This window comes from Fundulus heteroclitus, chromosome 22 (genome assembly GCF_011125445.2).
Source record: "Fundulus heteroclitus isolate FHET01 chromosome 22, MU-UCD_Fhet_4.1, whole genome shotgun sequence".
In the NCBI taxonomy this organism is placed as follows: domain Eukaryota; kingdom Metazoa; phylum Chordata; class Actinopteri; order Cyprinodontiformes; family Fundulidae; genus Fundulus; species Fundulus heteroclitus.
Window position 1 is genome coordinate 17419866 of NC_046382.1, and position 288358 is coordinate 17708223.

Sequence of the window (288358 nt, forward strand, 5' to 3'; positions counted from 1 at the left end):
TCCCTAAAAAAATCCTGATGCTGCCTTGCAGAAGTATTTATGCATCTTGATCTTTTTCAATACAACAAACAGTTGCACTGGATTTCATTGTTGGCCCATAAAATTCAAATAAAACACATTGAGGCTTTTGTGTCACAGAGAATGGGAAACCTGAAGGGATCTACAGGCTTTTGCGGTACTTTAATTCATAAAAAGGGTCCTTTTTCCTTTAATTTTCTATCAGGGCCCACTGGAGGAGCTTCTGGCCTTTCTTGAAACCTTTTGGCCAACTTGGAAAACATTATGCAAGGTGGAAAACAGCTAGTCACCCTGAGCACACCGTCCCAACAGTGGAGCCTTGTCGTAGCAGCATCATGCTGTTGGGAGGCGTCCCTTTAGCTGGGACAGGAAAACCGGTCAAGGGGAACCGAAAGAGGGTTGGAGTCCAATCGTCCGAGCCGACCAGATTTTTACCAGAGCCTACAAGGACATCAACTAGTAACACACAGTCAGAGCTACAATGGATGGGTTAGAAAAGCCCAGTCAAAGTCCAAAATCAAGTCCAACTCAGAGTTTGCCAAAACGTAAAAACTGGTATTCTCAGACACTTTCCATCAGTATGACAGATTATCTACTTTACAAATTTAATTCTTTGGATGTGTAAAGCTGGTAGACATCCCCCAAAAAACATTTTGCAGCCAATGTTGGTCCAAAAAAGGATGCTGACTCTAAGGGACTGAATAAAAATACACAACATACTTTTTGAATTTTCTTTTTCCGTCACTTTGTGCAATGTATCATACAAAATACCAACAAAATACACTGGAAATACATTAGAGTCACCTTGGGAGCTCAATGGGACGGATTGTGAAATAATTTTGTCTAAGTGCTGTGAATACTTTTGCAGTGAACTGTGTGTAAGAGTTCCCTTTTTAATTCTCGAGTGTATGGCGCTCCATTGCATCAAGCTACTCAGCAGCCTAGTTAAAATGATGAAAAACACTCTATTTATGCGGTTCTCCTAATTTAAAGCCGCCAAGAGGCAAAGGACATGAAAAATTTGTAAAGCACCACTTTTCCTGACATTTACCGTCTTATTTTGAGAACCGCCTGGAAAACAGTCCTGTCGAGGGTGCTCAACACAATTTTTCCATTTGGTCGTCTCATTAAAACAGCAGGAGATAATGACAGGAGGCGGTCGGTGTTTATCTGAACGCAGCACATGACCTGCGTGTTTTCTTCTTAACCAAGAATGGAAATACTGATGGAAAGTCATTCTTTCTGAGGCAGGACACGGATGCTGCTGCTGCATGCCCGGACCTGATTGCTTTCTGCAGTTTGGGAGGAAATGTTTTGCCTTTTAGCGTTTGTCACTTTGACACTTTCTGTTTACTCTCATCCCAGCACGGTACTTTTAATCTGCCTGTTCAGAATGAAGCGACGAGGGAACGACGTCCGGCTCTGCCGCCCCGGTGCATAATTGAAGCAGATGAGAGGGCCGGATTGTAAACATAAATTTAGCCGGGAGCAGCTTTAAGACCCTGCGGTGGTCGCATCGCAGAGGGCAGACGACGCTGTAACATTTTATAGGGTTATCTAATGCTGCACTTTAACCTACTTACCCATTTTATTTCATAAAAAACAATCGACACGACCCAGACAAGCAAGCTACCGGCACTGCTTGTCCTCCAGTGTGCTTGGAATATAAATAGTTTATGAGTGTGTTCTTTGCTGCTTTCACTGTATTATTACAGGGATGAGAGGGGAGGAGGTGTGAAGAGACAGAAAATACAGTGTAACATTGACCAAAAACTCGCCGTCTCGTAATAGCACTCTGTAGTGTAGCATCAGTCCTTTAGTTGTTGATTTATTTGATTTTTCTTCCTGCTTAGCTAAAACAGATGTTGATACAAGGGTTTCTCTGAAGATGCACTGAGACAATGGGGGCTGGCAGTAATTCGAATGTGTGGAAAAGCCTCCATTTGGCTGTGTTTTAAACAATTAAAGTTTGCCTTTGTCTAAATTATTAGGCCACGTCTGTGTAATTAGCAATTTTTACTGATATTTCGAGAGACCTTTCAATATGTCAGAGGTAAACCCACTCTGCCTTGTTAGAAAGTCAAGGGGAAAATGCCCCTTTTCTGATTAAAGGACTGCAAAAGCCTTTAAATCCCTTCAGGTTTTCCATATTCTGTCATGCTACAACCAAAAGGTTCAACGTGTTTTAATAGGATTTTATGGACCATCACCAAGTAGTGCACCATTCTGAGGTGAAATCAAAACGAGACGGTTTTTAAAATAGTTCAGAAACAAAAATGCTGAGAACATGTAAAGTTTACTCAGGACCACTAAATACTTGTATTGTATACTGTATTTTACGTCACAACCAGCTTTGGACATTAAGCAACATTTTTGCCCATTTTTCTACTCAAGCTAAATTAGACTGAACAGCCAGCATCCGTGAACATTAGTTTTCAACTCTTTCCTCAGACTTTGTATTGGATTTAGGTTTGGACTTTGAGCTAAACTCAGACATATACACAAATGGACTCTGTACCACATTCATATATTACACGGTTCTAATAATAATACTCTCCTGGATACCGTGAATAGCACACTGTCTATTTCCCATGCATTGTTTACATTGTTACATTGTTTTACATTTCAATTGTTTACATAAATTGCTGCTGCATCTTTACCCTGAAAATTAGTGCAATTTACTGTAATTTTTCAAGCTGTATGCAAACGAAATTTCGTTCTGTACGCACTTTGTGCATACAAAATGACAAATAAAGCTATCTATCTATCTATCTATCTATCTATCTATCTATCTATCTATCTATCTATCCATCTATCTATCTTACATTATACCTTTGGGCTTATGTTTAAGGACCTGTCGGATGTGGAACCTCCATTCCAGTCTCAAATCTGCTTTTCTGCGTGCGCTGGATGAAGGCACCCCCACAGCATGACGCTGCCATCACTCTGTTCCAGTGATGTGTGGTGGTAGTTTTCTGCCACATATTGTATTTTTTGCATTAATTCTAATCAATGCTGAAACCGGTTAATACTGGACCTTTTCGTACGATCTCACATCTGAAAGTCTCTGTTTAGAAAAAAAAAAAACCCTTTGTTGGCTTTGAAATAGATTTTCACTGATAATTACTTAATCTAAAGCAAATGACTGCTGAAAGCTAAACCTGAGAAAGAAGAGCAAGATGAGACTTTTTCTTTCTCTTTATTTTGAAAGTCTTCCATAATTATGTATCATTCAAACATAATTAGCCGCGCTCATTTTGCTAAAAGTCACTGTGATTATTGTGCTTCTATAATGAATACTGTGAGACACGGCGTGCATCGGTTCAATGTCTTCCTTATGGATCCTGGCATATTACTGTTTAGGTATTGTTTGCTTCTTGTATAGTGGTGGTCTCCAGCCTTACTGAACTGAAACATAACTGCTGTGTGAGCTTCCATCTTAATTAGATGCTTTTCTATCACCCACACACCATACGCCAAAAAAGTCGGACGTGGGAGGATGTTTGCTTGTTTTGAATATCTAAGGCCATCCTTATTTTCTGATCATTGTTGTGGTGGGGGGGTTTGCAATTTGAGCAGCGAAGTATTTCAGTATTTTATCCACCAGAAATCCTGTGCAAATGCATAGTTTTCAGATAATATATCATGCATTGGTCTAGGTAAAATTCAAAGAGCTCTGCAACCATGACAAGGACTATTATGAACTATTATTTTGCATAATGTGTCTACTATTTCTGGTGAAGCTGCTGTTGTTCTGCTGCTCTCTGCTGGTGGTAGGCAACCACTACAGATGAGCGGAAAGGCATTGAGTCTTGCAGCTGCAAAATGAATCTGCACTGACACAGAGGTCATTAATTTTCTGTGCTGATAGCTTCCTCTTGTCTCTTTTTCAGCTTTGCTGCAGTTACGCTGCGGCAGAGGCGGGCAGATGGGTTAAGTGTGGGGTGCACTCATAGCTTCACTCATAACTCGGTTACATTTGATGAGGGAGTACGCTGTGCCGCATGATTCACATCGTTTTCATACCCATCCGAGCTTTCTGTGACGCTTGGTTTTCTGTGGGAAAAGGATCTGCGATCTTGGGAGAGACCAGTCTCATCAGAAAAGAAATGCTCCGTAAGAAGATAACGAAGATTCTTTTCTAAAGCTTTATTTTAAGAGAATAAGTAGACACAACTCTTGAATGTACAGAACAGTACTAAGTACTAAACCAGACCAACAGGTGAAACTCATATTTATTTGCAAATTATACAATTCAGTCTAAATTAAGCGCAGCTTGATTCCTTTGATGGACCTTCTGATCATTTTCTGCACTGACCGTGTTAATGACCAGAATAGCTGCTCCTGTCATTACTGAGAGAGCCTTGTTAGCTATATAAAGGCTCAGTTAGTTAGTTAGTTAGTTAGTTAGTAGAACTAACAACCTAGATAGAACCTGTGTCCCTAAATGATGTAAAGAATTTTTTTATTCAAAGACGGTTTCCTCCTTGTCAAGTGATTAGGAAACAGTTTTTTTTTTTTTAAATTACCTTACTCTTTTTTCCCTCTTAGTTGAATTAATCTCTAGGTAACTGTTGCAGGTAATTGGTTTCTTAAGCAAGCATAGCTCTGGAGGTTCATGTTTTCACTTCAGTTAATGTTTGTATTTTAAAAGTATAAAGTATCCCTTCACGTTTTATCAGTTTACACCCGCAAACCACTGTGTATCATTTTGGAATTTGATGTGATAGATTGCAAACTAGTTTATAGTTTTGAAGTGAAAGCAGAATGAAGCTTGTTTATATTTCACTAACAAAATTTGAAAAGTGTGGTGTGCGCTTGTTTCCAGTCCCGTTTAGTCTGAATCCTCTAAACAAAATCCAACCCAGCCTTTCTCCTTTAGATGTAGCATTCAGTTCAATTCAGTTCAATTTTATTTATACAGCGCCAATTCACAACATGTCATCTCAAGGCACTTTCAAAGACAAATTCAATCAAATCATACAGACAAATTGGTTACAAACTTTTATATCTAAGGAAATCCAGCAAATTGTATCAAGTTTTGACTAGCAGAATTCTCTCTTATTGAAAGATCGTAGAACCAGAGTGAAGAATCGTCTGCATTGTCCGTGGCTTTGCAGCAATCCCGCATACTGAACATGCATGAAGTGACAGTGGAGAGAAAAACTCCCCTTTAACAGAGAGGAAATCTCCAGCAGAACCAGGCTCAGTGTGAATGGCCATCTGCCTCGGCCAACTGGATGTTAGAGAAGACAGAGCAGAGGCACAAAAAAGCACAAAAGTACACATTGATCCAGGAATCCTTTAAATTCTTGATTTAACAAGAATCCAATGAAGGGAAGCTAAAACAGGAGAAATATGATCACTCATGTTAATTTTCTCATCTCATCCAGATTAAGTGATCGATTAGGACGTTTATTTTTAAGGACTCTGGTTCAAAGATGACAACTTCGGTCTTATCAGAATTTAAGAACAGAATATTTAAAGTCATCCAGGTTTTGATGTCATCAAGACATGCGTGTAGTCACAATAATTGATTGGAGGCATTCGTAGATTATCATTAATATGGCTGGTTCATGAAGGCCTCAGTTGTTTGTTAGAGAGGAATAGCGAAGAACCGTGAAAAGATAGAAAACTGAGCAGACATTTAAAAAAATGTGGAAAAGGTTTAAAGCATGTTTAGGTTGTGGAAGAAGGTGTCCTGCACGGATGTGACTCAGGCTTAGATGAAAATCGCTTTGCTATGTGTAGCCATTCCTAAAAGAAACATGGTGGTGGCCACATCAAAGTATTGGGTTGCTTTTCATTAGCAGAGACATGAAAGATGGTCAGAGATTGGAAGAAGTTGGAGCTAAATACAGAGTAATCCTGGAAGAGAACAAGAAGCTACAAAACACTACAAATATATGTATATATATATATATAAGTATATATATATGTTTATATATATATAGACCACTATGAATGTAAATAAGACATCATATGCCCATTCCTATTTCTTTTTTGTATTTTTTTGTATTCTTTTTTGATCCATTGTATATATGAAGATTCACTGTATAAAACTGAATGCACCTTCCCTACTCTGCACCTTCTTGTATGAGCCGATGTGACGAGTGAATTTCTCCATTGTGAGATCAATAAAGACTATCTTATTTTATCTTATCTTAACTGGGATGGAAGTCACAGTCCAGAGTTAAATCTGAGGTGAGACTAAAAAAATTATGATTGCAGACACACTTCATGCTATCTGACAGAAGATCTTGATTTAAAGAGGAAAGGAAACAAATGTCAGTATTAAAAATTGGTAGAGAGGCCCATTGATTTGCAGCTGTAATCTTGTTTTTTCTTTTTAAAAACGTATAGTTATTGTAAAAAGTTGGTTGAATAAAGGGTTGAGTTTGAATTCAGTGTCCAAAAAGATTTGCAGCTGTAAATTGGAGAGAAAAATGTTAAAACTCTGACTCAGGAAGGCTTAATTAAGACAAATGCCACCCCAGGATTCTATTAGTAAAAACTATATATACCACGTCATTTTTGTTCCCTTCACAACCATATTCTGCATTGTGTCGGCCTGTCAAGTGAAAATAAAAATACATTCAAGTTTTGAGATTTTAACATGACAAAACGGGATAAAGTTTAAGCGTATGTCACATTTGGAGCTGTAAAGATGAACCCTTACCATGTGAAGTGTTTTGTATAAGTGTGTTCATGTCTGTTTCAGGCAGACTATAGGCCGTACTACTAAGTTATTCTGCCATGCAAATCCATTTTGTGTTGTTATGCGTGCTTCTGTAAACTGAATCCACTGTTTTGCATTATTTGCATAAGGTTCAGACCACGCTGGGTGACAAAATCCCGATTATCAACATACGCCACGTGACAGGACCTAGCATCCATGCTTATGGAGGGGGGGGGGGGCGAGCTCTTCCCGCCAACAGCGAGACCAACAAGCAAACTTGTGTTTTGACCTCGTGACTTCCACCTTGGAGTGTCGTCGCGTGTCATTGGACGACAGGTTGCGTCCACGCCCACAACGCCTCGTGCGTTTGTTTCCCGCGAGATGCTCGCGCCGCAGAGTAGCTGGATGCTAGGCGGCGGCGAGTGGAGGATCCGTGGGACTCTACCTGTGGGGGATTAGCAGAAATAAAAAAAAAAAAAAAATGGCCAAGCAAAGCTCACTGTTCAACTTTTTCACCAAGTCTCCACCGCCGGTCTCCAAGCCGAAGCCGAAGCCGAGTCCCTCCCCGGCCGAAGCGGACCTGCCGAACTCCGTGGAGAAGTCCAGCTCGTCTCCCAAAGAGGAGGCCAGGCAGACGCAGCAGCAGCAGCAGCGGAGCAAAAGCAGCAAAGCTAAACAGAGCAGAGCCGCCAAGGCTGCAGGCGGAGGGTTGAAGAAGCTGTTCGGAGACAAGGCCTCCGCCACAACCGGAGTCAGGTCGGTGTCTGGAGCCGTGTAGTTCCTGGCGTCCCTGCGAACGCCTTTCCCTTCTGAGGAGAAACTTGGCAGGATAATATATTTAAAAGGAAATTACAAAAAAAAAAAAAAAAAATATGAAAATGACTTAATGCAACTTTCAAAAGCATCACAGTTAAATGTCAGCTCTGCAGTATCTTTAAAAGTTGCTTATAAAAACTAAGCCTCTGCAAAAAAATGACTTGTCTGCATCACATGCAGCCAAACCGGAGCCATAATTATTGATAACACATTATTATGGGGGGTTGTTGTTGCTGTAGCTCCACATGCAATGATGCTGTATTTATTATTTATTAACCTGGCTACTCATCGATAAGGCTGCAGCTAGTCTGGAACTGCAGTGTTGCCAGATATAATGAGACAAACAAGCAACCAGCTCTATTAAAAAAAGAAGCGCAGCACCCGAATACTTGTATTTGTGCCAAGGATGCTACGTCATTAATCATAGCACCATGTGTATATAAATACCCGTTTTCATGCCGAAAGACTTTTTTTTTTTGCTCTTAAACAAAGATAGACGTGGTAATACATATTAATGTATCAATAGATACATTTTAATAAAGACGCAAGTTTTATTCTTTTTTTCAACAGTAATTTCTTAATTTTGTTTGCGCGTGCTTTTTATATCCACCTGCATACACACAGTTTTTTTTAAAAAAAGCCTGGAAACGGGTTTATAATTTCCAGGTGATTCGTGTCTTACACTTTGCTTTTAACTGGGGCAGGAGCTTAATACCCTTGAAAGAGGAAAAAAAAAAAAAAAAAAAAAGTTCAGCACAGCTTCCTGCATGTGCCAACACTCTGTAACTCCAACATGGCAACATGATTCTGCCTTTGTTTGTCAAATACAGAGACAACAAATTAATAAGGGTTAAAAGTATGGCTTATGAGTTACTGGCGCCTTTGAGCACCGCAAATATTTAGGCTTCCCTTTTGTAAAGTTCAATAGAAAAGTTTTCCTTCCTTTTGCTTTCAAGCCTATCATGTAGATCAATATTAGTCATTACATCCTCTCAACCATTCAACAACGCAGACCCAGGAACCAAGCCCCGCCCCCTCCAAAGAGTTCAGAGATCACACGTTTTTTTCTTTCTTTTTAAAAACTTATAGTTATGGTAAAAAGTTGGTTGAATAAAGAGTTGAGTTTGAATTCAGTGTTTGTGTGTCTGTATCTAAAAATAAGACACAAAACAACGGCATAAAATGGACAGGACTGCACTTGTGTTGATAACTATCGATATTGATAATACAATATGATTTCTATTTTATCGACATGCTCTTTTTTTTTTTTCTTATATCGTCCAGCCCTAGCTTTACCTGACATCAGCAGATGAGTGAGACGACTGGATGCAATCGGACATTCCAACAGGAAGACGATCCCTGAAGAGTTTAATGTCTGTCTGACACATTTTTAACTTGTCTGTGACTCCTTATTTCTCTCTTCGACAGCTCCACATGCCCATTCGCAGCTGGAGCCCTGGTGTGGGCCAAACTGGAGGGCCACCCCTGGTGGCCGTGCATGGTGGTGCCTCAACCTCTGACGGGCCAGCAGATGAGGGGCCGAGGCCGAGATCAGCGCATGCACGTTCATTTCTTTGACGAGCCTCCGACTAGAGGATGGGTCAGCACCAAATACGTCAGAGAGTACCAAGGTCGGCTAGTGCCGTGATTAAAGCAAGGTTGCTTTATTCTAAAGCCTGTTGTGAGTGATTGTGTGGGTAACAGCGATTGTCGCTGTGCTGTCTGTAGGGTCCGACAGCAGCGACGTCAAACCCGGCGGCGTGTTCTTCAGCTGCAAACCCGTGATCCGCCGTGCCATGGAGCTGGCTGATAAATTTATCTTTGACAGCGCTGAAAAGAGATTAAAGATGCCGCTCTGCACGGATCCATCTGATGAGGAAGAGGAGGACGACGAAGAGGAAGAAGACATGGAGGTGACTGTATGTAGAGCATATTCCTGAACGCACTGCTAGTCAGGAGTTTATATACACACATCATAGACGTGAATTTATTGGCTTTTAACAAACAACTTCAGTGTACCTTAAAAACAAAAACTGATTGGAAATGTTTCAGTTTATTGTCCATTTTCTCTAAATATACACGCGCTCTTACTAATATGTGGTTAAATGTCTTATATGAGGTTCCAGAGAGACCAAACACTTCCTCTAGGCGTCTAAAATGATTATTTCTGTTTTTTCTTTTTTTATTAAACTTGTTTTTAACCAGATAAAAGCCCCATTGAGTCACCTTGAGTCCCACAAGCACAGGTCTGGTTTTGGCTCTAATTTTCTCATGATTGACCATAAAGCCATCGTCCTGAAGGTGTTTGGACACCTGCTTGTCTCAGCGTCCTAGAAGTGTTGGTTTTGGTGCACATGCTGCTTTCTTGGTTTGTCCAGGTTGATGGACGTTGGAGACGAGGACACTGGTGTCCCAGCAGCTTCTGATAGACCAGAGCTTTGTTTGTTCCCAAACATCCTGACCTCTTCTATTTCTTAGGAGGGAGACGGTTCTGACTAGAGTGTTATTGAAAGACATCAATGATGAGTGTGTGTGAACTTCTAGCATTAGCGCTGTATGGGGATGGCTACCTTTCACGTTTGAATCAATACGGTACCTATGAATCGATACCAGTAATTAACGGTACCTGTTTTCAGTACTTTAGTGTGTTTATGTTGTAATAAATGTTAGTTTATTAATAAAATCTCCAAACTTTCCTGTTTAACATTAATTTCTCAAAATATAAGCTTGTTTGACTCTAGAAATGAACCTAAAAAAACTAAATTTATGAATTTTATCACATTGCCTGAATCCACTAACCTGACTCTAGCCAGATTGATGTTGCTCTGCCTAGCTTCACTCACATCCATCTGGGACCTCTCCCATAGAGAGTGATTTCTTCAACCAATTTTATTGTCTAGCCAATCAGGACGCAGGGCTGGAGTTTCATAGATGTGACGTAGTGGAGAAGCGACCGTGACGTGAGACTGTTTTGATTCAGACAACAATGGCGGCTCGCATCGAGGAAGCAAGCGTTAACATTGATGCTGCTATTTCTTCCGTGTTGTCCAATCTACCTGATATTGTTTCATTAAAAGAACATCAGAGAACGGCTCTGAAGGCTTTTGTTGGTGGAAACCATGTTTTCGCCCTTCTCCCGACCGGATTTGGCAAGTTTTCTTATTTCCTGCGTTGCTCTCATAGCGTCACGGGTTAGCTTCGGTGTGAGTGGTTTAAATAGCACGTCAATAAAGATGACAGACAAGTGGCTTATCCAATCATATGCAAGGATTTTTTATAAGGCCCAGCCTTCAATAAAGGCAATTCCTATGGCGGTGTCCCAGATGTATGTGAGTGGAGCTAGGCGGAGCGAAATACATCTGGGTAGGGTCAGGTTAGCAGTGACCAGGGATCACCTCAGATTAGACATATTCCTGCCGCTGGCCTTGCACCTCACGTCACAAATATCACAGCAAGCGTAATCTGCCGTGCATTTTGAAAAGCGTTGCTGTACTTTCAAGCGATTTCGCTTGCACTGTATGTTAAATGCAGTTTGTCGATGCATGTTTTCTAGTTATATTGTCTTTATATTCTAATAAGCAACATAGTTCTTATATATTTACTTTTAGGTTGACAAGTCAACAGTGACCGACGAAGAGGTCAGCGATGGCGATGAGAAGAAGAGCGAGGAAGTGAAGCCACCCAGCGGCAGCCGGCACTCTCTCCGTTCTTCCGCCGACAAAGGAAGCAAAGCCAAGCGCCGGCGCATCGTCGTGGCCTCGGACAGCGACGAATCAGACGAAGACTTCAAGCCAGATCAAGCTGCGTCCGGCAGCGAGGAAGAGGAGGAGGAAGAGGCGACGGTGAGCAGCGAGGAGGAGGAGAAGGAGAGCAGCCAGGAGTCCGAACCCGACAGCCCGGTCAAGCCTGTGAAGCGCAAACGCCCCGCGGAGAAGTCTGTGGGCAAGAAAGCCAAGGCACCCTCCGCCGCGCCGTCTGCCGCGCCTAAACGAGCTCCAGCTGCCATCGCCGCGGACACCAAGTCCCGCCTGTCCGCCTTCTCGGCCCCCGACAGCTTCGACAGCCAGGCCAACGGAGCGGGGGCCGGCGGCGGCGGCACCACCTGGGACCACGAGAAGCTGGAGTGGCTGCAGGACGGCAGGAGGAAAGACGGTAAAAGACGGCGTCAGAGCGAGGACGACTACGATCCCACCACCCTGTACGTCCCCGAAGACTTCCTCAACAGGGTCACCCCCGGGATGCGCCGCTGGTGGCAGCTGAAGGCGGGGATGTTCGACACCGTGCTTTTCTACAAGGTGGGCAAGTTCTACGAGCTGTACCACATGGACGCGGTGGTGGCCGTCAACGAGCTGGGGCTGACGTTCATGAAGGGCAGCTGGGCGCACTCCGGCTTCCCGGAGATCGGCTTCGCGCGCTTCTCGGACGTGCTGGTGCAGAAGGGCTACAAGGTGGCCCGCGTGGAGCAGACGGAGACGCCGGAGATGATGGAGGCGCGCTGCAAGACGCTGGCCAGGCCCACCAAGTACGACCGCGTCGTCAGGCGGGAGGTGTGCCGCGTCATCACCCGCGGCACGCAGACCTACAGCGTGCTGGACGGCGCGCCGTCGGAGAGCCAGAGCAGGTTCCTCCTCGTCGTGAAGGAGAGGGCCGAAGACGAGAGCTCCGGTCGGCAGCGCAGCTACGGCGTGTGCTTCGCCGACACGTCGGTGGGGTGTTTCCACCTCGGCCAGTTCCCGGACGACCGCCACTGCTCGCGGCTGCGCACCCTGATCGCGCGCTTCCCGCCCGCCGAGGTGCTCTACGAGAAGGGCAACCCGTCCGCCGAGACCCGCAAGATCCTCAAGGCGTCTCTGTCCTCCGCCCTGCAGGAGGGGCTGAACGCCGGGTCCCAGTTCTGGGACGCCCAGAAGACTCTGAAAACCCTCGCGGAGGAGAATTACTTCGAGGAGACGTCTGGGGAGGAATCGGGCGGCTTTCTCCCGCCGCTCCTGAAGCGCATGACCTCGGAGAGCGACTCCTTGTCGCTGACCCCCAAGGAAGGCTACGAGTTGGCTCTGTCCGCGCTGGGCGGCTGCGTCTTCTACCTGAAGAAGTGTCTGGTGGACAAAGAGCTGCTCTCCATGGCCAACTTCGAGGAATACGTCCCCGTCGACGTGGAGCTGGAGAAAGCGGCCGCTTCGTTCTCCCAGACCCGTCAGCGGATGGTCCTGGACGGCGTGACGCTGGCCAACCTGGAAATCTTCCAGAACGGCTGCGGGGGCAGCGAGGGGACCCTGCTGGAGCGCCTGGACACCTGCTGCACGCCGTTCGGCAAGCGGCTGCTGAAGCAGTGGCTCTGCGCTCCCCTGTGTAACCCCGCGTCCGTCGGCGACCGGCTGGACGCGGCGGAGGACCTGATGGGGGCTCAGGCGACGGCGACGGAGGTCACGGAGCTGCTGAAGAAGCTGCCGGATCTGGAGCGGCTCCTGAGTAAGATCCACGGCATCGGCACGCCCCTGAAGGGCCCGGACCACCCCGACTCCAGGGCCGTCCTCTACGAGGAGGTCACGTACAGCAAGCGCAAGATAGCCGACTTCCTCTCGGCGCTGGAGGGTTTCAAAACCATGCAGGAGATCACTTCGGCTTTCGCTCCGGTGTCGGGCGGCTTTCGCTCCGCGCTGCTTCGGCAGATCGTGAGCCTGAAGAGCGAAGGGAGCGGCCTCTTCCCCGACCTCTCCGCGGAGCTGCAGCGCTGGGAGACGGCCTTCGACCACCAGAAGGCACGCACCACCGGCGTCATCACCCCTAAAGCCGGCTTCGACCCGGACTACGACCAGGCGCTGGCGGGGATCAAGAGCCGTGAGCGGGACCTGCAGGACTACCTGGAGAGGCAGAGGAAGAGGCTGGGCTGTAAGAGCATGGCCTACTGGGGAACCGGGCGGAACCGCTTCCAGATGGAGGTTCCCGACAGCGTGTCGGAGAGGAACATCCCCGAAGAGTACGAGGTGAAGTCCACGAAGAAAGGCTGGAGGCGCTACGTGACGAAGGAGAGCGAGCGGCTCTTCTCGGAGCTGCAGGGCCTGGAGGAGAAGAGGGACGCGGCGCTGAAGGACTGCATGAGGAGGCTCTTCTACAACTTCGACAAGAACTACGGCGACTGGAAGACTGCAGTGGAGTGCATGGCCGTGCTCGGTAAGAAACCACGCCCCCATCGGTTACACTTTATTTGAACTTTGGTTCAAAACTGTTTTTGAAAACAGTTTTATGACTAATAAATGGTGGATTGCATTTTCTCTGTAGTTCAAATCAACGATGGTGTTCCTCAGACAAAGCGGATTGAGGAAAAAGTAGGAAATCAAGTAATTTCACAGAAATTAGGATTAAGGGAAAGTATTGGTATTTCCATACTGCCCTCTTTGCTTCTATCTCTCCACTTGTCCATCCTTCAGTTTAGCGTCCTCCCCATCATAACGGAAATAAGAGTTGTGAGGAAAATTTGGCTTATTTAGAATCACATTTGACATTTTCTTCTAAAACGGTTATGCTCCTGGTTTCTGTTAAGGCTGGTGGATATGGATTAAAAAATAAATCTCCGATTTTATCACACCAAATCCGATTAATTGATTTGTTTCATAAAAAGAAATTAAAGAAATTATTTTAAAACCTTGCCTTTTATGTCAAGCATTTCGTCAGGGACAACTAAAAACAAGCTGTGAAACATGTAAAACAAGATGGCAGCCGTGCCATTATAAACAATGAAAATATAACAAAACATTTGCTGCTAGTGGTATTACACGTTGAGTTAAGAACAGGCTTCACTGCACTTGTGAACTTCAAACTAAGTTAAAAAAAAAAGTAAATAAGTAAATGAAGTACCTCGTATTATGGTAAAAAAAAGTTTCTACTTAACAATATTTTGACAATACATTTGCCTAAACATATATTCAGTATCACATGCTGTTCTCTTCATGGAAACCCAATGAGTGTATTGGTAAAATAAAATCCAGATTTTCCAAAAATGAAATCTTAAAGAATTGTAAATCCATTAAATCGATTTATCGCCCAGCCCTAGTTTCTGTAGAAGTGTTTCATCACGTGAAGCTTTATATTAAATGGCGTAGGACTGATTCTAAGTGTCTTTGCGGCCCGCAGACGTGCTGCTGGCGTTCTCCCGCTACAGTCAGGGTGGAGACGGGCCCATGACCAGACCCCAGGTGGTGCTCCCAGAGGAAGACCACCACGCCGCCGCGCCCTTCATCGACCTCGTCGGATCCCGTCACCCCTGTGTGACCAAGACGTTTTTCGGGGACGACTTCATCCCCAACGACGTCTTCATCGGGTGCCGTGGGAACGGGGAAAGCGACGCCAGGTGTGTCCTCGTCACGGGACCCAACATGGGGGGCAAGTCTACCCTCATGCGACAGGTGCGCTTGTTTTTCCGTTCCCTGCGTGGATATTTTGACATTTTAGTGTTCTCTGCTGGTGTTTATTGATAAACTTTTGTTTTCTTTCTTACAGTGCGGACTTGTGATTATTCTCGCTCAGCTCGGATGCTACGTACCAGCCGAGAGCCTTCGCTTTACGCCAGTCGATCGGATCTTCACTCGGCTGGGAGCCTCGGATCGAATCATGGCCGGTAACGTCCCCTCCCCCCCTGCACCTTTAACGGGCAAATAATGTTCTCAACCGATTAATCGCAGCCTAAGCTAGCGTCTCCTCTCTCTGCAGGCGAGAGCACCTTCTACGTGGAGCTGAGCGAGACGGCCAGCATATTGCACCACGCCACTCGGCACTCGCTGGTGCTCCTGGACGAACTAGGCAAGGCTTCCTGCTTATGGAGCAGCTTTGTCCCCCCCCCCAGCCCCCGTCACTGTGACTCATTAGGCTGTGGCTCGTTGCAGGAAGGGGCACCGCCACGTATGATGGCACAGCAATCGCCAGCGCTGTGGTGAAGGAGCTTGCTGAGAAGATCTGCTGCCGCACGCTCTTCTCCACGCATTACCACTCGCTGGTGGAGGACTACGCAAAGAGTCCCGCCGTGCGACTGGGTCACATGGTACGTGTTGAGAGGCTCAGGTTAAAGCGCCATATATGTGATATATGCAGCGCCGCACCAAGGCAAATATCTGATATACGCTTTGATCGATGTCATGATTTACATCTTTTATGGTATCGTGTCTGCCTGCGCCATATTTAAAAGAATCAGGTTTTCACGTGGATAATATAAAAACTAAAGACTAAAAGTTTCCTTATGTTGAAAAACATTTGGGATGTTATAAGATTTTGAATTCATAAGACCTTTTAGTCGAGGGTTACATTTTTAAAGCTGTATTTCACATTCAAACTCATGGTTATAACTTTGAAAGACAAAATTATACCTTTTTATTTTTCTTAAGGTGGCATAAAAATAGGTTTATAGGCGTTAAATCCAAGGTCCCAACTGCCGTAGTCATAATTAGAAGATTTATAGTCTATGAATGAAATTAAAGGTTTTGACTGCAAATCAAAATAGGGGGTTTTCAGTGATGTCACTGGCCAGCTTCCGGTCCGCCATCTTGGGTGGCATATTATCATATCATATTGCGAATGGATAAGTACGCAGGCACGCTAGAGCGACCAGATAAGGACGTATATCTGAGGAAATGTTCCGTGATCGACCATATGGACCCGTATGCCCTCCACGGTGCCTTGTTTAGCACTAATCCAGATGATTGGCCAAATATAGAGCACGGCGATATAGTGCATTGCCTGGTGTTCAGTGAAAACCCTCTGCACAGTCTTGATGAAATGAGAGCTTACAAGGATCTAGAGGCTCACAACCAGTTGACATCTGGTTGGGTACGAGATGTAGAAGTTATGTACATGAAGGAAATCGCCATCATACGTGGACGGGTGAGTTTTAATAAGATGGTAAAAATGTAAACAATCCGACGAAAATGCGTGACAGCTTCTGCGAAGGCGCTTGGCTGCAGGGCCGATCGACGCCGCTCGCGGCTTTAATTATTTAAGCAGAACAATGACCAGTGCAAAATTAAGTTGTATTTACCGTATTGGCGCCGGTAGGAGCTGCAGATCATAAAGCCAGCAAACAGTGGGAACACAGCAACTCGTTCAAAGGTAAGCTGCGCTCAGACGGGCTCTGGCACATGCTAGTTTAGTAGCTGCTAACCGTTAGCGCTAACAACCACTCGCGCATGTAATGTACTTTTAACTTGCTGCTATGTGTTTCAAACGTTTAGAACACACTCTCATTGACATCGGGATACTGTGGAAAGTTATGTTCGGTCGACTTACAACCGCGATCCAAGCGGGCCGACGACTCTTTGTTATCTCTGACACTTGTACTCCGTGGTTGCGCCTCCAGGCAGGAAAGCGGTGGAAAGTTAACCCGTTTCTATGTTTTTACCACGGCGATCATGTGTTGCGCTGTTACAGCCCACAATACAGCAACGGTTTACCATGGTTAAATTCAAGTTAAGGTGAAATTAATCAAATTAAAACACGGCTGAGAGAGGGAGTACAGTACGCGGTAGTCATAGGCAGTAGAGGCGGCGGAGGCAGTCAACATGACAGCCGCGGGAAGTAATAAGTCATAACGCCCAAGCCCTATTATTAATATATTCTTCTTATATGTTTTAAATACTTAACAGTTAATTACCTGTGACAAAGTGAGCACCGCAGACTCTGGCGTATTCCAGCTTAACACCGTCCAAATCGGACCTGGATATCCGTGTCAGCCATAGGTGACGGCGTTGTTCAGACAGCTGTTTTTTTTTTTCACACTGATTCACTATTACGGCTGGTAGGCGATAGAAAGCGTTGATCTCCACCTCCACGGGCCGTGCAACCAACCATTAAACACGTTTTCACCATTGTTCACTTCCAATACTGCCTAAGGCGTCATACAATGCAGGTCAACGGTGCGAAACGACTGCCACCCAATATGGCGGACGCGCTGAGTAGTCACGTGAGCGTGACGTCACCTGAAAACCCCCTATTACTTGCTGTCAAAACTGGTTTTCGTTTACATTTAAAATCATATTTGTACTATTTTATTTAAATCATGATTTTTGACATTTAATTTCATATTTAGATTTCTTTTATGTCCCAAATATTTTTTTTTTAAAGTTCTCTTGATCCTAATTATGAAATATAATCACAACACGGCATGACTTTAAGCAGTCGATCTACTTTCAGACGAAACACCCTCTTAAATCTAAATGTTTAAATGGATTATTTGCTCTAAAAAATGAAAGTTCTGGTGAATCTCACACTTAAGAGTTCTAAATGTCCCAGGTAATTAATTTCACGTGGTGAAAATGGGCTTTAAAGCGTTGTGAAATTAGTGAAGCAATAACCAAGGATCATAAACAGTTGGTGGCTTCCTCTAGACTGCAGAGCAGCTGCATCCCTCATCTGGCCACAAACTGCTTCCTGAAACTCTGTGTAGACGTTGCGAAGGTTTCTTGTGCGCTCGCCTTTTTTTTTTTTTTTTTCCTACCCCCAACAAATCCACCTGTGAGCTGCGTGACTAGAGTCCCCTTTTTTTTTTAACGTTTGAGCCGGATGATTTGTCACCTTCCAGGCGTGCATGGTGGAGAACGAATGCGAGGATCCGAGTCAGGAAACGATCACGTTCCTCTACAAGTTCGTCAGCGGCGCCTGTCCAAAGAGTTACGGGTTCAACGCCGCTCGCCTCGCCAACCTGCCAGAGGAGGTCATCCAGTCCGGGCACAGGAAGGCCAGAGAGTTTGAGAAAAGCACCATCAGCCTGAGGCTGTTCAGGTAGGCGTTGACGTCTGGAACCCACTGAGCTATATTATACACTGGAGTGCTAATCGCCGTCTGTTAGAACGAGTCGCTTTGAAGCCACCAGCCGCCATATTGGTACTCCCTATTTTCCTGCAGTAACTAGGGAATATGTGCGCTACAGCATCGAATAACGAGGATTTTCTCATGTTCAGGGGGGCTTAAAACTTTTAAAATGTCAAATGCCATATACTTTTATGTTCTAAAAATATCAAGTACTGAGAAAGTCATGTGCTGAAATATTTTGCATTTTATTCATTTAAATATATATGTTTAACATTTATAAATAACAATATACAAAAACATATTTACACATGTGTATACATATATATACTTATAAATATATATATATTTAATATGAATAACATGTAAAATATTTCAGCACCTAATTTTCTAGTAGTTGATAGTGTTAGTACATCCACTGACTGTAGAATTACCAGTGAAACGTTTTCACACAGCCAGAAAACTGCTTTGTTGTTGCAACCAAATCCTGTGAGAGTAGGGAGTAGCAAGATGGCGGCCAGTGACTTCAGTTTTTCGGCAAAATCAGCACTCCAGTGTATAATATAGCTCAGTGCTGGAACCCCATGTGGCGCTCTCAGGCTAACGGTCTCCTCTCCCCGCAGAAAGCTCTGCCAGTTTGCTGAGGACGGCGCGCCGGACAACGCTCGCTTCACTTCGCTCGTTCAGCTGCTCCACACCCTGTAGTTTCCTCACGCGCAGCTGTTGCTGCTTTCTTTTTTTGTTCTGTTCAGCACACCAGGGTGGGGGGAAATAAACACTACTGCAATGATCTAATAAAGTTTATTTTAAAAAAATGACAATGTTTCATCTAGGAAATTAAACCCTTTTAATTCACACTAGCGCCTACATAACGGTTATTGAATACTTCACAATATATTAAGTCTAGATGTTATGATACATGCATACATTTTCAGTCTGTATGAGAAATCCACAATCACCAGTACACATGAATGAAAGGAGGGGGGGGCCATGAAACCATAAAGCGCTGTATATAGATACTTGTCTCAGCTTCTGTAGAGCAAAAGCTGTTCAATTGTCCAGCAACATTGGGAAAAACTGAAAAGTCCTGAAAATGATGCTTTTACAAGACTTGCTGCTTTTAATTTTGCTGATGTAAAAAAAAAAAAACAGGGCATTTGATATTAAAAGCAATTTTAAAAAAAACAACTAAAAACAGGACCAGATGTAAACAGATTTAGTCAAACTTACAGAAGGACCTGGAAGCATTTAAAATGTTTTCCCACCAGATGTGTAAATAAATCGTCGTTTTGGATTAAATTAGCTGTCATGGCTGTAAGAGACGATGTTCAGCAAACAGACTTAGAAAAAAAAAAAAAAAATGAAGGATGTGCATAGAAATACGTAAAACCACAGCTGACAGATGGTTGCTTTCAACAAGGTACACCAGTCTTGTCAAAGCACATTTCGGCATCAGTTTTCCTGCTGAAAAAAAAAAAAAAAAACATTGCTGGAAATAAAATAAAAAAAGTTTAGTGTTTTTCCTCTTTTCTCTGATCTCTTTCACAGAAAGAAGTTAGATACTGCGACATGAGTATAATTACAGCAATTCTGGGGGGGGGGGGGGGGGGAATAACAAAAACAAAAAAAAAAACATTTAATAATAAAATAAAGACATTCAAGTACAGTAAGATTTTTGCATGAAAATACAAAACTACACAAAAGCATAAAACCAAATAAACAGTCGTCTTGAGAAGGAAAAAAAAAAACAAAAAAGCTGAAGTGCTAGGTCATTTTTTTTTTTTTTTTTCCTCCCGTACGTTGAATACGAGCACGTCGGTCGCCCAAGTGGTGGAAGCATCGTTGCGTGTGGGACATTTTTCCCCCTCGGATGTGGAGTCGCCGCGTCTTTACGTCGCCGTGGGATCTTGTTCTCTCGCTCCTTTGAGGACGATGAGCGACGGCGGCGTCTGTCCGTCTGACCGGCTCAACCCACCCACCCACAAACCCTGAGTCAGCTGCTCTCCTCTCTTCCACTGCTGTCTTGTTTAAGAAAAAGTGAGGCATCCATCTTCAAAAACTGCTTTTTTTTTTTCTCTCTTTTTCCCCCCTGCTCTCTTAACATCATTTAGCTTTTTCACGTCCCAAGTGTTTTATTTTTAAGCCAAAAGTGAACCTGTATAATAGTTCGGGGCTTCCTCTTCTGCTTTGCACAACTAAAAGTGTCCGATGTCGATTGGGAGCGGAGGCGCTGAGGGACCTCGGGTTCTGGCGCTCAGTTGTGCTGCAGCGTGTTGGACTCTATAGGAGGAGCGGAGTCGTACAACGTGTCCGTGTCGTGGGTCGGCTCCCCGGCTAACGTGCACGGATTCGACAGCGTCCCCGCTCCGCAGTCGCAGAAGAACCTGTGGGAAGAAAAAAACGGGACGCGGTGGTGGATTAAATCAAAATTCAGAAACCGGACAAATGCGATGCTGGATATTAAATGCATAATATTCAGTGTATTTAAGCTGTAAAGAAACAGATTTGGTTATTTAACCTTTTAGTATCACTGTGGATGTGAATGGCGTAAATCATGGAAAGGTACAGTTTGGATAAATTATACATTTGAATTTTTTTTCTCAATACTTAGATCAGTCTGTGTTGCTTCAGCATTGTTTTTGCCTCTTGACTTCTATTCAAAGTGCATTTTTCAATCGGCTAGAAAATTTCACCTTTTATGGTTTTCTAGTAAGAGAATAGATATATTTACTGATAATTTAAATTTGCATATATGGGAGGGGGAAGAAAGTGAAATGTGTTTTTTAACCCGTCCAAAAATAAATTGGTAAAAGTGGTATTGATGGGATAAAAATAAAAAGTCATTTGTTATTATTCATGATGGAAAATGAATGAAAAAGTAAACCTATGATACATAACACTTAATGCACTGCATAAACAGACCTTAAAATAAGTAAAATGTTCTTAAAATTTGGGGGTTTTTCCTTGATTTGAGCAGGTAAATGATATCTGCCAATGGAATGAGTATTTTGACCCCTAAAATAAGATAATTAGACATCCTGCACTTGAAATAAGACGACGGAGATGAGTTGTTCCAATTTTAGGTGCAAAAATCTTATTCCATTGGCAGATAATCTTATTTACCTGCTCAAATCAAGGACAGATACACTCATTTTAAGAAAATTGTACTTATTTTTAGTTCAGTTTTTGCAATGTGACAGCCAAGGTTCGACTTGATGCATTTGGATGTTTGCTAACAAAACAGGACTTTTAACCAGATTACTGAATAGGTATTCTGTTTTGAAAAATACTTTTATACTATGCCTCCACCTGACTACCCTTAATAACACCTTCTAGCTCCTGTTCCTTTAACTTTCATGGGGAGGAAAGGAGCTTCATACTGCTGTGTTGAATTCAGACAGCCTTTAACTCAGACGTCATTACTTGATGGAAACACACATGGACGACGAGTCAAATCCGGGCCTACAGCCATCCTAAAATGAACTAAACTGCACAGAATCTCTTTAGTTCGGACATTTTTGTTGATTTCCGTGGGGGGGGGGGGGGGGGGGGGGCTATGCTGATATGTCATCACGGCACAGATTGTGGGACACCTTAAGGGTTCTTATGTGGCGGGGTACCTAGGCAAAGCTAGCCGCGAGAGGAAGCATAGATGCTAATTTTCCTACCTCCCTCCTTACAGACTTTTTTACTCAGACCAATAAAAGGACTACTCAGTCCTTGGATTGAGCCAAATAGTCTACAAAGTAAATAAAATAAAAAAGCCTGTCTTTATTTCTCGCCATTAGACTGATTCATACCGAACAGGAGAACGTGACAAAGTCCTGCCGTCATTCAACTATGGCAGGCAGAAAGCTGGATATGCTCATAGATACAGAACGAGACGACCGCCATCCCTTATCAGCCAGATCTGACCTAAATAAAGTTCCTCGTGCTGCGTTTTACAGAGACATGTCATCCGGCTCATTTTCATTGTCTTATATTTGGCAGAGCCCTGATTAGTAATGATGTTTAGAAGCAGAACGCCCACTATTTAAAAAAAGGTGACCTGGAACAGAAACCTCACCGTGGTTTTACTGAGATTTTAATCAGACAGATCAACTTAAAAAGCAGAAAGAAGCCATTTCATCATGACTGATGAAGAGGCGGTGTGCATTTGGATTCAGCCTTCCTTATTCTAACACCAACCTAGTTAGAGTCCACCACTGCGTAATTTAAGCTTATTGTTTTGTTTGTGGCTGTTCTTCAACAAGCAACAAATACGTTTTCAAGGCACCGTATTTCCAACCAAAACATAAAAGTAAAATTTAACGACCAGAATACACGCGCTGCTGTCGTAGTAAAGCTAACAGCTAGCGGTAGCTTATGTTTGTAGCTGCGCTGATGCGCCTTCGAAAGCTTTACTGACTTCTACGTTGCTTTTAGACACCTGGGTCGCACTGAGCGTCTTAATTTCAACGCAGGTTTGACAGCTCCCGCTGAAACGGCACAGCAAAAGATGGAAAATGAAGAGGGCACAAAAGCGACTGTACTTTCTGTGGAGGATGAGGAGAGCCCGTCTGCCCCCGCCCATCCTTAAGACCTTCTACAGAAGCACCATAGAGAGCATTCTGACCAGCTGTCTCTCTGTGTGGTGTGGAGGCTGCAGTGCCTCCGACTGCAAGAACGTGAGGACAGCAGAAGAGATCATCGGGGCTCCTCTTCCCTCCATTAAAGACATTTCATTGCAGCGATGTGTCCCGAGCCCATAACATCATCAAGGACCCCTCACACCCCCACCATGAACTGTTCTCCCTGCTGCCCTCTGGGAAGAGGTTCCACAGCATCCGCTGCAGGACCACCGGGTTCTGCAAAAGCTTTTTCCCTGCTGCCATCAGACTGTTGAACTGCTGAAGTATAAAATGGACTGTGTACCACACTCGCTAATTTGCACATTTGTATCGTATCCTTATCCAGCATTATAAATGCTGCTCAACTCTTAGTCTCCAATATCACTGCTGCACTTTATCCGGAATTACGGCATAATTGTTTACAATGCAACTGTCCACTGTTGAATCACTGCTGCACTTTATTGGAAACTTACTGCATGTTTACATTTGTTTACATTTCAACTGCCTACTGTTCACTGCTGCACTTTACCCGGAGGTCAATTGGAACTTATCCTGTAACTGAACTGCGATTTATTACTGCATTTTTATCCTGTACTGTAATTCACTGCAAGGTATCCTGTAGAGTTACTGCAATTTTTCTGAGCTGTATGAAAACGAAATTTCGTTCTGTATGTACTCTGTGCATACAAAATGACAATAAAGAAAGTCTAAGTCTAAAAGCGCCCACCTGTCATGTCTGATGAACTCCACATCGTGTCCTTGGTGACACTTCTTGATACAGTTCACACAAATGGCGTTGCGGTCTGTCGTGTTGCAGGTGTGACACCTGTGCACACCAACAATCAGTCATCACCGGAAGAAAAACACAAAAGCAGTGAGAGATCCCGACTGTCCCCCAGTTTGGGGGCGGGGGGGATTGTTACCTGTAGAAATCGTGCATCGGGTAGCTGGTGTAACTCGAAATCTTGTACAGGCACTGACCTCTGCTCACAGCCTTTTCAATGGCGTCTTGATTGTTCTGGATTTTATTATCTGGGAGATAAAAGAGATTCAAACGTGAAGATCTGATTGACAGCGGCAGGATGCGAGCATTTGACCTTCTGAGCACCTTTCATTGTGACGTTGACGCCGGATGCGAGGAACAGTCCCCCAAAACGATTGTTGAAGATCTGATTGCCTTCCAGGGTCGCTGTGGCGTGGTTGGTAATCTCAATACCTTACATTTAAAAACAAAAGAACAAGTTAGAAAAATCACAGAAATGGCATTGAAGGGCATCCGCCGCCTGTGTGCGCGTGTTCCCCACCTGCAGCGAAGCCGTCAAATATCCGGTTTTTCCTCAGCGTGGGGTGACTGTTGGTGCTAATGAGAACGCCTGCTTGGGCATTTCTGAAGATGTCGTTCTCTTCTAGCAGGCCTTCACAAAGGTAAAAACAAAAAAATTAAATTTGATTTATTTAGCGCCAATTCATGAAACATGTCTTCTCGAGGCACTTTACAAAGTTAAATTCAATCATAATATACAGATTGGTCAAAACATTTCCTATATAAAAGGGAACCAGTTGATTGCTTCAAAGTCTTGACAAGCAGCATTCACTCCTGGAGAACCGTAGAGCCACAGGGAGAGTCGTCTGCATTGTCCATGGCTTTGCAGCAATCCCTCATACTGAGCAAGCATGAAGCTTAAAGGGACTTTAATTTTCAAAGCTACCGCTGTGGAAAAACGCAGGAAAGAAATGAATACATAAAATAAAAATCGGTGTGACTACCTCTTCCTCCGTTGAATATACAGATCCCTCCATCTCTGCCGTCATGGATCTTGTTCCTCCGCAGCGTGGGGTTGCTGTCTGTTTTGATCCACACTCCCGCCATCGCGTTGTCAAAGATCTCGTTGTCCTCAATGAACCCTAAGCCTGAAAAGCCAAGAACGATTAAAGGTGATTTCTGAAGAGTAGAATGATTAGTGGCGTTATTAAAGCATTGTGTCGGTAACGGAGCTTCCCACCTGAGTTGTAAACCAAAATGCCGCCGTTCTGGCCGCCCCAGATCTTGTTCCGTCTGATTTTGGGATTGCTGCCGGTCCTGTCCAGAAGAAAAACAACGTGGGTGAGCGCTCACTGGATCATCCTTTCAGTCTGTATGACACCAGACTTAAAGTCGGAAAAATCTGACTTATTTTTCCCCAACAAACCTTATCTGCACCCCAGAGTACATGTGATTGTAGATATCGTTGTCCTCCAGGACACCGTGGCCGTTGTCGTAGAAGTACACCCCAACCTGTTTCAATAACCAATATTAGGATTTCATTTTCTGCTGTTCAGTAAAATGCACAAAACACCAACAAAAAAAAAAAAAAAAAAAAAAAAGCTTTTACTCTGACAGAAAATGAACGACTACATGTTTACCGAGACAAGAATCAAAAAACACCCAAGGGCACCAGTTTAAGCCAAAAAAAAGATGGTGTTTTAAATGTTGCCAAAGAAATATTATGCAGCAACATCATTCATCTTTTACTGAGTGCCGCCATTAACTTTGGTCTTCAACATGAAAATATTCCACATTTTATAGATTTCTAACTCCATATAGACCACTTTTAAGAGATTGAAAGATGTTTATCTTCATCCTCTTCAGAGTTAAAAAAATAAATAAACTGGGAGCAATATTAATCTTTTATTTTTTGTAATTTTTATAAAATATTTGCTCCTCCAAAATTACTGTGTTTTAATTTTTATGAATGTTGCCAGTCCTCGTTATTTTTTTTTTTTACCCACTCCCAGTCTTTGGGAGTCGTTCTTTAACGATGCAAATTAGTTGATATACAAAACATGGAATAAATAAACAGGTTGCAAACAATAAATGTGACATTTTTGAAAGGATTTAAGCACCAGGGAATGAAAATAGAAAAAAAAATGCTGCAGTGGTAATGTCCTCAACATAAAAATGCCACGAGGGACGAAGGTTTAACTCTGAGGGCTTCACACATTGCTGGTGTGTTTTTGCCCCTAATATCTACTGACAAAAAGTTTTTCCTGACTTTTGAAATCCTTGTTTTCAACCCAAATCTTGCAAATACAAAATATTTCCATGACAAAACAGCCAGTGGATATCTTGACACGACTCTTCAGCCAGCAAGTTCAAATGAGTGTATTAGAAAGAAAGAAACTGAAGGTAGACGCAATAAATACAAGATCAATCTAAAATCACTTAAGACCTAGCAAAGAAATATAAATAAATAAATAAATAAAAAAAACATTTTAAGTTTTTCTAGAGCCCAAGATGAGGTTTATCAAATGCAAATCTGTTTGAGAGCCTCCTAAGAAGCAAAACACAACATCTTTTGTTTTTTTTTAGTGGATCTTGTCAGCGCCTTTATATTTGCCCCTCATGGTTTAAATATCGCGGGCTGCCGCCTCACCTGCTTCCCGCTGTGGATCCTGTTCCTCCTCAGTACTGGCATGCTGCCCGTCGTCACCCACACGCCTGCCAGAGTGTTGCTGTACACCTCGTTCTCCTCTATGACTCCCTGTCCTTTTTCATGCTACGCCGCACACAACAAACCACAGGACACCATTAGCTTTCCCAAATGACAGAGTAGGGAATAGCCACTGAGATTAAAATCTTTAAAAAGTGTAACGGCTGAATATGATCCGAAGGTTTACCACGTATATGCCGCCGTGTTGGCCGTCGTGGATCTTGTTGTGCCGCACAATAGGACAGCTGTTGGTCCTGATCTGGATTCCCGCCAGGGCGTTGCCGTAGATGTCGTTCCCTTCGATGAGGCCCCGGCCGTCACCGAAAATGTACACGCCGCCTTGGTTGCCGTTAAAAATGGCGTTGCCCCTGTGCGATCGGACCAAACGACACAATGTTTAAGCTTTTAAAACATTCTGAAAGAAACACCTGAGCTGGACATAATCTGGCCACGCTGACCTTATTGTGGGGTCGCTGTTGGAGGTGATCCACACCCCTGCAAAGTTATTTGCATAGATCTTGTTCTCGATGAACTGCCCGCGGCCCTTTTCGTGCACATAGATGCCCCCGGTCTGACCGTGGTGGATCTCGCAGCGAACCACGGTGGGGTTGGCGTACGCCTTCACCTCAAAGCCGGCTATTCGGTTCCTGTGGATGTTGCAGCTCTCAAAGTAACCCTGGAGAAACACGCGAGAGCTGCAGTTATTGTGCACAACACTAGCAAGGCGTGTTAAAGCGCCGTGACATTAATGGGAATGTAGGGCTGGGCGATATGGATTAAAAAATAATTCTCTGATTTTATCATACCAAATCCGATTAATCGATTTTTTCCCTCCTTTTTGTTTCATAAAAAGAAATTAAAGAAATTATTTTAAAACCTTGCTTTTTATGTCAAGCATTTCATCAGGGAGTTGACCTGAATTCAAAGTGCAACTAAAAACAAGCTGTGAAACATGCAAAACAAGATGGCAGCCGTGCCATTATAAACAATGAAAATATAACATTTGCTGCTAGTTGTATTACACATTAAGCTAAGAACAAGCTTCACTGCACTTGTGAACTTCAAACTAAGTTAAAAAAAAAAATAAATAAGTAAATGAAGTACCTCGCATTATGGTAAAATAAGTTTCCACTTAATATTTTGACAATAATTTTGCCTAAACATATATTCAGCATCACATGCTGTTTGTTCTCTTCATGGAAACCCAATGAGTGTATTGGCAAAATAAAATCCAGATTTTCCAAAAATGAAGTCTTAAAGAATTGTAAATTCGAATTAATCGATTAAATCGACTTATCGCCCAGCCCTATGGGAACGGCGCACGATCGACTCCGGACAGGTCGGCTTCCTTGGTTAAACCAACCGACCGCGTCTTACCATGCCGTGATCGAACGTGAAGACGCCGACATCTCTGCCGTGGTGGATGTGATTCCTTCTGATGATCGGGTTGCCGTGGTTCTTCACCCAAATCCCGGCCAGAGCATTGTTTGAGATCTCGTTGTCTTCATATATGCCCTAAACAACGACACGCGTACAGTAAATGTGCCTCTGTAAATCAGTCGCACTCAAAATAAATACAAAATAATAGCTACACCGATGCTGTGGTCCATAAACCAGAGGCTATTTTCTCAAAAAGATGTGATCAGATCTTCTGTAGAGGCTTTGTCATTGAATGGACACTTAGTGTGTATGGAGACGCACCGATGGGTCAGAGATCAGAACCGGACAGTTTTCCCCCCAATGAAGCCGTATTCTGACAGAGCCATGCTCGTGTTTTTAATTCAGACTTTTTGTTAAAGGTATACTATTGCTTTGGGCTCCAGGTTATTCCCATTCATTAAGCGCACCAAAGTTATAAATACACACCATTTTCTGTCTTTTCAAGTGATCAACTAAAAGCACTCACTGTGACGCCCCCTTTTTTGTTTACATTTATTAAAATATATGATTTTTACTTTATAATCCTTAGTAACATCAGTTCAGAAATCAAAAAAAAAAAAAAGTTGAGAAAGTGAAAAGTGTAGATTACCTGTGCGTGATCAGTGATGTAAAGGCCCACGTTTTCACAGTCGCTGATGTTGCAGTGCTTTATTGTGGGACACGCTCCCTGACCACTGACACACACGGCCGACCCGACTGCAGCAATAACACGAAAAACACACAAAAAGGTTTATAAAAAAAAAAAAAAAAAAACAGTCAAGAACTAACAACCATTTACAGATTTCCTATTTAAAAAGGTATACAGATGTTTTTAGAATAGAGTTCAACAGAATATAACCATCCTTTGTTTGTCATCAGCAGCAAAGCGACGGGCAAACAGAAACACATAAACTCACATTAAAATAATAAGCAACAATAAATAAATAGCGGTCAAATAGACAATTTGACCTCTTCGGGGCACAGAAGCGATTGTACTTCCTGCGGAGGATGAGGAGAGCCCACCTGCCCCCGCCCATCCTCACGACCTTCTACAGAAGCACCATAGAGAGCATTCTGACCAGCTGTCTCTCTGTGTGGTGTGGAGGCTGCTGCGCCTCCGACTGGAAGAACGTGAGGAGAGTGGTGAGGACAGCAGAGAGGATCATTGGGACTCCTCTCCCTTCCATTAAGGACATTTCATCTCAGCGCTGCGTGTCCCGAGCCCATAACATCATCAGAGACCCCTCACACCCCCACCATGGACGGTTCTCCCTGCCGCCCTCTGGGAAAAGGTTCCCAGCTGTATGCAACGAAATTTCGTTCTGTATGCACTCTGTACATACAAAATGACAATAAAGTTGTCTAAGTCTAAAAAAAAGTCTAAGTCAATGTTAGAAAAGTCTACAGTTCTGCAACATGGGCAGATTCTGAGAAATGTACATAAGAAAATCTAAAAACTAAGAACCGTGCTTTTTAAAATAGCTTTAACCTTTGCTACGTCTTGACTCTTAATTAAAAACAGGCTCTGCGTTCTTCGTCCGTCCGTCTCCCCTAAAGCCTTCACGCTCGTACCTGTGCATGTGCTGCGGATGATGCAGTGGTCGATGATGGGGCTGCAGTTGACAGTAATCTCCAAGCAGTGGTGCGCGTTGTGGTGCTGGGCGGACTTATCGTCGGGGTTGAACTGCGGCGGCGCACGAAACAAGTAGAAAGAATAACGTGGAGATAAGAAAGCAGTTCCAGTTACACGCTGCATAGCCTATAAACACAAACCTACTTACCCTAATAGTCATAAATCCAACATAAGCGTCTTCGGAGCCTTCCATGAAAACAAAAGTGGAGTCTCTGGTGTTCTCAATAATGACTTTCTCTGCCACCTTTCCAGGAGCTACAAAAAAAAAAAAAAAGGACCAAAGTGGTTTAATAGTTACAGGCAGGATCAGTTAAAAAAATAAATAAATAAAAAAGGTACCAGGAAAATGAATTTAAGAGACGCGTACCAGCTCCAATCATCGTGATCGGGGATTCGATATAGATCCATTCGTCCGTGTAAATACCAGAGTGGACAAATATCAAGCCGTCAAAGTGAGGCTCCTGACCCCCGCCGAGAGCATCTTCAATGGTGTCGTAGTACTGGAAAAAACAAAATAAAAAAACAAACAAACAAACAAACAAACAAACAAACAAACCAAAAAAAAAAAAACACCAGCTTTAAATTAGAAACCAATACGCACCAAGAATAAAGAGGCTTGTCAGTTTACTTACAAACATGTTGTCTCTCCCTTTGTATCTGGCAGGATTACTGTAGAAGTGTTCTGCAAAGCCGGGCTTCACGTGGGCTCCTTTATACTAAAGAAGGAAAATAATACGGTTATAATTCTACTAACAAACTAGAACCTAAAATGTCAGGATAAAAAAAAAAAAAAAAAACATTTCTGATGTTGTTACATCTGTCCATCACCACCAGGCTATGTCTCAAGGAAGCAGACCAGCTCTAAGTTTTTGTTTTAGTGCCAAACTGGACCGTAAGTGTGACCCGTTTCACGTTTTTAAATCCTACTAGAGTCGCAGTTTTGACATCGCGTCAATTTACTCCAACATACAAAACGCTGAGGTCTGGGGGGAAAACATAAACGGGGTGCTACACCGTCTGGGAGCTGCATTTATTTGGCCCCTTTAAGTGTAAAGGAAGCAAAACAGATTCTGGAGAAAGTTTTCACTCTTTAAGACATTTTTCTCATAGTTTTTCCTGGAAGAGAAAACCAAACAGTGCTTACTAAATTCTGCCATTTCCCCCCATCAATTTACAGTAAAATTGGCTTATTTAGATTTTACTGCATCAAACCTTGATATTAACATTTAAGCCAAACGTGTTTTGGTCAGAAAGCAAATTTGGACATTTTAGATTCAAAAAAATGAATTAACCTTGATTGTGGCTTTAGAAATATATAATTTCTACATAACGCAGCCCATTAGAAATCATTGTCTCACTGCTGGAGGTTTAGCTGCTCTGTGGAAACGTGCTGAGCTCAAGAAAAACAGGTTAAACTTCAGCTGGGACTCCATCCTACGTACAAACACCATTAATTATCAAAAGAGAAAATTAACCACAATATCCTTTTAAAGTTAATCTCATATTTCAGGGTATTTCTATCCCCCCTTCCTCATTCTAATAAACAAGCACTCTTTTGATAAGATACATGCAGCTTCAACTGAAAAACAGATAAAATGCAGCCCCCTTTTAATCTGGTCTAAAACAATAGCATAAATGATCGAATGTTGCAGCTAGTTCTGACAAGAAAAGCCCCGGAGGAGCAAAGCTCGGAGCCACCCGTGTAATAAATGAGACTTCCTCACCAGCTGCTGAAAGCTCTCCTTCCACGGGTTTGGCTGCTCATGTTCTTCTGGGTTTATCTGGTAAAACTTTCCTGCCTCCGGGTGCATCATGGGTCGGGTGTATTCGAAAACCTCCATGTACAGCCTCTTCCTGAAGTTTAAATAAAAAACAAAAACAAATTATTTCTCCTCATCTGTGCCCCTCCTCCCCCACTGCAAAAACGGATCTAAAAATAATGTAAAATGTTCTTAAAGTTAGTGTATTTGTCCTTGATTTGAGCAGGTAAATACGATTATCTGCCAATGGAATGAGTATTTTAACCTCTAAAATAAGATAATTAGACATCCTGCACTTGAAATAAGACGATGGAGAAGAATTGTTCCTATTTTAAGTGCAAAAGTCTTATTCCATTGGCAAATCATCTTATTTATCTGCTCAAATCAAGGACAAATGCACGAATTTTAAAGAACATTTTACTTATTTTTAGTTCCGTTTTTGCAGTGCCCAAAAAAAATCTACTTTAAATGCACATATTTCTCATCTTTACATACATAGTTTCGGCATTCAGCAGCACCACGGAAACAATTAAAATAGCAGCCAGACAAACAAACAACATAAGCTGCTGGATAAATGTTCGACTTGCAGGTAAAAGTAGCTTAGAAATAAACAATGACCTCCATCCAAGTTCATTTCAACAAGTAAAAACTAATTTAGCCACTAGGATTGATGGTCGCCATCCTTTTCTGTCCACAAATGACACATCTTAGAGACCAAGAAACAGCTCAGGTAAAGTGGTGCAGGAAAAGATGAGATTAGTGAGAAATATGATCAGTAATTCCATCACATCATTTAACAATGTCAAGTTGGGGTCCCTCCGTTTAGCACTGATGTTATAGACATGTCACATATCATGTTTAACACATACAGCCTGGCCATGTACAGAAGGTAATAAGCCGAATGGTATGGGGGATAAAATATTAATAAAATGATACAAAATCACAATAATTGCTAGTAATCTAGTTGTTTTGTTTACTTGAACAAGCCAGGCTCATTAGACGGGAAGCCTCACCAGAGGATGGGGTCGTTGGCCAGCTCACTGAAGCGCTTGCACACGCAGGCCGCGCGGCACAGGTCCTGCTCCAGCAGGTACGAGAAGATCTTCAGCACCACCTCGTCTGGAAGCTTCTCCTGCAGATACTGCTCCGCCGGAGCAGCTGGGAGCACAACGCCGTTGGATCGTTAGAGGCAGCGGATTTTTATTTTTTTTGTGGGAACAGACAAGACTCACGTTTTATATCAAGATCTGCAGCCGAAACAAGTTCCTGGCTTTGTAACTGGATTCTTCCACGTGAAATGCGTCGCTGTGTTCATTAGTATAATAGTTATGATATCTGCTGCTTGTTTTTTTGTGTTAAAAAAGTACCGACTGTGTGCCTAACGTGATATAAGCCGACAGCTGGCTCCTGTTCAACGAGGCCGCTTCACGGGCAAAGCACCGCTGCGGTCCTTTGGCCAGAGGAGCCGTGCATGACAAAGACTCCAAATGTCACAAACACACGACTTCACAAGGTCCCGCCTACAAGCTTCAAGCGCGTTTCATCCAAAAAAAGAGATCTCCCCGAGGGGGACCAGCCCAAAATTTTTGTAGACGCTTAATTTAACATAGAACTGCGCTGACGGATACGTAAAGCTGAATTTATTAAGTATTTACAAATCAGTGACATTAAAAAAAGGCTTATTCTGGTCTGATGGGGTGTTGCAACCCGTCACATTTCTGGAGAACCAACCGGCTCAAATAGGGCTCAAAACAGTAAGCCGTGGAGAAAAGGTTATAAAAAAAAACAAAAGATTCTCGAAAATACTCAATCATATTAAAACTATACATGATAGCTCAGCAGCTTTAGAGACTATTTACATCCATAATTCATATAAACTTGCAATTAAAAACTAAACTGATGCATTGATTGGACGGGTAAAACCACCTGCTTCCTAATGGAGGTAGGAAGAGAAAAGAAACAAGGCTGCAGACTTGATTAAGTGTGTGTGTATATATATATATACACACACACACACACACACACACACACACAGGACTGTCTCAGAAAATTAGAATATTGTGATAAAGTTCTTTATTTTCTGTAATGGAATTAAAAAACATGAAATGTCATACATTCTGGATTCATTACAAATCAACTGAAATATCGCAAGCCTTTTATTGTTTTAATATCGCTGATTATGGCTTACAGCTGAAGAAAACTAAAAAATCCTATCTCAAAATATTAGAATATTTCCTCAGACCAAGTAAAAAAAAAATTATAACAGCAAAACAAAATCAAACATTTGAAAATGTCCATTAATGCACTGAGTACTTGGTTGGGAATCCTTTTGCACAGATTACTGCATCAATGCGGCGTGGCATGGAGGCAATCAGCCTGTGGCATTGCTGAGGTGTTATGGATGCCCAGGATGCTTCAATAGCGGCCTTTAGCTCATTTGCATTGTTGGCTCTGGTGTCTTTCAGCTTCTTCTTCACAATACCCCACAAATTCTCTATGGGGTTCAGGTCAGGGGAATTGGCAGGCCAATCAAGGACAGTAATGCCATGGTCAGTACACCAGTTACTGTGAGAATCTTATGTCGTCCCTTAACCACTACCATACTTGTGATTTAGTTTACTGAACCAAGCTGAGTGTTTTTCAAGGCTCAGGAAACCCTGCAGTGTTTCGAATTAATTAGACGATTCAAGTGATTAGTTGAATAGCCTACTAGTATACTTTTTCACGATATTCTAATATTTTGAGATAGGATATTTGAGTTTTCTTCAGTTGTAAGCCATAATCAGCGATATTAAAACAATAAAAGGCTTGCGATATTTCAGTTGATTTGTAATGAATCCAGAATGTATGACATTTCAAGTTTTTTAATTGCATTACAGAAAATAAAGAACTTTATCACAATATTCTAATTTTCTGAGACAGTCCTGTATGTGTGTGTGAACAAATGTGTGCATTTACCTGGTAAATCTGGACACTTTCCTGAAACTCTGGGGCGTTTAGGTCGGTGCCCAAAGTTTTCTGTCGTCGAAGTGGAAGCACCCTGGAAGCAAAGCGGCTCTCGTCATTGGTTAGCATTTAAAAACATCGCGCCGTCTTAGAAAGACCGGTGCTGACCGTACCTCCATGTTTGTCTTCGTGGGACACACCGTTCTCTTGGGCAGAGACTTTCTTCTAAGTTGGTAGGGACTATTTTGAGCTCCTGGACCGGATTCTTCTGCAACCATTTCTGCAGGGATGTCCTCATCTACGATTAGCAGACGAGGGGGGGTAAAATGCTAGTAGTTAAATCAACACAAACAAAAAAGAAAAACATCATATGCATGTTTACATGACTGGCAAAAACCTGTGTTTACCTGAATTTTAAGATCTTTAGAAAGTGAACGTTTCTGATCACTAAAAACTAAATAATCCGAGTGTGAGCTTTGTTTCCCGTTTGATATATTTTCTATCACAGCTCGCGACGGCTCGTCTGACGCCACAGGAGTAAACCTTACATGTAATAGCTGGTGGAACAGGATTTATAAAGTAACTTACCAGCTGAATTAACTGTTCACATTACAATATAAGCCTTCAGAAATAAACAGGCGACACTTGTGAGCATCTTAACAGCATTCATGAGAAGCCGAGGTGAAAATCAGACAAGTTAAATTGTCCTTGAAGGAGCCACTCTGTGCAGAATGAGCTGATCAGAAATCCTATCAAGAAGAGACTCGATCAACAACAAACAAGCATTCAGCCTAAGCTAATCCATCCTCGCCTCTCTCACCCTACCCATGCTGGGCCGACGCACACCTCCAGTGAACGATGCAAACGCCGCCTCAGGCTGCTACGGACGCAGCCTGCGTGATAAGTTACGACAACATGAAGCGGCTGCGGCCGATGAACGGCAGGTCAAATACAGAAAAATCAGGTTTTTTGTCCCCCCTCATATTCATCAAATGCACCCACATCACCTTTTTATTCCACGTCGGATAACGAGCGATGGGCAGAGAACTGACTTTGATAAATAACAGGATACCTGGCTGTTGACTAAAATATCTGCGGAGGGTCTTAAACAAACAAAAAACAATTTAACGTGTTAAGATTCTGCAGCGTTAACTAGAACTGGGCTACACAGACAAAATATAACATTACCACTGCTTTGCAATAGCAATACTACTATTTTGAGGGGTTTTAATAATTATCGTCATATAATTACCAACTTTTAACCCACTTTCAAAGGTATGCAAACCCGAAAGAGCGGCCCAAACAATCAGCTAACGGACCATTTGCGTAACTAAACATAAATCCATTGATTACCATGGGTCCTTAACAACTAGCAATGTTTTCATGTACCAAGTTCACTTCAGGAGTGACAATATGTTTCAGCCCAGGCATAAAATAAAACAAATTGAGCAGACGACTGTGGCTCAGAGGGAAGAGTGACGGTCTTCCAATCTGGAAGTCATTGGTTCAATTCCATCTTCCCTCCTGTCGCATGTCTCTTAACCCCCAAGCTGCTACCGTTCTGCATATCGGTGCAAGAATGTTAGTCTGGGTGAATTTAGCTTTAGTCCTAATGTATAATGACTGGAAAAGCGGCGTATGAATTCTGTCCATTAACCATTTGACATGACTGCGACCAATTCTCTGTCAAATAAAACCGCTCGGCCTGCCAGACAGACAACCCACCATCCGTCTTATTGGATTTTGAGACCCATCTTTATCATGGTTCTTTCCATTTTCCCTTCCTTGAAAGAATATTTCATTTGGCGGCTCTATTGACCGGCATCATTGCGAACATCGCTCGCTCTTTAATTTAGGTCACCTTCGTAGCTAAGAAGGTGACCTGGAAAAGGTTCGATAAACACACCCCATGACATTTCTTTATTGGTATCAAATATTTAAAACCTAAAGGTCGTCTAACTCCCAAATGTGGTCTCTCTGACAGGCTTTTTTTTTGTTTTTAAAAGCTAAACATTAAGACCTAGGCTTTGGCATCATAGTATACCATGTGCTTAAGGAGCTGTAGTATGCAAACAACTACGTTTTTAAAATCATACCATTCCTACCGTTTAAATTCCCTTTTGTGGAGACGGCAAACAAAGGTTCAATGGGACGGTATTTTTCTCCCGCTGTTAAAATCATAGTGACACAGTGTCGCCCTTCCCATGCTCCCTGCTGCCCGCTGCTACTCAGCTGGCTGAAAGAGGGCGAAGCCATGTTCCAAAAACGACCGATTCATCCGTATAGAAACACGTCAATTTTTTAACTCGGTATTAGGCGTGCCGTTTTAAAAATGCAGCAAATAGGCATGACATGCACAATACATATAATTAATTTAAAACAAATTGACATTTTAATGACAATACCAAAACTGAGCTCATGCCGAGCTCAGTTTTGGTTGAATGAGATTTCCAAATGCATCACTCACCCCTCAGCTGTTTGTCGTTCAGCTGATCATTTTGTAAAAAAAAAAAAATGTAATTTATTTCACGAACTCGAAACGTTGCAAATGACGCCAAACTGCAGCCAGACACTAAATATTAGCAGCGCACTGTCCTTATGGTGTGTTTTTTTTTTCTTTTTTCTTTTTTTTTTTTTGTTATTATTTGACGTTAGAACATAGCGAACATTAACAAATGCTTCTTTACCCGGGGGGGAAGTTTACGTTCAGACATTGTGGTCACTCATAGTTCACGGTTTAATGTCACCCAAAATGCCAAAAACCCAAGAGGTGATTCCAAGAGAAAAAGTTAGTCATAATGACGGCCTGGTTTTTTTTTTTTTTTTTTTTCTTTCTGTTTTGTTTTTTTAAACAGGGGGAAATGACGACCGGAGGTAGTGAAGTACGCATATAGCTAGCTGTCAAATCCTCCAATAATAACAACTGCCTGCCTAGCACGGGCTACATTAAATTAGCATGCTACGGCGGCTAGCAGAACCCTCCTTAATGCGCCCCTCCGGGCGTTTGTCATCCGTCAATCCACAACAGTCTGAACATTTCGTTATCCATACATTAAACATCGGTCATTTCTCCCTACACAAAAAAACAAAAACAAACGAAAACAAAACCGCAGCGGTATTAGGCGAGACGAGCAAAAGAGCAGCCGACTCGGGGGGTTTAAAAATCAAGCAAAACAAAGCGCGGCCTAAATGCTAGCTACAAACACACAAGCCTCGGCGTTTCCTGACTGGAGTACGCCGCCAGAGGGGACGCCGTGTTCGGCTCGCTCTGATTGACGCTCCTCTTCGCTGTGGACGCAGTTTTTTTTTTTTTTCCTCAATAGCTCAAACAATATACGAAACTGCCAAGTGGTGTGCAGATATAGTCAATTAAGCAACCAGAGCTATGGGTCCGACCAGCCTCCCAGCCAAGCGAAGGCTTGTGGGAAGGAAAATTACCTCTTTCCTGGTGGTTCCTATCCGGCTGCACCGGGCGCGGCCTTGATACTCGCCTAGGTCTTCTGTTCACGTTACTTGCTCTGACGGAGTTCATTTGGGGTGTTGGTAATCTGGAGGAAAACGTCGAAGCTTTCACGGCAGAAGGAGGCGACGCCGAGCACGCCGTCTATGTCTTTTTGTTGAGCATCGGACGAGCTGCCATCTTTCCGCCGCGGCTCGAGAAAGGACCGTGTCGCTTGTGTTTGCTCTCCCCCGTTTTCGCCCCGCACTGGTGGTGTTACGTCTGGCCCCGCTCCGCCGTAGCAGGAGGAGCCATAGCAGACCGCGACGGTCCGTCAGGCCTCGGTCACACATCACATGCCCACGCCGCTCGCCTTCTCATTGCCCCATCGCGTGGACGGCGCTCGATTTAAGTTGTTCTTCTGACATTAGCGTCTTTTTTTTTTTAAAATATGGAAATATGTTCTTCGGCTACACATGGGCTCTATTTATTTTAGGCAACGCACAATAACAATTGATCAGGTGCGTTCAATGACAGCTCAATAAACACGAACATGCTGGTCTTGAGCCCTTAAGGCTGCGAGCGCGTCTCAACAAAGTCAGAATATCAGCGAAAAGCCTCGTTGTTTTAGTCGTATGTTTAAAATAAAAACAATCGCGCGATCACACCATGAGATTCAGTGTTTATTTCTGTTAACTGTGGCTTAAAACGTATTTAGTACTATAATAAAAAGTAGAATATTACAAAATAATATTTAAATCTGGATATGTTTATTGTTTATTGTTAAAAAGATCCCCATTAGCTGTCGCCAAAAGTAGGATGAGCTAGTCTCCCTGGGGTCCACAAGACAAAACAAAAATCCCGTAATCAAACACTGTAGACATTATTGTAAATATCATCAAAAAATCCTTCAAAATAAGTTATTACATTCATATCTATTACATAATTCTCACTTTCATACAGTAAACATCTTAATTCACCACTCACAAATTCAAATAGTGCATTCTCAAGTAATAATTAAAAGATACTTTACTATTCAGTACACGCATATTCAGTGGGCAATTATTCCAAAAGCTGATGGCAAGATAAATAACTGTTCTCTTTAAGGCATTTGATTTTGGACATGGTAACATTATCTGACCACCATTAGCTGACCTTGTCACATAAGAATGAACCTGATCACATCTGACAATTTGCTTATATAAAAAAAAACAGGAAAACAGGTTGAAAGGAATAGACAGTGTTTCTAAAAAAATTTGTTGTATTGCAAGCCAGTCTGGACTCTACTAATAACCAGGAAAGTTGACGGTACATACTGATGGTGTTTGTTCTTATGGAACAATTTAAAACCAACCTGGCAGCTCTGTTCTGAGCAGTTTGTAATTTTCTTAGTTGACCTTTAGATGTGGAGGACCATACAGGTGCACAATAATCCAGGATATGTAAGCCCATAAACTGTACAGTAGATGCACTGATTGGGGTGTTTGGTCGGAGCTCCTTTTGCATGAATTACTGCATCGTTGCGGTGTGGTGCGTGGAGTCCGTCAGCCAGGGACTGTGCTTTGGGAGCTATTTAATGGATGCTTTCAGGTCGTTGGGTTTCCTGTCTCACCTTCTTCCTGACAATGTCCCAAAAATCTCTTTGGCTCCACCTGCAGAGCGCAGTGGTATCCTGGTCATTAAACCAAAAAACGGCACTGTGGAAGAATATTTTCTAGGATGTAAAACATAATGATTCATTATGATTCACACTGACCGTGACTTGTCATTCTATTGGTGAAAACCTATTTATAATGTGAATGTGGTTAATTTTACAAAAAGTCTGTATGGCAGCTTTAAATAGGTGCAGTGAAAAAAAAAATCCCACAGAAACAGTTTAACTACAATAGTCCAGAAAGCAAGAACAAACAGGGGCCACAAAACTAAGTTGAGCTGTGCCATAGTTAAATGGTTTCAGGCCTTTTTTGCTGGGATAAATTTCTACAATATTCAACAGAAAACAAAAATATTCACTTTCATTGGATATTTTTTCAAACTCCTGCTGAGCCCCCAGGATTTGTGAAAAATCATATAAATAAATAAATAAATCCCGGTATTAAAATTAATTTTTAAAAAATGTGAACAAACTAAAAGGGAAAAAGGACAGAATCACTCTGCAATTTGCATTTTTTTTTTTTACTTTTTATTTTCAATAATTTTATATCAACATATACACATGCTCGCTCTTGTCACAACTCACATTTTGCATCTTAACATCTTATTTACACAGATTATTTTACACATTTCACCTCCACTAAGCAACCAGGCTGTTAAGTCCCAGCTCTGCCACAAGTTATCCAGGGATTATTGATGGAGGGTACAGTTACATATTTGCTTTCAAATAAACATTGGTCCCATTAAGACAAACGCAATTTGCATTTTTAAAATCAGTACCTGCCTGATTTTGCTATCGAGTCTTCAGTTGAAAGAGAGCACTACAGATATGATTTCCTCAACAAAAGAGAAGTCTGTTTAAACATTACAAATGAATAGAAAAGTCCGTCAGGAACATAAATCCACGCAGAGTTTGACAAATGATGTTGGTTGATCCAAGTCGGTTGCGTCTACAGGACAATCTAGAGCAAGCACAAAGAAAAAAGGGAAGGGGCCAAAACCGAAACAAACAGCCAGACCACGGAGGAAATCGTGGCATCAGGGCCGAAAACTCAAAGTAATTTCCCTTGAAAATGCAAAATACACAGCATAAGAAATAAAAGACAAATGGGCCTACGCTGGAGTCATTATTTGGTTCTGAACGGTTAGATATCCGCAGAGGGGAGTTGGACTTATTTCCAGAAAAAACAAGCGTAATCCATCATTTACACATAAAAGGGAGAAAATATTGTTCCAAGGGTAATGCGAAGCAGCCAAGGACTGTTGACAGCTAAACTTTTATTCAGTGATGTGTGTTTATAATATTTGATGCTTCTTTTCGGTCGCCACTGTACGACTGGCAAACAGGACTACAGATGCAAACTAGCCTTTTGCTAACTCATGTTACAGGTGTGCTGTCATTGATATGCACTAGCCTGGTAAATAAATAAATAAAAATTAAAAATCCCTAACAATGTATGTTTTTTTTTTATGCCATTTACACACACACCTCTATTTCTCCATCAGTCGTAATGATGACAAAGACATTTTTCGGGACGATGGCGCGTTATACCACTGAACAATGACAAATTTCATCAGGAAAGGCACCGACTCAATAACATGACGGATTAACCCAAAGGTCAAATTATTGTAGAAATTTACCAAAATAAAACTTGCCTGACAAAACTCCACCTTGCAGAGCTGTCGCTACTATTTAAACCAAAAACCGGAAAAAAACCAAGAAGGTGGTACATTATTTATTTTTATTACAGTTATTATTGCAGAAGCACCTCCTACATGATTAATATAATGTCTTGAACAATCAAAGATAGGTACCTATTTTACATAACACATTTGTTCATTTATTATGTTTATCCAGGGAGCTGTGTCCAGGTAATCTGTCCAAGCCCTGCTTCATGCGGTGGAAGTGGATGGATGGGTATCAATGAATATGAACGCACACATGACTCACACGTAAAGACACCCTGCACCGTGCCAATGCAAGTATCAAGTTATGCCTTTGATTTGTGCAGCTTCCTCACTTTAAAGGAGAGGAAGAGATTACGCAGTTTTAACATCTAGATTCCACTCAAAGACTGACAAGATTCGCCTTTTTTTCTTCTCTTTATTTTTGATTATGCTTGAAGACTGGTGGTCAAAAAAATGTGGTCTCAATGCAGGTAAAAAAAACCTTAAAGAAACCCAACAAATAACAAATTACAAAATCATGTAAAGAACTTCAGTCAATTAATATTTTTACAGGAAAAACAACCTGATATTAAACCTTAAAGAAATGTAAATTTCTTTACTTGTATCCCATTAATAAATTCATTCATCTCTTCATTATTTTAGAGGATATTGCACAAGCTATTTTAAAGAACTTATACTTCCGCTGATATATGGGTGGAGCAATGTCAGACCTCTTTTACTCCCTAAACCTCTCTTACCTGAGAGGTTTTCATCTCCATCTGAGTTTGACTTTAACTTTTTACTGGTAGAATAGGTTCCCTTGCATCATGTTATTTCCCAGGTTGTCCACTAGATGTCCTTTTAAGTCATCATCTGAGTTCATGCTGTGTTTGGGAAGAGGATCACATGACTCCTCTGTGCCTTTAAAAACCAATCTGAATTATGCTTCAGATTGTTTTCATTTTTGATGAGTGATGCTAAATGCCCCTGCAGACATGTCAAAGGGTCGCTCTTGGCCGTCAGTTCACTGTGACATCTGCATTTTGTAGCTACTGGCATCAGAAGAGATTGTTGGGTTTAGAGGTTGTACTCAGAAGCTGTATGGTTGTAACAGGTCTAGGTCTTAATGTTTTACATTCGGAGGATAATATGATCACTGCATTGTCATTTTTTGGGATACGGATGATCAGAAACGCAACTCAGGGATGGTTTTCAGGCAGAGAAAGTTACCTAGGTGGGATTCTTAGTTGCGCGGCTCGGGGTTGTTGACTGATAGGACACAGCCGGGTCAAAACCACAGAACTAGATGAAGAAGGAAGCAGGAAAACAAAGCTGTGGGGCACAACCACCCCTGAAGTGTAAAAATGTCATTACAGCGGTTGGCGGTTTGTGTCAGAGTGATGACAAAGAAAAACAGATTCATTCTCTGGTTCCGCTTTTACTGTGAAAATATTTGTGTGCGGGATGTCAAAAAGTTCTTTGGAAAGGTATATATTCCTCACTTCATGCTTCATGTAGTCACATTAGTCTCCATCTATTTCATTGGGAGTCCCCTTTACTCTGCCCCCCCCTAAAGGAAATCTAGAGCATAGAGCTGCCTTCAGTCACCCCATCAATCCACTTGTGTGTAATTCAGTTTGCGTATAAATGCACGTATATCAAAGAACATTGCTGAATAAGCGGCATCATAAAAACGAGGGAACACACAAGCCAGATCAAGACAAGACATTCACCTAATCTGATGGACATAGAGAGCATTTGTCAGAGAAGCAGCCACAAGACCAAAAGTAACTTTGGAGGAGCCTCACAGGTCCACAGCTCAGGTCATGCATTTATTTAATCTCACTATTTTGGGATAGCGGGATAAAAGAAGGCCATTAGAAGTCCCGTTTGCCCCAAGGCATGTGGAGGACACAGCAAACATGTGGAGGAGGGTGCTCTGGTCACATGAAACCAAAATGTAACTTTTTGACTCAAGTCAAAATGTTATGTGTGCTGGAAAAAACAAGACTGCACATCATCCTGTACGCACCTCTACAGTAAAACATAACGGTGCTTTTATTCAGCAGGAACAGGAAATCTGGCCACAGTTAATGGGAATATTGTTAAAAACCAGTTAAAGGCTGCAGAAGACATAAGACTGGGGAGGAAGGTCACCTTCCAGCAGGACCATGACCCTAAGCATCTTGCCGAAGCAAATATTGACTATTTTACATCATATCAGGTTAATGTATTAGAATGATCCAGCCAAAATCCAACTATAAGTCCAGTTGAGGCGTTCCATTCAACGTGAATGGACAAATATCTCAGTCTAAAGATGTGCCATACTCATAGAGACACGTCCCAAAAGACCATGAGCTGCTGAGAAAAGTGGTTTTACAAAGTATTGATTCAGGAGGCTGAAAATAAATGCAATCGCCACTTCTTTGATATTTATTTTATGGGAAACTTTAAAAAACATGTATATTTTTTTCTTTTTTTAACTTCTCCATCAATAAGTTTTTTGTTTTTTTTTGTTCGTATTGTACTACAAACGTCCATTAAATACTTTTTAAATGGAAGTTTCGAGTTTTTAAAAGTTCTCATCATCATCAGTTTATTAAAGACACCAATAGGTGCATATTAAAAATAAACAAACAAATAAATTAATAAAAAATTTTTTTTAGCAAAACAAAAAAGAAAAATAATCAATTAAAATAGTCACAAATTTACAAAAACGCCGTGATGCCAATGTTCCACTTTCTAGACTTAAACCTGATTGAGCTTCGTGCAGAGTTCGTCAGTGCTAGGATGCTGTTATTTGTAAAGTCAGCTAATCTACACATGCTGCTGTGCGTAAGGTTGCGTAATACAGCATAAAAAGTGGAAACACCAACACCAGCAAATAACTGACTTGCAATAGTCTATCTCGGTTTCCTAAGCAGCATTCTCAATGTGTCATTATTATGCCCCTTTCAGTTTCTGCATGCTGCTTTGCTTATAAGGTCTCCACAGTATGCTTTAAAAAGTGCCAGTTTCACTGAGACAGAACACATCCTGAACTTGCGTACAACCGTATTAGCTGGTGCATGCATCAAGCGACCTTGTCCGTAGATATCCGTGCCATCAGCCAGGTCATCGCTTATATAAATGACCCAGGGATTTAACAGCAGCACAAACTCTCAGAACAAAACACCAGATGACGTGAAATCAGGAAATACCAATTTCTGATCCTGCCCGCTTCTTATAATCATAGTGTTACTCTTCTGTGCGTTGTACTTAATGTCAAACTCCTGACTATATTGTGAGCAGACCTTCAATAACTGTTGAGTCATCTGCATACTTTACATCAAGCGGTCAATTATGGTCCCACCAGCAGCTGACACTGTGACACCGTCTTGTAGCCTTTTTTTTTTTTTTTTGTAAGTGAAAATAAACAATGCCACACTGGGTAAATCATTACTGTCGTCTTAAATCTTACCCAATGACGAAAAGAAGGAAAACAGTGATAGACATGAAGTGGGCTCGGCTATCATCTACCTACAGACACCACCCGGCCTTTCATCATCTCCCCGGGTGGTTTCATTATCATTCACATGAGACGTGACGAAAGCATTTGAGATGTTGGACAGTGAAGTAATCAGCTGACAGCTTTCAAAGACCCAAATTAACAACTAAATGGACGATGGGTGGATCAGCGCCACACATGTGACTTTTACAACACTTTGGGAGTCCCTTAATCATTTCTTAGGCTTTGAACTTATCGTAGGCCCTCATCTCCTAGGGCAGCCTGCTATGACTGAAAAAGACCTTTGAAATAGAAGCGAAGAGTCGTTGAGATCAAGAAAGCAAGTCCAGATGCTCTTACAAATGGGCCATGTGTGCGCTGAAGGTTTATTGATCCGTCTGTGACTTTGTCTAAAGGGGTTATAGGTGGCTGACCCCGTGAAAGGAGTCATCTGGAGGCCTTGTGCTGATCATACGTAGATAAAAAGAGGGACCCTCAGGGTCCTTTACACAGGACTACAGATTGTTTTTCAGATTGTCATTTTGGAGAGCCTTGGGAAAGTTCTTCACTTTTTCATAAACTGTCATTTTGCAAACACAAAACTTCTTTGTATTGTATTGGGATTCGATACACAGACACAAAACCCTCATCAGCACGTAATTGTGCACAGCTTGCAAATCTCCTGCACCGACCGGCGGGGATGAGACTGATACACTTGCTGTTACAGTTTCACACTTGTTGTGATTTAGCATTCCCATCCAGAACTCAGAGGTTTGTTTGAGAATATTAGTGAACAAACTGCATCAGGAAGACTGAGGAACACAGCAGACGGGTCAGACGTGACGCTGTGGCGTAGTTCACGTCTATCCTGAGCTTTGAACTTCTAATGGAGTTGGTTCAATCGATCGCCTTAAAAAGGGAATTTTGGACAACTGCAAACCTGCCAAGTAATCTGTCAACCTAAGCTGACTGGCCGGGTATCAAGGGCCAAGAGACGATGGTAACTTAAGGAGCTGCAGGTGGGAGAATCCATCAATCGGAGAACTGTCATCGTCGTTCACGCAACAAATCTGGGCTTTACAGAAGAGCAGGAAGAAGTAATTCATTGTAGAAAGAAAGACATACGAAGTTCAAGTTTAACTGTAGTCATAAACCACAACTTTTAAGTGTTTGACTTTGTGGCCAACATACAAAATGTAACATATCCCCTCCATTGAGAAACATGGTGGCGGCAGCCTCATGCTGTGGGAATACGATTCTTCAAAACGGAGAAGGAAACTGTTCAGAATTGATGGGAATATGAATGTTGCTAAATATAGAATGATCCTGGAAGAAAACCTATTGACACCGGGGTGGAAATCCATCTAAATATACAGCAAGAGATGCTTCAGATCAAAGCGTCTTCATCTACTAGAATGGCCCAGTCAAAGTCAGGACCTAAATCAAATTCAGAACCTGTGGCAAGAATTGAAAACTGATGTTTTTTACAGACTCCTCATCCAATCTGACTCGGTTTTTTTGGAAAGAAGATTGGGCAAAAAAGCTCAATCTTTAGATGCACACGGCATACAAAGAAGTTCAGCTGTGGGTGCAGTGAAAGGTTTTTCTAGAAAACAATGAGTCTGCAGGTAACTAGAAATGCTGCAACACTTTTCAGATGTTGTTTGTTTAAGATTTTCCTTCTTCTTAGAAGTCACGCACTGTTTCGCGTTAGTTCAGCCCATCCTGGGAACTGTCGATTTAATTTGACAAAATACAAAAAAGTCCAAGGGGTCTGAGTAGTTATGCAGGGTATGATATATGAACTCATTACTTGGCCTGAAATGTCAGCGCGTGTTCACGATCCATTGTTTGTGTGCTCCTGAGCAAATGCTTTGACTCTAAAGCTGCTAAAACTGAAGGGGAAGCATTTATCATGGTGCGTGCAGATATTTCACTATCTCTAACTTCCCTTTATTTTTATTTTTTTTTATTAATTTGCCTAGTCTACTGAGGAAAAATATACCAAAATGAGCAACAGCATCCACGCATTAGACATGTATATTTTAGCCACGGGGACCTCTGTTATTTTTGACACTAATATATTGAAGATATGACAGTGAGGAACATGTGTTGGCTTGGTAACCAATCTTGTATCCAGTGGCAACAGAGGTCTATTGAATGCCGGGTGGCTCTGCATGTGCTGCTGTGCCCACCGCTCTCCTGTGTCCTCAAGTCACGGAGGCACATTTGCGAAGCGGATCTTAAAAATGGTGGGGGGTGTTAGGTGCGCGAGAGGCAAATCCTGCGCCCGCTATCGCTAACGTCCAAGGTGTGGAACAACTTAATGCTCCAACCTGCAGGTGGTAGCACTCCCTCTGTGTTGCTTCCTCCATCTGTCAGGTGCACAAGTAAATAAGGTCTATATTTAATTCCTTCTTTTAATCACCCCCCCCCCCCCCCTCGCTTTGGTAAACTGTTTCCTTTCTTCACAATGCAGCCGAGCTCGAAACACTGTTCCTGCTGCCGCTCGTCAGTGAGTGAGTCCATCGCTATCTAAAGGCATCTTCTGGTGCAGAGGCAGACACAACAGGATAAGCGTCTTTGTCTCAGACTCCTGTCTGTCAGAGACACCCCACAACCAGCAGCCCCTACCCCCCCCCCCCCCCCCCTCTCTCCCAGATTCTCCTCCATTTGGGCGGCTGTTACAGAGAGGGCAGATGGCTCATTACCATAAATAGGACAGAGAGAGAGAGAGAGAAAGAGAGAAAGAGAGAGTAAGTAGTGAAGGGGGCCACGCGCACCCAACCAACAGGACCGTGATGCCCCAAAACCAAGAAAATGGGAGTTCGTTGCTAGGAGAGAGGAAAGACAGCTTTATGGCAACACAAAGCTGACCCCCTCCACCCCCCCATCCCAATCCATCCAACCTCACTTTGCTCCCGCCCTCTTGCATCCCTGTTCTGGGGACTGAGACTTAAATCTGCTGGTTGGAGACAGATGGTCAATGGGCCCCACCGTCCTACAGCTGGAAGCAGGCTGCACCAACACAGCGAGTCCTGGCAGGGCTGCATCGCACCTAATCCCGTCCAACCTATGAGAGGCAGGAATGGAAAGTGATGAAGTCCTGGCCCTCAGCTAAGAATAGATCTGCACTTGTTGCCCACAGGAAATGTGTGGCTGCACAATAGATGGTAATTTTTTTTTAAAGAGGTTGTAGTGGCGTTCTTCTTGCTCGGAAGAAATCTTTCACAACGTCTGATCACGGGTTCCCTCATGATCCTCGGCTTCTGCAATGTTTTTTTTTTATTATCCTTTATCTTTATCGTGTGACGTCTTTTTATTTTTTTTTATTAAGCCTGTACGTACCTGGATGACTTCTGCAACATAGCGGCCCAATCCAAGATTATTGATTAAATCAGCGTTGTTTCGACAGACAGATTGCAGATGCACAACGCTGCATTTCACTTTTTGATTGCAGCAGTCGTATTACAAGGGAAACTGGACTTGACTGGACTCAACAACTCAGATTTTGTTGTTAATTTAAGCTTTCCGGGTCTTTCTTAAATCACACGTTCCAGTAAAAATCAAGTTTTTTGGAAAGTCTAAGGGGGGTCTGGTGCTTGCATCTAATCTTTGCTGTTTATCCAAGATTAGGTCCAGGAGAGAAAACCAGACATCCATACTGAGTGTCACTCCCTAGTTTGTTCTGAGAGAAACCCAGGCATTCAGAGGCCAGCAGGAATATATATATATATCCACCAGATTCTGGGTCTCATATTGGCAAGTGGCTGGAAAACCTCTGAAGGGAGTCACTCAAGACGCTTCTCAAACACTGATCCACCTCAGCTCGTTCTTTGGGGGTGCAGAGGAGCAGCAGCTCTACTTCCAGGTTCTTTGGAGGAAGCTCAGTCACCCTGTGTAGCAAGCTCATTTCAACTTCCTTTATCTGGGATTTTCAGTCATGAGCTGTTCTTCATGAAAACAGATAAGGGTCAGAACAGACATGAACCAGCAAGAGCCTTAGATTCTGGCTTAGCTAACTTAACCACAACCAAATGGACGAGGCCCAAATCTGCTCATCTATCTCCTTTTCCCCAAAACACCAAGTCACTTAACTTCTCTGTCTGAGGTATACCCTGACCTCTGCCCCTTTGAAAAACCTCAGAAGAACCCTTAAAGTGGTGCAGATGCTTGAAAACCTTATGATCCCGGAAGCTATGTGATCCAGGGCTCTAACCTAACTAAGAAAATTGTAGTATTGAGAAACCAGCATCACTAACAGATTAAGATGTTTTAATTTGTGGTCATCATAAAACGTTAGATTAAAAATGGGGGGACAACCAAAACAATACATTTCCAAATATACAAGCCGGTCAAACATCTGGGTGGAATAGGACCCAGCTTCTAATTAGGCTCTGAATCTGATCATTTCCACACATTGTATCAAACTTTAGGGTAGCAGTGTCCATTTCACATAGGTTTGCAGAAAAACCAGATGGGAACAAAGTGGACACAAATCATTTAAAAAACACACAAATTTCCTTGTAAATTCATTGCAAAAACATGGCCTAAATGTTAGAGACATCATAGAAACACAATACAACTAATCATAGAAGACTACAGTCTGGTAGATCACCATGTATACCTCCAATAAGTTAACTTTTAAGGTACATTAGTGAAAGTAGCTCTTCTATTTCCTCAGGCCACTGATATGATCAAATCTTTATGCTTAAAGTAACTTTGGTACCTGTACAAAATAAAGGTGAACTGCAAATCTTTTAATGAAAGTGTCTGCCGACAGAAACAAATGATTTGATGTTTTGGGATGACTCTGATGGCTCAAACAGAAAAAAAGAACAAGGGAGTCCTTTTTATGTCAGCTCATCAGTTGCAAGGTGAAACATTGGGATAAGCGTAGATGCTTACTCCTGGCAGCATCATCTGCCTTTTGGAAGTAACACAGGTTTGTCAGAAAATATTAGGTTGAATAAATCAACACTTTCTTTCTAGCTTTTATGAAGCTTTGATAATTTCATCAACCAGAAGCATCGGCATTTCTGGTCAGGCTACATTTAGTTTAAAGGTCAGAGCCACTAACAACACTAAACTTTCATGTTTTGTGACTATAGGAGGGAAGCAGAGGATCTAGAGATTTTTTTCCCCATTAATTGCTGATAATTATAAAAAATAATAATAGATGCCTTTCTCTTTTTCATTGAGGCTTATTGTATGTTGTGTTGAATAACTTTTTTGTTTCATCATCATGTAAACAAACAGTGCACCAAAACAGGACAGACTGTAGTCTCAAAGGAGACTCTTCCTCTTATTTAGTGAACCACAGACAAGAAACGAGCTCTGCAAAAAAAAAAAAAAAAAAATAGCACATCTGCTCTTTCCTGAACTTCTGGTTGAAAGAGCAAGTGCAACCGACTGATTAGTTAAGAAACCACGTTTATTTTTAGAGGTTTGCTCATACTGTAGATATGTATGTTGTTACACAGTTACAACACACTTACATGTTGTTACACGGTTACTGTCGCAGTTGTAGATTTACATAAATTTGATGTCGCAGATAGGGTTGCTTCAAATCTAGGGCAACAAATTATGCATAATGCATGGTTTGCGTGCGTGTAAGGTTTGCAAAAAGGTTCGAACGAGTCTGAACCCATACGTGTGTATATGTAAATATGAGCAGGTGTACGTGAGGTTATGTATGCATATGCATGCGAACAAGGTGTGTTCCTTTTTGGACATTTTTATTCTGATTTGCTATAAAAACCTTGGATGTGTAACAGCCATGACAAATTTGTTTATTTTTACTGAGGTGAGTTCGAGGCATTTCCCACCCTGACCTGTTCCTTACAGAATATGTGGATGACGTTTAAGGATGTAAGGGAGGGATCCGGCTCGAAAAAGGTGGAGTCAGGCTTTTGGGGAGTGGTGGCCTGGTGGTTAGAGCAGGACACTTGCATCCTGTAAAGGGTGTAAGTTCCCCGGTTCAAATCCCACACACCGCAACTCTGGGCTCCCTGAGCAAAAACCCTTAGCCCCTTAGCATGGCTTCCTGGGTCCTGCGCTGTGGCAGGCAGCCCACTGCTCCTAAAAACAGGAACGGGTCAAATGCAGAGGACAAATTTCACCGGAATGCATGTTGCAATGACAAATAGCGAAGGTGTTGATGAGTAAAAGGACGGCTTAAAAGAAAAAAGGACAACTACCCGCAGACCAGGAAAAGACAGCATGTCGGCAGTATGAGAAATAAGCAGAAAAGTGGCGTTCCTGCATCACCTCTCCAGCCGCCCTGGTTGCATAGGAACAAGAGGGCCATGCCTACCCTGCAGACACACTCCTTTCCTCTCTCATCTGCCACGCTTCATTAAACAGTGTTCATCCAGGCACGGAGAGGCAATGCACCACTTTCTCCTCGCAAGCAGCCGTGTGCCCGCTCGCAGCTTCGCCTCTCGACGAGGCGCCCCTCAGACCCAGGCAGGGTACGCTGTCCCTCAGGCATCAGGTCGCACTCACTTTTCACGCACAGCGCAGAGAGACAGCCGTGGGAGGCCAAGCAATGGTTCTCAAGCTTTTTTTGTCAGACATACCTGCGTTATCACAGGTGTAGCACTTTTAATAGGAGACATAGGCCCCTATACAGTGTGTTCGCTCAGTTTTGAACTGAATAGAGCAGTGGATATTTTTTGTTTGTTTGTTTTGAACATTTCTGCATTGTGTGTGAAGCAGATCACTGAAATGCTTTGGCAGGTAGAGGCCAGACAAACAAAAAGACACCAGAACAAGGAGAAGTCTATCTTGCGAATGCTTTAAATAATTCCCTGTCAATTTGTGGGGTTTTTAAAATTTTACAAGGGTTTTACAAGGTAAAGTGATTTAATTTTTTTTTTTTTGATTTTCTGCTTCTATTTTGGTTTTACTGCATTCTGTTTTGCAGCCATCCAATTTGTATTCTGTTGTTTTTCAGATCACGTCAGGGTGATGTTTATTTTAGTTCAAACTCTAAAAAAACACAGCTTTAGTCCGCCAGCACAAGGATTTATGCAAAGCACTCTTCTGTGTTTTATTAATTAATTCATGTATTTTTTTTACATGTATTCATCTACATTTTGTTCTACATGCCTAAGAAAGATTGTTGTTCTTTGACAGAGTTTGATTCATTTTACTCTCTCTTTAGTCACTTTTAATCTGCTGTTTTTGTTTGCATTGCTTAGTTTTTGTGTTTTACTGCATTTAGATCTGACTCGGTTCTGATTTTCATGTATTTCATTTATAATTCCTGTGTTATTTTCATGTCAACAGAACTTTCTTCGTTTATTTCCCGCTTTGCCTATTTGCTTTTATTAATAAGAATGGTAATGCATGAGTAATGTCTTTGTTATCTCTGGTGTGGCCTGTTTTTGGTCAGCCCACACCATTTCAATCTGATTTAATCCAGACTTTGAGTAGGCCACTCCAATACCTTCTCTGCGTCCACTGCTTTCGATCATTGTCCTGCTGCATAAGCCAAGAGCACCACAAACTGATGGCTGGACACTTTCTATCAGGTTTTATCTGGTAGAGAGCAGAATTCATGGCTGTCCTTAAAGTCATCCATGTCACGAAGCAGCCCCAGACAATCACACTAGCACCATCATATTTGATTAACAGTATGATTATTTTCCTAAATGCTGAGTTAATTATACAAAGATGTGGTGGGACACACACCTTCCATAATGTTTCGACTTTCTCTCATCAGTTCACGGAATATTCTCCCCAAAAATCTTCATGAAGATTGTTCTTTGGGGGGCAAATGTGAGATGAGCCTTTGTGGTCATTTTGTTCAGCAGTAGTTTTGGTCTTGGAACTAAATTCTCCTCTTTGAAAGTTGGGAGTTAAAAGAGTTTAAAAAAAAAAGTTTCATCTGTCATAATGTGTGATTGCTGGAGAACCGGATTGCGGACAAGGTGGCGCTGGAGAAGAACAGAGTTTGAGGAAACTAAACAAGGAATCCGTAAAGGTCTTAAAAGAAAAACAGAACATGCAAATGGGGTGAATGCAACGACAATATCTAGCTGAGAACAATGAAAATGCTGAGTTTCACCTGTTGGGACATAACTTGGCTGGCCAGGTTAAAACCAAACTTTTAGCAAAGTATTGTGAGCCATTTGTTAGAATTGGCCTTTTGTGATTCATTGTGTTTAAAGCTATAATAGTCATTTACTTGTTATTACCTATGTTTGAATTAATATTAATTTTATTTGTTTTATGATATTTATTGTAAACTTCCATTATATCCAGAATTATATTCTTTTGTACTTAGACACTTAATAGGGCTGAGGATTAGAGTAGGAATGTTCAAGGTTTTCTCTTTATCTTCCACTAGCTACATAGCAGCTAAAAGGCTAATACTCTTAAGTGAAAAAAAAACTTGCTCTCTTTTGTGCGTTAAAGCCATTTATACAACCCATTGTCACTAATATTATTAAACAGAATAGTTTTAGCATCTTTCAATTTCAAACAGAGATTTACTAAAGGCTGATCGGGTCATAGTGTAGTTCTAGTTAGTCTGTGACGAACAATGAGGCTACATCTAGCATACCCAAAAAAAATTTCATCTATAACCCAGTTCTTTTAATTTTGGCAGGCCAAGGAGAGGAGTCAGAGTCTTAAGTTCTCAAAAGCCAGTCTAATTTATTTTGCCCACATATAAAGTTGTACAGCGCAGGACAGATAGCAAGTGTTCAGCACCTTGACCAACCCTTTGTTAATACAAGTCCCATCACACCTTTTAAGGGGTCTATTTTGTAATTTTGGGCCACATGTTGGAACAGTAGGTGGAATGGCTGCCTCATAGCAAAAAAGTCCTGAATTCAAGTCTTTTCAACCCACTTTTTGGCAATCTTAACTTTAGACGTTGGATGTTTTAACCCATTTTTAGGGTTTAAAATCCAAACAAATACACTGCCCTAAACCTATATTCTACCGCTGCTGTCATAAATATAACAAGGGTCTATATTCAAATAATAACTGGGTTGGCAGAATGACCCAAATTGTTGCTGTTTTTTGCTTTGTTTAGATTTTTTTTTCCCCCGTAAATTTTGACATACATCGAGTGCATCTGTTCCATTCTAATTAGTTCAGATGAATCCTAACGTGGCAAGTGAATGTCACGTGATTGTTGATGTGAAAACCATAGTGCCAGGCTTTAGGGAGGAAGCTTATTGCGGCGTAAAATACATGAGAAAACAAGACACCCACTCATTCACTCTCCCCGAAGAACGCGAGCGGTCCCTCTGTTGTGCCACTGCCCACTGTGGAGCTAGTTGTGCCAGACGACACTACGGGGCACAAGACGTCTATTGTCCCGCAAGATAAAGTGTGCTTGTGACCAAGGCGAGGCGGGGCCGAGCAGATGCTGCGAAACGATAAGCGAATGTCAAAGGACAAAGCTTTCTGGTGTTGTTGTTTTTTTGTTTATGGTGAAACCCTCCACTGAATGCTTCTACATACGTCAGAACCACATTTTAAATTGTTGGTGGGACTTGCCGGTTGTCGCTCCTTCGTCCTCCTCCCGCTTCACAGCTAATTGACTGCAAGTGTTCGTTTGCCTCGAGGAGCAGTCATTAGGACGGAATAACAAAATCTAGCCCAGCAATAAAGCAACCAGGGATCAATGGGTTTTAATCCAATTTCCCCCCCCCTGCATGTGGTTTATGGGTTTATTGTATAGCAGGTCAATTTGAAGAGCTTTATACTTGAGTCATGCAGTTTTAATGTTTTTAAAGTGCAGCAAGATAGCTTTCAAGCAGTTAAATAAAAAAGAGCAAAGTTCAGCGCCGTGTGCTTGGTGACATTTAAACCTGTTATATACAGATAGGCTGAACGAGCCCCTTTTGCACCCACTTGTCACTTTTACGGAGGCACTGTCACTGTGTGCAGGACTAAGACTAACGAGTCACCGACTGTTTGCTTTAAGATTTAATCATGTGAGTTGATTACTCAAACTAACAGTTGGCTTGTTTTAAGACTTCATTATTTACTGGAATTGGCTTTTGTGTGCAGATTAATATGAAAGCATTAACACTTTTGGAAAAAATATGAAAAAAACATCATGATTTTTTCCTTTTCCTAAGGAACATCTGACCTTAACCATGCACCAACAGATTTTTTCTTTTTATTATGACTTTATGTGACAGTCTGTTGCAGCACTCTCATCAGAAAACATGCCCCCCTTCCAGAAATCTCTCCTATTGATTTGAATACTTAACAGCTTGTTGCTTTCCTTTTTTCTCAGGCACAGTAGTTGCTTAGGTAAAGCATAGGTTTACATCAGAAATATTGCAGTGTTGTCATAAGAAAATTATTCCCCCAGCAGATGTCGGCATGTTGTCACATTATAACCACAAACATTGGTGTTGTTTACGCAAAGTAGTGCATGATTGTGAAATGGAAAGAAAATAATGGTGCATATATTTTCCCTTTCTTTAAAAAGTAAAAACCCAAAACAGTGTAGATTGCATATGTATTCATACAGTAAATATAATCATTTTCACTGTGTTTACAGCTGGTGCAGTTTTCAATGTCTGTAGAAGCTTTACACATTTTGGGATATGCTTTTTTGTGCATTTTTCTTTGCAAAATAGACCACGCTCAGTCAGACTGGACAGAAATCATTGACCAATCATTGACCTACATACTTTCAACTGAATCTCCCTTGGAGTTATGGTCTGTGCTTTGGCTGGGCCACTTTAACACATGCATATGCTTTGATTTAAACATTTTTATTGTAGGTCTGGTTTTATGCTGAGCTCCGCCCCGGGGTCAAGTTAATGCAGCCTCCAAAAGGTTTTCTTACAGCAGTACCATGTTTTTTTTTTTTTTTTTTTTTTTATTCCAAACAGCATGTTGCTGCCACTACTTTCTTTTAAGGTGGGGATTGAGTATGTGTTGCTGGTTTTCCAACACACTTGGTATTTTGCCTAATAGCTCAAAGCCTTCTGTTGACATCTGAACGGAAGGCTACGTGGTCTTGATATTGTAAACTGGCTTTCTTTAAACAACGGCTTTCTTTTTAACATTGAAGTCAGATTTGCAAAGTGGTTTAATAATAGTTGTCCTGTTAAAAGATTCTCCCACCCAAGCTGCGGACCTCTGAAGCTCCCCCGCAGTGACCACGGGCCTCTTAGCTACGTCTCTGATTAATGCCCTCCTTGAGTGGTCATGTCCTGGTGGGTTAGCAGTTGTGAAGCAAACGGGTCGATTTCATTCTGGGATATATGAGAAAAATGAATATGAATGCAAAAGTACAAAAGTTCTAGAGGCATCAGATGTTTATCACACTCTGTGGGTGTGCGGATTTCTTTTTTTTTTAACACTTCTCAGACAAGAAACAGATTAGCAGTTTCAGCCTTTTAAAGATAACATAACCGTCCGCTTTGATTAAACGTTTTGCCAACAAACGTTTTAAGCGTTTGTCAAAAAACATTTAAAATTTAGCCCCACCGTTTGCATGGCAATTCCACCAGTACCACGGCGCCGACGTTTGGCTCAGTTAATCCTGGGGCTTATCCAGTCGTATCTGCGCAGGCTAGAATCAATACAGAATTATGGCACGTTTGTTTGAGTGCAGAAAAGATCGCTCCACTGTTAGGTTTTATTGCATGTGCATTAAAGTAGGCACTTATCTGCTGCCAGATAGCAGCTAATCAGCGCGCTCCTGACACAATTCATGAGACGAGGGCTGGCAGAAAGGATAGTCAAACAAAGGCTTCTGTAGGCAAACACACTCTTCAGTCGTGAATGACTGCAGGCGATGGCCCAGAGACCCTCCAGGGAAAACAAACCTGAGAAACAAAGGCCGGGCTGCGTCGTACACAAGCTGACCACACATGAACGCTCCGCTTGTCGAGTTAGAGGGTGTGTCCAAGTCACATTCATGGTCTCGGACTAAAAACTTATAATTAGCCTCCACGTATTTAATGGGGGGATTTAACAGGGGGCACGCAAAGATAAAAATAAGCAGTCTGCTTTGAGCTGCCTCCCTTCACAGGAGAGGCCGGCTCTCCAAAGCAATTACGTGTGGATTTGTACACCTCCAGAGTGCGTCCTGTGCCCTCGGGCTGCCTCGGAAACTTTTGCCGTCGGTTGCAGCTCGTGTTTTTTGGGGGAGAATGCAAATACCACCTGTGTGAGCGGCTACCACCTCAACAATGCTTGTATCTAGGAAAATGACGTGTGTGACAAACCCTCCGGGTGCACACATGCAAATGCGTCCGTTTCTACGCGGCAGACCTGCGCACGTCGGCCCTCTTCGGCGTTCGTCCCCAATCCTCATGACGATCTCTTCCACTTCCCAATTCAAACAGGGGTCAAGTTAATTAGGTCAGGGATCAGGGTTGTCTAGTTAGTTTGCTGGAAATCTTACTTTTAATAGTGCACTCTGGAGAGTCTTGAGAGAGAGAGAAAAATAAAGTGAAACCAGCTTAATGAATTACTACATAATTACCACCCTGCCAAATTATAGTGAAGTGGAAAAAAGGTTGCTCAATGCTTGTCTCCTGTGCCGCAGAGGCAATGTAACATCTTTGTGACGGGCCAACACAGTGCTGTGCCTTTAAAAGTCACCTCACTTTTAAATGCAGTCCATCCTTGACTAATTTAATCGTAGTATCAATCTAAATGTTTTGTGAGTACTTTTTGAAAAAGGTGCTCTGGTCAGATTAATGACAGATGCAAAACACTTGAGTCTGGGGTGGAGGTTCACCTTCTAACAGGACAATGACCCGAAACATACAAGCAGAGCTATAATGGGATGATTTACCTCAAAGCATATCTAAGTTTTGGAACTGCCCAGTCAAGGTTCTGAGCAAAATTTAACTTGGAATATGGCAAGGCTTGAAAACTTCTCTCAGCAGTCAGTCTGACAAAAGATGAGCTGTTTGGCATGGACAGTTGGGCAAAACGTTATGTCTCTAGATGTGAAACCAGGTACAGACACACACGGCATGAGACTCACAGCTGTAAATGCAGCTTATGACAGTTCTACAAAGTATTTATTCAGGGAGTGAATACAAATTCAGGCTTTTCTGGCTTCTAATTGTAAATGGCAAAAAAAAAGAAAATCATACTATTACATGACTATACTTTGTATTGGTCTAAGAATAACCACACCATGATGCTGCCACCACCGTGTCTCACCATAGACACAGCATATTGAATGTCCAAAAAAGTTAGGCCTTGGTCATGTGACCAGACAGCTTCCACAAACCCAATACTAAGATGAAATTACACACAGGTAGATGTTTTCTTTTACCGATTAGTTAACCAATCAAAGAGAATTAGGACTTATTTTAAAGTAACAGGGCGTTGAGTGCAGATCCACACCATATTATTCAAGTATTTATTGCCATTTTTTATTTTTTTAGTCATCCATCACTCCATGCAAATTTGCACTAGTGTTGCGCCGATGCCATTTCTTGGCCCCGATACGATACCCGATACCTGGCTGTACAGATACCATCTTTTTGAAATTGACGCGTGTGTGTATAAATGAAGAACTGCATGCTACTTAGGTGTAGTAGAACTTTTTATTGCCTACCTGGAATGGGTGACAATAGTTGAATAAACTTTTGGCTCTCAAGAGGCCAAAATAGTGCAACATTCGTGAAATTATAACATGTATAATAGTAGTGCAACAGTAGGACAGTAAAATTACATTAATAATTTAATAATCTTTTTTAAACCCTGAGTTTTGGCTCCCAAATGCCAAAATAGTGCAACTTTCATGAACTTATATAACATGTATAATAGTAGTGCAACAGTAGGACAGTAAAACTACATTAATAATTTAATAATCTCTTTTAAACCCTGAGTTTTGGCTCCCAAATGCCAAAATAGTGCAACTTTCATGAACTTATATAACATGTATAATAGTAGTCGGGAGAGAGAAGGCTGCGTTCAAGTGACATACAAACCGATACCACCATTTTAGTGCTGGATCTGGGCCCCGTCCGATACTGGTATCGGTATCTGTGCAACACTAATCTGCACACATTATTCTTCCAGCTGCACGCGTCCTGAAATTTAGAGGTACTTTTTAATTGCAGAATATACAAGGACTGGGTTTTGCCTGGACTGTGATTAATCCTGAAGGTTTTACACCCCATTACTGACCGTGTGCCAAAGTGTCTCTGTTCACACTCCATGAAAGCGAAGGCGCAAAGAGAAAACAGAGAGGGAGAGCGACAAAGGCAGGAGGACAGACAGACTGAATGAAGAACAGTGCACAAACACAGGTAGTCCTTAATAGAGATTTTTATGAGCTCCAGGCCCTGCTAAAATGGAGTGCTTGCGCGTGTGTGGAGCCGCTCTTATCGGCTCGCCTGGAAGCAGGGCAAGGGGAGGGCGAGAGCTTCCACACTCGCGATCCGTAAAAAAAAATGGCCTGATTCATTTTCTGCATGAGAGGGTCTCAGAGGGGCAGCATCAGACCAGCCAGTCCACACAGATTTATGGACCATTAAAGCAGCAGGGCCTCCTGACCACTGTGGCACCGTTGGCCGGCTTCTAAGACACACTGCCCTCTCATTCATGTCAGCGTACTCTGCATCGCATACCGGCTTCCCCGCCGTTCATCCCATCGTCACTCGCACCTTTACTGCCGTCCACGAACTCTTCTCGTTGTTCGCGATTCAGCTTTTTCATCTACCGCTTCACACAAACTGTCCCGTCTACTGTGGTCGTTCCCTCCCGCTGTCTTATTTTGCTCACTTCGTACGGCGCCACGACCATAAAGTGGCTTTCTTTTCACAGATCAGAAAAAAGGGGCTCTAGCATCACTATGAAAGTCACTGATGGTGGTGGTCGACGATGGCCTACGTTGTTTTAGCCTAACAGTTTCACAATCAGATTAGCACCAGTGCAGGCACACACACTAATGGGTCTGTCTTTTTAAGTCATCCTCAATCAGCTGTTTCCGTGGTGATTAATGCATCTTGCTCTCCTATTTCTCATTCGCCAGCTTTGTAACTTCATCATCATCATCATCATCATCCTCCCTTGGAGTGAAACGAAAAAAGGAAAAATGGGGCAGAGTCAGTGCTGCCTGCCGGCCCTAAGAATAGTTCAGTGCACAATAGGAAAAAAAAAAAAAGATGCAAATGCTCAAAGAGGGAAAAACATTAATGAATGAATCCAATTTAATTGTTCACAGTGTTTCTGATAAAAATGTTTCATTAGGTCAACTATATAAATAACACACAATACAGGGGGGGGGAAAGAAAACATAATCGATAAGGTTCTTAAATACATTTCAAGGCTGTCTCCCTGTCATTTGCTTTAACACAAAACAACACACTGACACCACCACCCGAGCCTGTTTGTCCGGTTCAAAGACGGAGGAAGAGCGCCGACATTGTTTCAGAGGCATTTACAGTGCCGCCGCATGGCAGGCACTCGGGGTTAAAAAGAAAACAGAGAGGCTATTAGATCAGTTCACAGAGAGCTACTCGTGTGTGTGCGCTTATGAAATGGAGTGGCTGAGATGAGTAAGGCATCACCATTATGTGAAAGTTACAGTTTGGTGTGAAGTCGGCTGGCAAGTAAAGCTGCACTCCAATGATAGCCAGCCAAGGCGGAGATGTGCAACCCTGTACCTGCCAAGCCCCCCCAGAGGGGCACCGGGGGCCGCAAGGTTACAGGCCTCAGACAGTCAGATGGGTGTCGGTTTACACAATTTAGAAGGAAACTAAGCCACGTGGCTGCCATTTTCTTTTTACTACTGTTTTGTGTTGTCACACGTTTGTCCAGACCAGGGGTCATGTTAGCCCCCCCCCCCCTTATCGTTTACTCTAGGAGGGGCCCAGTTGAGGGTCCACTATCGTCACGAGGCAGGGCGCGGTGACACATCCTTTCTCTCCGCCCCGAGGGTGTTTGTGCAGCCTGCCCTGAATAACGCGGGACCCGTCCGGCTGCTTTGCTTTCGCTCTTCATTAACAGACAAATCACTCCCCCCTTATTAATGCTTCCCAATGGGTTTAAAAGGCTCTAAAAAACACACACGCGCGCGCGAACACACACGCACGCGCGCGCTTTCTCCTCCCACCGTACGTAGCGAGCGCAGGTAGATAAAACTAAAAGAGAAGAGAAGAGAGAAAAGAAAAAAAAAAAAAACACTCCACGATGCAAAACTGGACGGCGTGCGCGTTCGCGGCGCTCCAGCGCTGCGGCAGTTGCCAGGGGAGATAGGAAGGGAGGGGTTGTGATTGGCTGAAGTGGACCTGTTGCCATGACGACGGCGAGGGGTTTGGTAGCGTTGCCGTGCGCCGAGTGATCTGCGCGCTGCGTGTATGGAGGAAGCAGCTGCTGATCTGATCTCTGACATTGTGTGAGGCAGACATCTGAATTAAACTCTGCCTTTACTCTCTCTCTCACACACACCGCTCCCCGCGTGACGACGTGTATGATTGTAAGTATCACTGTTGTTGTTATTATTATTTTTATTTTTAAATATACATATTATTTGAACGTACGTGGCGAAAGCGCGTTCGGCTGGAAAATGGGGCTAGCGTTACGAACGGGCTAAAAGTAAAATTGGTCAAGTGACTTTGCTTAGAGGAGCCAGCATGGCAGATCAAGCGACAGCATGTGGTTCTCCCCCCACCACCACCACCCACCCACCCAGTTGACGTTACTTCTCTGTTCTCTCCGAGAAGACGACAGAGACATATTTAGAGGAAAAAAAGAGAGCCGCTTTCGGTTGACAGTCGGAAGTATTGTTATTTTTTTTTTTTAATCGCTACGCTATTCTCAACAGTTTTAAATGCCATGCTAAAGCTAGCAGCGGGTCTACCTCCACTGACTCATCGAGCGGCTGGCTAACGCTACTTCGCCTTCACGGTTGTAGCTGAAGGGAGAGACCCGACAGCGAGACGCGGTAGTGAACTTTACTACAGCGAATGGGGAAGCGAACTTGGCGGCCATACGGGGGTTGGCGTAAAAGTTACTCCGTCCCCCGTGTCTTGTTTTGTCGGGAAATTGCTGAGCAGAAATGTGCCACCCGACTAACTTCTGAACGCACTGGCTGCGCTGGCGCTGTGGTTTCGTGTTATAAGTTGCGTCCTTAAGGCAGGACGCTACAAAGCGTGTTGGATTTCAGTGCGAACAGCACTTTCAGCTGATCCCTTTCCCCCCCCCCCCCCCACCCTCCTCACTGCCTCTTAGTCTAATTGGTCCATTAAAACTGCTTTGATCGACCCGTTTTATCACAAGTTGCAGCACACAGCGATACTATGTCGGTCCTTTTGTCGGTTCTGATGTGAGACACTCGTCGTCTCCTCTGTCTCTCTCTCTCTCTCCCCCCCCCCTTTTTTTGGTATCTATAAATAGTTGAATATTTCAGGGTATGTATTGACAGCTCCAGAGGTTATGAGGTAGAGTGGCTAAGCTAAGCACATGATGTAATGGATTATCACAAGATTGTCCCAGATACGGAGCTCTGCAAACAATGTTGGTGTGTAGAGGGGAAAAAAAAATATGATTACTGTGGCAGTTTTGCTTATGCCACATGCTAAATAGGTTTTAATGGACTGTTTCCTGTCAAAAAATAAAAAAAGAGAGAGAGAACATGTCGGTGTTTTGAAATAAAGAGGTCAGTTTTCCAGACAGTGGGGGGAAATGAAATATTTAAAGGATTTACTAAGCAAAATGCTAGTTTTCACAATGAGGTCAAGATGTTCTTGCAGGGCTACTCGTTTTTATTTATTTATTTATTTTTTTACGAGAGACATAGCCGGTCCAAGGCAGAAGTGAACCAAGCTGCTGCTTCTAGTCTCCAGGCCAGCTGGGGGCCCCCTAGAGCACTTGACGTTTCAGACAAGAATGGAGGTGTCAAAACGTCAACTTTGTAGAAAAGTTTATTAAAAAAAATTATATTTGAAATTCCCTTAGATGGGTCATAAATAGAAACTATGAAATATTCATGGATCACATTCATTCAGGAATTTAAAAAATAGATGGATGTTTATAGTTGTAGTAATACAGTGGTGTGTGTGTGTATGTACAGGGGTCTCGCAGGCACATTTCAGCGTAATGGACCGTAACACTGAAAGTTGTCAAAGTTACGCTGAAATTAGACCGTCGCGCTAATTTTGTTTCAAGAGCGTAACGGTCAGTAAGACACAGATGTTTGAGGGCAACATAGAAGAGTCAGTAAAGCTCACCAGTGCAGCTATAAAACCCCCAAACCACGTTAGCTAGCGCTAGCTTTAGAGAATGCATCCAAAAAAGTAGCGAAGAGACACACAAGCGCGCGCACCAGCCTCCCGAGCAAGTACACGTACGTGTGCTCGCCAGCCGCTCACCGCTACGATGGGGGTCGGGGGTGCTGATTAAATTCTTGTGAAAATGTCCTGTGAGAAATAAGTTTTCTTTTCATTGTATCACCAGACAGGACATTTTACATGTCAAGACAAGCATAAATGAACTCCTCCAGGCCAGCAGGGGGCCCTCAGGTGCAGTTGACATTTCTAACAGGATGCAGGAGTTAAAACTTCCCATATGTAGTTATTTTTATGACGAACAAGGCTATCATTACATGTCAGACATTTAAAAAATTCTTGGAAATGTTGGATTTATTTAGGATATAAAATAATTGGAAATTGTGTTACTTTGAGTTCGCAGCCAATTAAATTTCTCCTTCTAGACTCTATTTTAAAATACAGGCTTTATTTATTTAATTAATTCCATTTTTGTCTTACTGGTAAATCATTACAGTTTGGGTTCTTGAATTTACAACACTCGAACAGTAAAGCTGGGGGAATTTTATAAGCTATATTATTTCAGTGATGAGTGGCCAATTCTGCCAAGAGGCCTGAATTCAGTAATCCTGTTTAGTAGTCTGTATTTAAAATTTTCTTTGCCTGTAAGCGAGACTCATTTGCTTAGCGTAGTTGTTGTTTTGCAATTTTGTTTTTCTGTGTTGAACTCGGCTTGCTGCTGCGAGTCGAATGAATATATTTGTTTAGTTCTGCCCTCAGGCGTTAATGCCAAGGTAGATGAACCACATGTTAGACGTGAATGGCTTTTTGTGCTCAGAAATAAGCAGTTTCTCTGTCCAGAAATCCACAAAGGACACAAAAGCCAATCCAAAGATTTGTTTAGCACTATGAAACTTAGCCGTCAGTGTCTCAATACTTGATATCGACAACACCAGGTATAGATGTAGTAGACAGATGCAGCAACCCTGTTTGCCAATTTACCCCAAAAATAACAATCATTTCATGCCCGGCCAATGCCATTTAGCCTAATTTACTCCCACTATGTACCTCTATATGATCCACTTTGTACCCATGTACCTAAACATTGTGTGTCGGTTCATTCTCTCTGGTTATTAAACCTGGAGATAATCCTACATAGGCTCAAATTTCACCTGCAGTTTAAGTTGTATCGACCGATACAGGTTCTCTTTTAAGGCCCATACCAATACTGATCATTTTGACGTCAGTCTAACCGACTCCCAATATGTGCTGCCCATTTTATTTATTTTTTGGACCTATTCTTGAAGCCTATATATGTTTTCCTTCCCCCATCTACTTTGATAAAAATGACACGATAACACATTTTACACCAGTCTCAATTTAAACATTTATTGACCAATCAAACAAAACATATTAACAATGGATAACAAACAATGTGGCACATTTTAATATATAACAATAAAAACAAACTTAACACTTAAATGCTAAGCGTGATGCCTTTGCAGTGCAAATCATTTGCACTACAAAGGCCTCATGTCATTTATTGACCTTGCTGAGAATATTTATAAAAAGCAACACAGCAACAAAAAAAAAAGTGAACAATCTGAACCTGAGTGCGCTAATGGATCGGCTGTTGACGGTACAAGAGAGAAACACAAATATCGGACCAAAAATATCGGCCCGGCCGATGTATCGGTCGACCTCTAGCTGACTTATAGGAACGTAAAACTATGTCAACCGATCAAAGCAAAATAACTGGGCTACCTCCTGTTTCCAGATCGTATTTATGGAAGTCACTTAACCGCATTTCCTACAGTAGGATATAAATGGATACTAGAAAGTCAGAAAGTTCATCGGTTGTTAAACCGAAATGGTCTAAATCATTCATATTGTGGGTATAAATTACGTATAAAAACATCCCATGGCTCTTTTTTTTGCATCTGAGGCAACGCCCCCCCCACCCCCTTCTATTCAATGAACATAGATGACTTGTATAGAAATTGCTTATTGCCTAATTTAAAGCATTCAACTATAAAAGTCAATAAATGTATTACGGTTAAAGTGGTGGATTACTTGGTGAAGCTGTCAGAGTGGGAAATAGCCTTGGCCAAACATCACGTACCATAGCACACCGCTCTCTGTCGCCGTTTAAGCCTCTTTTCTAGTTTCCTGTCGCTGTAGGCTTTAGTGAGTTGAACAAACCTGGTCTACGTTTACTACGTGCCCAGCCAGAGGCTTCTCTGTTTGTACTCCCGTCAATAAATCACAGAAAACGTCTTTTCACGTTCGTAGAGCTGGCTGACTTCACTGTACGTCCAGGATGTCTCTCGCCTTTTCGTACTCGCCAGTCGCTAAATCTCCACTGGTAAGTAGGAGACAAAGGCAAGTGGACCCCGAGGGTCAAACGCAGACAATAAAAGGAGCAGATGTTGCCAGTCTGCCATTATTTTATTGCCAGAATTCCTGTGGTCGAAGCATCTGCTGTTTTTTTTGTTGTACCTCGGCTTCTTCTATCCTCTTGTGGACCCCCGTTTCAGTGTCGAGCAGCTTCTAGGACTGAAGCGGTTTCTACAGCTGCCAGAACTTTTCCCGACGTCCGCCTCTATAAATAGGACCTGCTGTAACCGAGTAAAGCGAGTGTTGTGAAACCTAATGAATTCATTGACAACAGGAATGCGAGGTAATGTCAGAGGTGAATTGATCCCGCAGCACGTGGAAGTGGACGTCACTAATCCTCCTTATTCAGTAAGTGGGAGGCAGAAGTGGCGGTTTGTAAATACTCAGGGTTTGGCCGCCCAACCTGCTGATGGAGAAAAGTTACATTTTTTTAATTACACTTTGCCTCTGGTTTCAATTATAGTGTTTACTCTCCTAGCTTTTGCTGTGCACTGCCAGTCAGCTGTGTGAAAGAATACTAAAATGCTTTTTTTCCTTGGGTAAAAGTGTTTTTTATTTTTATTTATTTTTTTTTACTTGGACAGTCATGGTGTGGAAACTAAAAGAGCAGCGCTCTTAGAAAGTGTTTTGAAACCACAGTTTCAGAGCTGCAAGCGGAGCCTCCGACTGAAGGCTGACCAGCTAGTGCCAACACGCTCTGGTCTTGTTGCAGCAAAAAAAAAAAAAAAAACGTGACGATATTCTGCACAGTAAGAGCTTAAAAACTACCGCTGCATGTTTCCGGCCTAAGTCTGTGCGTCAAAATCCAAAAAGCTGTAATTTGTCGCTTCTGTTTGGATTAGCAGCTGCTAATGAAATCGTCTTTTCTGTCTCCAAAAGTCTTACCTCTGCGCACGCCGACGTCCTGAACCCGAGACCCTCGTGCCGAGGTAAACCACGGCTAGCGCGCAGCGGTTGAAAAAGCTAATCGGGCGCAACCGAGGGTGAGAAAGTTACGCAGGTGACGCCGAAACTTCGACCTGAAATGTTCCAACTAGTTCACACGATCAGCGATAGTTATGTTTTCCCCTCGCTGCCTCGGCAGCTGATGCATCTTGGCAGGTTTGTGACGCCTCTGTGCGTCGTTCGCCGTTTCTGAGATGGCGATCGTTTGACTCCAGGTCATGTTCTGTGAAAGTCAATAGTAAAATGGTTATTTTCCTCCCTCAGTCTGCAGTTTCTGGTACCAAATGTATCTCATGTCCTAATAGAAGAGGACAGAACTTCACAGTTGGCTTTAACCACTTTGTGGACTCTTGTTGTTTCCTTACTTGAGGCTTTTGTGCCTTTGCACTGTGCTGATGACAGAGCAGGAAGATGCTGTGTAGAGGATGCAAAACAGGAAAAATAGCACCACAAAACGGACTACCGAAGCATGGGACACTGTCCCTACTTTTCCAGCATAGTTTTGGTGAAAACCTCTCGGTAAAAGTGCTACATAGTGTGTGACTCTGATCCGTTATCAGAGCTAGGACGGCGACAATCATCCGTTTAAAATGTTGCTCTTCTGCTGTTTGTCTTATCACAGGACTCTGCACTCTGTCCCCGGAGCAAACGACAGGCCGAGTCCTCAGGCATCCGCCGCAGTCGAGCGCCTGTGCCGTAGAATTGGTTACGAAAGCTGATCCGTGTGGCAGAAAGTTTTGTTTTTTTTCTCCCGATTGCTGACAGGCTGAACCTGATTTCTCCTGAATGAATTGGCTGGGAAAAAAAAAAAACAAACAACAACCCACTAGCCCAAAGCTTTTATGACTCGCTGTTCTCAGAGAACGCCGTCGTTACCAAGTCAATGTGACTTTGATTATCCCCACAGATTAAGTGGCTGACTTTTTTGGGTGCCCTTATTCTGGTAATGTAAATTTGGAGTGTGGCAGAAACAGGAAGTTGGTGATTGCGCTGCTGAAGCTGATGGTTTTTTCCCATAATTGTGCTGCTGGAGGGGGTCCTTTAGCACTGATTTGCTTCGGACAAAACCTGATTATAAATTAAAGAGCAGAAATAGTTTTTTTTTTCTGAACGATGTTATTTCATTTTTTTTAGTAAAAATCTAAGGTTTTATTTACTCGAGGCGACTTAACGAGCCCTGAGCTCTCCTGGCCCGTGTGACCGTCAGAGCCGAGGCCCCAGTGTAGCAGCTCGCCTGAGCGATCACCCCCGCGCAGCGTGATTTTAGGAGGGACGTCCCCAGGAGGATGTCGTCTGCTGCGTCTTCTCGGCACCCCGACACTCTGCTGATCAAACATGCGCTGAATTTCAGCCGCAGATGTGAACGCCTTCGGAGGCGCCGTGCGCTTTCATGTCCTGGAGTTGTGATTTTTGCTTCTCTTGTTTTCTGGCTTGTTTGTTCTCGTCTCTTGTCGGGACGCTTACGAACCCAACCCTTATTTATTTATTTATTTTTTTTCGGCACAGCCTCCACTTGTGCAAACTGAGGTGAAACTTGTTGAAAGAGCCACTAAAAAACACGAAGATTGTCGGTAGATTGTCCCCCTAAACCTGGCCAGCGCTGTCACTCTCTCGTTCTTTTCCGTCTCGTCGTCGCTGGACGTTTTGACCCAGCGCTGAGCTCTGTCCCTCCCCTCTTTCTTTTCCATTTGCTGACCCTCTCACTGTCTTCACCTCCTGCCTGCCAGCCTGCCTCGTTTCTGACGGGGTGGACTCGAGACGCGGGCCCCATTAGGGGCCGCCTTACTGGAGGCAACAGGGACACGAGCGTTTCCTTGATTGGGAGAAAGGAAGAGGGCAAGACGGCTGTGTCCTGTCTCACAATAGGTCTTTGTCTTATCTCTTTCGGTCCAAATAGCAGCGAGGACAGAGGCTAGCTGGCTCGCGTGTAACAATATTTGGGATAGATTGAGGTTTGTAGCTATAAGAACCCCCGTTTCTTTGAAGCAGCGTCTTCTGAAAAGTAAAGCGAGCTTTAATAAAAAAAAATTTTCCTTATATAGGACATTTTTGACCAATCTGTATAATCTGACCCAATCTGTATAATATGATTGAACTTGACTTTGTAAAGTGCCTTGAGATGACATGTTTCATGATTTGGCGCTATATAAATAAAATTGAATTGAATTGAATTAATAGTTGGTGAAACTTTTATTTATTTTATTGGACCGCGGCGCTTTGTTCGTCACGCCTGGTGCTTTGCGTTTATTCCGCCAAATGGTTTGTGGCAAATTGTGGGAAATTGCAAACAACGGCAATCAAGGAGGCCGCATTTCTGGAGCTCAACACTGACTGACTTCCTGTCAGCAGATTCCTCGCCTGAGCCGTCAGTCAAAGCAGCTCCTCCAGAGTTACCGTGGGTTTGCTTCTGTGGTGTGTGTCTTGGTAGCTTGTTGTGCACAGATGTTCTCTAACAACTTCTTTATACAGAGCAGCTGGATCTGAACTTTTTTTTTGTTTTTTTTATTCTCAAAGGACAAATATTTACTTTGGAGAGTCGGAGCAAACGGCGCAGGCCACGAATGCACGGCAGCCTTTTTAAGGGTTTTATTTTGTTAGACAAGATGCCCCTTTCTCCGTCCACTTCGCTATCCTGCACCACCGTATGCGAGTCTGTGTCGGCCTTTACGGCCGCCGTGCGACCAAAATGTCGCCGGATGAGGTCAGCAGGAGCCGAGGCCGCGAAGGTGTCACGGAGAATGTCCAGATTTTAGGTTCTAATGGAGCAACAACACATTAAACTTTCTGACAAACAGAATGCGCAAAAAAACCCCAACAACTACTTTTTCAGGATCCACACTGAGTGACCCTTTGTTTTTACCTAGTTTTTATGTATTCAGGGCAGAGAGGAATGTGGCGTGCAGATACCAGCTCCTTTCTGCTGCCCAAAGTGGAGCAACGGGCGTAAAAAAAAAAAAAAAAAAGTTTGTGTCGTTGAAACTTCCAGCGCCTGCCTGCTGAGAGCAGCTTTCAGCGGAGATATGGAGGGGAATATGTAGTTGTTAGGCTGTTTATTGGAGGGTGGGGGTGTTGGTACTCTGAACCTACAGACACATGACCAGAGAGATAAGGTTTCAGTGCGGGCTGTGGGGGGGGGGGGGGGGGTTGTTTGGCATGGACTTTGGAAGGCCTCACCTCTGTTGACAGTCGACTCTTGAGTTTGTGTGCGTTTCAGTTTTACCCTTATCTACCGCTGAACGCGCTCTGATCAGCCTGCGTCTCTCCCCACCGCCGCCGCCGCCGAGCTCTTCGTCGGCCCTCTCTCTCTCTCTCTCTCTCCGCCTCGCCCCTGAGCTCCGACGCGGAGACGACCTAGCCGCGTTTGTGCGCGTTTTGTTTTTGTGAGAAACCAACTTCCTCCGCAGGCAGGAGGCGCTTCCTTCCCTCCGAGGCCCCTCCGTTCTGAAAGTGCGAGGCGAATACTGAGCACTTGGTGGGGGGGAAACACGATTAGAGGGGGGAAAAAAACAACCGCGTCTTTGTACCGGCTGAGTGTGGGGCCGGTCGTTGTGCCGTTCCCACTTTGTTTCAAAATGTGGCTCTGCTTTAACTAAAGCCCGACAAACTGTTCTTCCCCATATAATTTGACGTTGCTGTTTAAATAAAAGAATATCCTCGCGCTGGAACAGCCTCCCCCCTCCCCTCCCCTTCCCCTCGTCCCGCTCTGTCTCTGTTCCCCTTTGTGTCGTTCACATGTTCTGAGCTCCTAACCAGACTGAGGAGTCGACCAAAATATCAGTTATGGTTTCAAATAACAGCCGGCGTGAGCGCGGGCCTTTTTGCGACACACCTTTGTATAACTGGTTTGTGTCAACCGCCTGCTTCCATGTCAAGAGGGTGTGGCGTGAATGTGTGAACCCAAGGCGGTTGTATCCCTGATTTCTGGAGCTTTTTGGCCGTGAGGCCCGGCTCTGCTCTGCCCAAATGAAAGATCCGGTTCGCCCCACTGCAGCGTCGCTTTTAATGGCGTCGGTCGAGCGTTGCAGAGCGAACCCTAAAGACCGTCGGACGGCAGCGCCGTGGCATCCAGGTTGGCAGCTGCCTTTTGTCAGACAGGTTTGCGGAGAACGGCGGCAGACTGCTGGCCTCAGCAGTTTCCGCCTGTATTGATCTCCCCCCCCCCCCTACATTAGCTCTCCCCTTCATGCACAGACACGAGCACAATCGCTTCCCTCACAACACCCGGCTGTCGTGGCAACCGAGTCCCCGGGCCGCGAGATTCGCTTCCAGGGAAGCAGCTCCCCGCTTTTCGGAGCTCCCGCACGTTCCTCCGGCGCGGCAACTCCGCCGATTTGCCACTTAAAGCCATCTCCCCGCGTCTTTGTGTGTTTTTTGAATAGGCCAATTGCTTAACAGGAGAAAAGAGCAGTCTGAAGGGGGGAGCGGGGGGTGGGGGGGGGTGTCCCGTGGCACCTGCTGTCAGCCTGCCCGTTTGCACATGAATATGATGAGTCTGGTGGTGCGCGGGGGCTTTTTTAACTTGCAGATGAGCCAGCGGGTCAGCACCATTAAAGCTTGGGTGTGTTTCCGAGGGTGGGCAGCAGTCAACAGGCCAGGCTGCCTTATTAGCTGCCTCTCGACTCCACTCACCAGCGTTCCCTTTATTCGCCGCGGTCCCGGCCGGCTCCCTTTGATGCCTTTTTTCATAGCAGCAAATAATAACTGTGATCATTGCAAAAAGGCGCCGGTAATTGAACAGCTGCAGTCATTGCAAAAAGACTTCCTGTGTTTGGACGGAGGCGAGGCGGCTTCCCGACGCGTCCAACCCTCCTCCTGCTACCATCCAGTTTGGAAGTCCTTTAAAAAGGAGGGGGCCGACTCGACACCCTCTCTGACACCCAGGATGCCTCAGCCTCAGCAGAGGGGTCAAGTTGTGGGCAGCAAGAAATGACCCTCCAAAAAGCTTTCTTGTGCTTTTTACTGGTGGGAATTGGCGCCTGCCTCTGGCCAAATGCTTGTAAATTCATGAATGGTTTGCATGGAGTTTGGAGAACTTAACAAGCTACAGAGGCAGGTCTGGGGGGGAGCTAGCGCGGCCTGAGCTTTCTCTAGACTGGCGTCTTAGGCAGTAGAAGAAGAACTGAATGGTAATGTGGCATTGGATTAAAACAGTCGGCAATAATATCCAGACAAAATAAACAGGAAATAAACAGAGAAAGTTCAAAATCCTTCGGCCAAGCAGATGATCACTGCAAAAAGGGAACTAAAAGTAAGTAAAATATTCTTGAAATGAGTATATTTTCCCTTGATTTGAGCAGCTAAACAAGACTATTTGCTAATGGAATGAGTAATTTTTTACCCTAAGATAAGATAATTAGACATCCTGCACTTAAAATAAGATGATGGAGATGAAATGCTCTTATTTTAAGAGCAAAACTCTTATTCCATTGGCAAATAGTCTTATTTAGCTGCTCACATCAAGGAAAAATGCACTCATTTCAAGAATATTTTACTTACTTTTAGTTCCATTTTGTTCAGTGTGGTTAGGTTTTTGACAAAGAGCAACCAGGCGGGGGTTTTGTTCCCCACGTCAGCAGCAGGTCCTGCACTGCAAAAACGGAACTAAAATTAGGTAAATTATTCTTGAAATTAGTGCATTTTTTCTTGATTTGAGCAGGTAAATAAGACTATTTGCCAATGGAATAAGAGTGTTGCACTTAACGTAGGAACAATTAATCTCCATCATCTTATTTCAAGTGCAGAATATCTAAATATCTTATTTTAGGGGTAGAACTACTAATCCCATTGGCATATGGTCTTATTTACCTGCTCAAATCAATGAAAAATAGACTAATTTCTAGGAAATATTACTTACTTTTAGTTCTCTTTTTGCAGTGTGCTCTTTTCTGCCATTTTTTTTCCCCTGTTGCAAACATTTTTGAATGCTTCAAGTGGCTTTCTCTAACCTGGTTGTTGTCTCATGTTTAGAAAATGTGTTTGTGTGACTCCATGAAACATCTATTTCCCCTACAGCCGCAGGTCGGCGAACTTTATTTCAACCCCATCAGTGGTCGTAATCTGCCATATCTCAAGAGACTAATCTGAATCAGAAAAAAGTACCATTAAATGAAGTTGTAGTTTTTTTTTTTTTTTTTGAATGGTTATCCTAATAATGCTTAGAGAAATGAACTGTTTTGCAATATTTAAATACCTAGCTACACACCGGTTTGTTTTCCGGTAGGAAGCGGCCCAGTTAGCTCAAACCCAGCCACAGAGAGAGCTGCTAGCTGCATGCTAGCTCATGCTAGCACAAGTGTAACTCCACATGCATGACATATTGTTGCATTTCACTGCTTTTATGCGACAATAACAGATAACCATCACATTTTCAATGATTAATTTAGTTTGAAGCATGGTGACTTGTAAAATTCTTCTCTGGCTGTAACCAGTTTGCATTTTATTGGTGTTTAGACTGAGCGCCTTACCCACTTTTTAAGTTCCCTGCCTGCTTCTCCCTTAAAACTGCAGCGGGCTCGCAGCCAGACAGGGTCTGTTCAGGTAGAAACAGGAGCCACGTGGGTTGTTTACGGCGGCCTTTTTTATGCCACACCTTTTTTAATCCACTGAAACAACACTGCGTTCAGCCACACCCGCGTAGGCGTCTGGTGTAGTCTGACCGACTCGTCGTCAGGATAAGCCGCGCCACAGAGTCAACTCCGACTGCTCAGAATGATCTTGACTAGAAGTTGTTGGTAAATTTCAACCAAAACTGATTAAGCTGCTTTTTATTCAGGGCGGCAATAATTTATCCTTCTTCTGCAGAATTATCTACCATTTTGATTAGGAGAGTTGTAATCATGTCATCTATTAAATATTATTTGATTGCGGTGCACAGACTTGAACAATCTAAAATGAACACATGTCAAATTTAGCGGTGATTTTAAATAATACACAGAAATGTATTCGTTTGTAACATTTAGGGGCGACTGTGACTCAGTGGATGGGGCATTCATCGTACAATCAGAAGGTTATGAGTTCGATTTCAGCTTCCCCCTGTCACATCATGTTGATGTGCCGCTGGGCAAGGCACTTAAAACACAAAGTGTGCAGACCCATCTGCGTATCTGAGTGTGATTGGGTGAATGTGGCTCTAGTGTAAATCGCTTTGACTGGTCGGTTTGACTAGAAAAGTGCAGAATAAATTCAGTCCATTTAACTAAGGATGCACCGTATATCGGCATTAACATCGGTATTGGCCGATGTTTTTTATCATGTTAGTATCGGTTTGATAAATAAAACTGGGCCGATATCACACACAAACACACGTCGGTAAATATTGGTTATCAGACATAACCGGAATATTAATATCGGGTATTGACATCGGCCCAAATTTTCACATCGCTGCATCCCTACAATTAACATTTGGATTTTAACCTGTTAATAGTAACTGGTTGATGACTTGGGCCTCCTGATTGGTTGGCAAACCTGCAGTCAGACGCCCATCTGTAGCTTTGCAACTGTAGTTTGATAAATGCCTGCTCGAAATGATGCCTGACAAGTTTTTAATGTCCACAAAAGTCTCATGACTGGAAGATGTATCCAAACAGCAATGTTTACCTTCCTTCAGTCCCTCCCGCGATCAGCTAGTCTTTATTTAATGAGCACTTTTCACACTTGTTGAGTACGACGCATCGGATAAAACAAAAAGGGGAAAATAACCACAGTGACAAAGAGCTAAGAGTTAAACTTAAACAAAGCTCAGAAATGGGATAGAAATGCAAAAAACCCAGAGTAAATAGAGATTATGTTATGGCTGGGCGATATGGCTTAAAAATAAAATCTCCGCTTTTTATTAAACCAAATCCAATTGATTGATTTTTTTCCCCCCTCATCCTTTTCATTTCACAAAAAGAAATTAAAGGAATTATTTTACAAACTGGCTTTTATATCGAGGATTTAGTCTCAGAGTTGACCTGAATTCAAAGTGCAACTAAATGCAAGCTGTGAAACAAGATGGCGGCCCTGCCGTTGTAAACAATGAGAATATGACAAAACGTTTGCTGCTAGTGGTTTTACATAGTGAGCTAAGAGCGGGTATCACTTCATTTGTGTAAATTCAAACTAACTTAAAAATATAAGTAAATGAGTAAATTAAAGTGCCTCGTATTATGGTAAAAAAAAAAAGTTTCCTCTTTACAATATTTTAATATATTTTCCTAAACATATATTCAGCATTGCATGCTGTTCTCTTCATGGAAGCCCAATGAGTTCTCTGGCAAAATAAAATACCACTCTTCAAAAAATAAAGCCTTAAAAAAATTGTACATTTGAATTAATCAATTAAATCGATGTATTGCCCAGCCCTAGATTATATTTAATAAACGAGGAAAATAATCTCAACGTCTCCGGGTTTTTGTTGTTAGGTTGAGCAACACCAAAAGTCCCGAGGGACAAATATAGTGGCCTTAGGCTGTGAATGATGTTAGATCAATCCTAAAGCAAACATATTCATAGTTTTGTAACCAAGGGAAAAGCATTGTAGTCTTCTTTCAGCCAGCAAGACTGGCAGTGCCCAGGAACAGGTGGGGGAGGGGCAGTGCTGTCCTACTCTGTGGTCCTTGCTCACTCCATCCCGTTTTTTTGCAATTTATTCACAGGACTTTAAAAGGTAGGAGGGGGATGAAGAAAGGGATTATCAGTTTTTGAAGCGTTAACCTTTTAAAAGCGTGATACACCTGGCTACAGGCAGCCCACCCATGTCTGCCTGCAGAGTCAGAAAATCAAACTTTAACAGCTTGAGCTGGCTCTGTTCATTGCTCCCTGTCATTTTGTTCTTTCTTCCTCTGATTTCTAAAGCCAGACACGTACGGCTGCCTTACATTGTACCGCTACAGTGGAAGTCTGAGGTGAACCTCTGGCCTGTGCGCCCAGATCTGTCGTCAAGGGGCTTTTTTTTCTTTTTTTTTTAAGAAAACAAGTAAGCTGACTCATCTCAGGGGGGTTTATTATGACACAATAAAGGATCTCTAACCAGAGTCTACGGTCGTTTGCAGAAGCTCAAGCCGGGGGGTTTTCACCCGTGCCGGCCCGGCTTCTGGGTCTCTTGTTTTTACTGTTTGTAAATGAAACGGGAAAGAATGCGCCTCGTCGTCGTCGAGGGATATCTGTGATATTGTGACAGAGACGGTCAGTCCTCGTGCTGCCTGACATATCTGCTTGCTCTACTTCGCCGAGAGTTGTGATTCATCGCAGACGGTGGAAAACTTGCTCAGCCTACCTTCCTGCCACTTGTTCTCTTTGTTTTTCTTTCTTTGTTTTTCTTTTTTTTTCTTTTTTTAGGCTTTTGGGCTTCATTTTCTCCCCAGTTTACTGCATGTTATTACCTCTTTGCCTGCCGTCACCTCCTTCTTTGCTCAGCCGGCCTCCGTCTGCCCTACGGAAACACAACGGGCCGCTTTCTTTTTCGTCGGTGAACTAAATAGCAGAAGTGTGCAATTCTGTTGTGCAACGCCCGACAGCTTATAGAGAGACGGACCGAGGGTCGGCGTAGACGAGACGTAAAAAGAAGCGGGCCGCTGTGTTATTAACAACGATACGACAACAACACGTGCTTTTTAAGGCCAAAGAAGCCAGATTAGAGCGTTGTTTTTAATCCAAGTCGAGCAAGTCTGCCGTATTTTGATCTGCTCATCGAGTCGAGAGGTTATTCTGTAAAAGCACTAACCCCCTCCACCCCCCTCCGTCCTCGCTGACTGGCTTTTACAAACTGATTTATGTGTACGCTCGCTCCCTCTCCCGTCTCTGCCACACACTCTGGAGTTTGACCCAATTCTCATCCTGTCGCAGAAATAAATGAAAGACATGGCCGCCGCGCCTTTTACCTTTTCCCAGCCTCCCTGACTTAACCTCTCAGGCCCATGCCCCCCAGGAGGAGCAATGACGGATGGCGGCGTTGAACCCTGGTTTAAACTGGGGGGGGGGGACTGGCAGCCGTCATCTGTGCCAGAGTCAGCCGACGTGGATTACTTATTTTCTTACCGACTCTTGTTTATGGGATTTCTGCTCATGTCGAAGGGATGACACGGTTGTCATGGTGACAGCCGGGACATAAAGCTCGTTGTGAGTCGAGACAAAGAGTGAGCTCTTCATGCCGCTGGCCGCACTAAGCGGTGTGGCTAAGCCGTCGCCTGTAGTTTGTGGTTTAAAAAAATATATACATTTAAAAAATGAGCGCGGTCAAGACCGGAGCTGCACCAATCACAAATTTGTGACCTAAAATAAAATTTTTAGTCGATTTACAAAATTCTCTATAAGAAGAAGAAAAAAAAACACATTATTCCAAATGATTCTTGTCTGAGTGGTCCTTAATTATTCATGTTAAGAGCAGAGGCGACAACATGCTGGGTGTGGAGGCAGCAGCACGTTTTTAAAGGAAAACCAAAATCATCGGATTCCCATATTAGCGATTTTTGGCGCAGCTAGCACAGCGAGCGTGTCTAAAACGGCTATTTTGTATGTCTTTCTGCTGGAGCATGTCGATCTTTAAATTAAATCAGAGCTCTTCTAATCCAGCACGTTTGGTGACGGACATTAAAAGCTCAGAAGGATAAACCGGAGACGCTTTCATCGCCTCCGTTCTGGCTTTGCGTGTTAAGCTCTCTCTCGCTCTCAGGCAGCCTCAGAGTGAGCCGCAGAGATGTCTTTAAGTTGTTGTAGAAAATGTGATATCCTCTAAGCCGGGGGGGGGTCATCCACCTTTTTCAGTCCAGGACCCCCTTGGCTAATGGAGAGTATTTTAGATTTTGAACTTGAGTTTTAGCCTTTTATCTTAGGGCTGCAAAGAAGACGCCAACTTCAGCGGCTAACGGTTAGCTTGTAGCTGTTTTGACACAGACTTAGCTTTGCTGAGAAACATCGTGGCCTTTTAATATCCTAAAAGCCCGTGCTGTGAGGCCTCGATACGACCATCAGAATATCTGAAAAATAAGTTGATTCCAGGCAGCGGCCATTTTTATTGGTGCCTCTTCAGCGACGGCTGTTGTTAAACCAACACCCAGTAAGACGGCGTCTTTGTATCGGTCTCCGCTCTCTACAGATCAGCTCCAGCGAAAAACCTGCCATACGATCTTTGCTGCTGTTTAACATAACCTGCTTCCCCGCCGCCATCGTAAAAAGCAAAATGTCATTGTCTAAGTAAGGGTGCTTGGGTGGGATTCGCTGACGATAAATCACCGCTAAGGTTTAAAACGCCTCGCGCGGTTAAATGGCTGATACCTCCCGGGCTCTGCTGCAGCCTCTTTACGCTACTTAATCTCGCATGCGACTAATTGAGTCTTGATCCGGGCTGAATGCTGAGCAGTTTTTAAGAGCCATCCTCTCGGTAAGATGCAGCCCTGCAGCGGCTCGACGGTCTCCTGCTCATTTACACATAATGAGCAGCTGAACGCTGACTGGAAATGAGGTGGGTGTCGAGGAGTGGAGCCTTAAGTCAGTCCAGTTACTTGAGATGGTGTCCTCGAAGGTCCTCGATAGGAGTCAAGGGTGGGGGGGGGGGGAGGCTGAGGGCCCTCTTGGTTCTCTCCAGGCATTAGGGCGAGCTCTGTGAGGCGCTTACAGGGGACGGGCTTTTAGGAAAAACAAGGACGTGACGTGAAGGAGGCGGACAGCGTTTGAAAATGCTGCCAGCGGCTTTTTGACGCCTCTCCCTTCAGATTGCTTCACTAACGACCTGCCTCTTGTTTCCCCAGACCTCCTTGGTTTAATGGGTCCAATCATTGGGATGTCGCCAGAAAAGAAAACGGAAATCCCGGGCATGCAGGAGGAGCGGACGGGACTCAGGGGCGTCTGCGGCGTGGGGACCCTGCCCGAGGCGGAGTGCGCGTCCAGCCCGCTGGCGACGAGCGTGGACCGCGCCGAGGACGAGGAGCTCACCAACCTCAACTGGCTCCACGAGAACCTGCTGCAGAACTTCACCCTCGGGGGCCCCGAGGCCCAGCCGAGCGGCAGCCCCCTCTTTGACATCGAGGGAGACTACAAGCCCGACCAGGGCCCTTCGTCGTCCTCGTCGTCGCAGAACCGGGGCAGGGACCGGGACTCGCTGAAATCCAAGCCCCCCTTCTCCTTCTCCCTCCTCATCTACATGGCCATCGAGCAGTCTCCCAGCAAGTCGCTGCCTGTCAAAGAGATCTACGGCTGGATCCTGGAGCACTTCCCTTACTTCTCCAACGCTCCCACGGGCTGGAAGAACTCAGTCCGACACAACTTGTCTCTAAATAAATGCTTCCGCAAGGTCGACAGGAGTTTGGGGAAGGTAGGTCGGGGGAGGCGTTCCTCCTGACTTTCTGAAGCCGACACGCATCGGTTTATCACAGTTCATTTTAGTACATCGAAAAGTTGCTTTATTTCAGCAATTCAGGGCTAAAAGTGACACTAATATGTGGATTTACTACACATACTGATATGATTGTACGCATAATTCTGATGCGTTCTTTTTAATACAGACATGTCAGCCTGCTACACTGCAAAAGCTAAACTAAAAATAAGTCAAATTTTCTTAAACTGAGTGTATGTGTCCTTGATTTGAGCACGCAAATAAGATGATTTGCCAATGGAATAAGATTTCTGCACTTAAAATAGGAACAATTCATCTCCATCATCCTATTTCAAGTGCAGTATATCTAATTATCTTATTTTAGGGGTCAAAATACTCATTCCATTGACAGCTCATCTTATTTACCTGCTCAAATCAAGGACAAAGACACTAAATTCAAGAAAATTTGACTTAATTTTAGTTCTGTTTTTGCAGTGTGATATGTGCATTTAAAGCTTGGATGGGGCTCATCGTGCTCGGATTGTTGCGTCTATGTAAATTGGGAAGCTCTGCCGTTTCTACCTGGGCTATGGCGTTTAGAATAAGTTGCCGTTCGTGCGCAGCGCTGCCACGGTCAGTAAAGCAGGGGTTGGTAGTTTGGCAGTGTGGGCAGGAGTCAGCAGAGGGAAGCATGAAGTTGTCTGAGTTTATGGGGAGCTTAATAAACTGTTAGACCAACAACAGAATGTGACTTGGTTCCCAGAAACCTCATACTGACCCTCAAACAGCTTAAATTATGTGCCACTCCTTCTCCTCACTCTGGGATCTTGATTTCCAAATGAAAATGCAAAGTTTAGTTTTATCTGAAAAGAGGAACTTGGACCAGGACCACTGAGCTGATGAGGTAGGCTCATGACGTCTCTGGCTCAGGAGGGGCTTCCTCAAACCTCAAACCTGTGGATGGGCCACAGTTTCTCCTTCCACTCAACTTTCCGTCACTCTGCTCGGACACGGTGCTCTGTGAACGGCCAGCGTTTCTATCAGGGACCTTTTTGAGCCTCGGCGTCGTTATGGAGGGTTTTACCGACTATTTGCTGGATAATTATCAGAACATTTCAGTATTACAATTATTTAGGGTCTTAAGTTCTATCCTGATTTCCTGAGGAAATAACTGTTTTTACTAGCCAAAGACAAACAAAGACAGACCCCATTCTGTGTAAGCAATCAATATAATACACAGGTTTTCCCATTTTGTATGGAACTGCTGAAGTAAATTAACTTTTTTGAGGGAATTCGAATTTATTGAGATCAACTTTTACCCTCAAATATTTAAAATTCTCACATGTACTGTCATTTTATTTACTAACAAGGCAGTAACAAGTAGCACAAGTACGTCTGTTTTCATTGGTGGGGGCGACTGGGACCGACGGTCCGTTGCAGCGTATAGAGCTGCAGCGTCGCTCATGTGGCAGAGGACTGAGCTGCAGGGACCTCTGTGACTTTGCTGCGATAGGAGAGGAATCCGGTCAAGGTCACAGAGGAAATGCAAACACAGCACACCAGTGAAGGACGCTCGCTCCTGAAGCACCTCAGGTTAGCGCGGCCGTTTCAGCCGGACGGACGCGTCCAGCCGTTTGAACTCCCGGGCGTCAAGAGTTTAGGGAAGGAAGCAAAGACGACTTGCTGCCGCAGTAAGGATTGTGTGCCGGAGAAGTTTATTTAGGATGCGTGCTAGCTTAAAAGAAGAGACACTAAAGCATAGAACTACACTGCAAAAACGGAACTAAAAATAACTAAAATCTTCTTGAAATGAGTGCATTTATCCTTGATTTGAGCTGGTAAATAAAATTATTTGCCAATGGAATAAGATTTTTGCACTTAAAATAGGAAGAACTCATCTCCATCATCCTATTTAAAGTGCAGGATGTCTAATTGTCTTATTTTAGGGGTCAAAATACTCATTCCATTGGCAGATAATCTTATTTACCTGCTCAAATCAAGGACAAATGTACTAATTTCAAGAAATTCTTACTTATTTTTAGCTGTGTTTTTACAGTGTAGGAGAGCACTGAACTGGAAAAAAAACTCTTAAATTTAAAAAGGGGACCATTTATTCTAAGGTTTTATGTGTTTAGCACATATCTAGCTGTTTGGTCTTCAACAGCAACTGCATTGATTTTTGGCCTCATCGTTTTTTAAAGGATTGGAAACTGTTGAACGGGGAAATCTGTGGTTTGTGGCTTTGTACATTTGAGCCTAGATTTAAATACTTCTATAACCTGGTTAGGGCCGGATCACTGAATGGTTAGGAATGCAAATCAATGTTGTTGTCTCAGTTTAAGTGGAATGAGTCAGAATTTCTGCCTCTTTGCTTTAATTACCTTAACAGTCCACTTTCGCCCTATAGATGTGTTTTTATCGTTTCCTGTAAAGGTTCTCCCGTGACTCAAAGGAGATGTTCTCAACGCACAGGTTGCTGTCAGAGATGTTCACATTTTGTCAAGTCGGCGTTTTATTTGCTCTCCATCTGATCAACAGAGTAGAGCATAATTATAAAGTGGAAGGGAAATGATGGATGGTTTAAAGTTTTTTATTTTATTTTTTTTGAGGAAAGTTCTGAAAAGTTAAAACTTTGCAATTCTTTCTTTTCTTAGAGAATGATTTTTTGCACCATTCTTCTTTGTAAAATTGATCAAACTGAGCTACAAATTGTCACTTGGACTTCGGTCTGGCCTAGTCTAACACTTGATGAACGTTTAAAACGTTTCATTATTGCTTCATGTTTAGGCTCATCTTCCCTCCTCCAGGATTGGGTGTTTTTTTTTAGTCCCCTCCCTCCGTTTCCTCTAACCAGCTTCCCTGTCCCAGCTGGAGAACAGCGTCCCCGCTGCATACCGCTGCCGCCGCCTTGTTTCATCACAGGGATGTGGCTTCAGCGCGTCAGATGTTCAGCCGCATGGCGTTTCCAGCCTTCAGGCCAAATAGTTCAGTTCTGTCTCAGAAGCGGCGCGCCGACTTCCTCCACCTTGCTCGTGGCAGTCTGACGCACAGACTCGTCGCCTTTAAAAAGGGCCGCCGCTCTCTGATTCGTGGTGAATTTCTTTTGGGGCAACAGTAGCAAAAGATTGGCTGGTGTTGCTCCACACAGTCTCCTAACATGTAGTGGAACCCCCTCCCCCCTCCCAAAAAAAAAAAAATTATTTCAGGTAGTAATAATATCAAATTTGTGCAAAATCTGGAAATTGCTGTTCTACAATTCATGATGGTGGAGAGTGAAGAAGGCAACTCGTTTGCAACACGGCGTCCGGTTTTAAACCCGAGCGTGTGGTCTGACTCTCCCCCAGCTCCGCTCGGCCGGTGCCGTGTGGGCCCGGCCTGGACCGGTCTGGCCCGGTCTGATATTTGTCCCCCACCTTGGGAGGAGACGGCTGTCGGGGCTCGGCGAGCAGCAGCCCGGCGCAGGCTGCTCAGCATGCAGGTGCGCAGTGTGAGTCCTTCGTCTGCTGAGACGCCAGCGCCGGTTTCGCATGACACTGGCTGGTGGTTTGCGTTGCCATGGAGACATTTCCTCCTTCCTGCATCAGAGCCGGTTGGTAATCTGAGTCAAGGTTACTCTCCTCCTCCTCCTCCTCCCCTCCCTCGCTCTGCTCTCCCGTACCGGGCCCAGAGCACGGCGCTATCAGACGAAGCGGCACGCCGCCCCGCTCCTCGTCGCGCTCCCAGCGGCGCTTCCTGTTTGCAGCCGCTGTCGGTGAATTCGTCTGAGCAAACGTGGCGATCATGCATCTTGTGCAGTTAGTGAGGTTTTCGTCTGCAGGGTTGTGCGTTTTGGCTTTAATGTGTTTATATGTAGTTTTATTATAGGAGCGTTTGACCTGATTTGCTTCCTGTGTGGACAGTTTGTCATTGACCAGCCACTTACAGTGAATGCAAAATTGTTCATACTCTTACAAATTTCACTGTTTTTGTCGGCCGTTTGTGATCAGACCAACACAAAGTAGTGCATGAATAATACATAGTGTTATAAATAGTGTTATACACTGCAAAAACAGAACTATAAATAAGTAAAATGTTCTTAAAATGGGTGTATTTGTCCTTGATTTGAGCAGGTAAATAATATGATTTGCCAATGGAATTAAGATTTTTGCACCTAAAATAGGAACATCATCTTATTTCAAGTGCAGGATGTCTAATTATCTTATTTTAGGGGTCAAAATACTCATTCCATTGGCAGATGATCTTATTTACCTGCTCAAATCAAGGATAAATACACTAACTTTAAGAACATTTTACTTATTTTTAGATCCGTTTTTGCAGTGTAAATAAAAATGTAGAAGCAGGGTGAGCATTCGTCTCTGACTTTGCCTTCAAAAACCACCTAGATATGATATAGTGTCCACACGTGTGATTGATGCTCAGTGTGTGAATCCAGCTGTTCTCTAAAGGTTTGTTGAAGAACATCAGTGAACAGACGGCCTCGTGAAGACTGAGGGATAAAGGGATAAAGTTCCAGACAAACTGAAAGCAAGTTCGGGTCATAAAATAATGTCCCAAGTGTTTTAACATCTCGGCAGCGCTGGTCGATCCCTCATCTGAAAATCAGAGTCCAGCACCAGCGCAATCCCACCGAGGTGAACACATGGTGAAATCCCAGAGGAGAACGCTGTGAGACAGGAGGAGAGGCCGCACATCCCGGCTGGACCAGAACTCCTTGCATATAGCCCAACCTAGCAAGAACCTAGAGTCTTTCCTGTCACTGTCTAACCATAATGACACTTTTTGGTGAGACACCGACTCAGAGTTCACAAATAACACACGTTGAGAGTGTGCTGAACAACAACAACAACGCTTCCTGAGAAACCAAACGTGTGCAAATAGTCCTCAGCATTTGTGAAAATTTGAAAAAAAAAGACCGGTAGCCGTGAGGTTACCGAATGATATGAAAATACTAATCTACCAGATAAATGCTCCCTGAGAAGTAGCATAAACTGAAATGTTCAAGTTCATAAACTGCAGTTTGCATGAATGTCCAAACGAAACACTCCCTGAGAAGCTACATTGTCCACTATCAGTCCTTAGCAAAAACTGAAATGATCCAGTAGCAGAAATAAATCTTAACTGGGTTAAGAGCTTGTGGACCCAGCAACATGTTAGTAGACTATGAACTGGGCTGGTGGTTTATTTCAACCGTGGGCCTCACAGCTTTCAAAAATTATCTGTTTTTGAGTGGATTAGGTTTTGATTTAATGCTTTAATGTTCCTGAGTCGATTTCCTAATGGAAGAGAAGGGATGATTTAAATCTAAGCATATCGATGTGTCAAAGCGGCCCAGTCAAAGTCCAGACATCAGTCCAATTGAGAAGCTGTGGTGCTCTGTCGACTTTTTTTTTTTTTTTTAAGGAAAGAAGAATTTGAGACAATTCTGAGACAAAGTTTGTGAATTGACTGACGCAGAAGATTTGGGGCAGTGTTTTCCAAAGTTGCCCGTTTATCGACACACACTGATTCTTCCTCCCTCTCTAGTCGGCTGTAAGGAGTTTAACCTGACCCCGTAAGTGCAGCGTTCTCCGTAGGGATCAAAGCTTTCAGGGGCAGCGAGGCTTGCATCGACGCTAAATGACTCCTTAGCACCTTGAATAAGTGGTGAACCGGATGCGTTTGTTTGGTTCTGCAGGCGAACGGAAAAGGTTCCCTCTGGTGTGTTGACCCCGAGTATCGGCCCAACCTAATCCAAGCTCTAAAGAAGCAGCACTTCCCAGCCGTACATGCCTTCTGCACGCCACCCGCCTCCCCGCCCAGGTAAACCGCCACCAATCTCACCCAATGGAGGCCTGCAGCAGCTTAAACAGCTCTGTCTCTGTTCTAAACTATCTCAGCGTTCCTTTCTTTAGTTAAAAAACCTGCTCTCCGAAGTCAACATGTAAGCATCAGTGTGTTTTGTTTGTTTGTTTTTTTTCCCCCCCAGTGCCTCCTCGCCTCCTCGCCACCTCTTTCTACAAGGCTGCTCGTTCAAAGGTGAGACTTAAACCTGTTTCGGCTTGTGACGTTTTATCCGCTAGTTTTCTAATCAGCCCGTGTTTGTGTTGCCTTTTTGTGTTTTTTTTTTTTGTTTTTGTTCTGCTTTTTACATGTTTCAGTCCAACAACATCCAGCATCTCTGTTTTTGCCCTTCAGCTCGTAGTTCGCTGTGTTGCTTTTAGCTCATGGATGCCTCATGTACACCATAACATTGTGAGCCCTCAATCGATGGCGCCCCCTGCACCCCCCCGTTTTTAGCTTCTTGGATTTGTAACCTTGACGACAAGCAGAGCTTTTGCTGGTGCTCAGTGTCAAGCACTCAGTCTCGGTGTAATCATTAATAATTTAGCGCTGCAGAAGTGAGCTACGAGGCTTTCAGACACGTCGTCAGGTCTGGAAAGATCCCGAAGCGCTCTCGCTGTCAGTGTTGTTGACTTTTTATTTTTCTAATTTTATTATTATTTATTTATTTTTTGCTTCTCGGGTTTGCTCACCCGATGGGGTGAGATTCCTGAAGGAAGCCCGTCACCCAGTCCTGGCAGAGATGCCGCTCGTCCACGCTGCCACGGCCTAGGATTGACCATCATGCATGTTTTCTCCTCTTCCAGAGTCTGACATTGATGCTGCCACTGCCATGATGCTCTTAAACTCTGCCCCTGGGCACCACGTTGACCCATGTAAGAGAATCCACACTCATCGTTTTGTTTCTGGTCTCCTGCCTCTTTCATGCCACACTGTCATTGCTTACTTCTTTTTTTGTTTTTGTTTTTTACGTTGCTTCTTTGGTCTGTTTGTGTGCTTTTACATGTCTGCGTCTGTTTAAACGCACTTCCGGGTCTTGCTCTGGGAAGGACTGATGAATACAACGTCTATTTGATGGACAATGTCGCTCAAACGTTTCGTTTGAAAAGCATACTTGATCAAAAAAAACAAACAAAAACAAGAATAGTGGCATTTGGTCAGCTTACTATACCAGTCAGCTAATGGACATTCACTCATTATCAGCACAGACACCAGGTCAACTTATACATACAGGCTTAAATATATAGAAAGCTGCAGAGAAACCACAAGATACAGTACAACAGTAATTCCAAAAAAAGTTAAAAAAGCAAAACAACTGGACTTTTTTCCGAAGTTTGAAGATTTAAAATGTCTGGAGTAGTGTGGAGTTCCAAACACTAACCAAACTACTCCAGACATTTTGAATTGAGAAAAGCTTTCTGGATGGGAAGCGAAACGTCTTCAAACTTCAGAAAAAAAGTTCAGTTTTTTTTTTTTTTTTTTTAGCTTTTTTGGAATGACCATGACCTGGAAGACTGAGAATCTTCACCAATACACAATAATGTTGGTAGATTTCACGATGCCTCGGCAGAGTTTTCACGCCGGACGCCCTTCCTGACTCAACCCGTATAAAAGATGCAGACTTGGCCCACAGAGGGCCGGATATGGTGATTATTGCTATAAGGTTAAATTTGCGATGTATTGTGCAGCCCTGTTTTGTAGCCATCAATAAGTTTCTTGCATAATTTACCGCCTTTCTTATTAGAGATGGGAGAGTTCATTGAACTTGGTTTCCTGGCACAGAGTGAAATTTTATGCATAGTTCATGAATGTTAAGGAAGTCGGGGTCCTGGCCGACCCTGAATCTTAAATTTAATCCTAATTCAGTTTTACCGTCTCCAGTTGTCCAGGTTTAAATCATCTAGATCCTGTTTTGCACATAGTTTCTTTTTTTTTTATTCCACCCAGTTTGTCTAAGGCACAAGTAGTACTGAAAACAAACCCTGAGCATGATGCTACCACCACCATGTTGGGCCGCTGTCACAATGTTTACAGGTTTAAAAGCCTCAAGCTGCTTAATCTGTGTCTCATCGGTCCGTACAGCTTTTCTACAGAGGGCCTCTGGCTCATGTTAGTCAGACTGGAAGGTCTGAATGGTGGATCGGAGGATTTGTTCTGGGTCATCGCCCTCACTGCGCAAAGGAACCCTGATGTCTCAGCACAGACTTGTTCATGATCGCCTGGAGCCTCGGTAGTTTTTGGACTGTTTCTGAACATCGGAGGTGGAAGTTTGGGTCTGTGTAATTAAACTTGGACACAGTTTAGTGTTTTAACTGGACAGTGACTGTAGACGACTGCTGTTTGAGTCCACGAAACAGGCTAACTTTAAGTCACTGCAAAAACAGAACTAGAAATAAGTAAACTGTTCTTAAAATTAGAGTAGTTATCCTTGATTTGAGCAGGTAAATAAGATGATTTGCCAATGGAATAAGATTATTGCACTTGAAATAGGAACAATTCATCTCAATCATCTTATTTCAAGTGCAGGATGTCTAATTATCTTATTTTAGGGGTCAAAATACTCATTCCATTGGCAGATAATATTATTTACCTGCTCAAGTCAAGGATAACTACTCTAAGTTTAAAAACATTTTAGTTATTTTTAGATCCGTTTTTGCAGCGTGTGGAATGGGAGCGACCAACATGTAATGCACTATATTGCCGAAAGTATTGGCTGACATGCCTTGACTTGCTTATAAACTTAAATGACGTCCCGTTTTTAGTCCATATTGTTCATTGTGACGTTGGTCCACCCTTTGCAGCTGTAACAGCTTCAACTCTTCTGGGAAGGCTGTCCAAAGGTCCTGGAGTGTTCCTGGGACTGTTTGACCCTTCTTCCATTTGTGAGGTCAGACACTGATGTTGGACAAGAAGGCCTGGCTCTCAGTTTGAGAAACGGTTGAGGCAAAACATAAAACAGGAGAAAAGGTGACAAAAATAGAGCAGAGGTAAAAGAGGGTGCTTTTACGTTATTTTAATGATTGTTGACGGGAATATTTAGCAGTGAGGAAACAACACGCTCGGGTTTTCTGAACTCCTGATGGCGAGCCATTCCTTTACAAATGTTTGCAGAAACCATCTCCATGCCTAGGTGCTTGATTTTTATATACCTGCACAATATATCGCAAATTTGTCATCGTCGCAATATCAGGGATCGCGATATGCACGTCGCAAAGAATCACCTGGAGTGCAATAAGTGTTAGCTTATTATTAAAGCGTCCTGCATTCAGGCTCTCAGTGCTCCTAATAATGTTTGGTTCCATTTGTTATTTAATGCAACATAAAAGATCTGTGTAGGTAAAGAGGCGCTAAAGTTGGGGAGAAAGTTGTTTCGTTGCCATAACATGTCGGACAGAGGCAACATTTTGTTAAAAGCTTGGGTTTGAAATGGAAATGATGGTTTTTGGTGTTGGGGTCCATGTTTGCTATGATCCTAAAGCAGAAACACTTTCAGTTTTTTTCTGTATTTATCGCAAGCTAAATCATTATTTCAACATTTATCTCAACTTTCCCTCATAGCGTGCAGCCCTAGTCTCCAGGTTTAGGTGCCTGATGTTATACACCTGTAGCCACAGCAGAGATTTGGATGGTTGAGTGAATACTTTTAGTAATATAGTGAATGTACAATAAAGTCATAGAGTTCACAGTTCACAAAAATTCAAAAAAGGAATGATTAAAAGCCGGATATTCATGAGATTAAGAGAGTATGGACATTTTTCACTAGCTATGTAGCTAAGCAGGGACTGGAAGTGATAGAAAACAAGTAAAAGAAAGCTGCAAACTATTTTTTTGTGACTTAAAGTGTGAAACTACTCGTTTTTATGCAGCCCACCTTCAGTTTTATTCTGTTCTGTTATTTCTCTCCAGCACTTTTTAATGTCATGGCTTAACATAATTATCTTCAATTAAGCTCAGATTTTTTTTAACTGATGTTGTTGAGTTGCTGGTGAAGATTCTCAGTCATCCAGGTCATGGTCATTCCAAAAAAAGTAAAAAAAAACAAAGCAACTGGACTTGTTTTCTGTAGTTGAAGACGTTTTGCTTCCTCTCCACTGTCACTCGTAATTCTCATCCTCATTCGGGTGATCAAAACATCGTTCCTTTAAGCCAGGCCAATAACAACCCTAACAACTCCTCATTACAGAGGAGTGGACCAGTTTCGGTTCAATCTGCTGGTTTAATGGCTTTAATGACGATTGAATTTGCATGTAATCTAAGCTGTTACAAGGCCTTTGTTTGGGCAGTAGTATAAAGCTTGGTACTCCACATTACTCCAGACTTTTTCAATTGCGTACCGCGAGCGAGCTATTTTTAGAAATGTAACGTCACGATGACGTCACATCACGTGGTACGCAGTAGGGCAAGCTTGCATAGTCCGCCGCTGTTTCGCTGTAAAAGAGACGTGCGTTACCCTTGGTTTTACTCGGTAAACGACTGCTTTTTCCAAATCTAAGACCATGGTTTTTAAACATTGTTGCTATGGAACGGGCAACAGCGACTCGAGGTACGCTGATCGGCCGCATATGAAGGATGTTTTCTTCGAGACTGCCAAGGACAAATGTGTGTGCTGGATACACCGGTGTGGTCAGCCTACACAACAGTTTAACCCGGAAAAAGTTACCAAATTCAAGTACATATGTAGCAAGCATTTTGTTGGAGGAAAGGGCACAACCGAAGAACATCCTGACCCAATTCCAGCGACATCAAGTAGTGAACAGGTAAGAATATTTTGGTGGCCGACATGTTAATAATGAAGCGCCTGCTACCATGATAGCATATAGGCTATCATGGTAGCAGGCGCTAACATGATAGCCTGCTACCAGGATAGCTTACTCAAAAACATTTCAAATAAGACAAACATTAAACATATACCCATTCCTGGACGGTGATTACAAACAAAAAAACGGCCGACGACGCCATGAACGCCGCGCAGGAAAAAAAAACAACTCGGCCCGTTTTCTGATCTTTTTAAGCCCTCAACACTTAAGCCATCGTTTGAGCTGAAGGTTGGTGTGTTCTTCAACAGTGCGGCTAGTAATCCGTGCGCCTGGAACATCGTCTTGTGAAAGTTTAACAGCTATAAAGTCGGTCATATCGCTGGTTCTGTTGCGCGTGTAAAAGCTGGTTGCTACGGGCGTTCTCTACCTGTATGCCCTACCTAAGCGGCAAAAGGGGCGTTGCTCTTTCGCTTCCTGGAGAGGAAGCGAAACGTCTTCAACTACGGAAAACAAGTCCAGTTGTTTTGATTTTTACCTTTTTTGGGATGTTGTTGAGTTGTTTCATCTTTTCCCAAATAAAAACTCAAGCTAAGCTTGGAGTGAATTACTTGTAGATGCTGGGTTCCCCTCTTGGATCAGGCCAAACCTTCTGCTTTTTCCTGTGGTTTTTATATAAGGACGCTTTTAAAAGCGCAGGTGTGGGCCGGGCCTGATTTCTGCTTTTTGTTTTTTTCCCAGAACGTCACAGCAAAACACCTACATGCTGTTTCATTTTTATAAAGTTTACCTATTCAGACTTGCACGGCGTGAGCGCTCAGATGTCTAGATTGCTGAAATGTAGTCGGCGTGGACCACAGGGATCCTGTCGTTCACTCGTCTGACCCTCATCCCTTGCTTCCGCTTGCTCTGCCCAGGTAACTCCGACGTCCCGCTGGACCTCTCCCGGCCCGACTCTGTCCTGGTGAGCAGCGACCCCAAGCAGGACCACAACTACAGCAGCGCCGCCCTCCAGCGCTGCTCCTCCCGCTCCTCCTCCTCCTCCCTCTCCTCCCTGGACGAGGGCGGCTGCGAGCGCCGGCAGTCCCGGCGCGCCGGCAGCGAGGGTTTCCACAGTGACGAGGACTCCGACCTCTGGGACGAGCGGGCCGTCCGGCAGACTCCTCGGCGTCCGGCCGCCATCAAGTGGCCCATCAGCAAGCGGCCGCGGCGCGAGGCCAAGCCGGAGCTGGACGAGGAGCTGAAGGAGGCGGCGGGCTCGTTGCTGCACCTCGCCGGTATACGCAGCTGCACGGAGGGCTCCAAACGCACTGTCAAGAGCACAAAACTTCACAGGAAATGAAGTTCCCTTCGCCCCCCCACCCCCCCTACCCTACCCCACCCCGATAAAAGACTCCGGACCCGGTGAATCCTGACCCCTGATCGTGTGCCCCAGTGTGCCTCCTTCTCCTCACCTGATCGTTCACTGGCCATTTTGAGCCTCTCTCGGTTGGGAGCGTCCTTTTCCAGCTAACAAATGGCAATAGTATCGTTCACACAGGAGAACAAAGCCATATAGAGTAACTCGGGGGGGTGGTGGGGTGGGGGGGGATGTTTTTGGGCTGTGGAGAACCGTCAAGAAGATACCTATCCAAAACCACCTGCCTGCTTTTTTTTTTTTGTTTGTTTTTTGTTTGTTTTTGTTTGTTTTTTTGTCAGATTTAGAAGACTGTGATTCAAGGATCTCTTTCAAAGACGGGAAAAAAAAAGAAAAGAAAAAAAACGGGGAAAAAAAAAAAAGCTGAAGGTTTTTATAACTCAAAGCGTTGCATGCTTCCTCCTGTATCCTCTTCCAAGTGAATCTATTTATGAAGCGAATGAGTGCATGTTTGTAACAGACAGAACCTAACCTCCTGGTGTTATCAGTTTCTCCTCTTTGTGCTCCGAGACAAACAAACAAACAGAAAAAAAACCCCCGAAATTAATGCCATTATTGGGAAAAAGCAAGTCTTGCTTTTGAATTCCTCTTAAAAACACGCAATAATGAATCCACAACCTTAACTTTTTTATTTTTTGTTCTTCTTTTTTTCTTTTTTTTTTGATACCCCGCCCCGTGACGCCATTTCTGTTTCACAGTCGACCGTGCCAGTTCGGTTTTCCCACTGAAACGAAGGAACGGAGGGGTATTAAGAGCACGCCGTGCGATCCGCTTACTGCACAAGACCCGCGGCTCCTTTTCAGGACGTGAACATAGTATTTCTCTGCAACTGCCAAATTTAGCCCCGTACTTAGCAGTAGCTGCTTTGTGCTAAACTATTTTATTGTGTGAGCCCGCGGGCCCCACAGGTTGCGTCGGTCCGTGCCCGTGTGGCCGCCCCTGATCTGCTCCCTAATCCCGAGTCGACGGCTCTTAAAGGGCCAAAATCGGTGAGGCGCGCGCGGTTGTTGCCAAACGTTTTTTTTTCTGTGCCACTGACTTAAGGGGAGGGTGGGGGGGGCTTATGGTTCAGGTTTTTGTTCGGGTGCCTCTTGATAAATTCCAAGACCGTCAAGAAATGAAATGTGTTTGTAGATTAAATCCACACAGAGCGACGTAGTTTTACCCAAAGTTCAGTTCTCAAAATGTTGCATAATAACCAATAAGTAAAGGATTGTTTTGTACAGAAAGCTGCTTTTTGCGTAAACTACTGCAGCGCGGCGTGGAGGCTGAGGAGCTCCTCTAGTGTTTGAATTTCTGCCAAACCACACTGTTGCTGTTGCACCTCTCCGTACCGTAGTTTCTCCTTCCACCTAACTTTCCATTGCCACGGATACAGAGCTCTGCGAATGGCCAGCCGCTCTGGCTCCGCCCCCTTTTTTCTGACCGTCTGCTGGACAGCTGTCGACTCGACGCGAATGTGTGGCGTCAACATTTCTATATGAAGTTTCTTTAAATGTTTTGAGGAACAGAATTTTGGTTTTCGTTTAGTTGTTAACCCTAATCTTGAAAAAGGGACAGAAATTAAAGGCATAAAACACATCGCTCTGTGTGAAATCTATATAGCCCGACTTGAGCGTTTTCGCTTAGATTGCTGAAATAAATCAGCTTTTCACCGATGGTCTGAATTATTGAGACGATACCTGTAATTTCCTCGCTGCCACACTGTAGTCAAGTTTTCCGTGATCAAGTTAACGGGAATCTTGGTTGGTTGTTTTATTTAATTTAAAAAATTTTTATGCCACTTTAGAGTGGGGAACCGTCAATTGAGGTAAAAGCTGCGGTTCCCAGAAACTAATACTTGCGTACACTGGTCTTGTTTAGCTGTGAAAACGACGAACGAATTGTCCGTTCGTTGAATCATCTCCTTATTTATAACTTTTAATTTATGGGATATTTGAATGCATACTCTATCAAACACTGGTCATGTGAAAAAAGATGACTTAAGCACATTTCTTTCCTTTTACTCTGTGAAGTCTTGAGTATTCTTTTCCTTGTTTATTTTACAGCAATACTTTTTATTTTTTAATTTTCTCTTCTTGTTACAGTGATCACACCTTTTTGCCAATGTTATAATGTCTTTTAAGCGGGTTTCTTTTCCTCGGTTTAACCATGACTGCCAGTTTGTTTTACGTTTGTTTCGATTGTTTTGCGAAGCTGAGTAGCAGCAGCAAATTAACGTTGATCCGGGGAGTTTTTTGTTCTCTGGTCGTTGCCAAAACCGATGCAGGGCGGGGCGGGGCGGCGGGGGGTTGAATTAAAAGCCGACTCGTTCCCCTCGCGCTGTAAAGATGAATTCAGGCTGATTCAGTGACTTTTCGGTCTGTCTTTTGACTTTTGTCAGAAATTGCAGATTGGTTGTCAGAATCAGATCAGAAAGAATACGACTGCCACCCAGAACTCCTTGTTCTGCTTCTTTTTGTTTTATTTTATTTTTTTTTTATTTTTTTTACGAGATGTTGGGAACATTTTGGGAATGCCGCCGCAAAACTGGATCACGTCGGCTTAAGCCAGCCGGGCAGCTGCTGTTCAAAGTCAGGCCAGCATTCGATTACAGAAATTATGGAAAGACGTGTCGAGTAAGCTCTGATTCTGTAGCACATGCAATAGAAGACATGTCGGCCTAACAGCGACAGTTTGCGGATAAGTTTTCACCCGACTAAAAATAATGACTTCCCTCGTTGCTCATCAGCTGTTATCGGACATTGATTGTGATTTTTATTTTATTTTTTTTTAATCATTATTGTTTTGTTGCAGTTCCTTTCGGGTGTACTAATCCTCGCATTTTGACAAAGTTGCCAACCCAGTATCAGTTTGTGTCTGTTGTCTGCCACGTCCACTGGACTGACACACCTTTTTTGTTTTTTTGTTTTTTTTGTATGCTAACCTCTGTTGATAAAAATGTTTATAAGATTTATTTTCGCCAAAGATATGCAATTGCATTATATATGGTATTACGGAAATATTAATAAAATCCTCTTCTTGTTACGGCCCGTGTGCATCTTTATCCTTGTTTGTCCCATTTTAGAGAAACTTTACGTGTTTGACTGATATGTTTTTTTTTTTTGTTTCCGTTGAGGATGTGTCTGCAAGTTTCGCACATTTTTGGGAACCTTTTTTTTTTTTGGTTTGACAGTTGTAAAACGTCGAGCAGATTTGGATGCGAGCCGCTCCACTGCAGCGGCTTTATGTTCAGGCCGATGATCCTGCTGGAAGGTGAACGTCTGCCTGAACCTCCAGCCTCAATGCCGCTACTGTCATGCTTCAAAGTGAGGACGGTGCGCTCAGGGGGATGTCTTCTACTCCAAAAAGAAAGAAAAATTTCTTTTGGTCTTGACTGACTGGAGGAACTTCTACAGTTTTTTTTTTTTTTTTTTTGTCCCAAATATTTGTGGTTTGCAGGATTAATGGCTTCTGCTCCGATAGATTCCTCCACCTGAACTGTTGACCTCTGCAGCTCCTCCAGAGTTGACGTGATGAGGCTAGGGGTGGACGATATAGAATAAAAGTATATCGATAAAATATAAATCATATTGGTCGATATCGATAATTATCAAAACAATTCAAAATATACATTTTGAGTGCAGCACTGGCCATTTTATGCTATTTTTAAATAAATGGATTCAAACACAACCCTTTATTCAACCAACTTTTTACAAAAACTGTAAGTGTTAAAAAAAAGAAAAACAAACAGCATGTGCTCTCTGAAGGCTGATGGAGCTTTCCTGGGTTTGTGATTGGTCGGGAGGATGTAATGACTGTAGTATTAACCTACACGATAGGCTAGAATGCACTGTTATTTTATTGAACTTTTTATTGACCCCTGTTTTTCATACTGAACCATACGTCTATCGATCGATATATATCATTATTGAATTATTGTCCAGCCCTAGATGATGCCCTTGTTTACTCCTCCGATTTGATGCCGCACTGCAAAAACTGAACTAGAAATAAGTCAAATCTTCTCAAAATCAGTGTATCTGTCATTGATTTGAGCAGGTAAATAAGATGATCTGCCAATGGAACAAGATTTTTTGCACTTAAAATAAGAACAACTCATCTCCATCGTCTTATTTGAAGTGCAGGATGTCTAATTATCTTATTTTAGGGGCAGATAATCTTTTTAACCTGCTCAAAGCCAGGGTAAATACACTAACTTTAAGAATATTTTACTTATTTTTAGATCCGTTTTTGCAGTGCGTTCTTGCCTGCCTTGTCAGGGTTTTGCGGTTGTGCAACGCCGGCGTGTTCCTTTCCCTAATTTCCCCTGACAAACCTCGCATTGCGTCACAGAACAGCCGCATTCGTGATGATGATAGCTTAAAATGACACATAGGTGGACTCCATTTGCCAATTAGGCAACTTGTTGTGCAGGACTTCTTTTTTGGAAAACCAACAGGTGGCGGAGTGGCACACGGTTTCACATGTTTTACTTTTTTTCTCTCCACTTTGACGAATTAGGCGCCACTTGTCTTTGTCTGACCCATAAGACCCCCCCCCCAATAAAAGGAAATCACAGCGTGCGAAAACCAGCCGGGAGCCACTGCCGGTTCACCTGTTCGTTACAACACCTTGCGGCTGCTGTTAAAGTTCGGGGCTCTCGGGTTGTCCCAACGGCTCGGCTCCGTTGTGACCGCACAAGCGACCCTCTCCTCTGTTGGTTAATTAGTCATGGAGGAGGACAGCGGGATGAACACGGTGTGACCCCCGAACAAGGCCTCGTCTGACTAGCCTCGGGCCCTCTGGCACAGCTCTATTGTTCAATGGAGTCCTGTGTGTCGACTGGAAGGAGGAGAGAGGAGGGGGGCTTCTCCCCGCTGACTGCCTCGATTCAGCAGGAAATCAGAGCAGCAGCATCCCCCTCACCTCCCCTCCCACACAGGCCCCCCCTAGCAACCACGCCACGCCGACAGTTGCCAGGCAACCAGACAATGGCGGAGCCGCTGGCTTTCGGTGTGTGTGAGAGAGAGTTTGTGTTTCGCATGTAGACGCTCTGAGATCAGGAGCGGCGGCAAAGGATGGAGCACAGGAAGCGGCTCTGCTTGGTGGTGAAAAAACCTAAAGAGATTATGGGTGGATTAGTTCAAATGAATCAACGTAGGATTTGTGATGAGATGGATGCACCAGCAAAACACGCCATTTTCACTCCCATGGCCTAAACGAGGTCATGCGTCTTTTTTTCCGAGTGAAATCAAAGTGCTGCCAAGTGAAACTGACCGGCGTCTGGGATACCTGGTTCTGCCATTATCGCCGCTGTACATATACAGGACTGTCTCAGAAAATTAGAATATTGTGATAAAGTTCTTTATTTTCTGTAATGCAATTAAAAACATGAAATGTCATACATTCTGGATTCATTACAAATCAACTGAAATATTGCAAGCCTTTTATTGTTTTAATATCGCTGATTATGGCGTATCTCAAAATATTAGAATATTTCCTCAGACCTAGTAAAAAAAATATATATATAACAGCAAAACAAAATCAAACATTTGAAAATGTCCATTAATGCACTCAGTACTTGGTTGGGAATCCTTTTGCACAGATTACTGCATCAATGCGGCGTGGCATGGAGGCAATCAGCCTGTGGCATTGCTGAGGTGTTATGGATGCCCAGGATGCTTCAATAGCGGCCTTTAGCTCATTTGCATTGTTGGCTCTGGTGTCTTTCAGCTTCTTCTTCACAATACCCCACAAATTCTCTATGGGGTTCAGGTCAGGGGAATTGGCAGGCCAATCAAGGACAGTAATGCCATGGTCAGTACACCAGTTACTGTGAGAATCTTATGTCGTTTCTTAACCACTACCATACTTGTGATTTAGTTTACTGAACCAAGCTGAGTGTTTTTCAAGGCTCAGGAAACCCTGCAGTGTTTCAAGTTAATTAGACGATTCAAGTGATTAGTTGAATAGCCTACTAGTATACTTTTTCACGATATTCTAATATTTTGAGATAGGATATTTGGGTTTCTTAAACTGTAAGCCATAATCAGCGATATAACAATAAAAGGCTTGCGATATTTCAGTTGATTTGTAATGAATCCAGAATGTATGACATTTCATGTTTTTTAATTGCATTACAGAAAATAAAGAACTTTATCACAATATTCTAATTTTCTGAGACAGTCCTGTACAGCAGAAAGTCCTCATTTCAAATGGTCATTTGTGTAAAGTTGGTTTAGGAATGTAGGCATTTTTCAGTTTCTTAATAACTTACAGTGAAATGTGGTTATTCATAAGAATTTAATACTTTTCATGGTTTAGAAAACGATAAAAAAAGAAACATCTAAAATATTTAATTCTATCAAGAAAACGCCAATATATTCTGAGTGCTGTCCCATTCTTTCATAAGGCTAATAAAGGATTTTGCTCTTCAAACAACAAAAGAAAAGAAAAAAGGGGAACGAAATGCTCAACATGCTCACCCTTCGTTTCAGAGTGAAATAACGGGAATGAAGACTGAATTATTTATATATAGCGCCAGCTGCTGTTCCCAGATTTTATAAATAACTTAAATAATAAGTCACCTTTTAAAGGCCGTATAACATGTTCCAAACTTAAACCTCTGATACCAAACAAAAATACGCAAGATTCTGTTGCCAAATATGAATAGGCTTTTTGATGTTTATTTAACCTCACTGAGATTATGTATATTGTATACTATATTGCAACTGCAATGACAGAAAATGCCAATAGAGCAGCATAAAGTGGATCAAAATAAAACTACTTCATTTCAAATATGAAACTGTACTGTTTCCCTATGTTTTGTTACCCACATATAAGTAACACCGCATTTGTCATTTCTTTAAACACGTTGACAGTATGCACTTGCTTACATGTTACATTGTTTAGATTTTTATTTTCAGTTTGAAAATAGTGTTGTTTTTTATTATAACCCATCATTTGCTTTCCATTCACTTCTGCTCTGTGCTAATCAGTTCGATTTGAAAATACTTTACTAATTAACAATACTTTATTAATCCCAAAGGGACTAACAACATTGTTGCATGATGAAAAATACGTTGAACTTTATGGCGGCAAACTGGGAAAACTTTCAGGGACGGGAACGCCTGCCTGCATTCATTCCTTCATTTATCACCCCGGCCGCTAGATGGCGCTCGGCTCACACCAGCTCACCACTTCCACGCACTTTGACTTTTGCTCCGTTGTCTCTGGTCGGTTCTCATTTGAAGAGGGCTTTGCGGGTCGGGACTGTCATGGGAGTCTTCCTCCTCCTGGCGGATGGATATCTAGGACCGGCTCGGCGTCTCGGCGGTGGCAACACCCGCTGCTGAAGCTGGTTGACACGGACGGCTCCCTTGAATTCATGCCGCGGGTGTAATGCTGCCGCTCGGGTGTCCGGGTTTGTTTTGCTACGCCGCTAGCTAGCCGTTGCTAGCTAATAGCGCTAATCTAAAACATTTAAAGACAGCGTAAACTGTTGAGTTTGAAAATAAACTTGCAACATAAATCGGATTATGGACGTGCTGTGACCCCCCCCCCCAATCATCATCATCATCATCATCATCATCATCATCATCATGTATTTGCGGTCAGTTTTGCCAAGTAACGGAACAAGCGGCTTCGGAGTGACCGATCGGAGCTAGCCTGCTAGCTTGCTACTGGTCTGACAGCGTTGATCCGCCGATCGGCTCCACGGGGACAACTTCGTCCGGCATCGAGTTGCTTTGGGACCGGGTGACATTTTCCAGCAGCGATGGCTAATGTTACGGACCTGCAGACAAAATACAGCAAGCTGGCGCAGGAGTACTCCAAGGTAAGACGCTAACGGAGCCCTGTTGTAAAGCGGACCCCGTTAGCATGTGTAGCCATGCCTCCCTGCTCTCGGTTTATCACGGGACATGTTGCGGATCGCGTTTCTGCTTGTGTGATTAGAGTAATGTGTGGCAGGCTCAGGGAAAAATAGTAATTTCACAGCAAGTGTTTTTATTTTTTTCCCCCCCAGAAACGACACGTGCCGCGCCAGGATTTCCAGATTAGTCCTAAATGAGAGAAGATGGCTTTATTAGCCCATTCGAGAGTGTTTACCTTCGCAAATGTTGTCTCTTCGTATCTGATTTTTCCCACAGCCACCTGTTTTGAGCTCTGATTTTACTCAGATCCTGCTACAGAGCTGGTGTAAGATGAGGCCCCCCAGGAAAGTTTCATTTCCAGTTACCCCCAGCTGTCAGCTAACATCTCTTCTCAATTGTAATTCCAAATAAAGTAACAAAACAAACTGGACTTTTCAAATGTCTGGAGTAATGTGGAGTTCCAAGATTTATATTATTGCCCAAACAAAGGCCTTGTTTTGGCTTAGATAACAATTCCAATTGTAATTATTTACAGCTACTATGTGCAACATATAATGTAAGCCTTACTGAAACACAGCCTGACTTAATGTCAGAGTTACATTATCTACCTGTTGATTCTGTTAGTTACACATATTTGAAATAAAGTGCCATAGGGATTGCAAACCTACTGGTTTCCCCTCTATTTGGTCATAAACGCCTGCAGAGTTTACTTATACCTTGGGCTGTACCCGGTCTCCTGTAATGAGAGGCGGGGCATTTTGTTTTTAATAAAGTTTCGTATTCGGTCATATTCCAGTCAGCTAGCCCTGACGTGGATCAGAACCGCAGTCGGTCAAAATAGGGCGTAATGTAAAGTTTTCCCAAAATCGTACAATTACATTAGGTTGTTTTGTGAAGTTTGAACAATTCAGTGGTGATTTATCCCACATAGGTCATCAGAAATAGTTTAGTAGCATAAGAAATAGTCTGATACGCAAAGGTGTGGTACATGGGGGGGCATGAAGTGGGTGCACAGAGAGGGTCTGGGTGTGTGGTCTGCTTCGAAAGTTCAGCGTTTTTAGGTCATTTTGAACACTTTCTACCTCACTGTTGTTCAACTTTAGCATGTCTGGAGGGCTTTGCGGCTGTGGAGGCAGAATCTTTCAAACCGAGCTTTCAGGATCCAGGATTTATTATAACAAATGCCAGTATGTGATTTTTAACGGCCGTGATCAGGGAACACACTGGAGTAAAGAGATGTGCTCATCCTGAACAGTAGTTTGAACTTCTGCAACGTGTCTAGTTGACTGTTTACCGGCGCCGATTCCTAAACTGTCCAGCATAAAACATTCAAATGGCCAAAGCTTCACATGCTTCGTTTGATATTTTAACTTCCCAGACTGCACGACGGCTTAAAGAGCCGTAAACACTCCCGATGGTTAAATGGCCACCTGGAGACAGTAAGGTCTGCCTGTCAGTGTTCACCGTGGAGCTTTTTTTTTTTTTTTTTGAGCCCTTTGTTTCTGGGTCAGCTGACATCACGGGGAGTGTGAGCCGTTTCCTCTTTAGCTCTCGTCTCTCCATTGACCAAGCACCGCCCTCTGGCCAGGAAGTGCTGACGGTGTAACTGACAAAAATGCCCGTTTCCAGTCCAGATTAAAAGAAAAGCCAGCGGTTTTAAGGCATACTTCTGCTGAAAGTTTGGGCACTTGAGGACAAGCGAGGATGAAAAACTTCAGAGAATTGGTATTATTGTTCTGGGGGGGTGTAACATGTGTCCCTTCTTGCCTTTTTTTTGTCCTGTATCAAGTTGGTCTCTGACTCCCTATATGCCCTTGTTCTTCTTTGTGTCTGCTCTCAGCTCCGTGCCCAGAACCAGGTGCTGAAGAAGGCCGTCGTGGACGAGCAGGCCAGCTCTGCTTCTCTGAAGGTAAATCACAGACGCTGGGCTGCATGCACAGCGTAAATCACACTAAATCTGAAGGACGGGGGGAAAATGTAGTCCTCCTTCAGGTTTCATATAACAGTGCAGAATAAATCCAATGCTCTCTACAAGCTGTTGCTGCACACTGCCTGACAGCTGGCTGAAAGAAGGTTACTACACTTTCCCCTCTCTCCCTAACGCACATTTGTGCAGGTGTAGTAATAGTTTTTGGGTTTCTGTTTGAAGCAAAGCAGTTTGATCATATTTGTTTAATTTAATTAGATTTTTTTTTAACTAAATGCACGAGACGTTAGTATTTCTAATCAATGTTTTAATACCACGAGAATCTCCCAGCGGCTCCTGACTAGTTGGGAATCCGCTGGAAGCGACAAGCTTTCCTGTCTGAAAGACCCCACATGATAACTTCAGCCGTTGGCTCTGAGTGGTTTAAGAAGTCGTCGCATTCTCTGCTCTGTTTCTGTCTGCTTTGTAGGAGCAGGAGGGTTGAAAACAGTTTTTCCATCACAATGTGATGGAAGCAGCGTTTTAGCCGGGGACTTAATATGTCACACAAGTCCAGGGTTTAATAATCCGTCGGGTTTCCTGAGAAAACGTTTTAACCAATCTGTCTGTGGGCTTTAATTGAGTTAACTTCATAACGTGCCTCCAGATGACGCGCGTCGTGACTTGATGCTATATAAATAGAGTCAAACTGAAAATGTATCTCAATTGCCGGTCTTCAGAAGTTGTAAATATGTTGAGATTTGAAATACCACTTGTTCAATCTAATTCAGCGACATTAACGGCTTATTAAGTTATATTTTTGCTTATTCCTGAAGAAAATTGCCGGTGGCATCGATTAGTTCGGTGTGCTGTATTTCCTCCAAGACTGTGACTCTGCGGAAAAACTCCAACACCCACAATGCAGGGCGGCAAACTGTCACGTTAGAGGGGAATGTGCCTGGACAATATAGAAACCAAACATGCAGATAAAATAGAAATCATAGTGATCAAAAACATTCAGAACATATATTTTAAGTGCAGCCCTGGGCATTTTATGCTGTAACTCAATCACCTAGTTTTAGATACAGAACACCGAATTCAAACTGAACCCTTTGTTCAACCAACTTGTTAACAAAACTGTAAGTTTAAAAAAAAGAACACATGCTCTCTGAACTCCTTGAAGCTTGGGGACGGAGCGTTCCTGAGTCTGCGCTTGTGATTGGTTGGGAGGATTTAGTGACTGTAATATTAACCTACATGATAGGCTAGAAAACAAAAGGACGGAAAACTGAACTTTTTATTGACCCTTTTTTTTCCTAATTAACCACACATCTATCGATGGATACATATTGATACTGAACTATCGTCCAGCCCAGCGGGGAATTTTCGGCTTTCAGCCTTCTGCCTTCCCCGTGGAGCCAAGAAAGGATTCTGATTCTAAAACATTTCTTAGAGAGTTAAACTTTCTTTTTAAGGAGTTAAAAATCAAAAGGTTCCTGTCGCCTTATCCTTTACCACATCTGTCGTTATAGTAGATTGAAATTTCAGTTTGGTAACTTTATAGTCATCGCTAAAGGGTGAAGTCACCATTCTGAAGCTTTGGGGAGTTTGATAACTTTACAGTCATTGGCATCAAAGGTTAAGTCACCATTCTGTACCTAGCTGTAAACGCAAAGGAGCCCCACTTTGGAGCCAAGAAACAAAAAAAAGGTCTTATGCAACTTAAAAACAAATTCTTCAGTCATTTGTTTTTGTTGTTCCTGTGAGGCTTGAAATGTAAATTTAAAAATGCTAGAAAACAGGGCAGAAGGATATTTTATTCCTTTTGGTTGTTGTCATCGCACATCAGGAGCAGCTGAAGCAGAGGGACCAGAGCCTGAGGAAGCAGGAGCAGGAGATGGACAGCCTCAGCTTCAGGAACCAGCAGCTGGCCAAGAGGGTGGAGCTGCTGCAGGAGGAGCTCGCCGCTAGTGAGGTCAGGAGCAAAAAGGGCAAGGTGAGTTTCCACCAGGAGAGTGTTTGGCAAAGGGGGAAAAAGGCTTTTTACAGCCGTGTGCTGGTCCAAACCATTCTCCTCATAAAGTCAGAAACCTGTTTGAAAACTGTCCGTCGGGAACATTTTACGCTGCTGTATCGCTTCCAGGGTAAAGGGGACTCTCCCTCGCAGCAGAACCTACAGACTCAAAGCGTTTTCGACGAGGATCTGCAAAAAAAGATCGAAGAAAACGAGCGGCTACATATACAAGTAGGCATCCATCTTTGTGATGTTTGTTTGTGTTGTTTCTTATTGTGAAGGTCATGCCAGTATGTGTGATGACCTCTTGATTCCTTATATATATATATCTATATTTTTTTTAGTTTTATGAAGCAGATGAGCAGCACAGAAAGAAGGAGGCTGAGCTGAGGGCCCGGCTGGAGAAGCTGGAGGGAGACGCCGAGGAGCACCAGGCTGTCGTCGACGGACTCACGACAAAGTATGTGGAAACGATCGAGCGACTGCAGAGCGACAAGGCCCGTTTAGAGGTGAGGCGCATCCCGTATATCATTCGAGATGATCCGTTTTTTTTTTTTTAGTTTATAATAAATTCTGTATTGTTTGTATTTTTCCAACAGGTGAAAACACAAACTCTGGAGCGGGAGGCCAAAGAGTGTCGGGTGCGAACAGAAGAGTGGTGCGTTTACTTTTATATGCACGGTTCTGGAAATAGTGTGGAGCTGGATAGGGATGCTCTTACTTTTGCACATTATGGAGGATTTTACTGGATGCTTTATAATTTATTGCAGTCGGAAAAAATCTCACTGCAAAAAGGGAACTAAAAGTAAGTACAATTTTCTTGAAATTTGTGTATTTTTCTTTGATTTGAGCAGCTAAATATGACTATTTGACAATGGAATGAATATTTCTACCCCTAAAATAAGACAATTAGATATCCTGCACTTAAATAAGACGGTGGAGATGAATTGTTCTTATTTTAAGTGCGAAAATCTTATTCCATTGGCAAATAGTCTTATTAGCTGCTCAAATCAAGGAAAAATACACGAATTTCAAGAAAATTTTACTTACTTTGAGTTCCCTTTTTGCAGTGTAACGGCAAATCCCAGAGTTGCATGATGACAGTTTAATATTAAACTGATATTACCGTGTTGGCCGGTGTGATTCGGGAAGAGTCTGAGGAGAGAATGCACTCAGACCTATTTAGCTGAATTTCCGGGAGACAGGAATATTTATTAGCCTTTGAAAGAATGGTGGTTAAATATCTGGACTGGTATCGACTCCTCTTTTTTTGGTGTGTGTCTGCAGCCAGCAGCAGCTGAGACGGTGCCAGTCGGAGCTGAGCAGGCAGGTGAAGCAGAGCAGCAGCGTCATTCAGGAGAAAGTGCCCTTTAACGACACCAGTAAGTGGCTGAGGCTGCCTCCGAGCAGACCTCTGCTCATCCTGGGTGGACCTGTAGGCCGCAAGCCGCTTCAAGGTTTGGGTGCAGCAGCTTAGGTCACATGGGGATTTTCTCAAAGTTACACAAGCAGGCTCAAGTGTTTACTGTAATTATCGTGCTATAAGTCGCACTTTGTTTTGATAACTTGGCCGATCCTGCGACTTCTAGTCCGAAGAATACGGTACGTTCTTTCTGCAGCCATCTGCATGGCGTCGGCGTTGTGGTGGCTGCAGATTTGACCAACTTCTTAGTAGAGTTTGAAGAGCTCATTTATTATTATTGCTTTCTGGCAAATGTCCGTCTTTTTCGAACCTTGTCGAAACTTTTTCGACAAGGTTGTGATCAGGTGCTGCGGGAGATCGTACGAGAATCTTAAAGACTCCCAAATTCAGTTTCGACGTGCGTGTGGGGTCATTGTTTTGTTGGAACGTCCAACTCATTGAATTTCAAGCCAGTCTCTTATTTTGGGATTAAAGGAACTTGGTTAGACTCAAGGGAAACAGCTGAGAGGGGTGCTTCCAACATGTCACCACTACCGAAACTCACAGCTTCCTGCATAGACGAGCGAGCCAAACCCCCTCCATTGGACTGCAGTGTTGTGGTGAGAGCAGATAAAGAGTGAGCCGTTTGGACCGAAACGACAAAAAGTGTGTTCGGAGGAGTCGAGGTGAGACTTTTAACCCCTGATGACACTGGACCGCACTGTCAGGCATGGTAGCATCCTGCTTACACTGCAAAAACGGATCTAGAAATAAGTAAAATATTTTTAAAGTTAGTGTATTTATCCTTGATTTGAGCAGGTAAATAAGATTATCTGCCAATGGAATGAGTATTTTGACCCCTAAAATAAGATAATTAGACATCCTGCACTTGAAATAAGATGATGGAGATGATGCTGTTCCTATTTTAAGTGCAAAATTCTTATTCCATTGGCAAATCATCTTATTTACCTGCACAAATCAAGGACAAATACACAGATTTTAAGAACATTTTACTTATTTCTAGTTATTTTTTTGCAGTGTAGGGCCCGTCTCAGTAACAGCGGTACTGGTCCGGTGGGTCAAATAAAAGAGGAGGAGCTCAAGATCTTCAAGTTAACCGTAGACAACCACTAAATGACTGAAAGTTGCTCCACATGGATAATAATCCCAGAACATTAAAGCTGGTTATAAAACGGGTAAAGCTCCTGCAATGAGCCTGACCTTAACCCCCGTTAACGACCTGCTCCATGCCAGCAAACCAGGCAGTTTAGATTAGCTCTTAATATTCTTGTTAACAAATATCCAGTTAAGACAAAACCTGACGGCAACAAAAAGTGTGTGGTCTCTGTAACTTGCTTAGAGCCACGGATCCAGATTTTACTGGAAGTGTAAATTTGAGTATTTTCTGGATTAAATGAATAATTGAAAGACCAAAACGAGCGAAAAACACCTGACCTGAACTGTAGCGGGGCAAAATGCTCGTATTTGTGTTCGAAGCCTCACCAAATAGTTTTATTGTTTGTGGAGTTGGTCCGTTCTGCCGCCGCGGCCAAAGGTCGGCTCTGACCAAAGCGCTCTCCTCTCCTCTCCTCTCCTGCTCCTCAGAGTTCAGCGACTACAACAGCCTGAACGTGCCATCCCACAACCGGCGGCACCAGGTGAGGCACAACAAGCTTCTTCCACGTCTTTTGCAGATGTTGCGCTGAATCCTGCCCTTGTGATGTACATTGTTTAGTGAAGGTGTGAAGTCTTGTGTTTTTAAGGGAAGCAGCGCGTCTGAGATGAAATGATTTGTTTTTAACTGAACCGTTGCATCCCCGCGTGTGTTTGGAACGCAGCTTAAGGCCCGGGACGTGACGAGCCAGGCCCTGAGCTTCATCCAGGACCTGGTGGCTGCTCTGCTCAACTTCCACACCTACACCGAGCAGCGGGTTCACATCTATCCCCTGGACTCCTCCATCGAGCCCATTTCTCCTCTCAACCAGAAGGTGGGGGCAGTCGGACACAAAAAACAAACAAACATTGTAACAGCAACTCCTCGTTCTGGTTATTTCTAAAGATTATGAGCGGTTGTGGGAGTTAAAATGTATGATTGTCGTCTTACCACAGTTTTCTCAGTATCTCCACGAGAACGCGGCCTATGTGCGCCCCCTGGAGGACAGCTTTCTGCAGTTATACCAAAGCATCACAGAAGACACCGTCACAGTGCTGGTGAGATTTTAACCAGGTGTCTTCTATAATAAAGAGTAAAAAAAAAAAGAACTAAATCGTATTATGTCGTTGAACTTCAGGAGACCGTGGTCACGCTGAGGAATTTCGCTGAGAATTTCTCCTCCTACGCCCACTTTCTGCAAAAGATTCTTCCCTACCAGCTGAAAAGGTCAGCGCTGCGTTTTTGCTAGAAAGCCCACTGCAAAGTGGAGGAGGCCGTGCTGGTAGTCATCGCCTCTTCTGGGTTTTTCTCGTTCTGTTATTTTATTTTTTATTTATTTATTTTCCAGCTTGGAAGAAGAGTGCAAGGCGCCTCTGTGCACCGCTGCCCTGACGGCGAAAAACCGGGAGTTGCAGAACGACATGAAGAAAGTGACCACCGCGTTTGAGAAGATGCAGAACTACGTTCGCCTTTTGGCCTTACCCAGTAAGTGAACTCACAACAGCTGAGCTGCTTTTCTCATTAATCAGGACCGTTACTGAGTTTAATGACGGCTAGAGAGCTTATTTTTTGTGAATATTTGCTCCTAATTTATTTCAAAAAAGTTTTTTTTTTTTTTTTACAAAAGGTGGACAAATGAGCAAGTGTATCAGAAATGGAAATAAAGGGATTCAGTTATGTGACAGGGTTGGCACAACCCATTAAATATTCAGTTCTTTTAAAAAGAAATCTTTGCAGATTGATGCCTAATCCAGTTTTTATCTCTGAGGAAAAAGGTGATTTTAATTGGGGGTAAACGCATAAATGTACATTTTCTCGACATTAAAACGTATCAATAAAAATGTGTTTTCTTACCGAGGGAAAGGTTAGGACGCAGCGAGGTGATCCGCGTCGCCGTCTAGCGCTCTCTGATGTAGATCCGAGGAAAGTTTGCTCCACTCCTCACTTCAGCTGTGAGATGTTTTTTATGTGTTTCCTGCATGTTCAGTCCATTTTCAGTCAACCCATGGCAGCGGTGTCACAACTTTCTGCCGCGTGGGCCGGATTTTTAAAGTGGAAAGGACTCAGGGGGGCCACAGAAAAAGTGTTTAAATGAAAACAAACTTCTTTTTTTTTTTTCACTCCAACATGCTCAACAATAAAGTAAAGACGAAAGATATAATTGAAAGAATCAAACTGGTCTGATTTCTTTGTCATCGCCCTGGAAATCGGACCTTTTCATGTTGTGTGTTGGTGTTGGCCCTCGGTTAAAACCTTCCAGAAAATCAGGAGTGTGAAAGTGACTCTGTGTTTTTTTTTATTTCGTGTTGGCTCTTTGTTACAAACCAGAAAAAGCATCAAGAGCGCGCTCCCGAAAAAAAACAACGAGATTTTGGTGATCCTCCTATCACCAAAACTAGGACTAGAAACCAATCAACTGGTTTCCTTATATAGGACATTTTTGACCAATCTGTATAATCTGACCCAATCTGTATAATATGATTGAACTTGACTTTGTAAAGTGCCTTGAGATGACATGTTTCATGATTTGGCGCTATATAAATAAAATTGAATTGAATTGAATTGAAAATTGAATGTACGTCAGGCGTGGAAGGACACGACCTTTGTCGACCACCTGAAATCACTTAGTTGCGTCGCCGCCGCTAGTGAGTTGTTAGAAGTAAAGATGCCCAAACGTCGCACTCATGTCAACTGCTCTGTTGTTGGTTGCCAAAAATAAACACGCAAATGTTTTAAGATTGCCTGCATCTGTGGAGCCAAACTACTGGTGGCACATTTCTAGCGCCGCACATGGCAGCCCACTGCTCCCCAAGGGTGATGGGTTAAAAGCAGAGAACAAATTTCGTTGTAATGTATGTTTCAATGACAATAAAGATGATATTACTATAATTACATGAACGTGCATACACGCAAGTCAAGTTCTTGCACGCACCCTCTTGAAAAAGAAAAGGGGCATAAAAGAGTGTGAGCTCTGTTTAAAAAAAATTCTCCTAAAAAAATGACTAAACATGAATTTTAAAGACATTTTCAGAAGGATTGTATATGTAAAATACCAGGTTACGTCCTGTAACCATGGATCTGTCATTTATTTTAGATCTGACAGTTTCAGGTCAACAGGAAAATGAAATGGGTCACGTTTCAAAAATGCGCCTTGCCACTTAACTGCCTATAATAGTCAGTAAAATTTGATTTGTTACAGTCAGGAGCCGCAGAAAATCATTCCTCGGGCCGCACCTTGGACACCCGTCCCACTTCACAGCGATCTAGCTCCGGGCTTTGACTCTGGAACGTCCTCAGCCAGTCCTTGATGCAGTACTGTGTTGGGTCGTTGTCACGTTTCAGGGTCCGGTTCTGTTCCTGCTTTAACAAGTCATCTCCAGTGGAAGTCAGACTTAAGCAGCATTTTTCTGATTGTCACATCAGCAGGAGTCGGAGGCTGCTGTAGTTTTGAGACTTCGTTCAGCATCTTTTGGTCTGCTTTCAAGGTGGAGTCACAGCTGGACCTGGTTCTGAATGTCCTCCACTTGCACAATGTTTTCCAGGAACTGAAATGGCTGATCCCAAATTCTTTAGAGACTTTTTAAGTTCCTAACCAGACTTATGAGCTGCTACATAAATCTTCTTCCTAAAGAACTCATTATTTTGTTTATTGTCACTTCACCAGGCAGGAACACGCCACACTAAAGGGTGAACTGGGCAAACCTCCTTTTTAACTAGGAATGAATGTGGCGGTGTCCTTATCAGAAACCGCTTGCATTTAATTACATTTTTGCTCATTTTATATGGATGTTTCTTCAGTTTCTCTGTATTGTTAAACTTTTTATATTAAATACCCACATGTTCATAAATGTTAGAATAACACACAGGCTGTCTAAAGCGTCCATTTTTATTTATTTTTTACATGACGGTATGTATCTTTCCTAAGTCACAAACGCACACATGAATAATAAAATAAATACGTGGGGGTCACTCCGTTTTGGACTGAAGCAGAGTCGGTTACAGATGTGCTCGTTTTACAGATGTGCATCATGTGTTTCAGGCGTCCGGCAGGATGCCGTGCCACACAGCAGCACCTCCGCTGTCTTCACCCAGCTGGCTGCCAACCTACACGGTCTTCATGACGCCATTAAAGGTGAATCAGCCCTGTGGTTTCTCACCACAAGCCTTTCACATGTTGTTGCTTTCTCTTTTGTGCATCAACTCAGCATCAACCCATTCGCACAAGTCAACTGTATTTTTCTCTTTTAAAAACGCCAGCATGCCTTTGATGCCTCTTTGTCCCCGGTTCTGTTAAAATATATACGATTAAGTTTTACAGTAGGTTATGTGTAAACCCTTAGCTTTTTTAAATAAAAAAAACTAAAATCAAAACCACAGGTATGGATTATAACACATTTTGAGGTCCCAGCATTTTACCGAGGTGACCAAATCACTCCTACCACACCACACACTGCAGGCATATGTCTTTAAGATTATCTTAAAGGTGCATAGCCACGTTATTTGACTTTTTTATTGAACTATATGTCAGTATCTCACTCTAGTTGCATACAAACTATTTTGTATTAGTTATTATGTGTTTTGGCGTTTTACACTTTTGTTTTTGCTCAATTTTTCAGTAAATAAAGCCTTTTTTTACAACACTGGGCATGTGCTGCAGGGGATAAAACAAGGAAGCAGCTAACAGCTATTAGCATCTCCAAGCCAAACAGTGAAGAATGGGCATAGATCCAGTGGAAAAAAAAGTAAAAAAAAATTATGATTCCAAGAGAGAAAAGACTGGAAGGTTATTGGGAATACATTATGAACGTCGGTGATCACTGAAGTGGATGCTGAACCTGCTGAGGCTCAGCTGTGACAGCAGAAATGACTGACCTGAGTAAATGTTCTTACTCTTAAAGTTTCTCTAGAGATCGTCGGTCTTCGATCACGCCGAGCTGCCGCTTTACTGCGAGGCATTGCAGAGGGTCAGGCTTGGTCCAGCATTATTTAATACTGTTTTTATTAATTAAGCAAACTGGTATTATGATAGTTTTGCGATACTGCCAGTAGATGGCGCCACATCCCTTTATAACTTTATAAGCATATAACCCGGTTATATACCTTTAAGAGCCATGGCGATAGTCGGGGTCTGTTGGAAGGGGAAAATCGGGCCAAATATGCTGCCGTGTAAACCAGCCCCACAGAATCTTTTAAAAAATACTTACTGGCTGCAGCAGCTAGGAACAGTAATTTATGCTTTTGTTCATTCAAACCTGGACTATGCAGCTCTTACCTCGATTCCTGCCTAAGCCTTGAACCAGTTTTGTGCTTGCAGATAATTCAGCTGCAAGACCACTGATAAAGACCCTGATCTGTGCTCATATCACTCCATCTCTGTCAGTCCTCTAAATATTCGGCAGTCATATTCCTTTGGCTGTTTTACGCCTGAAGACTTACTACTTTAAGGGTTTTCTGTGCGATTCCTCCAAGTACCATATCTGCTGTGCTTTGTGTTGCATTCTTGATTGTCTCACTTCTGTATTTAATCTTTGCTGTATTTCATGCGGGCTAGAAAGACTTTTCTAACTTGTATTTTGAAAATGGCTCTAAAATTCAAGCATTTTTTTTTGCCTTTCTATGGGATAAATGCCTCATCTGCTGTTCTCTTGTTTCCAGAGATGTCAAAACATTACAACCAGAAGGCAGGCATTGAGCAGGAGCTCCCCACAGTCACACAAAAGCTCTGTACCACCACAGAGTGCCTCCTCGGATCTTTGGGCTCGCTGACCAGCGTCACCGGCAAGGTACGGCCACCAGGGGGCAGGCAGCAGTCAGGTTTCTGTTGTTCCACCTCCCCTGCTGAGCCATGTGGCTGATTTGTTCACTGTAATGCTTTTTTTTCTCCTTTCTTTTTTACCCCACTGCAATAGAATCACAGTTGTAAAGTGACACTAATGTGTTAACAAATAACACGAGGACTCAGCTGGGCAGTGGTTAGATTTTTGGAAGATAACGCCCAATTCACGGTTTGCACAGCTGCTCTCTGGTCAGAATAATGGGATAAATGGTTTCTCTCTCTCTGTGAGTCAACTGGGTGGCAACATCTGCTAACGTGCAAGCATGGGATTAGCCTCCGCAACCTGAAAGCAACCAAACCCTCGATTGCTCGGACATTTATTTTCCAAAATGATGGACAAATCAATACTCGGCTGGTTAATCACATACTCAACAGAACGAGTGTCGTATTTGTGGCGCATTGAAACAGAAAAAGGGGCTCTTCTCTAGCTAAAAGCTTTCCAACGTTGATGGGAAAAGTGTTCAGTGTGGTTTTATATTCATACTCTAAAAATGGGTAAAAAAAAAAAGAGCAAAGAACTCTGGAAATGGGAAAAGTGTAACATCTGGATTTGATAAATGAACGGGAGCCTTGCAGCTATTGCCTTTTTAGATAACGTGATTCATCAGATCTTAACCGTTTTTCACAGATCGCCACTTTCTTCAGCAACAACTTGGACTTCTTCACATCTCCAGGCTACTGTCCGAGAGGAGGAGCAGTGAGCCTCAACCCTCTACAGGCAGAGAGCATGCTGGCCAACAAAAAGAAAGCAGCTGCCTATATCCAGGCCATCAAAACGGTTGGTTCTCAAATCTACTCTTGGTCTCTGGCATAATTTCACTTTAATTGGTTCATGAATTCTTTTTTTCACCTCCAGAATATTTAAAAAATCAGAAATATTCTGCCCAAAACTATTCCATGCATTTGTTACTTGAAGGCTGGACTACTATAATTCTTTAATATCAGGAAGTCCACAAAATGCAGTTCAAAGTCTTCAGCTGATCCAAAATGCTGCAGCAAGAGTTCTGATGAAAATCAACAAGAGGGATCATATTTCTCCAATTTTAGCTTCCCTTCGTTGGCTTCCTGTTAAATCAAGAATAGAATTTAAATTCTTCTTCTAACGTATAAAGCCCTTAATAATCAAGCTCCATCATATATCAGAGCTCTGATTACCCCGTATGTTCCTAACAGAGCACTTCGCTCTCAGACCGCAGGTCTGCTGGTGGTTCCTAGAGTCTCTAAAAGTAGAATGGGAGGCAGATCCTTTAGCTATCAGGCTCCTCTCCTGTGGAACCAACTCCCAGTTTTGGTCCGTGAGGCAGACACCCTGTCTACTTTTAAGACTAATGTTAAAATTTCCTTTTTGACAAAGCTTATAGTTAGAGTGGCTCATGTTACCCTGAGCTATCTCTATAGTTGTGCTGTGATAGGCCTAGGCTGCTGGAGGACATCAGGGTCTATTTTCTCACTCTGCTGAGTTCTCCTACTGTTCTCCAATTTGCATTGTTAGCTGTCATGTCAACCTTTAACTTTTGTTCTGTGATTTATTTATTTATTTTTCTTCATAGTAGGTACACCTGGTCAGGTGTTCTGTTAGCTGCGACATCATCCAGGGGAGGCATATCTAGCCTGGCCAGCCAGACTAACTTTTGCCTCTCTTCAATATGGCTGAAGTAAGTCTGGAACTGCTCCTGTAGAGGATTTTTCTGGGCCGGGGATAACAGGCGCAAAGTAAACCAATCGGAGAAACCGTACGGCACGCCTGTGATTGGTCGGTATCAGGAAAGAGGGCTCTATGGGAGCAGTTCCAGACTCAGTTCGCTGAATAGCAAAGCGAAACTGAGTCTGGCTGACCTGGCTAAGGCAGATCATCCGCTATTACTATATAACATAGAAAGGATTCCTGGATCAATGTGTGCTTCTGTGCTTTTTTTGTGTCTCTGCTCTGTCTTCTCTAAGCCCCAGTCGGTCGAGGCAGATGCCCGTTCACACTGAGCCTAGCTCTGGTTCTACTGGAGGTTTTCCTTCCCGTTACAGGGGAGTTTTCCTCTCCACTGTTGCTTCATGCTTGCTCAGTATGAGGGATTGCTGCAAAGCCATGGATAATGCAGACGACTGTCCACTGTGGCTCTACGCTCTTTCATGAGGAGTGAAAGCTGCTTGTCAAGACTTGACGCAACCTGCTGGCTTTCCTTAGATATGAAACTTTTTGACCAATCTGTCTGCATGATTTCATTGAATTTGACTTTGTAAAGTGCCTTTAGGTGACATGTTGTGAATTAGTGCTACATAAATAACACTGAATTTAATAAAATTTATTCTATGTAATTTATATTGTCTAATTAAATATGCATTTGTTTTTTTTAGGCGAGACCACAGTCAGTCCCATACAGGGAAGCCCTGTCAAACCGTCGTATTCTCACCAGCTCCACTGAGAGCAGAGAGGGCCTCACCCAGCAGGTAAAACACAAAGATCCTAACCAAGGTCATTTTAGAGCTACCATAAATATCTGTTGCAAGAGTTTATGTTATAATAGGAGCTGCAATCCCTAATTTAATTGAGTTATGGGAAAGTCGTCTGTTAGCTCTGGTTATTTACATGCAGCCATGTTTACCTGTGCTTTGTAAACCAGGATAAAAATATGTTGAAATTGTAAAAAAAAGAAAAAAAAAAGAAACATTGTTAGTTAAATATCACAATTATTGAAATTTATATTGTTTGCAAACATTACAAATATTTTTTGTTCCAGGAAAGTTTGCAGCAGCCTTGGGGAAATTGTTACAACAGAAATAAACAAATAAAAAAATCTGGTTTGACAAAAATAAACTATTATTAAACTTGAGGAAAAGAAAGATCATACTATTTGGAAGGCAAAAATAGACTCATGTGAAACTAAAAAGTGTAAATGCACCAATAGAGTAAATTAAATAAAAATGTTTAATCCTGGTTCCAACAATCTACTGGAAACTTTATGTAAGAGTGAAATGTGCAGCAATTTTTGCCAGAATAAGCCACAGTCTGGGTTCTAAATGGCTGTATATTCACTACCCATCAATGTTTTTACTGTACCTGTCCTATTGTTCAGAGATCTGGGGAAATAGCCACAAATATGCGCTACAGTCGATATGCACACTTAAAAAAAAAGGCACTAAGGATAATACACAAAGTAGTAGCAGAGTTCAGGGAATGTTCACAGAAAGAGATGGAGGATATAATTAAGGAGGAGAAATAAAAAATAAGAACAACAATGAAAAGTGCATTTCTAACTGTTGAGTGACTTTGTGACAGTTTGGGGAGAGAGATTAATCAAAGCACAAATATAAATATATTGAAAAGAGAGAATAAAAAACAATCTCTAAATAGCTATATGGAGAATAAAGCTTATATGTAAATAGTTAATTAGTTGGTATATTATGAGATGATCTGGGCATCTATACTGCTCAAAATGGCTTTTTTTTTTAAATGCATGCAGTATATGTTTCTTAGCAGGAATACGTATTTATGATTTGAAATGTTGCTGTAACAACTAGTTTAGTACATATGTTGTTATAGAGACAGTACATAGAGAAATAGAATAAAATGGTGGGAACAAGTGTAAACTTCTCTCAATGTAACTAAAATCGCTTGATTTCACTGCAAAAACGGATCTAAAAATAAGTAAAATGTTCTTAAAGTTAGTGTATTTATCCTTGATTTGAGCAGGTAAATAGTATTATCTGCCAATGCAATGAGTATCTTGACCCCTAAAATAAGATATTTAGACATCCTGCACTTGAAATAAGATGATGGAGATGAGTTGTTCCTATTTTAAGTGCAAAAATCCTATTCCATTGGCAAATCACCTTATTTACCTGCTCAAATCAAGGACAAATGCATTCATTTTAAGGAATTTTTTACTTATTTCTAGTTCCGTTTTTGCAGTGTGATGATTCATTTGTTACGACCTTTTGTGGGTTTTTCAATTCCTTTGTTTTTCTTTTTTTGTTTTGCACATTTGTTCAAAATAAATTAATGTAATGAAATAAGTTAAAGTGGTAATAATTGAAACGCAGAAATGATGAAATTTGTGCAAAATGTCGTGTGATTTTTTTTTTATTTTTTATTTTTTTTTTAAGCATCAGATGACCGTTGCTCTTTGGGGACAGGCGTGAAAACCTCAGAGCTTTGCATGTCTGCGTTCTGCACTTAGGAAATCTGTTTTGTGCAGACAGCTTTTACGTTTTCTCTTTTGTCAGAGCTGGTATTGTTATATTTCCCTATTTCTTCATAAAACGCTGCCCTCTCGCTTCTCCAAAACCTCCGTTCAGCCCGTTTTCCCCGAACAAACTTCGCGACCCTCTCCTCACCTCCTCCTTGTGGTCCCGGCGCAGGTGCAGCAGAGCCTGGAGAAGATCGGCCGGCTGGAGCAGGAGAAGGAGCACTGGCTCCTGGAGGCCCAGCTGGGGAAGGTGCGGCTGGAGAAGGAGAACCAGCGCATAGCCGACCTGGAAGCACAGCTTGCAGCGGCCCTGGGGGGAAGCCTGAGCTCCCAGGCAGCCGCAGACGGCCGGCTCACGCAGAGCCAGGAGGAAGCGGAGACGCCGCAGAGAGCCACGGGGAAAGAGGCGACGCTGTGCACCAGCTTGGTACTGTCGCTGTTCAAGCTGCTGTTTGTTTTTGCTTGCAGGGGAAAGTTTCACGCCAGTGGCTGTATGTCTGATTAGCTTCAACAAAGGGAGTATTATCATTCCCTTCTTTTAGCTCCCAGTCTGAGCAAGTTTTAGTTTAAAAAAAATACTCACGTCCCCGACATGTGCCGACGCAGCAAAACGTGATATATAGATTTATTTTTTTCTTACTGAGAGTCACGAACACAGTTCACGTTGAAGTCACGAAACAGAGCTTTTGTTTTTTCCAAGTCTGCTTTGTAGTTAAATGTTGTTGTCAACCCTTGGATGTCTCCACATATTCCTCTCTGTGATGCAGACTTATTAAAATCTCCCCATTTTTTTTTTTTCTGCTTTGTCACCAGGTTGGCATGTTGTGCACAACACCTACAAACGAGCACGTAAGTCATAACATAATTACCCAAGAGCTCCATAATAAAGATCAGTGACTGTTAACGCCGCCTTGGAGAGGAAACCTAGTGCCATCCTGCTGGATGTTGTGTCTGTGTTGCAGGTGGGAGACGAGGAGTCCCGCGAACAGCTGATAAAGACCCACTATATGGCCAGAGTGGGAGAGCTCACCACCCAGCTCCAGATTTCAGACAGCAAAGCCGTGCACTTTCACTCAGAGGTGAAGCTCCATGTCGTGCATTTGTCTCAGCGACCTGTTCCTCCACCACTACCTTTAATGTTGCGTTCGGTCTGACACGAGGAAGAGTTCACAAACTGTACTTTTTGCAAAAGTATTTTGACCCCGTTAACTATTTCCACACCTGTTAATCTCCGACTACAAAATAACGTGTTTTATAAAAAAGTCAATTCAATTCAATTTTATTTATATAGCGCCAAATCATGAAACATGTCATCTCAATGCACTTTACAAAATCAAATTCAATCAGATTATACAGATTGGACAAAAATTTCCTATATAAGGAAACCAGTTGATTGCATCAAAGTCCTGACAAGCAGCATTCACTCCTGGAAAAGCGTAGAGCCACAGGGAGAGTCGTCTGCAATGAACATGACTTTGCAGCAATCCCTCATACTGAGCAAGCATGAAGCGACAGTGGGAAGAAAAACTCCCCATTAACGGGAAGGAAAACCTCCGGCAGAACCGGGCTCAGTATGAACGGTCATCTGCCTCGACCGACTGGGGTTACAGAAGACAGAACAGAGACACAACAAGAGAGACAAAAAAGCATAGAAGCACACATTGATCCAGTAATCTGTGAAAGAATGCGTAGTTTCCCAGGCAAGTTTTGCAACTGCAAAAAAGGGAACTAAAAGTAAGTAAAATTTTGCTGAAATTAGTATTTCTCCTTGAGAAATGCCAATGCAATCAGCATTTTTTGCAATTTTTTGCACTTAAAATAGGAGCAACTCATGTCCATCATCTTATGTCAAGCGCAGTATGTCTAATTATCTTATTTTAGGGTTATTTACCTGCTCAAATCAAGGACAAATACACTCATTTTACTTACTTTCATTTCCTTTTTTGCGGTGAAATCTGAAAAGTGTGCCGTGCATTTATTTTCAGCCCCCATTTCCACTAACGGCTCTACAGTACATGCATGCCAAAGCAACCAGTTGAACCGAGAATTCAACTCTAATATCAGTATAAATCCAGCTGATCTATGGAGGCCCCAGAGGTTTGCTAGGGAGATGCATATCCGGCCTTTATAGAAGTGAATCAAGCGTAAACACGTGAGAAGCTGAGCTTACATGTAAACCGCCTGGTGTGGCGTAAGTAAGAGTGCATATCATTCTAGTAGTGAAAGCAGGTGGTAAAAAAAAAACTCTTCCTCCAGAGGGACACAGGGAAGCAGGTTGGGTGTACAAGCAAACCTGTAGGATGCACCAAATGGCTTGCAGCAGTAATTCCAGTCTGATGGTTTTACTTAGGGGAGCTAAATACAAATGCACTCTGATTTTCCAGTTTTTTATAAAAACATTTTTTATAAAAAATATTGTAAAATCCAACAAAAATCTGAAAGGTGCGCTTTCTCTGCAAAAACGGAAATAAAAATAAGTCTCATGTTCTTGAACTTAGTGTATTTGTCCTTGATTTGAGCAGGTAAATAGGAGGATCTGCCAATAGAATGAGTATTTTGATCCCTAAAATAAGATAATTAGACATCCTGCACTTGAAATAAGATGCTAGAGATGCGTTGTTCCTATTTTAAGTGCAAAAATCTTATTCCATTGGCAAATCATCCGGTTTGCGCGCTCAAATCAAGGACAAATTCACTCAGTTTAAGAAAATTCAACTTATTTTTAGTTTCGTTTTTGCAGTGTTCTTCCATCTTTTTTGTGTCAAACCATCAAATGAATCCGTAATTTAATCTCTTCTCCGGCTTTGAACGTGTTTTCCTGTCGGTGTTTATGTGCGCGGAGCGCAGCAGATGTTTACTGTGTCGTGTCTGCCTCCAGTGTCGCGCTTTGGCAAAGAGATTAACCATCGCAGAGAAAGCGCGGGAGACTCTGAGCGAAGAGGTCAAGCGGGCTAATGAGAACATCACACGGTTGCAGGTAAAACACGAAGCCGTAGCTTCTCTGTTAGCCGTTTTCCAGACCGCAGACGTGGTCCCAACGCACGGTGTCTGTCGCTAACCGGAGTGTGCCTCACGCAGGACGAGCTGACGACAACCAAGAGGAGCTACGAGGACCAGCTCAGCATGATGAGCGACCATTTATGTAGCATGAACGAGACCTTGAGCAAGCAGAGGGAGGAAATCGACACACTCAAGCTGGGTGGCAAGGTACCGCGCCGGGGAGGCTTTTGGTTCCAAACTGTTTAATGACTGGATCAGGACCAGGTGGCTGTAAAAAAATGAACTGAGAGGTCATGTCTGGTTTATGTAGGAAGTGGTCTGAAAAAGCCATTAAGCCAACGGTAGGAGAGAGAGGCCTGGTTCTGAGCGTGTTCATGTTCGTGCTTGTATGCTCACTCATCGCTGCGTGTCGGGAAGTCGCAGGCCGAAACACGTTGGGTTTTGAAGCCAGCCAAGTTCACAAAGCCAGCCTCTGCATGTTGCAGAATGGGAAAGAATCTCCGAAAGTGAGCTTTTAGAAACCTACCGCAGTTGAATGCAACATAAAGCTTTTATTTTCTTCTTTGTGCCACTCTCCGATATATTATAGTGAACAGAATGCCTCGGATTTAACCTTACACGTCTTAGATCTGGTTTCCTCAGGGTCACGTCAAAATATCCCTGCTGGATCTTTTACATCTAGTCCCAACAACCTAATAACAACCAAAATCAGTCTTTCTGGTTAATACCTGCTGATGAATGAAAAGATCTCTTATGGGAAGGATCTTATTTTGCTAATATAATTCTTCTGAAAGCTTTTTAAAATGATCCACGATAAGTTGGCTCTATTGGTAAAAGTGGTAAACTCTATTAATAACCTGTCCTATTGAGTTTAAAACCTTAAAAATTAAAACAACCCCAGTTATGATGCAGCATTATATTTCTAGTGATAGTTTAAAAGTTGACCTTTTTGGTCACTCTTTAGTCTAAAAAGTGCAGTGAGAGAAATACACATAATTAATTTTTACCGTTTTTATATAATTCCCAAAAATTTTAAAAACAAAACTGGACTTTTTTTTCCCAAAGTTTGAAGACGTTTTCAAACTTTGGAAAGAAAAAAAGTCCAGTTTTGTTTTTTAACTTTTTTTGGAATGACCATGACCAGGATGACTGAGAATCTTCACCAACGTTTATATAATGTGACGACGCTCGAATGTTTTCCTCAAGAGTTCCTCCTATTGGCTAATCATGTCTTTGTGACGACTCCTCTCCCAAAAGCGCATGGCGTAGAAAGCTGTGCTCGACATATTCCTGTGTTAATTCGTGCCCCAGGAGGACCTGGAAGCTCATTTTGACAGGGAAGCTCAGATCGACAGAACCCCGTCATTGGGCTGTCTGTCTTCGTCAAGCTGATATTATCACAGACCGCGTTAGCTTCTGTCGTCCAGGAGGTTTTCTTCTTCTCTCCTGCAGATACGGGAACTTTAACGACCTTTTTACGTTGCTCTCGAGCATCAGTGACGTAGCGTTAGCTTGTAGTGTTAGCTTAGCATGTGGCATTTAGGGTTTTTTTTATTGTCTGTCTGGCTTGTGGGAAAAGTTCCTTTTGAGCAAAGCTTTTTTTGTTTGTCTTGTCGATGAAGAGGGTCACGCTTGAGCTACTGCAGGTAGTGTCTCTGGCTACGTTCACACTGCAGGTCTTGACGCTCAATTCCGATTTTTTTGTGAAATCGGATTTTTTTGCGTGTCCGTTCACATTTCCAAATATATGCGACTTGTATGTGATCTCCTGTGTGAATTGAATGCGTTCAACGTAAGTGTCCCGCAAGCGTCCTCAGTGTTTGCGGAAGTAAACATGGATTATAATGCTGGCGCGTATTTTGCGGTCATTAATTTATTTTCTAACCGGAGCTTTCCGTCCATTGAATGCTATTCTCATTGTAGTCCGCTATGGGTGTCGTTTTTCTTCCTGCTTCTGCATAGCAGGACACAGAATAGTGACGTTTGTGGAGTATCGGTGACGTACAGGTCGGATAAATGCGACCTGGCCATACAGACACAGATCGCATTTGAAAAGATCAGATACGTATCGGACTCAGGACCACATATCCAAGTGGCCTGGGTCGTATTTGAAAAAATCTGATCTGTGTTGTTCAGACTGTCATAAAAAGATCAGATCCAGGTCACATATGGGCAAAAAAAATGGAATTGGGTCACTTCAGGCTGCAGTGTGAACGTAGCCTCTGTTATCGCAGCGCTGCGGACACAAGATGTACAACAATTTGGACAAATGTGAATGGGTCAGTTTATATCGATTTTTGACGCAAATTAGGGTCTTCGAATACTTTTTCGTTTTGTATCGATTATATCAAAGTATTTATTATTTTGATGACCCTAGTCGGACGAGGGACAAAGATCCGGTGAGGCGAAGCCTCCATTGGCGCTGAAAATAATAAGAACCCAACTTATGAAGAAGAGAGCCTGTGGCTAAAACCAGCTTTGGCTGACTAAGCACTTTAGTTTTTGTTTTTTTTTAGGTTATGAGTTGTTTCCCAAGCGAGTCTGGTATAGATTATTTGTGTTTCCCATCAGTAAGAATAGACACTTAGCAGTGTGGTTAACCACTGAAGGCACCTCTGGCTGTTCACCATGGCTGGCTGCTCCACGTTCTTGTAAAGGAATCTACACCACATTTGATCACCTGTAAGTCTAAGAGGAGAAGTACTTAGACTGGATAATTGTATGTTGCTGCTCTGAGATGTTTGAAAACAAAGCTTGGCTGTAGGAGTCATTTATATTGCTTATAACGCCTAGAAATCCAGTTGTTTCTGTTTTTCTTTTTCTTTTTTTTGTAGGCCAATGCGAAAAAGAACAAGAGCCGTTAAAGCTGGCCCTAAATCTTCATCATGTGAGGAGGGTTTCAGCGCTGCACAGCTTCTTTGTACCGACGCCGTCTCCGACCTTCAGGATCGCCGCGCGAGCCTCAAACTCTTGGCGGATCAGAGGCTCAAACATGTTTGACAGAAGCTCTGTTTTTTTTTTTTTCCTGTTCTCTTGTCGCATCAGCTTTTTTTTTTTAAATGATTATGTTTATCTAGAAATGTTTTGTCTGACCTTTTTTGGTCAAAGCGCAGTCAAAGAGGAACAAAAGGAGGATAGAAGAAAAAAAAAAAAACAGCCAGTGGACGTTTGAATGCTCGCTAAAGTCAAGACTTGAAGACCAAACCCTGTTAATGTGTGTAATTTTCTGACTAAGTGTGTGTGAGTGAGAGAGAAAATGAAGTCGTGCACTCTTTGCTGCTTCTCTATAAGTAGGTTAACAGAGTAAATGTCGCCGTGGTCGTACGTTAGCGGGGCGTTGCCTCATAAAGTGACCATGACACTGAGTTTTACTACACGAGAGTGTCGTTTTACAACGAAAGGGCTCAAATCCTATTGGATCTGAGCTTATTTGTGCAGGTGGTAACTGTGTAAATGTACCCCTCTCTAACACGGATGATGCAGCAAGCTTTTCAAATATGATCAGATAGCTAACAGATGCACTTGAACTCATTGACCTTCCCAGAAACATTTTCATTTTCAGTCCCCTGGAAGTGGATTAAAGAAAAGGTTTGAGATTTTCAGCACTGATTCACTCTGTTTACCTTCATGGACAAGTTGAAGCTCGTAAAGTTGTCTGTGTCGAAGAAGTTTATCTGTTAACAATAGCAGTTTTTTTTTTTTTTTTAAATCATCACCAAAGGAAATGTGGATGCAGAGTTAAAGCTCCTCACAATAATCTTAAGATGCAAGAATAATCGTCAATCTTGTGAATTTGAGAAATCATGTAATTAAAATTGTGTTTCTTAAACTTATCCACAAAAATATGCATCTATTCAAAAGTTACAAATCTTTATTTTACCCAGATTTTTATTTTATACAGATTCTGCAGCTGTTCTTTTTTTTTTCTTTTCTTAATTTAGTAGCTTTCTATGTGAACGGGATGCGTCGTATACAGATCGACCAACACTGTAAACACTGATTAGATGGTTTGTGAACCACAGCAGACCTTCTTTTTTTTTTTTTTCTTTCTGTCATGTAGTGATGTGAGATGAATAAAATAAAAGCACTGCTCCAGAGACGTTTGTTCAAGACTGAAATTTGATCACAAAGACTTGCCAACACCCTTTAAACCCACGGGGGTTAAAACAAAAAAAAACAACAAATCTGTATTTCACTATGTAAACCTGTTTAAAAAGCACATGTTTGAATCGAAATAAAAAAGACCTAAGACTGAAGTGTCAGATTAAGCTGGTTATTAAGGGTGTTTTATGTTGCCGGACATGCTTCAGCTCTGGTAGATGGAGGAGACCGGGGTTTTGCGAGTGGCCTGTAATTTAAAACACAAAAACAGCCTGTAACGCCCTAACCACTGGGAGCTGAGGCAGCAGCTAGCTGGATGAGGAAGAGCAGCGTTTTTTTTTTTTCTTTCAATGTCGTCACTTGTTTTTGAAAGGTGAAAGTCGTTTTGGACGTCTAATGAATTTACCTTTTTGTGCGCTTTGTTTACAGCGGTGAGCAAAGTGGAAAATGAACCAATGGTATTAAAACTAGTCAAATTAAATGTACATTTCTGTATTTATTCCAGCTACTAAGACGTCTTCCCCTATTGGCGTGTTCTTGAACTTGGGCTTCTTGGTGAATCTGATCAGGAGCTTATTGTGGGAATTCACATTTCTGTCATAAACCCTCAGGCCCATCCAGCAACACTCTGCAGAGCTGTAACGTCTTATGCATTGAGGATATGAAGGTTTTTTTTTAGCTGTTTACAGCTTTGATATAAATCTTTCCAAACCTAATTATATGGCAATATCATATGCACATAAGGACACACATATGTGTCCTTCAAAGACCACATAACCCCTGACATTCACTTTTTTTTATGGGGATTTAATGTGATAAAACATTGTAGTAGCAAATAATTGTTACATGGAGAAGAAATGATGCGTAGTTTCATAATTTTCGGCAAACCAGAATCTAAAAAGTGCGACATGCTTTGGTATTCAGCCTCCCTAATTTTCCAAGTGTTGCCGCGGGTTCCTAACTGGACGCAGATTTGAACTTTGACTGGGTCGTTCCAACACATAGACATGCTTTGATCTAAATCAGTCCGTTGGAGCTCTGGGTGTATGTTTAGTTTTTTTTTGTTTGTGCTGGGAGGTGAATCTCCACCCGAGTCTCCTGGTCTTTTACCACATATTTAGCGCCACCCATCATTCTGTCAACCCTTAAGCCTTCCTGTTACTAATGTACAGCATCCCCTCAACATGTGACGGCCACCGCCTCGTTTCATGGTGAGGATGGTAGGTCCAGGCTGAGTTTTTCTGCGACACGAATAGTTTTGGTGTGAGTCTAAAGGATCAATGACAGCAGTAATAAAGGGGCTTCTGAAGACAATTATTTGTCCTGGATTTTATTTATGTGTATCAGAGTAAAAAGGGGGTGAGTACAAATGCATATTACACTTCTGCTCTTTCTTTATTTGGAAAAAATAAAGTAAAAGGGAGAGGCATCTAGTGCCTTGGCTTTGTCCACAGGTGGGTTGTGGCTGCTTATTATTACTCAGTTACAAATACTTGAATCAGTTTTTGAAAGGGAACATCAACAAGTGGTTTTGGTGCACAAAACATTTTTACTTTTACCTTTGTTGTACGTTGAAGTACCGCTGCACTTGTCTCTTCTGCCCACTTCTGTACTTAACCGGATGAAGAAACAGCATATTTGATTTTATATAGACACACGTAAGGTTAATATTAAGGCCTCATTGTTCCATTCCCAAGTTGATATACAGTAAGCACATTTACTGAAAATACATCTGCTGTTATAAAATATTAAGTACTGTAAGTATTGTTTTCAAAAAGTTTATTTCACCATTAAAAATTAGATTTAAAAATATTCTGCCTGAATTCATTATTTTTTTTAAAGGATACCAGCATCTGTAAATATGCTTTTATATTTTGTCTGATCACATTTTCTAATTAAATCAGATCTTAGTTACTGAGTACATTTTTAACCAATACTTTTTTTTCTTTAACTCACATGCCTAAGTCATTTTTTAGATGACTACTTTTTTTACTTCTAATCAAAAACCCATTGAAGTAGATGCAACGTTTGGCTGGCTTTGTCACACAATCTTAATGAAATACAATGAAGGTCACGGTCGTAAAGGGACGGAATATGAAAAAGTTCTAGGGGTTTGAATACTTTAGCGTAGGGAAAATAAGTGTAGCTACAGGTGGTTGTTTTAAACTGTTGCGGTTTTTGTAACTCAGGGCATGTAGACACCCGTCATGTTTCTAATGTGTCATATCAGGGTGACGCACCAAAAGTCTGCTGTAAGTGCAGAGACTCAACAAAAAAAGAATCTAACCAGAGTTACAAATATAACAAAGCCAAAAACGATCCGACCAAAACGTGGTTGCCCTGCAGACCATAGACATTATATACGTAGACGCCTCGTTGTGCGGGTTATTTAAAATAATCTAACCTGCCCCTATTGTTCCAGGACTAAAATAGTTCTGCAAATTGTGACTATTCCGGAAATGTTCCCCCTTAATTCTTTTTCTTCATAATAATGCCACTTTTTTATTACTTACTTATTATTATTCTCCTATGACTTTTTTCTCATATTAATAATTTTATCTCTTTAATACTCCCTCAAAACGTCTGTTCCTAATCTGTGTCTGTACCAAATCTTAAAAGGTTCACACGGTTTTATGAAATAATGAAGACCACAATGTTTAGATTTAACCAAATTATTTTTATATTCATAATACCTTCACATCTATCTATCTATCTATCTATCTATCTATCTATCTATCTATCTATCTATCTATCTATCTATCTATCTATCTATCTATCTATCTATCTATCTATCTATCTATCTATCTATCTATCTATCTATCTAAAAATCTGGACACTGCTTATATATAAACACACACCTATGTATTCATAATACTTCCAAATCTATATATATATACACATCTATATCTAAAAACATCGATCCAAAGCTCTCTGTTCTGCCAATCTCTATCAATTAATCTATGTATTTTTTTTTACAAGTATATTTAAGCTCCATCTATAATCTTTCTATCTAAATACTTAAAACATATATACACTACTTTCTGCCACATACAGAGGCGTCTACGTATATATGTCTGTGCTGCAGACGACAGGACTATCGATATTTAGTCGCAACTTTCCGCTTGCTGCGTTTATGCGCGCCATGTGATTGGTTCCCAAACGTCCGACGGTCTTGAACGCACCGGCGCTCTGTCCCGTTGGAGGACAGACTGTGAACTCGGGAGGGGAAACGCTGCGCGGGTGAAGAAAAAAAAACCTCCCAGGATTTAACTCCCTGCCATTTTGAGCAAAACCCTGCCGACAGCGGAGTCCAGACGTGTCCATCAAGCGGCGGCCATGGCCTGATTTAAAGCACCACGGCTCGCCGGGACTTTGTGAGTATCTCTGGGTTTCCAGCATTGTTTTTGCAGGACAGGGAAAAAAAAAAAAGTTGTGGATACTTCAAGCAAATCAGGGACAGCAAGAACAGTTTCTGGTTGTCTGCAGACGCTGGGCGGCTCGGTGTTTGTGGAGTTTAGGCTCGGCTCTGTGACTGAGGGTCGCGTACGCGGCGGTGCAGCCTTTTAAAAGTTGTATCAACATTCAGCCGCAAAACTCTTGAGCGCGTTTGTCAAAACAAAAACAAAAACCGAGACCCGAACCGGGCCTCTCTGTCCGGATACATATGGGCCTCTGTGTTGTGGAGTGGGTGACAGCGTCCTGGTTCTGTTTTGGTGTCCTGAGGGCTGCTCTGGTAGAAAATAAACAGAGTTTTACCGGCTGTGAGGCGTTTTATCCCCTCCGGGTGTAACAATGTGCAACAAGACGCGAAACGACGCTGTTACTTTACGGACATCAGGGACTTTTTATGGGGAATCTTGCGGCTTTTTTAAAATTTGCTGGCTCAGCCAGAAACAATAACAACAAAAATCACTTAACTTTTTGTTTCTGGTACACCACCCAGCCACATCAACCAGCCAGTCAGTCCGTGTAGATGTGGCTGAGTTGTTGTTTTGTTTGCGTATCACTTTAAGACCCCCCCTCTGTGTACATCGGTTGTAAAAGTAAGTGGAAAGTAGTAAAATAAATATATATAATTTCAATATTCTCCTATCATTTATGTTCGGGCTCGTAGCTACTTATAGTTATAATAGTTTCAGCAGTGGCGGATCTAGAAATTCTTTACATGGGGGTGGGATGAAGGGGGCCCAGGTAAAGTGGCATTGCTGGACCTCCGTTGTGGATTATGTGAAAATACAGTCAGCAAAATATACACTAAATTGTTTATTGTGTCATAATTGCTTCTAAGAAAAATATATTTTTCAGGTATGAATAAAAAAATAAAGGTTAATCCAAAAATGTATAACATGAATACAGTTGCAGGCTGAAAGGTTTGGGAACCCCTGGTTTAGGCTGCGTGTCCACATGGATGCTGCATTATGGAAGATTGTAAACGATAATTTTTTTTTTTAACTGGATCCCAGAGCGGATGAATTTCAAAACGGCAGTTTAATTTTTCTGTGTGTACGCGTGAGGCAGATCTGCTCTTAAATTATTATGTTGTAGCTTGCAGTGTTGTGGCTTTGTTACGGCTGTGAGTGGCGTCCTTGGACTCTTGCTTTCTAACGAGCCCGCTCTACACAGCGCATGGTGCTGTGTTTACTTCCCTTGAGTTGTCTGTGAATGTCTCTGAAAGTTTTTTTTGCATGTTTCTTTGGCAGCGTCACGGCGCCACCAATGGGCCCGGCACACAAACTACAGCCTCTTCAGTAGTGCTGCGTCCTCTTGTTTGGACGCACCACTGAGAAGGCGGTAGTGTATATGCCAGACCCATTGGTGGCGCTGTGACATTCCCAAACATGTAAAAACCACCGAGCATATGCAGTAGCGATGGGCAATACCACAGTGTTTGGATAAGATACAGTACCACTACTTTTTGGGTGAAATTAATCGATATCAATTCCGATACCTTTAAACTAATCTGTTGTTGTCTTAATATACTATTTTATAACTACCACAAATTTTGAAAATATATTTCAAAATGTTAATGCATTGCATCCAATTAAACCATCTGAATAGCAGTAGTAAATCCTTATTTATGTAATAATAACTGTATTTGGCTATATTGACTGAAATGTCCATTGTATAAGTTCTATAATCAAACACTGTTCATTGCAAATAAACATGTAATAATGTATGAACTTCAATTGAAAGTCCAAGCAAATACACAAAATGAAAAGTGCACTGCGATTGCAAGAAATTTCAGAGTGCAATGTATTCCAAGTTACATTTTTTTTTACTTGAAATATGCATAATAGATTTCTTTCCCACAAAATTTGTGTAAACAAAGACCAACCTGTTAAAAATGAATATGAAACTGCACAAACTTAAATTAGAATATCATCCTGTCCACCAAACTCCTCTGTTTAAAAGATGTGAGGGAAGCAGTATCAGACTTTGCATCCATTTCATTTTATTTTATTTTTATTTCTGCTTCGGCACGACTCTGTGGGTGAACCGACTTAAGGTGTTTGCAAAGATTGCTGCAGTGTGGGACTGTCTGATTACACAAACCGCATTGTGCTGTCCATTTTTCAGTGGGTGAAAATGAGCCCGTACCACAGTCTTCTTGTTCAAACAATTTCTTTTCCTTCACTCATTGATGTGCTCCCTCCTTAAGTTGTTGATGATGCCAGTAGGAGGAGGAAGAAGAACACATGGAAGAGTCCATTCTTCCACAAAAGAGGGCGGGTGTTTGGATATTTTAGTCGTCGTTACATTGTTAATTATATTAATTTGTGTCGACATTTTTTGTCACAGCATAGATGCCAAAAAAGTGACTGCTGGCCATCGATAGGTCGATAGCACAGTATCGATCCGCCCATTCCTAATTACGCAGACAGCTCATGTGACGTAAACATAGCACCGTGGATCTGACACAAACATTTCCTCATGTTGAACGAGAGAGGCAACGCTACGATGTCATCGCTTAAGAAAAAAAAAATGATCGTTTACGGTCTCCCAAAACGCCGTGTCGATGTGGACGGAGCCTGAGTTGACGGTTTTTGTTCTGTGACGCAAAATATCTCGCAGAGATCATCTACTACTTTTGCACGCTGAGGATACTGCTAGATTGCTTATGTGATCATGTGCCAGGGTCGATCATGGGAGTTTTATGTTTTTGAGTTAATTAATTTATTTTACAAGTTTGAATGTAGAAAAACTTTGCTCATCCACAGCAGTGCTCACCGGCAAAACAATAGCAATCTTGCACAAGAAAAAGCTTCTTTAATGGTTCAAGGAATGTCTCAAACTGGGACAAGACTTTATGGGCACACTTTTTTGTCTGCTTTTTTTTTTCTTCAAGAAGTCTTTGTAGCATGCTCTGTCTCAGATTTTAATTCTTTCAACTCAGAGCTATGCGCCTCATCCACTAAAAACACTATTTCCTCATTTAAGAAGTCTTTGCTTGATGGGCTCAATGCTCCCTCAGTATCTTACAGCTAGAGCTTGAGACACGTCTGTCCAGGGTTTGATACAAGGCCATAACTCAGTTTTACAGGGACCAATTATTTATATTTGGTAGATTAATATTTAATTTGAAGATGAAAAAGCTATACAACAAACAAAACCATTAGTTTTTATGACTTTTAAGGTCATAAAAGATGTTTGTGTGTGTAGATCCACACCCTGTAGATCCACCGCTGGTTTCCATGTCTGACAAAAGGCGAGACTATCCCACCAGCAGTTTGGACTGATTCTCTTTGTACTCAGATTTCAACTGTTTCATAATCCTGGAGCAAAAAGTGTTTGTAAAAGAAAATTGCAAGAAAAGCGTTTTTTTTTTTAAATTTATTTTTTTTTTTTAGATTAAGTATCTGCTTTAAGAAACAAATAAAAACTCGGATTCTAATATATTCCAGCAGGGCTGTTACCCACAGACGGTTCTATTTTCACAGGAAATAATTTTACATTACTTTCACAAGTACTGAGTCCAACTTTAACGGCAACTGTTCTTTTTTTTTTCCTCGTTAGCCTTCCCTAATTGCCTCAGAGAAAACTGCACACACTCCATATTTAATACCTGCTTTCATATATATATATATATATATATATATATATATATATATATATATATATATATATATATATATATATATATATATATATATATATATATAATTTCTCCTAGTCACGCTTTTCTGGGTCTGAACCGAACTCTGCTTCAGCATCCGGAAAAGCTTTTATTAAGTGTGTGAGTGGACAAAAGCAGCAGCAGCACCCAGACTCCCCTATTAGCTTTGCTTTGTATGAAGGGAGGTCGCTGTGTTTTTTTTTTTTTCCTTCTTCTTTTTTCAGCCGGCGATACTGATGCCCTCGGAAATGGGTCATCTCATTTCCAGCCGCTGCCCCGGGTCACGTTTTCACTGCGCATGGCGACACAAATCGTTGCGCTTCAAATGAAACGTGAGGGTGTGCCATTTCCATTATTTTCACATCATCCCTTAATTGATAGGCTGGCCGTGCAGGAAACACGGGGAACATCCAGAGGAGCCAACAGGAACTCGCCTCCTGTCATCAGGAAGCATCTGCATGCTCATCCTTTTTTTTTTTTTCTTTCTTCTTAACTCAGCAGTTTTGCTCTGAAGCCGCTTCAGCTCAGTCATCGTTTGTGGCTAAATGACCAGAAGTACCAGTTTCCTTCACAGGATGTTTCACCTCTGTCCCTCTGAGTGGACAGCTCCCCTGATGAGAACCTGGATATGTTTGCTCATGTGTTTTTCCCACTGTTTTATTGTTTTTTATGCAGCTGCTCATCTCATAAGAATTTCTAAGTCCAAAAAAATGGCAGCTGTAACAAAAACAATAAAAAAAACGAGGTTATGATAATGAATAAAAGACTTTAACCATCTTTTAGTCTGTTCTTGTTTCGCAACGTGTCGATCTTAATCCGCGGGGGTGTTTGTTTCTCGGCGTCTGGGCGAGTTTGACTCTGATTAATAAGCGGATAAATCAGAACGCGCGGAGCCTATTTATAATGTGATAAAGTGACATTATGGTAATATTTGTTGTAAGATCGCGCAAGTAGAGCAGGCGGGTATTTCCTGTGTGCAAAGCCTCTGGTCCCAGAGGAATGCGAGGAATGCGCTCTTTTGTCCTCCGTAGATTTAGCAGCGTCTCATTTCTGCAGCGCCTGCGAGAGGAGCCCAGGAAGAGAACTGGAAATAAGCCTGTCAGCGAGCTCCCCCTCCATCTCTAACCCCCCCCACCTCCCCACCCCCCTACGAAAGAACCCATCCCTCTCTTTGAATCAAAGCTGACAGCCTCTATAAGTCAGCGAGGACGGGGGAACTTGTGGAAGTGTGCACATGATTTACAAACGTCCCCCCCATTAGGAAGATGTTCTTCTGCGTTTGACGGAGTGGCTGTCAATCCCGAATCGGACCCCCACCCCACCCCCCCCCCCCCCCCCGAGTCTCGTGTTTATTAATACCGAGGGGAACTTTCCGTTGGATGTCGACTTCTTGCGAATGGTGGCTGTGATCTTGGTGGGAGGAGGGAAGCTGTAATTGAGGCTTTCAGCTCTTTTCTTTATTGGGAGATGGAGCCTCAGCAGTTTGTAAGTGACTTCTCTCCGTGGCCTTTGAGCTCGATGTTTCTGAGAGCAGAGCTGCCAGCACATCAAAGGGGCAGACCGTGATTGATTTGCGGGGAAAATTAACTGCAAGACTGTACGAGGATTGCAGCATGTTTATCCTCTATCTGCTGTCAAATTAATTTTTATTTATTTATTTATTTATTTTTGGAAATATGTCCCACAACTATGAGATTCATCCTACAGCGATGGTGGGTACGTTAAACAGACGTGGTGATGCTCTTCTTCTTAACGCCGTGTCACGTTATGGCCCAATCTCAGTTTATTTCATGCTCTTTAATGAGGCTGGATCTTTGCCGCAGTGGCCAACTCCTCTCAAATGCATTTTGGAGCAAGTTCGCCATAAAATATTTAGATTATCCTATTTTATTTATTTTTTAATCAGGTCTCAGTAAGTTGAACGTGCCCAATTTCTACTGTAGTTTCAAAAGCTTTGACCCTAAAGTATGGGCTCTGTCCTGTCTGCATTTATAGTCCTCTGTGAGATCACGTGCTGCATGTTAGATTAGTTTTTATTTTTAAACCAAGATGCAGACAGAAAAATAACAGTGCCTTTAAAAGAGCGTTGAAAGGAAAGGTTAGAGGTGTCCAGCTGTAGTTATTAAGAGCTGGTGTCCTGCATGTTTTAGAGCATCCCCTGGTTCAAAACTCCTGTGTCTAATAAATGGTTCATTACCAGGCGTCTGCAGATCTCTGACATACTAAGAAATTAATTCAGCCCTGCTGGAGAGGAGACGCTTTAGAAACAAACACGACAGGGGGAGCTCTTGAAGACCGGAGTTGGACACTCCTAGTTTAGATCAAAGCGCATGTATGTGTGTTAGAAAATGGCCCAGTCAAAGTCTACAGCTAGATGCAATCCAGAACCTTTGAAACACACTTCCCCGTCGCTCTCTAGCTAATCTGACCGAACTTGAAAAGAAGGACGACCAAAGATGTTTTTTGGATGTGCAAAGCTGTTCTAGGCGTTCAGACGGTTATTTGGAAAAGCATTGATCATTTTAGATCCACTACATCGTCAGTCACGTAAAACTGCTATACAAAACTTTCAAGTTTGGGGTTGATTTCTTTACCAAGGTGCTGTATCTGAGGTATAAAAGAAATATAAGTTGTATTATTATTCTAAATCAAAGCAGGCACCTCAAAGACAAAATTTTGGTTTGTCTATGAATTCCTGGGAATCTTTTCTCACTACAGCCTCTTATCTTTAAAAGATCACCTTTATATTATGGAGTGATGGGCATGAGGTTCAATTTTGGGAATAAACCCTTAGGAAATATAGTTTATTACGTCCTCAGGCACAGCTTTTACTGTGACATCTGGAGTATTTTATGTATTTTAAAAAAAATCTGCTCAAAACTCATCTTTGGTGACTCAAAACCGATGTAGTTCTCTTTTCTAACTCCTGATTTTCCTTTCCTCAACAGATGGAAAAGGAGTTTGATTGGACCTGCGCTCCGGGAGCCGTTGTTCTTTGAACTCTGCAGCCATGTGCTCCACTAACCATTCCAACTGGGTCACCTTTGACGACGACGTCACGCCGCCCTCGTCGCCCCAGAAGCCCCTGCAGTCGCCCGGTCTCATCAAAGCGTCGGTGCCGCGTCCCAACGGACTGAAGCTGGTGCTGCCTCCCATCAAAGACACTTCCTGGAGCTTCTGCAGTTCCCTGGAATCTCCTCAAAGCCAGTCGAGCTCCGGCGGAAAGTCTTTTGCCGCCCGTCACAGCGCCTCGACTGCTCCTGTGACGAGAGTCTCCACCGGCACATCCCCGTTCCACTCCCCGTCGTGGGAAAAGAACGTCTTCAACCGGAGTTTGTCCAGCCCGCCGGGGATCTCCGGACCCTCACCCGCACCGGAGACTCCGAGTCAAGCTGCAGATGGACCGAGGCCTTTCCCCGCTTTCAAGGGAAACTCCGGACACTTGAACCCCTTCTGGGACGACTGCAGAAAGAGCACCGACGTGGGCAGCTCCTCCTCCGACTCGGACACAGACAACAGCCTCCCGCGATTCTTCATTCGGACCAAAGATGGCAGCACGCCTCCACGCGACCCACCCCACAACCCTTTCTCCTTTGTGTGCAATAAAATGGAAGACCTGGAAGTAGGAAAGGAGGACGACGACGCGGACATGCCGGGGGGCGAGGAGTCGTGGACGAGCGACCGAAACGAGGCGATGAGCGATTGCTCGGCGCACTTTGTTCCCCGGGGTCTGTTCCGCAGTCAGAGGAGAGACGGCTGGCCCGTCATGCTCAGGATTCCCGAAAAAAAGAACCGGATGTCGTCCCGCCAGTGGGGGCCCATCTATCTTCGCCTGTTGCCCGGAGGGGTGCTGCAGATGTTCTACGAGAAGGGCCTGGAGAAGCCGTACAAGGAGTTCCAGCTTCTCCCTCAGTGCCGGCTGTCGGAGCTGAAGGTGGAAAGCTACAGCGAGCCCAGGAAAGTCCTCACCGTCAAGGTGGAGGTCTTCTCCTACACGGAGAAGAAGCGCTTTAACCCGAAGCCCGAGGTCAGCCACGAGGCGGAGGTGGAGCAGCTGCTCAAGTTTGGCTCCACCGTCTACGAGGACATGGAGGACTTCGTCGTCTCCGTCGAGGAGGAGATCTTCCGGCTGCCCGCGCCCCACCAGCCGAGGCGGCAGTACGAGGAGCAGGAGCTGTCGCTGCAGGTCACCGATCACATCTGGATACAGCTGGATAAGTCGGGGGCGGTCATGGAGAGGGCCGCTTTTACCCAGATCCACTGCCTTGCTTTTCTGAACGGACAGGGGGACTGCTTCCTCGCCCTGAACGATCTCGGCTTGCTGCATTCCAACTCCAGCTACGGCTACGAGGAGGACAGCGACCTCTGGACGGAGATCACCGACCACCACTTTCACAGCTGCGTAAACGAGACCGAGTTTCGCCAGTCGCGACTCATTAAGTTCTCCCCTCCGGACGCGTGCCGGGTGGAGCTGATGCGGTACAAAACGGCGGTCCTGGGCTGCACCGACGTTCCCTTTTCAGTCAAAGCCGTGGTCACGGTCCAGGGAGCCTACGTGGAGCTCCAAGCCTTCCTCAACATGTCGGCCACCTTCCTCTCCTCCCTGAGGGCCGCCGATACGTCTTACCCACTGTGCGAAAACGTGGTGATCCGCATACCGGTTCCAGGCGACTGGGTGAAGGTGACGCAGACGGTGGCCCTGCTGCGGCAAAGGTCGCTGAAGGCCCGCATGAATAGAAACGCCTGCCTGGGCTCGGTGAGAGCCGCCGACTCGCAGCCCGTCATGCAGGTGTCCATCGGCTCCGTCAAGTACGAGAGCGTGTATTCAGCCATCGTGTGGAGGATCGATAGACTGCCCGCCAAGAACACAGGTAACACCTCGCACAGGTGAACTAAAAGCGCCGCTCGACCACAGATGCTCCCTGGTTTCTTTATGTTTTGCTTCCATGGAGCCAGAGTAGGTATGAGATTCTTATAGTATGATAACCTTGAGCAGAAATACTACAGTTTCACGGTATTCACACACAAAAAAAACCTAATGTAAAACACAATCTATTTGCTCTTATTTCAAGACAAATGCAACAGTTATTGCTAAAGGTTCTAGAAAAAAACACATGTAGAAACAAATAGGACACCAAACAAATGCCTGTTTTTTTTTTTTTTTGTTTTTTTTTTTTTTTACTAATTTGGACTTTAGGATATTAAATATCAAATGGGAAAACACTAAAAAATAAAAATCCCATTTTAAAAGATTGGTGGGAAGGGGACCATCATGGTGAGATTGAAAGAGTCGAGGTCTTCAGAAAGAAGATTGTAGCCGGTTTTAAGTCTGGTAGGGCGCTTAGTACGGGTCTCAACAGGACTTAAAATCAGCCAACTAGACTACAAATGGACAGTCGAATGTTAAAACAACTGCTGGCTTCCAACCAAGTTTACCCTAAAAGCAAACAACAGAGGCTAAATTAACCAAAACAATGTAAACTCTCATCACAGGACCTAGAGGATGCTCTTGCTACTGCTGACATGAAGGTGCGTCTCTCTGCAGTCAGAAACAACTTTAAGCTTCATGGGAAGTGAGCAAAAAGGGAAGCCTCTGCACAAAGAGACCTCAGCCTGTGAACATGTCTTTTGACACAGCCAAATACTATATATTTTTATTATTATTGATTTTGATTTATAGCAAAATTATAGAATAAACTGACACCAAATGTAATAGTGCTTTCAAAAGCTTATTTTGAAGAATATAATTAATCTTTTATTGTGACAGTCGGCACAAGGCTGTCTGCTCAGGCACCCAGATTGTAGTTAGTTGCTTTACAGACCATAAATATGCAATAAAACATCACAGGCATATAATAAATACATGGGGCACAGTGGTGGTGCAGGGGTTCGAATCCCGGCCCGTGGACCTTCCACTCCCTCTCTTTCAATCTCTTTTCCTGTCAGCCTACTGTCAAATAAAGACCACACAAATAAAAAATAAATGCATTGCCTTAGAAAAGGTTGTGTGTTGCTCAATTGAAATTAAAATTTAGAGAAAACTAATGTGTTTTAAAGCGGGATTAAAATGATATAATGACTGAACACCTCTGACTGAACACCTCAAAGGTAGACAGATTCTGGGCTTCACCTCTTTCCAGCTGCAGCTGGTTGGCGGATCTCAGAGCTCCAGCTAGAGATGGTGATGGTGTTAAATGTTCAGACAAATAAGTTGATCCCATAATGTTTGGAGCCCTAAAAACAGCCAATAAAATGTTAAACCGGATCCTTAAATAGACAGGAGGTCAGGACAGGGAGGTCTGAACGGGTGTAGCCTTTTCCCTTCCCATCAGATGGTGAACGGCTGCATTTTGAGTATTTTGTAGATGCCAAATAAACGACCGCTTAAGACCCGAATACAAAGAACTGCAGTACTCAAACAGGATATGATTAAAACATGAAATATAAAAGTCAAAACTCCTTTGTATGTCCCTGGAAAGCCTGCTCAATACATGCTCAAGACTGCTTTTAACATTGTAGGAAAATGTGGCTTCTTGGAGGTAAAGTTTATAAAGCGAAACAAAAATTCAGAAAAATGCTTTTTGTAACGCAAAACATTTTTACAAAGAATGACAAACTACAATAGACCGTAATATTTAACAAATGGGAACTGGAATGGGATCCTTGATCAGCCCAGATCAATAACCGGCGGCTAAGGTTCCTGTATATTTAGAATAAACAAGTGAATGATCTGCCACACACAACACTACATCAAAGCTGTTTCTCCTTTCATATACCGCGTGCATTTTGAACACCGCTATTATTCATCTGGAACAGACCTTGCATCAATTCCTGAACATCTTGTGATATGATACACATCTACGATTTGAGATGCCAAAAGGAAATTTGACAGAATATGATCTGTCTTCTAAAAGAGTAAATTAGATGCCCTGTAATTCTTTTTTAAGTTCTGTTTTCATTTACGGACGTCTTTGTCGCATGGCCTTGAGGACTTTGCTGTATTTGCATCTTTGCATCCATTTTACGGTTGAGTTGTCGTATGTCTGCAGTGTTTTTTTTCTTTCTTTTATCTTCCTCTTTTGTTTTATGTATGTTTATATTTATCTTAGCGAGTTTGTGTAGCTTCAGCTTTATTGTCTTTCTCCGTACCTCAGGGCCGCTGCATGCTTCACCACATGCACATCCATTTTTGATGAACGGCTCAGGGCTTCTTTTTTTTTCATTGCCATTGCATATTGTGCCACTGGTATACTTTTTGTTAACTACAAAAGCACATTCTTTTTCCCCCCCCCCTTTTGTCCCCTCCCCCTCTTGCAGCGGTGGATCATCCCCATTCATTCTCTTGTAAACTGGAGTTGGGATCTGATCAGGAGATCCCCAGTGACTGGTACCCTTTTGTCTCCATGGAATGTGAAATCATGGGCGCGGTCGTGTCGCAGACCAGGGTCAAGTCCCTCGGCACTGAGAACGACATTCAGCCGCAGAAACACGTGACCAGCTGGACGCGCTATCACTGTCAGGTGGGTCGGGACCTCGGTGCACACAAACCTGATTTATGGGGGATTTGGAGCTGACTCTGTCCTGTTTAAATGCCAGGTTCAGCTGCAAAGAATACCAAAAGAAATCTTTTTTGGTGGAAAAATACAAAATAGAAAACTTAAATAATCTGCTTGCATTGATGTGGGCACCATTAAACGTATACTTTCGTTGAAGCACCTTGTATTACTGCACTCAGTCTTTTTAGGAAGGACTTTGTAAGCATGGCACTTTTCTTTCCAGACACACTTCAAATCTTTTAGCAAGTGAGAAGGTTTCCGTTGTGCAGCAGTCCACATATTTGTAATCGTATGCAAGTCTGGGATCTGGCTGGGTTGTTTCAATCCTTTCATCGTCTTCCTGGAAGGCCTTCTGTTTAGGGCTGTCATACACGATTATTTTAGTAATCGATTATTCTGTCGATTATTCTGTCGATTTATCGAGTAATAGGATAAAAAAAATTGACAAGCTGCAGATTTCTCACAATATTACTTAAGCTTATTTTATAAGTGATAGAAATAAATGAAAAAATGCAAATGCTGTAACTTTTTTGAATAACAAGGATACATCTGTAGCTAAAAAGTGCAAGGACCAAAATGTTAGAAGCTCAGCCCTTTCTGGCTGACTTAAAATCAGTACAGTGCTGCGGCCTCTCTAGTAAAAATGGTCACGAACGAAAAAAATGCATAAAGTTTCACTTGCATATTACATGCTGGATTTTTTATTTTTTTTTTAGATTACAAAGGATAATTTTACTCGTATAAAACAGGCTTTATTCGTATATTACTCGTACAGGCTTTTGTCGTATAAAACAAGTTTTTTTTTTAGTCCACAAATACACATTCGTCAAATAAGGTAAATGGCTAATTTAAATTCAGGCATAATAAATATCGCCTTTTTTTTTCAAACTATTGTTACCCATGTTTAATAAAATAGAAATACCTTTACGGTCCCATAGTGGGGACAGTTGCGTGTGACAGTGGCAAAAACAGGGAGGACTAGACGCCAGACTTACACCCAAAATTAATTAACATGAAAAAGCTAAATTTAAAGTTAAACTGTACAGCAGAAGACAGAAAAATACTGTGGAATTATAAACAGAAAAGTGTTGAAATTAAAAATTTAAGAAAAATCAAGTAGTTGATTTACAGAACGATGTAATATTTTTGTTAGCTTTTTGTTGCGAAGCTTCGAAGCAGATCATTTAGCCTCAGCAAATTCAATCATTCGATGAATTGTGACAGCCCTACATCTGTTGCTTCTTTGCATGTATGCTTTCGGTCGTCGTCGTCGTCTCCATGAAAAATGAAGTTCCTGTTCTACAAGAAGCCTTGAATGGTTTTTCATCAACACTGACTGCTGTTTTGAACTTTGCATAACCTACCTCCATGTTGACCAAAGCTTCGGTTTCAGCTGAAGAGAAACAGCCCCAAATCATGATACTGCCACCACCATGCTTCACCATGCTTCACAGTGGCTATGGTCTTCTTGATGGTGAAATGAAAGTGTTGTTTTTCCGACAACTTACCTTTGTAGATAAAGGCCAAAAAGTTCAACTTGGATGTTTTTCTCCAAACATAAAAGCTGCCGTCTTTCCATCCCAGATAAATTAATGAAGGAAGAGCTTGTTGTCACAAGTAAGGCAGCTCTTTTAATGTTGCTGTTGGCCTTTTGGCAACCTCCTTGACCAGCTTTCGTCTCATCCCCTCATTAGTTTTGTAGGGATCTTTCACCTCCTCCGTGATACCGTGGGAGCTCTGAGGAGCTCCTTTAGCAGCAGGCTGTGGCCCCCACAGTGAAGGACCGAGCGTTTCTGGAGCGCTTCGTCCCCTCTGCCATTAGACTCTTCAGTAACCACACACAATAAATCACATGTGCCTGAATCAGGTGACTACACGGGAGTTGTGTAATACTGTCCACATTGCAACTGAGTTTGTTCCACTGAATTCAAACTTGCCAAACTTTCCGTGCAATATCTGTGCAAAATAGAATAGACCATATTCTGGTTTCATGGCTCGTATTTCAAATTTCTAAAATTAAACATTTCAATCTTTAAAGGTTATATAAGATGGAAAAGATTCTGAAATAATTGTTTGTAGACTTGTTATATCCACTGTAGCTGAAACTGTAGTGGCTTCTCTAACTAATTGTGTGTCCATGTGTTTTTTTTATTCTTTTCTTTTTTTTTAAAGGTGGAAGTGGAGAAGAAATGGATTGAGACAGACTCACAGAGGCAATCTGGTTGTATGACGCAGTGATTTCAAAAACAGCTAAAGACGGCATGTCTTTGGCTCAACAAATTTTCCAAAATCATCCTAATGAGGAAAAGGGTTGAAAAAAAAAATGAACATGGGGATACTGGGATGCTTTGTGCTTGTGTCTGATTCATCTACTTCTTCAGTAACTGGCTGCATTTATCATGATGATTAACAAATTCTTCACCCTGAGACCGAATGTCTCGAGGCCTAAAAAAAAACAAAAAAAACAACTTAACAGTCTTTTTGCCTTGCACTTTACATAGATTTTACAATAGATTTCTGATTTGTAAGAGTCCAACGTATACTACTGTGTGTATAAACGCTTGCGTTTGCATCCTCTCTGCACTGCTCTCCAGAGTGATTCACAGCCTTACTAAAGTCATGCTAAACAGAATCTGTTTAATAATCGCCTAAATTATCACCTATTTTCATATAAACTGAACATAGTTTGGGGTCAGGCCGTATTATCATTCTGTTAAACAGATTTAAGACTCTTTCCTTTACTTGTACTAAATCGTTTTGATAGATTACATCCATTCAATGAAAAGTTTTTTTTTTTTGGAGTGGTGTTGGTACTAATAGCTGTATATGAACTCATGTCTTATCTTTACTGTGTAACAGTATATAGCATCATTATTGTCAAAGGCCAAAAGTGCCACAATTTTATACAAAAATGTGTTAAATAAATTTTTTTATATAAAGAAATATGATTAAAGAAATAAAGGCATACATTAAATAGATAAATTAATAAAGAAGCGATGCACTTTCAATGCACCACATTAAGTGTTTAAATCATTTCATCATGGACTGATGATACATTCAAGTTTGAACTATTTTGACATTTAATAAGTTTTGTATTTAGTACATTTTTGACACTATATTGTTATTAGGTATTTGTTTATGTATTTAATGTATCCAATACATTTTTTTAAATTAAAGTTATGCATAATATATTATTTGATTGTGGCAATCTTGGCCTTCCATACATATCAGCTTGTCGTAACATGGTTTCAAAACTGATATTTTTAATATAGAACTGACCCCTGACTTTAGACCAAGGCTGCATTGTGAATGACTGTAATTTTATTTAAATCAAATCTTTATTATGAGGTATTTTTGCCTCTTGGCTGGGAAAAAGGTTGTAAAAAAAATAAAAAAAAATAAAAAAAAATGGTGAGGGGCATTTTTTTTTATAGATGAGGTACCTGGCTTAAGCTGGATGTTATGTACATCAAGAATAAAAAGTGAATTAAACTGAAATAACTCTGAGTATTTATTTGCACTAGTTCTTAACAGGACAAACCTTTTTTTTAATCTCTTTGTTAAAGAAAAAAATAAATGTTGCTTTAATGAGCTGTCCTTCTGACACAGTGACTGCCCCTATGATAAAAGGTTGAGACATCCAGTGCTGACACTGTGCACCTGAACAGATTAAATGCAACTCTCCGGTAATTATTGTCTGAAGTGCTGCATGTTGTAAAGATAAGTGGCCGGTAGGAACGGAAGAGTAAGTATCTGAGCCCGAGTTGAATTTGCCTGTGAGAGAACATGGTGGACGGGCACGGTCAGGATGCTGCATGCACACGGATCACCTTCGCTTCACCAGATTACAGGTTTTATTAGGTGAGTGTCAGCATTTGGTTTTGGCCCTTGTGTTCCTGACTCACTCCTGGCTGAAGCTTCAACTTGTAGGAACTCATCCGGCTCTTCCCTTCATGAAAAAGAATGTCCTAAAACATTAGAATGTGAATCTTTTACCCATCAACGTTTTCAGTCCACAGTGCCTGGCAAAAAATATTCATAGGTATTGAACTATATGGCATGTGGACTTTGGATGTATTTGATTGGATTTTTTTATGTGATAGATCAACCCAAAGCAGTGAATAATATTAAAGTAGAAGAAAATATTTTTAACAAATCAGAATTTAAGAAGTGTGGTGAGCGTAGCTGTTGTCAGCCCGACAGAGTTGATATTATGTGTAAACACATGTTACTGCAGTTAAGACTGCGAATCCTTTGGGGTGTGGTTCTGTCTGCTTTGCAGAGCTAGAGAGAGATTTTTTTTCTTCCAATCCTTTTTGCCAAAGTAGCTCAATATGAGTCAAATTTAAATGAGAGCATCTCAAAGCTGCAATTTCTAAGTCTTGCTATGCATTCCCAATTGTAATGACTATGCCATTCTAACATATGTTGTTTTTTTTTTTTATCTAAACCTTTCCATTGTACCTCTGGTGCTGTGGTTGGTAGGTGGATGTTAGATTTTATTGCAGACACATAGTCCATACTATAAAAAGGAACATAGTAACAAAAAACTAAATAGAATTAAAAAATATAACAAATGGAACAACAGTAAGGAAAAGAAAGACCTCTAATCTTTTAGGAGGCATACTAGTGTTTCCAAAGCACAGAAACATAATGTACGGCACTATATTTAGTGTTAGTATCACAATGATCCTGCTGTTCGATGTATTCAGTCGGCAAATAAACTTGTACATAAGATTTATTAAAACAGCCATCAATGAGCTGACACCTGCAGACACAAACAATTCACCGGCACTTAATGATGCACAAGTCTTAGTGCATCATTATAAGCCACTTGCAAACTATTGAGGCTGGCTTTTTGAGTGATTCCACCACAGATATGCCGTGCACACAGAGGTGCAGCACGATTTAAACAAGTTCAGTTTAACTTCATCAGAGCAGAAACCAAGTTTCCGTGACAGAATATTAGCTTCTGTATATCACAGACAGCTCTGAATGTAAATGTCAACACATGACCTGTAGTTTTCTACGGCACACATTTTGCATGTGAGGAAAAAAACAAACATTAGTCTCATTTGACCACGGCGCCATCCTCCTTATGATTGTTGTGTGCCAGGACATCAGCAATAGCTTTCCTCTTGCCACTCTTCAATATTAAATCAGGATTTCAGGATTCAGGAAATCAGGATTGAGATTTATTTTTATCCAGAAATTTTAACTGAAAATGCATGACATGAATCTGAAGTTTATTTAAATGATGGCGACAGAAGCACGCGATTGCAGAGTGCATGGCTATGCTGTGTATCTGAAGAACGAGAGTCTTCACTTTTCTATATTTGAAGCAAAAACTTCTAAGTGCAAACTTCAGAGGGGCTCCGCGGCGAAGTGACAGCTACAGTAAACTGCTCTATGTAGAGATGTGTTTCATGTTGCTTTCAGCCGCAGCGCTCTCGCCCTCGGCAGAGAAAGATTCAACCTCCGGGCCTGAAAAGGGCCATGATGGGCGAGCAGCCTGCGCGAAGGAAGCAGGGGTCGTGGGTGCTGCTGCTGCTCTGCATCTATTGAACATAAAGTTTTAATGGGATAAAAGTGTTCTGCAAAAAAGGGATGGCTGTTTTTAGCTGCTCGTATTGTGTTCAGAAAGTGTACTGAGCTTGCGGTGGTATGCCAGGAGCAGTTTACTTCATCGTTTTTCTGAAAGCTGAAATAACCCGTCTGTTGAAGAGGGATATTTACATGTAATATATAACACCAAGAGACGTGTAATCATTGCTTATGCTAGTTTTAGCTCTGAAAGTGGATAAGAAAATTAGATGTGAAAACCATGCGTACGGAACAAGATTGTGATGATCAAGAATAAGGATGCCTATCAAAGGATTGTTGATTTTTAGAGGTTTTTTTATTCATGAGAGACTCTTTGTAGCTAACTTGCTGGGAGGCTTATGGCCTCTGTCAGCCTAGAGCACACCCAGTTTTAGCCAAGCTCTAACCTCCTGGCCGACGTCCTGCAGTATTTCCGAATGTTCTTTCAACATGAAGCCATCTGTTTTGCAAAAGAACGAAGAATTTTTCCAAATTACAGCTGTTGAATATTTTTGAAATTAATATTTATCAAACATGTACTTTTGTTTTTATGATAAAACAAGGTCAGTCTCCTGATACTTTCAAGAATTGTTTTGTTAAGAACTGCCAAGTGCATTCTTATAATACTAGACAAGCTTTGTCTTTTCATTTACCGTTAAGTATTAAAACTCAAGCGCAATTTTCTTTTCGGCATCGTGGTGCAAAATTATGGAATGAATATGGAAAATATTTGGAATCTTCAGAAATAAATGGTAGAAAGTCTTTGAAAAAAATACTGTTATCCAAAAAAGACAGTGATGTATGATTTTACAAATATTGACTCCCTGAAATCTGAAAGCTAAAATGTAAAAATAATGTTACTGTACATGTCTATTCTGTTTTCTCTCTTGAGTGAAAGGACTTTCATAATGTGAGCTGCCTGATGTTTTGTTGGTTTAGGGGTGTGACCTTTGGTATAAGCCCTAAGGGGTTTCTGTCACACTCCATCACATTTTTTATTTTTTATTCTATTGATGTATTCTGAGTTTCTATTTTGATCTGTGAAAAAAATAAAAAATAAAATAAAACAAACCCGCGACCCCATCAGGGATTAAGCGGGTAAGAAAATGGATGGATGGATGAAAATAAAATAAAAATAAAATGCACCCGACCCTCCTGCAGCAAGCCACCAAAAACATGATGCTGCCTCCATTTACTTCCCAGCTGGGATTGTTTTTTTTGGGCTTGCAAGCTTCACTCCTTTCTCTCCTGATGTAATGACTGTCATTTTAGTTCCTTCAGACCACAGGACACGTTTCCAAAAAAATAAAGCGCTTCTGCAACCTAGCTTTTTTTTTTTTATTATTGCTTTACAGCCTTTCAGGCAATACTGTTACAGGACTCATTTCACAGTGGCTAGTGATACTCTCTTACCAGTTTCATTCAGTGAGGTTCTTTACTTCTGGGTTTGATACGCACATTTCACACCAAAGCATGTTTGCCTCTGGGACTAAAACCTATCTCCTTCCTGAGCCGTGTGAAGGCTGCGCATTCTCCTGCTGTTTATACTTGCGTACAGTTGTGGGAGCAGATAAATGTGTCTCTTTCAGCCATGAACCCGGCATGTGGAGGCTCAAGATTATCTTCCTAATATGTTTTAGGATTTTCTTAAAAGTCTCGCACCAGAAAGCTGGCAGAAGTGTGCTTTAATTTATGGGAAATGTTGTGAATTGAACCTGTTTGTGGCTGATAACGACATCACCATCTGAGCTTTCCAAAATTATTTAAAAGTATTTAAGAGAATAATAATAATAAATCTTTATTTAATTGGTCATTTGGCAAATATGAATAATTTTGGTAATTCTAACCCACCTGAAATGGCAAATGTTAATTGTGATTTAATATAAAACAGTGATGAAAAAGGGTTATGTGTCTTTTTTTTTGGCAGTGTATGTAAATATCTGGTTTCCACTGTATCCTAATTCCTATTCTTGACCGTCCTGGCGACTCCTCATTACATCTTCAGCTTGCTAAACCACACTTTGTAGTAGGTCGTTGTAAACCGACCCTTTAATTGCTGGAGCTATCCTTCTGTAGCAAAGACAGAGCATCCCAAAGCATCGCTCCACGTCTTTAAGCATTCACCCTGCAGATCACAATGTTGTCTGTAGACTTTGTAGTCTACTGGGACTCCTGCCTCACCTCGTCAGTAAAACTGCCTTGTATTTTATCACTGTAAACAAGGAAGGGTTAGGAAGCTCTTGTAAGTACAACAAGCCCCAGCGGAACATAAAAAACATGCCTTGCAGCAGATGTTCTCGTATGCCTTTCAGCAGTAAAACGATGAGGTAAAAAAAAAAGGAATTTTCTAGATTAAGAAGCTTACCTAACCTTATAAAGAGGGGTCTTTTTTTAACTTCTTATAAATAGATAAATAACCTATCACTTTAAGGGAAGAGTGGGCAGCTTACAGCACCTAGGGAGCAATCTGGGGTGGCAATCTGTCTGCAGGGTTCGCACAAGGTACAAGAAGTGCTCTGCTCTAACCACTCATTCACCACTCCCATAATAATAATTAAGGTGCATAATCACAATGAGGTAAACTCAGCTGGACCAATGAGATCCTAAAAATACTTCCTGTGTTTAATATTATCTCTCTACCTGCAGTTCTTCTCCCAAGCAGTAGGGGTCGGTACAGGGATGAATAATACCATTTCACTGCAAGGATCTCTCACCTGAAAAGAGCTGTGCATTTCTGATAAATATAAAAGAAAGCTTTACAGAATGTTAACTCTCTGTGCAACGAAATGTCCCCTCCTTAACTGGATAACTGAGAAAAAAAAATCCCTTCCAAGATACAATGGAAGAATGTTATCCTGAATTACGTTTCTCTTAATTATCTGACACAGCGGCTGCATGACAAAGAAGATGTTTTTGTTAAAACATGGGGACCTGTTGTGTCATACATTGGATTGAATATTTCTACTATCCTTACAACAGCCTTTGCCCTGTAATATTTTCAGTAAATAGGGCTTTGTACTAGTCAAAACTGAAACTAAATGTTATATCATTTTCTATTGATGTATTTTCAGCTGACACCTGACTGAGACTCCTAAGGGTTATGTTTATGGTATAAATATCTGTTTGTATTTTTGCGTGTGTGTGTGTGTGTGTGTGTGTGTGTCTGTGTAGTTTATTATTGTTAAAAAGTTGAACAAAACATCTTAAAAAAGAGAGCTGTTAAAAAAAACATAATACAAGTTATGTTCGATTCTTGACATCCCTCCAAAATACTAAAAGTTGAAATAGAAACAACAAAAAGAACATGATTTCTTTCTTGTAATTGGTGTCTTACAGGGGGGACTTTTTTAGATTTCTGCCCCTGGGCCCTAGTGCTTTTTAACCCGCCCATGGCTACGACTCAGGTCCCGCCCCTTTGGCGTGATCATGATGATGATGATGGCTATCACCTGTGTGCAGTCTCAGGAAACAGATGGAGGGTCATCAGCGTAAATTACCTGTATTATCCATCCAGATCCACTTTTATCGCTGCGGGCGAGGTCTGACTTAAAAGATGCTGACCAATTCGGACCCAGTGGTGAGAAAAAAAGAAAATTGGAGCCATTATGAACGCTGTTGTCTTTAAAAGTTCTTATTTATGGTATTTGCGCAGTAAGCGGGATATCTCAAGTATTACAATTTAAGGTGATCAACAAGTCAAATTCAAGGCAAGGTTGTGTAAATCTTACTTTTTTTTTGCAGCACAAACTCTACCTGTCCATCATTGACGATGTGATTGAAAGTATGAAGGAGCTGTTTCTGGATGAGGGGCTGGAAGATCGCGTGCTGGACGATTTAAGGCATGTGAGTAAGGTGTCACACAGACATTTTCAGGCACAGCAAAGGTAGGCCACCTAGCGGTGAAGTGTGAACTACACGACGGATCTGTGTCTGTGCAGCTCTGGGAGTCAAAGGTGATGCAGTCCAAAGCAATGGAGGACTTCAGGAAGAACAACATCAACTCCTCCAACTTTGTTCTGCAGCTTCCTGCCTCCTACCAACAGGCTGATCAGACCCAGGAACTTGCAGGTAGCGGCTCCATAACTTTTTTTTTTTTTTTTTTTTTTTTTAAAGCACCCTATTTATCAAATCAGACTTAGTTAACATTTGGCTTATAAACTTTAACCTGTTTATCACTGTAATGGCAGGAGTTGAGCGAACTCTTTCAAAGTTCTGTGTGACAAAAGGAAAAAGCAAGGAATCTTGTTTGCCACCTGTTTTACTCCCACTTTTTCGCTTTCAGCACCGGTCATGAACCCCAGAAGTCAGAACGTTCAAAGCATCTCGGTCGAGGCAAGTATCATCAGGACTATCGGAGCTACTTTTTTAAATGTATGAGCTGTAGCAGCCCTTGAGTTAAGCTTAGAAAGGTTACTTTGCAGGAACCGATTCAGCACTTTTCAGACTTTATTTTAATGAAACTTTGCTGAAACTAAACAAGTACTTCCTGGAACTTTTTATGTGGTAAGTTCAGGGAAAGTATCCAATGGCAAGTCATAAAGCGGGGAAGTTCATTGAATGTACCTAGTAAGTTCTGTAAAAGCTCCTGAAAAGTAAATTTATGTGACATGATTGTATCAGACTGCCAGTACATTATTTGTCGTGGCCAAACGATTTTAAACTGACACGAGTTCTGCTTTCCTCAACGTTTACTTCTTCAGTATAGTTTCTTTTCTCAAATCTTGGCATGCTGAAGTGCCATGGCTTAATCAAAGTTTATGAAAAGCGACCATGGATTTTAAAGGCACTAAGATCTCAGGAGCCACGAAAGCTTAACTTGTGTATTTGAGCCTCACCAAATTACTCCTGGTGGATTTATTTTATCTTTTATTCACAAGTGTGTGTGTGTCAGACAAATAGTAACTGCGCCCACTTGTTTGGACAGGAAGTAAACCGCTCATGAATGATCTCTTGGTGCTTCACTGTCCTCATGACGCGGGGCTCATGGTAGTTTTCACGTTTCTTCTCTACAGTCCTGTTCATAGATGTGCAAAGCAGTCTGCAGTGGCCTTTACCTAAAGAGTTAAAGGCTAATACTTTCTGCTCACTGTCCATGTTGGGTGGCTTCTTAGCAGCCCTTCATGACACCAGGCATTGGTTTCATTCACAACAGCCTGCCATTCCTGAGCAAGCTCTGCACCGGTGGAAACCCACTCCTAACTAAATATCCCAAGCATTTTCTGGACTTCCTTGGGTGTCCTAAAGCATTTTAGGACACCCAAGTTTTTTTTTTTTTTTAAAGTTGATTTGGGCTAAATTTAAATGGCAGCAAAAATAATTCCTTTAATGCAGTGTCATTAGAGGACATTTTAATGAGTTCTGATGTAAATCTGGATATGAGATGGATTTTCTGCTGTTACTGCAACACTGAGCTTGTTGTCGGAGGCCCAGCTTTTAAAAAAACAGAATTTTGTTTTAATTTGGTTACTTATGTTTCTCTCTTTTTTATTCTCAACAGAACAGTACAAAACCTCTTACTACTTTCTCCCTCCCTGCCACGCTGGCTTACTCTGTGCAGATCCCAGCAGGAGTCACCCTACAGACAGCTTCTGGTACTTGAACAGCTTTTCAATCCTTCTTTTTTTTGTTCTAGGATTTTAATCGGGACGTGCTGTTAAAAAGTAAAATGCCCCTCTTCTGTTTCCTGAAGGTCAGCTTTATAAAGTCAATGTGCCGGTCGTAGTTACTCAAGCTCCAGCGGGGCAGCAGCCTCCGTCCCGTCTTGCACAGAAAGTGCCCGACCGGAGCGACATGCTGGCCCCTCAGCCAGCGGCACTTCCACCACCGAATCCCATCCCGCTTCACGAGCCCAAGCTCTCCTCCGCTCCCTTTGCCGCTCAAACGAGGAGCGCTGTGACCCTGAGTCAGGAGAACAGTCTTCTCCAGGAGCCTCCAGAGGCAGAGGTCACGCTGGGAGGAAACGAGGCGAGTTCCCAGCCTAAGCCTGTAAACGTCGGTGTGGCCGCCTCTCCCTGCACTCAGTTGTTAGACTTCCAGATCGCTGCAGAAGAGGCTGCGTTGGCACAGAAGACGCAGAGCAGAGACATTGATGATATCCTAAAAGAAGTCATCGAGGAGGAGAGGGAGAAAGCTGAAAGGGCGAGGAAACTAGCTGCTGGGAACGCTGGAAACCAGGCAGGCGCTGATCTTGGGGTAACTATGAACATTTCCCTCTTTATCCAACACCTGCAAATCCCTTGGCAAGGTTCCCATTTATAGTTTCCCCTCCTAATTCTTATTGTGAATGTGCTCGGTAAAGCAAATGAACTCCAGCTTGAACATGACCTTGCGTTTCTTGCAAAGCTGGACCTGGACTACACCTACAGGGAGCTGTCGGACATCGTTCAGCTGGACGGTGCTGCAGACAACTCGGACCTGGAGGAGGATGAGGCGGCTCCTCTGGAGGAGAACGACTTCCTGGGGCTGATCAACGCAGAAGCCATAAGGGCCATGCAGGAGGAGAACGGCAGCGACAGCATCTCCTCCAGCAGTGACGACGGGGTTGCAGACGAACTGGATAACGCAGAAGAAGAGGTAAGGATGGCTTGTATTTTCTTTTATTGAAAGGAATACAGTGTTCTCTTGCAGTGTCGTGGAGAAAGTATTTCTCTTTTTGCTATCCAATGTGTATATTTTGTTTCATGTTGGTGATCAAAGCTGGACTTGCTTTAGCTCAGTCTCCTGCAGAACTTCTGCTTAACCACACCAACTTGATGAGTTGAGTCCTTCAGGAGTTTCTACTGGTGGGAGGGGTGCATTGTGTGTGCATTGAACCCACCCCTCCATTTCTATTGTAAATGTATTTCATGAGAGAATATTAAAAGGCACAAATTGTTTGAAGAGAGTGTGGATGAAAACTTTATGCTCAAGACAAATCACTGATCAAAGTGCAACAAATGCAGGGTTTCCAAACTAGACAGAACCAAGCAGCCCTGTTGTCCCTGAGGACTGACTTTGAACCTTGCTGCTGTCTCCCCCCCCCCCCTCCCTCCTTTTTTAAACCTCCTGGATGAGTCTATGTGCTCTTGGAGTGACTCTAGTTGGGCACATACTCCTGGTTAGTGACTGTTTCTCACCTGTATTTGAATTGCTTTCAATTGGACCATAAAATTTAGCTAATTAAAATCTTATAGCCAACCTTGTGCTGCCAGATTGGTTCTATATGAATAATTTCTTGATTCTACAGGCATTTGCTAAATTAAAGCTCTTAATGATTTGGCCCCACCATAACATATGTTTTGAGTTTCTGCATGCGTGGTAGAACCCTGGAGGTCATCGCCTCAGTTTAGAACTAGATATAAACAGGGAGACAATTTCTTTTCTGTCACAGCATCCATACTTTGGAGCCAGTGATGGATCACCACTCAAACTCACCTGGACCTTGTTTAATCCAAACTTAAGATGTTTTTATTCAGGCGGGCTTTTAATCTAGTGCTGTGGCATTTTATTCTAGATTTCTAACTTTTTATTTTTTATTTTATTTGTATTTTAATGATTTTCATTTCTATTGTAAAGCACATTGGCTGTCTTAACTGTGAAGGGCTACATAAATTGAACATTTTAAGTGTGACGAGCAAAAGCAACCTGTAAACATTTTTGTTCTGCTGCCAAAATCTAACGGTTTTTCCCGATCCACTGTCATGCAGGACCCTCTTAATTCTGGTGACGACGTTGTCGAACAGGACATCCCGGATCTTTTTGACACCGACAACGTGATCGTTTGCCAGTATGACAAAGTAAGATCTGGAGTTCTGCCTCTGAGCAAAGTCCAGTGTTGACCATTAAACATCACAATCTTTTCTCACTTTTTTTTGCAGATTCATCGCAGCAAAAACCGCTGGAAGTTTCATCTGAAAGATGGGGTGATGAGTTATGGCGGCAGGGACTTTGTGTTCTCTAAAGCAATTGGAGAAGCAGAGTGGTGATGAGCATCCAACCATCAGATGGTGAAGGAGGGTGGAGCTGAAAGGGGAGTTTAGTTGAGAGCAGCACTTTAAGCCATTTCTGTTTCAAATTACTGGTACTCTTTTTGTCATTTAGCAAAAGTGAAGTGTTTACCTTACCAGAAGTTCATTTTGCTCCAGTTTACTGAGAGAAATTTAACGCATTTATGTTACATTTGGCTGCAAACAGAATTTTATTAAAACAAGGCCTCTTCTGTTTTTGTTATTGACTCTTAATTTCTCCAGGTTTCTCATTTTTATGACTCTATTCTGCTGATGTCTTCAATTCATTAACACAAGATAGATATAAATTAGACTTTTTTTGTTGTAGGTGTAAAATCAGTCTTCCAATCAGAGTGCATTGGAAATTAAATATGACTTAGACCTATTTATTGAATTTGAACATAACTAAAAAGTAAACTTAGTTCAAAAGGAAGCTTGGATTTAATCAACACTGATTTCAAGTTTTCTAATAGTATTGGGTTACTTATGATTGAAAATCATAATTTTGTTTCTCAGAAAAGTGGAATTAAACATAATATTAATAATACAAAAGTTATGAGATACAATATTATGGGGGAAAACAGCTGACTTAGATGTTTGACGTCATCCCTAAGGAAGGTAAAACATACAAGGTTGTTGGTAATGAAGCTGGTGGCTTTGCACAATCATGTAAAGTTTAGAGTAAGAATGTGTTTAAATTATGAACTTATAAATGCAGCAGTGAGAGGATTATACCCTTTCCAGAGTTTGACCCACTGGAACCAGACGTGTCAATGTATGGGCTATATTTGTTTCATGGACTCAAATTTATGCAGTCTGCAGGAAGAGTGGAAAGTCACAGAGTGGGGGCCTAGTGCTGAGGGAGCCAGGGGTTTGCATCTCAGAGAGGCCACAAAAGGTTGCCGGTCTGAAAGTCGGTTTGTCACACGGGGTCCATGAGCAAGACCCTTGATAATTGCTCCCTAAGGAATGGGTTAAACACAGAAGCAAATGTTCCCTCTGTGGGACTATGAAGGGATATATCTAATCCTACACTAAAGTTGCTTGAGGTTTCCAGTCGGATCATTTCAGGAGCCTTGTCATCTGCTGGTGTTGCCTCTCTGTGTATTACCAAATTTACCAGGAAGTTTTTAGAGCACCTCGTGCTCCCTTCTGCTGACGAGCTTTATGGAGAAGTTCTCATTTTTCAGCAGGACTTGGCACTTGCTCAATGGTGAGAGCCTTAACCATCAATTATTCATTATACAATCCTTATATACTTTTATAGCATAACACTTTTGTTTTAAAATATATATTTTTTGCTAAATGGAATGTTTGGCCTTTCATTAAATGTAAGCCATGATCATTAAATACCAACAAATTGCTGGAAATGCATAATTCTGTGTAATGGAGTTCCACTTTTTGAATTTACTAAAACATGACTTTCTTTTTTTTTTTTTTTTTTTTTTTAAGATTAATCAACTATTTTGATGTTTAAACTTTAACACAGAGGTATGAATATATAGGAAAACTGTAGTAAAATGGGGATTTTAATATCTCCCCACATAACAGATTGTGCAGTTGGAGTAGCTCCATATGAACTTAGTAAAATTAATAACTATTTAGATGAATGCACTGAAACAAACACTAGAAAGTCTGAGGTTGAGAACAATAAGCTGTTTTACAAACTATGCAACATTTCATGCAGAAAATTCACAAGAGGATTTTCTATACATGTGTACTAGAAATGTATTTATTTTCTTTTAGTTCTGTTTATGCTAAGTTCCAGGATCTCTGCCAGAGACGAACAAGTTTGCTGAAGACAAAAACCTGTGGAAAAGGATTTTATGTTTAACAGCGCTTCAAAACTTTTCTTTTGAGAGATTCTTGGTCTGAAGGGGGAAAATATTTACCTGAAAATGTGAATTATAATGTAAAATAAACAGTTGTGGGCAAGACTGAAAAAGGCCACCACACTTAATCCTCTCAGGAAAAGAGATCTGCAGTGACGGGATGGTAGGAGCAGCGATGGTTTGTATGTTTTACTTAATGAGGTTTGTCCAACTGTGGGTCCCTAGCAAAGAAAGCCCACCTTGCATAGTGGAATAAGTGTGCAACCGTTTTGTGTGTGCGTGCTCAGGAAGAGTAGGAAAAGGAAGGTCGAAGGTAAATGACAATTTTATTAGTTAAATAAAACAAATTGCTGGTATGACAGCATTCTTCAAACACTCCTGTCAAAATGTCTCCTGACTGCACACAGAAGCGCCCAAAGGGTGACGCTTAAAATTCACCTTTAAAGAAAACCATTTAAAAAAATGTCTTTTTCGTTATATACAAAGGTAAATGTCTTGCTTCAACATGAATAAATCTTAAAACATTAATGGATTTCCAGTGGATCTCAAATATGTATGCGTCCTTATGACAAGGCCAAGTGTTTAACATACAAAATGAGAAACAAATCTTTTTAAACCTGTTTCCACCTTTAATGTGGCATATATTCTCTGCTATTCAACTAAAATGGTGTCCATCAAAGGAGATGAGGTAAAACAGATGTTTGGACTTGTTTAAGTTTACCCACCCATAACCCAATACTTGCTGAAGGCACGGCAAGTTTATTTATTAAGCAATTTCAGTAACAAGACGGTTCAAAGTGCTTGGAGTTATTCTCCCTGGTGTATGAGTCTATCAGGAGGAAAAGTCTATACTCTGTAATATTTACCAACTCCGTCTTCTAAAGGTTTTCCCAATCTAATTAGTCGGTTTTGGAGAAAAACAATTTTATTTCACCAAAGCTGTTCTTTTGATTTCAGATGCCAGACATAACTTCTCCAATAAAACCTTGTTAAAAGGAAAATATTAGGTTCTTTAGAGGGTAATCATTATCAGGAGTCTTGTTTGCTAAGATTATTCAATTATTTGGAAACCTATTTGTTGCAAGGCACATTGTGTGACCCTAAGTCCAATCAAAATATTATTTTCATCCAAGCATTAGCTTGAAAGTGTGTTCAGCTATGCAGCCGGGTTATTGTAGCCTATATTTTTATTTTTTTCAGTTGTGCAGAAGATGTTTCACATTCAGGGTGGAAACAGTTTTGCAATAAATCCCCAATCGTCTAATTCCTTTACAAATATCCAAAAATGTTAACAGAGGTTTGTTAACCTTTGACAACCACTTTAATTGTCCCAATAATGTACAACGGCACAACCAGACGGTGATCTGCTTTAAACATCTTTAGCGAGCTACTTTTGGTTGTTCTCTGCCAACTGATTTATTTGTACAATACCTACACGTGGAGTAAAAAACAAAAAACAAAGATGCAACAAAACTTTCCTCACCTTCTAATCTCTTGGTTCAAATGAACCAAATCCTCCAGTTTGCAAAAATAAACCAGGCAAGATTTTCTCAGACATTTGCAATGCATGACATTGGCAATCTCTCCGCCGTGACCTTAACTGCCGCCTCTCCAGCGAGCAGATGTTGCCTCTGAGCTCCCAATCTGCGCGCTGACAGTCATGTGGCCCCCTTGCTCAGAAAGCAGCCCTTCATCTTAAGGTGATAGGCGTAAAAGCTCAGCGAGGGAGGTTTTCTGTCGGCCACTTTGTTGGTGCAGGTGTGCTGCGACGCCACCGTCTGTGATCTGTAGAAATCAGAGTTGGCGTCGCAGCAGCCGCAGTGGCTCAGCAGCCGGCACACGTCCTTCCTGAAGCCCCGCGTGAAGATGGTGTACAGGAAGGGGTTGCAGAGGGAGTTGATGGGATAAAAAAGAATCAGCAGGATTTTGGAGTGGGACACGGTTATGAGGGGCATTCTTAGGGCGGCCGAGATGGCGAAGAAGGAGATGGGCGCCATGCACAGGAAGTCGGTGAAAATGAGCACGGCCATGCGCTTGGCGATCTTCGTGTCGCCGTGGCGGGTGGAGTGCTCCGGGTTGTGGACGCTCAGGTAGATGCATATGTAGCAGAAGCAGACGACCAGGAAGGCGACCACGTTGAGGACGAGCACGGCCATCACGTAGATCTGCGAGCCCACGGTGTCGATGTCCATGGGCAGGCAGATGCTCACTTTGCCGTAGCTGCTCACGCCCACCAGAGGCAGCAGGGCCACGAGCAGAGAGAAGCCCCAGCCCGCCGCCATCAGCGCCGCCACGTGGTGCAGCCGCAGCCTCTTGTTGACGTGCATGGCGTTGGTGATGGTGTGCCAGCGCTCCAGGCTGATGACGGTCAGCGTGTACACCGACAGCTCGCTGGCGAACACGGTCAAAAAGCCGGCCGTGCTGCACCCCAGACCCGTCTGCCAGCTCGTGGCGTGGTTGTAGTACTCGTGGCGCGAGTTGAAGTCCATGAAGGCGATCAGCATCAGGTAGAGCCCCATGCACAGGTCGGCGAAGGCCAGGTTGCACATGAGGAATCTGGAGATGGTCAGCTTGTGGTGGCTAATTAGCAGGATGACCAGAACGGCGAGGTTGCCGGCCACGGCGAAGACCGTGATCAGCCAGGTGAGACAGCGCAGGAAGGGGAACCCCAGCAGGTCCTCGCAGGGGTTGAAGGCGTCCGGCTTTGGCGTGCACATCACAAAAGGGCTGCTGTGGCAACCAAACTCCAGGTCTGGGTATTGAAAGTTTATGTCGTTGACGAGGTTCATCCCATCGTCAGTTGGCTCCCTGAAAGAGGCACAAAACAGCACTGCCATTAAAAGAAGCAGAACAGGTGATGTTCCTCATCTAAAACATGAAGAAGCTAATCGAATAAGGTTTAGAGAAGCTAAATTCACAACGACAGCAGTTGGCTTCCAACAGATAATTAAAAACATCAATTTGTTGACCAACCTGCATGTTCAGCTGTCGATAATAAAATAGTTAAATAAAATAAAAATACAAAAGCATTGAACATTTTTCAGCGAACTATAGCTCCTCCTCTTTTGTTATCGGAGAATCTTTTTTTTTATTCATGGACTGATAATCATGTTACTAATGTGGACGATCCATTCATGCATCTTTAAAAGTAAGTACAGTGGTTTGCAAAAGTATTCATGCCCGGTAAACTTTTTTTTACATTTTCTTTCTTATACACGTTATGTTTCAACGGCAAACCCCACTGTATTTAGTTGGAAAACGATGTGAAGCAGCTCGTCATTGTTTTCAAGATGTTTCACATGTGAAAATCTAGAAAGTGCGCCCTGCATTATATTCAATTCAATTACATTTTATTTATATGGGGCCAATTCATGTCATCTCAAGGCACTTTCCAAAGTCAAATTCAATCAGATTATACAGATTGGTCAAAAAAATGTCCTATCTAAGTGAACCCAGTTGATTGCATCAAGTCTTGACAAGCAGCATCCAGCCCCCCTGAGTAAATGATGTGTAGAACAACCACAGATGATCTGCAGTGTTTTCCTTTCCTCCATCTCTGCTTTAAAACTTCCCCACAGCTTTAGTCCTGACCTGAGTGCTGCCTTCCTTAGTCTTCATGATGCAGTTTGTTCACTGATGTTTAGAAACGAACCTCTGAGCTGTCCAGAGGTGGACTCTGTCAACTTTGCGGCCGACATCTGGAGGCAGCTAGTTGTCCTGGATGTGTGTTGGTTTACCGTCAGATCGCAGTGAAATGCACAAACGGTGGTGGTTGTAATGTGACAAAAACGGTCCAATTGATATTAATACTTTTGCGCTCTAGCATAGGATTAAAATGAAAAGCAGATTTTCAAAGATGGTGCGGCATACAAATTCTGCCGCTTGTGTTGCTCTGGGTTGTAACTTACGTTCCTGATTTGCTGAGATCACAAAACGTTGTAACGTTCCTTGAGGCACTTTCCCTTGAGAGAAAGAAGAAAACGACAAAAAAAAGAGTGAAAAGGTTAATATCCAAGAACTGCCAATAAACTTGACCGCTAATTACCGGCCGGCCGACGATCTGTATTCAGGGGCCACGGCTTGGTTTGCTTATGCAAATGTGAATGGATTGGTCACATCGCTGGCAGCGCCGGGCGCTCACCTTTGTTTCCTGCGCCACGTGTGGAAGGCGCAGCAGTGGCTCGGGTAAGTGAGCTCGGCCTCCAGCAGCTCGGCGAGGCCGTCCAACGGCGGGAGGCTCTTGAGAGCGAACACAGACGTGGCTTTCAGAGATCGCACTTGACTCAAGCCTTTACTCGGCAGGGAATCGAGAGCCGTGGATGAAACATCTCTGAAACACACGTGGCAGGATTTTATAACACTAACGTACTGCCACCAGTCTTTGCATCAATACTGATCAGTCTGGGTGTTTTCCTTTTCAGTCTAAACTCGGTGAGGGAGTTGGAAAGCCAGCCTGTCATCAATAAAACTTAAATAATGCATTTATATACAAATTAAAGTAACATCGGGTTTCTTCTTTGCTTGTTTATTGGACAGCATCACATTTAAACTGATAAAAGCTAAAAAAAAAACAAAAAGCAAAGTGAAAGAGGCAAAGTGAAGATGTTTAGATTTACAATCAACATGAGGGTTAGGGTCAAAATAAGAAAAAAAAAGTCAGATCTTCCACTCAAAGTTTGGACTAATCACATGTGCCAAAAACTTCATTTGGCTGTTAATATCTTGCTTGTTTATTTATTGAGACACAGCATCATCCTCCCAGGTAGTCTGTGTACAAATGGAAATGCATCAAAGTGTCACATATTCAATTTTGTCCTATGAAAAGATATAAAGAAATATTTACAAAAATTTAAGTGTAATTATAGCATTTATTGAAGCAACATTTTTATTTTTGTTCAGAGTTTTTTTTCAGTTACTTAATTTCCTTATTTTATTTTTGTACATTTAGTAAGTCCTTTGAAACAAATACATTTTATGTTAAAATATTTAAATGAATGGCTTAATATCGCTAAATATTTGACCAGTAGATTAAACCCAACTGTGCAAAACAAGTTGATTAGTTTAAACATTAAAAGCAGTAACAGATTAACTCTAAGAACCTTGTCAGCAGCGGAAAGATCTTTAACTAATAGATTTTTTTTTTCTCGGACCAGAATCAAGTCGGTTTAAACAGAGTTGGCGAAACAACTTCACCTCAAATGAGAGAAATGAATTTGCTGAAATGATGCAGTGTGATTACGTGTCCCTATTGCAGCTTGACTGAAGCATGTCATGCCATATTTGGTCTAGAAGCACTCAGATTTAGCATTTTTTCTGTACCTTTTGCTATACCATGTTAATTAGGATGTTTTTTTTTTTCCGTGAAGGAACACTTTCAGCTCAAAGCACTTTATGTGTGTGATGATTTTCTTAGCTGTTTTGGCACTTGGAAAATAAAGAGATGAAGCATATTTCCAAGTGCAGAGGTGTCGCTTGCGTATCGTGACCGACTGCTGCTTATCAGTGGTAATTTTATCAAGTCTAAACGGTCTGCACTCCACACTCATTCTAATTAAGGGTTTAATAACCAACATAAAAATATAAACATAATTTAGAAAACATTTACTGCAGTGGAATTAGGAAGACGAGGGCATGCACCCTTATTCCTCACCTTCCCAATATAAAATGCCTTAAAATATTACATGAACCCTCTTATAAATGGTACACCACATGTTCAACAATTAGAGGCACTGCTGCTGTTAATTCTTTGCACAGACCCCTTTGGTTATATTTCAGTGATACGAGATCTTTTGACCATCCCTCTTTGAACAATCTCTCCAGCTCATCCAAGCTCTGGATCCTCTCTTATGTGTTTGTGTCCTCAGCTCACCCCACATGTTTTCTACTGGATTTACACCTGGAGACTGAGCATACCAGGGTAGAAGATTGTTTTTATTGGAACAATTTCTGCGTATATATATATATATATATATATATATATATATATATATATATATATATATATATATATATATATATATATATATGCCATATGTTTGGGATCTTTATTCTATCGAAAGATGTAATTCTGATCCATATTTGCTGACAGAGTTCATATTATTGTTATTTTAAATGTTGTGGTCTTTAAATTACTACATTATATCATGAAGTCTAACAAGGTATTTGGGTGTTTGGATGGGCAACAGACCCATAGCATCACAGATCCTCCACAACACCTAACAATAGGTGTAAAGTGATTGCTTTCCTGGTTGTTTAAACTTTGTTTCATGCCAGACCCACCTGAAGTGTCTTTAAAGAAAAGCACAGTATTGGTATTGTAAAATGAATGCAGTATACATGATATGAAAAACTGACTAAAAATATAAAGGGGTAGGAGTAAAAAAAAAAAAAAAAGTGTAAACTTCTTCTCACTCCTTTTTTTGATTGATTTGAAGTGATTTTGATGCTATACATACGGTATTTACAGTGTATATATATACAGTGTGTGTGTGTGTGTATATATATATATATATATATATATATATATATATATATATATATATATATATATATATATCCTCAGTCCATCTTACACAGTTCTAGATGTTTTAAGCTGTTTAATTATTGCTCTGGCTGTAGATATAGACTACACTGTGGATAGGAAAAAGTCCCTCTTAACACCCCCCCCCCCTGAATTCTGAATATCCCCGCAGATCTGCAATATTGGAAAGGTATGTTATCTTGTCTTTCCCGTTTTGAAGAATGGGTGAGACAGATGGGCTTCTGTGTCACAGTATATTCATACTCCAGGGAACCTGGAAATCATGACAAAGTATTAATTCTATGTTCATGTTTATTGCTGTATTTATTAATTAAAATGTTAGGAGTTCTGATCATCATGGTACTGGACTGCTGGTTAAATAATTTATCTTCTTTATTTAATTTTTTTTATCCTACTAAATAAACGGTCTCAAATGAAGAAGTGAATTTTTCAAATTTACTTTATTTTCAGGGTTTTTAACTCATCTTTATCAATGGTGTAAGACTGTGATGATATAGCTGTTGTGTGGGAAAAACAATGGAAAACAATGGAAATTCATCTAAACTATTTTATCTTTATGTCCTTTGATATTAAGAGTCGATTTTTCACCTAAAAACTGAGCGTTGGACGTACTTTGCTCATGGCTAGAGTTGAGGTGGCTCAGGAGACTCGACAAAGATATTGTAGGAACCGCTGCTGATTGTGAGCATATTCATTAAAACTTGAAACCCCCTTTTTTGTGTAGATTCTGAACCTATTTGTGATGTTGCAAGCTTTTCACGTGCACAACGAGCCGTAAAAAGGCTAAAAGAATGCCAACCGCCCCCCCCCCCCCCCAGAAAGCAAAGTTCATGTTAGATATGAAAGAGGAACAGCATAATGTCATTTTAACACCATATTCTGCTCATAATATATACGTTATTTGAACACTTGGTGACCTACAGATAGCTTGGGCCCGTGGCTCCTTCAAAAGCATCCTCTTGAATGTGATGGAGGTTCCTGTTGCCTCTCAATACTCTACAAAACACACAAAGGACAAAAAAAAACGCAGCGCATGTAAGCTTAAACTCAGACTGCGGTTTTCTACTTAAAAACACATTTTTGAAAGGCAACTGGAGATGACATAGTAATGACCAACACTGCCCCCAGAGTATTATTCATCGCCTTATTGTTTCTTCTGGAGCTGGCACTGAGGAGGATAAACCTTATTTTTAGACTGCAGGGTGTCCGCACGGATCCTGTCCTCATCAGCGTTCAGCATTATTGCACAAGGCAAGAAAACAACGGGGCATCCGATCTTTGTTTAGTCTTACATAAGGGTTGTTTACTGGTACACTTGGTTTTTTTATGATTGCAATAGGAGATCCTTTGCGTTTAACTGGGGCGAGCTGTTTTGCAGCAGTGTGCCGCATTAGCGTGAGGAAAAGAGCTAAATAATACAAACTGCTCACAGAGTGTTGAGCTTGGTCCCGTTGAAAGCATGGGATTTTATTTCCTTGAAGCCGTTCCTAACCAGGTTCCTGTCGAGGACACAATGTTATTAATTACACTTCGCCCGCCAGTGGCATGTATTGCCAAGGTCAGTGAGGCGAGCATTTAAATATGTAAGATGCATCAGCGAAACAAATAGTGACAAATCGCTGCTTTTAGCTCGGCTGATGAAGCAACAAAGAGAATAAGGCGTCTGCGCTTACATGTCGACGTACTCCTTTGTGATGCCCTGGAAGGAGTTGGCAGGAATGATGTCGATCCTCATGTTGTCTGCCATTTCTCTGCAGGCGGAGGAGATAACACTCATTTAGGCTGCTTGGCGCCATTCTCGGTTAGACTAAATTATGCATATTTATACAAATAAGAGCGGTTTGAACTGTGCCACAGTAAGACAGAGTATCAGCCAGGGTTGATGGCGGTGTGACATTGACAGAATAAAAGTAAAACCGGGCTCAGAATAAAGAGCAAAATATGGCCTAAGGAAAAAGGATGTTTTATGACTTGCAAATGGATATTAATACGGTGTAGATTGACTTAGATGTGAAATGAAAAATACTCACAGGATAATATTTGATGCCAGGGTGGATATAGTTGTCAAGTCTGGGAAGTGTGTTAGGCCTGTGTTTGAGATGCTTCTGTTTTGACAAGTGGCAGATACAGGCGACCATGATAAAAAAAAAAAAACAACAAAAAAATAAAAAGAAGTGATGAATTGATCAATTCATGTGGATTAAAATTGTACAATAAAATCCTTCTGATAACTTCTAATCTCTCTGCAAACTATGACTTTAGCTAAAGGAAGCAAATCAGCCAATGTCAGAAATTACTTGGCAGAATGAAATATATTTCATCAGGATCCCCATCATAGACGTTGGGTGAACTGAGAAGACAACATAAAATTAACTCAAAATGTGCATAAAGCAAGTAATCGTCTAGGGGTTTGCACAATTTTACAACCAGGTTATTGGAGTTTTTATGAGAGTGTACACTTTTTTATGTCCATTATGGTACATTAAGTTTGAGCTTTTCTCATGGAGTCCATCCTATGAGGAGGGTCTCAACGGGAAATTGAGACAAATGTGTATATTTAATATAGGTCTCTTTTTTTGGGAGGCATTAGAAACACAGGAAACATAAGAGAATTTTGAAAATTTAAAAGACACATCTCTTGATTCAGCACAGGATATTACCTAAAAAATCCCTTGCACGTGTGCACACAAAACAAAGCGACTTACAAATATTCCAGCCGGGGCAGGTCAGTGAAGGCCCCCCTTTCAATAACCCTCAGACTGTTGATATTCTGCACCGAGCTGCAGAAACGATAATTGGGGAAAACAAATCAGCAACTGGAACGTCTGACACACAAAAGCGTTCACATTCGCACAAAATATTCATGTATGAACTGCAGCTGAAACTCAATGATTAAACACTCAGCTTTGTAACTGACAGAATGATCCAATGAAACTTGAATGACATGCAAATGAAAGATGTCTTCCATCATGTGTGTGTATGTGTGTGTATGTGTGTGTGTGTGTGTGTGTGTGTGTGTGTGTGTGGGTGGGGGAGGGGGGGGGGGGTAAAAATGTCACTTAGCCTACATCTGCGCCAGACTGTGGAGAGAGAAGAAGGCGTGCCTCTGAATATGTGTGATGCAGTCACTCTGGGAGATCTCTCTGTGGCACAAAGAAATCACTCTCCATCAGTCATTAGTAAAAAAAAAAGAAAAAAAACAACAACAAAAAAACAATAAACTTGAACTGATCTCAGACGAAGGTGGTAAATTTCTTCCCCCCTCTTAAATTGTAATTCTGTGTAAAAATAGGACAGAGATGATTGATGCACCGTTGCAAACCATCAGGGAAATATCCGAAAAACCAAAATCCCACCACCAATTCTCGTTTTCTAGGCCACTAACGCGCACGTGCCAGGACCCCAATGCGCGGCAAAGCTCCAAACATACATCACCGATGCTTTTGGGTCAGGAGGAGCAGGCGAAGACGTTTTTTTTAAAAAAAGTAGGACTAAACAAAGACACGGGGAGACAAAGTTAACGAGACCTTCCTTTCTATATATTTGTCCTTGATTACTCTGCTCTCTGATGGCTGACTTCGCAAAGCGCTCTCCGTCTTCCGCCTGCAATCATCATTTTCCACCGTCGCTCTGCCGTAATCAGCCCACACCTTTCGCGCGTCTGACGTCGACGTCCTTTTCCATCTTCCACCGAGAAACAATCAGAGCGCTTCGTCTTTTTTCTTTTTTTCTTTTTTGTTATCCCGTCTTTTAATTGCTTTCCCCATACAGTGTCATAATTACTGCTCGCAGGTCATGAAACGCGTCTTCAACAAGCGGCGCCGTGGATTCCAGGCGCGCATCATCACCAGTGACCAAAACACACGCACGCGTGTCATCCTGTCTGCCATACCCGCAAACTGATCGAGGAGCACGAAACGGGGTGGGGGGATTGTGGCTGTAAAAAAGCCTGACTTGGTTTGGCTTTAACCCCATATTAGCGCTCCAAACGGCGCTGTTGTTTTAAAACAGATTGGGGCTCATTAAACAGATTAGACTCAAAGTACAGTAAGTATCCGAGAGCGATAAGGCTCGTCCCTGAGGAACAGAGGCAACGCAAAAACACTCGGCAAAAGTTTGAAAAGGTCACACGTACAATTTCTAGATAAAAAAAAGAGAGGAGGACACACAGACTATCAGAGCCCAGGTGTTTCCTCGGCAGAGATGAGTTCAGGTGGGCGTTTTGCACCAATTTCTAACACCGTCAGCTGGCTGAAATGTATGCACCCTCTTCTGTGCGCGCTTTCCCTGCTTCCACTACGTTTCAGGGGTTTTCTCGCACAAGTGCAGCCTGATTTGATCGCAGCACCCCATCCCTGCAGCGCTTCTGTGTGATTAATATGACAAAGTGATAACACAACACTCGGGTCTGTTCTTTTAAGTCGTTTCTTGGTGGATTTGCTGCTGTGCCGAGGATAATTATGCTGCTGAGACATCCACCACCGAGCTCCAGGGGATTTTTACAACCCACGGGCTCCATTAGAGTCACCCCTCCGACATGAAGGAAAGGATTTTTTTTTTTTTGTGCTGGACTGCGCTGTGTGTAATAGAGTTGAGATGTTTGAACTTGACAGTCGGGTGCTATTACATGAATGATGCACTGTTGAGGAGACAGTTGGTTGTCCTAATCTTCTCTAACGCAACCATAAAAGTCTTTCATTGGGTCAGTCTCTGTCAATGATTGTTAAAAGTGTAATAAGTAGTTGGAGCTGAACACATTTCATTTACCTACCCTTTAATGACATTTAATTGTGTGAAACAGATGTAACGTATGCTGTCAGAATCAATGTATTAAATCAATGTATTAGTGATGAGAATCCAGTAAGTACCGTTAATGTAGCATAATAAAATTTGAGCCTCTTGTGGTTTATTAATGTCCAGTTTAAATCGGATTAAAATCGCTAGTAAACAGGAGACATAATATATGTCCCTAATCTCAGAAGTTTACATCCACTCTTCTTAATCATGACAATTGTACTAATTTTGGGCGCATGAATATATTGTATCGTCTGATTTGTTCTTGTTTTAGGGTGAAACATGTCCGTATGATTTGATTGAATTTGACTTTGTAAAGCGCCTTCAGATGACATGTGTTGCGAATTGGAGCTATATAAATAAAATTCAGTTGGATTGAAAATTATACAATTAAACACGTCACACATTTTTAAAAGCAAGAATAAAGTTCCTGAAAAACCCTGACATCAGTTTTATCAAAGATTTATGACCCCTGCTTAAGAACTTGGGTCTGTGTTGGGAAACTTAAATGAAAACTTCCATATTTTTCTAAAAACAGTCAGAATTATATGCCAGAAACTTGCTGATGAATACAAAGCGTGTGGCTGAGGTACCACTTCTCAGGGACTTTTAGCTGAACATTAGTGGGGTTGTATGTATTTATATAAAAAGCCACAGGAAATTAGAAGTTGTGCACGTTCTTGTTTTGAAGCTCACTGAAGTAATGTGTTTTCCTATTAGTCCACTGTGGAAAATAAAAGATCAAATTGATCTCAGGGAACTTAAAAATCATGAGAGATTCATGCTCATAAATAAACATATTTAATCTTTTGACCTGTGTTGCATGTTTTTTTTAATCTTTTGGATGCAAAATGACTAAAAGGAAAGTCCCCGTCCCCCCCTCTCTCTTAACACTTAGAGGAAATGTATGTGATTTTAGCAGAACATATGATCTTCTCCTAATATGCTGCTGCTGGCTCAATATTTAAACATATGACAAGAACTGCATCTAACAGTTGGGTAAAAGCTAGAGCTGAACAACATATTGAACTGTCATTGCAATATCAGCGTGTGCAATTTCACAGTCACAAAGACCTGTTTGTATGCAGTATTTGGTACGGTATTATATTCTAGGTGTCATACTTTGCAAATCAATAATATATCAGGCCAGTTGGAGGGACTGTATCCACCCACAATGATCCTATCTGATGCATATCTTCAGTGGCTGGGGGCTAAAACTCACAGAGATTGGTGGGAACACTGTTGATTTTTACTAATGGTAAAGGAAGAAACGTAGCAGGAAAAGTCTATTTATCAAAACTGAAACTAACATTATAAACCACAGAGCCCCCTAGGGGACATGGGGATTTTTTTAAAATTTTTGCGTTACCTCGCAATACTTTTGCGTTCTCTCACAAAGTGCATGTTTCTGAAAAGTGCATGCCTGCCGAGATATGTATCCCCTGTCGAGGAAGCGCGCCTCGCTCTGCACAACTCAATATCGACGAGGAAAACGGATTCAAATTTGACGAATGCACTTACTTGTTCTTAAAATAATGATACCAAAACGTTTTAAAATACCCCTTGTGGGGAAAAAACTGTGGTTATTTGGCAGATTAATTTACAAACAATAAATCGTGAGAGCTGACGTGAGTTTTGAAACTGCAAAGGTTTCTCTTAAGCGGAAGATCAAACGTGCATCTACACACCACAGCGCACAGACCAGTGGATTGCATTCGCGAGCGTCAGAAAGCTATGGTGCATTCAGGAGCATAGGACATTTCAAATTTGCAAGGAAAGAGGCTTAAAACGGAATAGAACTTAACTCATACAATAATGTATTTATCCAGAAACAGTGTGGGCTTTCTTACAATACTGAATGCTCTGTAATTGTATTTCTGATATTTTGATTATGCACATCTGCTAGCTTTTTATTCTGGAAAATCTAATGTCCCATGCTCCTGAATACACCATAGCTTTCTGACGCTGGCAAATGCATCACACTGGTCTGTGCGCTGTGCTGTGTAGATGCACGTTTGATCTTCCGCTTAAGACAAAGCTTTGCAGTTTCAAAACTCACGTTGGCTCTCACGGTTTATTGTTGTGTGTGAATGATAAGAGACCACAACAAATAAATCAGCCATACCTCGAGGGAACGCAAAAACCTTTGTGAGGAAACGCAAAAACCTTTGCGAGGGAATGCAAAAACTTTTGCGAGGGAACGCAAATGTTTTTGCAAGGTAACACAAAAGTATTGCGAGGTAATGCAAAAAATAAAATTCCCCATGTAGCCTAGAGGGCTCCATAATAACCCCCCCCCCATTAGTATCCTGATTAAGTATTTTCCTGATATTGTGCGTTGCTAGTGAGAACTGAGTGACACACAAATGAAACCCAGACACAAATATAGAATATAAAAATAAATATCCTCCACAAGCAGAATATAGAACAAAGTAGGAGTAAACGTATAAAATCAGAAGCATATATTTGTGTTAATATCTCCTGTATATTTATCATCTGCTGTCATATATGCCATACATTACTAAAAAGATCAAATTAAATAGAGGCAGCCCACACATAAGAGTGGCCACTGTTGCTGTTAATTATGTATTCTGATGCTAGCAGACTCTTTATTTACATATGTTTCATTCATTATGACTCTAAATGTTAAGCACATGTTCAGTTTAGGTCACAGTGTCACTATGCAGGTCTGGCAACATTTATTTATCAGCATAACTAGGTGAAATGAATAAGTACAGTGATTAAATAATTCAATTTTCCTATACGCATACTGTTATGTTTCGAATAAAGGAGTCCCTAAACCCGTAATTGGCTTTAATATAAATTCACTACTTTGAATTTCCTTTCATATGTATAGGAGAAAGCCACTTACATTATGGTAATGTTGATCAGCTCCTTGAAGGCGTGAGTGGGGACTTGTTTCAAGGGCAGCTGGGTGAGCCTCCTGTAAGATTCATGAGGCAAAGCAGTTAAATCCACGGCTATAAAACGGCATATAAAAATAAAATAAAAAATAAAATAAAATGGAAAATAGGCAGCAAAAATGTCTCTCTGGATCAGTCTACATTTATCATTTAAAACGGCACCAGGAGGGACTTTACAGCGACAGTAAAATAAGAAAGTTAAGTTGAAGAGGGAACGGACGGTAAAAGTTCATGACATGTCTTGAGTGTCCTGCAGAAAGGGAGGGAAGGGTCCCTCTCTGTCTGAGCGACCTGCACCTGTGGAAGCGGACCGTCGGGCTACTTACAGTCGCAGCGCAGATGTTGCTGCGGTGCCGGAGGCCAGCTGAGTGTCTCGGCTGCACTGGAAGGTGTCGGCGCTGCAGCGGCAGATGGCCGGACAGGTATAAGCGCAGCAGGAGCGCAGCTTCAGGACGCCGGACAGCGCGACCAGGAGCCAGACCACCCGGAGCGCCATGTGTGACACAGAGCCACAGCTCACTAAAGGGAAAAAAAAAAAAATGATATTTAAAAAAAAAAAAAGAATATTAAGAAGGAAAAAAAAAAGTCAACCCTGCAGAGTCTTTCTGTACTTGATGATAAAACAACCCCTCATGGTAGCTTTATCTTACCAGGCCAGAGGTACAAGGCTAAACACTCTCTCTCCCTTTCTCTGTTCTTTTTTTTTTCTTCTTCTTCTTCTTTCTCTCCGAGCGCTTGGATCAGCTGCTGCTTTCAGGGGCTGTAGTAATTGTGAGGTTGCTCACCCTGTAAAAGTCTGATCAGAGTGAAACCCCAATCTGACTTTTTTTTTTTCTTTCTCTCTTTGAGAGCAGAGCAGCCCCGATGTGACGTTTGGTGGGTGGTGAGCAGGAAAGCTGTCAGAGGAGATGGCATGAAGTCTCTTCGGTCTAATTGAGGGAGGACAAGCAACTTTGTGCTGTTTACAGCTGTGAAACATCATCAACATGAATTGTACCTTGCCTTTGGGCTTCAAGCTATTTATTTTAGCAGTTTTGTATTACTAGGGTGGAATGATCATATAATTGACACCTCCAATTAGTTTTAAAAGCAATAATTGAGTGAACTTAAGCTTTCGGGCGGGGATATTTGTGCTTCTTTTTGGCTGTTATGCTTCAAGTCATTAACCTTGCTCTGCTGTGGACGGTGACTTTTGTGCTTCCTGGGCTATTCTTCAACATCCCAACCTGTTTCCTTTCATCTGACTGAGACAGTTTTGGGTCAAATGACTGAAACTCACACACAGTTTAGTGTTCCAACAACAGGACAATGATCCCAAGCACTCGTGCCTTCTGCAAAGGCCTCATTAAACTTCTGTAGAGAAAAAACTCCTAAAATCTGGGGCTGCAAGCCTAACAAGTCTAGATATTCACAGTTTTTGACATCGCTCCCACAGACCTTTGGCGAAGGAGAACATTTAGACAGCGTGTGCTAGGTTATCGGTCTAAAAAGGAAATTTAAATCAAGTCTTTAAGCAACAAACAAACAAACCAAACGGGGCTCCGTTGCCTTTACACTTCCACTTTTACAACATCTTACATCATTGGAGGCTACACAGGAACAAGTCCATTTGCCATATGTGCGGGGCTGTCAAATACAAAGCTTTGTGTCGCAAGCGTGGTTAGTTAAGTCTCCTCTGCTGTCAGCGACCCTGACCCTATTTACCGCTGTCTCGTCATGCTCCGCCATGCCACTTTGACCCGTGTCAGCAGAGCAGCAAACATGGTCTTCCACTTGCTGCCGCAGTGCAACAACAACACACACACACACACACACACACACACACACACATACGCACACAGATACTCCCAGTTCCCTGGAGGGGTTACTGGCCAGTACTGTTTACCAAAGCTCTTGCATTCCTTACAAGATTTACAGCAGAGCGGCGCTCGCCGAGAGGCCCCGGTATGTTTAACCCCGTAGAGAAAAGAAGCCGTGGCCGAGGGAGGCTAATTTATGCAAGTGGACTTGGATCTGCCCACATTCTCCTGCTAACCGCCACGCTGTGCATCACTTTGCACCAAGAAGGTCATGCACAGCGGGGAGGGAAAAGCAAGATGATTCAATTCGGGAAAAATCAAAGCTACATCACCTCGCGATGTCACGCCTGCTTGGGAGACGGCAGAAAATAAGCTGTTGTGCCTGTTGTTACAGCTGCCCTGTGTCAGTTGTTAAATTTATGCCGCTTTTAGTCGCGCTTCACAAGCCTTATTGGATTCATGAATGTAGATAAAGCGGAAATAATGTGAAAAAGGTTTGTTTTGACGATTTGGCCAGAAGTATTGTTAACTCTTATTGCTCTTATAACTCTTATTGCTGCTCCTGACTCAAATATCCTTTTGATTATTAGATTATTAGATTATACTTTATTGTCCCCTGAAAGGGGAAATTTGTCTTGGACTATATGTACTAAAAAAAGATTAGATAAAACTGCTACCGTAAAAATGCAATAGATAAACATCAAATACACATATTGCACATTACAGCACAGTAAATGCAAGAAGAAAAACACGTACTGCTCAATAAAAACATACACCAGGCTACATCAAAATCCTTCGGAGCTTTTAGTCCCTCTCTTGTGGTGTAGTAAGTCTTCGTCTTTGATGCTGGGGTCCTGGGTGTGAATCCTGATTGCCTGAGGAAGAGCATCCTACATAAAAACTCCACATCTGTGTGCAAGTTGTAATGAGTTGATGTGGTGACCCCTGAGTAAGGGAGCAGCTCAACGGACTCATTCTTTTATCAATTACATATTTTATTTCCTGTCCCGTCAAATAATTTACTTTAATGATGACTACTGGGCTTTGACATGTTATCAAACAAGTTATTTTTTAAGTGACGTCATGCTTTAATGAAAAACTTTTTTTCATGTTTTAGAGACTACTGGGCAGGAGTGCTCTCACGCGTTTAAACTCCATTTCTATGATGGAGCGGAGGTGGGAATATCTCTATTTCTTAACATTTACATCATTCCTGTTTTTGTCTCTTTGTAATTATTGCGTGACCCCTTTTCACAGATCTTTGTGTCACTTTGCTGTCCCGTATTTGGTGGTGCTGGTGACACGGCCTACTATGTCTTCGGCCTGCTGAAGTCTATAGGCTCAGGTGGTGTTCCCAGTTCTACGCAACAGGGTCATGAAGAAACTTAGTTTCTCATGCTACAACATGAAACTTCAATGTGTTTTATTTGGAGGTAGTGTCACGGACACAAAGCAGTGCATAGTTGTGAAGTGGAAGGAAAACACATGGCTTTCTAAATGTTTTACAACTAAAAATCTGGAAAATATGGCTTACATTTCTATTCAGCCCCCCTTACAGAGACATATATACTGGGGTGTGCCTCTTTCAGATTTGCAGATCTAAAGAATACAGTTCTAGCCATATTTTATTCAAAAAAGGTCAAGATAAGTCAGACTGGATGATGGCTGTCCAACTCCACTCCTTGAAATCTGGTATCCTGCATGTTGTAGAAGTTCCCCAGGTCCATCATTCACACCTCAAACATGCAGAACATCTGTGAAAATCGGTTGTTTCATTCTTGGTACAGATTCTTAATGGAATTTTGCTCTGGACCTTTGGCCATTTTAACATATGAATATGCTTTGCTATGGCTCTGGTTTTATGGCTGTTGTCCTGCTGGAAGATGAACCGGTTAAACCGAGTCTTTTGCACCCTTAATTAGGATTGTTCTTCAGCTCCATCCGCCCTTTTTCTGAACATCAGATGTGCAGCGTTTCTTCCCACCACACATATCAATTTGCATGCAGAACAAGACTAAAAATATGTTGAAAAAATAAATTGTAGCCTGATCTGACCAGAACAAGTTCTGACATGTTTACTGTGCCCCCTACATGACTTGTTGCAAACTCTAAATGTGTGCTAAATGAAGAGTTGTCCTGTCCGCAGACTCTTTCTTCTGAGCTGTGAATCTCTGCAGCTCCCGCAGAGTTACCATGGACCTCATGGCTACTTTTATGAATAATGCTGTCTTTGCCCGACCTGCAAGTCTAGGTGATGATGGACTGAACAGTTCTCTGTGTGAGATTACCGGTAGCACACCTAATTAGGAAGTTTATCCCTGACCCGTCTGCTGTGTTCCTTGACCTTCATGATGCTGCTTTGTTTCCTGATGTTCTTTAACAAACCTCTGAGGCCTTCACAGAACAGCTGTGTGTACACTGGAATGCAATCATGCTTTCCATTTACTATTTAGGGGACACCAGGGTAAAGAAGGTTGGATAGAAATACAATCACCTTTCAGACTCTAATTTGTGAAAAAGGTATTTATAAAATGATGTATCATTTGCCCTCCGCTTCAATATTTTTAACCAATTTTATGTTGTACTGATTGTAAAGTGTGGAAAGATTCACAAGGTATGAACACCTTTGCAAGGCAGTGCGGACTTAAACAAACACTACGTGGCATTCATTAAAGTTTTACACCTTTAGGTAGACAGAATGTTAAGAAGGAAAAGGATAAAATTAGTCGCGAGGAGCTGAAGGTCAAACACGATGAAAGCCAGGACACAACTAGCAATTAAATAGGAGATGGACTAATTCAAAACTGCTAGAATGTGGCAAAACATGCTATAGGTGTGATTGCAAAACGTGCTGTACCCTTCGCCTTCTCTCGCTGCTGTTGTTGGAGGTTTCATTTTTAGTGAACGGGCTCTTCCTACCTCTGGGTGGAAGGCTGTTGACCTGTCAGAGCACAAAAGCAGACAGCGAGAACACAACATAACACACAAAAAAAAATTATACCCCGCAAGAGGAGACTGTTGAGCACCAGCCGGCGTTAAAACCAGACGAGACTATTTTAAAAATAGACTAAAAGCAAAGTACACAATACAGAAATAGCACAATCAGTGAAACATGGGGACAGAGTCAGAGCGAACCTGCCGTCATTAGAGGGAGCCATGGGTGTCAAACAGTGTTTATTTGCTGTTTCCACACAAAAGCTGACGTTTCAGGGAGAAAGTTCAACAACGAGCGCACATCAGTGTGGTATTTGAGGTAATTGGCAGCAGGAGCACTGGGTGTGTTCTTCTGAGAGTCCCTTTTTGTTTTATTCCTGACTGCAGTTGCTTCCTTGCAATGAGGAATGACTTATTTCCAGCTCTGTCAGACTCAACAGACCCAAAAACTAACAAGAGTTTTCTAAGCAGGGCAAATAACATCCAGGGCCATGACGTAGCTTCTCCTCGCCTCGTTCCTCTCAATGTCACCCTGCTGATATGCTCATACTTTTGTGTGCTGCTCACAGCTCCTTCATACCAAACAAATATAGCTTTTTTTGAACTGATCTCTAAGTTCACGAATATAGATTTCATCCATATATTACTACAGTGTTTAGACAAACTGTGAAACATTGTTTGGGCTGCTTCAGCAATTTGGGCATTGCTGAAGCAGAAACAGGTACAGTTATTTTGGCAGAATCCTTCAGAAGTAAATTAATTGAGTCGTCATTGTCCTTGAAGGTAGTTAAAATTGCAAATGCACATTACACAATACATTACAACCACAAATGTCAATGTATACTACTTGGATTTAATGTGATGGGCGAACACAAAGTAGCACATAATCGTGAAGTATAATGCTTTTCCGATACTGTTTAGAAATGCATTTCACCGTAATTACAGGTGCTAGTCTTTTGGAAGTATCTCCCCTAGTTTTGAACATCCAGAGACTGCAATGTTTAAGTTATTGCACAAATTTTTAACTGCATATTGACTCAGCCATTCCAACACATGCATACTGTATGCTTTGATTTAAACCACTGTAGCACGTCCTGTATGTTCAGGATTGTTCTCCTGTTATCTACATAACCCTCTGTCTCAGTCTCAATTATTTTGCAGTATGTTATTAACATGTTATTAACATGAACAAACTGGAATCTGTCAGACAGATAAGATTTAAACCAGTCTAATGCTTTCCCCTTAAGTACCACATTATGTTCAAGTCTTTCTAGAATAATATTGTGATCAACTGTATCAAACGCAGCACTGAGATCTAACAGGACAAGTACAGACACAAGTCCATCATCTGAGGACATGAGAATCATTATTGACCTTCACCAGAGCTTTTTCGGTGCTATGAGCAATAGGAAGTAATAGGTCATTACTTTGTAAATATTCACGTACTTGATTAGCAACTACCTTCTCAAGAATTTTAGATAGGAAAGGAAGATAAGATATAGGTGTGTAATTTATTTAGTCATCTTGATCAAGAGAAGGTTTCTTAAGTAAAGGTTTAATAACAGCTACTTTAAAAGCCTGTGGTACATATCCATTTACTAAGGATAGATTAATCATGTCTAAATGGGGGCTTTAATCAAAGGGAATACTTCCTTAAGTAGCTTGGGTGGGAGTGGGTCTAACATACAAGAAGTAGGTTTAGATGAAGCTAAAATGTTAGATAGCTCAGAAAGCTCTACTGCTGCTAAACAGTTCAAACACCGATCAGGTTCTAAAGATTCCTCCAATGCTGCCTCACTTACTCTGGGTAAGTTTGGCAACTGTAGTAAAGAGAAACCTAGGATTATTTTTATTCTCCTCTATTAATGATGAAAAATATATGGCACTAACTTTGCACATGGTCTTTTTATACAACAGTGTACTGTTTTTCCAGATTAGTTAGGATTGCTCTAGATGTGTAGAGCGCCATTTTCTCTCCAATTTCCTAACGTTGGGCTTGAAAGAATGCAGCTCTAAATTAAACCAGGGAGCCAGCTTCCTGGGAATACTCACCTTCTTTTTCAAGGGAGCTACATTATCTAATGCAGAACGCAATGAGTAAGTAACACCATCAACAAAGGCATCAATTTGTGAATTGGAAGAAACAACATTGCTGCCATCTGCTGGCCATTTCTGTGACACTAAGGTAGTTAAAAGGGGGATAGACTCTTTAATGTTTGATACATTACTGTCTGATAAAGATCTACTATAATGAAATCTTCTTTTGGGAGTGGAGAACTCAGTTAAATTGAACTCATATTTATTAGGAATGGTCAGATAGGTCAAGGTTGTGAGGAAATACTGTGAATTCTTCACAATCAATGCCATATGTCAGCACAAGCTCCAAAGTATGAAGGCAAGACTGTGTCTGTTTATGCACATTTTGAGCAAAACCAATTGAATCTAGGACAGTTTTAAAGGCTACACTAAGGTTATCACATTCCGTGTCAACATGAATGTTAAAATCCCACACTATAATAACCTTGTCAGCGTTTAACACTAAATAAGATGATAAGTCTGAGAACTGGTCTAAAAACTAAGAGTAAGGGCCTGGTGGATGATACAAAACAACAAACAGAAGAGGTTTTATTGATTTGCAGTTTGGATGTGGGAAACTAAGTGTTGAATGTTCAAAAGAATGGTAGTAATTAATTGGACTGGGACTAATTAATGAATCTGACTGAAAGACGATTGCTACTCCTCCTCTTTGTCCTGTAGTGGGAATGTGGAAATTTAAATAATTAATATGACTCTTCAATATGGCTCCCTAGGAATCCTCTGCAGCTTCAACACAACAGTTGTATTCCTACTGCGATTAAATCCTGCATTTGCTGTAGTTATTGTATGACTTCTCAAGGGTGGCACTGTATTTTATTTTTTTAGGTAATGGTGATCAAGGAAAAAATCACGTCATATTTTTTCAAAGCAATGTTGCTTTGCAGCAAGAAGGATCTAGAATTCAACCCCGCCCTGGACTCTTTCTGTATGTTTGCATGTTCTCCCTGTACATGCCATGGCTGTTTGGTTAATTGGTCTCTCTAAAATGCCCTTAGGTGTGATTGTGGACATGCATGTTTGTTTTGTCCTGGACGTCTCTGTGTTGCCCTGTGATGGCATGCCCCTCGCCCAGTGACTGCTGGACCTCACGATCCTGCACAGATAAGCAGGTATAGAAAATGGATATTTCCTCAAATTTTGATATGAGCCATGGGTGAAAGAAAATCAAAACCATTTATCCTTTTTTCTTCCTCTCTCCTCTTATGCTCTACCTTGTGTTTGTTGGTCTAACACAAATATGCTGATACATAAAATCCCAATTAAATGCATAATTAATTTTTGCAAGGCCCCACGTGCAGCAACTTATTATATCGTGTTTGCTATGATAGCAAACATTTTTAGAGATCATTAGGAGATTTGTTTTACCAACTTCCAGGATGTCAAGAGAATGAGATGCACAGGAACACACCTTCATTTCATCAATTTGTCAACTCTTCGGATTGAGCATAAAGTGTAAACCTGGGACATTTCTAATGAGCCAAGTGTCTGCATTAATCTCCCCAACCACTCAATACACCCGCTGGTGACAAATTGATTGGTTGTCATTGGGGATTCCACACACTGTCCACAGACACTGCTAAGGGGATCAAATCTGACCGGAGACCTTTGTTGCATTTTTTCGCCCCTCTTCTTTAAGTTTCCTCATCTTCCTGTCATGTTAACACAGAACAACATTGTAATTAAAACCAAAATGTTGCAATATATTGCACCCTGTGCTGCAACCTGTACAAAAAACATACTTGAGGGATGTTGTTTTTTTCACAAACTTGATGCTGCCTTCAATCAAATGTTTAATAATTTAAATATTTTTCAGCACCTGCAAGTAATTAAAAAAACGATTAGGAAGAAAAAGCCCATTTTGACTTGGCTGCCAGGGCAGCGTATCAAAAATGCTTTCCTGCTGTTCTAAAGGAGCAATAGACCAAAATCACAGTTTGCCCATGAACATTTTAGGCAAAGAACCAGCACTTTGGTAAAATGAGTTCTGGAAAGATGAACCAAAGATTTAGTGCCCAGAAGAAACAGCCATGTTTCTTGTCAGATGAAGACCGGCAACAGCGTTTTAGGAAAACAATTTTATGTAAACAGACATAAAGACATAAAAAGTTTATCTTCGATTACTAACTCATTTTAATAGTAAATATTCTATTTGTAAATCAACCCTGACACCCATGCTTTCTAGATTTGATTATAATTTGCAACACCATAATAAAAACTTACATGCAATGTAATGTTTTAGCTTCAGTTATTGCTGTCTCTTTGGCCAAAGACAGGAAACAGCTGCCTTTTTTCTACAAGTCTTGAATCCAGTTTGCTTTGTCACAATTTTAGATATTCTAAAAGCTAAACCATTGCCTCTATGTTTGGTGTCCTGAAAAGCTTTGCAACAAAATTGATGTATGTGTTGTTTCAGACATATTGTCTGAAACATACTGACTGTCCAGCAGAAACTCTTGATAGAGTAACATTTCTGTTTCTGTCCAGAAATAAATGGATACTCCAGGCTCCAGAACTTTATTGGTAGCAAATAGTAGAATAAATGCTACTGTAGACCGCATAATGATGAACCATAGTAGGTTATTTTACTGTGTTGTAAGCAGTGGTGGCTGGTGAGAAAAAATCTTGGTGTGGCTGGCCAATAGATTTCCCTGCCTAACCCAGTACATGCCATCAAATTAAAAGTTGGAAAGTTACTACGATTCCACAATAAGCATTTAATTCCCTTCTCAGAATCAGCAGCTTACAGATACATTCAACTATTTACAGCTATATTAGGTCTTATTTTGGAAAGGAACAGTATTAAATACAACACTAAAATTCACTATTTGTCACCACAGTAGGCATACACCATACTGTACTGTCATTATTTCAGCCAAACAGTTTTACAATGACACAATGGGTTTCACAACACAACCGAAACACAACAGAATTTCGAAATATGAAAAAAAATATCAGCTGACAAAATTATGTACCTGATACAATGTTCAAAGCACCTTCCAAAATCCTTTCAACATATAGCCCAATATTCAAACTCACTTACCACATGACAAAATGTGTGTGTCTCTCTCTCTGTTGTCGTTGCCATAATCTCTACGTCACTGCCTGACTGACTGCTAGCTACATTACTTTATGTTAAACGTTTAGTGATCTTAGTGAATAGAAATAGTAATAAAACATTCTCTCAAAAAAAAGAAAAGAAAAGAAAACACTGACATTGAGCAAATAGATATAAGTTTAGGAATCCTAACTGACCAAAAGTAAAACGTTTCATTTGATTTAATGTCAGACTGCAAAAAATGGTCATGCATCTTTTCATGCAGTGTATTTGATTCAATTCAATAAACTTGATTTGTCCCCAAGGGACAATTTAAAGGCTCAGAGAAACAACGCAAACGGCATTAACTGAACACAAACAGTCATTGGAAAGGGTTAAAGCGGTTAGTGAAAGGTGTAGTTGTACTAGAATATTTTGGTTTCAACTGCACAAGGACAGTGATGGTTAAAAGAAAGGAAAGAATCAAAGTTACTGTCTTGGGTTGGAAAAGGTGAAAAATCAAGGCTCCACACTCGAGGCCTCCCCGAATCTGAGATCATGATCAAGGAAGTGACGGGCCAAGGAGACGTGATGAGAGCCAAGAGAGGTCAAAACAGCACCGGGTAGTGACACGCTCACTCAACACTCACACCAATCTGTGCACTTAATCCTCGCTGCTTATGCGGGGTGTTTATTTCAAGAGTTGCGGACGGAATACAGTTCTGCAGATTCTAATCATTTCCATATGCCCTCTAATGATTTTCTCCCACTTTTGAGAAGTTTCTCAGCATAAGCACCACGAGGCGGGCATGTTAATGAACATGAGATAAACAAGCGACCAGCAAACTGGGGGTCATTATTATGAATTATCAGGCAGAATTTATGCAGTCTTGTTTTTAATAGCATATAACCTTGAGGGTGTCCATTCGAGCTTGCAGTTCCTCAACTCACATATGCACACATGCACAATTTTGTAGAAAGGGCAATGTTCCTGACAGCTTATCAGGGCAGGAATTCATGGGTCCTTGGACATCACAGAGATATGGCATTAGGAGAATTAACCCTTTCCAAGCCGCTTTTTTAGCTCAGCATGCGCAAAATCAGTCCACGAGTCTTTCATGTTTTCAACCCTTTAGGTATTTTCTATTAAGCTGCATATGGGACCTGCTAAATCAATGTCCTCATTTAGAAGCGACTGTAGTTCTTTAGTTTGATCAACAGGTGTCAGAGCGCACACCTCTTTCCAACGAGGGGCTCCGCCAGGATTCCCGTGGTGTAAATCCAGTAGGTCTTTGATCACTCATTCATTCTGATCTGGAGCTGAGGAATAGTCAGCGTTGTGAAAATGGGACAGAGAGCTGGTCGCAGTCTCAGCGGAGGCAAGCAGGCTCTGATGACAAAGTCTGGAGTCCTACAGATGTCCTTTTTCCCCCCTTTTTTTTGCTTGTTTGATCTGTGAGAGTGTATGTGGACTTCTGTGGCTTCTTTTGATAAAAAGCAAGAAATAGTTGGTGTAATGTTTGGTTATTTTATGGCGACTTCTGGTGAATTTAATGCTCTGTTCTTTCCACAGTCTTGTGACACTTCATTGTAATAGTTGAGTCTGGCCCAGGGGAGCTTTGATTGGACAGTCTGTCTAAAATGTTGCTGTAACGCCTCAACGTTGGCCTTCCCATCACATAGATTCTGAATTAAGATGGAGGGAGATTTAGTGGCATAACTGGTATCACTTTGTCACAATGATCACTGTGGTATCTGTTAAATATCGACAAATGTGTGCAGTAGCATCTTACAACTGGTGATGGGGAAAATGTGCTGCTGCATGCTCATATGGCAACCCTATAACACAGACATCATCCGTATTTATTTTTCATTGTGCCTCAGATTAAGTAAATCAGTCAGAAATTCTCACTGTGTCCACTCTCCCCGTCCTCATGACGGGTAGTCCAAATAAGCAACCTGTTCTTAAGAAATCTCACACTTGGTTAAATCTTCCTGTTCCAGCTGTCTCAATGCTGCCTCCAGCGCGGAAGCTAAAATAGTTTTAGTACTGACAGAAGCACTTACAGCTTCTTCCCATCATGCAATTCCAGCAGGTTTTTCTGGTCTCTTCCAACATCAAAGCATCCCTTTCACAGTGCCAGCTGGACTGCAGCAGAAGTAGTGGAATTGGCAACGTGTGTGTTTGTACGTGTATGTGTGTGTGTGTGTGTGTGTGTGTGTGTGGATGAGGATGAGTGTGGGAGGCTTGGAAGGTGGCCCACCCCTTTGCATTTTTTGTAAAGATAAGCACATCTTACAGTAACGCTTCTTCTTTTTTTTTTCTCTCTCTCTGGACAGTCTGACTTTTATCCAGAGGAATAAGTGTGTTGATGCACTGTAGACAGTCTTTACTGAAGGAAAGGTGTTTCAGCAACATAGCAGCTCTGCAGCCCAAAGTGCTTGAACCTGGAAAACACTGATTAGTAATTTTCTACGGAATATCGCAGCAAACCTTTACATGCAGGGGGTCCACATGGGTAGGAAATGAGCAGGAAATATGGCACAGGTGAGACTGCCCTCAGGTTACAATAATAATTGCTTTTTTCCCCCCTTTTTTGCCTATGTTAAATTAATGAAGGGCAACCCTTGTCAAAAAATCTGCACTAATATGGACTCTTCTTGTGTTACCCCTTTTTAACTGATTTTCCGAAAATTATCAATTTAATACCCAACTAGGACCTACATAGGGCAGTCAAGTGGTGTTGCCAAAATTGGTCGTATTCAGTCAACCCAAGCTGGTGCAACAACAAAAAGTCAAGACAAGTAGTTGACTCAAATATTTATTTCTCAGATCTACTTTGTATGGATCCAGCCTGAGAATCTCATGCATACGCATACTAGCTGGAATCTGAAGACGGGTTTGTCTGTACCTGCATAGCACAGTTTTAAATCTGTCAAGAAATCGTGACCAGGATGCGTGACACTTCAGCTTCATCTCTCACAGCAGTTACATTTTCTTTGACTTGAGCTATCTACTCTCTGTTTAGTTTAGATAAATATCGATAAGACGTTGTTTTTTTTTTGTCTGATAGAAAGCTATAATTATGTTTCTATAAGAAAAAACTTTGCCTCTCTGTGTGTAAACAACACACCGGCGTTGCTGGAGAGGACAGCTTGTGATATATATCTCAATGTGTAGAAGCAGCTTGAGCTCCTGCTGGCAAGCACACGGAGAACTTGAAAATGCATAATTTGAAAGAATTCAGTTTTAATCAGATGTATCCCGTATATACTATTTATAAGTCCTAGAATCATAACAACTCACAATTTTGAGCAGAGCATGCTTGATTGGTTTGTGCCCTGCTTCAGGTTAAAACAGTTGTATCTTATGGAGAAATACCCCAAAAACATTTTATTATATTATAATTTCACCTTAAACTCACACGTAAGATATCCGACACATTTGTAGCAAATTCTTTGCACATAGGGAATATGTTTTTGGAACACATTAGCGAAATTAGCCAAATTATCTCACGATACTCCTTGGGGGGATTTGTAACAGATCTCACAACCTGGTGATCACTAGACAACCAGTCTTATCACAACTCCAGTGACTTAAATCATTCACCTGTGTAATGTTTTGTTCACGTTTAAAATATATTGTGTCATAACATGTGGGAACATCTTGCACAGATGAATTTCTTTCACACCACTTTTGCACCTGAGGAAATTATACTGTGTATGTAGTAACACATAAAAGCCATGTGGGAGAATCGATGCGTGGAACGTATGATGAGATGTGTTTCATAATCTCACTCATCCCAGAAACCATAGTTTTTCACATGGTGCACTTTTTCTTTCCCCTATAATTTCTTGTGTTTATGCTTTTTAGCATAAACACGTGAACTTCATGTGTTTTTGAAAGCTGTCTTGCAGTATCAGTGAAGGATTAAGGAGACAACCCGATGTACCAATATCCTGTTGCTTTCCGGTCTTCTTTAAGCCATCTGTAAGTGCATTTCAGTGCCGGAAGTAGATACATGTTTAAATATTTTGCAGCAGATTATGGTGGAGTAGATTTTCCCTCTCCAGTGATGAGAGAACCTGAGAACCTTGGTGAAACAATCTGTATATAAATGCAAGCAGAACTTCTAGACATTGTTTATGTTAATTGCACAGACTCTGCAGTTTGCAGTAAATGTGTGTTGATGAGATAATTTGTGTCAATTTGCAATCAGTGATCATTAAAAACCTAATTTAGTTTGAATGGCTTAGAAGTTATGTGAAGGGACAAAAACAGTAGTGAATGCAAGAAAACCACTTTGTTGAACTTTTTATCAGTTTCATTTCATTCCCATTTCAGTTGTTACTGTCTTAAACATTCAGAGATGTTACAATTTTCTACTATTTTCTCCAATAAATTACGGTAATTTATTTTATAAGCATGTCTGCAGAAATATTCATAATTTCATTTAGTAAGTAAAGCTTTATGATGATGATGAGTCACAAATTGTTGGAAAAACTTATTAAATTATCTTGAACTAGTATGCTTCTGAAGCCACAGCTGTTTGCATTGTTGTTTTGAATCAGTTGATACTTTTGAACTTTAGAAAAACTTAAAGCAGATGAATTACAGCTGGCGTTTGGGAGTACAATTTTAAAATGTGTTTTTTAAAAAAAAACGACCCCACAAAATTAATTATTCAGTCTTTTCTAATACTTTTTAAGAAAGATTTAACTGTTCACAAATTATTTGTGGATTTCTGCCTGATCTGTCATTCTTTTGGACGTTTTTGAAGGCAGTGGTCTATAAATAAAGATACAGTTCCTTGTTTTAAATGCACGCGATACAAAGAAGACTCGACATAAGAACATCAGTGAAAAAAGATAATGATGTCGGGCCATGCTCAGCATGAGCCTTCAGCACAGATTGCATTCTGTCTCGAAGGAGCACAAAAATTAAGTCGGTTTAGTGAGCTGGCACCAAAACCAATTCTTCCTCCGGCCACACAACTTTTAAAAGAGGGGCACCAGTCGTCTGGTGGTTTGGGTTATCTCTTCGAACTTCTGAAATGTGGAACATAAAATGTACACAATGTGCACAGGTGAGAGTGGAGTGCAGGTGTCAGATCTCCCTCTATTAAAGAGTTGCAAGAGTTTACTTCTTGTTGAAAGACAACCGTATGGAGGCAGTAAATATGGGGAAGAGCAGGGGTGCCCATATATAGCCCTCAAGAGCTACCTTCCTGCAACTCTTAGAGGGATCTCTTCTCCAACACACCTGAACCAAATGAATGGCATGTTACCAGGCCTCCGCAGAGCTGATGAATGGCACGCGAATGGAGGAATTCAGCCATCTCATTCCTGTGTGTTTGAGCGGGGATGCATCTAAAAATTGCAGGATGGTACGCGCTAGAGCAGCGATTTTCAATTCCGGTCCATGGGAGCCACTGTCCGACACGTTTGGAGTGTGTCTATGCTCCAGCACACCCGAATCAAATGATTGCATTACTTCCTCAGCAGCCATCAAGGGCTGCAGGAGCCTCTTAATCACCAATTTATTTAAAAACGGGTGTGTGGAGGCGGGGAAACACCTAAAACATACTGAGGACCGAATCTGAAAACCACTGCTCTGGAGGACTAGACCTGGACACTCCGGTGGAAGGTGCTCTTGATCAGATAGAAGCAAAAATTAACATTTTGTGCAAATGTTATGTGTAACTAAATACTAATGCTGCACATTGCCTTGAACCCTCCCACCGTTTTAGTAAAGGTAAAGTATAGTGGTGGCAGCATCATGCTATGTGAGCAGAGACAGGAGAGAGGGCCACATTTGTTGGGAACATGAATGGCGCTGAATCTGTTAGAGGCTGAAGTAGGGCTGGATGATATTGAAAAAAAGCATATCAATAAAATATAAATCATATTGATCGATACAAATAATTGTTATGAAATTCAAAACATACATTTTAAGTGCAGCCCTGGCCATTTTATACTGTTGCTTAGCGACCTATTTCTAGATACAGAACACACAAACACTGAATTCAAACTCAACCCTTTATTCACCAAACTTTTTACCAAAACTACAAGTATTTAAAAAATATGCATAATTAATTAATTAATCAATTAATTAAGGCTTGATTTTATTGAGTGTTCCTGTGCTGTTTTTTTTTTTTTTACCACGTGAACGATTTGTTTTAGCTCCCCTTTTATGCTCTATGTTTTTCTGTCCATCATCACAACCCGCCTTGTGAGATCATGACAAAAAAGGAAGAGACAGATCAATTTCTACAACCAGTTATCTTTTTAAAAAGAAAGAAAGAAACTTATGTTGAGGTAAACAAAACAATTAACCAATAATGATTAGAGTATTGCGCACGAGTATCAGTGAATCGGTTTTGTCGGGTGAAGATGTTGATGGAAGAACGGGCCCAGGTGTTCAGTCAGCAGCTCACTGCAAACGCCTCAGACTTTACCTGAGACACAGATGGCTTCAAAGGAAGGAGTTGTCACTCTGTTTTTAAAATGTTCTTTTCCTCTATATTTTTTAGCTTCAGTAAGAACTGTGTTTTTTACATTTGAAAAGAGCTGTATGAGTACATTTTAAGTATTTATTAACTTAGAATTGATCTGATAAAGCCCAGCCCCAAATTAAATTCTTATTTTGAATGAATGGATGAATGAATGGTTTATTTCACACAATCCAGTGAAATTAACACATACAAACATTATGTATGAATAATGATACATGTATAATTATATTAATAATGTTATATATATATATAATCATATTATATGATAATACAGTGATTATGTCTGAAAAGAGGTATGAAGAAGTGAAACTTATTTAATCATGCCTCTTCTCCTTCTTGTTTTCATTAGCACCAATGATCTTCCTCATTCCTACTTTGCTAATGAGTCTATTCGTCTCAAAGTGTTAAGTAAAGAAATAAATCAATATACTGTACATTATAACGATACATATACACTCTCTCATGTGCCCTTAGCTCACACCACCACAACGTTTTGTTGCAATTCTTTAAATTTTAATATTTTGCTCTCCATTCAGTCTGGCTAAACTGGAGCAATTTTTCAAAAAAAAATTGTGACGAAAATGTTTAGTCTAGATGTGCAATTGAACCTCAAACGATCTTAAATTGCCATGCAATGAAGTGTTGACTGAATACAAAAACGATACTGGGAATACAGTTAATACACATACAAGCACACGCATTTAAAACACATTCCTCCTTATGACTAGTAATGTATAGTTTATTTGTAAGAACATCTAGCATGCTCGCCTGCATGACTGTATTGTCTGTTACCCAGATTTGCTGCTGTGGGATGTTAAAATGGCTGCAGCCCCACAGCCAGACCTGCTGGTGGTCAGCTATAGTTAAGTGGCTTGGGCAGCAATCAAGCAGCTGCACACAGCAATATACTCAGTGAATAAAGAGCTGGCAGTCTCCTGTTTCAGATTCAAAGTCTGCTGCTTTACAGTCATCCATCCAGTAAATTTGTTCCCTCCTAATTAAGCTGAAAAGGGGGAGTGAGAGGGTCATTAAGCACTTATTTATTTGGGAAACCACTGGCACCGAACGACAATTGTGTTCTTTTCATCGGGTCATATAATTGGTCTGAACAAAGATGAGCAAAGCGCCCCGCTGAGTGATGGCCGAGGGCACTTGCGGTTTCTGTAAATTACACTAAGTCGCTGGCACCCAAACTTTGATCATTACATTCTCAGCGGGGGAAACGGCTCAGATGAATACCCGCGTTGACCTGAGAGCTGGCAAAGCCGTTTTGTGGGCTGCTGCCGAAGTCACGTCACACCAGAATGCTTTGTTGTTGAAAGTGAAGGAGGACGGGCGCCCTGCGAGGAGTGGTGGGACCAAGTGTGAATAAATAACAAACAAGAAAGGTGAGGAGAGGATTCAATTTGGGAAGAAGTGTATCAAACAGGTAGAGCAGCCCTTGTGCTTGTCAGAGATTGGAAGAAAGGAGCATTAATCACACCACTAAACCTACATCTTCCAGCTCACCGCTTCAGCTTTTTGAACATTTTGCTCTCTGAAATACAGTCAGGGTCACAGAAAAGGTCAATGACTTTGCAAGGAGACCTTGTGAAGATACTTAGCAGCTGCTTGGTATTTACTGTAACTAGTAGAGCTACAAGACACCTCAGATAATCAGCAACTTTGTTTGGAAGAGAGTGAATATTCCTGGGGTTAACTGTATCTCCTAAACTCGTTTAGTCATTGCAGGGTCATGGGTGTCTGACTGTCTCCAGCAGTAAATGGGCAAGAGGCAGAGTTCATTTCAGACAATCACGCACTCACACCCATGGAAAATTTATAATGGGCATCACCCCATATATATATATATATATATATATATATATATATATATATAAGGTACTGTGCATGTAAGTCACAACAAACCATGCTAGAAAGCCAACTAATTGTGTTTTTATTTTAATTTCTGGACTCAAGGCAAGGCTATTTATATGTCAACATAGAAATAATTTGAAATATTACAGCGGCACTTTCAGTGCCTGAAAACACGCCGGCTCAATATGTCATCACCCGGCTTTCTTTTGTGGTGATGGTTGAGTGATCACGGAGATCACTGTATAATCAAGCATAACACAAAACTGACAGCTTGTACGGGACAATGTGCCGCATCATCAGTATTAAACACGAGGAACTACCAGCAGTCACTTGTCTATGGAGTGCAAAATTGCTGCTATCAATCCTGATTGGGCGAAGCATGGAGACAAGAAGGGTGTCAGCACTGCTGATATTTAAGAGGATCAAGTTCCATTGATCGTAGGTTTCCTCAGAGACACTGACCTGCCATCAATAAGACAGATTAAGCTCTCAGAGCCAGCACATGTTTCTCCGCTGTCCATCATATTTTTTACAACCTGTCTGCAGTGTCCAGGTTGTGATTCAGATTCCCATGAGTTTTCAGGGCTAAACTGCTTCAGTGGTAGGATTTGCTGACTCCAAAAAAAAAAAAAAAAAATTACAGTCCTATGGAAGAATGGACTTGAATGTGGAAAAATAAACATGTTTTGTCATCTAGAGCGTATATTTCACTGTTCGATTTGTATATCAACAAGTTTGTTGGGAAAAAAATGTATCAAACTTTATTAGCAACAATCACCAATTTATTTACAGTGCCTTTGGAAAAGTATTTTAACTGAAATGCATTTAAAAGAATTTAAAAATACAACTTTATTGTCAGAAAAATAACACTGCACATCACCCTAAATGCACCATACCAACAGTGAGACATGCTGGTGGCAGCATAATGCTGTGTGGAAGTGTTTCTTCAGCAGGGACAGGAAAGCTTATCAAATTAATAGAAAATGTATGAAGCTAAAAACAAGGCAATTCTGGAAGAAAATATGTGAGAGATGGCATAATACTCAAGATGGTTGTAGAGGTCCAACTGAATTCAAGGATGAATCTTTGAATTTAGTTGAAGATTGATGTTCACAGATGATCGCCAACCAACCAGACTGATCTTGGGCTGGTTGAATATTTCAGTCTCTAGGGAAGACAGGCTTATTTTATATATACCACCATTCTTGCATGAAGCAATCCACTGTGTTTTCAGGACATCAAATGAAAGGCAGAAAGAAAATAACAAAGCATAAGCATAAAAACGGATACAGACACAGATAATGCAAAGAAATATAAGAAACAAATTTCATTGGTCAGATTCTTCCATCAAAAGCTGCAATAAAATATTTGTTTTCAGCTCTGATTTAAATGAACCAACAGTTTCTGCACATCTTTGGTTTTCAGGGAATTTGTTCCAAAAGCAAAGGAGCATTAAAAACAAAACACTGCCTCACAATGTTTAGTTCTGGTCCTAGGTAAACTAAGTAAAGTCACAATAGTTCATATTTGACAAATTTCTCATAAATATATTTCTCCCCAAGAACATTTAATGTTTCATAGATCAGTAGCAGGATTTTAAAATAGAGTATTCGTCAAAAAAAGAGCCAGAGCAGTGAATTAAGCACTGGTGTGATATGACCCATTTTCCTGTTCATGTTGGTCAGGATGGTGGCAGCAGCATTTTGGATGGGCTACAGTTGCCTGATGGATGCTAAGCAATAAAGACATATATATATATATATATATATATATATGTATATATATATATATATATATATATATATATAAATGTTCCTAAGATTTTGCTCTTCTGGAATGAAATCACGGATGTTTCTCCAGGTATCTGTTGGAGCCACTTCTTCAGTTCAGAGTGGGGGTTGTTGCCCCAAGGGCTCTGATGTTCACAAGCACTCCTGTTGTCTTCACCTTCCTGGCTCTTTCTAGTTCCTTTCTGAGCCCTTGGTATTTCTCCACTTTCTCTTGCTCTTTTTTTTCTGATGTTTCCATCACTTGGGATGGCCATATCAATCACAACGGCTGTCCTCTGCTGCTTATTAATGATCGCAATGTCTGGTCGGTTGGCCATTACCATTTTGTCTGTTCATATCTGGAAGTCCCACAGGATCTTAGCTTTGTCATTCTCCACCACCTTGGGAGGTGACTCCCAATTTGACCTGGGGGTATTCTGAACAGATGTTTCTGTACACTATACCAGCCTAGTGGAGTTTGCAATGAAGGCTCTCAGAATGCGGATGACCTTGTAAAGCTTCTGGCATTCCAGGATCCATGTGTGTGGCATTGAATCATAAGCTTTCTTGTAATCAATCCATGCAGTGCACATGTCTGTTTGTCTGCTTTTGAAGTTTAGGATAACTTTTCTGTCAACCAGCAGCTGGTGTTTGGCTCCTCTGGTGGTTTTACCTATGCCTTTCTTGGCCTCTGTAATGTGTTGATCCATGTGCCCACTTATCTTAGCCACTATGATGTCTGACGGGATCTTCCATGTTGTGGAGAGACAGGTTGTTGGCCGATAGTAGGTAGGAGCCATCCCCTTCTGGGGTATTTCATTATCAGGACTGTTCTGCCCTCTGTCAGCCATTCAGGGTGGGTCTTCCTTCAGTAGTAATTGGTTCATTTGTGCCGCTAGGCATTCATGGAGAGAAGTCAGCTTCTTCAGCCAGTAGGCGTGGATCATTTCCGGGACTAGTGCTGTCCTGTTCTTCATACCTGGCTCGTGTGTTATTGCCCTTCCACTGGGAGTACACTTCAGCTGGTTCAGTGGAGAACAGCCTGTTTATTCTTCTGGCTTCTCCTTTGTGCATCTCTTCAGTCTGGCAGCCAAGGCTTGGAGTCTTTGTTTGTCAGTTTCCAAAGCCTCAGGTATGGGCATCTGTTTGTATTTCTGGGGAATTTCCTTTCTGGATGCACCCTTCTGGGTTTCTGACTGTTGGCTAACGTATTTCTGTGTTGCCTTGATTTTGGCTTCCAACCTTCTCTTCCGTGGTTAAGGCCGCTCTTAACTTTACCTTTGCCAAGCATCTCAAGGTCTCTAGTGCTGTACAGTATATCAGCTCATTGGTCTTCTTGATGGTCACAGTAGGGATTGTACTTGGTGCTGTATTCACATCATCTAGGAGATCATGCGGAGGCACTTCACTCAGCTTCACAAATCTATATCTGGGTTGATAGGCTCTTAATTTAGTCATGATCTTATCTCTCAGGTCAGACGTTCTCCTATTCAGTTGTTCTTGCATTGTTGGGACTTGGTACCCAATCTCTGGAGGGTTGATGTCAACTCCCCCTATCTGACTGTGAGTCTTAGTTCCCCCTCGCTCTAGTTGTGAAACTATCTCTTAGATCTCTAGTTGTGAAAGCAGCTGCCGTTTGTGGATGTTGGAACATTGGACAACTAGCTGTTTTGCTGTTAGTCTAGACTGTGGGTTTTGAAGTATCCATGTTTTCCCACTAGGGTTACTGGAGCAATAGCATTCCAATAGTGCCTTGTTGTCTTCTCGAGTCCATTGTCTTTGTGTTCCAGTTGCCCATTTGTCATCAAAGTGTCCTGGTGACCAACACTAGATGATGTTATAAGCCCACTATTAACACAAACGCTAACTGCTAAGCTAACCGTATACATAAACACAAGAAGTGCACCAGCAAACGGAAACTACCAAGGAACGTGCACGCACATTGATGTTACGTGAGCGCGTCAGAATGATTGGCATGTGGGACAACTAATAGATAAGGTGAAACCCTTATGTTTTTTTTTACCTTCTTTTTCTGAATACATTATGGATTGACTACTCTCAGGATGGAAGGATAATTTCATCCAATATATCAAAAAGTGTTTCTGAACAGGATTACCAATTATAGCTTTAATGTGGCTGTCAATAAATGCATGCCAAATCCGTGCAACACTCTAGTTCACTGAAACGTATACACATAAAATCCCAACATTTATTCAAAAGTAAGCTTAGTTAAATTGGTATTTCACATTTAATTTAAAAAAATATGTTTTGTGAGGTATGAGGTTAGTATATTTTTAGCAGAAAAAAATAAACATTTTCTATGGCTAATAAGTTATCTCTGGATTTGCATAATTAGGACAAGACCCAGTTCAAAGTGCATGCTTTCTTTGTTTTTTATTTATTAATTTGACATTTCTTCTCCTTTTTTTTTAAAATGTTAGCTAGTCTTGGGGGAGTTTACAGCTTTTGCTCCTCCTTATAAATGTAACATGCATGAATCATTGTCTTGAATCAGCTAATAAACTAGAGGTTATTTTCGAGAAAGCCTACCTGCAGTTCCAGTCTAAATTAAGTTATGGTAGAACTTAATAATTTTTTAGATCCCTGAATAATATGTCAAAACAAAATATGAGAAAAAGATAAAGGGAAAGCTGATTACATTGTGAAAGCAAATGTGTCAAATGGGAAAATAATTAACACCCAGACCCATACAACAGTCTTTCTTTTTTAAAGTTAGCCATACAATAATTAAACAATCTAAATTTTGTCTTCAAGGTAAACAACAACCCAAGACTAAAGGATGGCTACAACAGATGTCAAGGAGTCAGCAGCCAGACCATTCAGAAGACTGCAGGTGTTGCTTGTGAGCATAAAGTTTCACAAGTTAAAAACAGTTTTTACATAATTTTTTTCCTATATTTCCTCTGTCAGTACGAAAAATGCCAAAAATGCTGTTCGTAGATTGTGTTCATAAATAAATAAGTAGCAGTTCCTTCTGGACGTTTTACACACAATTGTGTCTGCAGAAGCAGTGGGTGGGGCATGTGCGTTTCTCCCCTTCATGGCTGACGGGTGCAACTCGTCAGGAGACAATCAAGGCCTGGATGAAGGGGAGCGGTTCCTGACAACAAGCACCAGTTGGTTAACTCACATATAGAGTGGTAAACAGGCCTCCTTGTTGCATCTTAATCCCTCTGTTGCTTACCACTCCTTGTCTTCTCCTTACAGACTACAAGCCTTGGCCCCTCTGGACCCCCCTGCTGTTGACGACTGGTTCCAATCCTCGCTCCCAGATCATCATTGTCCTCCTCTGTGATTTCCTGCTGCCTCACCTTCACCAGCCTGTTCACCCTCCAACGTTCTACTGCGAGGGAAAACGTTACCAACTACACTGCTGCCGCCAACCTCTGCTTTGTGACACACTTACCTCCTCCTTGGACTACCGGATCTTCACCCCACTGCCACACTTGCCAATAAATCTGTTGAACTTTCACCTTTGTCTGTCACTAGCTGCTTATGGGTCTCCGGCAACCATGACAACAATAGTCGGCTGCTGAAGTAACTCATTTCTTTCTCAGTGTAGAGTTCAATGAATGACATGAAGTTTGACTCCAGCTGCAGTCTAATTATGCATCAGTATTTTAACTTCCTTTCAACTCAGGACGTGTTTAGCAATAGCTTGGATAGACCTTTTATGGACAAGAACGTTACCAGAAAGCTAAATGTGGAAGGAATAATTGAGTTTGAATGGCACGGTAGATGGCATCCTACTACGTTTCTTCTGTTTACCCTTATGAGTAAAATACAGACTTATTATGTGTAGAAAAGTAAGAGTCATACACTCACTGGACGGCTTGCTTAAGGCAAAGTAAGCTATTGTGGTGATTCAGTTGTTGGAAGAAGCAAGCTAAGCACAGGTCTTGGTATAACAATGCTGGTCCAAAGCATAGCAAATAATTATAGCTAATTGAATCCTATGAAAACATTTTATACATGGTGATAAATGTATCCACCAGTGGTTTGCATGCTTCGGCTGGGAGATGCGCCCAATTAATGTCACCCCCATTGCTTTTCCTAAAAAACATTAATGTGCATGTGGCAGCATTAAAGGTATAGTGGATGATTTTTCTGGAAATATAGGCGAAAAACGCCCAAGTCATTTTTTAAATAATTGTGCATGCGCAAGACCATCCTATCTGCTTTTCCGCCATCGCCTGAAAGAATCTCCCAAATACATTGATCTTGTTTCTTTCTTCCAAGGCCTTCCTCCTCTTCTCATAAATTTGTAAGACAGTTTGCGTCTTGCGACTCTCTGTCATTTTTAAAGTACTGTGAGAGCAGCGGAGCTACAATGAATGGCTGAACCCGAAGCTAACCGGATACACACTAGAAGTACACAAGTGCAGCCAGCAAGAGGAAACTAGCAAGGAACCAGCACGTACATTGGTGTTAGGTGAGCATGTCACAAAGATTGGTAAGTGGGACCACCAGTAGATAAATTATCCCCCTGGAACTTGAAGCTTGAAAAAAAGATTGTCAGCTATACCATAAAAAGAAATCAGGCCTGGATGTTAAAATCAACTACATAAACAACGCTTTTTCACACTCACAAAATTAAGTGGATTAGCACAAATGCAATGTCTCTAAACTGTTGCTACAGTTAATCTGAGAAGTATAGACAATGTAAAATTAAAGTTAACTCCCTTTAAATGGTATTATTTTATATCATTTTTGGGATGTACTTCATCTTCCACAAACCTTTTAATTTTGGCTCCATCTTTGTTTAATAAGTCATGATATTGTAGAATTTATGATGAGTGTTTGCATAACTTGGGTTAATTTTAAATAATTTTAATTACAGTTTAAATGGCTTTAGCAATATGTAATAATTTGAATTAAAATATCTTGATTTGAAACAGATGGATGGGACTTTCTCCTTTTCATTTGCAGGTTGAACATTTCTTTTCCCCAACAACCAATTTCTAATGCATGAAAAGAGCCATGCTGCAGAGAGGGAGAAATCACCGCAGACAAAATCACTGAACACTTGGAATTCGATGCGTGAATTCAATACATAGCTGCTTTTTTTTCTTTTATGAAACACTGGCTTACGCCCAGACAGAATGAAACCCTGGCAGCTCTGGGGACTTTCTCACAGTCTTCTGTGACTCTTCTCTTTCATCTCACAGTATGTACAGATTGTGGACCTATTAAAAAGTGAGTCTCTCTGTGAGTGTCTTTCTGATATCTGTAATAAAATACGTCGAGACTTGCCAGATATCTTTGGTCAAGATAGTTTAATTTTAGGAAATGTGCTTTTGAAACTGCACACTGACAGACTGTTTGTTTTAATTACTTGATAAAATGAGATACAGTAGGAAGGAAGGAATAAAATTGCCCAGATTATGTAATTTTTATGTATATGATAATTTATAACTTAAATCCAGATCATGCAATTATTGCATGTATCATGTATTGTTGTTTCATTCATGCATTCATTCAGTTTAACACAGATATGTTATACAAACAAATGATGGATTTGCTTTTGCATTCTACAGAAATGAAGGTGTATTAGATGCATTTAAATATAAACATCCTGTTTGATAGTTGATTGTTGCTGATGTATTTTCTGCATTACAATGTTGTAAATGACAGTGGGTTAAATGGATTTGGTGCCAGCACCAAGCATGGATCCACTGGTGAATGCATTTTCTGTTGTTCCCAGCTTGGCCAGCAGATGTCACAAGTGTTTCTGAAAATATGTCTGTTCCTCAAACCCCTCACATCACAAAATTCTCATCAGACCCGAGACTCTTGCACAGTTTACATCTCGGCTGATATGATAAAGGTGATGAAGGTGTGCTTCTTATATTGTTTCTGTTCTTTAGTCTGCTGTGTAATGGCTGAGCATTTCCTTCATCATCTTTGCCTGATGGACATTTAGATATCAAATCACTCTGCAGAACAAAGAGACAGCAAATACATGCTGTACCCCAGCTGTGGGGCTGGAAAAGAAGCAGATGCGGTAAATAAATCTTTAATGGAGGAATACTGCAGATTGACTGGCCACAGAAGAGGATGATGTTTGAGAAAGAAAGCAGGCAGACTCCAGCAGAGAGAGAGAGAGAGAGAGGGGGGTAGAGACAAGCAGGCGGACACATAAATAGAGTGACAATCAGGCAAGGCTGGAGAAGGCAAATAAACTTGAGTACCTGAACTGTATGGGTAATGACACAGTTTTAGAGATGAAAGCAGAAACAATGCAAATAGCCCTCGCCCTGGACTGTTACCATGACAACCAACTACCTGAACTTGGAGGTAAATCCCCAGAGAGGTCTGCGGGAGGGAGAGGCAGGACAACAGAGGTTGTGTGTGTGTCCTCATTTTGTAGTTTGCCAAGTCCTTGATGTATCTCTTCACAAGCTGTCCCTAAGTAGTGCATTGGTAGCTTCACCGGGAAACTTATCCCATAACCAGAACAAAACAGCACCCTGAAAACCAGCAGCTGAAAAACGTAACATCAAAACTGCTTGGAGAGTTAATTGGGCGTTTTCCTCCACAAAGCGTTTATTCAGTGAAACCCTTTTCTTCCTTCCTCCTTGTTTCCACCCATGCAGGCTTTGCTCCCTCTATCCGTTTGTCTTGTATGATAAATTCCCTGTGTTATGGCTGGATTGGAGTCATCCTGACCCAGGATGTGATAAGCTATCTTCTTTGAACCTCAGACTGCCTGCTTTGGAAGGCTGTCTAGTGTGGTGGGTGGTGGCGAATGCTGCAGAAATTCTCACTTACAAGGAATCGGTTTGCTGCTACTGATACTGCTAGACTTTGTACCTTTTTCAGAAGATACACAGAGCAGTTACTGCTGTTTGTGTTGATAGAGCAAGTTTGTTCTGAAAAGCCTTTTTTTTTGTTTTGCAAATGCAGAAAATAAACGTTATCATATCTTACTCTTCTGTCTACAGTAGAGACGGTCCAATGTTGTATGAGGCCCTAAAATAGAATTTGATTTGTGAGGCTTCCAGGTACCATCAATCACCTCTATATACATATATTAAATATAGTAATAGGTCTATGTAAAATCCAGATCCCAAGAGCCAGCTTCTGCAGCTGAGGATCAGACCTCCAAGGCCCCCACCCTTGGATGCCACCCATCGCACAATGCAATGGGTGGCATTCTCCGCGGCCCGGAGAGGGTCAGGGTGGATTTCCTACCCCAAATGGAGGAGTTTAAGTATCTTGAGGTCTTGTTCACAAATGAGGGAAAGATGGAGCGGGAGATCGACAGGCGGATTGGTGCAGCGTCTGCTGTGAAGCGGGCGCTGTACCGATCCGTTGTGGTGAAGAGAGAGCTGAGCCAAAATGCAAAGCTCTCGATTTACCGGTCGATCTACGTTCCTACCCTCATCTATGGTCACGAGCTTTGGGTCGTGACGGAAAGAACGAGATCCCGGATACAAGCGGCTGAAATTAGTTTTTTTTCTGCAGAGTGTTTGGGCTCTCCCTGGAAGATAAGGTGAGGAGCTCAGTCATCCGGAAGGGACTCAGAGTAGAGCCACTGCTCCTCCACGTCGAGGGGATACAGTTGGGCATCTGGTCAGGATGCCTCCTGGACGCCTCCCTGGTGAAGTGTTCTGGGCACGTCCCACCGGGAGGAGGCCTAAGGGAAGACCCAGGACACGCTGGAGGGACTATGTCTCCCGGCTGGCCTGGGAACGCCTTGGGATTCCCCCGTAGGAGCTGGCCCAAGTGGCCGGGGAGAGGGACGTCTGGGCCTCCCTACTGAAGCTGCTACCCCCACGACCCGACCCCCGGATAAGCGGAAGATGATGGATGGATGGTTTATGTAAAATTTCAGAAAATGTGCTTACTTTATGTCATATATCCTTCTTAGGAATAGTGAGAGTTCCTTGATTAAAAATCTGTTGTATGCCCAGCTCAGAATAAACATGCCGTAGAAATCCAGGATGCCAAGTTTGAAAATAAATGTATAATTTTTCAAGATTTCATGTGCTCACTACCTTCAGCTTGCATCTGTGGTGAAGCACCTGATATACTCTGTTTGATAGAAAAAAATACAGCATTTTGATAACATAGTAACTGAAGATGGTTTTAGTCAGAATTTAACTTTTAAACAGTAATACTAATCATTAGATGTCAGGCCTATTTGTCAAGTAGGACGCAGTTTGTTATGATGGCTTGAGTTAGTTCCACCTAACTTGAGGTCACAAAAGGTGTACCTGAAGGCTTGTATTGGGTCCTACTCTATTCACAATTTACATTAATCATCTGTGCGCAAACTTATAAAATACGTCATGCCATTTTTTAATGCAGATTATTCTATGATTTATTGCTGTTCATAATCAATCATGGCCATTTGCATTTCTGCAGTCAGCTTTTAATATATTGCAGATTCACCCGGAGAATTGAAACTGGAAAAATCTTTCTTTTTTCAAATTCCTTCAGCAAACATTTCCTCAATTAAAACCATCCAAGCTAAAACTCTGGAGCTAGTCAGCAGCTATAAATACCTGAGAATAACTACTGATGAGGAGCTCTTTTTTAAAATTCATGTCAAAAATGTGATTTATAGATTAAGGATGAAACTTGGGTTCTATTTTAGAAACAAGTCATGTTTCTCCCTCAGAGCTCGGAAGACTTTGATATCAGCCACTTTTTTTTAACTTGTAATTGATTATGGGGATGTGGTGTACATGTGTGGTTCAACCAGCTGCCTGCAGTCCTTGACTCCTATCTACCACTGTGCACTGAGATTCATCACTGATTGTAGCCGCCCCACTCATCACCGTGAGCTGTATGCTAAAGCTGGCATGCCTTTCTTGGATGTATGGTGATTTACACACTGGATGACTCTGGTTTACAAGCTTTTTAGTGGCCTAGTTCCAACTTATTTACACAGTTTTCTTAGGGGAACCGACAGTCGTTGTGCCATATGTTCTAATGACATTTTGCATCTCTCTGTGCCGCGTGTTCCAGCTGAAAAGGGAAGAAAATCCTTCAGTTTCTCTGCTTGGAATGCTCTCCAATCTGAATTAAACTGGCCATAACTTGTTTCGCTGAAAGCCTTCCGCTCTAGCTTAAGACACCGACAACAGAAACCCTTTGAACAGTGCCTGTGTTTTTATATCTTAACTTATTACGGTTTAAATTTCTTTTTATCTCATTACTGAAATTACAAGTCCTGAATCTTAATTGGCAATTTACTCGCACTTTGTGTTCTCAATGTTTGTTTTGTTGTTGTTTTATTTTTGTCCACTATGATATGTGTCGCTGCCAGGTCACCCTTGAGAAAACGGTCTCAATCTCAGTGGGTCTTTTATCTGGTTAAATATAGGTTTGAACAAAAATGGTGGTCATGATGGACAAATCTGACTAAGCAAGGCACAGAGTCAGATGAAACAGCTTTCAAAGGCTTTCCTCATTAAAGAAATTGAATGTCACGGTTTAAATTTGACATACAATGTCAAGTAACAAATTGATGCACAGAGATCTTTTGAAAATTAACAATTTGTCAAGATCATCTGGGGATCCTGCAGTCTGTTTATTTGCACTTTTGTATTGTTCACTGCTGGATCCTTGTTTTGTCTCCTGATTAGTATTTATTTTATTATTATTTTATTTTAGTAGTTCTGCCCTTAAGTTTAGTTAGGTTTTCCCCCTCAGCTCTGGCCATTCTCATACTTCCCTATTAGATTCAGTCTTCCCTCTGCCTTCCCAGCTCCCTTTCCCTTCCGCTTAATTGCCATTTACTCATCCCAACTGTGTAATTTACATCACCTGTTGTTCCTCGTGTCTCCCCTCCTATATATATTATCAGCTCAGACACTTCTAGTTGTCAGGTCCTCTGTCTTTATCGGTGAAAACTACCCTGTTCTGGTTTCATCTATGCCGTGTTCTTGATTCCTGTCATCTTTGTTATTTTGTGAGCATTCTTTCATCATTATCACCAACTTTATTTATAATGCACTTTGACAACAGCCACAGCTGACACAAAGTGTTGAACATCAAAAGCAATAAATAATAATAGTATTTATATAATAAATCACCCTTCATTCATCAAGCAGCTTCCCAGCTCTTGTCTGCACTTCAGTCCTGCAACAAACCCACCAAACCTGACACAATTTCGCTAGAACAATCTGTCAGTTACAGAAAAAGTTATTTACAATTATTCATTCTGCATTTGCTTCACAGCAATTATACTCTTCTGATAATTGAACATTGTTTTGCAAGTCTTCACTGGTACTGATTTATTTTTGTTCATGAGCTCCAATTCTGAGAAGATAGAAGGCCTCTTTACCATCACCCTATTACTTGGCGACCTTCACTGATCAGATTCAAGTCAGGACTGTGGCTGGACAAGTCCAAAACAGGGATATTCATTGCAGCCAAAGGAAACTAAATTAAAATATAACTGTACACCTAAATCTCCCAGTGCTATAAATTATTTGACAGTGTTGTCCTGGGACCTGGCAAAGCTGTCAGCTGGCCTGCCTGGAGGGCCTTAAAAAGTGACTTCTGGCCACCAAAAATAGCAGTAGCCTAAAGCAGGATATCACACTGCAAAAAGTTTTTCTTTTTTTACTTTGTTGATGATTGAGAAGCCCATTGTTTACATTGTTTACACTACTGATCAGAAGCATCGGGTAATAGACAACAGCAGGCTCAAAACCCCAAACTTTACGATCCCAAGGGGTTTGATTACTTTAGTTTTTGGTTCCTGGGGATTGTGTTTTCACATTTTAGTATTGTTCATTAGCAGTAGATTTGGTTCAATTCCATTCAAAAAAAAAAGTCTATGGTGTCAGGGACTTGGGGAAAATAAGTGCTGTGACTTGTGTGAAAAGATTGTCATACCCCGTGTTTTTGCTAAATGAGTGCTAATGATAAAACATAGCTGCTATTTTATTGACATCCGCCTTTTGAAAAGTTCAAGCAGTTCAATGTCCAGGTGAGGCAACGAGTGCATACATTAATTTAACAGGCAGACATTTGCAGTATTGTACCTCTGTGCCAAGGTCCTCAATACACCAGTTATGTTTCCTTTTTACTGCATCAAGTTGGCAGAAGTTTTGGGTGTCTTTTACTTGCAAGTCAATGGCAGCCGGTTTCAATGATATATATATATATATATATATATATATATATATATATATATATATATATATATATATATATATATATATATATATATATGTGTGTGTGAATATAAATATGGACAACTTTATCAGGCTAAATCTATATTTATCAATTTATTTATCTTCAATTACAGCTCATTTAAACCAAGACCTTCTGCAGTGGCTTTCATGAAAGCAAGGGGTGGAGGGGTGGGGATTTTGCAGTATTTCTGAATTAGAGGAGCAGCTGTTCCAAGTGGTCCCTCAGTGCGGCCATGTAAAGCACCTCTACAGATGCATGCTTACATGGCCTATGTGTGGTACAGTGGACACTTGGGGAGCCGTAGATATTTGGCAACCTTATTAACATTCTTGCTGCACACGTTTTGCTTGAAATTTTCAGGAAAGAAAAAAAGTACAGTAAAGTATTTTTTTTCTGGAAGCATATAATACAAAGATTATTATATCTCACTCCCCTGTCAATCTATGAAGACAGTGGGTCTCAGACTTCCTCTGCAACAGGCCCCAGGTGGTGAGGATAGGGAAATGCACATCTGACCCACTGATCCTCAACCCTGGAGCGCTGCAGGGTTGCGCCCTCAGCCCAGCTCTCTGCTCCCTCGTCAGCCATGATTGTTCTGCTGTCCACCCCACAAACACAGTGGTAAGGTTTGCGGATGACACCACTGTGGTGGGTCCAATAACAATGAGACCCATTACAGAGAGGAGATTAGCAATCTCCCATAGTGGCGCTCGAGGAACAACCTGATCCTGAATACCAGCAAGATCAAGGAGGTAATAATAGACTACAGGAGGTCCAGGAGGACTGAACACGTTCCTCTCTACATACAGCGGGAGGTGGTGGAGCGTGTGGACAGCATTAGATTCCTGGGTATTCACATCTCCTTTGACCTCCCCTGGTCTGTAAACAACAGCTCTTCTTTCTCAGAAAACTGAAACACACTAGACTTTCCACTAAGCTGCTAAAAAGCTTTTACATTGCTACCATAGAAACTGTTTCATGTCTCAGCATAACTGTGTGGTATAGAAACTGCACATTACAGGAAAGGAAGGACTTAGCACTGGTAGTGAGAACAGCAATGGTGGGATGCTGTCTACAGGATTTGGACTCGGTTTATGCTGCACGAGTCCAAAGAAGGGCCAGACGCAATCCACTGTTTGAGCCACTTCCATCAGGTAAATGTTTCAGGAACCTTAAATCCAAAACTAACAGACTTAGAAACAGCTTCTTTGCAAAAGCTGTGAGGGCTATCGCCCCCCTGCTGAGAAGACTGAGTCTGTTACTCGTTACAATAACACTACTGTGAATGCATACTTGCACACTTTAACTTAACAAGAATGTTTCATTATACAGTTGTGCATATGAAGGTTTAAGTTTACTGCAGAGAATTTACTGCAGGCATGAATGTACCATCAAAGAGGCTTTCAGTGATTAATTCATGGAATGACACAGTAATTCATATCGTTCTGACTTTCTGAACTGGGTACGAGTCTTAGCAGACCCTAAGGACAATTTTGCTTGCTTCAGCCTCTTTGGAAAAGTGTTTGGCAAGTGCAGCTAACTGACAGACTTCCTCTCTCTCTATTTTTTCTAAAGGAGTAGGGCTTGGAGGGGGTGAAATACTATGTCTGTTGTGTCTACCTGTATATATTGTTTGTGTTTCTGTTGGTTGTGTTTTGTAACAAAGAAAAACAGGTTCCTCTACTATTTGAATGTATAAAATAAAAAAAATATATATAAAATACTATAAACTATTAGCTTTTGTTGCTGATTTTAATTGCCGTGGTCATTGAGTTCGATAAATGGTCAAATCCTGCCAAAATCTCCTCTGAGTACTACTAAAGGCAACCCAAATTATACGCTTTGACATCCATGGTTGGAAGAGAAATTGGTACATGATCAAATTAAAACTCATTTTATACTGCATGTTTTATATGTTACTCATAGGATGTAAAGTTAACCAACACGTTAACAGAGTCCCCTCCTTTCCTGCTCCTTCGTTATGTAACCACAGTTAAAAAAACACATTATTATCATTGTGAAAACCACCACCAGTACATGGAAGACCCACCCAGGTTCTGTCTTGCGGGCAATCTCATGTAAAAACAGAATTTGTATTTCAGACAAGGCAATTAATTTCCAGGCTGCACCTATCATTATGAAGTTAAATTTTAATTACTCATTTCAGGGCAGTTACAGCGGAAGCCCCGGCACAGCAGAGATAATGTGACTTTTCATTCATCTGCAGGGGAGTGGGGGGAAAGGATTTATACAGCAGCCGTGGTGGCGAGTGCAGGCGATTTTTGTGACAATCAGACTATAATTATGTGCGGAGACGCAGCCAACCGCAACACGGCTCAGTGTCATTAACTTGCTGCCCACCGCAGTCTGAAAGAGGCTAGGGGGGTTGCCATTATTTTCTATTATTATGAAAGGAACAGAAATCCACAAGAGCAAGAAAAAAATATATATATATTTTGTAACTGCCACCAGCTTATTTAGCCAACATTAAGCAGTTAAACCTTGCTTTTGTGAAAAGAGTGGGGTCAGAAGGATAATATCGCTTGAAGAACAATGTGAGATTTCATTAGGATTCTCTAATACCTCCCTGGCATTAATGATAAATCTCAAGCTGCTTAAGGAAGCGGATATGTGTGGTAACAGTACCATGTTTGTGAAAAGGAATGGGCATGAATTCAGCTCCGTGCTCACCAGAAACATGTTGCCACACATACAATGTAACAGCTATCCTTAAACAAGATACTGCAGCATTAAGATTTTGTTCTGGCTCTATTCTTTACTCATCTTTTTTGACTACCCTGCGTCCAAACAAAAGGGAAACTGTTTCCCCAGTCTTGCTTTGCCATGTGCTACGGCCACTGTGTTCCAGGATTCAGTGGGAGCCTTGTTGTACAGTATTTGTGACAGACATTCTGGAATAATGGATGAATATTTCATGCCCTGATGGACTGGGATCGGGGGCCGAGAAGCAGCTGGCAGTGGATAGATTCATACTATCACATTTATTCCAATGCTTTGATACGTCTCCCTTGCTTGAAATATCAATGTGGAGGGATCTGAGAATCTGTCGATGTTTCCTTAAAAGGAAAACCAGGAAATCGAGACTGGGAGAGGGAGAGTGATTGTCTTACCAAAATGTGCTGAGACATATTTTATTCTAATGGATGTTTTAGACATCAAGGGAAGTGGAACTCATCCTGTGAGTGGCATAGGAGTCTGCAAACCTTCTTCTAAACTCTAGAAGTTTTTTTTTTCTCTTCTTGCTTCATTGCTGGTCCAATAGACAGTTTTTGCAATATTTCTGTTGTATTTTATTCCTTATAGTTTCTCTGAATCCTTTTATTCTAATATTTACAAACCGAAGCTACAGAAGAGGATCAAAGCTGCTACACTGAAGCTAAGTTAAGAATAACATATAAAAAAGGTATTAAACTATCGACCTAATGAGTCTTGAAGGAGTTTTAATTTGTATCGCCAAAGTAATAATCTTTACACACATGCCTAAGGAGGCCATTGAAACTTATAGGCACTTAAAGGACATCTGTTGTTAAACTTTAGGCTCTCACTTTTAATGCGAGGATTGTGCAGCGAAAATAATTATAGGAAAATATTTTAATTAAATTAGTTAAGTGTCATTTTCATTGAGAATATGAATAGACCATTTAGAAATGATCCTTGGCCAAAGTCAAAAGCATTCTTTGCCTAACTCATTATTTTAAATATTATAGTTACCATTACCTGTAGAATATAATCTGCTACTTTATATCATCTAAAGGGGACTTGAGAAGTAGACTATTTAAATCTTTAAAGGATCATTATGGCTATTGAATTGGTGCTCTCAAAGATATTTTTTTTCTTTCAGAAACACAAAAGATTAAGTTCTAATTGTGACCCATCAGTACACGCAAAAACTGCCTGGTTACAAGGGTAAGCCAAATCTTGGTTTTACGCTTTTAGTTCAGGAGTTTACTTTAAAGCGGACGTTGAGTCAGAAATTTAAACCCAGTTTGTTTGTGGGGAAGACTATTTCTAACAGAACATCCTTGTTACAGCTTTTATAACGACTTGATGAGACTTTAACAAATCTCTTAACATGTTGAAATGTTTATTATGCTGTGTAATAAATGTAATGTTAATGCGAGGTGTTAATTTGAATTTGTACAAGAGAACAACTTTGTTTCACTTAAGCTCACATTAGCTCTTTGCCATCTTAGCAGTGACCCAATAATTGGTCAGAAAATGAGTAAAAACACTTTAAATTTTATACAGTGTTACAGTGGGAATTGATCCCCCCCCACCCCCCAGTTTTATCAAATATATTAATACCAATGTTTTTAGTCTTTATGAGGTTGCTTTTGATCTAAAAAAATTTGATGTAGAGGTCCATTTCAATACAAATCATACATCTTAATCTAAACATTAGATGATTAGCAATCAAGGTTAAACATTTTGCTTTTCCATGCACTCTTTTGTAGCCTTAGCATTAGTCATTTCTGCCATTCATCTATTTCTTCAGAGAGGAAACACTGTGCTGGATTAGACAGGCCTTGATCTCTCTATAGTGCATTCAGGAGTGAGTTTACACAACGTTTTTTTTTAAATCCAGCAAAATGTGATAAAAGTGTTAAATACTAAACTTCAAAAAATTTCTCTCTCCAAAAGACAAATAAAAAAAGCATAATTTACAAGAAAAATTATATTTCAGAATCTGTGTTTTTTTAAAATGCTTTATTTACCTGCTTATGCTTTAAAATGCTGAAATAATGTCTATGGCAAAGAAAAAAAATAAGAAAAAAAATAGTTAATGTGCCTGAGCTTTAATAAACTTTGGTTTAATTTCTTAAATAAAACTCAACCAAATTGGCGTAAATAAGTCTAGTTTATACATGTAAAAAAACAACCTCAAAGTATCTGCTCTGACATGGTGAAGTTTTAAAGTTATGTTTTCCCCAAATTCATCCCATACATAGCTAAAGAGGCTGAGAGAGGGAAATGATTGGTGTCTACAACCTTCCTACTATTTACTGCCATGTTAGACAAGGCCAGGAACAAGATAGTAAACTGCAAGATCTAATGTCTACACTTCACTCGCCAGGGACTTAGAAATACACTCTCAGTACCACAGTACACGGGAGAAGGTGTGTTAGCTGTTTCTGAGTAAAAAGTATGAACCACAGATCCTATTTAGATCAAAAAGTCTTTGACACTTGTTAAATGATAAAAAGGTGAGGTGATAGAGATAACATCTACTGGAGCAATGGGAATTTAAAGAGTCTCTCTCTCTCTCTCTCTCTCTCTCTCTCTCTCTCTCTCACACTCACACTCACACAGCATTTGAACCAGACATTAAAGCTCCTCCTAATTTGGGGTTTCTGCTCCAAAGTTGACCCTAAATAGCCGACCTCATGCTGAAGCAAGAAGTCAATTTTCAGTGACTGAGATCATTTATTCCTGATTTTATTACAGTTTTTTGGTTGCATTAACACTAAGAACAAAATAATTACACAATTGTCAACACCTTACATTCAAGGAGCAAAACGTTGGACCGGATTCTCACCACTATAAACACAAAGTTAGCCTCACACTTTTTTCCAGAACAATACACAAAGGGGTTTGCGAAACACTGAACACACTTGTCTACGTTAGTCACTGAAGAATATCATAATGTCTCTTCCTTACAATTCCAAACCACTGACTGACAAATCTCCACACTCGTGACCCAGTTGATCAAACACACACATCAGGTGTGCAAACACATGATTGCTTTATTGTAGACACACCGATCAGGCTTGAGCACTACAAAAATGCAACAGGTGAGTTCACCTGCTTTTTACCTAAACGGAAGGAGTCAGAGGAAGAAGCGTGAAGGTGAGAGGCAGAATCCATGAAGGATGAGCAGGAGGTCGAGGAAGAGGAAGACCTGAAACAGGAGGAGAACGTGATCGGAGAAGAAGAGGATAAAATTTGTCAAATGTCAGCTGTATAAGGATGGATCCATCATTCAAGATGGTTCCTCCAACATCGTCTTGCCAATGAGGATATTGCTCTTCAATGCTGATGAAATTCTCTGGCCAGATCCAGCTAGGTGAAGAGATGTGTGGTATTTACTGTGAGTTATGTTACAGTATTCAGATTTCTGTTTGTTTCCTTCTTTTCCTTTTAAATACTTTTTGCTGGTACTACAATATTTTATTCGTCTACTTTCTGGGTTTGCAGTGTTGGGATGTGTTTTGTTGTGATTTTGGTTATATGAAGAGAAATAAGTCATATTTTCAATAGTCTAGCATTGATTTTGTGTTGTGTTTGGTGAATTTACCTTGTTGTATATTTTCACTTTCTCTGCGTACTTCGCTTACAGCAATCTAATCACTGAGATGTAGAATTGTGGTTTAAGTTAAACACTGCAGTATGTAACTGGTTCATACAGAATCAAGCCCTATGAAAAGTGTGTTTCATATGGTAACATAATATCGTTTTTATAAATGTGTATATTTTTTTTTACGAGTGTTTCCTTTTGCACAGGATCTGTGGTGTTCTCCATATTGTGTGTGTGGTTGTGCTAGTTGTGTGTAGGGTTTTGAAATTCCGAGCCCTGTTTTCAAAATCCTGCTTAAGCAATCGTAAAAAAAACTGTAACACTATAAAACGGCGGCTGTTTTTCTTCTACGCTAACCTGCAATGTGTCAGTCATTGCATTTCCAGAAAAAGCCGTTGTCTTTGCTGAACTTTTTCCATTTCAGTTTCAGCTGAGATGTCTCCTGAAGGCATTATATGTTTTTGCGTATTTACTTTAAAGAAACATTAATATTGCATCATATACTAAAATGAAAACTAAAGTCTGCAGCTGCCACGGTGGTCATTTTGCGGAGAAGAGCCCTTCTTTTGTCTTATTCTTAAACACAGCTTCACTTTTTTCACTTAACATTAGAAGATAGGCAATTTTTCCATTGCTCTTGTTATTCTACCTGAACAGCACAAAAATAGAAATGTTGACCCTCTCTGGCCCTTGAAAAACAACTAAATGTTTTATGTGGACCTCAGTAAACCTTTGATCCAGGTACCTCTACACAAGCTTTGCCCTAACTACATGGTTTTCTGAAAGACGGCAAATAGTTTCTGAAGCTTCTTTGATGGAGATGACAGCTTGAAGCCATAATAGGAAGGTTAGTTTTGGTCTGATTGCAGCTCTCCCTTTGAAATGAGCAATTGCGAAGCACTTTGCACCACACCAGAATGGAAGAGCTGGACACCAACTGCTACCATCTGAATGCAGGTTATTTTCCAGCTCATTAGGCATATTGATAAAAGTAAACAAATGGTAGAGTTTTAAGGAGGCACAGAATTGCATCCTGCTAAGCCCTTTCATTAAAAGTTTTTTGCTGTTGTTTGTGTTCATCAAGGACACCGATGCTTTATGAAGGTGGGCAATATAGAATCAAATTGTCCAAATGCCATTATAATACCTAAGAAATAGATCGGAAACTTGCCATTGCAAAGCGTGTCTTTATCATATCTGTATGAATAGAAAACAACAACGCTCATTTTCATCAACCATATCCACGTTCAGTCACTACACCTACGATAGTTTGTCCTTGCCATGAGCTTGATGAAGATGCCAAAATGTGTCGTTAGCAAAATGGTCGGGCATCAGGTAAAGTGGGATTGTGAAGATGAGAAATGTGTGAAGGAGGTGAGGAAGACTGATGCTGGGAAACAAAGTTGTAGGCAAACATGCTGAATATGAGAAGTAAATGCATCACAAAACAGGATAATAGATATATAAAATGTATAACATTTCCTTAAACATTCTTTTTCAGGAATATAGACCCTTTTCACATGACGTCACTCAACTTCCGTTTTGAAGCGGAGCAGGGTATCTTTACTTCCGGCTACATGCTTTTACATAGAAAATTCGGGAGGTGAAGAGGTGTTTCACTGATAATCAGCGCGATTTCATAAGGTAAGACTGAGACCACAATGTGTCTTATTGACTATCTTTATTTTCCTTAGTATTGGTAGCGATCATTGCTGTTATATAGATGCTTTGATCGGGACAGTAACATGAAGATCAAAGCTAACATACAGCAGCTTGTTAGCTTACTTTACCTGTCATTAATCTGATGTAGATGTTAGAAAATGATTACTGTAGCTTGGCTATTATAGAAATAAATCTATTTCACCGAGTGAAAAAAGAGACATTTATCTGCTACATTGTTCCCCTTACTTGATTATGTTGAGGTGTTATATATAATTGCAGTCACTGAATTAAAAATAACTTATTCCATTTGAATCTTTTTGTTCATTCCTAAAAAAAAAAATGACCGTGGGTCTATTGGACAGTACTTCTGTTTCTGATTTTTGTGTATTATAATGAATTTTCTTCATAATATTATTTGCACTTATATTAATGCACTTTTTTTTAGTTTTTGTGCAAAATACTGTATATTTTAAGTAGAAGCCTGAAATTGTTTTTATTATACTGTATTAGTAATGACATGTGCTGGTGACCTCTTAGTCAGATCAACCTTTAAAAAAGAGATCTTAATCTCAATGGGAGTTTATCTGGTTAAATAAAGGTTTTAAAAAGTATTATAATTACTCTATTTTTCTCCCCTTGTGTCGATCTCTCAGCAGCATCATATCCACCAAGCATGGCACAATCACAGAGAAACCGCTACTGCAGTGTCCCACAGTGTTCGAACAACAAAAAAAAAAACTTTCCATATCTCAGTTTTCACGACTTCCCGGCTGATGCTGAGACTGGAGCCTATTGAGTGACAGGAATAAGAAGAGACGAGGGGCCAAATTTTAAAATCCTTCGCGGCAGCACTTACGCCTGCAGTCAGCACTTCTCTTCCGAGGAGACCTATGTTTCTGCAAGTGGTCTTTAACAAATTAAACTCCATCTTTCTTTCTTAAAGATAACTGAGTTATAAGTTTATTTAGCTATTCCCAAGATAATTTCAGTGGCTCACCACGTAAATTTTTATAAGAGCTGTCAAAATCAATTTGTTAATGAAAGGAAATTAATCTGAGAAATTAATTAATTTCTGCACATACAAATGGTTTTTAAAAATACTCACCTGTACACTGTGATCAAACACTGTCTCTTTCTCCTGCATTGTTTACATTTCAATTGTTTACTGTTAAATCACTGCTGCACTTTATCCTGTAATTTACTGTAATTCTCAAGCTGTATGCAAACGGAATTTCGTTCTGTACGCACTCTGTGCATACATAATGACAAATAAAGTTGTCTAAGTATAATTTGTCTATGGATGAACCCAGAACCACACACACGGGACTTAAAATGAAAGTCTTTATTGAAGGTTTGATGGGATGGAGGGTGATGTAACCAGCGAGGTAGAACTGCACGGGAACAGGGTGATGGCGTTGGCAGGAGCTGACGGACCGGAGAGAGACTTCTTGGAACCAGGATCAGGCAGCAGGGTCCACAGCTCGGCAGAGAATTGACAGTTCAGGGGAGAACCCACCAGAGCTCGGCAGCAGGCTCTTCTGTAAGGCAGAGGGGAACCGGAGCTAGGCAGCACGATAAACAGGACAGGTAAAAGGTAAAATGGACAGAGCTGCTACAAAGTATGTATGTAATAAATAACTAAAATATATGAAGTTTGATGTCTGAGGTTTTTTAAAAAACAATGTTTTTTTGGTCAGTTCCTGAAAAATAACAGTATAGGACACAAGGGGTTTGCCCTGACAGCAGCATAATCCATAAATACTATAATTAACTGATTATTAGTGTGCATGCAGTGTGCATGCAACATTATTGACAGCGTCTTTCTCAGTCTATGATGTCCTAAACTATCACAGTTTTAACAGGAATGGGCAGAATTATTTTATTAATTGAGGCTCCAAATCTACTGACGAGACTGAGAAACACACTGAACCCACAGAGGAATTATGAGGGATACTGCAAAAGTCTGCAACTGCAGTAAAATACTACACAAAAAAAAAACAAAACGGGAGGGAATGAGGCTCCCTTATTTTTATTCATAGAGCTGTGACCAAGTGGCCAACAGCATTGACACTGTTCCAAAACAAAGTATGAAAAGGCTCAACATTATACATCAACTATATCCCTGGTGTGACTCATTGGCTAAAAGCTGTGAAACAGAATAGCTGATATAGCAATAAAGCTAGTGTAGCAATATAATGGAGAAATAGAAAACTAATAAATGACAAAAGTCCTGTTGGTAGCATAGCTATCATTATCCTAGCATCTATGCTAACAACAGAGCTAAGAAGACAAAGCTCTTACCTTCATAATCGAAAAGGTATTGTTCCAAAAAGAACTTGTCATCTTTATCGAGTTTGGAGGCTGGTGTGGCTAAAAGCTTTTGTGCCAGTCTGTGCACGTCTCCCAAACGAAATTTGGGTAGATTGGTGAGGGACTGTGTGAATTCCCTATGTAAAAACACTGCTCGCGGAGAAAGCGGAAGTAAAGATACCCTGCTTCACCGCAGAACGGAAGTTGCATGACGTCACTGTGAAAAGGGTCTATTAACACTCGTCGGAGGATATTCAATGTCTGGAATGCCATGTTCCATGTGTTTTAGGCACTTGTATTTTACTGCTGTGTGGTTTTGTGAAATAGTGTTTTTACAGAAGTTTTTTCTTGAATTATGTTCAAGGTAATTATATGTTCATTTAGGTGAGTATTTTGTTTGTTTCTGGCTTGAGGTTTTCTTTTTTTTTTAGCCTTCAGGGACGTAATTGTGTGTTCTGCTTTGTGGCTTTTTTTGTTTGTTTCTTTTGAATCATTACATTCTCTGGAAAAGTTTTACATTGTTAATTTCGCTAGCTGTCGTTCACAGTTGGGAATATCAGGGCCATCGGTCTTTTAGGATTACGGCTTTAACTTTCAATCATCAGTATTTAATCGAACATAAGAGTCTTTCTCTGGGGTCTGTGCATTTTGTGTAAAGTTGTGCAAAAGTCAATCTTTCACTCCAAAGACTTTTCTCAGTGTCAGTTTTTCTTAAAACCTGGCTTTCACTCGGAATCCTAGATCCTTTAAGCCTTCCTGTGACCTATGCCAGCACCAATAGCCTGCCAGACTCAAAGATGCTTTCTGACCAATTTAAAACAGTTTTTAAGCTGAGATTTTCCCATCAGTCAAATTGAGAGACAGTTGTTTAGAACAGCATACTTGCAGAACAGTGTGGTGGTAATACTTGCTGAAAGAAGCTTTTTTGTGTTCTTTTGTGGTGATTCTGGTGCTAAAAAGTGGCTGATTCTGAATTGTAGCAAACTTTTCTCCTTGTTCCATCTTGTCCTATTTCTTTTCTTTTCTTTTATGTCCCTAGAATGAAGTAGATAATAAAACGTCCTGAGGCATCCCAAAGACTGATAAAGTCTTAATAAATTTGAGATTTTAATCAATTTCAGTAGTGTTTTGAATTTTCCTTCCCTTGTTAAGATGTTCAACTTTATTATGTACATTTAGATTTGGGAGCTATTGCGCAATATTTATATTTGTCTGTTAGCATTTTTATTTGTTTGTTTGTGGATTCTTCTAAATTTTCCGCCACTACACGATAATGACTACATGTTTACCAATAATTTATGGTGCAAAAACGATGGTTAAGAAGTGTGAGTTATACATTAAATGACCACATGTACTGTTGGGGTCCATTGAGAAACTTTTGTTTTGGCAGAAGAGTGTGGCACGGCTACTTTCTAAGCTGTACCACTTCTTGCTTCCTGTGAGAGCTGTTCAGGCTCGGTTTTAATTTAGACCAATAAATTCAGGCCCCCTGGTTGCTGAGGGGGCCAATGTCACAGTAAGATTGATTCTTATCACATCGGCACAGAAGTGTGTGTGTTACTGTGTTAAGAAACAAAAGGTGGTTTAGAGTCGTTTTGGCCTCCGCTGAGATTTAAAATGGCTTTTGCCATCTGCTGAACAGAGTCAGTACACCCCAAAGCTGTATAGACCCCTCATTTCCAACTCACATCAACTTCTACAGCCAGGCATGGATGAAAAATAAGCAGTCAGTTAGCAAGCATGACTTTAAGTTGGTTTTAGGCAGTAAATGGACTAGGTGAGAAATATTAAATCATAGACAAAAGTAATCATGGTTTGGGCTAAGATACAATATACCTGGCATGTCATTTTTGGATGTTTGATCAATTATTCTCATGCAAGAACTATACAAGGCCCAGGCTACCTAAATGAACAATAATGTTTATTAAAAATGCCTGAATATTTACCAACTGAGGCCATGTGGCCTGTATGCTCAGAAAAAGGTCCAGGGAATCGTCTGAAGGAGAGGGAGAGGTTAGGGTTGCTCAGGTGAAACAGAGGGGAGTGAATTATAAATAGATTATTTCTTACTTGCATGTGGGCTGTTTGTGTCTCTGGGGAGGTTCTTTGTATCCAAGGGTGGCTAACTGTGATGAAGGTTCAGAGTGATGGTGATTGGATTCTGGTGACCTGTAAAGTCCAACAGGGACGTAGTTGAAATTAACGCCCGGAAGCCCAGCAGATGGCTTATTTTGAGATCAAAGATGTTTGCAGATTAGAAATGTGTCAAAGAGACAAACCAGAAAGCAGCTGTAGGATTGACAAAACGCTTGAGGTGGATTCACAAAGTAAGCTTCAGGTAAGTGATTCTAATACACAAGGAAGGGTATGAGAAATCTGGCAAAGTCTGTGAATCAGTAGCAATGATTTCACTCTTAAATGAGATCAGCAATACAAAAAGGGAGGAGACAGCAATCAACCACCATCTTCTTTGATGGTCACAATATGATATACATGCCTGTCCAACATGGCATAGTTACTATTGCACCAACCATGGTCTACACGATTGCAAACATTTTCAAGTAAGTCTCCATTTTTTTAAATAACAGTACCCATAAATATTAGTGGCAAACTGTGAGAGCCTTCAAGGTAAACAAAGAAAGTCCCAAGTGGACCCACAAAAGGATTAACACTTGACTCATCAGACATTCTTTTCTGCGTTGACTAGAGTTTATCCACTCGGATGGTATTCTGCTCCTTGTCTGCGTACTTACAGACTTAAACTAAATGACAAAATAAATGTGAACATGTTTTGAACAGCCAGTCATTTCAATTGTTAGTTATTCTAGCTGGCTTAGTGACAGTTTTCCTTAATTATGGAGTTGCCGCTTATAAGAGGGACTCAGGGACTCTAAAAATGCCTTCAAGGACAAGGAGAAATAAAATCTTTGCTGATTATGTTTTACTCTTTTCAATACTACTAAATAAAAAAAGACTTACAAATTAACCTGTAGCATCAAAATTGAATGCTTATGACCAGTTTTTATTTTTCTTCATGTTGAATCCACAGTTCACAACTTTTGTTTGTCTGCTTTGCAGTGATTACTGATCAGTATGTTGGCTTGATATTTGTTTAAATCCAAGAAGCTGGTCTACATGGTCTATTAGGGTAGAATTGTAATGTAAGTTATTAGTTTAGAAACAACTTGGGGGTACTGGGTTCTTCTCTAAAGAAGGCCCAGCAGTGAGCGACCCAGTTTGCCACTACAACCGCTATTGCCATTGTAATACAATTTTAGAAGTTAGCAACAAATGTACTTTATTATTTTTTGGCACAGATTAATTAAAGAATGATCAAAACATATTTAAGGAACACATCTTTTGGTTTGTTTTTGTAAATGACTTCAATTACGATAGCAGAACCAGACAGAGCTATAGACTAGCTGGTTCTTAGGGCTCCCTGCTGGCCTGGGGTCCAGAAGAGCACCATGATTTACAAATGTGGCAGATGAGTTACACTTGCACAGGAAGAATCTTTTAAATTTTAAAGTTACAATACCAGATGAAACATTTATTTGTGATTTAATAATCTCTACTTGTTGTGTTTGGCCCCCAGGGCACATTTAATGCACGCAGTGAACTTAGGTAGGTCAACAGGTGACTGCTTTTTTTCTCTTGATGGCTTGTGAACCATACATTATAATTTTCCTCCTCTTCCCTGACATTTCCAAGTCGTTATAGGTGTGAAAGGATAGGCTAGAAGTGGGACCCAAAATGAAACATCGCCTCAGGCCTCATACAACCTTGGTCCAGGTGTTTGCTTAAGGCAGAAAAAGTAAAAGCATTTGCCTCATACATTTCAGAATCTTTCTATCGTCCTCTAAAAGAGATAAACAAAGCAGTTTCCCAATAATGGCATTCAGAGTTGCTGCAGATGTGACACAGATTATTAGAACCTACGATATGTTCATATGCACTGTATGAAATAATCAAAACATTTTATCTCACTGTCTTACATCAAATCTCACTATTCATTTGCTGTTTTATATCAGTTAGGAACGGCAAATTATTTCTGTTGCCAGAATGCCAGAATAATGATAAAGATAAAGTTAGAAGTTTAGATACTCCAAGATTATTATTCCTTTAGTTGTATTTTAAGGCAACACCTGAAAGAAACTACTTCCTTGTGGGACATGGAAAGTTGAAAAGAAATGAGGCAAGCTATCTAGAAGATAACTGTGGAGCTACACAAGTCTGGTTCATCGTTGGGTGCAATTTCCACATTAATTTGTTCAATTACATAAAAACACCATGAAAGTGTCTTGTAAACCAACTTTCCAGGAAATAGACAGGTTGTGTGCCACAAATATGAATTTGTTTTGCTATAAAATATGTGCATCAACTTCAAAATAAAAGCAAAAGACCTTGTGTAGATGCAGGCTGAAACTGGTAAGAACGTGTCATTCTGCACAATGAAAAAAGTTCTGCACCAACACAGATTGAAATGCCACTCAGCAAGAAAGAAGCCATTACTCCATAAGCGACATAAAAAAAGACATTCTACAATTTTCAATTGCAAACAGAGACAAATACCTTATCTTTTGAAAATATGTCTATTGTTTTTCCATATTTACATTATATATATTTAGCATCCACAAAGACTATTTAAATAAAAAATAAAACTGTAAAATGTTACATCAGACGGATTAAAAAAAAACCTGACAATTTACAAAAGTCATCTCTATGTCTCATGAAAAAAGAACAGTTTGTGAAAACATTGAAGAAACATCTTAACAGATTAGCCAAGAAGTTGAAGCCTGGGTGCAAATTGATCTTTGAAATGGGCATCAACTCCGAGTGCACTGAGAAACTAGTTACAAAGTGGATTAATGACAACAAAGTCAATGTTTTGGAGTGACCATTTCAAAGCCCGAATCTCAGTCCCATGAAAATTTGTATTTACCAAGCTGAAAAGGCATGCACAAGTAAGGTGGCCTACAAACTAATGCTGCCCTATATATCTAGTTACAATCATCGTCACAATGTCAGTGTGTGCAGTACTGCAATCACAGAAGACTGCTTGGATGCAGTATTTGGCAAGCCATAATATTTCAAGTGCTACATATGCATTCTGCATGGCAATGGTATTTTTTTAGTGTATTAGATAGTCTTTTACTGCCCTTAATGCGACTATGATGTATATTTTCAAGCTCAGAAAGACTAATGGGACACTGTGATGAGCAAAAATACAGGTATATCCCAAATCTGTTTTCATTGAAATGTTTAGAAAAAATGGAATTAATTAGTGATAATATCCAGCCCTTTTAAACTTAGTTACACAATTACACAATGCAAAACGTCCAACCTAATTGTTTTGTTTTTCATACATTGTTTGTAATTGTCTGATTTCACTTGAGTATGTTTCCCATGCTAAAGTTAAAGGTACATGAAGGAAAACGAGCTTCAATTAATGACATTAAAGCATGTGCATGGTGCATAATCTATTTTAGTTTTTAGTATTTGTACTTGGGACATAAAAGAAATAGCCTGTACAGTACATGCAAGTGAGGCTTTTTCTGTCAACATATTTGGACAGTGCCGGATAGCAAATCCCTAAAAGCAACAAAGCATAATCAGTTCCGCTTCATGAAGTGCTGCGATGATACCAGAAGTCTAGGGCTCACCCAATTCAGTCGAGCATGAAGGGTGCAACCGTTAATAAAGCACCCACATCAGACAAGGAATAATAATATTAAAAAAATGATTAGGAAAATATGAAGAATGATTTATAAGCCAAAATAGATGGTAGTGGTTTGGGGGTAAACAACAGTGTCCCTCTGGCCCGGTCTGCATTTCATACCACTGTGAAGAAGCTGTCATAAGCAGGCACCACTTGAGTTATACGATCCTCTAAGGGACGCTTGGTTTTAATTTGGATGTCAAGGAAAATGATTGACTTTTATTGTTTGTTGTGTGTGTGGGAGAAAAATCTTGCACATATCCATATCTGTCTCTGTCTATCAAGGTGCACATTAATATTTAATGTTCTTGTGTGAATACATTCACCTACAAAATGTCAGCTACATGTGCAAGTGGCACACCTCATTTTCTCCCCTTTATTCTACTGTTGTCTCTTAAAAGGCAGTGAGAGCCTAGAAGACACTCAGCGTCTCTGCCTCAGGATGCTTTCATTTGTTCTTGCCCCCATATAAAGAAAATAATAAAAGTGATGCCTTTAATGATTTCTCATAATCTACTTTCTACTTACAAACTTTCCCATCCAAGATTGAATGATAACTAAATATATATATAAATATATATATGGATATATGTCTGCTCCAGGAAGCGGAGGTACAATTAAAGGCTAACCGCTAACCTAGACACTAAGCTAACCATCCACATAAATAATAGTGTGCATGCACAACCAGCAAGCGGAAACTCAGAAGGAATGAGCACACATACTGCCATTACGTGAGTGCATCAGAATGATTGGCATGTGGGGCAACCAATAGATAAGGCTATACCCTGGAACTTGAGGGACAGAGGGGGGTGAGTGTATAATGTCTATGGGTGAGAGCAGGAATAAAACTCTGACAAAATCCATGTCCTTCAGACCGAACAGCAGAGATTAGTTATAGTTTTTACAGGCCTGCAGCTCCCACAGAGAATGTTTTTTTAATCTACGTTTTCTGAATACATAATGTATTAACTACTTTCAGGATGGAAGGACGATTTTACAGAGTATAACAAAAAGTGTTTCTGAACAGGATTACTAACTATAGCTTTAAGCAGTATGGTAGAATAAAAATGTAGATGTATGTGTGTGTGTGTGATCCACAACGGCTCCGCTTTGCTCCTTGGAGCGGCAGTGAGAGAAACCGTCCTAGGCTGCAACTCTGTGTGTGTGCGCGTGTTGGCTGCTTTTCTCCTCCTGCTGTACACAGACAACACTGGTTAGATCAGGGTTTCTTTCTCAGTTATACTGAGTCCAGAAATCACGGTTGTATTTTTTCCCCCTTGCTCCACTGTCGGCTGGCGGCTAGCCACACTTACGGCCAATCACTCACTAGCAGTCGACTGACGTAAGAGCTCTACTCTACTCTACTCAATAAAACCATACCATATCCTGAGAGAGGACTAAAAAATCCGTTCGGATAGGGGAAAAGTTCAGTCGAAAAACCCTCAATGTGCACAATTTGGAGTATAGTACGACTTAGTGGAGTCCATGAAAAAGACCCATTAGTAGCCACAGCTGCCCTGGGGTAGACTGACAGAGGCGATGCTGCCATACATTGGCAGACACCAGGTCCTTTGACCACCGCCAGCAGTTCATTTGGGTGAAGTATCTAGCCAAGGAGCTGGTGAAGATTCTCAGTCATCCAGGTCATGGTCATTCAAAAAAAAAAGTAAAAAACAAAGTAACTGGACTTGTTTTCCGTAGTTTGAAGACGTTTCGCTTCCTATCCAGGAAGCTTTCTCAATTCAAAAAGTCTGGAGTAATGTGGAGTATCAAGCTTTATATTACTGACCAACAAAGGCCTTGTAATGGCTTAGATAACATGCAAATTCAACAGAAACAGGTCCACCCCCTTGCCAAGGACACAACGACTGAGACAGTCAGAGTGGGGAATCAACCTGGCAACCCGCAAATTGCAGGACAAACTCCCTAACTGCTGCGTGACTGTCGCCCTTTGTGTATTGATTCAACTATCTCCTTGTATCACTCAGCTCGTGCAAACCCTGAACTCTCTACCTACCTCCAAATTCACGAGAACTTCCCAGCAACTCCTTCTCCAAGACACTTCCTGGATTCACAGCTAAAACTTCAGGTGCCATAACCTCTTAGATTCCTCTACAATTACCGGCAGCCTCTTGGCTTCTCTCTCCTTCATAACCTCAAGCATATCCTGTCCACCCTCCAAGGCTCCACCACCCATTTCTCATCGGCACTCTGTTTGCCACATGGACCTCCCTGAACTCTGCTTACTTCTCCCTGGCTCCAAACTCCATGACTAAGATCCACTTTCTGTCATCAATGCACAATTTCTTTCAAAGTAATCAGTTCTCTTACCTTTATCCCCTTCTTTTTCATAGTTATTCACCCTGCAATGTTAAAGGAACCTCTCCTGGACCAGGCATCTACCACTTTTCTGTACTCAGTAAACAGGTGAACTCTTATTCTTTGCCACAAAATATGACAGTGATAATGTGTGTTTTAACACATAATGATACAAGTTAGTTTGATCACCAATAGGAGGAGCAAATTCGGCAAACTAGTTTGTGTGGTAGGTGTTTAGGGGTTATTCATATATAGGGCTTCCGTCAATATATACGCCACTATAATAAAACTCTGTTACAACCTTTGGTTTTAGTAGGAAACTCCAAGATTATTAAGCCCTCATCATCTGGCCACACTTTTTAAACTTTGGTGAATTGTCCCTGAGCTTAGGTTCCAAACCAAAGCAATGCATCTATTTCTGTGGCATTTTAGACTGCCCAACTGGGAAAAGGTATGAGATATTGTGCTAATAAATCACTGAAATAGTTTGACATACAGTGGGTAGAGTAGATAAAAACCAAAGTAATCACTGAAATCTAGCATTTAGTAGTGCAATGAAAAGATGTATCTCTCATCTAAATATTCTTTTAACTAAAGTTTACAAATAATTTTTTTATATTGTAGTATAGGTTACTTAAGAGCAGTCAGTATCTTACCTGCAGACAGAAATTTGATACTAGTTACTGAGAGCGGGGTGGTAAATTACCTTTATCTAAGCATCTATCTTAAAACCTTTCAAGTTCTAACCAATAATTTATTAACTGCACTGTTGACTCAGACAGCTGTTTCCAAAACAAACTATATCTATACGAAACTTCATATACAAGGTAGCTCGGTTTATCATAATACTAATTTATTTGCTTTTGGTGAGCTTTTACAACTCTTTTTCCCAGTCCAATGTCCCAGAACTTTGCACCCTTTTCAAATCTTTAGCTCGTTGGTCATAAATGTCACTGTAAAAACAAAAATCATGTGACATATGCTGGCCATGTATTAATTTTACACACACACAGGGCACTTCCATTAAAAAAAAAAAAAGATACTATCTCAGACAAATAACTGATTTAATAACTAACTGAATAGTAAAGCTTTGGCTTTTTTTTTAAATGATGTGTATTTGAACCACCTGAGTCTTACTTGGTCTACTATTTTATCATTGTTGTGTTTTACAAAGCTTAGTGAACAGAAATTCTATGGCTCCTTTTAATGTACTGTCTTACTATTACAAGACAAAGTCTTTAGTAAAAGCATATCTGGCTCTGCTTTGCTTAGCAAAGAGTTGTCTGCCTGATGCTAGCTAGCATCCAAATCTGTTTTGGTATGATTTGCTGATAGCACGGCTCATCATGTTTTCTAGTCGTTCCAATTCTTTGTTCATTAACAAGACTTAGACTTAACAAGAAAATCATACGGCCTTAAAAATATGGTGTGGGCTTGTTCTGAAGGTAGATGTTCGATGCAAAAGCAGGTTGCAAGCCAGGGCCTGAGAAATGCTTTTCTACAGCTCACCAACAAATTCAAATCAAGGGCTCACTGACTTGTTGCAGTAAGCATTTTCTCTTTGCTGAAAATGCTGTCTATCTAAACATACATGGTGTTTACATGGCTCATTGATGTCCTGGGTACATTTGGTAGATAATTGCTTTAGTGTAGGATTTTTTGATGTGTCTTAGAAGTGCTTATTATCATAAGTGAAGAAATTATTTATTCACAAACAACAACAATAACCATCATTTGTCATTGCAGCATACATTCCAATGACTTTGTCCATGTAATCCATCACAGTGGCACAAGTGTCTTTCTCAGGGACCCATGGTGGCAGTCTGTGGGATGGACTAGCAAAAGAAAATTGACACTGGTCAGTTTTAAAGTCAGGACTTCTAAGTTTCTAACTTGGTGCTTCACTAATTGATAATAGTGGAGTACCTCATTGCGCAATAATAAGTTTCAACACAAATTTTACTGAGTTTTTCCTCTGTCTCAGCAACATTCTGTCAGCACTGCATCCTCTCTCTGTTCCTAACAACTCTGTCACTGTGGGGCTCTAGGTGGTGTCTGTGTTTGGAAATCACAAGCACAATTGACATTTTTCTTAAGGCAACAAAGGGAACTTGGACTCTGATGGTATTAAGGAAGTGTTGTCTTGTCAGCGCACATCCTAGAAAGCTTATTGTTCAACAATACTTCGGGTTGAAATTTGTGTTTCCGTCCATTGGTAAGTGTAAATCTGAAAATATCTCATCACTTTTACCATTTTTCTATTTACCATCACACTGATATCATTAATTCAATCTCAGCTAAAAAAAAAATAAATACATTTGTAATATTCGGTTTATACTATCTGGATTATTTGTATTTTTATTTTAAATTAACCTCACTTTTTCTTTTTGGTCTAAGGTCATGACACTTTTAGTGTCACTTTAAGAAGTCACAGCTACAAATCAACGCATCATTGCTTCATGTTTAAATGAGGCCAATCCTTTGCCCAGGGTGGAAAGTTTGATTTAATGTTAAAAAGTCTGGGCCTGAAAGCATGACATGACTGAAACATCAGTAGTTCAACGTTGTAGTCCAACAGTTATTAATATTTGCTTTTAGTTTCTATTTCCCATGTTTTATTTTGGCTCTGCATTTTAATCCAACTGGCTTTTATTCTGTTTTATTTTCCTATGTTTTAATCATGTAAAGCACTTTGCATTGTCCTTGTATTGAAATGTGCTATACAAATAAATTTGCCTTGCCATTGACTTTGAGATCATGTCTGTTACTCACTGGGGAGTTTGTACAAGACATTTGTAAACATGCACGGCATTGTGTTACGAAGTTAATAAGCACAAGTACTAGTTGTTTTTAGATGTTTACAAACAAACTATTGGTTCCACATGTTCTTGATCCGATGAGAATTATTTACACTGTCGCTCACACTCTAATTGTGTCTAATCGCACACTTCAGTTTCTCTGGGAATGTTTGTTTGGACATCAATGGAAATTGCACAGTTATGTAAATTGTAGATTTAATTAATTGCACTGTATTCTACTTTGTGCATAAGTGTATCAAGTGTTCGTAACGATGAACATGAATGTGATACACTCATGCAACTTCACAGTAATCCATATTATTTGTAAAAGGAATGCTATCTGACATTTTCAATCAAAATGAATCCTATTTAATGATAAGGACTGATAATTATCACGCTTTAAGCTTCTCAGGAAGCATTGATGGTCAGAGTCTAATCAACAGATTTCATGGTAAAAAAAGTTTGGACACATTATGTCTTGTTGTGTCTGCATGTTACGTGTAATCTGTGTGCATTCTGAGCCGGTGTATGTCTCATCAGAAAATTCATTATGGTGACACATAATGACGGTAAAGATTCTTGACTGATCTTGATTAATGAGCTAAAAATTGACTTTAGCTGAAGATATTTGAATATGCAATGCGACTTCATAATCCATTCATAAATTAATGGATTACCAATTCTCATTGAATGTTTTTTAACTAATATGCCACTGCTTGCGGTTAATAAAAAATGAAAGGATAGCAAGTAATGAATAGATAAATAAATGCATAATGTTAAGCCGAATTATTGCAGTGTGAAGGAATAAAGTATGGACGTCAGCAGTGGAGCTCACCAGGACTCAGGCTTTGATTCACCAGCTTGTCCAACAATGATGGATGAGGCATGGAGGCTGTCATCACCCCAAAAGCGTCACACACTCCTCAACAACAGCATAACCATAAAGAATATTTCATTAAGCCTATTTATGCATTTATTTAATTATTTATCATCAGAACATCAATGCTCCCTGAAAATAACAGCCGCCACATGCTTCTGTTTTGTTCTAAACATTATTCATGTAGTCATTCTAAGAGCAAATCTGTAAAGGATTCATGTTTTCATGTTTTGATTGAGCCTATGAGGACAAGCACAGAATAGCTTGCAGGAGCTTTTCACAGAGCCTTACAGGTTGTTATTAAAGCTTCCCTGGAAGGCGTAAATATCGACCTGAGCGTGGACTCCTTCACAGACCAGTGCACTTCGCTGTCCCGCCTCAATAGTGCCATCAAATCAATCAGCCTTTCTAATTAACTGCATCCAAATGAGGCGTCATCTTCTTTGCCTCCAGAAAGAGACCCTTTTTCAAACCATCCCCCATGCACACCCAGGATGTACACCATGCCCTGAGCCAGGCACAGTATTTGTTCGTACATTTCCTAAGACCTGAAAAACAGTCACATAACATCCTGTCTCGAATGTTGAAGATAGCCGGTTTGGCCAACCTCAACATTTCAAATAAAAAAGGCTGGAGTTGGTGTATTGGTCAGCTTGCAGTGCTGTTTTCACTTTGGGAGTCAATTTAAATGTGACAGCAAACAGGCTTAAATCTGAGGCAGCCGGATTTTCGCTCACTTTTTCTAAAAACGTTTTGACACCTATCCAGGAGTCTTTGTCAAATGTGCTCTCCAAACAAAATGTACTTGCAAAGAAGCAAATTTTAGTTTTAGTTAAGAATGTATTCTGCTTATTTTAGTAAACATCTTTGTGAGATGTTGTGGATTTGTGCCAAAGTATGTGTTTGAGGGCATTTAAAGCAGGATGATTTGCACTGAGCAGCTGTTCAACTGTAATCAGACCCAGTCAGCCAGCTCTATCTCCTTCCCGTCTTCAGAGTCCTCTCTCCCCTCACCCCATCGGAGGGAGTCAGGGAGTGGAACTCCTCTTTGCAACACCCTCAGGGCACTTGGAGGGCTACCAGATGTGCAACTCCGGAACCAAGGAACAGCAGCAGCTTCCTCATTTTGTGAAGCATCAACCTCTTGATCACATTATGTACAATCAGTACATATTTCAAAAGCACTTTAAAAATAAGCTTCCTAACACTATTTAATGAGAAAACACAAAGCTAAATCATATATACAAGACAAAGACGAGTGTCTATAAGATGGTAAATAGTTAAGCATAGAAAGGAGACAAAAATGGGAAAGTCAGAATGCATGGTGGGGCAGTAGCACTGTTTCTTCAGAGTAGAGATTCTAGGTTTAAATCCTAATCCATCCCACATCAGGGATGTGGTGTTTCTGTATTTTCTTGCATGCTCGCCAGTATAAGCTATAGGCTCTGTAGGTACTGAAGTTTACTCACTTTCCTTATTTGACTGCTCTAAATTGCAGCTTTTGGGTGGGTGTGTGCCTAGTGTCCTCTCCGGGGTGTACACTGCTTCTCATCCAAGGAATGCTGTAAACAATCAACAGCACACCCTCAACACTAAAAAGGTTGAATGTATACACCCCTATTTAATGACTTGTTTGTTCTGGCAAGGCTCATTTGTGAGATTAACAGCACGTTTAGACAAAAAAAACAACAACCTTTAAGCAGGTAGTAAACATGTCTATGTGACACATGTGACTTCTGTTTCCACCCTGCACTCTGACGACAAGAAGTGGATCAGTCAGTCAGTGAATCGGATCACCCAGACGGAGCCGTTGGACCCTACTATCAGAACCAGCACAGCCTCCCAGCCTCTGAGAAGGTTTGTGGCTTTTATTCAGTGCTCACATATTCACATTGAGTTGTTCTCGGCCACTAACCCAGCTCCCCCACAGTTGTTCCAGAGTTCGCTCCAGTCAGTTCCTGTTCCAGCAACACCAGTTCATTGAATACATCTTTTAAACAATTTCCTTTGTCAGCTTAATTGTCGGGTCCCCAGATTCTGAAAACATTAAACATTAATATATTTTCAATATCTATTTAAATTTGTCTATGTTTGTATGCATAAAATGTGAAATACTGATATGACTATAGGCTTGAAAACCGAATGTAGAAGGTATCAGGAAAAATCTGTTGTTTCAAAGCAATTCATTTATTTTCAGATGCAATAATTGCATTGTTTTTCCACACCTAATAAAAAAAACGTTTTATATTAATTGTTTCTGGACAGACCTATGTACTTGTCTTTTTAAATGTTTGCATTAATCCAGCAGCTTTAGAATGTTCAGAGTTTTTAAACGTCTGAAAGAGAGAGGTCTTTATAGGTAGTTAGTCAGGCGAGGGCCCTCGTTTAGTTGATTTTATCTTTTTTTCTTTCATCCATCCATCCATTTATCCATCCATCCATCCATCCATCCATCCATCCATCCATCCATCCATCCATCCATCCATCCATCCATCCATCCATCAATCATCTAGGCAGGTTGACTAATACACACACATGGCAGATGAACATGCTCAAACACCTGCACCTAATACAATAATTCTAAGTGTAAACTTGGCAGTTAAAAATTATGTTTTTAGACCATGATAAATAATAGCAAATCTTTTTACTGCTGAAAAATACGTGACATATATTGGACAATTAAAAAAAATAAATAAATAAAATAAATAATCTGAAAAAATAAAGTTGCAGTAACCTTGCTGCTTGAGTGTGTACACTCTTAAAGTAATACTTTGTTTAAGCAACTCTAAATCCAGCCCAAATATTTAGGCCTACTGAGCTCGCACCGGCCATTAATTATAGAGAATCTCCCTAATGAAGTTCAGCTGTCCAGAAGAATATTCCTTCCTGGGGCGACAGTGGTGTAGGGTGTTTGTCCTGTAATCTGAGGGTTGCCGGCTTGAACCTCTGCTCAGTCATTTCAGTCATTGCGACCATCTCAGTCATTGTGGCAAGACACATCTTCCACTTAGCCTGCTGTTGGTGGTCAGAGAGCCCTGTGGCACTCATTGTATCGTAGTTTGCTTCTGTCAGTTCTCCCCAGCTGTGGCTACAAATGCAGTTTAGCAGTGTGTGAATGGGCAGGCCATTTACTAAGGATCTATGGATCTAATTGTATAAACGTTCCAGTCAGAAGAAGAGTACTGAAAATTCCCCAAGTATTTTAAATATCGTCGTCACCAACCGTTTGTCTCTGGAGATAATGGTGTAGCCTTTAAACGTGGGTTCATTTGCACAACTTTGAGTGGCTGTGCAGACCAACCTATGAGTGGCAGTCTCTACCACATCTGGTAAAGGTAAAGAGTGTTGGCTGCCGGGGGTGTTGTTGCCAGTCCTTCTGCCTGGCTCTCTTCTGGATCTCTTCCACCATGTCGGACAGCATGTTGCGACACGGAGTGCCCGTCAGCCTGGCTCTCTCATGTCTCAATGTCAATGCAGCACTGCTTCATGTTCTTACAGGCATTCTTGTTGCACAGTTTTGGTGGCCCTGTCATCCAGGTGCTTTCTGCCAGCTCCCCCTTAGAGGAGGTCTTTGGGTATATGGCCTGTATCAATTCGTCTGACATGGCCAAGCCACTCGAGGCGCCTCTTTCAGAGTATAGTTTGCATGTAGTTCATATTGCCGCATTCCATCACATCTGCATTAGTGAATTTGTCCTGCCACTTGACACATAGGATGAGTTGCAGGCATCTCAGGAAGCTATTACATTTCTCTTTCGTGCCTTGCATAGGTGGTCAAGATCTCAATAGAATAGAGGAGTGTGCTAAGCATGCAAGCCTGGTAGACACACACTTTGGTATTCGCAGGGAGGCTAGAATTGTTTCAAACTCCCTGATTCAGTTTGGCCATTGACTGGTGCCACCTTGACAATCCTGCTGTTGTGCTCTGCATCACTGAAGAGTGAGCTAAAAACAGTGGAATTGAGGTAAGTGAAGTTTACAACAATTTCCAGGCTGTATCCATCTGTGTCGATGATTGGAGGGAGCTCTGTGCCCTGTGCCATGATGTTCGTGTTCTTCAGTATGATGGACAAACCAAACTCCTTTCAGGCATGGGAGAGGTGACTGACAAGCTCCGGTGAGCCATCTTCTATGTTTCATGTCAAGGCTGCATCATCAGCCAAGAGAGACTCTGGAATGAGAACCTCTGTGACTTTGAACTTGGCATGGAGATGGGCAATGTTGAAGAGCTTGCGGTGAGTCCTGATGCGAATATAAACTCCTTCGCTACAGTCCTTGAAGGCATACTGTACGAGCATGGAGACAATGAGTGCGAGGCCTTCCCAGCTATTGACTGGGAAGGCCTCAGATGTTGCGCCACTGTAGCAGACAATGTCGTGCATGGTCTCATGGAATAAGGTGACCAAGTACAAATGGCAGCTGATCTTCTGCAACAAATTGAAAAGTTTGTTCTGGCTGACCAGCTCAACACCTTTGTCAAGTAAATTAAAGCAACATAGAGAGGAATCTGCTGTTCTTGGCAATTCTCCTGCAGCTTCCATAGAGAGAAGAGCATGTCTGTAATTTATCACCCAGCTCTGAAGCCGCATTGAGACTATGGGTAGACGTAGGTGGCGAGGGTCTGCAAGCGCAGTAGGACAATGCAGGTGAATGGTTTGCTAACGATGCTGAGTAGGGAGATGCCCCTTGTAGTTGTTGCAGTTGCCACAGTCTCCTTTGTTCTTGTACAGAGGAATAATGTTGGTATCTTATATACCCTTTGGGATGTAACCCTGTTCCCAGCATAGATACCGTATGTCATATAGGGGCTGAAGCAGTACAGTTTTTCTGCTGTTTAGGACCTCAGATGGGTCGCCGTCACTCCACATGTGAGATAGTCGATGGCTTTGCTGAGCTATTGCACAGTAGGTGAGGTGTCTATTCCTCCATGACGGGCAGGTTAGGGATGGTGTTGAGAGCGGTGTCAGTGATGACGTTTTGTGTCGCATATAGCTTGAGGTAGTGCTTGGTTCACCGGCTGCATCTTTTCCTCTTGATCTATGATGACCTTTCCATCTTAGACTTGAGTGGGGTGGTTTTGGTAGGGTGTGCACCAATTGCCTTTTTTGTGCCCTCGTACATCTCTCTCGTCTTTCCTGACTTGACAGCTTACTGTATAGTATTGCAGAGGGTCAGCTAGTAGGTGTTGTTGCAGTGGTGGACAGTCTGCTGGGCCTTGCTCCTAGCAATCCTGAGGACTTGGAGTCTACTGGGGCTAGGCTTGGATTTGTAAGTTAGCAGAGCTTTCTGCTTTGCCTCATTTACAGGTTCCTTTCCTCTCAGTGGGCCTTGTATAATTATAATTTTTTTCTCCTTTTTTTGCTCCATTTTTCCTGTAGGTAGTATTAGTGGAGTTGTACACAACATCTCAGAGGAAGGACCACTTGGAGTCGTTAGTGTCATCGGCACGTGTTTCCTCAGTGAGTGCTTCTTCCAGTTTAGAGATAAATTGTTGGGTTTCTTTCTAGGCCGCTGGTGCAGCAGGTGTTTTATGTAATATATATATATATATATATATATATATATATATATATATATATATATATATATATATACAATCAATAAATTTTTACTTTATTGACAAGTTCACATCGGTTGCAGCTATTTTATTTTTTGGTGAATTGTATAAGTCACATTAAATGTGATACAGATCTAATTGATGCAGAACTAATTTATGATGTTTATACTATTATATTATACAAGAAAAAAAAGTGTTTTAACAGGCATGTATATACTTTCAAATCTAGGTTGTCTCTAAACCATCTAAAATAAATATGTATGATGACAATGTATTATCAGTAAATGCTCAAGCTCTGTGTTTTGATGGGTAAACATCAGTGAAGAATTTATACAGCAGTTTTAGATCTTTGTTGTTACTTGTAACAATAGTTTTTCTACCTGAATTCTTGTTCTTGTTCTCTTTATGCTGTCATTGTGCCAGTTTATCCTCACCTGCCAACATTTTTGATAGAGATTAATGGAAACATGATGCCAGCTCAACAGTGTGACTTAGCTAGTGCCCAAAATCTTTGCTTTTTATTACCCAAGGCTTTGCTTTAAAAGGCAATATATCAGTTTTGCCAAAGCTTGAAAAACGTAGTCTTTAACAATAGAGAAAAAACTCCCACTGTTGAAAGTCACGGTTGTATAACTTGAATATTGAGAATATGCTGTAACTTAAAATATTCAATTGACCCTGAGAAATATTCGTAAGTCTTTTGAAAAAAAAAACAAAACAAAAAAAAAACACCATCACCTGGGGTGTAATTCTATGATGCTATAACAGGCTTGTTGATAATTTAAGAGTGTATTTAATTAATGTCAGAGTCAGGGCAGATGTTGATGAATAAAAATACAGCAGGGAGGACTTCAGTCACAAGTATAATATCTTCAAGCGCCGGCACTAATTAAAAACACCAGGATGCAGGAGTCATGGATAAGGAATGGTTTTTCCATTTTATTTTTGGCTGCTTTGCAGCTCGTGTGAGTCCATTAACACCCTCTGGGAAGTTTCATTTCAGCAAACATTTTTTGTTTATGCAATATATCTGTTCTTGGGGCGGGGCTGATGTTGTATTGGATGTATGACATTACAATATTCTACAAACACTTATAAAACAGGTTACTTAAACCAAAATGATGATTCGGTGGTTTAGGTTTGTTTCAGCTCTGGAAAGGCTTGAGTTTTAACTAACTGCATTTAATGATGCTTCAACTGTGTGCATGGCTAAATGTAAGCACAGCAGACCGCAAACACAAGACCTGAAGCACTGATCTTTGAAAATACGTTTTTGTTTTTGTCAAGTTGGTACTTATGTCGTGTTCTATTAAGGGTCTCAAAGCTTTAACACATTTAGGATTGGCAGCAAGACAAGCTTTCTCTTTTTTTGCAAGATGCATTCTATTTAACAGTGGAGACATACATTATTCATTTTTAAAGCCACATTCTCTGAGTGGATCATTTGGCCTGTGATCGTGCCTTGCGGGGGAAGTCTGTTTATTCCTTATTGAAATAATCTCTCAGAAGAAGAAAAAGTTGCCCATGTGAAAAATCTGATTTTCTGGCAATGCACCAGAATGCAGAGGAGTGACAGAGAATAGAAGTGGATAGGGGAAACTGTGTGAGTAGGATTTTCTTTTGTTATAGACTATCAAAGGAGACAAACAGCTCTCATTCCACCAGTTGACAGCTAATTGCTACCTCCAAACCCCTTTACAATCATTATCTGTGCTACCTGATTTTTATGCTGGCACTTGTGCTGAGCATGATCCTTAACTTGGAGGCTGCAGCCTCTGTTAAGTGTTTTGCTTAACAGGATAATTTTGCTCAAAGCTGCCTATTCATTTTCCCTACAAAATTTCATATTTACGCCTGCGTAGTTGCATGTGAATGTGCATGTGTGCCTTATGTGTGGGTGTAAACAATGCACACTACATAGTTGCCATACCTAATGCGCTTGTTACCCATCTCAGAGTCCCCCGAGGCATGTGTCCCTATCCAAGGACTTAGTCATGGTGCAGTTTTAACAAGCACTGTCGATGTGAGGCCATTGAGAGCTTGCAAGATTGCAGTCAATGGTAATTTCATGTGCCACACAGAGTGCAAATGAGCTCTGCAAATATCACTTGGGCTCTCAGTCTGTGTCAGTGACAGCAGGAAGGCTCAGGCGCAATGGCTACAGGCTGTAGGTAGGGGATATTATTGTGCTGAGAGCAGGCGGCACAACAGGCCAAAGAAAATTAACAAGCTTTGCCTGCAGCCTTTGGTCATGGAACTTATTGACGCTCAAGAAACTTTTTTTTAATGAGTAAGTAATCTGAGAGGGTAAGTGCAAGTATGGATTCAAACGCTTTATTCCTTATATTTTCATTTTTGATTTAAGTATACTGTGACACATCTACTGATAATGCTTGCTCATAGACCTACATATTTTCTCTGCTCTTAATTTCCACCCTTGTTAATCGACGGGAGTGTGTTTTTCTGATGGCTTGGAGAAAGCTATGGCTTGAAAGCAGTTCTCAGCATTCAGGCTGATGTTTCTAAGCAGCACACACAACACTAATCCTAAAACTCACAAAACTATCATGGAAATTAATTAAATATTCATGACTTTCTTGTCTGCTTTTCAGCCATTGATAGCTGGTACTACTCCCTTTATTAGTGACAAGAGTTGTAACTTGATCGGGGTAGTAAAAATCACAACTCACATCTCCACCAGTCAAATTAAATGGGAATACCTTTTCTCTGAGATTAACATGGATATATGATTCTGATTTTAAAAAAGGACAAAATATTTGGTTAGACAACATTTAATCTAGGATTAAATCTAGGATTAATAATTCATATTCAGATTATTTTTTGCAACACCGTATGCATTTGCTCCTCTTACAGCTGTTCTCTTGACTAACTCATTGCAATTTCTCCCTGATCCTCCAAACTATAATAATCTAATTTTACAAAAATAAAGCCTTGGCTATTGTTACCCTGATTAACCATAATTAACAGCTGTATTGAGCATAACATTTTGTAATTCTTAAAAACAGACCTTTTAGTTGCCATTGTGCCAATAAAAATTATCTTTGCTAGAAAAAATGCATTTGTGATTGGATTTGCACAACACATCCCCTTCTAAGTCTGGCCCTAAAAATTCTCAGCTTTTAAAAGCTACAAAGTCATTTCTCTTAGTCATCCCTTTACAACACTGAAAAATTGAGATTCCATACCTTTAAAACCAAACTTTTGCAGTTAAGGTCACATGACCACTAGAAATAGGCTCCAGCTCCCCTGCCGCCCTGGGTATAAACAACGGATGGTTTGTCTGAGATTTTGTTCTTTTCAGAATATGCACTATCAAGTACACTAAAATGCATATCCCTGTATGCCCCCTTTAAAGGAAATCCCCATGAGAAGCACACTGTAGTAAAGTATTATTGAGAAATGTACTTTACGACCGTATGTCAGCATTCCTATTCTACCGCAGTAAAAGCAAAAACCGGCAAGCCTATATGTGAAAAGCCAAAAGGAAGTCAATTGAAAGAAACCTGCTCCTGTTCTAGAGAAACGTACATGAAATTCATATAAAGATTAATATTCTTAATAAAAAGTGTCAATGATATCAAACATTAAAACAGGGGTAAGCCCTTAGGGTTGAAAGAGGACTCTAGAATGTAAAATATCAGCCTGAGGGGGGAATATAAGATAAAAAACAAGAACAAAAACTTTAATGGCCAAATGTTTTGAAATAATGTTGGTGTCATTCTTCATTCCATTAAGCTGAATCCATTAGCAAGTCGGAGGCTCTTAAAGTGTCTCTCTGGCACCTCTGTTATGCCTCTATGTCCAGAAATAACTTGTACCTTAAAATGCTGCTGAATTATAAAATGGGACACAGTTTGAACTGGAAGCACTCCCAAATGAAACAATGTTCTTCCAGCTCAAGTGTGACAATGAAGTACGAGGAATGAAAATGCAAAGGTTTGAAAGGTATCAAGGAAAATAAGGGAAGAGGGAGTAAGCATGAGCTGTTGAGAGGACGATCCAGAGAGAAACTCTCCTCATGAATTAAGAAACGCGTGGTAATGGAGTCTATGGTCTCATTGCGATTTGTGATCGAGGCAGCCATGCATTCACTCCCTGCTTATTAGGAGGGAATGGAAAGACTCAGTTTTTTTTGATTAATCCTTTTAAGTGTTTGGGGGGGTGCTGCTGGAGACAAGCAGGTTAAATAAAACAGAAGAGAAGAAAAGATCATGATGAGAGGAATAAAACATTATATACATTTTTACTTTAACACTGACTGACTGACTGATAGAAGACGGACAATCACAGACAGTGACAAGATACCAGATTAGAGAAACAAGACGGTTCCACCATGGTGAACTATAACTGTGAAACATAATGTTTTTCAGGGTAGTGAGCTATAACACAAAAGCTGATTAACACTTTAAACCCTCAGCATTTGGCTTATATACAGTTCTTTAAAAGCGGGCTGAATAAAAAAAAATTATAATATTTACTCAACAAGCTAATCTGTAAGGATGAAATCAAATTGTTTTAAAGTTCCACAATGGGTCTCACCAGTGACTAAAAATCTTCATTGCAGCTCTGTGAATGTCACCTGGATATTCCTCCATACCTCCCTCCCCCCAAAATATTTTAAACAAATATTTTGCACTTCTTTTAGGCTGTAGCTCCACTACGTTGTTCTAAAAGACGAAATTCTATGACGTAATTTTCTTAACGTTATTGGCCATCACCTTCCATTTTACAAAAATAGCTTTTTGGCTATTTAAGCGCCTTAGTCTCAAACCCCCAAAAAAGGAGGAATCCACATTCTTCTGGTGAAAAACTGTGACCCAAGACTCAGAGAAACAGACTCTTATCTCAGCATTTGGATGAATTTTTATGCAAGAAAAATAATAATGAAAAAAGCTAATGTATTTAAAGGAACTATACCTGAATTTATTTTGTCTGGTTACGAACATTTTTTATGCAATCCATTATGAATTAAAAGATAAAATATGATAACAATTGACTAATTACGTGATCGAGCGAGTCCAGGCTTTTCTTAGTAGGAATAAGCAATGAATTGAGGACAACCAGGAACGACTTTTCTCTGTCAATGGCACAATAAGGTGCAGAGCTATTGCTAAGCAGCAGCTCCTCCACGTGTGCACAACAGGGTATGTAAACAGAACAGCATGACATGCATGTAAGTCTTGACCATTCACATAGGAACGTATCATTTACACGAGACGTAGCCTTTTATGTTAAAGAAAACGAAGAAAAGTCCCTTAAAACAGCTTTGTTTCCTCCGGAGGATTATGCATGAGCTTGTTGCTCGTGTTTAGTCTTGTGCACGTCGAGGGTTTCTAATTGGGGGAAAAAAAGCAGTTGGGGGCCGGGCTTACAGTTCAAACTAAGCTATTCTCCTCACTCATGGTTTATATTTGTGCAGGATCAGGTAGAGTTCCTTTAATCCCACCACTCCCGTCTGGTAGGTGGCAGTAATGTAATTAAGGTTCTCTTGCCACCCACCCGGAGAATGCACAGGAAGCATTGGCTACCTCAGCACCGTCCCAAGCCTCTGGACTACCGTCTAAGGAAAAACATGCAGCTCACAGCAAGAACACCACTTACCTATGACAATCGTGGAACAGACAAATGCTGTGACCAGCCCACAATGCACCAAATGATAGGGTTCAGAGACGGAAAACTCTATGTCTGACTTGACAAAGCAAGTTATGGGATTTATGTGAATTTTCAAATGTGGATACTTGATAAAGACGTGATTGCTCAAGATTACAATATGATTAGAAATTTGATATTTCTTCTAGTTGCGTTCACATAGAAACACTTTTGTGATTGATATATCTAAACTGACTGTAGGAAATATTTTACTTTTAATACTAATTTGTAAGTTTTGCCTTGTTACTTGTACTTAGGGACTTATGCCTTTGTTGAGTGCCATAAATGTGAAGAGCAGACAACCTGAGTCACAGGAGCGCCTGAATCATTATTGTAAAAACCTTTTTTGTGTTTAGAAGGACAAAGATAGGATTAACCAAAGTGGTGAACGGCATCATCTACTGAATATGATGGCATAGGGGCAGCTGTGGCTCAGTAATAAGTCTGACAATTGGAAGGTTGTTGGTTTGATTCCAGTTTATCTCATGACATGTCAATGCGCTACTGATCTTAGTATCAGCATATGTGTAAATGTTAGTGATTTCGACTGGATGAATGTGGCTCTAAGTGTAAAGCACTTTGAGTATTCACTATGACAAGAAAAGTGCTATAGTGGGCTATAAATTTAGTCAATTTACCATGGGTAACAGCATTGTATAAACCACAAAAGACAGGAATGAGATTTGCAGTTGGCTTTGTTCCTGCTAAGTGTCAACTGAAAAAAGATTTGTTAATAGAGATGTGTCCCTTGTAGTTCTGTGAGGAGGAATGTTCCATCATCAAGGCCCTGCAGCAACGTATGTGATTAGAAAAGTTCACCTTAAGCTTTATGGAAACTGCATTTGTAATACAGAAGAAAGCTGAACGGAGAAATGTCAAGGATTTAATTGCAACATTAATATCAGTTTGTCTATCTGACAGGACAGAGAGGAAGTGGTTTTGTATTAATCTATTAAATTAATCCGTGGGCTGTACATTTATTTTTGTTGCACCTTGGAGTTCTAAAAATATGGAGGATCCACAACATACCAGAGGAAAGAGAAACAAGGAAGCAACCTGTAGATCATTTTTACGACCAATTAAATATTCTTGAGAAGCTCTAAATAAAGAGAAACATAGTGAAGGTTAACAAGATATCTTAAGTTTGAATACCATAGTGAGCAGTTGTTGTGGCAAACAAATCTAAAAAACTCTTTTTAGGCAACATTCTTCCTAGGTTGCCATTTTCATAGGATGTAGAGGATCCTAAAAGTAAATTGTTAACAGTTACTATGTGCATGCTGCTTGAAAACATTATCTCAGACAAATTTGTTGAATATTTTGGCACCACTGATAAAAAGATGTCTAAAAAGTCTTATATTAATGAATATTTTCTTTTAGTAGCATAGTCTCACATTTACAAAGCAGCAAAAAAAAATCTAATTAGAAAAAATTATTTTCAATAAAAGCAGTGATGCCACAATTATTATTTACCAATGTCTCTTTTGCTAGTAGAACATAACTTAGCACTCTCTTGTAGGGTTTCACAAGGAGGAGACATGCAGTGATGACTCAAATCTAGGTCAGTAGGGTCCAATATCAGGCCTCAAGGGCCAGTAGTGTCCAACATATTTTAGATCTCACTCTGAGTCAACACACCTGAATTAGATGACAGCTTCATTACCAGATCTCTGGAGAACTTAAAGACATGTTGAGGCGCTACTTTAGCCATTAAGATCAGCTGGGTTGGAACAAGGACACATCTAAAACCTGCAGGACACTGGCCCCTAAGGATTGGAGCTGGACGCCCCTTGTCTAGATCATCCAGAGAGCCTTCACAGGTTTTCTATGGTGTCCATGTCCAGGAACAGAGTAAGCCAAAAAAAAAAAAAGAACAATGATTTTGGGTCCGTTGAACTACTTTTGTGTTAATTTGATGTTTTGGACCATTTTTCCTGCTGATAAATGCAATGATGGCCCATTTTCAACTCATATCTACAGTTCACCTGAATGCAATTTAAAATCTATTTGAAATAGTTCATCTAACCATAAAGTCTAAGGTTCCTAGGACTTGTGGAAAAGAGACAGGCCTCCAGCATGCTGGATTCTCCACTATACTTAACAGTGGATGTTAAGTGGTTTTCTGCAATCTTTCTTTGTTTCATTCCACATCCACCTGGGTTGTTGCAGAAAAGATCAATCTAAGGCTATGTTCATACTGCAGGCAAATGTGACCCAAATTTGAGCGTTTGCCCATATACCACCCATATCCTCCTTTTTCATGCCACCTCCGTATGTGGTACTAATTCGGATATGTACTGGATATTTCACTCTCTCCATAAAAGACCATTAATTGCTGTGCTGTTTTTCTTTCTTTTTTTCATCTTGCTATGATGTGGGCTTCATATTGTTGGCTCCCATTGGTCAGCAGCTTTATTATAATAACAATAATTTTTTTTTTTAATGACACTTTACGGAGCACTTCTACAAACAATTACATTCACTATCACTTCCGCAAACAGAGCGCTGCTGTGTGACGTATCCTTCTGTTATCCATGCATGCGGGTGGCTTAGTAGTCTTGAACTGTTCAGATTGCAGTGTGATGGTGGTCACATTTAGTAGTAGTATGAACATCCACCTAAAAAAAATGATTTTAGCAAAAAAATTGGAATTGAGCATCAATACCTGCAGTGTGAACGTAGGCAAAGACTCATTTGACTTACGCTCACAGTACCAGGTAAAGTTCCAGTAATGTTCAGCAAACTAGGCACATCTAAATAGGAAAGAGCACCAACCGAGATCTACCAGGATATAAACTGTTTTTTAAAGGAGCAATAAGCAAAATGTTACCACTAGGTGGGCTGTTGAACACTGTGTGTAGACCAAAACAACATGTGTGGCAAGCCACACCTCTCTCTACCTCCAAAATCTAAGCAGAAGACCAGTTATCCATTTCAGTTTTACATTTTTTGTCAAATAAAATAATTCCCTGAATGTACGGCAGGATCACAGTAACTATGTTGGGCTATCAGTTACTCACCTCATATAACAGTAATACCTTGCCTATTGCTGGTCCAACAATTAACCAACATGCCACAATTATAGCATTATATTGAACTGAATCAATGCTGCACAAGTAACACCACTAAAAACAAATTGTATTCATGACTTCATGCTGTTACTCACCAGTCCGGAGGAGAAAAGCTAGCTCTGAGTGAAACTGGAACTGCTTCTGCTCTTGAAATGCTCTCCACTTTGGAAACGCGAGGCAGATGTTAATCCCTGTTGTTGTGTCTCTTTCCTTATCTGACAACTTCTTTGCCAAAGACTGTTTCTTGTGTGGTAATAATTGGCTCTGATCGTCTTTTTTTTTTTTTTTTTTTTTTTTTCCAGTGTCCTGTCTAGCAATGTGGCAATAAAAATTGATATCTTAATGCCAAATAGAGCTCGACAGATTTTACTTTCACAAGTGGAGCAAACAGCTTTCGCCATAATGCTCCGCTTGATTTGTGCGTGTAAATAGCTTTATTGTGATTCCTGCAGGGAGAATTTCAAATTATATGGACACTACAATGGGAAAGTAGGAGAGTAAAAGAAAAACAAGAAGAGGAAAAAAAAAAGAGAAAGAAGAGGTGAAAGAAAGAAGAGATAAAAGGAAGAGAATGATAAAACTTCCTCTGTCTGCTCCATCACCTGGAAAGAGACACAAAAAGAACAGCACAACCAACAGACATAAAGCAACAGATACAATCGTGTAACACCTTGATACCATTGCTAAATCATATGTATTATTATTTAAGCTGACATGTGTAATGTGATACCTAAAAAAAAAAAAGGTAAAAGAAAGTAAATAAATTATAGCCATTCTGTATATAAGTGAACATTTAATACCTGGGACCCAGCACCTGTGGGAGATTGTGAGAGTGCACTAGTTTAGGTGAAAATTATCCAGAAGGAAGTGGCTTGATAGTGATTGTGGAGAACCGAAGACCCACCTTCCCCGAGCACAGAGGCAGGGGTCAGGGAACCCATAACCCCGGACTCCCAAAGGGGCCCCCAAAGCAGTGCGCCCGAGAGGGGCCTTCACAGGAAATGTACAACCCCCCCCCTGAGGAAAGAGGAGAGACGACCCCGAGGAAATCCCCCAGCCACCGCAATGCCGACGCCCCCAAGAGCCGCGGGGACGAGCCCGTGGGCTCCGCCGGCAGCCGGCCCCGCTGAAGTGGTCCTGGCCATGGGCCCCGGGGGCGCCCCGCCCCCGCGGCAGGGGCCCCGGCCGCCCCCCGGGGGGCCAGGCCCCGCGAAGCCACCGCCGGGAATGGGCCGGCGCCCACCCGGGAACCCGCCCCAAACCCGAGGACCGTCAACGCGCCAGAGGGTCAAGGCGCCCGCCAACGCAGCGGAGGAGGGCAGGACGTGGGGGGATGGGCTCCGCACCTAGCGGAGACTTGAGATGATCTTGGGAGAGGGAGCGGACCGAACCCAAACCCGGAAAAAAAAAAAAAAAAAAAAACACTCATTCGCACCATCCCTCCCTTGTGCCCCACTCGCCACACACAGACACCAAAATAAATAAATAAAATAAAAAATAAATTTAAAAAAAGGACGCTTTACACACATTCTCACATAGCATTCACATCCAAAAAACCCAAGTGGGGGGGGGGGGGGGGGGGGTCACCACAATTCAACAATACGACTGCCTGTGCCCGACCCCCGGCCCCGCCCCCGGACCAGGCGCCCCCCGGACCAGGCCCCCCAAAGAGGGGGGGCCGACACGACCCGTACGGGCCATCCGATCAGAGCCCCCCATCACCCACTATATACCTAATAAACCCCCTCCCACCCCGACCTTACCCTAGCCACCCCTGCCCCCCATCCCTTCCTGGGGAGAGCAGAGGCGTCAGCCCCAGATCCGGTAAGCCGCCGGCCAGCCGCAACAGCCCCCCGCCAAGACCCCGTACCCAGTGGCCCGCACCTCCTCCAGGCCCCAGACTCCGTGCCGCGATCGGAGATCGGGGGTGTGCAAAAGACCCCCGATCCTCCCTACGCCCGCTCAGATGTTGTGTTGTTGCATGTTGTTCTCAGGTGTGTTTAAAACTGGGAGCACCGAAGGGGGTGCACGGCACAGCCCACCCCCCCTCCGGAAGGGAGCTGGTGCCAGCGCCCCCCCTCCAAGCAACTACCCAGAAGAACCCTCAATGTCTAAATGCGAGAGGGGGTGATGGGAGCCGCCCGGGGCGAGGCTCACACAACATAAGCCCCCCCCCCCAGACGTCTTCCCCCCACCCACCCCATATCGTGGCCTACATGGATGTGCGTTGTGAAAATGTTTGGAGTGAAAGTGTCTAAAATGCATGATAAAATTGGGGAGAGGGACGTCACCAAAAGGTGGCAGCCTCCAGTAACGCCCTCTCCCCAAGGACCTACATGTGTGGCGGCGTGATGGAGCAGGCAGAGGGAGGAGTCCGGGGATGGGGAGCAAAGGACTGGGGAGCCAACCCAGGGAGCCAGCTCCCCTACTGACTCCAATAGGCACCCCCGCTCCCCGAAAGCCCCACCCGGAGAAAGGGGCCCCTCCAGCGGCACCACCATAGCCCGGGGGCCGGGGAGAGGCCGCAGGGCCCGCCAGCCAACCACCCACCAGGACCAACACCTCTACCTCCCCCAGCCCACCCCCCATGCCTACTGTATTTAACCCCCCCCCAAAACAAAAAGATTATTAATAATAGTAATAATAATAATAATAATAATAATAATAATAATATATAATTAAATAAATAAATTAATAAGATGGGGGACCCTGGCCAGCCAGCCCGCACGAGCCATCCCAAACCCCACCCCCCAGGTGAGACCCGCACCGGGGGACTACACGGACCAGGACCGGGACAGGGGGCCGGACACAAGCCCACCAGAACGTCCACCAAACCCCCCCCCCCCCCCCAAACCACCCGTAGATTTAAACCCTCCCCAACACTAACATTCAAACATCTCACCATACATTCGACACTAGACATCCAGGCTGGGTAAGTCACTACTCCCCCTCCCTCCCCTCCCCCCACTAGCAGAATGCCAACCCAAAGAAGGGGAAGAGCATCTGCCCTGAGATGTTAATGACCATGCCCCCCTACCAGCTCAACAGGCCCTGAGGACCCCCAGCGCACCAGAGGCCCCGTGCAGGGGCGGACACCCGGGCGCACGCCGGCCCAGACCCCAAGCGGCACACCCCCCGGAACCGGAACCCCCGAGGCCCCGCCGGGGCCCCCGCCCGAGGGCGGCGCGCCCCAGGGACCCCAGGCCCCCAGACCCACCCAGGACCCACCCAGCGACAGCACAGCTACCAGGTCAGTAACCCACGTCCGTCCCCGCGTAGCTCCCCAAGAGCGCCGCAAGCGGTGCTGTGGGCCACCCGTAGGCCTCCCAAGCTCCTCCCATATGGGGGCAACAGACTCTGGGGTCAGACCCACCAAGCGCCCCACTCCAAGTGCCCCCAGAGTCCCAGGAACCCCTCCACCCAGCCACTGCGCCCTGCAGGAAGCAACCCACCGCCCGACATTCCACTAAGTGATAGTGCTAATCAAAGGAGCCCAAAGAGATCGAACAGATGTGGATGCAGATGCTGTCTCAAGATTAATATGATCCAACAAAAGATCTCTATATTGATTGATACTGAGATTCTCCTTACTTTTCCAATTCATGAGGATAGTTTTCTTTGCGATACATAGTGCAGTGAAAACCATGTAAACTATTTTATTCCCCAGAGGGCTTTCCTCAAAATTACCAAGCAAGCAAACTGATGGGGAAGGTGTAATTTTACAGCTCAAGCACTTTGATAAGTCCTTACATATCTGTGTCCAGAACCTCTGGACTGGTGTGCATAACCATAACGCATGAATATAATTATCAGGATGATTGCCTATGCAGTGTGGACAGATATTAGATTGTGCCTGACCCATCTTGAATAATCTTTGTCCTGTGTAGTGTACTCTGTGAAGGATTTTGTATTGTATTAGTTGTAAGTTGGTGTTACTAGTCAATTTGAAAGTTCTTAGACATATCTGAGCCCAGAAGTCTTCTTCAAAGTTGACTGATAGATCCTCTTCCCATTTCGTAATAGGAAGAGATATTGAATCATCTATTTTAGTCAGTGTCCTGTATGATTTAGACAGTAGTTTGGGGGGGTTTAAATCTAGGAACTCTAATATATTACTTGGAATTTGTAAACCACCTTTAATATGCTTAATTTTTTTTTTAATTATAGATTTAAGTTGTTCATATTCCAAAAATTTATTTTTACTAATGCCATATTGCATATTTAGTTTGGAAAAATTGATGAACTCGGTTCCATCAAGTAAATGTTCCAGATATTCAATACCTTTGTTCTTCCAGTATGTAAAGTTTATCATATTATTATTTTGTAGGATGTCAGGGTTGTTCCAGATGGGTGTACGACTGCATGGGATAAGTGACGACTTTGTCATTTTAAGAAACTCCCACCATGCTGTCAAAGTAGAGCTGATATTGATATTTTTAAAGCATGTATGCCGTTTTATATTTGAGCTAATAAACGGCAAATCTGAAATCATGATATTATTGCATATTTTCTGTTCTATATCTATCCAGGGCTCGTCTAACGGATTTTGCTTTATCCATTTAGTGATATATTGTAGTCTATTTGCCAAGTAGTACTTATGGAAGTTAGGCAAATCTAGTCCCCCTCTGTCTTTAGTTTTCTGTAGCGTCTTTAAGCTGATACGGGGCGGTTTATCTTTCCAAAGAAATTTAGAGATTGAAGAGTCTAGAGATTTAAACCAGTCAGATGATGGTTTATTGGGGATCATTGAAAATAAGTAATTAATTCTAGGTAAGACCATCATTTTAATCGAAGCTACTCTACCCATGAGTGAAATTGGAAGCGATTTCCATCTATCCAGGTCATCTTCTATCTTTTTTAAAAGTGGGATGTGATTAGATTTTACTAAATCTGCAAGTTTAGACGACACAGTGATACCCAAATATGTGATGTTTCCTGAGCGCAAATGTAAATCTAGGGGGTTTTGGAAAGAGCAATTAATTGGCAGTACCGTAGATTTAGACCAGTTTATAGAGTAATCAGAAACCTTTGAGAAGGATTCTAGTAATCTAATTACTTGAGAAAGGGAAGAGTTTGAGTGCTGAAGATAGAGTAATACATCATCAGCATAAAGACTAATCTTATGCTCTATATTCATGCATTTTATACCTTTAATAACCTTTGTTTGTCTAATTGTTGCTGCTAGAGGTTCAATAAAAATGGCAAAAAGTGAGGGGGAAAGTGGGCATCCTTGTCTAGTGCCCCTCTGGAGACAAAAGCTGGAAGATGTTTGATTATTTGTCCTGACACAGGCTGTAGGAGAGCTGTATAAAATTTTTAACCAATTTATAAAAAAATTGCCAAAACCAAATTTATGCAGAGTAGCGAATAAAAAATTCCAGTTTACTCTATCAAATGCTTTTTCTGCATCTAAAGACATTATAATAGTTTTATTATTTGTACTGTAGGAATAATCTATTAAATTAAGTAATCTGCGTGTATTTGTGGATGACTGCCTTCCTCTGATAAAACCAGTTTGGTCTGGGTGGATTATGAAAGGAGTGACTTTATCTAATCGTTTTGCAAAAGCTTTACATATTATTTTAATATCCACGTTGATTAAAGATATGGGACGATAGCTGGTGGGCAACATAGGATCTTTGCCTGGCTTAAGCAGAAGACTGATGGTGGCAGAGTTCATATTAGCTGGAAATCTGCCATTTTCCTGAATTTCTTGCAACATTCTGTGAAACGTTGGTGCCAGAATACTCCAGAACTCCTTATAAAACTCAGTAGGGAATCCGTCTGGACCTGGAGCCTTTTTATTGGGCATGCTTGTTAAAGCTTCCTGAACTTCAACTGTTGTCAGCGGTGAGTCCAGTGTCGTTCTTTGGTTATCTGATAGTTTAGGAAGTGTAATTTTATCCAGAAACTGCTTGATGACATTGTCTGATGGATTTATCTGTGATGTGTATAAAGTTTTGTAGAAATCACGGAAGGTGTTATTTATACATTCTGGATCATGTAATGTATTCCCATTGGAATCTGTAACTGCAAATATAGTCGTTTTCTCTTTATTTATTTTTAACTGATTAGCTAAGAAGCTTCCTGACTTATTGCCATGTTCAAAATTTTCTAATCGAAGTTTTTCTATTAGAAATTTGTTTTGCTTTTCAATATACTGGTTTAATTCTAGTTTTATTTTACGGATTTTTCCCAACTTTCCCTCTTCCAGGGAAGTTTCTAGTAACTTAAGTTTTTCTTCTAATTCCTGAATCTTCTTGTTTTCCAACTTCTTTTTGTGAGATGAGAATGAAATTATTTTACCTCTCATCACTGCTTTCCCTGCTTCCCAAAGTATAGATGCTGAAGTGCCTGGCAGATCATTGTGTTCTAAGTATGAAGCCCACTCTTCTTTGAAAAATTTATTAAAATCTTCATCTTTAAGCAACGATGTATTAAATCTCCAGCTCTTGTTTTGTGGGGTTATTTTTTTATTTGTTAGGGTTAAAGTAACAGGAGCATGATCACTAATAGCGATAGGATGAATTACAGCATCTGAAACGTCCGACAGCAGCGAACTGCTGATTAAGAAATAGTCCAAACGAGAATAAGAGTGGTGAACATTTGAAAAAAAAGTATATTGCTTACTATTAGGATGAAGAGAACGCCATGCATCGCAAAGACCAAAATCACTCATGTATTGTTTGACTATATTTAATGACTGCCAACTACGCTGAGACCCTGTTGTATTCAGCCTGTCTATTTCCTCATTTAGACCAAAGTTGAGGTCACCCCCAATAATTAGAGAACAATCCCCGTGTTTTGAAAGTGCATGGAAGAGTTTGTGGAAGAATGAGGGTTCATCAACATTTGGACCATATACACTAACAATACATAACTTCTGGTTATGAATAGATATTTTAATTAATATGAATCTACCTTCGGGATCAATAATTTTATCTAATATTTTAAAACTAACGTTTTTGTGGATTAAAATTGCTACTCCTCTCTGTCTAGAGTTATAGCAGGCCGCAAACACATCAGGGAACTCAGGTGAGTTAAGATCACTTACAGTTGTATCTGATTTATGGGTTTCTTGCAATAAGACAACATCTGCCTTTAATCTTGTAAGCTGGTTAGAGATCTTTAGCTGTTTTTCCCTGGTGCCTGCTCCATGCACATTCCATGACACAAACTTTACATTCATCATAGGTGAAAGTGAGAAGTTGAAAAGTGCATGTCTTCAGAAGAATAGTTATACAAAGACCCAGGTAGCATCATCTGACGTGCTTGTGATTTCCTGGTCAGCAGGAGAGGAGCAGATGAATAATATAAAGAAAGACAGAGAATTAAGAAAGTGCAAAGAGTGAGAAAAGATGAAAGAGAAATAACCATCACCCATGCCTCGTGTACCCAACCGTGACTAGCAACCATACCGTGCAAGCGTCCTCTTGAGCTGTGCGTTTATTTATTTTTTATCACCGTGTTCCAAACACTTTTTTTTTTCTTTTCAAGCGTGACAAGCTATAAATCCACCCTTTGTGCATCTAATAAAGCCAAGGAGTGATCTTCTGATCCCTGAACAACTGACCATTGATATAAAGTTTGTCAACTGCAACGTTAGCTCTGACGCCATCATTAATGTATTTTTTCCTGATTGGAAATAACACTCGCCTACGGTCTAGGATTTCCTTAGGCAACTGGTCATTAACACTGAAATCCGTTCCTCTCAATTCGCGGCCATAGCTTTTAACAAACACTTTTTGTTTATAATGCTCAAATTTGGCTACAATCGGACGAGGGCGGATTTTATCGGGTTTCTTACCTCCGAGCCGGTGAACGCGATGGAAGGTGATGTTTTTTACCTGATCCGCCGGGATTTTCAGCTTCTGCTGGAGAAACTCACGTATAGCAAACTCAGGGTCCTCTTCTTGGCGCTCCGGGATGCCTGCAAAGACGAGGTTGTCTCTCATACTTCGCGACTGTATGTCCAGAATGGATTCTTTCATCTTCTTATTTTCGCCGGACAGCCGCGTCAACCCCTCGGTAAGCTCCGTGACTTCCCCTCTCAGCGCGTCGTTCTCCGCGGCAACAGAAGCTAGCTGGGCTTGGCTAAATTCGACCGCTTCCCTCAAAGCCTGGAACTCTTTGTGGAGCACCTCTACCAAGGCGAGGCGAGCGTCCAGGCTGGTAAGCTTTTTGTCGATGGACTCCAGGACGTCGCTGTAGCTCCTGTCGGGAGATAGAGTGGAGGTTGAGGCGCCGGTAGAGCTAGACCGGGTTCGTTTGAGTGAAGGTGTGTTTGTGGCTGCGGGATTTTTTTTCTTCCCCATCACGATGTTGTCAAAACACTCGTCCAGGTAGCTCTCCAGGCTCGTCAAGGTCTCTTCTTCCAGTTTGTTCCCTCGTGAAAATGAGACAATTGTTAATGTTTAAACTTTACTTTTAATTTTCAGTTATTGGTTATTACTTACCTGAGTGGATTTAATTTTGAACTACATGTATGCCGCCATTTTACTTACGCACAGCTCACAGCTCTCGCGAGATCTCAGCCGCTCATCTCTGATCGTCTTCAGATGAGCACGGCAGTGGCATTTTATGGGGAGGAAGGAGGCTAAGCCCTGAGTGGCAGCTGTTCACATGCACGTACTTTCAGCACATGCACGGCTGCCCGGCTTCGTAAACAAGAGACTGGAGAACAAAACAGAGAGATGGTGTGTGACGTCATACCACATTCCACCTAAAAAGATACCGTCAGTTCTTCACTAAACCATTTTAGTTCTTTTTATCTAAAAATAATGACATTTTGCTTGTTGCTCTTTTAAGCATGTTAAGCTTTTTATGGGATTCTAATCTAGACTACTTTAGGTAGAGCCACAAAATTATGTGATGTTTCTCAGTGTTTATCTCTACACCAAAATGAAATTGGTTTAATTCAGGCCCACACTGCATTTTCTGACATTTTCTGACAAGGATTTGTTAGGGTACGTTTTGCTTAATACACAGACAGCCACAATTGTTGTAGACCTGAAGTTAACAGAATTTGTAGCTATAACTGAGAGTAGATTATGGGATGATTGAAACAACATAACAGAGCAATAGTCCAAAAGGTTGTTTCTGCAAAATTGATGCAGACAATTGATACATTTGCTGTATTTAAGTTATGAGCATTTGTCAGGGACAAGACATGACTGGCTACACACAGCTGCCAGTGTATTTCTTTACACAACTACTGGGTCTGTGCTGTTGGAACAGAAGTTGGTTAGTTTCATTCAAACTTTGGGTCAAAAAGTGTGTCGAGAAGAGACAACAAAACAACTCATCATTTCTTCTTACACGCCACCCTTTTGAATTATACAACAACCTAATCAGATTATAGCTATATTAACTTGATTTGAAGTGATGGCTCAGGATAAACTAAGGAAACATCAATGTGATTGATTTCATAGGTGGAGCCTGAATCTGTTATTGAAGCCATCAACAATATTTGTTTAGTATCAAGATTGTTTGTCATTCTTTTTAAATCTCCCTCTGGTAGCCTTATTTGCAGATATTAGTGTTAAAAATGAACAAACTATCCTTGATCAGACCCATCAGTCCATATTTAATTGTGTTATCAAAATATCCCAAAATTGGGTTGTTTTTAATCCAGCAGTTTTAAGAGTGTTGAATCAATCTGCTTGCAATAATTTTAATCAAATGGAACTGGTTCTGGCAAGAAAGAAGATGTTGAAAACTACTGGGACTGATACACATTTTCATGATAGCAGGCTATTTTTGTAAGCTCAATTTGACAGTGGGAATAGTAATTTTGAGGTCAGATATACAGATTTAATATTCACAAATTGCATCCCACACAAAAATGTTTTTCCTCTTAGCTCCTTTTCTTTTTAAACAGCAAAAGTTTTCATTAGAAATCCAACAGTGCACTGTTTATGTGGTCATTAGGTTTTAAACCATTGTGGAATAAAACTGTAGGTGTTGTCTCTCTGAGACAGAGACAACACATCATAAAAATCCAATTAATTTTTAGACAGAGATGAACGCATAAAAAACATGACAAGAACAGAAGTAATAGTTTTTTTCTACAACACCAGTATCTTGCTTTTTGTATCAGTATTTTGTAAGGGCAAAATCAGTTTTAGTTGCTTGGGTCCTGGTACTTGAAATTAGATTCAGAGACAACATAAAATGAAGGAAGTTAATAATATCCCTAAATACTATTTAAACATGATCTTAAGATTCTTATTTAAACTGCTGTCATATGCATTTGTGTACTGACCAATTTCTTTTGTCTTTCCTTTTTGGTTAGACCTGCTTGTTGTGGATTTTTGATCAATTTATCTTTGAAAATTGTTTTAATTCAGCCACATTAGAAGGTTCTCAAACCGGAACAGCCGTGCTGCTACATTCCAATTGGATTTAAGGACTACGGCACTTTATGTGGAGCGGGATTTAATGATGTGCTCTAAATCATTGTCCTTCTGCATTATCAAGTCAAGAACTGTTGGCTGGGATTTCCCTCTCAGAATTTTCTGGTAGACAGCAGAAGTCATGGTTCCATTAATTACTACAAATTGTCCAGGTTCTGTAACAGCATTGTGGCCCCACACACTACCACTGCAAAATTTGTCTGTATAAAATCTGTGTTTTTTTTTTAAACTTCTATGTTGATGTTTACACCAGATCAAAGGGGATGTACCCTTTCATAAAGTTGTACTTTTCAGTCAATAATTAGCAGAATATTTTTTCAGGACACTTTTGAAAAATGGTCCATGGATCATTTTGTTGTTCTTGGCACCACAGCGATGCCATTTCTGCCCACTTTTTTGTGTTTAATGAGGCAAATAAAGTTCTGCAGTGCTGTACATGCTGTTATGGGTTCTTTTGTGGCTTCCTGGATGAATTCCTGATGCTATTTTGGTTTGGTGGCCACTCATAGCAAGGTTCTGTTTCATGTTTTCTCCACTTGCATATCATGTTTTCATTGTAGTGTGGAGTCTCAAAACCTTAGAAATGGGTTTGTAATCCTTTCTAGACCGATAGATTTCAATAGATCTATTTCAAATCTCAAATTTTCTATTGATCAAAGCATGACATCTTATGTTTTGAAAGTTTTTTTTTAACTCTACTGCATGTTTTCAGATAGGTTCTATTTTATAGATTTCTTCATTCCACATGTATAACCGTAATTACACCTAGGTGTGGCAAGTGAAATTTAACTGAGCTTTCCAGAAAATGTGGTTAATCACAGCTAACTCTTAGCAAGGAGGATTACGCTTTAAACATTAAAACATGTATTTTACTAATTTTGTATTCTCTCATTATTTGAAAACTGATTTATGAATTTATTTATTCTTTGTTAAATGTAAAAATTAGTATGATGTTCTGAAACACTTAAGTGTGACAAAAAAACAAAACGACAGACATCTTTATTTGAACCAATATTTTATTCCATAGTAACATATTCATATTTATATGTCAAATTGTAATATGTTGTGCTATTTATTTCAGTCTATAGTGTCACTGTACAATGATCAGATACACTGCATTCATTTCACAATTAATCGTAGTGAAATCACAGCAGTCAAAGCATGTAATTAGTTGCCTTTTATTTTGTAGATTAAAAGAAAGCAGATTCTACCTTTGCACTTGTACAGTTATTTGGTTAAACATCTAATTTTTTCCACAAAAACATCATACCTCTCAAGCTTTCCCACATCTCACACATTGGCTTGCAACGCCGTTCTAATTACGATGACGGAGAGATTTTTGCACATTGTTACCAGCGTTTGAGCCAGCTCTCAAAAATACCCGAAAGATAAATAGTGTAAATGAGACAAACTCACAACTCACTCGCTCTGCCAAGTCTATGCTTTCATCCATCAAGGAACTTCAGCACTGACACTTTTCTCTATCACCTATCTACTACAAATCACCCTGTTCAAACAGTTCTCTTATGTTCCCACTGGCAATGTTGCTAAAAAGACTTCAGGTGAGGAGCTTGTTTCATTATTATTTTTTGTTCATTTCTAACTCCATAGCTAGACCTCAAAACACTTCCAACAAGCAATACCTGCACCCCAAGTTACCATGGAAACTCTACTCTTAAAAATAGACCTGGAGCAAAAAAAAAAAAAAAAAAAAAAAAACAAATCCTGTTAGAATGTGCTTCCTTGATGTGGTTTAAGAAAATATATGCTTCTGGGTGCACCAAAAACAGGGCAGCGTTTGGCTCTGTTGCAGAATGCCAGTGATGGTGTTAAAACAACCTAGAAACTGTTTTTATTTGAAGAATATTGCAGATGGATACGTTACTTTAAGTGACAAAAAAGTTTAACATTTTTTACGTATATTTAGAAGTGCAGAAAGCAGTAGTACAAGGTGTGTTTTTCATTTCTGGTATGAATGAAGTCTCTACAGAATAGCGTTTAGACAGCTATGACAGACGCTGCTTTACTCGTAGGATTTACATGTGAGTGTGGCTGATGAGGCACCGGTAGGGTGTAACTCTCCTTTGTACAAATCCCGACCCACTGGTGATTTTAAACTTGTTGTTTGTCCTGTGTTGTCATGCGACTTCACACCTCCTGTTTGTCATAAAATGAATTAAAGCTTTGTCACTCTTGATGACATATCACTCCACACTTGTCACAACCAGCCTCCCCACTGTGGGTACCTCGCAGACACTCCCTGGGTGCAGAAAGCATTTTGCAGTTGGTGGATTTGTTCATTGTAAACTCTACATGAGTTTGTTTTCAGCAGATCGCGTGGAATTGTGAAGATGTGAAATAATCTAAAGATGAATTCCTCTTTTATTGTTGTAGCACAATCTCATTATGATTTGGACAAAATCTAATTTTTAACGCGTATTCCAAGCGTATTAATATGACGCAATCCAGAAGCCCGTTTCTCTTGGTTGGACAAGGAGCCATATTTATCTTGACACAATATACAGTGAGCAGGATGCTAACAGAGGTAAAAAAAATATAAATTGAAAGCCTGCCTGCTGTTAGTGGCATGTTTGAGTTGCCAAGTCGCCATAACAACTATTACATGCTATCTACATGGCAGCAGGTTGTTTATTGAGAGGAGGCAAGAAAAATTATTTTCGATGGTTAAACATAAACACACAATGGTTGAAATTAAAAGTGAAACTTCAGACCTGGTTTGCTGTCTGATTAATTTGACTAATAATTGTTTGATCAGTTGGGGGCTCCTGTGGAGCATTCAAAACTCATTACCAGGTGGTGGGTTGGTCCTTTATCATGATAAAAAAGATCAAATTAAAAAGGTAAAGTACCTGATCATAACTCAGAAAGAAATTGAATCCCACTCTATTACTTGCTAGCTTACATTCCTAAGTTTTCTCACATTCATAACTACTCTTCCACTTCCCTGAGAGGAGGTGGCATTGAAACCACAACTCTTCATCCCTGCTGAACAGAGACGCAATGTCTTCTCTGCTCATTGGACCCACTATTTCTCCGTCTTATGAGTATGTAAACGTTTTTTTTAAAGGTGTAGTGGATTGTCTTTTTTTTTTTGGCTTCTATGCAGCTTTTAATCTAAGTATACAGAAGTCAAAATGGCTGCAAGCAGATGCACAATGATACAGCCGTACATCTTTGTTACCTAGTCAGACCCAGAAGCACAACCAGCAAGGATCAGCCCAGTCAAAAAAGAAATTTAAAAAAAATCATTAATTCACACATACCATAACATCACAAGACAATCTTCCGTTGGTGGTGACAAGCTTCCATCCTCCTAAATTATTTCTTGTTTTTATTTTTGTCAGCCGCTCGCTGCATTTGTCTAACCTACATGTTTTGTAGTTCTTCTAGGGAAGGCTGTAGGCTTGGATTTTTTTCGTATCCTCCATGTGCGTTTCTTTCACGTAATGACGTGTGACTTAAAGGCTGTTTGAAATCAGCACAGCAGTCTGAAGCTCCTTTCCTAACCATGATAGTGTTCTTGCTGTTGACCCCATAAAAGGTCAAGGTAAAGAAGCTGGGAATAGGAGCTAGGAATAGGCGCTAGGAAATATGTTTTCGAATGCAGCCTGGGATATAACCCCAGAAATCGGGGAAGTCTCCTGGGATAACCTTAGGCTTTTAGTAGCGTTAGCTTGCGCTAAATGACAGATCATGTTTTTGCCAAACAGCAATGCAAAGCACACAAGAAAAAATATTAAGTACTTATATCCCTGTCATCAACAGATTTTCAACAAACAGTAGGGACAGAACTTTCCTTCGGTAGAAGTCATTTGGTAAATCCAGCCATGTACTCTCAATAGATTTCCAGACAGTCCTTACTTGGCAATGTCAAGGAAGGTTGTCCCTGGCTGGGAGTTAGCCAAGAAAAATAAAATGAATTGCAAGAATGTGCATTGCCACATGTTGTATATTGCAGCCTATAATTAAACATTTGTCATTTACATTGTGCAGCTTATACACCGGTGAACCTGCTCCACTTCTAAAAATGGTGGGAAAAAAGTGGGAGGAACTCCGTTTGGTTTACTAGGTGAGCGGCTGGGCTGGGTGGGCTCGCCTAGGGTTTCTCTGTGATGGCCTTCTGGTATGCAAGAATCCAACAAAAAATGTTGTTATTGCCAAAAACGGCTGGATACTTTTTTTTTTAGCACTTGGGCTCCTTCTAGAAGCAGTAGAGTGTCAAATGGAAGTACAAAAATGTGCAAAGAACTTCATTTGCAAGGCATTACTTGGACTTTCGCTTGAACGTTCCCTCAAACAATTTGCTGTGTCTTTTTGTACCCTTTGCTCGGACGTCAGTTGGGCAAGAAGGCTTTTCTCCACTCAGAGCCCTCATCCTGGAACTTGCTTCAGAAAACATTGAAATGAATTCAACTTATGTCATTGAGTGTTTTTACTTCCAAACTAAAGGTTCTTCAGGCAGATTCAATAAAACTTACCTTTTTTCATAGTTTGTTTTCTTTTTACAATGTAACTTTTTGTGTGTCTGTTTGTGGCTGCCTCTTGGTCAGGACTCCCTTGAAAAAGATGTTTCTTAATCTCAATGGGACTGTACAGTAGTCTTATTAAATAAAGGTTAAAAAATAGAAAAAATTAAATATCTAAGCCCAAACCCTGTAAAACGTAATCAGAAAAGTTCTGTACAAAATGGCAAAAGCATGTTTTAAGTTTTAACTTTTTTTCCCCCCACATAATTTTAGCAGAGATGCCATTAGATAGCATCGTAGCACTATCAAACCATGTACATTTTCTGCTGTTGAATCATGGCAGTGTGGTTGACATGGATGCTGCATTTTAGATCATGTTAGCAATAAATAGCATAGGCTCATTTTTATTTTATCGTAACATGCAGTTGTTGTGGATATATATGTCCATTACATTTATCAGCTTTCCTTGAAATGATTCATAATTTGTTTCTTCCCTTTGTTGAGCCAATTATATGTGAGTGACAGGCTCTAGTGAGTTTGAGCCCCAGGCTGTTTTCTGATTTACATTAGGTTCCCTATTTCATCCAGAACAAAGAAAAAACAGTAATTTGCTGATAATGAGGAGAAGATACATAGTAGCAGGTACTTAAAATAAGTTATTCAGAGAAAGGTGAAGGCAGCAATGTCTGCAGATTGTGTAATACAAAGATGTTTTCCAGAATGGAAAATAAAAGTAAATCCAGAAGCCTCCCATTCAGGCTGTGGTTGGAAAAAGAAACACCTTTGTTTTGAGGCAGCTGTGGCTCAGGAGAGGTGCAGTCATTTGTCAGCGGGAAGGTTGACAGTTTGATTCCAGCTCACTGCTTCGCATGTAAAGCTATCCTTAGGCAAAACTGTGAACCCCAAATTATTTCATTTCATTTAATCAGACTGTATGGTTTGTAAATGTACTGTATATCATATGATTTCTAATCAAAAGCTGTTTGAAACAAAAAAGCGCTATATGAATGTGGACCATTACTCTTTATCTAAATGTATTATTTCCTCACTAAAGAACCTGATAATCTAGAATTTTTTTTAAAGAAATTAAGGGAATGGTGGTGGTGCATGCAACCCATGTTCAGAGGCCTCAGTCCTCAATGTAGCTGTCAGGGGTTCAGGACAGCAGAGAGGATCACTGGGACAACGCTTCCCTCCAGTCATGACACTGCTCACAGACATTGCCTGAACAGGGCTCAGACAACCATTAAAGACCCCTCCGACCGCCACTATGGACTGTTCACCCCACTGCCCTCTGGCAAGAGGTTCAGCAGCTTAAAATTCAGATCAATCAAATTCTGAAACAACTTCAATCTACATGTCATAAGACTGCTGGTGAACTCCCAATACTCCCTCCGCCCCCATACATTCAATACTATTCACTTAACATGGACACTATACACTATATTGCACTTAGTAGCTGTAGTGCATAGTCATATAAAACGTTCATCATTGCAATTTAGTGATTCCTGTCTATTCCTGCCTGTGAAGCTGATGTGTGCACTCCCATGACGTTCTCCCGTGCTCTCTGTGCTGCACTGGCAATCAGAGCATCGTGGTTACACCTCTGGCAGCTTTAATTACTGAGCTGTCACACCATGGCTCTCCCGGTGTGTAACTACCAGATTCTTGAAAGCCATCGTGTGAGTAGACCATCCAGCATTCTTTGTACTGACCTCCTGTTACTGACCTTTCTCATTCCGGTTTTGCTCCTGCTTGCCATGCCCCTGTCGGGTACTCCTGTTGGCTTCTGATCTCTGGACACTGACCGTTTGCCTCTGCCCCTTTCTGGATTCTCCTGCCTGCCGTGTATGATCCAAGCCTGGATACCGGGCCTGTCGCCGGTCTCTGCCCCACTTGGATACCTCTGCACGGTGCATGTGTCTTCTGTTACCGACTCTCTCGTCTGGATCCTGGATTCTCATATTGCTTCCTCCTGGAAACTTCTGTCAAGTGGACCGTCTCCTAGTGTATGACCCCTGAACTGACAACTTCCCCGCTAGCTCTTGCCGTGCCTAGCGATAACAAGATTCAGATCAGTCATCAGCCATTTTTAAAAGTATACAGTCAACAATGAACGGAAGCTAAATGGATACATAAACACTAGAAGTGTGCATGTTCAGCCAGTAAGAGAAAACTTACAAGGAGTATGCACACACATTGGCATTACGTGAATGTGTCACAAGGATTGGCATTTGGGACAACCGGTAGATAAGGGGATACTCCCAGAACTCGAAACTGAAAAAGATCCTCCACTATACTTTTAAGACTTGACTTGAACTCCTGGACTGAGACTCGATATTTAGTTTTTATCTTGTGTAATGAAGAGTGAAATTAACCTATTGATAGCAGCTCTGACAGATGATTCAGTGCTGTGGATGTTTTAGTGTGAAAGGACGCGCTTGATAATTGGCCAGTGACATTGGTGGATTATGGCTATTCCAGTGTGGGAGGACTGTGATGCTAGAACTGGGGTTAAACCCCTAAAGTTACAGATCTTACCGACCACCAAAACCAGACTTTATTTGGCCCAAACTGCAGCGGACAACGGAGGCTGTGAACCCCAATTCTGGGTCCTAGATAATGGTAGACCCGCAGAAAGAGACGAGGTACCCGAGGTGGAGTGTGCACTGAACCAAAAGCTAATTCACACTGTCCAGCTCTGCCCAATCCCCTCCTGGAACAAAGTTAGATAAATTGGCAACAAACTGGATTAGATCTGACTGAGGATTGCCTCATGTAAGATGGACAGCTGTGTAGCGATCTTCACGAAGACATGGCTGGACAACAACATCCCAGATGTCTTGGTCAATCTAGCAGGCCACTCTTTGTACCAAGCCAACAGGGCTATAGCTGCGGGGAAGATCAAAACTGGAGGTCTGGTGATGTGTATTCATAACTCTTGAAGCACATCAGCAAAAGCATCTGTGAACCTTCTGCTCCCCTGATGTGGAACATCTGGCAGTTGAGTGCAAACCACTTAAACTAATAAGAGAGCTCAGCTATTTGATTTTTTTTTTTGCAGCCTACATACAGTCAACAAGCCCAGCATTGTTGATGATTATATATTAATATTTTGCGGTTGTTTTTTTTTATCTGATCCAAAGTTAGATCAAATCGTGGCTTTCGAGCCTCTGTGTGGCTCTGGAACCTTGCCACGCGTTTCATTGAAAAAAAGCTTTCCGTTCCAATTTGTTTGGTCGGATTACAAATTGTGTATTATGCTACTCAGAATGCTGGCCAGTCACTAGCTACAAGCTACTGGGAAGAGAGAACAAAATGGATCACTTTATTATACCTATCTGCTCCACCAAAACCTGACAATGAGTCAAAGAGAAAAAGAAGGCTGAATTCTTTTTATTTGCACTCACGTTCACCGAAAGTGCACAGCTAATCGCACAGACTGGCATGGACTGGCAGTCCAAGACTTTCAGTCTGCCTTGTTCATAACTCATAAAGGGCTACAATTATTAAAAATGTCATTATGGTTACGTAATGACAATAAAATAATGACAATACAAACTTGATACTTATATTCAGCCAGCAAAATATGAAGTGGAGGTTTACTCTGTTAAGCATCAGCAGAGTCCTAACAAAGAGTAGAGGGACTTTCAACTAATATACAGGTAGACTTAAAAGCTCTGGCATTGATAGAAAACAATAGGAACCCTTTCTGGGAGCTTCAAGCTGGATTTTTATCAAGATGTGAAAATTATATGGTGCTTGGTTCAGTGAAAATCAAAGCATTTATTCCTGAAGTACCTAAATTCCTGCAGTCCAATTCTCTGCTGACAGAAAAAGGGTTTGCACATAAAATGGGCATATCAACACAGTAATAAATGAATAAATTAATGAATAAATGACAAAACTCAAAAGATTGCTTTAAAGGGGACATGTCATGCTTTTCAGTTCTTTATCACACTGAAATCATTTGGTGGTGGTCTTTATAAAGTGAAACTGCAATGCTGTGGTCTGAATTCCTTATTAAATACTCTCACGTCTGCCTTTTTACCCCCTGTTCTGAGTTGTGACTCAGAGCAACTCAATTTGGTGCTGTCTCTTAACACCCCGCCCCCCCTCCAGGCTTTAGACTATAGCCCGATTTACACTACCCTTTTTTAACCATGCCGAGAACGGTCCGAGCTCGGTAACTGAGATAACTATTGAGTGTAAATGGAACCCAAACTGAACTGAACTGTGCCAGACACAACCAATCCGCGCTAAATCTAGACCAGTTCGATAGTAGGGCTCGGCCCAGTTTTTCAGTGGCTCGGTTCTCTGATGACAAAGAGCACATGAGCAGACCGCATCATCTCTTTACAGTCAGCTGACTAATTTCGCGGTTTCAGATATTCATAAAAATACTAGCTTACCTACCGTGCCACACGGTTTCCAGTGATGATTCTGTTTAGCAGTGTGATGAACCTCAACGTCTGTCGTTGTTTCCTGCGTCTGTAAGCCCTGATTAGACTATTGTTTGTCCTATCCACTTCCCAAAAGCTGACTCGGTCAAGTACATTTACAAAAGGATGCCTTCTTCGCCTGTCTCTCTGCAAACAACGAAACATCACAATTATAACCAAACATAACTTCCTGAATGTTACGGGCGCTGCTATTTTTATTTGCTTGATTCCCTCCTTCAATCCTAGAGAGCAGTAGTACCATAGATCGTCACTAGGAGGCGAGGAACCGTGCTAGCGTGATGTGTAAATGGTCGTAAGAACCAAGCTCGGCACGGTTAACTGATCCAAGCTTGTTCTGAACTCAGCATGGATCGGTTAAAAAAGGGTAGTGTAAATGGGGCTATTATACAGGTAGACGCTCGATGGACTGGCACTGCCTATTGGAGCTGACGTTTCAGTGTGGCTGCCATTTTGGATGGGTCTCTTACGTGACCCCAGTGTATTTATTTGTATTGAGGAAGCTGATTGCCCAACTAAAATAAATCATAACACCCTGAATTTTACCCGATTTTCACACGGTTTGGTTTGCTACAAATGCCAGAGATGTGGTTATGATACAGGACACTGTCACACGGAAAAAAAAAAACATGTCTTAATGCTCAAATATGTTGTTTCATAAATGTATGCGCTTTAACAGACAGATATGTGGCATATTAATGCATAAATATGTGATTTCATACTGAAATACTTTGATTTATACTGTTTAACTAAGACATATGGCATTGCATATTATTATATATGTAAATAAATAGGTGCTTTCATGATGAATGGTTTGTTTTATGCTCTTAAACAAAGAGACGTGGTATTACAAATCAATACAGTATCTGTATTTTTTCTGTGTAGAATATTATATGGCTGGCTGTGTATCTTTTTCTGTCACTTGGACAATGATGTTCAAAACGGGGGATTTTATTCAGAAATAAGAATTTTTCAACAGTTTTTGGTTTTAATAGATTCTTTTTTTCACACTACTTCTCTGGGTTTTGAAAACACCAGTTTTTTATGTTTTGTTTTTTTTATGCTTTCTTACTAAGAAAATTCAATTAAAAATATGTTCAACAGTCAGATAAGAATTCCATTAATGTCTCTGAATGGGGAAATTGAGGGAAATTCAATATACAGGGAACACAAGTACACAATCCAGACTAAAGTCATCCTTTTACAAATATATATATATATATATATATATATATATATATATATATATATATATATATATATATATATATTCCAGCTTCTAATGCTTCTGCTGGTGCTGGCTTTGTCATCTCTCCTGAAACCTCTGCTCCAACATGAGGGGAACCACTTTGAAGGCAGAAACATTTTCCTTTACAGACAACTCAGCAGCGGCATCGTAAAATGGAGACAGCAAAGAAAGGCACCCTCCAACAATGTTGAATTCCTCTGATGCTGATAAAGGAATGTCAGTTTGTGGGTCAGCTAATTCACCTCACCTATAAATAAAGAAACAGTGAGAAGTACAGTGCTTTATAAGCAAATCTAATGAATCCAAAGAATGTTAGATTTACCTTACCTTATTGGGGAAAATCAAGTTAAATATTCCCACGTAGGTGAAATCCTTCCCTTTCTGGCTGGCACCATCATCTCCTCACTCCTTTCAATCTCCAAGCTCCTCTCATCTAAACTTTCCAAACTGTCTCCAAACTCGGAAAACTCTATCCAAAACTCTACTATCCCAGATATCCAAATTCTATTTAAAAACGTGTACCGACTCCAAGCCTGGAAACGCACTTTGTGGGAACGCCCCCTCCAGTACTCACACACATCTTACATCTCATAACATGCCTACTTGTAAGCATTCATTTTTTCATGTGTGCTTGTGGTATTTCATGGCAAAGGTTGGTCAAGGTCCCCTTAACAGTGCATATTAGCAAAATACGTTTAGCCGAAACCACCGTTATACTTCGCCATTCATTAAAAGGAATGTTAGTGTCACCCAGGTTTGGTTGTGGCATTTAAGCATTTAAGCTTTGCCCAAAATCCATATGTCAGACATGTTTTTAGTGCAGACATGTTGATTAATCTGTGGCAGCTTGTAGGCAGTCACTTTCATTCATCCTAGGCTGTTGAAGCCAAATGTGGGCAGTAAGGAACCAACAGATGAATCAAAGCTCATATTTATGATGATGAATCAATCATGCACGACAGGTTTTACCCAAGAGTGATTGAATGTGACCTGATAAAATAGAGATACAAAAATCTATTTTTAAATCCATGAACACCTTTAACACACTGAAAGTATGAAAGTACTTGAGTTGTAGACCAGAGACACCTGAGTGCAGACTTAAAACTTTTTCATTCAGTACATTTCAATGAAAGATAAAAACATCCGCTGGAAAACATATCTTCTTCTCATTTAGTTTCCACTGGAGTGAAACCCTCCAGAATCTTCACATGTTTAACAGCCAGGATGGTGTGTTCATGGTGATGTGCAGTATTACCATGATTAAGCGCATGCTGTTTTTGCACGAAAGCTAAAAAAAATGGTTTTGGTGTTATCTAACCAGTTTGTGTTATTCCATATATTTCCTCATAGTGACAAGGTTCACCTCTTACCTCCTCTACTGCTCCTCTTTTGTATGGGATGCTGCAAGGTTCTATTTTAGGCCCTATGTCTTTTCCTTTTATATGTTGCCTCGGAAATCTATCATAATCTAACACAATGTCAAACCCCTTTGCTATACAGATGATTTGCAGATTTACTTCTGAAGCCAGGATGCAGTAATCCAAAATATTCTCTTTGACTGCATCTCTGCTGTAAATCAGTGGCTAAGTAAGATTTTGTTGTTTTAAAATCAAAAAACAAAAAAACAACAGAATATATTTTATTTGGCAAAAAAACTGACATTACTTTTGGAGTTCCAGCAACTAATTTCAACCACTGTCAAAAACCTCGGGGTCCTATTTTACAATGATATAAAATCTGAAATAAATTGCCTATGTAGTTTCACCTAGAACTTTTCACTAAGATCAAGCATTTTCAAAACCATTGTTTTTTGTGGCTTTTGTGACGTGTTCATACTTTTAGCAGTTCCAGAATCAAATATTGCAACGTCCTCTATATCGGTGTCCCTTATAGCCCCAGTGTGCAAGATTTTCACACTGGCACACTATCTAGTGCTGTGAATGACACATATTGGGCAAATAGAGCGAAGCAAAGACGTGAAAGGCGCGGTAGATACACAAATAGAGAGAAGCAAATATCCGAATAGAGTAAAGCAAAATTTCACAGCGTTCTAAAATCTGATCTTTCTGTCAATTTGTATCGTGTTGAGGGTGTTCCTCATTAATTTATTTAAGCACAAACATATTTTTTATGTTACATATTTGTGTTGTCAGTGCAGATTGTTTACGAAAGAAAGAAGAAATGTCAAGGGTCCAATGGCAGGCAATCAAGGCAAAAAAGTTTACCTTGATTGCATTCAGTGTGAACGTACATTTAGTAGCCTCCAACTTGTTCAGAACGCAGCAGCTCACTGTTTAGCTCCCACTCCCAGATACATTGCACCTGTTTTGTTTTCTCTGGCTTCCCATCCCTTTTAGGATAAATTTACAAATTTATTCGTAAAGATCTTAACAACCTTGACCCCTCCCTCCTATTTATCAGAGTCATTGATCTTTGCTATTCCCACCATCTGACTATCTGACCTTCCTTGGTGTCAGATAGTCGGCATTTACTCATGTTTCCATGGAAAAAATACAAATGGGGTGACCAAGCTCTTTCTGTGACCTCAACCTGGAATCAGCTTCCACCACATCCTTGATCTATAACTGAACTTGGCCTTTTTTAATCAAAGCTCAAGACTTTTTTTTATCCAGGCAGACCTTTAATACTGTATACTGTTTATTACTTGAAAACTGTCTTGGCACTTTTGGTTGTACCCACCTTTTTGTATATATTATGCGTGTTTTTATGTTTTCTTTTATCTACCATGGCTTTTTGTTGTTATGTAGTGATTTAGTTAAGCACTTTTGTCACCATTATTGTGGCGGTTGAAAGTGCTATACAAATACATGATTAATTAAATTATATTTACTGTGTTGTCAGCATGATATGTGGGAAACCGGCAAATGGGACCATCCCCCAGGCCCTGCTTTTTCTGTTTATGTTTGTGTGCAGAGGGAGATGCACAAGGCAGAGAGCACAAAAGAAGTCTGTGCATCGATGAGTCCCAGAGGGAAAACAACCCTGATAATGTAGTTGGAACTTGTTCAGATGCCTGACCTCTTATAAACCTTTCATCAATAGTTGAGCCTCAGTTCACCGCACATGTCATCTCAAGGCACTTTACAAAGTCCCTTTTATCAAATCATAGAGACAGAGTAGTTGAAAGTTTTCTAACTAAGGAAACCCAGCAGATTGCATCAAATCATTGACTAGCAGCATTTACTCCTCCTAGATGAGCATGTAGCGACAGCGGGACAGTGGCTTGTGTTGTTTCTTTGACTTTGCAGCAATCCCTCTTACAGAGCGTGCATGTAAAGACAGTGTAGCATATAACTGAAATATAATAGATTTCTCATTAAGCACCTGTTCAGCAAAGTTTTCATCACAGTTTCTTTCAACAATGGCTTAGTACAGATTGCAGACTAGCTAGTCTGTACAGATAGTACAGACTAACCTGGTGACTTCAGTTTTCAGTTTTCTGAAGTCACCAGGTTGTCATATTAACAGGGGGCTCAAAACAAATTCATGCCACACTTTTCAGATTTTTAGTTGCAAAAACGTTTGCTTTTGTTGAAATTTTGTTTACGCCCCACTACCCCTCTACAATTATGTGATACTATGTGTCGATTTTTCACACAAAATGAAAAAACACAGAATTTGTGGTCGGAATGCTACCAAATACAATGTTCGAAACAATGTATGTGGTAAGGCAGCATTTAGACTCACCTTGCTTTATCATTAGTTCTGATTGCATTAGAATTTCTGAAATGAGAGATCACATATTTATGAGGTCACTTCTAAATGTACCTGTTAAATTTCACACCACGGGTTTCCATGACAACTTCTACCTCTAAATCTGGTTGTTCACATTTATAAATCAGCACTTAAAGGTCGAAAAGGTCATAGTCCCCATTGATTTAAACCTTACGCATCAGCAGAAATACTGGTTTACTTGGGGTTTGATTATAGCTTGAGTCATCAGATTGCATCCTCTCTGTCAAGTTGTCAAATTATAAACATATCAAGGGAGAACCTCATGATAGACCATATCAACCAAACCTCACATGTGAAATGATTTGGAAGAGTGCCTTTCTATTGAACAAGATTGATTGGAAGCATTTTTTTTGCCCCTACTGTAAGATTATATGGGACTTTTTCACCTGGACCTTATGCCCATGGCTTTCCATTATCTTCTGCAGCAAGATCAAAGGTGATCTTTGATGGGATGGACAATTCATTCCAGTCTGACAGGTGGGATACAGACAGGGACGCTCATCACTCAAGCCTCCATCAAACTGTCAAAGACGTTTCTTGATCAATCACCTGGAGAGGAGCAGAAAAGCACTCTCTTGACAATCTAGAAGGTAAACAATGATATGAGAATAGCACCTTCTTTAAAGCTTATGTGGTGTATTATTTAAGCATATTCAGAAAGTATACTTAGCTCAGATGCAAAATATATGTTTGTTTATTACCTCTCACTGTTCTCAATTGACAATAAGGCCAGAATGTGGATTGGTTTTATTGGGGTCAACACAATTTAGATACTCACTTTAGCTCAGCATTTTGCACATTATTTCTACAATATTTGCATAGGTTGAATTGTTTGATGTGGAATGTAAGTCTTGTTGTCCTGGTGTGAGTGTGGATTTGTGTGTGTGTGTCCTCTTCCTTAACAGAGAGGATTCCTGCTGGAGGGCGGGGCTGGCCTGCTGCAGACTGCACACCTTTCTGCAATTTCCTTCTTCTTACTACTAGAGATTTAAGCAACTGCAGAACGATCATACTTTGGCTGATGATCATTACTCAAACATTAAGGAAATGTTTTATTTTAATTGGTCTTGGGGGCCCCACGGTGGCCATGGCAGGTCACATTGCACAAGTAACATGAGCTTTCTGCCATGCAATACGCAATGTGTATCCCAACTTCCAAAGCACGGGTGGAAGACAAGTAGGCAAAACAATGTCACAAATTAAGACATATCCTTCAGGGGCAGGGAAAAGAAAGAGTAATAAGAAAAGAAAAGTCAAGGTAAAGGTATGTGTGCATGTCTTTGTGATGTACTGTTTATGAAAGAGATTTGTGTGGCTGTTAATAGAAAATTAGCTTGCTTGTGACCTTTAACGGTTTGCTTAAATAGCCCAATATTTATGCTATTATGTTTGTATTTATGTAAAACTGAGCTTAAACTTGATTGAGTTAAATCTCTGCAATGACCTTTTATATTTTGGCTTTTTCTGTCTTCTTCTGGACCGTTACATCTCCTACTATCACTCATAGCTGGGATCCCCATGCCTCCCTCACCTCCTTCCTTCTACCCGGAGACAATGCCGCAGAACCAGAATCCACAGGTTCAGATCCCCTCTCAGTCGTGCACATTTATTGCTGTACCTTTGTAAATAAACTCCCTCATCTTTACATTCTGCATTCACTGTGATTCTGCATATGGGTCAGAAAACCTACCTCAGAACATGACTGAGGGCTGCCATTGGAAGAAACTCAAATTCCTTTTTAAATGACATTCATAAGATTAACGCTTGGCATTTGTCATATCAGTTATATTTCTGAAAGACCTTAAAAAGTCAGAGATACTTCAGAACATCTAATAGAAATAATTAGTTTATGCTTGCTTGTTGCTTTAGCTGAATTCGGGACTAAGAAAGCTACATGTATTAGTGACTTGCAGTGCTGTGAAAAAGTATAGATTTCCTCTTTTTTACACTTAAGTGTTTCAGAAATTTCTTTTAATATCAGACAAATGTAACATGTGTAAGTCCACAATGTAGTATTGAAGTTATATTTTATTTTTAAGGAGAGAAACGATCGAAACCACCTGGACCCTATATCAAAAGACCACTTGCCCTCTTTTATTAGGTCATGGATTAACAGGTGCTTGGATCCGGTTACTTACATACCCATCAGTTTTTATCTTCCGCTACCACTTTATACATTTCGTATTGATTAATACTGTATATACTTCAGTGATGGTATCAAGGTGTTGCTGTATTGTATCTGTAACTCTATATCAGTTGGTTGTGCTATTTTTACATCTCTCTTTGCAGGTGATGAAGCAGACTGATGAAGTTTTGTCAATCTCTCTCTTCTGTCTCCTCTTTCTTTCACCTCTTCTCCTTTTCTTTCCTTCTTTTTCTTTCCTCTTCTACTTTTTCAATGTAGTGTCCACATAACATGAATTATTCCCTACATAAGTCATAATACAACTATTTATATATATAAATCAAGCAGAGCACTATGGCGAAAGTGATAATGCTCCACTTGTGAGAATAAAATCTCTTGGGCTCTTTCTGGAATTAAGACAACAATTCTTTTTTCGCCACATAGGACACTATTAAATAAAAATAAAAAAAAAGTCATGGATTAACAGTGTTCAGGATTCTGATTATTGATGTTCAATAACCACAGCCATCTTGATTTTGCCAGACCTGCAGAATATACAGTAGAAATTACTTAAACAGAATCTGCATGACAACATCAAGTAGGCTAAATATTTCAGAAAGTACCACTTCATGTACCGTTCGAAACAAATACAAGAACAGAAGCGACGTTAAAACGAGTTACAGAGCTGTTTCTAAGGCTTGAGGACTACAGTGAATCAAAGTTAAAGCCAGCAACTGCAAACAGAGAAAACTTACTGTACTCTTATTCCAAGAGTGCAACTTTTCAATGTGGTCGCAAAAGAAATTAGAACAACGTTGGATGCTCTGAAGACTTCATATATTTGACACCCCCCATGTTGCTGAATTAAAACAATTAGAGTGGGTCAAAATTCCTACACAGTTATATAAAATACTTATTGCCAGTTATCACAAATCAATGATGGCACCTGCTTCCACCAAGGGTGCAACAACCAGTCATTATAGAGCAGCTCTCCTTTTATTTACATGGGAGGGAAATAAATTATCATTGTTTTACTCAAGCTACATTTGTCTGATATTTTGGTGTTTTTGTTCATCACAAAAACAAACAAAAAATAACAGGTGAAATCCTAAAAGGGCGAACTATGTTTCCATCTTACGGAAGAGCTCTGCATGCTGCATATGTGACAATGCAGTAAGAGAGGTGTTTTATGATAATTAGATATTTGACTGCATTGAGATGAAAGATCGACAATAAGCTAATTGCTATAAAGGACGAAAGTTATTTTTTTACTTAGAGTGAAAATAGATATAAAGCAACCATGCAAGACAGAATGTAATTTCTTCGCCAGGCAGCTGCTGAAATATTATGCATCTGCATGCTCATATTCATAATGTATATAGTAGCAAGTGTGTGAATGTGCAGACCAACTCATTCATCCCAAAACAATGTCACAGTCCTTGACCGTTCGTGCATTGGTACCTGGTTAGGACATACAGCTATTCCCCGGCTAGAAATACAACAGCATAAAACCAATAAAGAAAAACCTTATCAAGTTTCAGATCAGAGAGGTTGTACTTTCAAGTAGTTGATTCGCAGTGTTGTGGGAAATTATTTTTTAATCAAAGCAGCAATGTAGCCAGAAAACAAAGGACTAGATTGCCTTTCATGGATTTAAATGGATACATTACTGTATCCAATGTGTTAAAATCAAATTTACTGTACTGAATACCTGGAACATACAAAATTCTCTTTGGCTTTTATGAAGCTTAATGTAGTAAAGTGTAGCACTGTTAAAGATGTACACATAATAACCAAGTTGGAAATTTTCACTTTACCTACCTATGCAGTACAAATCTATATAATTAGATTCCCGAACCCCACTTCATTTAAGCCAATAATGGCAAAGAACTATATATAAAAAAAGGAACAAAAAACATAATCAAATAACTTTCTTTTACTTTAACATCGAACTTCTCACGTTCACAGATTAAAAAAGGAGGAAATCAGAGGTAGCAAAGTGAAAAATAATGACATTGCTGCACAAATAATGTGAAACTATTGATCTTTAAAACATTATACGAGACAAATGATATTTTTTCAAAACAAGCTTTTAAGTTGTTGTATGAATGAGATCGAATTATGCAGTGCAGTGATTGTTTGTAAAGTAAAATGTTGGTACACGTTTGGTGCCACTCCTCATTTCCTTCAAGGTGACTCACCTCCAGTCACAAATTTTGTGTGCAGGTGCAGCAGTGAGGTAGGAATGTCAATCTGGAGTAGGATATGAAAACAATGCAGCCGTTAACGTCTACCAGCCTCCAAAAGTTATCTATCGGACCTGTTCTAGTTATAACCTCCACTAGCAAAGATACACAGTACGTCTCTGTTAGAAACTGCTAAGTTTGTTAGTGTCATAAAAGTATTGGACACAGAAATGAAGGTTGCTATATGTGCAGCTTGAAGTGTGTTGCTCAGGTGACAGAAACTGTACTTTTACTTTATATTAAATTGAAAGTAGCCATCTAACTCAGATCAAAAAAATAAAGCATATTTTACTCATTTTAATCTCTACCAGTGGTGCACCGAGCATTTTATACTTTATAGGAGTGACTTAAAGAACTCAAAGTCAAAAGTTGTGTTGGTGGCCAAACGATTTTTGCTATTGGCTTGGGGGTGCTTGACCACTAATGCAAGGATAAGCTACAAAAAATCATAATTAAAAAGGTTTATTGTAACTTCAACATCAGGCCTACATTTCTCTCGAAAAATAGACCTTTTTTAAAAAAAAAAAAAAATTAAAACAAACACAATTTGTGATTTTAATTTGACCGATGGATGACCCCTTACTGGGAAAATTGACCAATGCTTTGAAGTCGGAAAGTTTTTTTTAACTTATAAATAACATTATTTCTTTAATTAGGTGTTCTGTAGATAGAAAAAAAAAAAACCCTTTTCAACCTTGTAAAACCTCTGTTTTACAGAGAGTCTGTAGTTATTTCTGAAAGCTTAATCAACAGTATGCTAGTGTTTATATAGATTTAAAATATAACTAATGATGAAGAAGGTCTGCAGTTGTACTACTGCAAAAAGGACAAATTTAATTGGAATGTATGTAAGTTGCAAAGACAATAAAGATGATGATAATTATTATCATCAATTTTTTTTATTTAAACTTGGTACGTTATGCTGACATCACCAAGTAACATTGAGAGAAAAATCCTCAGAAAAAAATGTGTTACTAACACGATTATAACAAAGGACAACCAACTCAAACATAGATCTCACAACACAAAACACATTTCTGCAGGAAAGGTCCCTTTATTATCATAATGTTCCATATTACGTCCTTTAAAGTAAGACAGAATATATTGAATTATCCCCATAAACCGTACATTTTGAACCCATGCCAACTATACCTATAGTAAGCACAAAATAAACAACTCAATAGATTTTTTTCCCACATACCCGCTTGGTTTAATAATGAAATACTTACCGCTTGCAAAATACGGCAAAATGTAATATGGCATTGCATGGATATGTATGTAATCTTTGGAACAGGTTAAATGGGTTTCTTCATGAATACATTATCATGACAAAAAACATAAACAACAGACAATGCTTCATTGCAATGGAGTGGAATGAAAAATCTCACCTCCTGTGCATTAAATCTCATATTGTAGCAGGGATGATGCTTTCTAAAAATAGTTCACTAAGCCCACCTTGTGGAGCCCTTTAGCAGTAATTGCTTGTAGCAGCAAAATTTTGCTGCAATAACAGCTTGTTATTGTGGTGAGGTGAATAAGAAAATTGTCCAGATAAAATATTGACTCTGCCTGGCAGTGAAAATGATAAAAAAACACACATAGAAACACATCCTTGAATTGATGCTTTCTAATTGGAGCTCAAAAGGGACAAACCCAAATTTTGTCCATGAGGTGTTAATCACAGGTCCGATACACTGAGAACTGGAAATTGTTTTCAAGCGTTTCCCATTCTTCTCTGGAAATGTTTCTGTAAGGAAAAAAAAAAAAAAACTCTGGAAAGTTGAAAACCAACTGGATTTCTGTGTGTGAAGGGAAAACACAAAATGGCAAAAGGACAATAGGATACTGAAGGCTCTCCATTTGGCGAAGTTGGGGAGTTTGTTTAAAGCTGTACATGGAGGATTACAGCACAAAAGGAAAGAGGAGTTACTGCTGAAGACCAGTCTAATCCGACACATTTAACCAGCTGCACAACTCTAAAAGTTTTTATTTGTCTATATAATGTGTTTACTCATTTATATGTGGCCAGAATGAGAGTGTAACAGGTGGCTGTATCAAAGTTGTAAGAAAATGCTAATGCTTATGAAAATTTGACATATGGATCTCTCAAACTGCCAAATTGGAGCATCTGAATATAAAAAAAAAAGATTATTCTGTGATCTTGTGAAAAGATCATGTAGGTAGCGAAACTAACTGGATACAAATGATCAGATTTTGTTATTTTAGACTAAATTTATTTAGCAGCTCGTGCATCCTGATGTTGTATCAGCTGCTTACATGATATTTTACTGCATTATGTTTATAGATGTATGGATAAAGGAACTAAAATGGAGGCTGTTTATATAACATAACTTGTCATTGCCATATTTCCAGAGAGCTTTTTGGCCCACATGTAGAAACCAAATCGGGACACTGATGAGAGGGTAAATAATGAATGAATCTGTTTGTTGCTTTCTGACAAAGTAAGACTTATACGGATGATTTAATTCACAGGGCTTCGGCAACCTGGCCCCAACTGGATCTGAAGAGGAAGAGATTGGTTCAGTAGGTGAAATTGTCTTGATCGTGATCATTTAACCTGATAAGTTTACTGTGTTCAGGTGAGGAAGTTAGGCTTCAGGAGGAGGAGGTAGCTCCGTGGCCAGAATGAACAAAACCGAGGCTCCTTTTAACTTGGAGCTTTAACTAGCGAGCAATGGAGAGCAGGCAGACTGGAAACGGAGGGAATGAGGGAGCTGCATGAAGAAAACCAGAGACTGAGACCCAGAGGAGGATTATGATGTGAAGTTTGTGTAATGAACTAGACAGAAGACCCAAAATTTTCAGCCAGAAACACAGAAGTAGGACTTAAACAGTTTATTCTGAACTCTGGACTTCAGGAGTGCATCCGCCGAGGACCAGGGATAACTGAAGGGAGACGTAGGTTAGTGGCTTGAAGTTCAATAAGGAGATGCATGAAGTCAAAAAGCCACTAACCTTTTCAGCGTCCTTCCTTCAGCAGGGGTCGGCAGTTTTAGCAGAGCAGACTGCTCCTTTAACAGATAGTGACGTGGAGCACAGAAGCAGGCTTGAGGTCCTGGAAGCCTCACTCAGGCTTAATATTCAGGGGACTTGGCAAGAGGCAGAAGTCATGGGGCAGAAACAGGGTCGTTGTCCAAAAGGCAGAGAAATCCGACGAGGGCTGGGCAAAAAGGGAAAATCCGTGAGGCGATGGCGTGGTCAAAAACTTGGTCAGGTACATGAAGTGCTGGATACTGCTGGCTTGTCGGCTTGCAATTATCTGGCCCTGTCTGCCTGCCACAGGCTGACTTATAACTGCTTGTGAGCAGCTGAGAGGCATGCTGCTGATTGCACTGCAGCAGCTGGACTTGATTGCTCACAGGGAGAGCAGAGGAGGCAGACAGGCCAGAATCATAACAGTACCCCCTCCTCAAGGTCCGGCTCCTGACGGACCCCCAGGTTGGTCAGGGTGGAGGCGGCGAAAATCTCTGACGAGAGTCTGGTCAAGGATGAAACGGCCTGGAATCCAAGTTCGTTCCTCTGGTCCGTATCCTTCCCAGTCCACCAGATATTGGATCCCCCGTCCCCGCCTCCTGGATCGGAGGATACGGCGGACTGTGTAGATGGGGTCACCATCCAAAAAACGGGTGGGAGGAGGGGGATTGGAGGTGGGCCCGAAGCGAGGTGGGACATAGGGCTTGACCCGGGACACATGAAATGTTGGCGAAATCCGCATAGACCGGGGTAACTGGAGGCGAACAGCCACTGGGTTCACAACCTTGGAAATGGGGAAAGGGCCAATAAAGCGGGGTGTCAACTTACGGCTCTCCACCCGCAGGGGAAGGTCCTTAGAGGACAACCAGACCTTCTGGCCCACCTGGTAATTGGGAGCAGGTATGCGATGGCGGTTGGCAGCCCTGGACTGAACCCCAGACATCTTGATCATAGACCTCCTGGCCCTCCTCCAGATATGTTGACACCTGACGGCGGCGGCATAGGCAGAGGGGACTTTGGCCTCTCTTTCTTGAACTGAGAACACCGGGGGCTGAAAACCATGGACAACATAGAAGGGGGAAAGACCAGTAGTGCAGGATGGGAGAGCGTTGATAGCCTGCTCCACCAATGGCAAATTGTGCGACCATTTAGTTGGGTCAGACTCACAGAGGATGCGAAGTTTGGTTTCAATCTCTTGGTTGGCCCTTTCCGTCTGTCCATCAGTCTGTGGGTGGAAACCAGAAGATAAACTGACAGAGATGCCCAGCATGGAGCAAAACTCCCTCCAGAACCTGGAAACGAACTGTGGTCCTCTGTCAGAGACGATGTCCTTGGGCAGTCCGTGAAGACGGAAGACCTCACGAGCTAAGACCCCTCCCATCTCCTTAGCAGATGGCAGTCCTTTAAGGGGCACCAGATGAAGCATCTTGGAGAACCTGTCAATGATAGTCAACAAGACCGTGAAACCATTAGAGGGGGGCAGACCTGTGACAAAGTCCATGGCGATGTGAGACCAGGGACGTGACGGGATAGGGAGGGGTCGCAGCAACCCTGAGGGTGGGCGGCGAGAGGGCTTAGCTTGGCAACATCTTTGACAGGTAGCAACAAACTCCTTGACATCCTTCGTCAGAGATGGCCACCAGAACTGGGACCGGACCACCTGTAGTGTCTTGCTGACCCCAGGATGACAGAAAAGATGGGAGCTGTGGCACAAGTCCAGTACCTTGGGGACCAGACGGTCGGGGACAAACAGTCGATCTGGAGGACACGAAGTGGGAACCGTCAAGTCCCTTGTGGCTTCCCTGACCTCTCCTTCCAGCTCTAGCATGGTAACAGACAACCGGACCGCCTCAGGGAGAATGAACTCCTCAGCCCCACTGGTCACCAACTCTGAGGGTTCATGAATTCTGGACAGGGCATCCGGTTTCATGTTTTTTATCCCAGGTCTGAAAGAAAGGACAAAGTTAAATCGCCCGAAGAACATGGCCCATCTCGCTTGCCTGGAGTTAAGGCGCTTAGCAGACTTTAAGTACTCTAAATTCTTATGGTCAGTCCAGACCAGAAACGGTTCCTTGGACCCTTCCAGCCAGTGCCTCCATTCTTCAAGGGCTAATTTAACTGCCAGGAGTTCCCGATTCCCCACATCATAGTTGCGCTCTGCCTGCGACAATGTCCTAGAAAAAAAAGCACAAGGGTGAATCCGACCATCTGAGGTCCTCTGGCTCAGGACAGCACCTACCCCAGTGCTAGAGGCATCAACCTCCACAATGAATTGTCTCTCAGTATCAGGGGACCGGAGAACTGGGGCAGTGGTGAACAGGGTCTTGAGCTTGGTGAAAGCCTCCTCTGCTTGACTACCCCACACAAATTTAACCTTGGATGAGGTTAAGGAATGAAGAGGGGCAGCAACCTGACTGTAGTTGCGGACGAAACGGCGGTAAAAATGAGCAAACCCCAGGAACCTCTGCAGTTGCTTACGATCAGTCGGCGTGGGCCATTCTAAGACCGCCGTAACCTTGGAGGGATCAACAATAACCTTATTGGGAGAGATGATGAAACCCAGGAAGGAAGTGGTGGTGGTATGAAACTCACACTTCTCTGCCTTGACGAAAAGGTGGTTCTGGAGTAGGCGAAGGAGGACTGACTGAACGTGCTTCTTGTGGGTCTCAAGATCCTGGGAGTATATCAAGATGTCATCTAGATAAACAAAAACAAAATGTCCCACCATGTCCCTCAGGACATCATTGACCAAGGCTTGAAACACTGCTGGAGCATTGGTTAGCCCAAAAGGCATGACCAAGTACTCGTAATGGCCGGTGGGAGTGTTGAAGGCCGTCTTCCACTCATCCCCCTCTCTGATGCGAACTAGATGGTAAGCGTTGCGTAGGTCCAACTTTGTAAAAATCTTGGCCCCTTGAATCTGGTCAAATGCAGAATTCATGAGTGGGAGGGGGTACCGGTTCTTAATAGTGATGTCATTCAGCCCCCTGTAATCAATACATGGTCTTAGGGAACCGTCTTTTTTACCAACAAAAAAGAACCCGGCCCCAGCAGGAGAGGAGGATGGTCGGATTATCCCAGCTTTTAGGGAGTCCTCCACATACTTCTTCATAGCTTGGTTTTCTGGAACCAATAGAGAATAAAGACGTCCCCTAGGGGGTGAGGTACCTGGAAGAAGCTCGATGGCACAGTCATAAGGTCTATGAGGTGGGAGTGCTGTGGCTCTAGATTTGTTAAAAACCTCCTTCAGGTCATGGTACTCTGAAGGAACCTTGGACAGATCAGGATAGCTCTCTTCCATGGCATAGTCAGGGACAGGAGGGGAATTAGCAGACAATAAGCAAGTGGCTGAACAGGACCTTGACCAGCCCAGGATCTCCTTAGCCTGCCAGTCAATGTGGGGATTGTGCTTCTTTAGCCATGAAGCTCCTAAAATAATGGGTAACAGGGGGGAGTGGATAACAACAAAAGTGATCTCCTCCATATGATTTCCTCCCAAAGTCAGACTAACCTTCTCAGTGACTTCATTAGAGCTGTTTATTTGGTGTCCATCCAGAGCGAGTACATTACGGGTAGAAGGTGCCGGGAGAAGTTTTATGCCATGGTTCTTGGCAAATGACACATCCAAAAACTCAGTGTCTGCTCCTGAGTCAATAAATACTGAGACCTGGTGGGAAACAGAGGAGACCGAAATGTTAGCAGGAAAGGAGAGTGAGGAGACAGACATAGAACTACGGCTCAGTAGAGAGCTCCTCACCCCTACTGAGCCTGGCCTTTTAGCAGGCATTTGGCAGCGACATGACCCTGTCCCCCACAGTAAAAGCACAGGTTCAGTTGCTTACGACGAGAACGCTCCTCCAGAGAAACCTTAGTTCTCCCCAATTGCATGGGCTCTGGATCAGGTGTTTGGGCAGCAGGAGGAGGGGGGCTCCTCGGCCAGGGGCGAAATCCTGAGTGAGAGGCTGGGGTAGAAAAAACCTGCCTATGTCGTCTCCCTCTTCTCCGTTCGGAGAGCCGGAGATCAATTTGAGTTGCCAAATCTTCAAGTTCCTTGAGTGAGGTGGGATACGCTTGGGTAGCCATTTGATCCTTGATATCATCATTGAGTCCTTCCATAAAGGCGTCCATTAATGCCTCCTGATTCCAACTGCTGTCGGCTGCTAGCATGTGAAAATCGATGATAAACGAGGTCACACTTTTATCCCCCTGCCTCAAGGAATACAACCTCCTGGCGGCCTCCCGTTTAGGGAGAACAGGGTCAAACACTCTAATGAGCTCCTCAGCGAATGCAGAGTAAGCAGAACAGGAAACAGAGTTATTCTGCCATTCAGCTGTGCCCCATTGTTTTGCTTTACCTGACAATAATGAAATGACGAATGCCACTCTAGAGCGTTCGGTCGGGAACGAGGACGGTTGCAACTCAAAGTGTATCTCACACTGAGTTAAAAAGGCTCGACACTGCTCCGGGTCTCCTTTAAATAACTCTGGAGGGGTCAGCTTTGGTTCCTTAACCATGGTAGATGTCACGCCAACTGACAGAAAGCACGACGGAAACACCAAAAAACTTTCTTCATTCACTTCCAAAAACAAAACAAATTTTCAGGTGGACCTGCAGGGGGCAATCAATCATTTGCATTTTTTGCAACATAACCAGAAAAGCACCCCAACTGACTTCCTGTCAAGAGGAGGAACTTCCTGTTAAACGGCCATCTTGAACATCAGTTCAATACATGCTGTGGAGGACAAAGGAGGAAAGTTTGTTGAGAGCAAAAGCTTAAAGAAACAAGCAAACCAAGAAAACTAAAATCCCTCAGTTCACCGTCAAACGCAACTGGTAAGAGATTTGACTTTCTTGAATTATTCACCTGTTGTTGTGGAAGGTGAAAAGGATAAACTTGTGCTTAACTATGTGCTCCACATGTGCACATGTAAAATGTTTCTCAGTTGGCATCTGACTTAGTTTATTCTAATGTTAGTGGCTTTCAGTTAATCATTGTCGCTTAGTCTGCCTAGTTTGAAGTCTGAAGTTTATGTTAAGCTTGACAATGCAGCTTATTGTTTAAGTTAGTGACTCAAACCAGTCCAATTGTTTGGATCAGTAAACCTGATGGCTTTATTGGACTTGTGCTTTTGTTTGACACTCCACTATTTGCATATCTTAGTTACTTCTTAAGTTAAATGTTAAACAAGATATATTTATGTGAGATTAATGGTAAAACTTAAAGTATGTTGGCACTTATACTGATTTGATGCTAAGGCATTGCTAGTTTGGTTGCACTCAGTTAATTGTAATTAACTAACCTTTTTACATTTTAATGATTTGTGGTTGTTTAAACTTGAAATAACGCAATATCTCCTGTACTCTTGTGTTCAAGGTTTTCAACCTGAATGACTGTATGACCCCTTCACCAATCAAATCAAGAAAACAAATTTCAATAATAAACATAAAAAAAGGGGAAATCCTTGTTCTGAGTTGTTCCTTGCTGACTGGGCTCTTTCAAGTGGAGCATTACTGAGGGAAAAAATCAAAATCACAACAAAACTTGACAGTTGAAAACCAGCGTGGCAACAGTGACTAAGGATAAACGGCCTTCAGTCAACCTTGTCTACGCGAGGAAACACTGCAAGAATGGCGGAAGAAGCCACAGGAAAAACCATCAAACAGCTGAAGACAGAGAGGACTTCAGCAAAAGCGGCCTTCACGAAACAAGCAAACTACCTGTTAAGAGTGACTGGAGACCTGATGAAGTCAGAACTTCAAACAGAGTATAGGAAACTCTGCACACTCTCCAGGGAAGTCAACAGTGCCAACGACCAGTACGAGCTCGGTCTACTAGCAGAGGTTGACGAAGGGGAGAAAGAGGTGAAGCTGCAACCAAACGAAGAGAGCGACCTTTCAAAGACCACAGAAGACTGCAGGAACCGACTGGAAGAAGTCAGAAAAAGTGTACAGTCCAGTCTCTGGTCAAGGTACGCCGAGGGGGAGCTGACCTTTGCCATTGAGGAGGCAGAGTCAGCATGCGAACAGGCTCGTGGCATCCCTGTGTCCCTCATCAACAAAGATGCATATGAGCACAAGGTGGAAACCGGAAAGCAACTTGTCGCAGAGGCAGTGGCTGCACTCAAGGAATGGGAGGGATGGATTCCCAATGAGGAGAAGACTGAATTGGATGGCAGGTTAAAAGGCTTAAGGAAGCTGAAGAACAATCTTGTGGCAAAAAAGGCTGAATTCCTAATCGTGCAGAGAACTGCAGAAGAGGAGAGGCGGGATTCTTCTCAAGCCAAGTCAGCACCTCAGCCAGCCCAGCAGACTATCCTCAAAATAAAGCCCACCAGCCTGCCCAAATTCCATGGATCAAGAAGGGAATTCTACCAATGGAAAAAAGACTGGGAAAATCTGCAGCAGCAAGGCGAGCCAACCGGCTCGGCAGAGGCAAAAAAGATGCAACTCCTGGACAGCATGGATGATAGAATCCGCAAAGACCTCCGGCTCTCCACCTACAAGTCTGCCGAGGAGATGTTCAAGGTCCTGGGAAACAGGTTTGGGAATAAAACTACCATCGCCCTGGAGATCATCGAGGACCTGGAGAAGATCCCACCTCTAAAATTCCACCAGCCCAGGAGGATGATCGAGCTCATCCAGTCTGTCGAGAAGGCCTTGAGCGACCTTACAGAGCTCGGAAACACCGGAGCCATCAAAAACCCTCTTATAGTCAGGTCGATCGAGGGCAAACTGCCAGACACGATGAAGAGGGATTGGCTAGTCTACATGGTAAATCCAGAAAATGCAGTCACACCAGACAACCACTTTGACAAGCTCCTTGCCTACCTGAAAACTCAAGAAGAGGTCTTGGAGAGACTTGAGCAACTTGGAGTGTGTGAGAAGCCGGGCAAGAGGCCAGCGGACTCCAAGAAGTATGCTTCTACCAAGGCCACGAGTAAAGAGGGATGTGTTGTCTGTGGTGACGAGCGCCATGCAGAAAAGCTCTTCTTCTGCAAGAAATTCAAGGAGCTGAAGGTGAAAGACAAATTGAGTGCTGTAGAGAGGCTGGGAGCCTGCACAAAGTGTTTGGAGTGTCATGACGAAGACAGTACCTGCAAAGACACTTACCTGTGTAAAAAGCTGGGCTGTAGGAGAGGCCACCACTTCTTCCTGTGTCAGAAAGCAGACCCTAAAAAAGAGGAAACGGAGACAAGGGCAACCATGAAGAGGCATAAACTGACAGAAGAGCAACAGCAATTCGTGTCAGAACTGTCCCCTGAAATGGCAGAAAAGTTTAAAAGGGCCTTTACAAATGTGTCTGCAAGATCTCTCTGCACCGACAAGCCTGCAGGCATGAAAGTAAGTGCAGTTGCAGAGCTCCCTGTGATCCTCATGCTCCTTGAAGTCACGACCAATGCAGGTCAAAGGATCGGAACTCTAATCGACTTAGCCTCCGACACGAATTACATTACCCACCGTGCAGCCAGGAGACTAGATCTGAGGAGCGAAAAGATCACACTTGTTGTCCACGGGGTTGGAGGAATGGCCCTAAAAGTCAAAACAAGGCGATACCATCTCAGAGTGAGAGTTAAGACCCCCAAAGGAACGGAACGTGCCCATGAACTCCTCTGCTATGGCTTGGAAGACATCGCTAAAGTACAAAACCCAGTCACTCCTGAACAGCTGAAGAAGTTCTTTCCAAACACCAACTTGGATGATCTGCATAGGCCAGAACAAATCGAACTCCTCATCAGCCATCGCGAGGGACGACTTGTACCGCAAAGGATGAAGGTGGTCGGTGACCTCATTCTCTGGGACGGCCCACTGGGGAAGACGGTCGGTGGAACGCACCCGGACCTCTTCGAAAAAGTAGGTCTGGCAGCACACACCTCAAAAACCCATTTTGCAAGATCCATGAGGGCGACAGCTGTGAGGTACCAAGAACTCCTTGACACGGATGGGATCTCAGCTGAAACCAAAAGCACTGTAGCCAACAAAGAATTCCTCAACTGGTGGAAATGGGACAGTATTGGAGCAGCTTGTGAACCAAAGTGTGGAGGGTGCAGATGTGGAAACTGCCAGCCAGGAGGAAAAGAAATGACGCTGAGTGAGGAGAGGGAACTGGAGATCATCAGAAGAGGCCTCACCTTCATCAACACGGACGATCACAGCAGTGAATCCCACTGGGATACAAAGTATCCATGGATCGAAGATCCAACTTCTCTGCCAAACAACCGAAGTGGAGTGGAAGCTACTTTCCTGAGAACAGAGAAGCAGCTCAAAAGAGAACCAGAGTGGAAAGTGGCGTATGCAGCTCAAATCCATGAAATGGTGGAGAGAGGAGCAGCAAAGAAGCTCAAAGACACAGTGACCAACTGGACAGGACCAGTATGGTATGTCAGCCACTTGGTAGCGCCAAATCCACATTCCACAACAACACCTGTACGCCTGGTGTGGAATAGCAGCCAGAAAGCATGAATGATCTTCTGCTGAAGGGACCCGACGTGCTCAACCCGATCAGGGCAGTGCTACTCAGATTCAGAGAAGGGGTGCATGCCGCACTCGGAGACATCAAGAAGATGTACAATTCGGTGTGGTTGGAAGACCTGGAAGTACACCTACACAGATTTATCTGGAGGGACACAGAAGATGGAGAACTTGAGGAGTATGCCATAACAAGAGTCAACATCGGTGACCGGCCAGCAGGATGCATTGCACAGCTCGCCATGAGAGAGACTGCAAAGCTACCCATGTTCACTCACCTGGAGGAGGAGCGCAGGATCCTGGAGGAAGACTCCTATGTTGATGATATACTTACCTCCCAAAATGACCTGGAACAGCTGGACAAAAACATCACAGGAGTTGAAAAAATCCTGAAAGCAGGCGGATTCTTCCCAAAGCCTTGGGTCCGGTCAGGCCAAAGTGGGAGGGACAAGCTCGCACCAGAGACACCAGCAAATAAAGTCCTTATTCTTCCAAATCAAAGAAGAGAAGATGATGACAAAGCCCTGGGAGTCGGCTATCTGGTTGAAAGTGACAAACTGTACCCAATGACCTCAGTCAACTTCTCGAAGAGGAGAAAGAAAATGAGAGTAGGTCAAAATCTCCTTGAGGGAGAGGTGAGAGAAAAAACTCCCAAGCTTCTGACTAGGAGACAGCTGTTGAGCCAAGTGGCTAGCCTTTATGACCCAATAGGTCTTGTCACTCCTGTGAAACAGAAGGGTGCCATCCTAGTCAGGAGAGCCTTCCAGGAGGCCGGAACCAACACAGCCCGAGACACCTGGGACAAGCCACTGTCAGAAAAATTGAGAGAAGAAGCAATCCAGCTTTTTGAAGAAAAAGTAGATGTGACATGGGGATCAATGGCAGCTGGCTGTGAAGGCTGCTGAGCAGAGACAGGAGACAAGGTGCGTAACATGGAAATAATTTCAGTCATTCCTGCATCAAGGCGAGCGATGGAATTGTCCACACTGCTACGCCACTGCTGTGCTGGCGATGGGTCCATTTTTTGGCCAGATAATTCTGTAATGAACTAGACAGAAGACCCAAAATTTTCAGCCAGAAACACAGAAGTAGGACTTAAACAGTTTATTCTGAACTCTGGACTTCAGGAGTGCATCCGCCGAGGACCAGGGATAACTGAAGGGAGACGTAGGTTAGTGGCTTGAAGTTCAATAAGGAGATGCATGAAGTCAAAAAGCCACTAACCTTTTCAGCGTCCTTCCTTCAGCAGGGGTCGGCAGTTTTAGCAGAGCAAACTGCTCCTTTAACAGATAGTGACGTGGAGCACAGAAGCAGGCTTGAGGTCCTGGAAGCCTCACTCAGGCTTAATATTCAGGGGACTTGGCAAGAGGCAGAAGTCATGGGGCAGAAACAGGGTCGTTGTCCAAAAGGCAGAGAAATCCGACGAGGGCTGGGCAAAAAGGGAAAATCCGTGAGGCGATGGCGTGGTCAAAAACTTGGTCAGGTACATGAAGTGCTGGATACTGCTGGCTTGTCGGCTTGCAATTATCTGGCCCTGTCTGCCTGCCACAGGCTGACTTATAACTGCTTGTGAGCAGCTGAGAGGCATGCTGCTGATTGCACTGCAGCAGCTGGACTTGATTGCTCACAGGGAGAGCAGAGGAGGCAGACAGGCCAGAATCATAACAGTTTGTGATAGCAGGGGATCCAGACTCAATGCAAACAGCAAGGCGACAGCAACCTTGGGAGAAAAGTGGAGATCAACGTTAAGCAAATTCAGAATTATTCACTGGGAGCAAAAATAAGATTATTATTTTGCTACTGGCAGATTCAAGATATCAGAGTTAGTTGTCTCTACTGGGTAGATTGAGCATCAAGTGAAGATGGGTCGTCTCACCGACAAACTACATTGACAAACTAATTTTAGCAAACAGTTAAACAAAAGTTTCTAAAGTTACACTTTTGAGCTCATTGCAATATTTTCCTAAAGCATATAGCTTATACTTTTTCAAAATTTGTAATAAAAAATAATGCAATCTCTGCATAAATACAACTGTTCTTCCAAGAGCTCAGAGGTCTGTTGGACAAAATAGGTGAACAAACAGCATCATGAAAAACAAGAAACACAGCAGACAGACCAGGGATATAGTTTTGGAGAAATTTAAAGCAGGTCTGATTTTATTTGATCCCCTAACAGAATACTTTTAAATTCATCACAACACAACTGCCAACCTGCCATCAATGGTCACTTGAACTGACATTGTGGGTTTCACAAAAGAATGGCAAAAGTCCAGAAATCACGTTTGCAGTTTTACCTCAAGTTTTATGTCACACGTGTGGTGAGATTAGAACAAAATTAGACTTTTTGCACATCATCCTGATCACGTTAACTGAGGTGAAACATGGCGGTGGCAACATCATGCTTTGGGGATTATTTTTTTTCAGCAAAAACCCTGATGCTGGATGGAGCCAAATGCAGGGCAATTGTGGAAGAAAATCTATAATTTGGCTGAAAAAGACGTGAGATGTTTATCTACCTGCAGGACAATGACCTGAAATCTTTAGCTAGAGCTACAACGGAATGGGAAAATCAAAGCTTATTCAAGTGTTTAATGGATGCATTCAGAGTGCATAAGTGAATCCAGCTGAGAATCTGTGGTAAGAATCTGCCGGTCTGACTTTACTTTGCTATTTTATAAAGAAGAATGTTTTATTTTTTCTATGTGCAAATTATGTTACATTCATAAGCATACTGCGCTTGAACCATGAACAGCAACCAGTAATCACTGTAGTTTGATAATAATTCTAAGTTTTTCCTGGATTACTCATAATTGTGCTGATCTAAATAACGACAAGAATGAACAATAATCCATCCTTGTTTTACGACCACCAGTCCATATATTTCCGTCATTTTTTTTCTTCTTAATTTCTCAAATTTGACATTGTTAAATTGCTTTAAAAAAATCATATGTCCTATCATTTCTGAACTTCCAGGCGTTGCTCTCCTATGTTGGCATGTGTCATTACAGCCTCAAAGCAAGTAGTCCTTGGTCAGCATCACACCAACAATAAAACTAACAACTGCTGTGCACAGCAGAGTAAAAGTGCCCCAAGAGACGCAGAATTGTTAGCTTGATTAAAAAAAGTGGTTCAAAGCAAGAGCAGCAGATTTTTTTTTTGTCTTGAAAAGAAATCGGTTAGTTTTTTTCACAAGTAAATATTTCCCTTTAATTGGAAACACCTTTCCCTTCATTCAGTTTTCTTTCTCTGCCTTGGTAATCTGTTTTTATGAAGCTATAGTAGAAAATAGGATGCTGTCGAGCATAGCTTAAAATAAAAGCTAATGTAGATGCTTAGATATCTCACATCTTTAAAGCATCTTGAGAGACCTGCATTCTAAGTTAGGCCAAACGTGTTTAGATTTTTGTACACCAAGTTTATTATCTTAATATTAGCAAAGACTAAAGCAGCATGTGATTAAATACAAGGCAGGCTGGAGCCACCCCCTAAAAAAAACGACCAGATTGCTGGAGCACTTTCATTAATTGAATAGAAATAGGATGAGGCATTGTTATTTGTCACCTATTTTTTTTTTTAGATAAGATCTATCCCAGGATTGTTGGTTAGTGTTGAAGTAAGTTATTTTATGTAATATCTTTGACTGCAAATACTCAGCAAAAATAACTTATCCCACCTGCTAAGTAACTACAGAGGAATCTGGAGAGTGCTATAAGTTTAAATAGCTTATTTGAAAAGGTTGCTTTATTAAATGTCCAAGGTATATTTTATTTGCAGTTTGCATTTGTAAAGGCCTTAGTAAGTGTCAGACTTGTCTAAATTTAAGCTCACCTTATTTTAATTTTATGTTAACTTTTATCACAAAAAGTATGCTAATGTTGGCTCTTCAGTTTAGAAAATAGTACTTTGGCTCAAGACATGACTTTGCCCCAGTAATTAGAACGATCATGAATCTGAATGTCATCTCTTAAACTGTTTTTTTTATTTGTTTGTTTTTTACTACATTCCTGTTCCACTCGTGGAATTAAGCACAAATGAAAACAATTTTTGTCAAAAATAGATTCTGAATTTTTCATGTATGTCTTTGTGTTGTTCAGACTGTTTACTGGCATAAATGAAAAGTCTTAAATGTAAACTTCTTCTTATCCAAAATATTGCAGCTCTGCTATTGACAGTAACCGAGAAGAGACAGAATATTATTCCAGTTTTAGCTGTTCTGGACCGGTAAAGGTCACTTTCAGAGTTGATGTTAAGATTCTTATTCTTATATACAGTATAAAACCATAAAGGGTAACTCACCCTGACATAAAAGTATAAGCGCATTGCCAGACAAATTTTGAAAAATACCCCAAAGTTGGCGGTGCCAAGAGACCCTGAGGGGCAAGGCTTAGTTTGGAGATGAGCGGTGGGGATTAGGCAGGGCGAGGATGAAGAAAAGTGACATGGAAAGTGACCAGGGCAACACTGGTGCCTCTCGGATTGGTCTCAGATTGGTCTTTTGAGGTGTAGGATTTCTCACCCCCTGGTCACTGGAGGTTGAGGGAGGCTTTGTGGTGCCCAGCGGAGTTGTACGTTATCGGTTCGAGTTTGGGATACCTGATTAAAGTAGCTGACTCAGTGAGTGATTTTAGCATCATTGCTAACATGGCCTAACGTTCACAGCAGTAACAAAGGCTGTAAACGATTTATCAATGCTCCCAATGCTCGCAATTCAAACTCTTGGGTCTGACTCGCCACAGGGGACATGTGTCTGACTATAATCGAATGTGGGGCTATGGTGACGAAAGCATGTACCATTGGAACCAATAACAAAATTAAACTGCAATAGCCGCTGTTCAACCCTAATAGGACAGCACTAAGATGGGTTTAAAACAAATATTGCAAAACTACACCTGAAAATGTTAAATAATGCACAGTAACATTATAGTAACACCCTTAGGCTCAGTTTATATGGTTTATCTGCATAAAAAACTTTTATTTTGGAGTGAGTTACACTTTAAATAGGCTTGAATCAAGCTACATCACAAACTTATATCGTAACTATATTCCCTCTAAAACATTCAGCTTACTATGAGGAGCCTAGGAGGCTTTGCCTTTGTCCACTATGCCCCAAAACTATGGAACTTTTTACCTATAAATATTAGAGAAGCAACATAAGTATGTATTTAAAAAAATCTTTAATGCTTGTTTGCTGAGTTCCTTCATAGTGGCACAATTGGTAGCACAGTTGCCTTGCAGCCAGTCGGTCCTGGGTTTAAAAAAAAAAAAGACCCCAGAAGACCTGGGATCTTTCTTTATGGGCTTTACATGTTCTCATCGTGCAAGCATGGGTTCCATCGGGTACTCAAGTTTCCTCCCATGGTCCAAAAACAGGAGTGTTAGATTAATTGGTTACTCTAAAACTTGCTATTAGGTGTGAGCCTGTGCGTGCATGGTTGTGTGTCCTGTTTGACTCTGTGTTACCTCGTGATAGACAGGTGACCAGTCCAGGCATTACCCCGCCTCTGGGCCAGTCACTGCTAGAGATAGGCACCAGCCCTCCAACAACACAGCATGGAAACGCAGGATATAGATAATGGATGGACTTTGAGTTGCATGTGGATGTTTAAATGGTGCTCTATAAATAAAGGTTTACTTACCTTCTTGCTCAATAAACTTAATTCAATTGAGATATTGTGCCAGTACATGCATTCCATTCTTAAACATTGAGACGAAAAAGTGTAAACTTTGACAATCTCTTGGTACAATATGACTCACAGAACAGGTTGTTTCTACAATTGTCAGGAACCAAGACAGAGGACCCAGTATTCGAACCAGACAGGCAGGTAAGATTAAAGAAGATTTAGTAGTGGACAGATGTGGGTGGAACTGGGATGACAGACTGGTATGAAATACTAAACAGGGCAAGACAGAGTTGGTGGTCACAAGCAGTCCTTAGTCAAAAACCGGTAAAACAGAAGTGCAGAACAGTCCAGAGCAGAATCTAGGCTCAGAGTCGGGACACAAATCCAGGTCCAATTCACAGGCAGGCTTACAGGCTAAATGAGGACGGGCAAGCTCGGTGGTCACGAAGCAGGTCTGGTTCGGTATACAAACAAGCAAGGTAAAAGACAGGGATCAGGCAAGCTCAAATAGTCCTGGAACAGACTCAGGTCAGGCAACAAGTTGACAGTCGGAATCAGGCAGGAAAAACAGGTTACAGGGATAAGGTTGGCTCAGATGTCAAGAGGAAAATCGGGTCAGTATCTATAGTGCAAACATAACTGAATACGCTGGATAAGACTCACCAAAATGGCTCGTATGATCTGGCAGAGAACGGAGGAGTGAGGCAAGTAGAAATAGGGGAGTGAGCAGGTGAACAGAGTCGAGTACTGATTACAATTGACAGGTGGAGCTGATCAAAGGACGGGTGGTGACAAGAAATGGACTGAGCTGATTGGTTAATGTCTGGTGATTGAGAAGAGACCTGAGGTGACTGATAACTGATTGGTGAGCTGAACTGATGAACTGAATAACTAAAGCAAAGTGCAAACACAGAACCAAAACAAGACCCAAACTAAAACAGAAACGTGAATCGTGACAACAATTCCCCACCTTAGAAGTCCATCTTAGCCTATACCTTTAATAAATTTTTTTCTTCTTCCAATGAGGAACCCACCAACTTCAAAATCAGCATTGTTGGCTCTTGAGCCAAGAAACTAGCCATGAGACACTGTTTTCAGCTGAATATAAGGCTCCAGCTCTTATCTCATTTAGTGCTCGGATATTCAGTGTTATTACCATGTTTATTACTCCCTTTCCGGCAAGAAAAACACTATGCATCATTCATCAGAAAGATTGCTTGAAGTCTAAATTGAAGTAGATAAATCAACATCTACCATGAGAAAAAGAAATGATGTTCTAGTCAGTCTTTGCCACAGAGCAATGGCACAGAAAAGGCAACTGGAGGGGTAAGGCTGCATGTATTTGTAACGATGCTAACAGTTGTAATGAATAAATAACTAAAACTTGATGTATTATGCATGAAGCAATTTCTGAAGCAGAATTGAAAACAGTGTTAAAATAGGGAGGAATGCTTTTAGTTTTCAATATTTCGGTGGTGGAATACAAATCAACAGAAATGCTTTAAGAGGGAAGCCATTGATCATCTGTGTCTGCTGTATTTTTAAATGAACATGCCAGAATTGTAGATTGCTTATCATGATAGAAAAAAACTAAAACAAACAAACACTGGGCATACTTTCCATGAGCTTTCTGTTAATTGAGATAAATGAATTAAAGCATTAGCTAAAACTGATCATTATTCTGTCTCAATCTACTAATAAACATAATAATTGTACTAATTATTTTACGTAGAAGAAATTTCTTTTACTTTTTCATTCCACTACAAAAAGGCCTAGAGTCAATTGAAATAAAGCACTCAGCATACTGAACATTTTCCTCCCATTTTCACTGGGATGTTATCATGTAGATAAATGCCAGAATAAAGTCATCAGACCATAAACATACCATTTCCAGTTTTTGTAAAGTTAAAAGTATGAAAAATTGCTAACTAACCAGGCCAAATGGTAAGAACCAAGACACCAAAACTCCATGGCTGTGCACATATTTCTTTTTAATATTATTTAAACTTTATTGACAAAGGAATTTTCATTGAGCTCGAAGATCTCATTTTCAAGAGAGACCCAGACTTTATAGTGCCTCAGTAGAGCGATTCAGATGTTCCAGCAGCAAAGTGTCAGAGAAGTCGAAGATTGTAGATTCACACAAAGGTAGACATATAAAAGTGAAAAGAAAAAAAGTAAGGGTAAATTTACAGCTAACGTAAATAAATACTGTGCAATTATTAAAAATAGCACACTCAAATTCAAAGAAATGCAGAAGTGCACTGTGTAGGATACCTAGTTCTACAGCAGCTTCAAGAGAGACTTTGTCCTACATTATTGTTATTTTTGGCATGGTGGGGTGCAGAAAGCAGAATGGCACATATTATGACAAGAATATCAGATTGGGGAGGGTGTATACCAGCATGACAACGACCCTGAACTTGCAGAAAAAGCTATGGTGGTTTAGTATAGGAGTGTTCAACTCCTGTCTTTGAGGACCAGAATTCTGTGTTCTAGTGGTGTCCGTGTGCCAACATAGCTTATTCCAATGGGTGAGTTACCTCTTCAGCACGTCCTTGTTTACAGGAAGAGTCTACTAATGACCCAGCCATTTGATTCAAGTGTGTTGAACTAAGTAACCATGTAAAGAATATTGAAGGCCTGCCTTTGAGGACAGAGTTAGAACACCACTGGTTTAGATCAAAGTATATATTCACTTCTCAGAATATACTATGTCAACACTACCAAGTAATGATTTAAATGCAACTCAGAATATGTGGTGAGATTAAAGATTAAAGTTTAGATATTCTGCAGGTAAGCATAGATTTTTCTTTGTACAAAACTTCCAAAACCTTTCACTAAATATTTGAACAAGACACCAAGGTTAAAGAGGTATGGAAGCTTTTGCAAGCAACTTCAGAATCAGAATCAGAAATACTTTAATAATCCCAGAGGGAAATTACAGAGTGGACATATCTGTAACGTACAGGAAACTGGATCCAGAATTCAACCAGGCAGGTCAGTGATGTTTCAAACGAGGTAATTTAAGGAACGCCGACGCAGGCACATGGGGCTTGCTGCTCGCTCTGAGACTGGATCCTCCCTGTAGCAGAGACAACAGGTTAGTGATCAGCAGGTGGTGTAAGGCAAGAATGAGGGAGGCTGGATCACTAACCTGGTGGTGGGACTCCAAAGCTTGGGGTTTAACTTCGGGCCGGGGTTCCAGGGCTGAAGCCGTAGAGCGAATACAGGCAGGCAGACAATCCGTTAAGGGAAATCCAGAGGGGTCCGGGTCCGATCACAGAGAGGCAGTTATCCAGCGGCAGCACAGAGAGGGGAATCCGAAAGGCGAGGTCCAGGTCCAGTCCAGGTTCGATAACAAACAGGCTCAGAATAATCACAGAGAACAAGCAGGCTCGGTAACGTAGGGCAGAATCAGGTCGGACACAGACAGGCAGAATAAGGAAACGCTGGAATGCTCGTACGGGTGGCTTGAGACAATCTGGCACTGGCTTCTGATCTGCACAGGGATTATAAGGAGGTGAAAACAGGTGGAACCGATGAGGACTAATTGCAGGCAGGGTGGAGAGTGAGCAGGTGTGGTGAATAGAGGAAAAGATCAGAGCCAGTGCCGAGATCATCACATATCATGCAAAGTCCACTTTTTTTTAGCCCTAAAGACCGTTTTGTTGTGTACTTGTGGTCTCTAGGAATGGAGTCAATTTGAATATTGTCTGTTCCAGTATGGCGTAGATATCTTTATATGCTGTTTAGGTCATACTTTTTAATTATTACGCTTTTTGAACAATTACGTCACAGTATTTACTGTGGAACTGCTAAGCAGGACTTACAGCTTACCAATCTTGCGGTTCCGCAATTTTTTTTCATAGTTTTTGTAGTCCAATCTCAAGGATGGCAAAATTACAAGTGGACGAGTAAACATTTTTAGTTGTTGGGTGTATTAACTCACTCAATTCATCACACCGTCCCCCAGCATTCTACAAAAATGGCCGAACAGGGTGGAGTGGAACGCTCTGCAACTTGGAAGGTGATAGGGTGTGAAAAGCATCCTTTGCAGTTAAAGAGACCACACAAAAACAAGTTGTTGCACCACAGAAAGGGGGCAAAAGACGGACTGAGGGGCAAGAATAGCGAGGAATTCAGACCGAAGCATATTTGAAGCACTTTAATTAAAAAGCAAGTAATTAAAAAGCATGATATTAGAATCAGAATCAGACATACTTTAATAATCCTAGGGGGAAAATGTTCCTTTAACTCCCATTGTATTGTTTCAGACCTGTCCAGGGTGTACCCCGCCTCTCGCCCAGTGAACGCTGGAGATAGGCACCAGCAAGCCTCGCGACCCCATGAGGGATTAAGCGGGTCAGAAAATGGATGGATGGATGGATGGATGTATTGTTTCACTGATGGGACAGTATATTCTAGCATAACAGCCTGACTGGTAGAGTTGTCAATTGATATTCGTCCATCCTGTAGTTTTCATCTCAGGCAAATAAACACTTGTTTGGTGACGACAGACTTGATGATTACTTCTCTGATCACAGTCCCTGATTTCTTATTTTGGCTAGGCAGTCAGAACTCAAAAGGCTGTCTACGATTTTAAGCTAAGAAATAAACATTGGGAGGCTTTTAAATAACTTAAAAGGTAAAGTAACATTCTAGTATCCTCCAGATGTTTTTTTATTAACACATTTCCATCCAACCTTATACCCAGTTCATTGGGCATCAAACCGTGTTTTTTTGTTTCTTCTTTTTAATACGCAAGCATACCGTCCTCATAAACTCCAATTTTCAACTTTTATTTATTAGCATTATTTACATATTGTGGACTATATCATGTGTCATAACAGGAGTCTGTCTCACTCACAGAAGAGGGAGAGAGAGAGAGAAACCAATGACTCATGGTGGAATACACTATTTTTTTTCAATGCATTGAATGACGATGAACATGTCTTATGCTTTATCACAGGATGATATTAATACAGAGATGGTTTTAGCGGGCTGTAAAACACACATGAAAATAACTTCCATCAAGTGTGACTTTTTTTGAAAAATGTATGCCTTACATTGGGTGTTATATATTCAGTCTTCTTTGCGATTGCCATACTCTTGCTGTGCTTGATAGCTCATTCTGCATAAAATGGCTTTCCAAGATGATACTCTGAAGTCATTCCCCTGCCAAATGAACAGACCACAGTACAACAGCAGTCCGCTCTACGGGAACACAGCAGCCTGCAGCAGTGATTTTAAATCAAATGCTCTGAGAGGGATGAAACAAGCACTGTCATGATCTTTAAGCATGCATCGGAGAGAAAGAAGAAAATGACTTTATATGAACAATGGAGGGTGCTTACAGTTTAAATTTAAAATATGAGTAATAGAAATATACCAGTATGACATTCTGGGAGCTGTAATTTAACTACTACTGATTTTTTATGACTAACAGACAATTACATAATGGGTGGTAATTTTTATCTAAAAATAAATGTGCTGAAGTATTTGCAGTAGCTTCTAATAACGTTCTTCAGGAGTCATTAAGGTGAGTCATGACCCACATGCGTTAACTAAATGTTAGGGCAAGTGATAATAATAGTCACAGTCAAATACCACAGCATATGGTCTCACTTGTCTTTTGGGGGAAGTTCTGACACCAGAATACAATCCATACTGGGAAGGTATGTATTAAAGTCCAAGCATCTGTTTTATATGTAAAGAGTGATTTTCAGAACTGGCATCTGACTATGAGGTGGTGTAGTCTGAGCTATGGATAAATTACCAAAACTGGACTTTATAAACAATTTTCATTTGCTACAAATAATGAATTTTTGGGACTTTTGTATCACTGGTTTATATAGCAGTTGCTGTACACGGAATAACCTTAATTGGTACAAACAATACCAATAAAGTACGACTGTCTAAAATTTGTTGGACCCAGCAGCTCTAATTATGAGGATTTAGAGTGTAGGGTTTCAGTGCAGTTTGAACAACTGTAGGATATTAGCGAGGTCTCCTATTAGTTATTCATGCGAATGAAAAACTTTTTTTCACTTTAACGTTATCCAGAGTAATTCTAGGCCTTAAATTGATCAAAAATATTTTTAATAAGACAGTCATGACTGTCAATTCAACCCCACTGAAATGTGAAAAGCATCAAGATACTGGAAATATTTTTAACAAACCTTCAGATCTCATTATATTTTAGAGCCAATTTCTAACCTAAGAATATCGAAAGTATGAATCACAATTAAATTACTGCTGAGATTTCTACTGTTTTTCAAAGAACAACAGTATATTTTAAACACAAATGTCTAATATAAAAAGAGCCTTTTTCAAAAACCAAATGCATTTTAGCAACATGGATGACAACCGTACCATTTTTAACCGCACCTTCTTAAACACAATCTTTTTGGCTATAGAAAGCAAATGGATTGTTTTCTTAAAAAAAAAGAAATCCAAAGACATAAATGAGAGCATGTCAAATAGATGTGTGGTTATTTATTAGAGACACTAAAATATGATACAACTATGATGATGTAGGAAGTAACTGCATGAAGAATATCCAGAAACAACTGGATTTCTAAGTTTTCAGGAAAGGAATAACCCAAACCTGAGGGATGAGAGCTAGGGATGGGTACCGAATTAGATACTTTTATTGTAGGCACTGAGCAAATTCAGTTGGTACTACAGAGTACTTCTTCATGTAAAATCAGCCGGTAACATGTTTCGGTACCTAAGCACATCATTGTGACACTGAGGGAGTGGAAGAGTGGGCGATTTTCCATGACAGACATGGACACAGCATCGAATGCACAAGAGCGTATTGTCGTCGGTAGCCACTGGTTCAGTCAACAAAGCATGGCTGATAGAAACCGCTCAAAAGTATTGCCGCCACTTTTCAAAATGCGATGCACATTAAGATCACTGCAAAATTTATGACGCAAAGTGCAAGGTCAGAAGTGGAAATACGTCTATGGAAGCACCTGGTCACTGTTACCAATTTAACAAATTTGCTGCTATATTTAGCAACTTCTCAGGCCCATCTAGTGACCTTTTTTTTAAAGCAACTAGCGACAAATTTAGCAGCATTTTCTGTTTTATTGGTGACTTCGCATGAACACCAATATCATGCAAAATCCACTTTTTTAGCCCTTAAATAATTTTTTTTGTGCACTTGGAGTCTCTAGGAATGCAGAAAAGTTGAATGCAGTCTCTGTAGGTGCTGCGTAGGTATGTTTATATTCTCTTTGGGCGATATTTTTCAAGCAGTTCAGTTTTCTCTGTTTTAAATTTTTTTGAACAATTACATCACAGTATTTGCTGCAGAGTAGCTAAACAAGGTCATGAACATTCAGCAAACCGATTTTGCGAATCACACCAGCACTGTTTCGTCTGCTTTAATCGGATTCTGGTTCATTTGCTCAGAAAGTTTGGGTAGTTTGGGGAGGTGTGAATTGGAAATCAAACTCTGATGCGGACCAAAAAAGTGAACTCGGGTACGTCTCAAAACCTAGCTCTTGACTCGGTTGGACTGAACTCCGGAGCAGTTCGAATACATATGGGAATCCCAAGAGGACCGGAGGCCATTCCAAAAGCATGAAGGGGACTACAATGCAGGGCAATCTGGGCTACTACAATTGGAATGGGGCAATAATACTGATGAAGTGAATCATATATCGTAAATACATTGCTCGACATCTGTGTAAGTGTGACATGAGTTCAATGAAGTTGTATGTGCCCCTGCTCACGCACAGCCATCTTACCCACCTTGTGTAAAATATAACAATCTCTGTAGTCCCCTGCCTCATGCTGTGCTCATGCTGAGCCCACTGATGAATTTTGCTTGTCTGGCACACTTGTCAAAGACAGCATGGCAATAAGACGGCTAAAATCTGCTGCCATTCCATTTTGTTTACATTTTTGCAGGAAAGGAAGTTGTGCTGTGTTGCTGACCAATATCTTTTCTTCTGTTTTCTTGGTGCAGCGCCACCACTGGCGAGGGGTTGATCAGGTTCGTCAAAACAAACGGTTTGGTTCGTTTGACAAAGTGCAGCATGAAAGCAAACCGTAACAGCTGGAAATTTGCAATTTAGCCTTCAATCGAACCGATGTGATGTGCCCTTGCTCTACCAGTTCATGTGTGCTCTGCCAGCTGGACTCTTCTGCTGAGGTCGCCTGTGTCTGCATGCTGCAGCTCCGCCTGTTTCTCTGTGAGTTCCAGCTGCTTGCTCTGCCCATTCTGATGGTTCCCCGGTTCACATCGCCTGTATTGCTCAATACTCACAATCTGCATCCTCGGGCCTCCTGCTCATCTCTGTCTGCCTGCACCGTCTGCCAAGATTCATCTGCCAAGTCTGGTTCTATTTGTCTGCCTCACCCGCCACCACTCATTCTCACAATAAACCTTTTAATCGAAACTCTGTGTGCGGCTGAATATCGGGTTCACCTGCAGTAAACATTACAGATATATTCCCTTTTAAATGGATAATTACTTACTACTTTTACTTTTCCAATCATGTAGATGAAAATTAGACATGCACAAACACTTCATGGCTTGTAGGCTATTCTGCTGACAATTTGTTGGAGTGATGGGAATGCTTCTTTCAAAGCAGCGGCTATCAAACGGCTGAAAGAATTTGTGTTTCAAATTAGCACTTTTGTCACAAGTCATACATTTTTGCTGGATTACAGACAGAATGGGTTCACAAGTTCTTTGTAATTTCTGGTTAGAGTGCTGGTTTGTAATATCTCCAAACTACTGCCCTCCAGCAACATTTCTTCTGACCTTTTCCTCCACATGTGATCCGTTCCCATTAAATCTATACTATGTTAGCTGAAATTTGAACTTGAAAATTGAGGTTGTCCCTGCTTTCCACTTGGGTGGGGACTTCCAAATATAGCGGCATCGTTATCATCTTTCAGCTATGTTTTTGGCTTCCAATTTGTTCTCTTTCGTGTTTTATTGTGTTTTGGCAAAGAAAATAATCCATTTAATTTTTTCATCAAAAGTGATTAATTTGAATAGATGTAAGATTTAATGTTA

The 288358-nt window shown here is 41.4% G+C and overlaps 6 protein-coding genes and 2 long non-coding RNA genes across 10 annotated transcripts; 4 read left to right on the forward strand and 4 right to left on the reverse strand.

Annotated features, from left to right (window-relative positions):
* The first annotated feature begins 7063 nt into the window (after positions 1-7063).
* Positions 7064-19907, forward strand: msh6 (mutS homolog 6 (E. coli)). Of its 2 annotated transcripts, none has more exons than XM_036126734.1 (10): positions 7064-7453; positions 8942-9144; positions 9242-9432; positions 11122-13684; positions 14645-14916; positions 15011-15128; positions 15221-15310; positions 15394-15548; positions 18078-18277; positions 18928-19907. In XM_036126734.1, exons 1-10 carry the CDS (start codon positions 7179-7181, stop codon positions 19007-19009), a joined length of 4149 nt encoding a protein of 1382 aa, XP_035982627.1. In that variant the 5' UTR covers positions 7064-7178; the 3' UTR covers positions 19010-19907. The 2 variants fall into 2 exon arrangements, with proteins under 2 accessions (XP_035982627.1, XP_035982628.1); XM_036126735.1 differs by having other exon boundaries at positions 9242-9426.
* On the reverse strand, positions 19138-37954 carry fbxo11a (F-box protein 11a). The gene is made up of 22 exons (XM_036126736.1): positions 37581-37954; positions 34316-34440; positions 34155-34236; positions 32210-32354; positions 31161-31290; positions 30069-30152; positions 29804-29936; positions 29585-29691; positions 29376-29487; positions 28414-28520; positions 27762-27899; positions 26843-27060; positions 26572-26752; positions 26328-26450; positions 25104-25189; positions 24918-24994; positions 24682-24825; positions 24219-24329; positions 24023-24130; positions 23838-23946; positions 23642-23740; positions 19138-20688 (listed from the first exon to the last, which is right to left on the reverse strand). The coding sequence occupies exons 1-22, from the start codon at positions 37672-37674 to the stop codon at positions 20559-20561; spliced, it is 2643 nt and encodes an 880-aa protein (XP_035982629.1). The 5' UTR covers positions 37675-37954; the 3' UTR covers positions 19138-20558.
* A 22669-nt stretch (positions 37955-60623) lies between these two features.
* Positions 60624-93270, forward strand: foxn2a (forkhead box N2a). 2 transcript variants are annotated; one of them, XM_036126107.1, is made up of 6 exons: positions 60632-60827; positions 77685-78247; positions 83922-84046; positions 84213-84262; positions 84874-84942; positions 89739-93270. In XM_036126107.1, the coding sequence occupies exons 2-6, from the start codon at positions 77699-77701 to the stop codon at positions 90161-90163; spliced, it is 1218 nt and encodes a 405-aa protein (XP_035982000.1). In that variant the 5' UTR covers positions 60632-60827; positions 77685-77698; the 3' UTR covers positions 90164-93270. The 2 variants fall into 2 exon arrangements, with proteins under 2 accessions (XP_035982001.1, XP_035982000.1); XM_036126108.1 differs by lacking the exon at positions 84874-84942 and having other exon boundaries at positions 60624-60827.
* Positions 93271-97431: 4161 nt separating this feature from the next.
* ppp1r21 (protein phosphatase 1, regulatory subunit 21) lies at positions 97432-121851 on the forward strand. Its single transcript, XM_036126134.1, has 22 exons — positions 97432-98054; positions 99932-100000; positions 101847-101993; positions 102141-102242; positions 102356-102520; positions 102611-102669; positions 103299-103393; positions 105019-105071; positions 105252-105401; positions 105523-105624; positions 105705-105793; positions 105915-106051; positions 108606-108698; positions 110222-110349; positions 111031-111180; positions 112752-112844; positions 114756-115010; positions 115397-115432; positions 115546-115662; positions 117462-117560; positions 117662-117790; positions 120418-121851. Exons 1-22 carry the CDS (start codon positions 97995-97997, stop codon positions 120445-120447), a joined length of 2358 nt encoding a protein of 785 aa, XP_035982027.1. The 5' UTR covers positions 97432-97994; the 3' UTR covers positions 120448-121851.
* Positions 121852-124894: 3043 nt separating this feature from the next.
* On the forward strand, positions 124895-150140 carry LOC105923355 (general transcription factor IIA, 1-like). The gene is made up of 11 exons (XM_036126121.1): positions 124895-125058; positions 131747-133669; positions 136116-136318; positions 145679-145780; positions 145876-146005; positions 146220-146269; positions 147435-147528; positions 147627-148129; positions 148280-148510; positions 149623-149712; positions 149794-150140. Exons 2-11 carry the CDS (start codon positions 131809-131811, stop codon positions 149899-149901), a joined length of 3372 nt encoding a protein of 1123 aa, XP_035982014.1. The 5' UTR covers positions 124895-125058; positions 131747-131808; the 3' UTR covers positions 149902-150140.
* A 1921-nt stretch (positions 150141-152061) lies between these two features.
* LOC105923296 (lutropin-choriogonadotropic hormone receptor) lies at positions 152062-166802 on the reverse strand. The gene is made up of 12 exons (XM_036126120.1): positions 166664-166802; positions 166340-166532; positions 165962-166033; positions 161364-161438; positions 161001-161075; positions 160326-160400; positions 159969-160046; positions 159726-159794; positions 159217-159291; positions 155896-156084; positions 155663-155716; positions 152062-154562 (listed from the first exon to the last, which is right to left on the reverse strand). Exons 2-12 carry the CDS (start codon positions 166507-166509, stop codon positions 153413-153415), a joined length of 2082 nt encoding a protein of 693 aa, XP_035982013.1. The 5' UTR covers positions 166510-166532; positions 166664-166802; the 3' UTR covers positions 152062-153412.
* Positions 166803-265074: 98272 nt separating this feature from the next.
* LOC118557219 lies at positions 265075-266036 on the reverse strand. Its single transcript, XR_004927715.1, has 2 exons — positions 265210-266036; positions 265075-265140 (listed from the first exon to the last, which is right to left on the reverse strand). It is a non-coding gene; the product is annotated as an uncharacterized LOC118557219 (long non-coding RNA).
* Positions 266037-274783: 8747 nt separating this feature from the next.
* LOC118557220 lies at positions 274784-274964 on the reverse strand. Its single transcript, XR_004927716.1, has 2 exons — positions 274919-274964; positions 274784-274849 (listed from the first exon to the last, which is right to left on the reverse strand). It is a non-coding gene; the product is annotated as an uncharacterized LOC118557220 (long non-coding RNA).
* Between the last annotated feature and the right edge of the window lie 13394 nt (positions 274965-288358).

Coding starts and splice junctions, on each gene's coding strand:
- foxn2a (XM_036126107.1), top strand. CDS start 77,699: ATGGGTCCAATCATTGGGATGTCGCCAGAAAAGAAAACGGAAATCCCG. Junction 84,047..84,212: donor CCACCCGCCTCCCCGCCCAG/GTAAACCGCCAC, acceptor TTTCCCCCCCAG/TGCCTCCTCGCCTCCTCGCC. Junction 84,943..89,738: donor TGGGCACCACGTTGACCCAT/GTAAGAGAATCC, acceptor TGCTCTGCCCAG/GTAACTCCGACGTCCCGCTG.
- ppp1r21 (XM_036126134.1), top strand. CDS start 97,995: ATGGCTAATGTTACGGACCTGCAGACAAAATACAGCAAGCTGGCGCAG. Junction 105,072..105,251: donor CCCACAACCGGCGGCACCAG/GTGAGGCACAAC, acceptor TTTGGAACGCAG/CTTAAGGCCCGGGACGTGAC. Junction 117,791..120,417: donor CACTCAAGCTGGGTGGCAAG/GTACCGCGCCGG, acceptor TTTTTTTTGTAG/GCCAATGCGAAAAAGAACAA.
- fbxo11a (XM_036126736.1), bottom strand. CDS start 37,674: ATGAACTCCGTCAGAGCAAGTAACGTGAACAGAAGACCTAGGCGAGTA. Junction 30,153..31,160: donor AGGAGAGCTTTCAGCAGCTG/GTGAGGAAGTCT, acceptor TTCCTTCTTTAG/TATAAAGGAGCCCACGTGAA. Junction 23,947..24,022: donor CGTCAACGTCACAATGAAAG/GTGCTCAGAAGG, acceptor TTTATCTCCCAG/ATAATAAAATCCAGAACAAT.
- LOC105923355 (XM_036126121.1), top strand. CDS start 131,809: ATGTGCTCCACTAACCATTCCAACTGGGTCACCTTTGACGACGACGTC. Junction 136,319..145,678: donor GGACGCGCTATCACTGTCAG/GTGGGTCGGGAC, acceptor TTTTTTTTGCAG/CACAAACTCTACCTGTCCAT. Junction 148,130..148,279: donor AGGCAGGCGCTGATCTTGGG/GTAACTATGAAC, acceptor TTTCTTGCAAAG/CTGGACCTGGACTACACCTA.
- msh6 (XM_036126734.1), top strand. CDS start 7,179: ATGGCCAAGCAAAGCTCACTGTTCAACTTTTTCACCAAGTCTCCACCG. Junction 7,454..8,941: donor TCCGCCACAACCGGAGTCAG/GTCGGTGTCTGG, acceptor TCTCTTCGACAG/CTCCACATGCCCATTCGCAG. Junction 15,129..15,220: donor CTCGGATCGAATCATGGCCG/GTAACGTCCCCT, acceptor CTCTCTCTGCAG/GCGAGAGCACCTTCTACGTG.
- LOC105923296 (XM_036126120.1), bottom strand. CDS start 166,509: ATGGCGCTCCGGGTGGTCTGGCTCCTGGTCGCGCTGTCCGGCGTCCTG. Junction 161,439..165,961: donor CTGATCAACATTACCATAAT/GTAAGTGGCTTT, acceptor TTTGTGCCACAG/AGAGATCTCCCAGAGTGACT. Junction 160,401..161,000: donor CTGCCCCGGCTGGAATATTT/GTAAGTCGCTTT, acceptor TTGTCAAAACAG/AAGCATCTCAAACACAGGCC.